This window comes from Mastacembelus armatus, chromosome 8 (assembly GCF_900324485.2).
Source record: "Mastacembelus armatus chromosome 8, fMasArm1.2, whole genome shotgun sequence".
Classification (NCBI taxonomy): Eukaryota; Metazoa; Chordata; class Actinopteri; order Synbranchiformes; family Mastacembelidae; genus Mastacembelus; species Mastacembelus armatus.
Genome location: NC_046640.1, coordinates 11,452,140 through 11,688,354, shown reverse-complemented (window position 1 = coordinate 11,688,354; position 236,215 = coordinate 11,452,140). Strand labels below are relative to the sequence as shown.

The 236,215-nt window shown below is 40.6% G+C and overlaps 12 protein-coding genes and 3 long non-coding RNA genes across 26 annotated transcripts; 7 read left to right on the top strand and 8 right to left on the bottom strand.

Annotated features, from left to right (window-relative positions):
- The first annotated feature begins 57,280 nt into the window (after positions 1-57,280).
- On the top strand, positions 57,281-91,650 carry srcin1a (SRC kinase signaling inhibitor 1a). The gene is made up of 19 exons (XM_026325891.1): positions 57,281-57,610; positions 62,626-62,652; positions 68,328-68,523; positions 69,662-69,957; positions 71,377-72,200; positions 72,647-72,748; positions 73,167-73,294; positions 75,015-75,035; positions 75,632-75,792; positions 77,064-77,239; positions 78,147-78,277; positions 78,610-78,757; positions 79,581-79,884; positions 80,035-80,296; positions 80,841-80,980; positions 81,142-81,294; positions 81,732-81,860; positions 85,516-85,653; positions 91,467-91,650. The coding sequence occupies exons 1-19, from the start codon at positions 57,281-57,283 to the stop codon at positions 91,470-91,472; spliced, it is 3,672 nt and encodes a 1,223-aa protein (XP_026181676.1). The 3' UTR covers positions 91,473-91,650.
- On the bottom strand, positions 80,830-95,144 carry LOC113141468 (uncharacterized). 2 transcript variants are annotated; one of them, XR_003296742.1, is made up of 4 exons: positions 94,966-95,144; positions 83,366-83,455; positions 81,441-81,612; positions 80,830-80,963 (listed from the first exon to the last, which is right to left on the bottom strand). It is a non-coding gene; the product is annotated as an uncharacterized LOC113141468 (long non-coding RNA). The 2 variants fall into 2 exon arrangements; XR_003296741.1 differs by lacking the exon at positions 83,366-83,455.
- A 1,976-nt stretch (positions 95,145-97,120) lies between these two features.
- Positions 97,121-107,297, bottom strand: fmnl1a (formin-like 1a). Its single transcript, XM_026325019.1, has 25 exons — positions 107,112-107,297; positions 104,673-104,756; positions 104,203-104,289; positions 104,044-104,117; positions 103,671-103,754; positions 103,418-103,561; positions 103,172-103,277; positions 102,838-102,914; positions 102,664-102,757; positions 102,277-102,351; positions 102,032-102,142; positions 101,182-101,331; positions 100,967-101,068; positions 100,025-100,625; positions 99,725-99,849; positions 99,413-99,612; positions 99,060-99,294; positions 98,906-98,974; positions 98,746-98,826; positions 98,527-98,656; positions 98,284-98,447; positions 98,096-98,197; positions 97,915-98,010; positions 97,624-97,738; positions 97,121-97,521 (listed from the first exon to the last, which is right to left on the bottom strand). Exons 1-25 carry the CDS (start codon positions 107,295-107,297, stop codon positions 97,457-97,459), a joined length of 3,357 nt encoding a protein of 1,118 aa, XP_026180804.1. The 3' UTR covers positions 97,121-97,456.
- Positions 107,298-108,550: 1,253 nt separating this feature from the next.
- Positions 108,551-112,610, top strand: mlx (MAX dimerization protein MLX). The gene is made up of 8 exons (XM_026324719.2): positions 108,551-108,664; positions 109,602-109,641; positions 109,791-109,880; positions 110,475-110,584; positions 110,719-110,821; positions 111,324-111,423; positions 111,742-111,943; positions 112,047-112,610. Exons 1-8 carry the CDS (start codon positions 108,626-108,628, stop codon positions 112,101-112,103), a joined length of 741 nt encoding a protein of 246 aa, XP_026180504.1. The 5' UTR covers positions 108,551-108,625; the 3' UTR covers positions 112,104-112,610.
- Positions 112,611-113,183: 573 nt separating this feature from the next.
- On the bottom strand, positions 113,184-118,069 carry psmc3ip (PSMC3 interacting protein). The gene is made up of 8 exons (XM_026324720.1): positions 117,792-118,069; positions 117,315-117,415; positions 117,138-117,227; positions 116,918-117,029; positions 116,588-116,733; positions 114,646-114,699; positions 114,184-114,243; positions 113,184-114,084 (listed from the first exon to the last, which is right to left on the bottom strand). Exons 1-8 carry the CDS (start codon positions 117,808-117,810, stop codon positions 114,028-114,030), a joined length of 639 nt encoding a protein of 212 aa, XP_026180505.1. The 5' UTR covers positions 117,811-118,069; the 3' UTR covers positions 113,184-114,027.
- Positions 118,070-118,183: 114 nt separating this feature from the next.
- On the bottom strand, positions 118,184-125,410 carry retreg3 (reticulophagy regulator family member 3). Of its 2 annotated transcripts, XM_026324717.1 has the most exons (10): positions 125,323-125,410; positions 124,856-125,113; positions 122,811-122,917; positions 122,396-122,426; positions 122,154-122,280; positions 121,849-121,933; positions 121,216-121,353; positions 120,970-121,052; positions 120,509-120,641; positions 118,184-120,428 (listed from the first exon to the last, which is right to left on the bottom strand). In XM_026324717.1, the coding sequence occupies exons 2-10, from the start codon at positions 125,083-125,085 to the stop codon at positions 119,881-119,883; spliced, it is 1,482 nt and encodes a 493-aa protein (XP_026180502.1). In that variant the 5' UTR covers positions 125,086-125,113; positions 125,323-125,410; the 3' UTR covers positions 118,184-119,880. The 2 variants fall into 2 exon arrangements, with proteins under 2 accessions (XP_026180502.1, XP_026180503.1); XM_026324718.2 differs by having other exon boundaries at positions 124,856-125,388.
- Positions 125,411-126,727: 1,317 nt separating this feature from the next.
- tubg1 (tubulin, gamma 1) lies at positions 126,728-133,205 on the top strand. The gene is made up of 11 exons (XM_026326222.2): positions 126,728-126,904; positions 127,159-127,271; positions 128,027-128,194; positions 128,285-128,353; positions 129,053-129,132; positions 129,229-129,355; positions 130,002-130,088; positions 130,521-130,670; positions 130,769-130,921; positions 131,000-131,161; positions 131,512-133,205. Exons 1-11 carry the CDS (start codon positions 126,856-126,858, stop codon positions 131,707-131,709), a joined length of 1,356 nt encoding a protein of 451 aa, XP_026182007.1. The 5' UTR covers positions 126,728-126,855; the 3' UTR covers positions 131,710-133,205.
- A 367-nt stretch (positions 133,206-133,572) lies between these two features.
- plekhh3 (pleckstrin homology, MyTH4 and FERM domain containing H3) lies at positions 133,573-171,934 on the bottom strand. Of its 4 annotated transcripts, XM_026326220.1 has the most exons (14): positions 171,758-171,934; positions 170,552-170,623; positions 158,021-158,076; positions 150,685-150,779; positions 147,066-147,248; positions 145,609-145,766; positions 142,877-143,000; positions 141,783-142,080; positions 139,390-139,597; positions 139,139-139,275; positions 138,426-138,546; positions 137,516-138,004; positions 137,184-137,375; positions 133,573-135,991 (listed from the first exon to the last, which is right to left on the bottom strand). In XM_026326220.1, the coding sequence occupies exons 2-14, from the start codon at positions 170,555-170,557 to the stop codon at positions 135,821-135,823; spliced, it is 2,238 nt and encodes a 745-aa protein (XP_026182005.1). In that variant the 5' UTR covers positions 170,558-170,623; positions 171,758-171,934; the 3' UTR covers positions 133,573-135,820. The 4 variants fall into 4 exon arrangements, with proteins under 4 accessions (XP_026182005.1, XP_026182003.1, XP_026182004.1 ...); XM_026326218.1 differs by lacking the exons at positions 170,552-170,623; positions 171,758-171,934 and adding an exon at positions 163,063-163,700; XM_026326219.1 differs by lacking the exons at positions 170,552-170,623; positions 171,758-171,934 and adding an exon at positions 163,063-163,700 and having other exon boundaries at positions 139,148-139,275.
- Positions 155,924-161,073, top strand: LOC117152686 (uncharacterized). The gene is made up of 2 exons (XR_004463141.1): positions 155,924-156,028; positions 159,860-161,073. It is a non-coding gene; the product is annotated as an uncharacterized LOC117152686 (long non-coding RNA).
- A 2,227-nt stretch (positions 171,935-174,161) lies between the features above and the next one.
- cntnap1 (contactin associated protein 1) lies at positions 174,162-189,991 on the top strand. The gene is made up of 24 exons (XM_026324814.2): positions 174,162-174,943; positions 178,499-178,600; positions 179,284-179,477; positions 179,767-179,920; positions 180,304-180,507; positions 180,639-180,823; positions 180,900-181,049; positions 181,216-181,477; positions 181,833-181,982; positions 182,070-182,244; positions 182,662-182,768; positions 182,876-182,998; positions 183,371-183,574; positions 183,671-183,827; positions 183,900-184,027; positions 184,129-184,302; positions 184,412-184,630; positions 184,755-184,994; positions 185,117-185,356; positions 185,477-185,604; positions 185,798-185,891; positions 186,008-186,238; positions 186,340-186,384; positions 188,788-189,991. The coding sequence occupies exons 1-24, from the start codon at positions 174,883-174,885 to the stop codon at positions 188,985-188,987; spliced, it is 3,927 nt and encodes a 1,308-aa protein (XP_026180599.1). The 5' UTR covers positions 174,162-174,882; the 3' UTR covers positions 188,988-189,991.
- Positions 189,992-192,318: 2,327 nt separating this feature from the next.
- On the bottom strand, positions 192,319-204,976 carry ezh1 (enhancer of zeste 1 polycomb repressive complex 2 subunit). Of its 6 annotated transcripts, none has more exons than XM_026324806.1 (21): positions 204,386-204,976; positions 203,725-203,792; positions 203,206-203,389; positions 202,975-203,100; positions 202,392-202,514; positions 201,784-201,901; positions 201,367-201,591; positions 200,577-200,679; positions 200,174-200,337; positions 199,873-199,964; positions 199,599-199,761; positions 197,997-198,181; positions 196,397-196,488; positions 196,051-196,079; positions 195,817-195,942; positions 194,547-194,725; positions 194,312-194,407; positions 194,119-194,200; positions 193,941-194,021; positions 193,767-193,851; positions 192,319-193,627 (listed from the first exon to the last, which is right to left on the bottom strand). In XM_026324806.1, the coding sequence occupies exons 2-21, from the start codon at positions 203,727-203,729 to the stop codon at positions 193,567-193,569; spliced, it is 2,319 nt and encodes a 772-aa protein (XP_026180591.1). In that variant the 5' UTR covers positions 203,730-203,792; positions 204,386-204,976; the 3' UTR covers positions 192,319-193,566. The 6 variants fall into 6 exon arrangements, with proteins under 6 accessions (XP_026180591.1, XP_026180592.1, XP_026180595.1 ...); XM_026324807.1 differs by having other exon boundaries at positions 204,593-204,976; XM_026324810.1 differs by having other exon boundaries at positions 193,725-193,851; positions 204,386-204,974.
- LOC113140805 (uncharacterized) lies at positions 196,676-198,143 on the top strand. Its single transcript, XR_003296688.2, has 3 exons — positions 196,676-196,941; positions 197,054-197,156; positions 198,007-198,143. It is a non-coding gene; the product is annotated as an uncharacterized LOC113140805 (long non-coding RNA).
- Positions 204,977-207,329: 2,353 nt separating the features above from the next.
- Positions 207,330-211,840, top strand: ramp2 (receptor (G protein-coupled) activity modifying protein 2). 2 transcript variants are annotated; one of them, XM_026324812.1, is made up of 5 exons: positions 207,330-207,484; positions 208,037-208,102; positions 209,925-209,957; positions 210,141-210,318; positions 210,415-211,840. In XM_026324812.1, exons 1-5 carry the CDS (start codon positions 207,424-207,426, stop codon positions 210,662-210,664), a joined length of 588 nt encoding a protein of 195 aa, XP_026180597.1. In that variant the 5' UTR covers positions 207,330-207,423; the 3' UTR covers positions 210,665-211,840. The 2 variants fall into 2 exon arrangements, with proteins under 2 accessions (XP_026180597.1, XP_026180598.1); XM_026324813.2 differs by lacking the exons at positions 207,330-207,484; positions 208,037-208,102 and adding an exon at positions 208,175-209,671.
- Positions 211,841-218,336: 6,496 nt separating this feature from the next.
- On the bottom strand, positions 218,337-220,080 carry apnl (actinoporin-like protein). Its single transcript, XM_026325486.1, has 3 exons — positions 219,958-220,080; positions 219,327-219,449; positions 218,337-219,178 (listed from the first exon to the last, which is right to left on the bottom strand). Exons 2-3 carry the CDS (start codon positions 219,425-219,427, stop codon positions 218,722-218,724), a joined length of 558 nt encoding a protein of 185 aa, XP_026181271.1. The 5' UTR covers positions 219,428-219,449; positions 219,958-220,080; the 3' UTR covers positions 218,337-218,721.
- Positions 220,081-220,824: 744 nt separating this feature from the next.
- LOC113141230 (bryoporin) lies at positions 220,825-223,043 on the bottom strand. Its single transcript, XM_026325508.1, has 3 exons — positions 222,909-223,043; positions 222,389-222,497; positions 220,825-221,324 (listed from the first exon to the last, which is right to left on the bottom strand). Exons 2-3 carry the CDS (start codon positions 222,490-222,492, stop codon positions 220,895-220,897), a joined length of 534 nt encoding a protein of 177 aa, XP_026181293.1. The 5' UTR covers positions 222,493-222,497; positions 222,909-223,043; the 3' UTR covers positions 220,825-220,894.
- Between the last annotated feature and the right edge of the window lie 13,172 nt (positions 223,044-236,215).

The window sequence follows — 236,215 nt, the reverse complement described above, 5'->3', positions numbered from 1 at the left end:
ATGTCTGCATATGTTAAATGTTTTCTGCCTGACAGGTGTCAACAATGTGAGATGCCTTTCGGATCTTATTTTCTCTTCCAGTAAAATACACAAATTCAGGTCTGTCATAGCAGCCTCAATATGTCACCTGTCAGTTTCAGCCTCCAGGATCTGTCTGCTGACTTTATTTTTACAGGCCATATGATATTTATTCAGCAGGAGTAGTTTCTAACTGTACAGATATTGCTTGGTTCTAATTTATTTGCTTTATAGTCAGGTTCTTTGTTTAATGAATCCACTATTTAAAGTTTTGTGTAACCCCTCAGATCTTTGCAGATACTTGTCAGACTGGCTACCTCATTAGGTTTAATAGCAATTATCTCCCACCTCACCCTGTCACTCTTAATTACAGTGTCTCTGCGTTGTGCCAACCGAAAGGAAATATGACTGCTGATCTACTACTTGGGATCATTTAATTTTTTTTGTTTTAGTTTAATTGCAATACGGAAGCTTCATAATTTTGGTTTTACAGTGATAGTACAGTAGGCATGTAGTTTCAAAAGGATGAAGGTTTTCTGAAACGTTACTCCTATATTCACTTTCTGTTGTATTATTGCCACAGTACTACCTAAACAGCTCTTAATATAATTCATAATTATTTATTGATAATGAGTATAGTGATGTTGCTATTAAAGATAATGCTCACACTTAAATGTGTACATATTAACATCAATAATGATTACAGTAAAATAATTTCATTTAGTTTTGCAGTTCCTCACTATGGCCACTGGAGGGAAGTAAACACTCATACTAAAAGCACTGACCATGCTTTTCAGATTAAATGTACCTACTGTACTAATGACTCTGGTAAAGCCTTCAAAATAAAATACTTCTCTAAAGGTGTGAGCCTTCTGCCATGACACAGGTATGGCTGTTTCTAGACCCCTGCTACTAAAACGACTTATACAGTGAATACAGTGATTTACCTATAAAAATGTCCCTGTGTTGTAAATAATACAAGGAAATTCAAAATTTAAGCTAAGAATGTATTCCTTGTGCAGTCAAAATGGGCCCAGTTGTTACAATATTATATATTATTACTGCAGTAACAGAGAAAAAGCTTATTTGACTCATAGTTGGCTTGTTACTGTATAACAATGCAATGTATTTTATATGCTGACCAATAGCTATAGGTTTTTGAAATCTAGCTGCCAAGAACAGGTAGCACATAAATGTTGTGCAGTAAAAAAGTACAAGTACAATGTTTCTCTCTGTGAAGTAGTACAGTAAAAGTGTAGTAAGCAGTTAAAATGCTTGACTGCAGTAATTTTGAATTGTAGTTGAGTAAATGTACTTAGGTACTTTCCAGCACTATGTGAGAGATCTCCAGCTCTGGACTGTTGCAAAGTTACACAAGAGCATGCAGACAGTTAAATGACAGCACTGATACAGAAATACTAAACATATATTCTGACATTAGTGGAAATCATTTTTAGGCACACAGGCCTGAGGTATATCTTGCAGGGTCACCTGCAGAACAATCACAGTGATGAAAGCTGTTTTGCTGACAATCAGTGAGCCAGCAGACCACTGCTCACCCTCCTTTTTCACTCCATCTAGATATCAGGTGACCAATTCTCCATAGAGTTGTTACCTTGGAAACAGCACCTTATGTATTTATAGACAGCGACTGAGCAGACATGTAGAAGGGAGAGCATGGGAAGAAAGACGATACACGGACTGTGATACAGGATTTCATTAGTGTGGAGAATGTGCTCCGGAGCAGAGGGTTGTGGTTATATTTGTCATTTACAAAGGCTGTGTAAATGAGGAGAGGATAGCCTGTCGCATCCCTGTAGACACATCATCTCTCACCTTGTAGGCTGTTAGCTAACTGTTGCCCTTTATATTGGAATTACAAGATGCTTCATGACCTGATCTGGTAATAGGCCTATTTTTATTTTGAAAGATCTTTGAGCTTGAGTTCAGGTGATTATCATCTTCTTTCAGCTTCGTGGCTCCAAATCATTTACACTGGTTCAATGCATTTGCTATTTGCCCTCCCATATCCCATCTTTCCTCCCGTACTATACCTCAATCTCACACACACTAACATTAATTATCAAAGCTGAAATGACCTGAAATAATTCGCATAAGTGAAGAATCACACTCTCCCCACAGATGCCGCATTGCTTTTGACCTTTGCCAGGTGCTCTCTGTGGATCTTTGTGTGATGTTATACTTTTTTGTTTTGCAGGGCATTAATCCTTTATTTGCTCAACCATGATGTTTACGTTTTAGCATCCCTCTTAGTGTGTACATTTTTAATGTGCTGTGTTGCATCCTGTGGTGGAAAGCAATTAAAGGTGCTTACTCCAAAACTGCACTGAACAGGAATGAGTGTTTCCATTTTATGCTATTTATACAGCTCCGTTTTTATTTATTACACTCAGTTTCAGAGGGGTGTAGTATAATACATGTATTTGACAGGTATTGGTCTTCTAGTTACTTTCAGAAAGAGATTTATGAATATTATCTTAAAAAACATCAGACACCTGTAAGTTGTTTACAGTTCCATACAAGTGAAAAGAAACTCCACGTATCTTATACATTAAAATTAGTTTACAGTTGTTGTGTAGTTTATCTGTGTACTGCTACTGTTGTATAGCTTTGTGTTGTTTTTCATCCATCCATTATCTATACCCACTCAATCCTTAACCAGGGTCATGGGGATCTGCTGGAGCCTATCCCAGCTCTCTTTGGGTGAAAGGCAGGGGTCCACCCTGGACAGGTCACCAGTCCATCACGGGGCCACATAGAGACAAACAACCTCACACACTCACACTCACTCCTATGGGCAATTTAGAGTCACCAATCAACCTGACATACATGTTTTTGGACTGTGGGAGGAAACCAGAGTACCTGGAGTAAACCCACACAAGCACAGGGAGAACATGCAAACTCCACACAGAAAGGCCAGGTTGTGAACCCAGGACCTTCTCGCTGTGAGGCAACAGTGCTAACCACTCATCCACTGCGCTGCCCGTGTTGTTTTTCAATTTATTTTTAACACCTAAACTACAGTTTGCTGGAAATACTTTTATTTAAGTGATATTGTAATGAAGAACTTTCACATGTATCTACATGTAGTGGAGTAACATTATAATTCTTCTTTTTAGTCACGTCAAGGGTCACTCCTTTCACCCCTGATGGCCTCCACCCCAGGGGAGCTGAGGCATTGCACCACCATTTGAAATCAATGAGCTGTATCAGTCTTTCAACATTAATCAAAGGATATTGGTAACAAATTTTAAATTATAGGAGAAAGAGATGAAGATATGGCCACATATACATCATCTAATGTTTCAGATCAGTTGTAGCTTTGCTGGGTGTGAATGTTGAATAACAATAACTCTCAGTAGCGCTTTGTTTACATGTGTGAACTTTTATTATTTTCTATACAGCGTGTTAAGACACAAATGTGGATTAAGTCTTTCTTTCCACTACAACATATTTTACTTACATGCTCAATGCGTCAACATGTGACATTGATATTCACTTACATTTCTTGGCGTGCAGAAGTCACAGAAGGTGGCTCAGCAGTCTGCCTGTGGCTGGTATTTTGAATCCTGACCATCCACCCACACATGCAAAAAGAAACAGGGTTCACCACTGACTACACCTTTCAATAAAGACAAGTCTTTAGCTTTTCAAATTGCCATGGAAACACAGGATTTGTCCAGTTGATTGGCAGCAGATTAATGCTGCTAGTAATTTTTTTGATTTTGTTGTACTGCTCAATCTGTGGTAAAGTTGAAGAAAAAATGTCTACCATGCGTTTAAAAGCTTATCGGGTTGGATTTGTCCTGTTTAATTAAAATGGAGCAATATGTGGTCCCACCTGACCGGACAATCTCGACACGCTATGATATGTATCAAACGCACCCTTTGAGATAGATAGACAGATACTTTATTGATCCCTGTGGGGAAATTCAAGACATGTGGTGGTCTGTTTAAGTTTGGCCTTGCTGTGCCCACTCTCAGCTGTTAACACTCCACTGTTTGGATGAAATGCATGTGTGTTTAAGTGGTGCTTCACTTCCCAGCTCAGTTTTAAGATAATTTCTTGTTTCAGCTTTCAGTGTCAAACACCAATTCAAGGCAATTATCTGGCTCACGCTCGTACTCATAGGTAAGGTAGGTCATTAATCCAAAAAAAAATAAAAAAAGGTTAAAATGTTTCTTTCTAAGCAATTGACTTTGTTTAAACTGTCAGATAGTCAGATAGATAACTTCTCCAGTCTTTAGCACAAAGAGTATTTTTATAGTAAAAGGTTAAATAGGGTAGTGCTAAATTCTGGGCTTATGGCATAACTCTTGTAATGGATTGCATTAGATCAGAAAAGTGTAGTTAAAGTAGCCACTAGTATAATCTGAATTCATTTCTTGTATCTGCTGTTTTTCTTATTAGTCAGTCAATCAGAGCAGTCATGTCACGCACGTGTAGTCTAGTCTATAAAATGTTCTTCTCTTATTGTACTTTATGAAAGTTATCCCAGATCTGTTCTCAAATAAAACCTGAGTAAATGTACTTAGTTACATTTCCCTCCTGTTCATAGGCTTAATTGCAACATATTTCCCAGGAGCTTGTTGCCTTTGTTTTGTTGGGGTTGCTTAAAAGCTCACTGTAAGCCTTGGTGTCTACTAGAGGGTAATAATATGGATTGGCCTTAGGGATGTAAACATACAGTATTTGCTGTTTGTACACAGCTGAATGGATGGTTTCTGTAGTTCTATATTTTATGTGTGTTCATATTCTGCTATTTCAAGCATGTTTTTATGCTTTAAGCATATATCCATGTTCTGATGATTATCTGCTGATCATCAGTACACTGGTCTGCTCCCAGCTATGCGTCTCTGTGAGTTTTATGTGGTTTAATTATCAGCTGCATATCTGATGTGTCATAGCCAGGTGCAGTGGTTTGCTGATTTAAATCTATCTCAGTGGGCAGCTGATGCCCACGCCTCATGCAGCCCCTCCACACGTAGTAGAAGTCTTTGGTCTGTCTCTAATCCAGTTTTTGTCAGACCGTTATGATTGTTCTTTGTGAGTTGGCAGAGCCAATGTGGCTCAGTGGCTCCAATAAACATTTTTCTCTATTCTTTCCAGTAAAAGTGGGGTCATAAGTGCATTAGCTGCAATGACACTGCAGGATTCCAGCAGCAGATTTTAAAATGGTTAGATGATAAATGTTTGTCATATAATTGGAACTGTCCCGGTTCACTGTGTCGTTCAGGCTTAGAGGGGTAATATCCATTAGTGTGGACATTTCGGCATATACTTTACCTTTCACCTTTTCTGCCCTGTACTCACTGCGCTGCGTTACTCTGAATGGACAGTGTCATTGGGTGGTGTTATGAAGGTTACATTCTCTGCTGTGTGCATTAATGCATGTTGTGAAGGGAAGGTTGAAAGATGATCGATGTGTCATGACAGCTACCCTCTGACAGTAAGAACACCTCTGTGCCCTATCTGGCCAGGTTGTGTCATCTTCCTGCTTCAAAGTCACACTGTCATTGACATTTCTCCCCAGCCCTCCTCTAATAGCCTCAGATGGCCAGTTTCCACTGAAATGAGGGCAAGCCTATTGTGCCACAAGAAGTGCTGAAGGGTTTCTGGGTTGATGAGCTCATTCAGCTGAGAAGGAGGGAAGGAAGGAGGACAACCAGGACAAACTAGGTTCCTTACGTCCTTAGGGAAAACCAAAAATCTCAAGACCAAGAGATAAAAGAGATCTAAAAAAGCCAAATAAATTTTAGATTCTGTGCCCTAATTGACTCTGCAGTATGGTCACTTTAAGAGCCGACAATAAAACGGCACATGTCATTTTATGAGAAAACAGTGGCAGAGTGTGCTCATCAACTCTACAGAGCTACTTACTCAGCAAGTTGCACCTCAGCAGAGAGAAGCTTCCTTCCCGGGAAAGTATAAAAGCCCTGAGGCAAAACATGCCATCAACTCTTTCTTATTTCCAGTGATGTTTTCCTAAACAATGTATCAGACAGTACTGTGAGCTGTTTCACAAATGATGCACATCACAGCAATTATCTCGATATGACAACCGCAATGTCTTTGGGCTGATCATCTATTACACCGTCTGCAGCTGGCTGGGGTTTGTTTACCAGTTGTCTGCAGGTATACAGCACAGCAGTAATGTTTAAGGAATAATAATAACATTTAAAATTTCCATATTTGTAGTATTTCAAATGTGTGTGCTTGGTGGGAGGTAAACACATTGTACATTGGACTGAAGGGAAGATTGAAAAGCCATGGCAGAATGTGAATAATGGAAAATGAGGATAAATCAGGTTTGTTCCTGTTTGCAGTCTGCTTCATCACTGCATGTCACAGATAAATGAAACTGATAATATACTTTTTCATTAACCTGGAAAATTAATGTCACTTGTCTGTTAAGTGTTGAAGTGAAACAGCATTATATTTATTTGAGATTTCTGAATTGAATGCAACATTGTTTTTTTGTGAGAATAGACATATCTCATTTGTAGAGAATACATTTAATACATAGGAAAACAGATTAATGAAAAAATAGGAAAAGTGGGAAGTATTTTAATACATATTATGTGTACTTATTATTTTTATCGACAGTAAGAAGTGACGCTGTTGTTGTGGCCATGTATTTTTTGTACTTTTACAATGGGGATGTTTTTTTTTTTTTTCCAAACCAAAAAGCCATTTTACTCACCTACGATGCATTTATTATATTTTTAAAGGACGATTCTGTTTCTTGGTCTTAGACAGTGACATTGTGAGACGACTCTTGTAAACCTCCCTCACCTTATGTTTAACGTAGAGAAATAATTTCCTAAATTTGTATTGTTGCAGGCTGTTTGTTGTCAGCATGCTTTTAGCTTAGGTGGACAGGCGCCAGCTGACAGGCTGATGTATCCTCCCTCAGCCTGTGAACCAGCTGGACATAACAGACAGGCCGATGTGCTGTGCAAGTCATAAGCAGCCCGACCATACATTATTAATCACTCTCATCATGAAGAGGCCCTCCATCCTCTTTTATCTCTCCATCTCCTGGCATTTTACCCTCCACCCCCACAATTTCTTAAAGCATCAGCACCCATTAGCTGCTTTAGCAAAGAATGGCCTCACTCTGTTTGAAATCAGTACTCTGAATTTCTCTTTCATCCACAACATGTGACACTTTATATTAGTCTGACTTTTTTTTTTTTTTATTTCATTCCTCAGCACCTGTCGCTCATACGTTGTCCTTTGTGTTGATCAGATACAGTATAGTAAATGATTGATCGTAATATGTTTCTGAGGAGCTCGTACTGTATAAAACTGACATTCGGCCTATAGTTCTGGGTTGTGATTGTTGGTGAGCGGAGGTGACAGTTGCCAGGATTCAGAAGAGTAATAATTTATGCTGGCAAACAAACATCCATCAGGGCAGAGCCATGGGCCACATTGATGCTGAGGTTTTCCTCCTCTGGCATCCTTCTCATCATTCTCACCTGCCACTGCACTCCAGTTGCCTTGCCAATCTGCTACAACCTTGCCTCAGGCCCAACACAGCTTCATCATTAGCTGCTGTTGCCACTAATATTTCAAGTGTTCACTCTTGTCTCTCTCTTCCACTCTCTCCCTCCCCTCCTTGCACCACCTTCCCCCCATCTCAACTCTTGTTAGAGTGGATACTTCAAGCATTTCTCCACCTGGGCCCCCCGCTGGCTCAGCTGCTGAGCTCCACACAGGACCATGTCCCTGGACTCCCCTTTATTACCATATCATGGGATGTGCCCTAAGCATGTGGCATTGCAGCGTGAGGCCTGTGTCTTTAAGAGAGAGAGAGTGTAATGTGTAATGGGGAGGGAAAAAAAAAGGCATGGAGCAGGAAAGTGAGAGAGAGAGAGAGTGGGTGAGAGAGTGTGACTTTATCATGGGCAAAATTTGTGTTTCTCTCTTTGCTGTGCGCTGAGCATCCCTGCACCGGCATGCACAGTCTCCCGAAGCTCACACCGCTTAATTGTACGCCCCTCTCTCTCCCCCCCCCCCATCTCTCTCTCTTCCACACACAGTCAAGCGCTCCCACCCCAATCTTTCCCACACACACATAAACACACGTGCTCGCAGTCACACACGCGCAGTGCTGTCAGGAGTGCCGCTGCTGGACCACAGCCATCTCGCGAAGGAGGAGAGAAAAAACCAGAGCGAAAGAGACAAAGGGAAGGAGGACGGTAGAAGGAGAGGAGCGAATAGGATCACGGGGACCAGCAGAAGGAAGGAGAGACCCAGCGCTTTGTGAAGAACAGAAAGCGAGGGACAGGAGGAGGGAGGAGAAGAGAGGAGAAAAAAAAAAAAAGAGGAGGGGGAAGAGGAAACGCGATCACTTTCAGCTGCAGTGGTCCGTGTCGCAGCATGGGCAATGCACCATCCCAAGGCATGTCAACCCTATCTCCATGTATACTTGTGTAGCAGGTATTTGTTTGATACTGTCCGACCAGCTGGCTGTCCTCCTCTCACACTCTGCGAAAGCAGGGGGTGGGGGTGGGGCTGAGGGGCCGTGGAGAGCAGCATCGCTTGAGGAGAGTGATGCTGTGTAAGGTAGCATCAGGTAAATGGTAGTAAGTTAGGAGTGAGGCGCCTGGGGAGAGGCTTGCAGGGATGTTGAATATCAGGATCAGGTGCTTAGAAACACTGGGTGGAGGCACCATGTGTGGGAACAGCCAGTAACGGGGAGGGGACTGGTGTAAAGCAGGTGGTGCTGGTGGGTGAGTCCGCGTGTGTGTGTGTGTGTAACAGAAGGAGGTGACTAGTGAGAGGGATTTTTTATCATGTGTGTAGCTGAGGGCAAAGTGTGAAAGTGTGATTGAGTGTGTGGTTGCAACTGATGCTCTCAGACACATGGGCAACCTTTGAGAAGTGAAGGGGTCTAAAGGTTGGGTGTGTGTGTGTGTGTGTGTGAGAGAGAGAGAGAAGACTAAAAAGAAAACACATGAATAAGACAAATAAAAGAATCGGTGTGTATGAAATGAGGCAGGTTTGCCTTGAGTGAATGGGGGATGGTGTTGTAAATGGTTGATGGGGTGGGTCATCTCCTTCATCTCTCTATTCCTCTCAGGCCTCTTTCTCTCTGTTCCTTCACTCCCTTTATCTTAATCTCTTCATTTCCCGCTCTTTTACAAACCCTTTGGTAAAATACCACTTGCAAGCTTCGCAACTTCAAATGTTGTGTTTGAAAATGAGCTGGAGTTCTCTGATTCCTGGTGAGGCAGCTGTATGTGTCTCGAGCTTTAAACACACATGCTGAATTTCTCTATGCAGTGTGTATTGTGTGTTTGAGTCTGTGCTTGTGGGGAACGTAGAGGCGGATCATGAGCATGGAAAGGGCGTGGGGGTTAGCATCAGGATGAATTAGAGAAGATATACTTGAGGTGTGTTGAAACAGGCATGACATTGTAAAGCAACAGAGGGAAGACATTCAGTATCAAGATGCAAATAAATAAAGGAGAGGAGGAGAAATGGAAAGGCAGCACTGCACAGCCTGGGGAATTCATCCACCTTCATTTCCTTCTCTAAAACCTCATTCTCCCTCACCTGTTTCCCCCTCCTTTCTTTCCTCCCCTCCCCTTCATCCCTGGCTTGCCTCTCACCCTGGGACAGTTTGGTAGTTAGTAGGAAGAAAGAGCAAGACAGGAGACAGAGGACATGAAAGATGGGAAGAGAATGAAGGGAAATTTGAAAGAACAAAAGATGAAAAAAGGGCTGGCCCGTAGATGGACAGGTACGTAGTGATGCTGATGTATTGCTGAGTTAAGTGACTGAATAAGGTTATTACATGGGATGATTACGAAGGCTCAACAGTTGAATAGCAATGAGCTTTTAAAACTTGTTTGCTTGTGAGCTTTTTATACATGTGGCATAGTGAATGTTGATGTCTTCAGTTTATCTGGCCACTTCCTGGCTGCCGTGTTTTATACTGGTGAACTTTGGAAGTTTTCATTTCTCCAAGTTGATTTCTTTTGTCAGATGGTTTTTGGTCTCTAAAGGCAGAGGAAATCGGTTTAAGACTCGGGTGAAGCAGACTAAAGCTGCAGTGGCATGAGACCTTTTACACTGACCAGAGGTCTGTGTGTATATTGGATTTTTTTTATTGTCTTTTTTTTGCTTTATCACAGTAAAGCTTGTCCTTGGAGTGTTCTCTCTATAGTCAATGTCTATTTTAGGGAACAAGCGTGGATGTGGCTAAATACAGAAACACAAGTGTATTTTATTTAAAAACAGAGAATAGAGTTGGTCAAATGTTGAAGCACCATGTTTTTTTTCCTATAGAAGCAGCACAGTTTTGAATAATTTGCTGGAAAAAAAGATTTCTTGATATATATATAAGCAGTATTCAGGGTGGGTATTGCATGCAATACCAAAATGATCAGTCAGGATTTTGCCAGATCACGCGTAGCTTTTCCAGGCTGGACAGTAAAAAATGAGGGCATTTAAATTGCATTTGTTTAAACACTCCCCATCACTGCAAATAGAAACATTTTTATAAGCCCATTAGAGTTGTACCAGTTCACACTGCTATGCTAAACCGTAAAGAATAGATTAAGCAGAGTCAAGCATTAAGCTCAGTATTAGCCTGCTGGAGAACTAATGCTGATCGTAATGTTGCCTTTGTGCAGAGACGGCAGATCCTGCTAGCTTTATGCGTCCATGTTATACCTAGGATGTTCAGCTGAGGGTTATGTCAGCACATGTATGTCTATCTGCTGATCCTTTCTAGTGTTGTGAAGCCAGAACTGTGTCTGGGAGGGGCCTGCAGTGACTGAGCTGCTGTTACACCGCATGTTGAAGTGATCTTACACTGTATGAAAGGACACTGTCAAAGACGTTAACATGGCAAGGCATAGAGAAGAACAGGATGATGTAAATCAAATCTAGTACCATTTGGGCTAAGATAGAAGTGTGTGGTAATGTGACGAGCTCTTGGAACCTTTTTTTTTTTTTCTGGGATCTCAACAAACAAAATAAAGAGGATTTTTGCAGACATTTGGGCAACATTACAACACAGTCAGTGCATCTGGATGGATATAGGAGGAGGATAAACCTTTGAATAGTTTGACTATTTAAATGTACTCTCATATTTCAGTCTGACATTGATACATTTATGTTTCCATCATAGTACTTAGTCCCAATCAGATATAGGCTACATTAAGACAGCCTTAAGGGAAAGATGCAGATAAATGAGTTTCTGATCATATAATGCATTTTGTTTTCAAATCAGCTGAGCTCGCCCAGACTGTTTACCATCTTTTCATTTCCGAGGATAATACTGAAAGCAGGTGCACTGTACTGGGTCAAATCATCATGTGCCTGTCAGAGATCTATCTATCACGCAAGGACACAACCTCAAATCAACCACATTAAATCCATGGCTTTGTTGAAGTCTATTTAGGTATGGATCAGATCCCAAGTAAAGACAGTTCTTGTTTATTGACAGCAGCATGTAGTCATGTGGACCTTAGTATGTTTGTGGAGTCATTGTTTTGCACTTGTGCACCTGCTTATTCCCCAGGTCTGTGCCACACAAAGCCCCACGAATGCTGCCTTGTGATTGGCTGATGATGATGCAATGTGATATGGCAGAGGAGCCGCATGTTTTGTGGGCATTTCTGAAGTAATTGACTCTGCTGGGAATAGCGTCGCCAGAGTTGTACAGATATTAAAGTAAACCAGTTATGCACAATATTAACATGATATTAGATACAGACTACACACGTTCTGGGGCACAACCTCTTGCGTGTGAAAGGGGCTGAGAACATAATGACTGCGTGATGGGCAAATGCTTTTCTGTCCAAACCAGCAAGCTGTTCCTTATGTTTGAATCATGCAGTGTCCTTGTCACAGCCAGTTGTAAATGCACCAGAGCCTGAGCTCGCATATGTACAACCACATGCATATCTGCAAATATATACAATATATTAGCATAGCACAGAGGGACAATGATATGCATGCAGTTTGTGGGCATTGTGGAAGAATATTGATCAAACCATGCGTCAGTGAGTATAAAGGTACCTGCTCTGGGAAAAACTAGTCACCACATAGCTGACACTCTCTTCGCATCTTATTCAAAACTCTTTGCATTTTCTCAGGCTTCTCATACTTGGTAGGTATTCCTTAATGCGAACTGAGGTTGCAAGTCAGAAATTATGATCTTCGTGAATGGTTTGGGCTTTTACTTCAGGGGTTTGTGGCGTGTATGATGAGTCTCTCAGCGGCAGTGGTAAGCACACCAGTAAGCTCTCAAGGTCATTAATGATTCAAGAGTTTAAATATTACATGCATTTATCAAAGGCCTATGTTTCAATGCCACGGCTATGTGTATGCTGGAGTTTGATATCTGTGCACAATGATGGATGAAAAATATAAGCCATCAGTGTTATCTTTCTGTTTTATGAAAGAGTCATAAATGCAAATTATGGTAAAACCACTGGAAATGTAATTTTAAACCTTTGTTAAAATATACTGTAGTTTAATTGAATTTTGACCTTTTGAGAGGAAATTATAAAAAAAATTATATTGAGCATTTACTGTTGCTAGGAGGTCTATGACCTTCTGTTCTCTAAAAGCATACCGGCTACTCTTTGGTCCACTTATCTACCTAAGCACATCCAGCCCAATCATGTCTTGCTTAGATAAATTACTCTAACAAAATCAAGCTTTAATTAAGAAAAAAACATATATCGGATATTATTTTTATGTATGATTTATGGTTTATATTTGGACCTTGGCTTTTCTTCATTTTTCACTTTCTTGTTAAAACGAGTTTTGTTGTGTCCATGTTAAACTATTTTACTTCTACCAGTGGGGAGGATGTTAAAAAACATGGATGCTACAATTTTCTTGCCGCTGTGCTATTTATGTTATCAAGCAAACTATGTATCAGCCAATGTCATCACCGATGCATAAGAAATACAGCTTTGTTGCAGACAATGTCATGATAAAAATACACATTTCTTCTATCAGTTGCATTACATCAGTCACAGCAGGCTGCAGTTTTTACTTCATATCATTATTTTACCATGCATAAAATGATTTTTCTGCCTATGCGTGCTTCACTGTTTCCTGCAGTGAGGCACACTGATTTTTAAATTTGTGAAAAAGAGGGCACTGGTATTAGATCAATATTCACATCAGCAGATAAAGCGAATTCAGGGATCACAGGCTACATGTCAGGGAAAAAAGGTTCATTTGGTCCATGCCTGTGAAGAAACGAAGGTGAATTGTAAAGGTCACATTTATGTATTATAATCAACATGCATGTGGTATTTGCACTGAGATCTGAATATCTTGCAGCAACAGTATGGTAAAGGCTGGATTAGGGAAAGGTGATGGTTTGAGGTTCAGGCACATTTGTTGTTACCATCATTCATTTTGACATACACTCAGACTTCATTCTCCTCCCTGTGCAAGCTCAGTTGTGCTATTAACTTCACCTTTATTCCTCCTGCCCTCCTATTATAATTACTACAGGTCTTACAGCACTTTATCACTTGGACAGAAATAAGCCGTATGTTGTGTAAGGTTGAAAAGACTGATATGATTTCATCTCATAAATACCTGTTGATGGCATTTAGTGACAGAATCTATCTATCTATCTATCTATCTATCTATCTATCTATCTATCTATCTATCTATCTATCTATCTATCTATCTATCTATCTATCTATCTATCTATCTATCTATCTATCTATCTATCTATCTATCTATCTATCTATCTATCTATCTATCTATCTATCTATCTATCTATCTAATCTATCTATAGATATCTATGAATATGTAAACAGCTGCTGTTCATTGTAGGCACCACCTGTCTCTAAATATATCAGTGCACAAGTCAGATGGTACAAGCTCTATCACGCCAGCTGCAGATCTGAAGAAGAGAAAATGATCATAAAATTGCTCATAGCAGCCTGTACAACATGATCCTGAACCAAGTGCACTGTGGGTACGAGAGCCCAATATTTCCTTCAGTATCCTCTACGCGACACTAGTTGATCCACAGTGAAATGTTTACAAAGTCTTGCAGCCCCAGTGTGCTCCCTGAAAGCTCCAGCATGTGAGTAATAAAAGCAACTTGCTGTGTATTAAGGTGTTATATAGTGAGACATAACAAAAGTGGACACTAAATCTAAATTAGGTTTCTGTTGACTATTTTAGAGTGGTACAGGGCTACAGTACAACATACTGCAGCAGGAGAAAAAAAGAGAAAGGTCTACTGTATATTTGTAAGTGTTGTTGGAATGAGGAAATTTTAGAGAAATAATGAGAATAACAAATCTTGGCTTATTAGGAATGCAACATTAAAATTATTAATGTGCTGCCTCTTTAAGAGTTTATTAACTGGTAAAAACACACCTTGCCAGTAATTATGCAATTTCTCGGGGTAGGTAGCATTTCTATAGAAATTGCACCTGTTAAATAGCCAGTGGTTTAAATTTGATTCTGAAATCCGTACTTTACCAGTGTGGGAGGCTGTGGAAGTTATGACAAAATTCTTCTTCCATATCTACCCAGCTTGTGGCAGTGAGCATACACGTGGTTGACAGCATGAACAGTGATTCCAAGAAGGTGACATCTCGCTCTCTTATGTCCAGTACTGTTGCTGCTTGTAAACATCATCTTATGTAATCTGCCTGTGGTAACTTTAAAACTGACCTTCAGATTATTGACTGAGAACAAGACGGGTATGTGTGTGCATTTAAATGTTGTCAGTTCCTTTAGGTTTGTAATTAAAAGCACTCGATTTTTCAAATGATTAACTAAATTAATTCCCTGATTCAGTCCCGTTGTAAGAGGTGGAGGCTTTTCTATATATTAAACCACATTTTACTAACCAAATGAATAATTTAACTATACTAAAGGTTACTGAGATTGTGGTATATGTGCTTCTTTTCAGGAGATGGATGTATTTGTTAAATGTGAATCTATAGTAGCTGGTTTGTTTAGCTTATCACAAAATGGGTGAAACAACTACCCTGGCTCTGACTAACAGTAACAAAAAACACCTTTCATATTTAATCATTTCAAGTGTTTACTTTTTATTATTTTTGTCAGCAGCAGTCCTGTTACTGGAAAAATACCAAAATCATATTTATGGCCCTCGGTGGAGGAATAGCTCCCTTATAGACAGGCGTATTCAAGTTCGCCCTGTTGTGTGTGTACATTTGCTGGGAGATTTAGACACTACAGCTGTTGTACATCAAATAAAGGATTTACTCAACACAGACAATAACCCCTAACAATATATACACAACTATTAGCACTACTACTTCTACTACAGCATACTGCTACACTACAACAAAATATGTTAAACTGACTCAGTAGCACAGGCTACATATTGCCTTGGAGCATTTAATTTTTATGGGCATCTGAAAGAAAATTTCCAAAAGTCTGTAATGAAATTCGCTAGTGGGGGGTACCTGTTGATTTTTAGGTGCAAACAGATGACCAGGCCCGCTCACTGGGGGCTGCAGAGAGCTCCCCCTGCACATCAATCTGTACTGGCTTTGCTTTGGAAGTTCACAGTGGCCAAGTGCTTTTACAGCCAGTGTGTGCCCTTTAGCTCCTAAGCAGAATTTTATGAGTCATGAGATGAAAGCATAATCATGCATAGCAGGTACAACTAATAAGAATCATGTAATCACTGGCTCAAATAATCAAATGGATTCTCTTCTAGCGAAATAAAGAGGTCAAACATCCATATGTGGCTCACCTGGTGTTTTGTTGTCCCTGAAATAGCAGCATGGATGCATTCTGCTTTTAATATTCAGTAGAAATAAACGGGGCATACAGTGCAGGTCATATTGGACTCTACTTTCTGAAAGGTTGCGATGTGTACATGCTTTTTTGTTTGTTATTTAACATTTAAAGTCACTTGAATGCTTAAAATATTCAGGGCAAGTTAAACTAAATCACTTACTGTATGCAGGTGCATAGATTCAGCATACATTTCAGATACCTATGAGCTAAAGGCTAATTTCTGGCATCTGTATTAGTTCAGAAATGGATCTGAACTCACAAACCTGATGCAGAAAAACGCTCATTCTCTAAGAAATACCCGAAGAAGAAAGAAGAGTTGGAGGAAATGAAGATGATGGCATTAGTGAGGTGCTAGAAGAAGTGGTAATAGTTTTTTTTTTTCTTTTTTGTCTCACTCAGGCCATTTCCTCCTACTTTCTCCTCCCATCACTTCTGATTTTCATTCCCAAGATGTTCCGGCAGGAATACAAAGCAGGCAGCACAGACTCTGGTGAATTTGGGAAGATTAGTCTCCTTCTGTTTCTGACTGGATCCAAACATCCCTCATCTCATTCTGGTCCTGATCTCAGAAGACTCCTTTAACATCGCCCTCTTTGCCCTTTATCTCTTCCTTACTCTCTTCCTTTACCATATGTAAAGGTTTATTTATCAAACTGTAACAAGAGGTTCAGTATCACTTTGTGAATTGAAGTGTCAAATATGTTTGCACTGCCTGGGGCCTTGGCTACAATTTAGATTTCCATCTATGCTCTGCCTCAGTTAACATTGAAACCTTTATCACATTTACTGTAAAATATCTTTGTGTCTCAATCTGTTAAAACACTCATTCAATACAGTATGCCCATACCATTGTTTGTTCTGTCCTATGCTGCACTTATTCATGTGATTGCAAGTCTCTGCAGTAACAAAGGCTATGCTTTGCTGCAACCGTGTGAATCACTTTTCATTTCCTTCCTCATTTTCCCCACTAGGAGCTACCCTTCTCTCAAGGAAACCAATTCCCATGTTATCACCCACTAATATACGATACATGTAATGACTTGTAACTGGCTGGGACGCAGATACAGACTTGCATTATCTAGTAGTCCAGTTGGGCTTAAAAGATGGATTTTCTTTAATGGGGATCACTGCAGTCACAAACATTGCATGTGATATTCATGCATGAGCCTAATCCCAGTGCCATAAACTATTAGAGCAGTGAGTAGGAAAAGGTCAGATCTTTTTCCCCCAGAGACAGACCTTTATCCCTCTAGTTCATCTGATGATGCCTGGGTTTTGTGTCTCAGTTTATCTGGGTGGCATCCATCTCCACAATTGGAGGCATTAATGGAAAGCCGAGGGCTCTAAAATAGTGCCTGACATTGGCATATCTGAAACAGCCAGAGTGCGACAGAAACACAAGGCACGGAGGAGAGAGACAAACACTGTGCTTAGATTTTCTTGAAGATGAGCCGAAAAGGTGTTTTCTAAAGTGTGGTGGAAAAGAGAAGTAGAGGGGGAAATGGCTCTGTGCTGAATAATAATTGGATGTGTTTGTTTGGTTTTGTGTGCAGCCTGGTTATTATTGCAGGTGGTAGTGAGTCACTCATTGGTCATAATTTCAGAAGCAAGGAGCTGCCTTCTAATGTTTGACCTTGTTCAATAACAGAGCTCTGCTGAGGACTGCACACAGAGGTAATTAGAGACAGAGCTCGGCCTGGAGGTTGTAAGGATGTTTCTTGGATGTCACAGTGTGGACATACTGTGTTTAGGCTTGTTTTCTAGCTTTAGGGTGGTAACCACGTCCATGATGGCAAAGCTCACAAAGACGGTGATAGAATACTGTTATTGAGATCACATCATAGTTTAGCGTGTTATTATGCTAAGGTTGTAATTATGTAGTTCTGTAGTTGTTTAGCCATTTCACTTAATAACATAAATGTGAATCTAATAGTGGCTCTACAGGTGTCATGGGATTACAAAATTCATTATGATACATTGTCTGGGAGCCATCAATGTCTGTACTAAATGCTATGTCAGTACTTCGGTTGAGATATTTCACCAGAAAATTAAAAAGTTTGACCTTCTGGTGGTTTTACAGTCACAATTTTACGTAAATTTATCTATTATTTCCTAAGATATTTCTGCCTGAAGCAAAGTGGTGACTACCTGAAGCACATTGCAATTCCTAGAACCAAGCTAATAGAATGGCTAACACATCATATGGATACACATGTACTCATTTAGAAATCAATACATGCATGCACAGATCTGGCTCACACCTGATGGGTGGACAAACTGCGCTTTTCACCAAGCCCTACAATCTTCCCACAGTTACTAGGAAACAAGAGGCTCACAGAGCCAGTTGCTGAGGCAGTAGAGGTGCAGCTCAAAGCAGACCTGCAGCAAGGGGGTAACGTGATTATGGGAAGCGAGGCTCAGGGGTTAAACAGTGTATAAATGCTAGATGCCATGTCTATTAAAAAAAAGACTATCGTGTCACCAGGTTTAGTGGCGTCACTATACTGACACCTCTGCACAAGCTGTACCCTGTTTTGACACAGCCGGTGAATACCTTTCACTGCACATTCATCCAGAATATTTTCTTGTTTGCTTAAGTTTGTCCCCTAAAAACACCTCCTTAGAGTCTTTGATACTGTAAATTCATGCCATCCTTGATCTGATAAATGTGTCCACATTCCTAATGGCTCCACTTAACAGTTCCTTTACACTGATAAAAAATGTATGAGCCTATTATGCTTGCATGCTGTATAACCAAGCCATACATCAAACAGCTGATCTTCCAGCAGATGTTTGGAAACAAAGTGCAGCAGTCCTGACCCTGCACACATGTGCAAGTGTATAATGGATGTGTATTTGTGTAGCTAGACCAAGTGCAAGATTCTTTTTCTGCTCTATCAGTTCACTTGCTGCAGCGAGGTGGGTGCATCAGTGTGACTCCTTCAGCCTGCTTCTCATGGTTTTTGCCAGATGTGTTTTTGCCTGGCTTAGTGTTGCAGTTTTCCTTTCCCATGCTGCCTCTGGTCATACCAAAGGTCACCATGGTAAATTATCAGTGCCACCTTTTAGATGGCAGCAGAAATGATGCAGTGAGAAGCTCCAGTGTTTGCCAGCGGGCCTCATCCAGCTCAGCCCACTCCTGTCTACTGCCAAACAAATGCCTGGAGACACTGGAGTATACACAGATGGGTCTCTGCTGGCATTCAAACTGGCATTCAAACTACCATGGTATTTGTTCATTGAGTTCAATTTTGCCAGCAATACATGCATAGCACAAAGGGCTCCTTCACATTGCCCCACTCCTTCACGACACCTGACCTGACCCTGACTTTGTGGTCACCCCTCTTGTGGACATTATGCATCTGGCTTTTCTGTATATGTTTTTAGCAGTTTGGCAAGGCATTGTGATTGTTTTGTTTCTCTTTAGTCTTTTGGCAACTATTTGTGGGTATTTAGGCACTTTGTGTATTTTTATGGTTGTTTTGCATCTCTTTGTAGGTATTTTGTGCCTCTTTGTGCTTATTTTGCATCTCTTTTAGTGAACCTTCGCAGGTCTCTGTGCCTGTAGGTCTGTTGAGTAATCCAGCGATGAAGCTAGAAGTGTCACTTCTAAAATGGTGGATGTATTTGATATCCATTGATTCTTTTATTACTTTGCTTCACTGTTCATGTGTGATGCCTGCTCAGTTTATGCAGATAATGTGTGATCATTGGATTTCTTCACTGATGTAAATCACTCATTTCTTCAGCCCTTATAAATTTCACAGAAGAATTAATGCATTGTGTGTTGTGGGGGAGTTTTTATTTTACTGGTTTCTTAGCTGTGGAAAATACTGGAAAAAGGTTGCTAGGGCCACTATGGACTTCTTCTTATTGCTTTGTGTCTTCCCAGTGTTGTCTTTAAAATTGCCCAAATCCTCATTTTGCTTCTCTCTGAATTTCTGTGATGTGTCTAGTGCAACTGGAGAACAGCGAAACCACATTTTGAGTGGAGAAAATTGTTCTCGGATATGGTTTGAATCATTGCTGGGAGAAATGGTGATTCAGTGCTTTATGTTGACATAAATGCATATAGGCCACATGTGTTTATATTGCACCATATAAAATAAAATAACAATAAGCCTCTTTGGCTTGCTTACATTGCAGACTTTGGCATGTCAACATATTTGCTAAAGTAAAGTGAATATAGCCCTCAGTTGACGTTAGCTGTGATGTAGTTAAATACTGATTCCTAGCTGAGTCTAGCACAAATTGACAAATCTGTTGTAGCTCACTGGGTTATCATTGACTGTCCTGTTGTTTGTCACAGCACACTGCTTGTTATAATGCAACCATATAGATAATCAATGTCAAGTATGGTGATGAAATGTGCAGGATGAAAAGTTGTTGTGCTTTTAGAGTTTTGCATCTCTGCTGAGCATGACTCACTCACACAGACGCACGGAGAGAAGCTGGAGAGGAGCATCTTTTTTTTTTTTTGTGTGAAGTTGATTCCTCCTGCATTAGTAGTCTGTTCTGATGTGGTTTGTAAGCACGTTAACCACAAAGAGTTCTTGCCTAGCATGCAAATGGGGTTTTGTAAGGTCTCACCTCCTGCAAGGGAAAGAGCTTTGTGTGTGTTTTAGATGTTTGTGTTTTGCTGTTTGCATTGACTCTAAAATAAAAAAAATTATGCAATATTTTAAGTTGAACTATAATTGCTGGCTTGTAAGCCTACTATGACTGTAAGGTAAATATTAAAGACAAAATAAGGCCTCTGCAACCATTACAAGATTTGCAGCAAATGAATAAACAAGTATTTTGATAATGAACAGTTAAAGTCAAACTGCCAAACGTTTCATGGGTTCAACTTCTACTTTGATTTGATCTATTTACTCATAATAAGTTGAATATGTAGATAGATGGAGCAAGATATTTGATGACAATTTTTTTGACTTTGGAAAATTGTTAAGTTGTCACTTTAGCCTCTAGGTCACTGTGATGTACATTTTCAGAGTTTTCTGATGTTTTATAGATTTGTTGGTTAATTGATTAATCTGGAAAAGAACTGATCTGACCTCACTGCAACTCCCATTATATCCCATAGAGTAGTTTTCACATTAGCTTCAGCATGTATTCTGAGTGTTCCCTGGTATATTTTTGTGTGTGCCCCTGGTATGTTTGTGTGTGTGTGTGTGTGTGTGTGTGTGTGTGTGTGTGTGTGTGTCCGTCTTTCTTCTGCTGTTTGTGATAATGACAGCCGGCTGTGTTTGAATGATTCATAGCTGAATACTAATGAGACATGCTGCAGATTTCTTGGAGAAGCCAAGCTGTGCCCTTTCTGTGTCACTCAGCCCTAGGGGATGCTGGTCACTTGCACATCTTGCTCTCACAACTCCAAACTAACAGAAGCTTCATGGAAATGCCAACTGATGCAGCAAGTTCTTAATTTCCTATTTGTTCTCAACTTAATGAAATCTTTCTAACTTTGGCTGTTGTTATGGTAATTTATTACACTTGCACAACGCATACACGATTGAAAGCAATAGGAAGAACAGACTGAAATAGATTAATCATTTCTGCAGACGCTCTACAACAGATGAGCTGTTTGGGAAAACAGTACAACAAGATCTAACAGAAGAAGGTCATGGGGAGAAAGAACAGCAGCATTTTGCAGCAGAGGGAGGCTAGTGAGCTCTCTAATAACAATAGGGAGCAGCGTTGGCCTTCAAAGTGTGCCTCATCACTCTCTTACACTCCTCATCTACACTTTTCTGCTCTCTCTTCTTTTTTTTTTTGTTTCATCTTCACGGTCGAATATACCTGATGCTGCCTGGGCATAGCATGAGTTGGTATTGATTTCTCTTCCCTCTGCGCTGTTGGTGGGTGTTTTGGCACAGGAGTTCAGGGACACAGAGGACTTTGTTGTGGCTCTTTGTTCCTGTTCTATGTCCCAACTCTAGCTCTGCCTATCCATATTTCACTAAAAAAAAAAAGCCCTATCTTTGTGTGCCTCTCACCTGACAGGTTGCCCACTGAATGCAGGTCACATTAGTGTCAGAACCTGGACCCAAAAGGCCTGCGTGACTTTCCACTAGAACAGCAGGATGCACTTAAGTCTCAGCTGGGTCTTTATTATTATTTTTTTAATCCTGAGCAGGGTCTTTAAATGGTGAAGAAAATATCCCACAGATTGATTCCAGTGTGCCTTGGAAATCTATGTATATTAAACAGAAAATGTGGAAATTCAGCAGTGAAGTAATGGAGTTTAAAATGGCTGTCAATACAGTTACTTTGAATAGAGATTAGTAGAATTTGCTATTTACTAAGCCAGAATAAGTAATCGCCATGTTTCCAGCTGCAAGATGGAAACCATAGGTAGCTGTGGAGAGCAGCACGTATGTACAGGCAGCCACTCACTGCACTGTTAACATATAATAATGTGTAAATATGGTTAAAAAAACAATTTGATTGTTTGACAATGATTATTGTTTTAGCCTCAACAGAAATGACAGATCTCAGTTTTGAGAATAAGTTAATTATAAATGATTTAAAATGCTGAATATAGTTCAGACTTTTATTTATGAGGATTTCTTCTGTTAATTAACGGAAAAACACATAGAACATTTTTGGGTTAAGAATAGGACCTGTAATATTTAAAATAAGACCACTGGACAGGTTTTTAGGTCCACTCCTAACATACTTTTAACTTTCTTAACTTTTTCTTCAATTAATATCGTACCAGCCAACCAGCATAATGAATTCCAGTCACTGTTGAAGCCCTACAGACCACTTAAATGGAAGCTGCTGGAGTCAGGCTGATTTAGAACAGAATCTGTGGGGGGACTAAGCGCGATTAAGAGACATTGTGCTGCACCACATGTATTCCTTTCCACATGGAGTGTGTATTACTGTCTCTGTGAGTTCATGGGTCAGCTTTTATCCCCCGTCACTTTGCCCCGTGCGGCAACATATTCCTGGCTCTGATGTGCCAAATGCTCTGCTTGACATAGAGAAGCCTGTGCCTAGTTTTGCACCTGTGACTCATTCACAGACTCATGTCTGTCTTTCACTATCATTATCATAATCACCATATTACACTTCTCTCTCTCACACACACATAATCACTTTAATTGGACTGAAGCTAAAAAAGAAGCAATTTTGTGATGGATAGAAGATGAGAAAGGCATTTGCTAGAATTGGGTTTAAAATCCTCTGTTTTCTCTCAAATATATGAATAGGTTTAGGGGTTATGTCTAGGTGTATGTGTGTTTGCATATTATCTTGGGTATTAAAAGGCATAATTGTCCTGCTTTCTCTCTTTCTCTTGACAGCATGCTTTTGCTGGAGCCTCTTTCTGCCTGTGTGTGGTGTAATATTAGAAAAGTGAGGGATGTTTTAGTGCTTGTTCCTGTCTTGCTTGTCTCCTGTCACTGGATTTTGCAAATCAAATTCACTAAACATTGCAACTCATGCCTCATGACAGAAACACGCTTGCCCTAAACTGAGTATAATGGTCAGTTCATTCCATTAGCAGCCGTTTAATTTTCACTCTGGCATCTCTGGCAGATTTAAACTTTTTGTATTCATCCTGATACAGGAAGAAAAGTGGATTTGTGGTTACATTACAGCAACATCAGTCTGCATTATCGATCTGCAGTCTTGCTTATTATAGAGCAGACCAGAGAGCACTAATATTATAGCCAAGATGCACTGAGTACCCTCAGTGCTTTTGTGTGGTTCTGCTGTGTAAATGAAGGATATATTGAAATTTTTTTTTTTTGCCTTTTGAATAAAATCTACAGCTAATGTTAGAAGAGCACTTACAGTGTAATTTATGATTTAGCTGGATGAAAAATATACATTCCACAGTTGACATCCAAAAATATTACCCTCCGATGTTTTTAATGAATTTCTTTTGCATGTTATTATGATCGATTCTCTGCCAAAATAATGCAGAATGTATTGTTTAAACTCTTGATAGCTGCAGGCCAGCTATTTGGACAGATTACAGCTCCCTTTGCATTGATATCAAACTATGGTTTTCTGGTGTCCTTTGCCAACAGAAGCTAAAGAGATTCTTGGCTTCTCAAGAGCATTTCCACTTACCACAGACAGACGTATATATAGATTTTTTGCTGTCTGGCGTTCTTGATGTTTTCAGACAATACGTCTCTGATCTGCAGTTTTTTTCAGTATAGTTCCTGTCATCTTGTTTGTCCTGCTTTCTCTCCAAGGACTCAACTTTACATAAGCAGATGTTTGTGTCCTGCTGGTTGTTCTCAGCACCAGTCCCTGGGCCTTTTGCTATTACATTAGAAGCTCATCATAGCAAGAAAGTGTCTTTTTTAGATATTTGTATGCATGTGTGTGCATGCTTGCCTTATGTGCATATGTGCATACATTGAATAAAACAGCACTGTCACAAATAACACTTGGTATTATACAGTAGGTGTATTTACATTCTGCTATGTGTGGTTGATTTTTATCTCATTGTGTGTCATTGCATGTTATAGCGTCTCCATATGACATGATATCCATATCTGTGTGATTTTGTGTGTACAAATATTGCCTGTATACTGCTGGAATATGAGTCTTTATCAGAGAAGGACTGTTAAACTGAGCATCTTTCTGATGTTACACATGCACAAATTGTTGGCAATGCTGGCGTGCGTCTTAGTAGGGCGGAGCGACTCTGAGTGAACAATTCTGGTAGCACCTTGGGCCGCCAGCGCTGTCTCTGCAATCATTCTCCCATTGAGGGCAGCCTTTCATCTTGGGCCTTTCACATAAACCTTTGAGACGGAGAAAGAGAAGAGCTGGAAAGGGGGAGATCAAGGGTGAGAGAAAGTGCAAAGGAAAGGAGAAGGAAAGTGCTTCTGCAGCCTCAAGCGCTCGTCTCCAATCCTGACTGTAAATAACCATGATACTGATGAGTAGTGCAGATGCTGAATGAATGTATACTAATGTAGTGTGTGTATTACAGGAGAACAAAAGCAAGAGGTGCTGTTAGTGAGCTCTCCTATTGTGTGTGTTTACTGTATAGTCTGTTAGCCATGCTGTTTAGGCCTCTGCATTCGAACTTCAGTGTCTCTATAAACATAATTATTGGGGCATAATGTAACTGTGGGAGGGCAATAGTGTTGTGCAGGTTGAATACAGTGGATTATAATACAGTGCTGTGATGCACCACTCAGCTGGCTATAGAGGTTTTGCTGTTCTGAGCTGACTAAAGCTGCACAGGTTGAGTGAATGGACAGAGGCTGTTTGCGGGCAGTGCAGGGGGAGGGAATGTTTGGTGAGGACTACCAGGTGTTCGTATCCGATGGGCAGGCAGTTGGCCAGGTGTTGGTGCTGGGACCCAGGGATCCTGCTGCAGGAGGTAAGCAGACCCAGCCATTGAGGTTCATCCCACTACAACATCACACACTTCTTTCAAAAAGCTATGTTTTAAATATATTCCACTCTTGCAGGAACCTCTACCTGTGCCAAGTTTTGCACAGACTGCAGGTTTGAACTTTGGGCCACTCTTGAAATGGCAGTGTGGTACTCAGGAAAACTGTGCTTATTTTGGGGCCAAAAAACTTTCATCTGCTTTTGTTTGCCATCATCAGGTTTGTTAGTTTTTGCTTTGTGTAGCATTTATCTAAAACAAACAACTGGCAAGCTTTGTTGCTGCTCATAAATCATTTAGGCCTACTTTGTCTGCCAAGTGGAGCCTGAGAGATCATTTCATACAGCAGTGTGAAACCATTTTTTGCTTTTGGATTTTCTTTGTTCCTGTGTTCATATCCCTCTTTGTCTCTGTCATTACTGTGTGTTTGGGTAGAAATCTGGTGGTCTTTCATGTTCTGGCTGCTTTTCTGTGTGTGCTACAGAGGTTATTTCAGCTTTATTTATCTGCGAGAATCATTTAAAGGTTGGGTAGGAGATGAAGAGTATCATTGATCATTGGAGAAGGAATGGTAAAGAGATGTACAACTTTTTGTTTTTTCTCTTGCCTTTTAAAGTCACAATTTGTCTACTTCCCTTTCAACGGCCATGATTCCACAGACTAATTAGCCCGTTCCACCCTATTCAAAATGTTCAAAACACTTTGAGGTGAATGGAAAATCACTGTCTAAAGTAAAGATTCAGATACCTGGTAGAAAAATGAGAAAGTAATTGTGTCCATAATGAAAAATCCGTTATAAGAAAGGAGCACTTTCTGCACTCAGAACCTTTATGGTTAGCTCTACTGTTGATCTCACTGTGCATCGTCATAGCAAACGTCTGCTAGTGTTTTTCACCACTGTATTCTGCCTACACCGTGTGATGGTAATGACTTCCACCTCTGCGGCAAGACAATCAAATGCTGTTAATTAGTGCTGCCAGTAAAGCAGTCTCAATCAGGAGAAGCTCTCTGCAGCTAGGAGCTTGGAATAGTAGAAGTGTGTGTTTCTGTGAGAGTCCTGAGCATTTTGTTAGATGATAATTATTACAATTATTAATCAGGATTATCAGCCTCGATGATTTGAGCGTGAAAAATTGACCCGCACTTTTATCTGCATATATCAACAACCTGAGGTATTTTAAATGGGTAACAAGTCTGTCATTAAGATGATGGGACTTTCGTAGCAATATAGAAACCATTATTTCCATAGCAAAGCCTTGTCTGGCTATCAAAAGTAACCATGGCCTCTTAGCTGAGCATCCAGGATTCATTTTCAAGGAGACTTTGGGAGAATTAAGGCAACAAATGCCTCAGTTCCATGTCAGACATCTGGGTGACAGACTGAGAAATGTCCCTTTGTTCGAGGGAAAAAAAAAACAAGTGAAGCAAGGCAGAGCAAAATGAAAGAGTGATAATTTGCTTTTGTGACAGCAGAGTGAGAGAGAGAGAGAGAGAGATTGGGATACAGTGGGAGGCATGGCAGGAGCGTGCATGATTGAGATAAGCGACAGATAGATGCGGAGCCAGGCAGAAGTCCTCTCCCACACACTGGGATCCCAGAGATACCTCCCACAGAAACTGTGAAGCACACTGCAGTTGCACTGTCACGCAAGGACATATGAAGGACACCAAGGAAGAGAGAGGATGGCTGTACCTCCGTGACAGAGAACATTCAAGCTGAGTGAGAGAGAGAGAGAGAGAGACCTTTATATGAACTAAATGGTAGCATTGTCGTTCATGTCCTTTATGAAAGACAATTACTGCTCAGTTTAAAAGACAAACTGAAATCTAAAGCCTTTTTTTAAGAGAATAAAAACACATGTGCCACACAAGAGAGGATAGACAAAACAATAGAAAATATTAGCATAATATGATGTAACCTTTAAAGATACAGCACTTTACAGTTAGTATTACATAAAGCTGACATTAGCTCCTTGCATCTGAATGCACCAGAATCTGAATGGTGATGTTTAAGCTCGTGAAAATCAATCCAAGTATGACAATGAGCTGAGCCCGACAGACTGAATTAGAGATGTCTTAAAATGGCAACCCCACAGAGGATAACACCTCTTTATTCAGATAATTGTGTGGCCTTTCCTGTGGCACCACTCTTTGTCCAAATGTTGCACTTACATGCATCCCCAACGGTGCTGATTTTAAAATGTCCATACCTATTTTTTTTCCTGCTTGTAATGAGCATTACAGCCTTAAAAACTAAAATATGGCTGTTTTAGTCTTGTTAAATTTTTTCCTGTGTCCCCAACCACCCTATTCCTTTCTAACTGTGTTCTGTCAGCGCTGTCTGCCCCTTCTCACCTTCCTTGCCAATTCCATCTGTGCAGCACGGTGTGGACAAGGCCACAGAGGGACCTTCTCTGATTGGCGTAGATGTTGTCATGCTTTTATCTTAGATCACATTTGACTGCAGACTACAAAGTTCAGTGGTTTTTGCTTGGCACACACCAGTAAGCAAGTTAACGATGTCTCAGTGGCCTTTATTCCACAGAACTGTCCATGAATAAGCCAGCAGCCTACTGTGGGTTACTGGCCTAATCAGCTGGTTGCTGTGGGTTTGCATTGCACTCCTGTCAGCCTTTTCCCCTGCAGTAGCACAGGCTGAAGGCACTGGCTAGACTTGGCTTTTCTCCCTGATGTTCAACTTTGTCTGGGAGGTGAATGGTTCTGACTGCGAAGGATCAGTCCCATGAGCAAAGGGCTGAGATATCCCCATCCGCCCACTCCCTGTCCTTCTCCTCCCGGAATAAATCTGGGTCAGACCTTGCGTGAGAGACAGCCTGCCTTTATCACCAGTGAGACGAACAAAAGGGAAAAACCAAGAGCTGGAAAGTGCTAGGAGGGTGGATGGGAGGGGTGGATTGAGAGGGTGAGAAGAGCTTTCCTCCTGTTGTCCCTCCAGCAAAGCAACGGAATTGGACATTCCTCCCATGGGCGTCTGGTCCGACGTCCATTTGACACATTCACACTGACACTCATGCCATCTTTCTTGAAAGTAGAAGAGTGTTTGTACACATGCGCGCACGTTATAAAATCATAGCACCGAACTACGGGAGTCACACAGTGAGTGTATAATGTTTTGCTTTTCTTTCATGTTGGCCTGGTCTCCTTAGGTCTTAGTAAGTGCAGGCTCTCATTTGTCTGATTTTCACTCTAATAGCCTTGACTTTTAGTCACTCTGTGTTCCCTACACAGGCTGTCATCACTGTGATGCTGAGATGACAAGGGCACGCACCCCACTGCATGTCCAGACTGTCACCAGATGACACGGGTCACACTCAGACCTACCCTCGCCTCTGTTTCCTTCAATTCTTTTCACATCTTCAACCTTTTTTTGTTTCTAAAGTCTGTATCTTTTCACATGTACACAGCTTTCTGTTGACCTCTTCTCCATCGCTTTCCAGCCATTTTGAATGTCTTGCCTTTTACCCCTGCCTCTATTTCCCTCGCTTATTATGGCTCGCCACACTCTTCGTGCTCCCTGATTTGTTCTGCCATTGACACTGATGTGAAGTCAGGTAGAAGAGACAAACAAAACAAATGTCAAGCTTTTCCTGTGACCTGAAGAATTGGGAGTTGATTATATCCACTTTAGCGTTTCAGGTGAAACACACAAACATCTTTAAGATGCCATAATCAAATGCATAAATCGCTTCTGTGTTGGCTACATGGTAAAAGCTTCACTGCAGTAACCTGGGAAGTGGATCTCTTGTTTGATATTCAGTCAGGTGAACAAGCCTATCAAGGTTCAGCAGAGTCCCATAGAGACCACTGGGGTTTATGGAGACAGGTGAGGAATTTCTGCACCAGAGAGGAGGATTAACTCAGATGGAAACATTTGACTAGAGTCCATTAAATCTGACTCACTGGAGGACTAGCCGGCCACTTGATGATGAACCTTGGGAGCTGCCAGAGATTAACGCACATTTTAAGGGTCATGATAGCAGTAAGATACACAAACATAGACGGCCTTGTTTTGGTTCTTTGGGTATGCAGAGTTACTCAAAAAAACAAATTAATCTCCAAGCTCCCTGGAATCCATTTCAAATGAGTTGCACTGCTTGTTTGTTAGGTTTCAGCAAGTCATATGTCATTTATATCATAAAAATAAAAAATACAGCTGACAAAAATTGCATAGACTCACTATCGGTGGTTAGGCTTCAGGAGTCCAAATGCTAACATTGACTCCAGGGCTAGTCTAGGCCTGTAAACAAGGCTTTAGGAAGAGGCTGGAAGTTCTTCTTAGATCTGTCAAGCTCAAAGTAAGAAATTCACACATTTTGCTTGACAGAGGCCAGCATATTAGGTGTTCTGTACCCACCTGTTAACAGGGGAGTTAGCTTTAGATCGCTTTAATGTTGAGGAATAACAGGCTGACAGGCTTCAGATGTGCATTTGTATGAAATAATTAGAAGTGTCATAAAAACTGAAAAAAGATCAATGACGGCTACTTATTTGTAACTAAGACAAGAGCTCTAGAAAACCCCAGGGACACTACAGAGCTGAGAACCTTTTAGGTTTTATAAGGAAATCATCAAAATCCTGGTTTGATTTGTGCTGTATGCTTTTGTACAACTATGTGTACGCGTGTGTTTGTGTGTGTGTGCGCGCGCGTATATACACTTGTACTTCTACCTTCATGAGGACACAGCTGCATGCAGTGCTGCAGTACATATCCTCAGAAATATACTTATACACTGGGGCTACGGTGGCTGTGCAGATGTCAAGTGTAAATCCCAAGAATGCAAACTATTAACAGTGTTACCCAAACTGAATAGGTGAAATAGACTACACAAACATAAGGTATATATTATTTTAAATATTCCAAATATTAAATTAAACCATAACATCCACAATTTCAGTTCACCTGTGGACCTTTGTTGCATCTGTCCATGCCCTGTGATTTCTCTCTAATAAGCCATAAAATGCCCCTATACAATAGTAGTCATAGTCACTGTCACTTGTGTAAGCCACAGGTCCGGCACCTGCTGTCAGAAATGAGAAAAGCAAAGAAGGAGCTGTATTACATTTGGCTTTGGCTCTTAACCTGGCTTTGTTACCTTGTTGAATCCACTGTAGCCATCAGAGGGCACTGTGAAAGCGGGATTGGAAAAGGCAGACCATTTTGTTAGTGGAAGATAGCTGTCTTTTGTAATTAGCCCATTTTGTTACTGGCAAAACTGCAGCAATGAAACCTGACAAACTTTTTGTCAGCTCTTAATTGCAAGCTGCAGTGAGACTAGGCAGATTTCTCTCCCAGATGGTTGTATTTGCAGCCAGCCACCAGCTCAAGACACAGACTCTCGCCTACACTCGTGGCTTTCTGCAACAGTAGGCCTGACCTGCCAGTCCACACCAAGACATACACGCACTGTATAAAGTCTGTGTATATTCTTTGTGCTTGTAGACTGCAGAAAATATAAAATGCATGCTCATTTGTTTTGATGCATTGTGCAGAATACAAAACTAATGACATGGATAAAGTTTTGAATGTGTCTTGTCCAGTGTGATGACCTGAGCAATAGATTATCACTGTGCATTTTAAAGGACCATTCATAGGTAATATCATTTGATAAGAACATGATGACAATCATTATTAAGCCTCTGATTGAAAATATGATTGAAAAGCAGAATGTTTTACAACTAATTTAATTATAGATTGGTCTGTGTTAATTAGGATAATAAATTAACTTAAAAACAGCTTTCATTTTACAGTGGCCAAATCATTATGCACAATAACTATTTTGTTGTGACAGGCTATTCCATTTTTTTTTTATTGATAGCTGACATATGTGCTAATGAAACTGACTCTTACCTTAAGATATACTGCTGTGGGTGTCATGATGGTTGACACACAGCCAGAAATGAAGAGCCCAAATTAAATTTCATCAAGGGCCCCCAGAGGGCCTGGGGCTGCACTGTTGAGCAGAGAGTACAGAGCATAAACCCTTCAATAACACCCATAAAACACACATTTCTGCTCTCATACACAAAATAGGGTGAACAATGTTCTCATATACTGCACACAAGAGGTGGTTTATTTTTATGCCTCAGTATTTTTGATTCTGCTCTTTGGTATCTTGTCACCTCTCTCACCTTGGGCCCCGTGACAAGCGTTGTCTTTTCTTAAACGATATTCTACATTTTTACAGGAGATATCATCAGACACAGCAGCTCATTATTGCTGATATTTTAACTTGCTGTTTGATACAGATGTATCTCACTGCAGCCAATTAAATAGCCAATTACTGGAGTCATTAGTAATGCAGCCTCTTTCTCTGCACAGAGATAATCCAAGTCAACATCTTTGCAAAGACTGAACAGAAACTTAACTTTCACAGTGTGAAACTCTCGTCTGGTTGTCTTATTGTCAGCAGAACTTTGTGTGTTCTTTTTTTTTTTCAAGGACGTCTGGATTTGCACTGATAAAACTGAGAACAGTTAAAAGGCTGCTTGCTGTAAAGCCTCTTAAATAAGAAGTGCTTATAATTTGCCACACTGGAATATTAAAACTATAATGCAGTGCATCAATATCAGGGTGTAGGCTAAAACAGTGATGAATGTCTTTCAGTGTGGTATTATAACAGCAGGAGAGTTGGATGGAGGGTAATAGAGAAGGGCATATTTCAGACATACAGTACAGAGGAGCTGGTGCATGTGGAGGTACACACATTTATACAAAAATGCATTAGCATGGTTTTACCCTGTGCTATTTCGCGCCCTCTTGTGAAGTTAAAATTCATATCGTCATAGCATCACTTTAATGTAATGGTCCTCTCCTGGATGTGATGCTGTCAGAGTGTTGGGCAGAATGTTAAAATACAGAGCACCACAAATTAACAGCTGAAAAGAAGAAGTGACAGAGTGTAGCCGTGATGGCGATGGAGCCCACAGTGCAGTACTCCGTAGCCAATAATCGATCGAAATGTCACACCGTCCTGTCCGGCTTTCTGTTGAAATAGCCGGCCTACTCCCTTTGGATCTCCTTCAGACATGACTGACTCTTTGTGTCTTCCATTGCTGAATGCTAATTCATGCACTGTGCCAGGGGCCCATGTGCACTTTCTAACAGCCATTAAAAGCTGCTTAGGACGTTACAGAACACCGCGCTCTATTTTTTCCCCCCCAAACCTCATTGATGCTGATTTAGATGTGAGTGTTTTTAGTCCTTTGTGAAACACAGAGTCTACATAATTAATAAACTTTAATATATCTTTGGGATTTGATGCAGGATTTGTGACAAATATGGATGTTTCAACTAGCTCAGCAAACTGCAAAAAGGAGCTTTCATCCCGTGTGTAATTGTTGTAGAAGACACAGTAAGACCCCTGTCTGGGCGACCATCCTCTCCTCATAGTGTTTAGTGGGTTTTTGAAGGCTGAAGACTGTCCTCGTCCTCGCCATAGAACTGGGTGGTCATCAGGGACAGAGGATTGATGATGGACCTTGAGAGGGGCGCTTCACACGTCTGCTAACATAGTATACCAACATGATTAATATGTCACAATGGCTTTGGTTGTGTATGGGTATATAAAGTATATTTTTCTTTTTAGTTAAGTGAATAGAATTTAGGAATTTATTTGCATTTATTTAAAAGTTTTAATACTGAATGATTTGTCAGTTTGCAGTGCAAACCCTCTTTAGTTTTAACAGTTTGTTTTTCACTTATTAAAGGGACTGTGGTGCATAATCACCATCTCATTTTTAGTTTCTTCTCTGCTTTCATTTTCTGTTGCTGGAATATTTTCCAACATTCCTGGAGGAACTCATTGAGTATAAACTGTGGTGATCAGAGTCCTCTTGCAATAGGAAACCTGGAACCAATTTTTGATACTTGACAAAATGTGAATGAAAAAAATGAAAAAAAATCTTTGTAGTTTTTAGTTAAAAACCAATAAACTGTAAATGAGCTTTAGGCATATGAGGTAGTCTACAATATGTAGCATACAGCCATGTTTTTTTGTCAGCGTAGAAGAAAGACTACTTCTTTCTGTTTCAAAAACACTGTCACTCACATCTACATTTTCTTTTAAAACAACAAGCTCGTCTTCCTCTTACTGAGAGAATGAAACAGTAAGAGAAAGACGAGCTTGTTGTTTCATTCTCTCAGTTAGACATCCAAGATCAAATATTATTTTTCCAAATCACCTGACAACTTGGTGAATGGTTGGTGAGATTAGGAAATGCTAATAAACAAAAACCAAGACCCTCCTAGCCTTGACTGATTATAAGAGTGAATCACAACATCACTGAATGTCTTGGTCTGGTTTGCTATGTGCCATTGCAATAGACCTTTAGTTAAGCGAGAAGAAAATCTGACAGGAATTTCCCTCTGTGATTTCAGAACAAACAGACAGCACTGTGATTCACTATTGTCTTATGTTGTAGCATATTAAAGATGTAACATCCCAACATGGCTCTGCTGTCTGTTCTGGATTCCTGGCGGACTCATCACATTTAATGTTAATGCTACATTGCAGCGCCAACTCTTCACTGATGGAGAAGCTCACCCACACAGTGACGATCGCTGACTGACACACATTCAACAGCCAGTCTAAAAAAAAAAAAAAAAAAGCAGAAATACAATAGGTTGAAAAAGTTGGTTTTTATCGCAGCTTCTCAGAGCGACTGACTCACTGATGCCACAACTGACTTGGGTTGTTTGTCACAGGGTGCAGCAGCCAGACCTGTGGGGCTCCTGATCACATAAAACTGAGTTACAGCACCCCAATAACATTGGATTACTGCAGTGTGGGCCACAGTACAGTCAAATACACCTCTGAGAGGTACTGAAGGAAGGAGGGTAGACACAAAATTTAGATGCTGTCAGGGATGAAGCGAAATAAAAAATAGATTAGCAGAAAATATAGAAGAGGGACACAGTGACTGAGAAAAGGGTGTGTTAGAAGCTAAATAAGTACTGATATAGAGGAGTCGGCTGCTTAAGAGTGTAGCAGTGTGTAAAGGGCAATACCCAAGGAAATAATAATGGTGTTTTGTGTGTGTATTAGGGTGTATATGTCACTATCCAGTGAAGGTTGTTCAGAGTCAGTGATGTTCATTCTTATAGTCTACCTCCAGCTGGGGATCAAAGGAAGGCAAAAGTCAGGGAATACATTAAGAGATTTTTCTGATTTTGTGAAATGCCTTCACTCCACATCAGCTCAGCTAGAGATGGATGCTCCATCCATCTCTAGACGACGTGAGCTGTAGCTCCTACAGCTCACGTCGTCGACTCACTGGGCACAGACTAAAGGTCAGATATTTTTGACTGCCATCACAAAAAATAATACAACACAAGAGAAAGTTTTTTTTTTTTGTGATTTCTTAGACTATATATAAAAAAGTAGGAAATGCTTTGCCTTTGTCATTTGTCTCTGTACTGACCACTCTGCATGACTCAAATCTATTGTGAGTGCGTCAGAGAGATTACCTAAACGATACTCAAGTGTCCTTAAATGAGGCAATCTGGACTGCCCTGCCTATCCATTACTCTTAGCGTCATGATTAGCTTGCAGCCATTTAATCTGCAAATCCATCCATCCTCTCTCTCTCGGCTCTCTAAACTCTCTTTCCCCTTGCACTTCCACCGAGCTCTACTTCCATTTTGTCACTGCCTGACTTTTCAAAGACAATTTCTTATCAGTTTAACATTTTCATCAGGCTTCTTCTTATGAGGCGTAGCTCATCCCTCAGGGGTAGGGAGTTGTGGCCAGCTGTGGTATAATAACAGTCTGTTCTTCTTCAGCCACCTCTCTCTTGTTTCTGTGTGGCACACGCTGTTTACGTCTCAAAATAAGATCTGGTTTAAAGTGTCACACATGTTTCCTGTCTTGTCATTACAGTGTTTCTCTCTCACCTGCTCTTCTTTTGCTTCATCTTAAGATACCCCAGTTGAAGACAGCAACACAGGCTGTTGAGCTGAAACAAGACAGTGTTACACACCCACCTAAACTGTTATATGAATGAATTTAATAGAGCTGATAAGGAAGCCATACCCAAGTTTGCTTGAATGTGGTGATTCTGGTTAATCGAAGAGAATTATACAATTTACAGTACTAACTATTAACAGGGCGCAAACACGTGCAAAGGCGGACAAGTAATGTTAGGGGGATGGCAGACTGCTGAACTCAGATTCAGATTAAAAACAAACAAGCATTTTTCACCTATTTGCTTTTTCTGAAACTACCTCAACAACCTTGTATAAATGGATGTATACATCTACTTTCAAGCTCTCCTGCATCATACAGTATATAATAGCAGCAGAACTTTGGAGTGGGGGATGCACAGGTTTTACCTTCTCAGCGATCATTTAATTCAAATGGTACAGCATCTCCTAGGCTTTGAGGCAGCTTCTGCTGTGAGGCAGAGGGGAAATGTGAAATGAAAAGGTGTCCAACAGAGGTAAGTTGGTGAGGAAGAAAACAATCAGAAGGCGGTGGAAACGGAAAGATGTAAGAATCTGATAATTGATGCTGAGATGTACCAATTGTAGAGTGGAAGGCAGGAGGAGGAAGAACGGGATGTGGAGGGATAGTGGAAAGGGCAGAGAGCTGAATAAGCATGGGGTTGATTGAATGTGATGGACAGAGGCGGAGACTGTGCCTGTTTTCCAGATGCCACACTGAAGAGAAAGGGACAGAAGGTGCAGTGGACCTCTTCAGGGAAATGCTCAAAGGAAGGAGAGGAGGAAGTGGGGAATAGGAAAAGGAGGGGGCATACAAGGGGGAAGTAGGGTTCTCTGGTGATATAAGCGGCAAAGTGCAGGACCGGGTGTTAAACAGCTGCAAAGAGACGGACAATATATTGTACCCTTTGTTCCATAACCAATTATGGCCTGTAATGGCCAAATCATTTATTTGCTGATAGAGCATAATTGCACGTCAGAGGGTTTGACTAGAGGTAACTGAGCTAATAAATCTCAGATGATTTAATGCAGCCACACAAGCATGTACACACGTAGCCACACGCATTCACACTGGACCATTTAGTGTACACAAAAAGAAAGGAGTGTTATTATATCTGCTTGCCGAATCACAATTCTCCTCTCTACTAGAACATTAAGTAAACCTGCAGAGATGCTAATGCAATTACAGCATGCTTGCTCTGTACACAAATCAGAATAATTAAAAGGTCAAAGAGGACACAGTAAGCCATTAATATCTCATCTGTATTTATTTGTAGGAACCAAATTGCTTGGTGGATAGAGGGTTGTTTTGTAAAGGTAGAGCATACACTGTTTTGTTTACTTGTTATTTACTTGTCCTTGTGAGGCATTAGCCAACTGTGTCACACTTTTTTTTCTGTCACTTAAGCACACCTACACACATACTGCTCACAACATATCCACGTGCACAGGTGGATCTGCAGTAAATAGTTAAAAGGGTGTTTGTGTCTGCGTGCGTGTGTGTGTGTGTGATCTCCGTTGGGACTAAAGCTGCGTGTTCAGCAGTTGTCAAGCCCTATGTGGCCATTGTTAACCTTGCACGGCTCAGCAGGTGTAGCTCTGCAGCTTGTCTGTGGGTGTCATCCTGCGCTCTTCAGTCTGTACACTGAAAGTGGTGGGTGGGCCTTTCTCTCACAATGACATACACAAATTGCTGCCAATTATTTTGATGACAGTGGGGAAAAAAAAAAGCGTCATATTTTACTTCTTATTTGGACCACTTTAATTTTTACTTTGGCAATGTGACCTCTAGTCAATGTGATTTGAATTTCTGCTTTAAAAAAGCTATTATCAAGGTCTAAATTTGAAAATCTTGTGATTTTCATTTCACCCCCATTAGACAGTGACCTAACAACAAAAAGCTCAGACAGTCAGTCGGGTGAACTTTAACATTAAACGTCAAATTTGAACAATCCCTCATAAGGAGAGAAACACACACAGACAAACACACTCTGAGCAGATTCTTTCTGCTTTCAGACACTTGGTTCCTTGCGATGCTTTCTGTCGGGGTCTTCACCTCTCTGCTTCATATGAAGGCCTCCCAGTGCAGATCAGGACTGAATCAGAAATGTTAATTAAACACCGTTGCTATCTCAGCAGCGCTGAAAGCAAATCTTTTGCCTGCATCCACCTCGGGTTTTTAAATCTTCTTGTTGGTCACTGAGGTTTCTGAGCTTTGCTGGGCGTTAACCTGGACCTACGCCCAGGCCCACTGGTGTTAATTACCACACCACTCCTCTCACCTCCCCATCCTATGGTTGACTATCTTTATCTAGGAAACACCCTGGGGGCCAAGTGTGTGTATACTGTTTACAACACTTCGACAGGGCTCTTTTTTTATTAGAGCGGATCCAGATGCAGAGATTAACGATCTTTACTGTTCCTGCGGGCTGTGTGGAGTTACAGTAGCTCTGCTGGCATAGATTTTGGAGATGGATGAAATTACATTTAAATACTCTTACATCAAGAAAAGGAAGGAGGTGGGGAGAAGAAGAAGCAGATGGAGGAGGGGAGGATGATGAGTGGAGGACAGGGGAAGCATGCAGGGAGCGGAGGTGTTGCCGGGGTGACAGGAGAGAAGGATGAAGTGGGACGTGCCAGTGGAGCGTCAGTAATCTGCTGCTCTGGATGGCTGACAGGACAGTCTCTTACACACACACACACATATATATACACACACACATAGTGTTATGCTCAGTCTATGGCCTCCAGTACACAACCCGTGTACACAGGTCCATAGTCAGTGGCCAGCAGGAGGTGGCCAGTCTGAAAGGTGGTTTCGGGCCACAGCAAGCTATGTTTTCTCTTGGTAGATTGGAACAACCACTCAGATGGACATAATGAGGGAAATGGAGAGAGGGAGAGAGAGCAGCGAGCACAACGGACAGCTAGGGACACACAATTGGACAGAAAGAAAAGAGACAATGTTCAGAACTGGCAGCCTTACTTCTCTTTCTGTCACTCTCTTGCGTTCACTGTGCATGTCTCTCTCTGGCTGTGTTCCTTCCCATACTCCTCCTCTCTCCCACCTCTTTTCACAATCCTTTTGTCCCTCCCTGCCTCTTTGATTTTTTTATACACAATGTTCTGCCTAAGCCAGTGTCCCAGTGAGGTGGCAGCGGCTGGGGATGAATGAGGAGATGGGAGGAGGGATGGATTGACCTAGACGAAAAAAAGAGTGAGGGATAGAGGGCCAAAAGGAGCGCGGATGGAGAATGCTGGGAAACCCTCAGGTGGGCACTTGGAGTGGTCCCCTCCTCTAATTTTCTATGTCCCGGTCCCATTTTGTTTTTACTATTTCTCTTCCTCCTCTGACCCTGTTTTGGGGCATTCGTTTGCTTGGTTGCTTGCAGTATTTAATCTAGATAACTTGCAGCATTGAGGGACTCTCTGGATGTGTGTGACAGTGTGTTTGGGTGTTTGTGTGATTGTCGTTCTTGTCATGTGAGTCACGTAGCTCTGCTGTCTGTTTCTGCTTACCTCCTGTATGTTCAAAGGTTGTGGAGCTCATTGGCTCCTTCAGGACTCAAGCTGTGGCTGCTGCCGCTCCCTCAGTCTTGACAAGCCTCTTCACAAACTCAGCAGTGCCTTCCCATGTGCCTTTTGAGACTTTTTAAGTCATTTGTAGCCAGTCAGTTTTAGTTTTTTGACTTCTATTGTTCTTGCATCTGCTGCCACGCTGCTTCATATTTGCATGTATGTGACAGTGAATATGTTTTTATTGAAGCTGATTTGGATTTATTGTGTAGCCTCTGTGTGAGGGCTCCTACTATCCCATATATATCTCGTAAATCTGTTTCCAAGGAGATGTCAGCCTGCCAAAATAAAAGCCCTAAGTCAGTCAGTGTTGCCACTCCCTTATCCAACTAGGCATCATTTTCATTTCCCCGTTTCTCCACTGCTGTCTGTTCACATTTAGTAACACTGTATGATCTGGGGGAACTGGTTGCATGATGTTAGCAGGATAGCTGGGTCAGGTAGAATGGTTATTTTTCATAATGACACTACTCTAATGGTTATATATGTGTGGGTAGTCAGCTGACTCTGAAGCTCACAGAAACAAAAGGGCACTGAATTTCTCCCATTAGATATTCCTTAATGATAACATTGCATTGCATCAGATACTAACACTGCTTTCAATACAGCACAGAAAAAATGAGATGTTATATTTTCATAAGCGTTTATGTCTGCGCCTGTGTGGTGGGTTTTGGGTCAATAGAGGCCTCTCCTTCAGCACACTGAATCATAAATTAGGATGCACACATATGTGTGTGTATGTGGTGTGTATACTGTAGCAGGCATCTGCATGTTGTTGTGTTGGTGTGTATAAAGCCTACTTCTCAGCCTCTTTTTGCTGTCTTGTATTGTTGCTTCTTGAGACATGACTCAGTTAATGTGTGTGAATATGTGTGTTTGCATTTAGGATCAATGCCAAGAAAATGCCTCACAAAGTCAGAGCATCTTACCCCCACATACTCGGAGATGTGCACAGCTTTAGAGATTAAAACAAGGCGAACTCGCTGGATAAATAACTTTCCTCACCCACCTCTTCTAAACACACCTACAGTGCACTCTGTTGTCTTTACAGAATGAGTTTAAAGGATTTGAAGACAGCTGGAGAAAATGCAGTGGGAGATCAAAAGTGAGCAGTTGATGTCTGTATTTGTGCTGGGATTTCTTGCAATATATGTGGAGCTGATGCATGTATGCTATGAAAATATGTACTGTAGGTGTGTTTGACAGAGGAAGCTTGTGCCTTACTACCATGCTACTATTAATAACACGTCACCTCATTTTTAGTTATTATTCAAATTAACTGATTATTTTTTTAGTCTGTCAAATACCAGAAAGTAGAAAATCCTTTGTCCGTCCTTGAATGAGGATGTTTAGAGTTGATTCAGTCTGCACTTCAAAACTGATGCTGACTTTATAAATGTAATCCCTAGAGGGAGTGGAAATGTTGTAGTCAATGACGCTGTCAACATGAGGGATTACTGATGTTTTTTTCTTCAATAAATCTCACTTACAATTATTTGTCATAACTATATACACATTCAACTCCTGCACCAGCTGCACAAGTTTGAATGACTGAGACTCGACAACAGATTTCCACATGATCAGGGAAATAAAAAATATGTACCCTGCAGCTCAGAGCCTCTCAGCTGAAAAGTGAGTCAAGAAGGTTGCACCAGTGCCTGGTTCAAAAGTAGTTTAGCAAACTTTACTAACTTTTTTTCCACCAGAGCTGAAAGCAGTGGCGCAAGAAGAAATGAGTCTTGCTGTTCAGCTGCTGAGAAAATACGGATAAACTCTGATGCTTTTCAACCGATGATTCAAACCCTCAACATTCAGGGGGCGACCCTAAAAAAAAACATGCTACAGTTTCTTGCAGCCTTCCTTAGAGAGGTGGTGTTTTCCAATCGTTCATTTTGTCTGACCAAAACCCCGTAAACAAAAGATTTTACAGTTATATAACAGAGAAAAGGAGGAGATTCTTACACTGGAAATTGGAAATGTCAAATGTCTGTCTTTTTTCTTTGATAGAGAAAAACAATTATTTCTGTCAATCAAATGATCATTTAATTGACTTATCATTGAATGTGAACTATTTTAGGCTACTTCTCAATATGTTGTGTACAAATAATTCCCAACTGAGGCTAAATGATTGCGTACTGAATTAAAAAAAAAAAAAAAAAGATAATAAATATGTGGTAGCAATTAAGGATTTACTTTAAAAAATGCACCCAAAATGCTTTGCTTGGGCTTGCATTTCTCTAGGCACTTAGAACTTGAGACTTGGGATCTTGTCACAAGCATCAAGAAGAAAAGTGAGATGTGAAGGCGAAATTGGTTGTGAAGAGTGTGGAGATGATGAAAGGCTGCAGTCGTGTTTTTGAGAGTTCCCTCCACAGCAGAGAGTTTCCCTTTCATGATTTTTTTTTAATTATTCCTGTGCAGTCACATTCACATGACATGAATAGGCGACCTCTGGCGTCAGCTCTCTGTGGGTGTGTTCGGGCTATATTTAGAAACTATCAGCAATGAGCATTTTAAAGTGGTACCCTCAGTGCCGTATTTGGAAATGTACTAATACATAATAATAATGAAAACATGATACTTCAGTGATCTCAAGAAGCTGTTGTTTTGCTATAAGCTGCTAAATATTATCACACACACACATACACACACTGTTTAAATCTAAATCTTTGTGTCTTAAAATATTTCAAAGCCAGACCAACTTTATTTTTAAAGAGGGAATTATGAGAATTTCGGTTATTTGTCTGCCTAAAGCCTTTTCTTAAGAAAATAATCTCATATGATTTCCTCAGTAATGAAACTAATAAGGGCTTTCATTCTGAAAATTGCAACTACACAAAGACTCAAATGTTTTCAAACTCAAAGTCTTTGACACCAAAAATGAAATATTTTTACAATGTCAGTCATGTTTGTCGCTCTTCATGACCTGAAGTCCAGCTGCAGTCTTGTTAGCTCATAATGAAATGTGCCATTATTAGATCTCTATGAGCATTAGAGAGAATACAAAAAAAAAAAAAAACTACATTACTTGCTGTCAGTCAGCAGAATTTGACTTCCCTCCACTGGATCCTTGCATTGCTGAGAATGCAGGATGAAAGTCATCAAAAGTTCAGTGTGAACATAAAACAGACTACAACTAAGTAGCAACATTTTATAGTGTTGTTTTCTTTAGTGTGGGCCAGGGGAACTGAAGAATCAATTTTAAAGCAAACTTTGTTTAACTTTATTAAAATAGAGGGATATTGTTTATAGAAATTGCTTAAACCTGCATAAATAACTGATTTAATGGCCACCTGGAGGTAGTGGAGTAGAAGCAGTAAATATAGCACCAACATATCATCTTTTGAAGCTGGTTTGGTGAATGAGTGCTTATTTAAGGACATGCAGCAACATTTTTGTCCATTTTTAGTCGTGTTTCTGCCTGCCTGATTAATCTAAGTCCAATATTCACTGTCTTCTCTATAATTGGTCTTTTCCAGCATATGAGGGAGATGTCTGACTCTTTAGCTGATAAATGTTCCACTTTGTTCACCAGCTAGTCCCTAACTGCGTCTTCTGTTTGGTGCTGAACAGGTAGTGTACAGTGGATTTTTCATTAAACAGCTGCCTGCTGGGGCTGAAAACAACAAAGCGCAAGGGGTGAGAGTGAACCAAAACAGTGAAGTTATCAACTAGACAGAAAATGAACGCTCACCACAAAGCTGCACGGGAGCTGGAGATGTAGCATCATTTTCTGTAGCTTCACCTCAGGGGACCCCTTTTACATTTTCACTGAATTCTCACATTATTATGATATGTGATTATAACATTATTGTAGAAAATATCAATAACTGCCACTTTAATTATCAAGAATCTTTAGCAGCTCTATTTACAGTATAAGTGATGGTTGCAGATAACACCATTTCTGTCCCTGGTGTTATATGGGATACATTTTTGTATACATATTTCTTATGTCTCCTCCCAGTGGGAGTCAGATATCACTAGACCAAGTGACAGTGAGGAGTGAGGGATCCAGACAAAATCAATAAACCAGTGATTAGTAATGATTAGTTTGTTTAAAGCAGATTTGGATTAGCTATTTGTCAATGGCTTCAGGATATAATTGAGCCATGTCTCTGACCCTCCTTTGGTCTTTATCCGGCCTTGGCTACAGCTTTATATCCCCATCGTCCATGGTGTAGCAGGGCCAAATAGCTTAATGTTATTTGCGGGGATCACCTGGAGGTTTTTGGGAAGTCCATGCTGATGCTTAGAGAGAGTGGATTTGCAGCACTTTTAAGTATTCTGTGTGGTAGGATGTGATGGTAAGGGGTGAGATGTGGGTGAAGCTGTAGCTAGAAACACCATCTATAGCATTTGTAGTCATTGGCTAAAGTGGCCAGAGGGTGAGAGGAACAGCAGGGTAAAATGAGAATGTAACAGATGTAAGTTTGTGATGAGTATTTTTTTTTTCTTTCAGTTAAAGACTTGAGATTGTTGCTTTTTAGGAACTGTAAGGAAGTGATACAGAAAAGAGTAGAGCAAGTCTAGGAAAGACAAAGAAGTCATATAAGGTGCAGTTAGTGACTGACAAGCTTTTAAGTGGGAACTGGAAATATCTCAAAAGCCTGTAGTGAAGCATAAAGAACTCTTCAGTCAGAACTGAGGCAGAATGGATGGAAAGTCTTTGCTTTAGAGACGTTATAAACTATGTTAAAGGATAAAGTGGCTCCCTGTGACATGATGGATTTCAGGAAGAACCAGGACACAGTCAATTGGACCACAGTGAGACAACCAGTAGATCTTTGGGGTGGCTGACTGATAAAATGGTGCTCTTGCTTTTAAGAGATCTGTCTGTTTGTCTTTCTGCCCATATTCTGGGACTGAGATTAATATCCTGCTATCATATCCTAGATTCTTCCTTGTCAAACACAGGCCCCACAACCTATTTATAACCAGATGCCCACTCGCAAACATTAATGAGTCTCTGAGTGATAAATGGATTTGGAGGACACCTTGCACAGCCCTGTTTCCTCCTTTCCTCCTTTCCTCCTGTACCAACTTTCTTCAGACCACCTTCTCCCTGCTCTTCATCCTCCTTTCACATGGTTTTCAACCTGACCCCATTAAAAACCACCCACTTGTCACCAACTTTCAACTGTCAGTCTTTATATTCCCATTTTTATCTGTCTCTCTTTGTAGCTGTCTGTGTCTCTCAGTCTCCCTCCATGTCTCGGCTAGGCGCGAGTAGTACTAGTGCTTAGTGGTTTAGCCATCGGCTGCACTGCCAAGTACTCTGGAGCTTTGGGGCCCAACACTTAACAGTTGTCAGATTTTAGTTTCTTTCAGCTAGCAGGTGGCAAACGGAAAGGGGGGCAACAATCACCAAACAGAGACATATCTTGATATTTCTGTTAATATTAAACAATGTGGTGTCCTCATTACTTAAAGAACTAGGTCCCATGGGAGTCCTGCTCATGTATGTGTGCTCAAACAGGCAGGTTTCCTGTGGGTGTGATTGGCAGCATGAGGACTGCCCTGAGGGCTCATCCTAAATGCCACCTAATTGCCATTTTAAATGTTACTTGGTTCTATGCATATCGGGGACTGGGAAATATTAACATCCTATCCCCCCAGCTATTAATCCTGTAACACAATACACCATAATAACAAACTAAAAATACACTTAGCAGGAAAACTGTGGGAGAGATTCACAATATTTATTAAACCAAAATGTTTATTATGAAACAAAAAATGCATTTCAAGCAAATCTTTCTTGACGTTTGTTACTTTAAGTTCGAATCAAAGAGAAATTACATGCTTGCGTTAAATGTTTTGCTGATATTCCTAACAAAATTTCCTAGGTCAAAAACAAAGCAAAGTAACCTCTTTTTCACATCATGTATTTGAACTTCTCTCTTTTTTGGTTTGATCAGTTTATGACTGCTGCAGCTGGGAAAAAAAAAGTTTTGATGTGGTGTCAGCAATATTTACTAATCCCTGTCCTGCTGCAGTAAGCCATTTGGGAGTTAGCTGAAACACCTAGAGTAGGTTAGTCTAGAAGGAGAAAGAAAACATTGCTGTTTTTCTAACTTTCACTGACTCAAGCTGCTGTATAGAGAGGCTTTCATCTCAAGAAATAAATTCCTATTTAACTGGTCCAAGCCTGACCTGCAATTTTTACCTCTCCTCTGTGGGTGGGAAAGAGTGTATGCCTGTTTGGTTGTTGTTTATAACACCAGGCTTGTCAGGGGGGTTGTCTTTGTTGTATTTGTTGTTGCAGTGGGTGCTGTGTTGTGTTGGCATTGACAGCTTGTTAATGTCTAACTCATCATCTTCTCCTCCTCTTTCCTGCCAACTGGCTGCTCTTCCCTGCTCACCTACTGTACATCACCACAGAAACCCACGCATCCATCTGTACACCCCCCCAGTCCCCACCCGCCCCTTCATCTCTCTGCACACAAACCCAAATTAGATGCTCTAAACCTGAGCTGCACCGGTAGAGGTGAAAGGCAGAGAGGGAAAGAGGCGTGACTGGGAGGGGGAGAAGAAGAATGCATTGTTGCTTTATGCACTCGAAGAATTACGCTATACCCCTCAATCCATGTGCACAAATATCAGTGAATATGGAATCAGTAAATGTGAAACATCCAACACAGACATGATGTGTCATCAGCGTCTGTATGGAATATTATGGCGCATAGGACGACAGTCAATGATACAGAGAAGAGTGGGAGGATGAGCCTTAAATAAAAAGTGTGAGCCATGTAGCGTCAAGGTTCCATAATACACAACTTAAAAGGCATCTGAAAATCAGGATCCTCTCAGGGGTATTAATCCAAAATGTGACCTGATCTCTCTTCCAGTGTCTCAAATTTGGAGTTTGGACATTTGGAGGTTCCCATTGTATAAACACCCTAATGGCCAAAACTGGTGTAAGACTAGTTTCTTTCTGTAATGTGTGATTTGCAGTGAACAAAAAAACCCCTGCAAAACACAACTGATTTCTTGCTCTAACTGTAAAGTTAGAGCAAAGGACAAAGTTTTCTCTCAGGTAGTGGCATTTGCTTGTGTGCTGTGACAGAGAGGCAGGCAGCAGAGGTTGATGGGAGATGTGAAGCTGCTGTGTTGCAGGGTTTTGCCCAATGTGATATCCTCTGGAGACTAGTCAAACAAGCAATTACTCTAACACCCCACTAGGGACTGCTGTGTGCCGCTCATCTCCCCACTCATTCTGCAATCACAACAGCCGTGACAGAGCCCTCCAAACACACTGGAATACTTGATACAGGATTTCATCTATGATCTCTGCCTGTTTTCACTTTACTTCAAATATAGATGCCGTCTTTGTGTTTGTGACACTGTATTTTCTGATATAAGTGTCCTCTTAGATCAGGGTTTGGTGTTAACACAAAAGAAAATGATTTCAGAAACACGATGTGTAGATCAAAGAGTAAGTGTGTGTAAGTTTGATTCTCTTAACTTCACAACATTCAACCGTAAAAGCCATTTCTTGCGAGGCAGTTGTGGGAAAGCCCACCACCTGCCTCCTATCCTCAGATTCTTCATTTGTCTTTTCTCTTGACAGAGAGCAGTTTGTACCGTGACAGACTATCAGCATCATATCACAGACCTGAGCCACGTTGACTCAACAGCTTGTAATCTCTGATGCCCTGCTTGTGTCACATCTGTCGCTGGCTGTCTCTCACCATTGCGCCTGTGCAGCGTTTAACTATACCTGTGTTGGCCTAATGCACGTGTGGGGGTGGAGGGGTGCTGTTGGTGTGTCGGGGTTAGTTATCTGCAGCTTTGTGAAACAGCTGATGCGTTGCCAAGGTGACCGATCTGCAGTGACAGCTGCTGTCATACTTGTCTCGGCTAATGACTGGCTGTTTTGATTGATCTCTTTTATTTCTTTTTCACTTTCTTTGAGGTAATTTTTTTTTTTTTGCTTCTTCCTCATTTTAATTAAAGAAAGTTCTGGCAGTAGCATTTTAATTAAACTGTCAGGGTAATTCCTGCCAAAGAGGAAATTGCTCATGTTATTCTCATGATTTGAGGAAAATCTGCATTTGTGACAGTGTGTGTCCCCCCTCCTACAGATAGCAGACAAGAGAAGCTAATCATGTTCTTTTCCAAGGGCTAAAAAACTCTACTTGGGCTGGAACAACTGTGTTAAAGGAGCGCTGTAAACTTAATATATTGCTTTTAGCACTTTGGGCTTGTTCTGAGGTAATAAAGGTCAATCTTTGTAACTCCATCATCAAAATTTGTGCTCTATGGTTTAAACTCCCTGAGGTCCTTATCTTTGACTGTTTGTAGCCCAGTCTTACCATAACACCTGTCAGCAAATCAACCAGAAGTCATTAATAGCCTATCTTCATGACTATTAGTCAATAAAATATACAAATGGATGTTTAAAAGTGAATTTCAAAGTTAGTGCTTAGAATTAATATCAAATCATGCACAATGACACTTCTTGTCATAAACCCATTAAATGATAATAGCCACATTCGATGACAGACTCGCCTCTAAAACTAATTTTTTTTCAGAGTCATTTTTGTTTGGCTCCCGGAGCTGAGAACATCATCTCTCTTTGTTTTTGGTGAGCTTGCTCCATCGCCACTGCTCCTCCCTACATTCTGGTAAATCATTCAATCAGCTCATCTAAATGATGAATGAATTTCATTGTGTAATGTAATTCACCACTTTGATTGATAACCCATGGCCATAGGCTAACTAATCTGACAACAGATATGTTTCTGTGGGAGAGTGCTTGTTAGGTTAGCCTTGTTAGGTTAGACCCCCCCCCGGAAATAGAATAGCAATGCGCTAAAAGTACAAGAGGTTTGGCAGCAGCTCTGCTGGGAATAGATTCAACAAACCACAGCACATGTAAGTGCGAGCTCAGTAATCTTGTCCTGTAAGAGAGAGAACCTTAACAGTGCTTCTCCACAAACAGCAGTGATCCCCTTATTTAACCAGCAACGATGACAAGATTTACGGCAATTTATACATCATTACACGGTCATTAGGAAACCTTAGGCTCCCAGTCTGAGCAGCACAAATCGGGTTTTGGCTTTCTTCACTAAAATGAAAGTAGAATAGTAATCTTGTTAAGGGCATTATTTTGGTTCTTAAGTGTTTAGTTAGAAAAGATACAGGAGCAACAACAGAAAATAGTGCTGTTGATGCAGTTTGCATTACACTGTGTCTGCAAGAGTGTTATGTTTTTTTATTTTGGCAATGTCATCTATTAGTTAATAGGATTTGTTTTAATAAATAATAGCTACAGTGCATTCAAGCAAAGACTGTGGTATTACCAGTCAGCCTCTAAACATTAAGTCATCATTGTCATTATTGTTTGAACTGGTGGATCTCACAAGATCAGAGTTCAGTAGTTATTGGAGGAGGAGCACCTTCCGCACAAACAGTACAGATATTTATTGTATCTAAAACCTTCAGTGTATTTTCCTTTTTATTTTTAAAAAAAATATTATTACCATTATGTTTTCATGTATGAATTATTTCACCTTTTGTTTTATTTCACCCCAGAGAAGCATATTTAGTGATTTAGAACTTCCTGCAGTATACAGTACAAAGTATAACAAACTTTCTTACAGATGTGTCAAAACTACTAACAATTGTGGCAACGTGGCTGCAGAAGACTGTAGTGTAATCAGCCTGATGTCAGCATGTTGATCTCTGAAGCAGAAAAACAGACAGACCGTCTCACCTGCCCAGAACAAACCTAATAAATCCTGTTATGTACAGAAACAAATGCAGTTCTATCTATTTCTGCAAACACATTCTTGTGTGTAATTACTTTTGTGTTAAACAATAATTGATTAACACTAATGTTGAGGCTGCAGTCTGTAATCTGTAAAACTAAAACCATGGACCAAGTCTGCAGAGCTGCAGGGTTGTATGATGAGTCTCTGTAGGCTTCTCAGTGTGAGTGACCTTTCTCAATACATGCTGTTATTTGATTTGTTGCTAATACAAAACACACTGAAGTGCAGCTTTAATTACTTTTTACACCATTGTCTACAGTCTGAATACAAGGCCATACACAGAGGGACTTAGTGCCACTGCACACACAAAAAGCAGAAGCATGGCAGTGTTAAGATTTATAACTCCCTCAGTGCCTTTTTCCTCTGGTGCTGCACCCTCCTTCATAATAACCCTGCTCATCTCATGAATATGCAAACAATTTGTGTATCAGATGAAGCGGCTTCTTAAATCTTCTGCTTGTACTCGACCAACTCTAACCCCAATAGGCATATTTCACTTAGTGTTTGCTTTCCAGCATCTTATTAACCAATATGGATCTCTGTGTGGATGGATGTGCTCTGCTGTTAATAACACAGGGCCTATGGGACAGAAAATGACCAAATGGACCTGAGAGATTTTCCCCCCAGTTCTATCTGTTACTGGTGCCCTTTGCCTCAGTGTTTTCTGCCCTCTTTTTGTTTTTATCAACTGTGTATCAATTCCCCCTATCTATAAGGGAAGGCAGTGCAGTATTTCAGCTAGAAAGCCTTTCATGACTACACATTTCCTTTCAGGTGGCAGTACTTTCCATGTGGTTCATGTGTGTTTTAAAGGAGAAATGTGGCGATGTGTGACGGAGCTGTTTCTGACTGAACGACTGTTTTCATGCACCTGCCTCAGCAAGAATTAGCCTGAATGCTTAATAAGCAGTCACATTCGGCCCCTCAGGAAAGTCTGATTTTCCATCCTTGGTTTGCCTCTGTCCGTCCTATAGCTCTCTCTGTTCACAACCACATTAACTTGTTTGCTCATCAGCAGTAAATATTTCTTTATAACAAATAGCTGCTTGCTGCCTAGTTGTGAGAATGTTATTGAGGACAAGAAAAGCCATTTGGAGTGAACAACAGTGAACAACACTGTTCACAACCACCAAAATCAGCCTTTCACAGTTTGTTTTGTTGCTGTTCTCATTACTTGGCTCACTGGCACAACAGCGAGCTGCATCGCACTGATTCACTGAATCCACTGACATTAGCTTGAATGTAAACTGGGCATTTCCCTCATGTTGAAATAGTACCTCCATCTCCAATAGATATTGACGTATTCGCTCGTTATGGCTGCACATATGAAAAGGCAACAAGTCCGGTTTGGGTTTACAAGGTAAAGACAAATAAATGTGTTTCATCTATCAAATCAGGTGTGCTTAGCACTATTCCTGCTGTTCTTTAAGCCCTGCTCCGTTTTATTCTGCATACAGGAGGTGCAGTGTGGTTACAGTAATACTGCAGACAAAGAGCATTAGTGTACAGTGACCTGGATTCTTCCCTTTTCAGCAGGGATCCATCCTGTCGCTAATAAGTTACCAGCACCAGAGGCTGTTCTGTAACTGACACCGTACTCTGATCTGCATGCAGGGTCAGACAGGAAGAGGCATTTCCAACAGAGATCAATAAGCTATCATATTAATTTTAATACTAATAATACTGAATCATCATCTATCATGTTCATCTGCAAGTAGTTAAAAGCAAATATTTCCATGGTCAGCACATTTGTAGAGCTTTGTATAAATCTGTGTGTGTTTATGAGATGTTTATTGCATGTGGCAGTGGCCCAAGGTTATTTCATTGCCCTGCAAGGGACTGCATTGATAGCAACAGCCTTGTCATTATGTTATGATTACTTAGGGCCAGAGTCCACCGTCCCTATCATTCCTACTCACCATATAACGCCATCATTTAAGCTTATGGGCTATAATACTAACAACATTTGGACCAGTGTTTAGAAAAGTGGTGCTGAATGAGAAAGTGGTTCAAATGAACATCAGCTGTCACCATAACACCGCCTATCACATCACTTTCTATTTTGGTAGCATGGGCCCTTTGCATATCACTTAGTGGGTCAGCTTTGAAACACCATGCTGATATTTTGAACTGCATGGGGTTAGGATAGCCATGTAAGATTGTACTATTGACAACATTTACCTATAAATCCCTGGCAGTTGATTGTCATTACATCAAAAATTAAATTGAAATGGCAAAAGCAGTTATTTTAAGCAAATATGAATTATTGTAAATTATTTAAAACTCTCTGCTCTGCATCCGCAACAGTTTGCAATACGTCTATGACTGAGGTATCCTTCACCTGTGACTACCAGTCAGTGATGCACCCTCTGGAGATCAGAGGTCCAGGCACCGCTGTCAGAGGTGGTGCGTCTCTTTGAAGTAGCTCTATATGCAGGAGCCTCCACACAACCCAAACATCCTTTTTTTCCATCTAGCCACCTCTTAATCCCTATTACCTCCACCTGTCTCCATCTAGCATCTCCCTGAAAGTAGCGCCCGCCTCCCCAGTGAGGTAAACTGAGCAGCACTGATGTAATGAGGTGTGGTTGGAGTGTCTCCTCCTTCACATCCAGTGGCAGTAGTCTGCTGACTGATGTGGTTCAACTATAGGCTGTAATTAAGGGGCTCTCTCACCTGCTGCTGGACTGCTGTTATTTGGAAAAAAAAAAGACAGCCAGCTTTTACCAGGATGACAGGTGAAACAAAGAGGTTCATTATATTTGTTACCTTCAACCTGTTCTCCTCCTCTCTCTTTTTCCACCTGTCTCCATCACACTTACATATCATCCCCCAGTTGAACACAAACATATTTGTTTTCAGCATCAGACAGCCCCAGAGATGTTGCCGTGGAGCCGTAGTATGCTCTAATTGTCTGAGTGCATGGTTTCGTGTGTTAACAGGTGCTTTGCTGGAGCCACATTACTGTTGCAATTTTAACTTGTCTGCCTCCACAATATTCCCCTTGCGTTGCCCAGGGAAACAAAGTTAGGAGGTGGCTGGGTTTGTGGGTGGGAGAGAGAGAGGTGGTAATGGATAGACAGAGGAGAGCAATAGGTGAAGGGATGGGCGTGTTTCTTCTTACTGTACATGTTTTAATGATCAGTAGGGTGTTCCCATCACCTTGTGCGGAGCAGTCGATTCCATTTGTCTCTGTCAGTTTTACATGAGGCAGCCTGGAGCCTTGAGATTGTCTCAGCCTGTTATTATGTTCAGCATCACAGACATACAGGCTGACCTTCTGATGGCTTGCTCTCACTGCCCAGCCGTCAATTTCACCCCTTTTACTCTCCTCTCCTCGCACAGCAGTGCCTCGAAGCTTTTAGACATCACCTTAATGGAGAGAAAATAGCGAAGTGCACATGCCTGCTGAGCTGTGTGTCTTTTTACCTTGAATCTTAGAGTTTTGTGTGTATTGCAAGCACAACTCCTGAAAGGAGTGAGATTAGAGAGATACAAACAAAAGTTTCAAGTTCAAAGTTGCTTTTTAGCTGGATGTTCAGTGAAATCCAAATGTCTACCTTAAGATATCCCCGGTAATACATTTCAGGGTCTGTGAAACAGCCTGCATTCAATAAGATGTGAGTCACTTGCCAGCCACTTGTTCTTTTTGCAGGATTAGTAATTATGCAGCAGGAAAGTCATTGCAGCGGCATCACAAAGCCAACATCCAGCATACAAGTTAGTTTCACTGTGTTAACCTTACAGTCTTTTCCAATGATCCTTACAGCTGCAGGTAATATGGCCCACAGCTGTCATTTTAAGTGGAACTGCAGCCCTCTTGTTGGTTCTTGAATTATGACCTGCGGAGCTTTTAAAGGTCTGATTTGTAGTTTTATGGGAGGTTATATTTAATCCTGCCATGCCCCTCTCTCCTTCTGGTTATTTGTTTTAACTGTTCCCACTGGAGCATATAGAGTTACAGTTGCCAAAAGCTGTAGGCCTAGCTGATTGGCTTATTTCCTCTTGCCTGTAGCCTTAATCGACATACTGGATTGGCAGTTAGCTGTTGTCACCTGCTTTTTTTTTTTTAACCTCTTCCCTCCTTCTTTTCTGGTTAATATTCAGCAGGTCTACATGCTTTGTGCTGTCACAGCCGGCATCCCACAAGGAACCCTGCTATGCTCGCAGTAAATTAAGCTGCATATCAGAGGGAAGAGCCCGTCTTGCCTTCCTCAACCATCTGTGTAACGGCAGACCTTCTGGGACACTGCTCTATCAGGACCCTGCTCTATCAGGAAAACGTTACAAACAACCTGGCTTCCTTAATAACACAATTCAATATGGGAGACTCAAGAATATCGGCCTTACAAAAAAAATAATAATAATAAAATGAAAGATCAATCATAAAAATAGGGATAGATAACTTCTTGTTAGAACAGATGATTGTTTGATTTGTATTGTATATGTAAGAAAACATTTTAGACCACAGCATAATAATCTGATATGAATATGACACAAAAAACTAAGAAAAAATATAATCAGATAAAAAAAAAGAAGCACCAATATGTTAAAGACAATGACTACCTGTTTTCCCTGTACTTTTTCCTCCTTGGCAGTACATGTATGGGGTAGTACATATAGTGTGACATGCATTACAATAATGTACATAGTAACAAGTAAGTAGCAATGTATTGGCAATACTGAACTTGGAATTTCACGCTGATAAAAACTTGCTTTTCACTAGGAAATTGGTGACTTCATTGTTTTTATTAATAGAAAGTTTGCTATTATCCAGATCCTTAAAATTAGCAGCTCCGTTCTGCACAGAGCATTCTGTCTCAGCGACATCTTGTAGCTGATAATATATTTATTACTCTTGTTATTTTTATTCACGGAGCTGATAATTTCTCTGTCTGACGCTTCAAAGTCGAGACTATTTTAAATCACAGCAAGAGAACACCTTGTATGTGTCAGAGGTGTGAGACAGCATTCAGAGAGCTAAGTTTGAAATAGTTTCACATTTGATACTATTTTGATTTAAAAATATATTGATGAGTAATTCATGTTTTGCAGCCATGAAAACAATCTTTGTGGAAAAAGTTTTAGTAGCTGCCCAAACACCAATTTCTACTGATAAATATTTAGTTAATTAATTTTTTAGTGATAAAAAATCAATGAGGAACAAGTTTCATAATCAGTGATTCATTATTTTGTAATTGATTATTGCTTGTTTAAAAAATATATATTTTATTTCAGCCAGTCTCCTTTGTCCTATGTGATGGAAACTGAATATCTGTGGATGTTTTGTAGACGTTTAGACATGAACAATTACCATAGCGTTTTCTAGACAATGTGTTTTTATATCATGTACATGTGTATTTGCATCCTCCAAAAATAATACTTACATTCTTTTTGATGTCCAGCATTAGGAGAGGAGCAACTCAGGAAGCCTGAAGTTGTAATAGAACTGCATATGTGACAATCATGTGCAGAGCGAAAATGTTTGAAGTACCTATGAATTTAAATTTTGCTTTTAAAGCATCCAGAACTCGGTTTTGTGTATGTGCAGTCGGCAGCTTTCTTATCATTCTCTGAGACTTGAAGCTTCCCTTACACACTTCAGTACCTCTGACCCACTTGTTTAACATCCCCAAAATATAAGGCTACACGACCTGCCTCTTCCAAATCCAGGAAAGCATACCCAATCCACTTTTCCCTGATTCTCCACAGCAAATGTTTATTCATATGATGAGCAGCACCTACGCTCACTGAGTTGAAAGTCCAGTTCAGCTTTTAAAAGATATGGTGAGAAATAATGTTCATCCATGTGTGTGCTGATAAATGTTGTGGGTGGGCTGGCAAATGCCTGATGTCACTGACTGAGATAACCTACATATATAAATAATCCACTGAAAGTAGGGGGAGACTGGTGACTGCAACTTGAGAAATGTGGCTTAGTAAAAAAAAAAAAGAAATTCCATTCCTCATCTTTATTATGGGTCATCTTAAATCAGCCTCCACTGACAGAAGGAGGTTTTAAGTTCCAGCTATATTGTATGAACCCAGAGAAGAAGCAAGTGGAGTTTTACTGCTTGATTAGGCTGCATTTGTTGATAGCTTGTTGTTTTATTTGCCTCGCAATATCTTTGTCTAGGCGCAGGTAATCCCCCTCCCCACCACCCAGCCTGTCTTATCTCTGTGCACACCGCATCAAACTTGTTTTATTTAAGCAGGTTAATGCTCTTGACTGGGGTCTTTATCTTGGCAGTGCAGCCTATGCCTCATTGGGTGGATTCACAGATCCTATTGGTTTTAATTGCAGGCTGCTTTCTAATATTTCATTGACTGGTGGGCTGCACCTTTTCCTCGAGGCTCTTAGTCTTTTGTAGTTGCAATTTGGCCCACTGCAGATGCAGACTAACTGACAGGCATTGCTTTCTAGTGATAAAGCATTCACCAGAAACCCACCCTGTCACGGCGCTTTTATGTAGATTTAAATGGCATTGCTGTTGCGTGGGCTTGCAGAGATTGTTTTGGCTGTCAGGGTTATTGTCTGCCAGCTTATGTGGAAATATATTGACTGTGAATGACGAACGTAAAGATGAATAACCTGTTCCCATTTTCTTTTTTTACTTTCCTGCCCACACAACTTTTACCCCTGCTGTGTTCAAGATGAGAGCTTTGTACAGTACACAGCTTTGCGAAGTATATTCAGAAACTGCAGTTAGGAAAGTTTTTGGGCTGTATTCAAAACCAGCTGTACCAAGAGATGCACATGAAACAAAATGTCTTTGGCACATGTTTGAAACCCATTAACTTATTTAGCATTTTAACTATTTTAGACTTTTTAGGTAGAATTTGAAATGCTATCAATATTGTTCTGTTGATACAGTAGCTTTTTTTTCACAGCTTTATGTTTGTCTAGAGGCAACGTTTACTGTCAGTGGAGGCTCACTCACAATTATAACCCATGGTATATATACCCAACTTTGTCAGCTATTGTAACAGGGCCCTCGAGTCAGGTGCTTGTTAGCTGATGCAGAGTAAGCTCCAGCCTAATGAAGTGGAAAACAGAGATTTGGGAGACTGCGAGGGGGCCAGATGAATATGGCCAGCAGCCTTGGTGTGCAGTGGGGAGCTCAATGCTAATGCTATTAGCTACGAGGTCACTCTGTTTCACCTCACCCCTGCTCAGTTTATCAGCACTTCATAATGTAGTGGATGTAAGGGCAGGGTGTTGAGACAGCTGATTGCCCTTGAGCGTGATATCTCTGAGGGAATGAATGGAGCGAGAAGCGGGTTCACAACGTGCAGCGTGCAGATTGTTTTCAGCTGTGTAGGAATGATCACAGACTTTCTGCCCTTAACAGGACTCCTCTGTGTTGAGGTGCGTCCAGCGGAGAGCATTGCAGCCTACATCTGGCCAGCTTCCTTCTCTCTTCTTCTGTGTTCATTAACACTCCATTTGTTGCTCCTGCCCTGAGGAGCCTCCTTCTGCATCTCACTCACTCAGCTTATCCTAATGCTGCTGATGAGTCTTTAATGTACAGATGGTCACTTCACTCTAATAAGCCTCAGCACTTTTTTTTTGCTTTTAGTTTACAGTTTTTTTTTATTATCTTATTACCTGTTTTATCTGATGTTTATTGAGACACTCAAGAAACACTGCATGATAAGTCATTTCCCACTGTTCAGACACTATTAGCAATCATAGCAAACCATTTCTCCTTATGTTAATCCTTATGAATACATTATAATCCATATCAAATGCATTAACCAATTGTAATTCAGACAAAGTGCTATCATGTCCCGATAGCTCTTTTCTGATGGTCATGTGACAGAGCTCTGGTGTGTTTGCGTGCACATCTGTGCACAAACACACAAATTAACCCTTGGCATGTTTCTCTTCTAGCCAACGCCGGGGCCTGTTTTCCTAAGCAAGGTAACTCACCGGGCGAATGGCTTACTGCTTTTTTTATCACACTTTTAGTTCATTTGTTTTTCCAGTCACATATTTTTTTTTTTGTGTGTGTGTGCAACCATACTGTCTCCTCCCAGCTGTCTCCCTTCCTTTCCTTCCACCTCAGGCTGTGTTTTCTGTCAGTTAGAGCACTGATAAAAGGCCAAGAGCTGTCAGATTGATGTGCCTCCTGTAAAAACGGACAGCAGAATCAGTAACCTCTAGACGAGAGGCGGTGAGAATATGTGGAGGAAATGGGTTGGAGGGAAGACTCAAAAAGAAGAATGGGAGTTGGTGAGGACAAGAACGACGACAGAAGTGAAAGACATATTTCTTCATGGCCTCATCTGACTTTCAGTCACCTCAATTTTCAGTATTATGTTTCCTTCCATTTTTTTAGAAAACAATGAAAGCTGCTTAACATGGCAAGCAGGCATATCACAGTAGAATATCCAGCAGAACAAATTCATTTTATTTTACTCATTTTTCCCTTCAAAACTTTGAATCGATAATTCTGCAGAGAACCGCTCTGTCCTGATGGCAAATAGTCTAATATCCCATCCCATTTCTCTGTCTCTCCCTGCTGCCCCTTATGTCTACACTCTCCTTCTTACTGCTTCATTTGTCTCCACCTACTGTACGTGTGCTTGCTCCGTGTGTATTTACCTTCCCAACCTAAAATCTCTGTGCATGCCTGTGAGGGTGGTGATTCACCTCCTTCTTGCACACTGCACACCTCTTTCTTCCCTGCTTTCTCTTCTTTCCTTTATCCTCCCTTCTTCTCTTCTGTCCTTGTCCTTCAGATCCCGAGCGTGGTGGCAGTCACATGATCTCGACAGATGATTTGGAGTATCCACGGGAGTACCGGACCCTGGGGAACAGTGGTCGGCGCTTCTCCAACGTGGGCCTGGTGCACACGTCGGAGCACCGCCACACCGTGAGCGCCGCCCAGAGCCTGGAGGCCCTGACGAACCTGCACAAGGCTGACATGGAACGCAAGAGGGATGCCTTCATGGATCACCTGAAGAGCAAGTACCAGCAGCAGCAGCAGCAGCAGCTGCAGCACCCGCATCATAGCCCACACCACAACCCACCATCCCCTTCGCCCTCCCACGCCAGCATGAGGGGCACCTCGGAGCGGTCTGCACGAGAACAGGTATGCAGTTCACTGTCTGATGAAGATTTTACACTCTAAAACAGAATTGTGTTTACTTACAATATGTACTTTAGGGAAACATCCCAAAGTTAGTTTCAAATTTGTATTAACTAATTTTAACTAATTGTATTAATAAATTTTTATTTAATTAATATTTATTAATTTATTTGTTTTATTGGTCTTCATTTGACTGCTAGTTGGAGTTACATTGATCGGTCATGACATTATGACCACCTGCCTAACACTGTGTACTGTGTACATGGATTTGGAGATGCTATGACCCAGTCATCTCACCATCACCGTTTGACCCTTGTCAAAGTCACTCAGAGTCTTACACTTGCCTGTTTTTCCTGCTTCCATCCCATCAGCTTCAAGGACTCTATGTTCACTTGCTGCCTAATATAACAATCAGCCTGTCAGTGGTCATAATGTTATGGCTGACACTTCTATTGGCACGATGTGCATTTCTCTTAGAAATTAAACTGGTTAATATTGTCATTGCTGTGGTAACATCAAAAAAAAAAACATGCCATGTTCACACAAATTATGCACATCTAAAGCAGCACAATGCTTCACATAGAGGTGTGAAAAGTAACAAGAAGACAAACACATTCACATGTTGAATGCACATACTCTAATATTGTTCACAAAACATTTGAAGATGATATCTCTCATTTTCTCGTCATTTTTTCATTAGTATTTATCTCCAGTTTTGTCTCACTCACATACTGTACCTGCTCTCTGTATGTGTAGGTGCCACTGATGTGTGCATAATAAAGAAATAAAGGTAAAGTCAGTGTAATGACGTAATCACAGAAAAACACATCAGGGGATATGGGAGAAAATAAAAGAGGGGGAGAGAGAGGGAGCGAGAGAGAGAGAGAAAGAGAGAGAGAGAGAGAGAGCAAGTGAGCGACAGAAGGAGGGAGAGACAGGTGGAGTCCCTAGTTGCTGTGGCAACCTGTCCCATATATGGCAAGTAGGAATATCGCATTGCAAAGGTCAGGTTGTGTAGAGAAGGTGGAATTGTACAATAATGAAGACAGAAGGGAGAGAGGAATAGCGAGTGGAAGGCAGACAGTTAAAAAAAAAAAGGTAAGCAGAAGCCGGGAACGTGGATGGTCCTAAAGTGACAGGGCATTTTTACTGCACAGGGGACGAAGCAGCAGAGCCCAGGATTCCTTGTCATTTCGTGGATGAGCAGAGCATGGACAGTAAGGAAAGAGGGAAGGGGGGGGGAGGAGGATCCGGAGAGGAACAGTCAGTCAGGCAGCCCACTGCTCAATTAGCCAGCACCAGCATGAGCCAGCTACCCATCTGCGAAGGAGTTAATCGGCTGGTGTTGTAATGAATTAAATAAAGAGTTTCCGCCGCATGTGCTACTGAAGAGCGACAGAGAGAGAAAGAGAGAGTGGGAGAGAAAGGGAGATTGAATGAGGGGAAAGGGAGGGAGAGACAGGCAGAAACGCGATGAGGACTGCACATGACAGACAGCCTGGGATGACTGGAGTGGTGGACAGGCACAGGTGAACTGCAGGTGAGACAGGACTGGAAGCTTGAAACTGGAAGCCAGAGGCTGTTGTAGAGAGGTGTGTGTGTGTGTGTGTGTGTGTGTGTGTGTGTGTGTGGGAGGAGGATGTGCCAGCTAGGATTAAATTCCACGCCTGTTGTGTTTGTTGTGTTTGTTGTGGTGATGGTGTGCATATGTTCAGCAGGCAGAAGCCCAGACTAGACAAAGGCTGAGTGGACGAAACTGTAAACTACACACATTGCCTTTTTGTGCGTCTGTTTGGGTGACAGTATATTTGCTGTGCAGACTAGTGTGGGTGTTTTTTTTTTTTTTTTTTCTTTTTAATGAAGAAAGCAACAGAGAGGGGTTGCGGTAACGTTACAACATCAACAAGACCGGAAGGGGACTGACAGGGAAAGAGTAAGAATGATTGAGGAGGGAGGAGGGAGGTGGAGGTGCGGAGGAAAGGATGACGACACGAGAAAGAGATGAGGTAGAGGAGGGGGTGGTGTGAGTGCAGCCTGCTTTACATGCAGGTCAGGTAATGCAACGCTCCACTCTGCAAGGCTACATGCTTCTGTTGGAGCTCTCTGGCCAACTCCAGTGAGTGCACATACATGCCTGTGTGTAAATGTATACATGGGTGTCTTCACTCAGCAGTCAGGTATGTGTTTAACGCCTCAGCCCCACGTTTAATCTGACATCTCAAACATTGCTCACTCCCTGGGGCTCATAGCATATTTTATTCAACAGGAGGTTGAAAATGACAAGATGTACATTTGGGCTAAGTTTTAGAGCTTTAGTCAAGAGTTTTGTCCGTCATGTAGATTTACAGCTGAAAGGATAAGTATAACAACAACTGACAGCATAAAACATTGTCTTGAATATAATTTCTGCACCGAAAAAAAAAAAAAAAAAGATTGTGGTGTTGATTTCCAGGAAGGAGAACTGTTACAGGGAAATGACATACACTGAAATAGGCCCTCTCTGGTTGGCTCTCACACTCTCCCGGCGCAATATTTGCAACTTAAAGTCCAAATTCAATATCTGCAGTTGTCAGCGATACGGGTACAGCTACACAAGGCTGTGAGGAATGAATGTGTTTACCAAAGAACAGTGAACAAGCCTCATTAAAGCAACAAACAGAGAAACATTCGCAGAGACCGACAAACAAATCACTTCTGTGTCATTAAAGCAGCTCCTCAGAGTCATATAGCATTGTAGGAAAATAAAATCATTAACTTCTGAACATGTGAACAAGTGAGTCGCAATTTTTTATGACACACCAGTGTTGCCCCTGAGCCTCTGTCAGTTCGACAGATTGTCAAGGATGAAACTGGCTGAATGGCACACGATCAGTTCATCGAGGCTAATACAAACTTAATTTGAAAAGACCTCATGTACTAACTTGTCCCTAAAAGTGACCCAGTTTACCCATCGCCTCGCAATCCAGAATCTATCAGCTTTCAGCATTTTGACCTGTTTTTTTAAAGACATGGAGGCACCCTTGTTTTTAGTGTTTATGAAAGGCATTTCTTCACCCATAATGGGGGATTTAATTCTTTAGACTCTCATGATTTTCACTGGACAGAGCCAACATCTGGCAACTAGCAAGGATGCAGAAATTCTCCTCGGCATCACATCAAAGAGTTGTCTTAATGCACTGACATATATTGGGAGAAATTTATATGCTGTGGGGAAGCGTAGGCTGAGATTATGCCCCGTATCATTTTGAGTCCCACTAGTCTCAGTGCCAGGGAGGCAAGGCGCTCGCAGATATCTGCACTATTTTCTACAATCTAAATGCATAAAAAGCAGAAGCAGGTTTCATCTGGAAGCTCCCTGAAACTGTCCTGTGAAATCCAGCCATTCAGTGTTTTGGGATAGTTTGTGGTATTTGAAAGAATTGAAATCCCCTTCTACTTTTAAATGGACTCAGCTGCACCTAAGTAGTATATTTTGATTTATGTATGGCTCTTCAGCGTGGCTGACTGCACAGTTTATTTGACTTCTCTTTTAAATCATGATCATTGTACATCCCCGGACAATTCCAGCTTGAATACCATTATGAGCACTGGCGATAAAGCATATCTGTGTATGAATAGAAACTTTAGAAGATTTACTATTCTGGTAAACATTTTTGTTGTTCTTGTTGGAGTTATGCTAAATATTCAGAATAAAATGAAAAGTCGGTGCAAGTAAGTAATAAATTAGGAATAAAACAAATTGTAGCTGGTGGTAAAACAGTACCAGGAAGACCTTTGAAAATAAAACAAAAACAAACAAACCAAACATTTCACACTTTGTCATTTTCTGGTTGGTATAAAACTGCTGGACCTAGACACTAGTCTCTATTGCCTGTAATCAGCTTCCTTGTATTAGATCTAATGTTACTTAATTACCAATTTCTTAATTACTTAATTTTTTAACTTACTACAAAACAGGAAGAAGAAGATTAGGGCAAAGCGAGGGGATACTGAATGAAAGATTAGATTACAATAAGGTAATACTCAGTGAAAGTGTGTCTAAAGCTTATGTTCACTAAAACACTTCAGGCTTTTATTGATACAGCATTTACATCTAAGGCTAATAATGGGAAAGAAATCAATGAAAACTTGCTTAGCTTAGTTACCTGTTACTTTTTTAAAACCCTGGACCAGAGAGTAATGTGGCTCCTGTAGAAGCGAGACAGAATGGACTAAAAATTGCCTGCAGATAAGAATAAAAACTAGAATAAGCGTTTGGATTAGAATTAAAATTCATGAATCCTGCAGAATCTCTTTTTAAATTTTCCTTGTCATGTGGAGGTGTTTCTGAGCCATCAGTGACCTGGCCTGGTTTTCACCGTGGGGTAATTCTGTTTTAATGGAAAGCTCACATGTGAGCACCTTTTTATACCTGGCAGAGTGGCAGAGCAGCAGCAAGGGCAAATGTACAGATGAGAGATACAGTGCGTGCTGGTGAAAATGAGCCGGGGAGGTGGTGAGGTTAGGATGGAAAGAACGCCGCAGGTGGATCAACAGCAAAAGGGACTGGAGCGAGTGAGGTGGAGACAGAGCCCTTTTTTGCCTGTGGTGGTGAAGTCTGGGAGAGAAGCCAATGTCGCAACAACAGAGTGGGTTGCTGTTTCATTCGATTTCACTCTTTTCATTTTGTCCCCTTCACCAGTTGCACCCAGCAGTGCAGTCTTGTTTCAGGTGCACTGTAATCTGACTCCTGCAAAACACAGCCAACTCCTGCATTAACAACAGTCAAACTTAATTATTGTGGATTAGGTTGCTGTCAACATTATTAACAAGTTTCATAAAGAGCCTGTTAAGAAATGCTTCCTTGTTCTCATTCTTCAATCTCACAGTTCTCACTCTTCTGCCCTCTTCAATCCAGTTTGGTCTATGCACAATATGTGTTTTGGTATCTCTGTGAACACAAGCCATTACTGGAAGAAAACATCTAACTTTTCCTTTTCTGTTTCCTCTCCTCTCCTCTCCTTCATGAATCTCTCCAGCAACAACCCAACTACTGGAGCTTTAAGGTCAGTGCTATGTGTCTAATGTCTCTTTGTGTTTGTCATTCTTCGTGTGTGTGGCTGTGGTCGAGGTGTTGGAGTGGCGACATCTTAAACTTCTCTAGCGCCATTTAATCTGCAGAAAATGATTCTCTCTGGATTTATGATAGCTCAGTCAGCCAACATTAATAGCTGGAAGCCATGTGACCTTGCTCAAGTATTACACAGTCTGACTGAGATATTAAGAAGACATTTTAGACGTGCTGCTGAGGCATTACTGAAATAATGCTTTGACATTAGCACGGAGGCTTGAGTCATAGCTGGGATGCTGAATGTGTTTTATCCACAGGTTGCAGAGAGGAAATATGGATTCTACATACTAGAGAAAGCCAACATAAACACATATTGAAGTGTATATCACTTACTGCGTGCAGAATTTAGTTTTTAAGAGTTTAGTCTGTTTGTTATTTAATAGGTGCTGTAATGTGTATCACCTTGTTGCGGTGATACCTCATAAAAGCTGGCAAGGGGAACAGAGCAAGTTAAAGAACATGTGTGTCAGGGAAGAGCCCAGGGCTTATTGTGGTTTTGTCTTCCTGGAATCTCTGCTCACACTATCATTTGGACAGGGTGGAAATGTCAGTGAATATCAATAACCATATGCCCTGACCCATGGGGAAGCCTAAGCAATCTATCCCTCACTCCCACAAGTGCTTTAACCTCAAACATGAGCGCAATGAAATAGAATTTAGAGCCCCCGTCTGTCACATAACTCTATTATACAACCAAATGGACTCTTAGGTGAGTGTGTGAATTTGGAAACTGCTTTAAACATCAAACCATCAAATTGTGCTGCTTTTATTTTTAAAAGATACTGATCTATAAAAGCAAGAAGGTTAAAAGCAAAATGTTAAAATGCTGAGCTTAAAAATAATTCAACAATTCTCATACTGGTATTTGTCAGAGCCAAGGAGATGCCTCCAGAAGTCTTTTTTTTTTTTTGTCAGGCCAATGGTTCAAAATTCAAATTTATTCTATTTAGAGTGTTATAAAATAGAGAAAGCTGAAACCAGAGAATGAAGAGTTTGAATTTCCTTAATATAGTCAGTTATGAAAATAGTTGCAGATTATGTTTCTTCTGGTCAACAGCTCTTTAAAAAACTATGTTTTATTAATATTTGTATTATATTTTGATTCATTGCACTTCTTCATCCACTACATTACTAAGTCGCTGTTCTATTGACGACTTCATGTTGCTTTGCAGCAGTCAGAAAAATGCAGCAGGTAATGTATATTAATCACCTGGAGAGAGTTAGAATCCACAAGATGCTGCAGTGGTAATAAAATGTAGAATGAATCAAACAAAATGGTCCAAGCGGTTATAGAGCTAAAGCTATTTGCTTGCAGCATACAGACTGTTGCTGATGCTACACCCTGCTCAGATTTCTTCATTTTTCACTAAATCTCTTTCCCTGGATTCATCTTCCTGCTGAAAATAAAACCTAAATGGAGCTACTATCAGGACTGGGACTGTGACTCCCCTCTTGAAGACAATGCCATTTGCTCCCTCTCCCTCTAAGCAAACCAGCTGCATTGACTCACAATTCACAGCAATTTAGCAAAGCAATTTGTTCCATGCACTGATGACAGCTGGTATTACAAAGAGACAGGATGCAAAGGTGTTAGTGGTTGGGAAATTGTATGTCCAAGCAGAGGATTGGCTGGAGAGTTGGAGAGGATATTGACAAATAATAATAGTGGGGGGAAATGCAGGTAGAGACAAACAGATGTCAGAGATGAATCAATCTAGGGAGTTGTTTTCTACCTTTCTTTTCTCCAAGAGAGAGCGGTGTGTGGAAAAAAGAGCTGGGTAGAGAGAGGAAATGCCAACTCAAAAGGCTCAAATGCAGACAGCAACCGCACAAACAAGGCACCTGGATGAGGCTCTGGCCTCTGCCACTTGAGACAGAGGAAGAGGCAGATATGTTGACATAAAGCAGCTCAGCAGGCATCGGAAGCAAGTTTTCAGAGTGATGGGAGAGGACAAATGAGTGACAGGATAAAAAGTGAGGAAAGGAAGACAGACAATTGGAGGTGAAGATAGACACCTTGGGTTTGAGGAATAGAAAAACCAAAAACGCTGGAGGAAAAAAAGATTGCGAGGACAATGTGTGAGGATTGCGAATTTAACCATCAAACACCTTTGTAATACCCTGGAGCCAAAGACTTCATTGTCATTTCACACACATCAAGGTGTGTTTGACATTTCTGCTGCTAAAGTATATAGTCTTGCTCAAGTCCAACAGAATGTCATATCACTAAACTGGAGATTTATCACACTTCTGGAAAAGATTAGAAAGACGAGCCTGCCATCAGCTATCATGGGTTGAATCAGTCTCTAGACTTCAGGATTTAACCCTCGTATATTTTAAACTTGCTAGTGTACTTTGATGGCACTGCAATTCAGCCATATTCGCTCTTCTGCTTATTGTGAGTTCAAGAATATCACACCATCCTGAAATCTCACCCTAAATCTGCCTTAGGTTGGGCAAACTCTGCCATTTATATAGTACATTGTTTTAATTCAGACTAATGATTTTCATCTGGCGTTCTGCCCTTCCACAACAAGAGGACCGTTCAACTGGCTCAAACAATAAATTTACATCTAATTGGCCAAGAACCGCACTGTTACATCACAATATTGCATGTCAAAGTTCAAAACTAGTTCTCCTATTATTTCTTCACCTCTTTCATCAAACCAGCTTACTTTGTACTGAAGATAGTCTAAAAGCTAAATTCTCTGTAATTGTACACGGTTAGGAGGTCTACAGATTAAGACGACAATAATTTCTGTCTTCTGCCAGACATGAAAAGCTTTAAGCTAAGGCTACCATTACCATGACCTTAAAACAGAGAGACCCAGTGTGTGTGTATGTATGTGTGCTTATGCTTTTGTGTACAAGCATATGAAACAAGAAAAGACATAGTGGGAGGTTGCACTGAGTTTAATGCAGTTTGTAGCCTAAGGTCTGTTGCCAGGCTGCCGTGTCCCGCTTTCTACTCCATTCGCTTCTATTTTGTGTAAGATCATCTTGTTCCCTACTTGTTCCTTTCTTCCGCCATGCCCTTATAACGGTGTAGAGTTCTCGACAGTAATTGAGTGCTGTCGAAAAAGTCTGGATCACTCTAAAAGAAAAGGCTGAGGTGGAGGGAGGTGTGAGGGAAGCAGATGCAGAGGGAGGATCGTAGAGGAAAATAAAGAGGTAGAACCAGTTTCCCTCAAAGGAGGCTGGGAACATCATGTGTAACACTGGCATGTCTAGCAAGGCCAGATGCATTACCAGATGGTGTATTCACATATAATATTTACAATGCAAAATTACTGCAGAGAGATTTTCGGTTTTCATATCACATAAACCACCAATATGGAAGTCAGTGTTTGGAGCCTGTTGTAACAAGGCAAGCTGACTAAGAGCATATATAACAGCAGCTGCAGATTACACACGTTCATACTCAATGCCTTGTTCAACACACAGTCATAGAGTATAGCATTTCTCATGGCAGAGCAACCTGGGTCATGCAGCACCTATATATCCTTAACTATTTCTTGAATTGCTTAGCTTAGTTACCTTAAACTGGGCGAAACCTAAATAAAAGACATTATAATCTGGATTCAGATCAGATAAAATGCTGTGGAAGCCCAACCTTGCCCAAGTATGTATAGCACATTTTGTTCACGTTGAATTTTCCCCTAATGTTTTTCCTGTCTCACTGTACCTAGCAAAAATATGAGACATTAAAGTACGTGCCGTTCCTCTCTGGTGCTTTTGGCTGTTGTTGTTCAGTGTGGTCACAGTTTAGATAAATGACCCTATTAGAAAACACGTCAGGGGTTATCTGTCAGCATCGCCATCTCTCTGCATGGTCAGACAGTGTCTGCCACCACAATCGCTGGGAACCACCGCTTTCATTCTGTGTGTGGGTGTGTGTTTGGGGTGGGTGTGTGTGTGCGACTGAATTATGTATGGTAGTGACAGAATGAGTGTACCTTATAAAAAGGATTGTTCCGGTTCTCAGTCCTGATGGGTGTTGTAAGTTTTCTTGTAAAAACATTTGTGATGGCGAAGCTGCTGATAGAAATTCTTAAGTAATAGGCAGTGGATAGATGTTGCTTAGTTTGGTTATTGTGTACATTACTGCACCAACAATTAATTGATTAACTGTTGAGCATTTAATCAGCAGCAACTGTTTATCTTGTTGATAAATGAGTTATGTGATTATTTGGCTAACACATCTATCCTTCGACACGACTAACGATGTACAGTCAATACGGCTCTGTGAGGCGGCACCTGGGCACAGTGGCGCTCAGAGTTAAATGAGAACACCCTGATGTCAGCTGTGGAAGTTTTACCATGATGGTGTTAAACAGGTCTGATCTCTACCATATCCGCCACATATTTATTGCATATTTTATTTTAGTTTACTTTGCTGTGACATTTGATGAAATTCTGGTTTCCAACTGTCGGTACAACAAAACTATTTGAAGACACCTTGAATGTTATGCTATTTTTTTGACATTTTATATGGATTATATCCATCCATGTTCTATACCCGCTTTTTCCTGAAAGCCAGGGTCACAGGGATCTGCTGGAGCCTATCCCAGCTCTCTCTCAGGTGAAAGGCAGGGGAACACCCTGGACAGATCACCAGTCATATGGATTATATGATTAATTAAAAATCCTATAATGAAACGCCCATTTAAAAAAAATAATAAATGGATGTACGCGTGTCTTTGGTGTACTTTTGAGTGTTTGTGAATGAATTCGAAGAGCTCACTGTTAAGAGTCAATGAAAGCGGAGATAGCCCTCTGGGTAACTTCTGTCAGAAGTTCCTGTTAGATTACATTCAGACAGGAAAAGAAGGAAGAGAAGAAAATCCTTAGGAAGATGAAATACTGTTGTGTTCATGGTGCAAGGAGGAGGATACCAGCATTGCTACTGTACTGTGGCTAAGGATGTGTCTGCCTGTGCCATCCAAACAATCAGCAGACAGCATTCTGGGAGCTCATTACAGCAGCCTCTGAGCTGGAGGAGACGCTACAGTAGTGGGGGATCTAGGAGCCAGTTCAGTGAGCTCAACCCCAGCTGCACTAACAGACTTTCAGTGAAAAATGCCTGGGCATAGGCCAGCAGGATAAACCCACAGTGACAGGATGGGATTTGCATGAGCTTCTCCTCCCATCCCACAAGCACTCATTTAAAGTTTGTAGCTGCACAGGGACAAGAGTTTGGATGAGGATCTGTCTGAGGTGTGCAAAGTCTAGTAAACATGACATAACTTATGCTAAGCTGGAGCACAGTTTTCCAGTTTAATTTTGCTCGTTATCCACCATAGGTTATTCACAAAGGTTGATTCCCTGGAGTGTTGTTCCATTTGAGTACAACTAGTATGTTTTTCCGCCGCACCATTCAACTAACTTCAGATACTGTGATGCAAGTAATTCTCAGTGAATGGCTGGTAGCTAAGCCATTGTCAAGGCCTCATTAATCTTGTTATGTGGTTCATTATGTGGTGTCTCATTGTGTGTTCACTTTTCTTTTTTCCTGTTGGTCTTTATTCCATCAACCCTGTCCAATCCATTCTCTCCGGCTTGATTTCTCTCCATAAATTGTGTTTCTCCATGTGTCTTCCCCTGCTGCAGAGTCGCAGTCCACGGCATTCCCAGTCTACCCAGTCTGGGCTTGCCGACCAGGCCGCCAAACTCTCATTTGCATCTGCTGAATCCCTGGAGACCATGTCGGAAGCGGACATCCCCCTGGGGTTCAACCGGATGAACCGCTTTCGCCAGAGCCTGCCACTGTCCCGCTCTGCCAGCCAGAATAAGCTACGATCTCCAGGTTAAGATGCCTGTTGCACTTGAAGCAGATTTACAGCTGTTTGCTTGCCTTATGTTGCAGTTGATATGAGAATGGGAGGAAGTGTTAAACTCACCTCATTTACTGTAACAGTTTTTGTGTTGGCCTAATTGATTTGCTGCAGTGCTTTGCTGAGATAACACAGCTTTCCTGAATGGTTAGAAAACGTACACAGTAAGTCTTAGGAGAAAAAAATCTTCCTCTTTACTGCAGATAATAAATTTCCAAATTATTCAGCTAAAATACATGAGCAAAGCTTGCACACCTGTTTTAATCATACAGGACTAAAAATATGTGTGTGTGCAATTGCTCAGCCAGGGACAGGTTTACTACAAAACGGCCTTGGGAGTTTACAGAGGATTAGTGAGAGTACTGTCCAAACTCATAAAGACTAAGGTGTGGTGAAACGTCAGGTATGGTGAGATAAAAAAAAGTGGCTGTAAAACTAAAGTGGCAGTGACTGATGAGAGCCATTTTGAATGGAGAGTTCAGACAGAAGTAGGATAGCAGAGCTGCCAGACTTTTCGCTCCATGTTTGTCTCCAAACTGCTGCCTTTGTTTTCTTTTTCTCCACAATGTGTCTCCAGTATCTCACTAATTTAGATTGGCATTTAATCACTGGTCTTTCTTTTTTTTTTTTTGTTTGTTTGTTCTTTTTGTTTCTCCCACCATGTTTGAAAATGAGTTTTCAGTCAGGTGTCCAACCCATCTTTATCTATATAATGAGTGGTTTCAGCATCTAACAGTTTTCTATGGAGCGTGCCTGTTTTGGAGTAATCTAATGTCCATTATTTCTGTCTAGTTATTGATTATGGAGTAAGCATTCAACCTGCTTTAAACCATTAATCTTAATGCATCCTAGCTGGGAAATCTCACCCAGCTGTAACAGGCCTATTCCCACATACAGAAAGAGAAAACTATTGTTTACGCAACCAGTGATTATTTATACTGACATCTGATGATAAAAATCCAAGGGGCAGATCATTTGGGCTGTAGAACTGAAACTACAAAGACAAAAGATGGTGCTAGATCTGACTGATCTAATTGCTTGTCTAGTTGATTTCAATCTCTGAAGTCATCATCTTTGTGCTCAACTGTCTCAACTATCACTCTCTTTTAGGCGTGCTATTCCTGCAGTATGGGGATGAGACACGTCGGGTGCATATTACCCACGAGCTGAGCAGTCTGGACACCCTGCATGCTCTCATTGTGCACATGTTCCCTCAGAAGTTGACAGCAGGTATGCTGAAATCACCCAACACGGCCATCTTGATCAAGGATGAGGCGCGTAATGTCTTCTACGAGCTGGAGGATGTGCGGGATATCCAGGACCGCAGCATTATCAAGATTTACCGCAAAGAGCCCATCTATGCTTCTTACCCTGCCACTGCACACCTGGCTAATGGTGACCTGAGGGTAAGGAGAACAGGGGGAGCTGGGGCACTTGGGTGTTGAAGTGGGGTAGAAAAGGGATGCTGCCTGATTTGCAAGTCTGATGTTTGACAGCTAAGCCATCAGTGAAAACTGCTATTATACTGTTCCTCTGCATAAAAGGGAACATTGTGTGTCTCTGGCAAGGTAATAGTGTTTTTTTATATTTCTGTGGTAGCTTTGACAGGCTGTTGGGTGTATTTGGGTTAGCAATTTAACAGGTATTCCTCCTGGAAATGTATTTTCTTATCTTCAAGTAGGCCATCTGTTGCTGTGCAGACACCAGAGAACAATGTTCCTCTGTAAAATGAGCATATTTTAACATCCAAACCTATTTCTGCTTCAATGGAGATCAAGGAAGCCTAAGGGAAATTTTTATTAATTATTTTATACAAAACCCTGGTTGCCATCTGCATTATTCACACAACACAGAAAATACAATTGTTATTAACCATGCAAACAGGCTGATTATTTTGATGTATATTGTGTCTGCATGGTTTGTGTGTGTTTGTGCACTCTCGTATGCATGTGTGCCTGTGTATGCAAGAAGCAGAAAAGGAAAAACAGTTGAAGAGATAGCTGAGCAATATACAGGCAGAAGCACTTTTATTTCTTTAATACACCCTCAAAATTAGTTTTGGTAGTGGGAAATCTTACAGGCATGATTTAACACAACGTTGTTATTGAGAAAAACTAAGAATCCTCAAAGTTACCCATCATCTTTCACAGTAAAAAGAGATGCACAGTCCATATCTCTGTTATAACAGTTGGAGGATAAGTGCAGACTGCATCTTAAAAAGCATTTTTGCATTAATTTTCTCCTGCGCATGCTGGGCTCATTAGGTTTCTGTGCTTATGTCTGTTTTATTTGTTTAAGTTAGGTCCATACAGTGCAAACCACACCATCTTATGGTGGTTGTGTACATTGTGCTGCATGGCATGGTTAACTAGGATGCTGTGAAGTAAATTACAAGAAAAACAGGGACAAGCTCGGCTACAAAAGTAGTTTCTGTATGTAACAAGATAACGCTAAATATTTTCCTTTTGAGAGCTGCAAAAAACTGTGAAATCACAGCAGGCAAAGGTAGGCTGAAAAAAGCATCAGGCCTATATATTGCGGTGAGCAGCTATGTCTCCTTTGTCCTGACTCCTACTTGCTCATATGACCTCCTGTTTTCATTCTGGCTGATCCAGTCCATTTTCTTTAATTCCAGTACTGATTTTAGTCTCTAAAGAATAAATTCTGCCACTGTTGAGAAATTCATCATCTTCCATCTGCAAACTGTGACAGCCTGTTCAGTGTCAGACAGGTGTCAGTTGTCTTCTTGTCAGACTGACTCATGGGAAACAGTATATCATCGCTACGTCTCCATGGTAACTCTCATCCACGTTTTTTCATTGCAGAGGGAGATGGTGTACTCCTCTCGTGACTCCTCCCCAACTCGCCGCCTCAATACCCTACCCTCCTCTACAGCATCAGCATCTTCTGGATCTCCGTCGCGCTCACGCCTCTCCTACAGCGGGGGCCGCCCACCATCCTTCACTGGCTCCCACCCGCAGCACGAACAGCCCAGACACGCCCACCATCCCTCGGCCGGCCACAGTGCCAATGCAGGCCTGTCTCCCTCACCCAGCGCTATCCTGGAGCGCCGTGACGTAAAGCCTGATGAAGAAGTTTCAGCTAAAAACATGGCGTTAATGAAGAATGAGGGGCTATACGCAGATCCCTACAGCTTGATGCATGAGGGCCGCCTCAGCATCGCCTCCACCCAGTCATTAGCTGCAATTGGAGACCCCTTTAGCTTCCCCGTTTCCAGTGGCCTGTATCGTCGTGGCTCTATGCGCTCCCTCAGCACCTACTCAGCTGCTGCTCTTCAGGGAGACTTGGAGGACTCACTTTACAAGCCTGGAGGTTCACTCTACTCTGACGCATACTCCTCAGCAACACTGGGCATGGGTTTTCGCATGCCGCCCTCATCCCCGCAGAAAATCCCTGACATTCAGCTGAGGGACAGGGACTCCTATTCCAGCTCACCCAGTAGAGCTTCACCTGTCAGACAGACCTTCCGCAAGGACTCTGCCTCCTCTTCTGTGTTTGTGGAGAGCCCGAAGTCAAGGCCTAGCTCCAGTTCAGAGCCTCTGTGTCTGACAGCTGGGCCTGGGGAGGGCAGCAGGGTCACACCTGGTTTTGGTTCTCCATTGTCTGGACAAGACTCTGACAGTAGCAGGTCAGTGCAAGACTGTGTGGTGTGTTTTATTAAGTTGTTCTTTTTCTGAGTGCGTTCTCCAAGAACAGCAATTCCCTATGCAGTTTTCATGAACAAATCAAATTTGTTGTTGGTTTATTCACAAATCAAATCAAAATACACTCATGCTGAGCTTGTTAGAGGGTTCAGCAGAATTATATTTATTTAATTTTTAGGATTTTATTTTCAATTAAACTTTGATTACAACTTATTTGGTTATAATAATTTAATTTCAAGAATAATTGAAGAATAATTAAGACTTACAGCAGAACCAAGTGTATAGGTACTTTGAAAAGCTTCATTGATTTCTCTGCAGCACTTTGTGTTGCATATTTATGCCAAAAAAAAAAAAAAAAAAAACTTTGCCCATTAGCCTTAATGTTATTACCGACTGGTGACAAATATATCTTTGGCATTCATTTTTCAAGGGATCATCGTCTGGAACGTATGGAGGCCATGGAAAAGCAGATAGCCAGCCTGACTGGCTTGGTCCAGAGTGTGCTGACCAGAGCACCAGACAGTGACAGCACGTAAGACTCTCCATTATACCTCATTAACCCTCTAAAACCCCACAGATACAGCTTCACCTCAGACATGTAGACAGAATTATTGACAGGAATGGCAGCAGGCTATTATCAGAACCATTATCAGTACCACAACAATGAAGTGGTACTTTACTTTGTGTGAGCACAGCATAAGTACAGAACACTAAACTGCAAGGCACAATGCTATTGATTTATGTATTGATACACAGAGATGTGTAAGAGAGCTTTTCAGTAGACTGAGCTCTGCATTGAAGCATTGCACTCTCATGGTGCTTCACCCTTATGAGCACAATAGGGACTCATTAACATGAAGTTGTAAATGTAATCAGCCTGATAGTGTTCAGTAGAAGTGCTGTTAGCGTTAGCACTGTAATTGCCTTGCCCTGTGGCCGTTGATCCTCAGATGCGGCCTGCTGCGTCTCTGCATGATGGCGGGCTGCCCTCCGGACCAAGGGACGGAGTTCTCACGGCCATTACCTTTCTCTTCCAGCGAGAAGACCGAAACCAACAGCGATGGCTCCGCCACCGGAAGTGAGTACAGCAGTGCAATCATGCCCTGCGTACCAAACCGTTGCTCACTAGTCCCCTCCTGGTTAATAATACTGTTGCTCTGTCCATCTGTGCACTGCTTAGAAATTTCTTCTTTTTTCTTGAAATCAATTAATCAGGATTTACAGAGGATACAGAGTGCTTTGACAGTGGGGCCAACATGTCATCACTTCAGGATCCCACAGTCTTTCTCACCTGGTTGGTTTAGTTGATAGTTGTTGAGTTAGTTCACACATGTAGTTAAGTTAATATGTTGCTGTATTTTTAGGTCTGGTGCAGTTCATGTTCACACTTTGAAGATATAATTCCTTAATTTGTGTCCAAAAACCCCACAAAATATTCCTGTATCACAAAGCATCAGATCCTCGCTCAGAGAAGCTGGAACCAAAGAATGTTGTTTGAGAATTTACCAAAATTATTGTTTGATTATCAAAAAAAAGTGACTAAATTCCTGCCAATAAACTTATTGAATATTTGACTAATTGCTGCAGCTCATGATTACTTAGCCATGTAGTTTAAAATGGACATAATGGGCTACCAAAATACACTACAGTACAACACAGCGCCGTTTAAACTGGTATTGATGTGGTTATTTTATGTATTGTAACCATGGTAACAACATGATTTGATAAATTAGTTTTGGATTATTTATTATTAAGTTTGCTTTCTCAGCAGGTCACAAAATCTGCAGATGGATTTTAATAGTAGCAGCAGTTCTCCATTTGCTAAATTTACACTGAACAGATGGAATGAAATAGGCAAATGTGCCTCTTTCATTCATTAAAGAACTTAGGTGAAAAAAAAAAAAGGTGAAAGCATCTTTAATTTAGGGAGAGAGATTTTTACCTCATTCATTTCACTTTCTCTTTCTACTTTCTCTTTCATGGTGTCTTTCTCTATTAAAGTCAAAGGGTTCCTTTCCAGTCCAGATTCATTTGCCATTTAAAAACCTAAATAACAAAAATAATGGCTGGTTAAATCATTGCTACAGAATTATTAAAATGGTCCAGTCCAATGAGATAATCAATATTCATTTCATCCTAATTCGTCCAGTCTGAAGACATATTTAGCTTCAGTAAGTCCAAATACAAAAAGCAGGGGGAATTGATGGCAAAGCTCTGCCAAAAATGAAAAATATACCTCCTAACAGCTTTGGAGCTATTGAAAGGTGTTAAACAAACAAATTACATACAAGACTATAAACATAACCTCCTTGGCGAGGTAATAAAACAGACGGCTTTGAAGTAGTTGAAAGGTTTATTTTTTCCCTTACAATTAGATCTTTGGTTGCACAGAGATAGAATTAAATGTTTAAACTATAGATCCATATATTTTTTTTAAACTACGAAAGTGTTATTTAACTTTTTGAAGAAATATTTTTAGCGCAGAATTTTTGAAATACAGACAAGACAAAATATTCCTGCCATCCCAGATGATTGGTTTCTTTTTTCCTCCTAATGTTCATAATTTTATAGCGTGCTTTTGGCACCATCAAACCTTCACAGGGCTAGTGCAAGGACACAGTTTTCTTTAATGGTTCTTCACAAATTGATACACTGGCAAAAGACTCAGCTAAAGTCATTTTCTCTCCTGTAGTCAATAAAAGTGCTCTCCAAAATCATCATGAACTTTTAAATCTTTCCGCTCCCTTTCACTCTTTCATTAATTTCTCGGTAACTTGCTCACTCTTTTTATATTCCAGCTGGACGGGTGATGCAGAAAGGTAGTTTCTATCTCCTACCATGTCACACTCTTTATTTCTCCTGTTAGACATCTCTCTTTGCCCTCCATATGGGTTTGTGGTGTTGCTGGATACCTGGCAGTGTCTCTCCTCCTGTTTTCCTCCTGGTTGGTTTCCCAGAGAGCAGATCCTCCCTCTTCCCGTCTCTGTCTACTCTTCTGAATTTCTGCTTGCTTATTCTTTTGGGAATTTCAGAGGGTTGTCACAGACTAGGCACTCCTTTGTGACTGTGTAAAAATGTGTGTGTTGAGGAGGCTCATGTGTGTGTCAAAATAGTTGGGGAGTCAATGGCCATACTCACAAAGCCCTGTGTGGAGATAAGAGCATGGTTATCCCCTTGTGTGTCACTGCTGAATAGACTAATTGCACTTCTGTATGGGTTACTAATAGCATGAGATCATGTTTCTCCCAGTGGGCTATTAGAATTTTGTGACTCCGGTGTGTGTGTGTGTGTGTGTTTTTTTTTTTTTTTTTTTGCATTCACACACTGTGTTTACAGTCCTGCAAACTAACCAGTCTGTTTCCCAATGACCTCCCGGTGCCCCCCACCCCCCCCAATGTCTGACTATGATTGGCAGCCCATACACCTTCGGCACCTCTAGCTCTGATGCCACCACCACCCTCTAACACAACCCACGTGAACAGCATGGGCCGCTTGCAGATGCAGCTCCACCTGCACGGCCTTCAGCAAAACGCCACTGACCTCCGCAAACAGCTCACCCAGTTACGCAAGATACAGGTAAAGTGTATTCATTTGAAAATTACGCTTAAAAAATGCCATGTAGATTGTTTTTCTTTTATCTCTCTTAGTACTGACATATCTCTATGATATTCCAGTTCATAATTCAACTCCCTTTCCAGCTGGTGTTTAAAAATGCCAGTCCAAATGGCAGCCAGAGTTGTTCAGCCACATGTGTGCAGGCAGCCAGGACACCTGCTGCTCACTGCTGCTTGTTCCTTGGTGTGTGTATCTAAGCACCATCTTGTAAGATGACTAAAACAGTGTGCATCTGTTTACACTGAAGACATGTAAGGAAATACAAATTTACACATTAACTGCTTATCAGTGTCATTTTTACCCACTTTTGCATGAACTCTTGAACTGACTAAGCAGTGAGAGGACAGTTTGCTGCTTACCTGTCCATGTGCCCAAGTTTGACCCTGCACCTGGACCCATATTGTTGCCCATGGCCACAGCCAGCAGCTTAAATTTTACATGTGGATAATGAATTATACAGAAGGATGATGGAAGAGAGACAACTAGGAGAGAGGGAGTGCAGCACTGCAAGAATAAGAATAGATATAATATGTGCATTTTATTACAAGTTATCATATTTCCTGGTTTTGGCCTGCTGCATCCCTCCTGGCAGTATAAAAGATGACACCAGGTAATTTTAAATGTTAGTGATATTATTGTCTTGCTTCACTTCCTGGAACACAAAGCTGATCAATTATTAAATTTTCGTGCTTACCAGGTTCTCTCATCTCAAGGAGTTGTATTACACATGCAGAAGTCCTGTAAAACATTAGACTCATAACACAGAGGGGGAACTGAGTTCACGCTCAGTGCTTCTGCCGTGGACATCATTTGTTCACCTCGGGGCATCCTGCCTTTCTGCATTGTTCTATGCATGTGCTAATACACAGACACAAACATACACAACAGGGTGAACTTGCTACATCTAGTAATGCTTTTAAGAACGAGGCATTTGGTATGAAGGCTAAAAGTCCTCAAGCAATGACTGAAAACACACAAGCAGTCAGGGGTAGAGCAAAATGTTATTTACAGATAACAAGGCCAAGAGGTAATCAAGAGGCCACAGTCTGTGGATAGAACCAAATAAAATGTGCACTTCCTGTAAATAAGTTTTTTTTTCATTGTTCTGTTGTGCTGTGATGGGGGCAATAGTAATTTTCAGGACCACCATGCACCACGTGCCCTGCTGAAGTAGGAGCAATGTATGCTTTCTGTAATGTTGTGTTGGAATATGTGTGTGTGTGTGTGCGCAGCTGGAGAACCAGGATTCGGTGAAAACTTTACTGAAGCGAACAGAAGCGGAACTGAACGTGCGAGTTGCTGATGCACTGAGGAAGCAGGAGGATCCTCTGCAGAGGCAGCGCCTTCTGGTGGAGGAGGAGAGACTGAAGTACCTTAATGAGGAGGAACTCATCATTCAGCAGCTCCAGTCAGTATTTAAGATTAAGCAGTGCTGTCAGTCATTGGAAAAGAGCATGTGATTCTACCCAAAACCTCTTAAATCTTTTTCAAATCAATGATATTTTGTCAGTAACCAAAAGAAAATTGTATTCATCGGTATGAGTCTACAATTTTAGTGTATCTAATATAAAAGTTGACAAGTCATATGGTTCAAGATGACTTTTTATCATGTATTTCATAATCACTTTAAACATGACAAAGTTCGTATCGGTTTTATAATTAGATGACTTACAAGGTGACGTAGTGATAGGATGAAATCGTAACTGTAATTAAACCCGGCATTCAGCAAGATGCTTATTAAGATCTGAGGAATGAAATAGTCCAGCAAATAATTAAAGTGACTGCAAAAGGAGAGCAGAGAGCTACCTTGAGATTTAATAATCAGATAACTTGCTTCAGTCTCATTTGTGGAAGTGTTCACCACGCTAATAATTCCTGGATCTCTCCGTGAGCAGTAAAATAGTTCCCGAATCTCACTCTGAGTGGCATTTTGATTGCAGAATAATTGGTTGAACCGTTGATGATCTCTGTTAATCAATGTCTCTTATTCAGCCTGGTTAATGGCCAATTTATTGTGGTTAATTATACACAGAACTTTGCTTCATTAAATAACTTGAGGCTTATTTGTTGACATAAAGTTTGACCAGACTTAGGACTGAACAAACTGACAGATCTTCTGTTCCAATTTTTACCTTAACCATTCCATGAAATATTTAAGTACCAACTTGTTCAGTTCAGGAGACAAGTTGAATAAGACATTGTTGGCAGAACTTTTACTGAAAGTTAAATTGTGTAATTCTAAGATAAATATTCAATAAAATTCAAGTGCAGCAGAGGAATCCTTGGTGTTCAGCCTTCTGTCTGTTCCATCTCAGCGACCTGGAGAAGTCAGTGGAGGAGATCCAGAAGGAGTCGTCTGTCAACCACAAGCTGGTAACAGTGCAGGAGCTGGAGGAGAAGGCCACTGTTCTGAGAAAGCTGGGAGAAACACTCACAGAACTGAAAAGTGAGTCACGATGGCATTTTTCACATTCTGCGCACAGACACAAAACAGAAAACAGCCTTCTACTCTGGCAGACAGTTTATAATGCACTAATTACTCACCAAAGCACTGATTATCTTTTAGTCACCCACAGCCAGTCTGTCAAACATTTACTCGTTCTCAGATTGCTCAGCTTGTTCATTGTCTTAATGAACTCTCTGGCCATTTACAGCAGTCCAAAAATGTTTTGTTTATCAAAAGGCTTTTCAACATCTTTGACAAGTAGAAGTGATTTGTTTTTTGGGGGGGGGGCATGCTTTGTTCCTGTGTTACTCTGCTGCTGCTTTCTCCTGCAGATCAATTCCCGGGACTGCAGAGTAAGATGCGGGTGGTGCTGAGGGTGGAAGTGGAAGCTGTCAAATTCCTGAAAGAAGAGCCACACAGACTTGATGCTCTGCTAAAACGCTGCAAGACAATAACTGACACCCTTGCCACCATGCGCAAGTATGAACCTGCTTCAACTGAGAGCATAAATATCTGCTTTTTCCTTTACATCCCTGTTATGGAGAGGCTGTATGTGCTGAATACTGATAAACTGTCCTTAGAGAGTGAGTCTAAAATATTCTTTTATAGTGATACTTGCAGTGAAATATGTCTAACACTGGCTGACATGAAAACTTGTCCATTTGTTGTGAATTAGAGGAAGACTTTTCCATTTGTACCTCTGCTGAAGAGGTTGTGTATTCAGCCCTGCTTGCCTGTGTGTCAGCAGAACACCAAGGAAATGAAAAACAAGAAAAACTGATTAGATATTATTTTTCATCTGGACCAGACATTTCCGCCATCAAACATTTATTGTTTTTAAACCAAAGCGCCATAAAATTATTTAAAATTATGTGTGTAGAAATAATGGCATCCTTGTGGCTTATTGAAGCTGTTAATATTGATTTGACTCACTGGTATTACTAGATAACACACACATTTTTTTTTTTTTAAGTCACATGAATAAAGGATTTCTGATTTTATAGCGAGTATGGATTATCTCCTAATCAGCTTTGTGTCTAAAAGGCACCTGACTTTCTGGTTTAATTAAGCTCACTGATAAAAAGAACTCATCAAATGTTGTTTTTCATCTTTGTGGGTTGCAGTAAGTTGGAAACTTCAGTATTAGTATTGATGGAGGTTTGCACTCTGCACAGTGTTTCAGGTTTTTGGATGTTTTTGCTATTAAGCAACAAATGTTTTTAGTTGAACTAATGGATAATTCATGTTTTAGTTTGTGTTACATTTCAGTTGATAAATTAATTCATCTTCCATGTCTTACCAGACAAGCAAGTGAGGGAGTGTGGAAGAAGCAGGAGGACTTCTCTAGCCCTTCATTAAAGCACAATGATGATTTGCGAAAGCTGTCAGACTTTGACATTCCCACCAGCCCTCCACTCACGATCAATGACCTTGGAGGCAACAGCCTTTCCAACTGGAGCCCCCACTCCAGCCTCAGCCGTGGCCACGGGAACCCATCTGGTCCTCACAGGGACAATCATCCTCCTGTCCCCCACAAGGGCAAAGCCCTAGAGGAGCTAGAGCGCCGTTCTGCTGCTGACAAAGCGTTGTCCGTGGAGGTCCGACTGGTAGGAGTTATTTTCTGTGGTGTTTTCACGCTTGTCCTCTCTGCTTCACCACCTGCGTAGTCTATATTACACATCATGTCATAATGTAGTTACACCAGTAAGACAACCCCACAGTGGCTGCATGATTAGATCCATCTCTGAACTTTGCAGGCAGCAGAGAGAGACTGGGAGGAGAAGCGGGCCAGCCTCACCCAGTACAGTGCCCAGGACATCAACCGGCTGCTAGAGGAGACCCAGGCTGAGCTAATGAAAGCTATTCCAGACCTTGACTTCGCTGCCAAACAAATCAAGCCTTCCTCTAACACACCTTCCTCTCAGACCCCTCAGAGTGGGGCGGGAACCCCAGAGCACCGTGCCAACAAGCCCCAACACAAGCTTTCTGGCAAAGAGGGAGGATCCAGGCGTGGCTCTGGTAAGATGGAGGGTCCACTGCTCCAGTGGACATCATTATCATGCATCACTGTCAAGCAAAAACCTTTCCTCTTCAATTTCTCAACTTTCCAGGAGCAAAAAAAAAAAAAACATCTTTGTTTTCAGGGCATTTTTGAACTAATCCAGTTATTCTGAAAATTGTTTTACTGCATACAATTCATCAAATTATTCTCAAGAACATGAGTTCACTGAACTAAAAAAAGTGAAACATTTAACTAATGGCCAGAACCAGTTTAGAAAGCATTGTGTCTGCACTCTCCTGTCAGAGTATTGAAGTGACTTAAAGATTGATAGCATCAGTCAACCCATTCTAAACACAAATCAGTATAAACAATATAACAACACTGTTGGCAAGAACAAAGAAAATGCTCATTCTAAAAATGAGTCTAGCTATAGATATTGAGCAAAGTAGGTTTTACATCCTATATATAACAAAATGCCTCATAGCTTGTTCTTTAGTCATTTTCTACATAATACTTAGTGCAACTCCTTTCTCAAAACGCCAATATTACTTCCTTTTCCAGATGAGCTGACGGTACCACGGTATCGCACAGAAAAACCCTCCAAGTCTCCTCCTCCACCACCACCCAGACGGAGCTTCCCATCTTCTCCAGGCCTGACCACCCGCAGTGGAGAGCCGCTCATTCCTGGAAAAAGTATAAAGGTGATACAGAGAACACTCAAAATGAGCTAATCTGTTTTGAATACATAGAATATTCTTGTTAGATTAAAACATGATGTGCTTTTAAAGAAAATGTTAAAGTTCCAGGCTTTCAAAATTGGCTTCAGATGCATTTAAAGCCTTTTTTGTATTTGCAATTGTAGAAGTCTGAATCTGAAGAGACTGAAGGCCAAAAGCCTCATGTAAAACTGAGGAGGGCTGTGTCTGAAAACCCTCGTCCTGCATCTACACCCCCCACCCTGGCCTCCGGGGACAAGGAGGAAGGAGAGGAGGAGAAAATTGCTGCAGAATTACAGGTAAACACACATTAGTTGTGTATTATGTTGATCATATCCGTAATAACCCGGGAAGACCGAACTATTTTTATTTATGTTACGTCTGCAGGCTGCCAATAGCTTTTACATGCACACATAAACACAGATATGTGTGCAGTTATACTCACCATCATTACCACATGCTTAAGCATCAGGTGCCATATGTCCCCCTGCCCCTGGCGCTGGCAGAGCCCAAAGATCACATACTGCTCAGTCACACACATCATCACCCAGGGCTCACAGATCACAGTCAGACAGATGGACCTTGATGGTTGCTTGGACTGTGTTTGAGATGGCCTGCTGGAAATGTGATGAAACAGACAGTCAACAATAACTGATTTTTATTATTCAGTGGCCGTCATGTTTTTTTTTAAATCATTATTAATGACAGCTCTTGAACCTCCATTTTCCTTCCCCAGCTGTTTGAGAGAACTCCTCTCCGGTTCACCCTACTCCCTCCCCTTTCCCTGTCTGTTAGTCCCTGCAGCAGGGAAAGCGAACCCACCCGCAAACTGGACCTCTGGCCATCTGAGGCCCCAGGCACTGAGGTAACACTCTGGCTGACCCTGAGTGCTACGGATTGCTGCCCTCTTAAGCTGCTGTCTCTGTTCCTTTTTAACCCCTCTATCACACACAGAACCCTCTGGCTGCTGCTTGGCCTCCAACCACCTTCACTCATTCATTCCTTCCATATCTTCCAACCTGAAACTAACACAGTCTCCCTTTCAGCAGGTTGTATTGCTCACCACTGTCTCTTTTTGTTGTTGATGTGCATGCATGCTATGTTTATGGAAACACACTTAATTGCATTAATTTGACCCATAGTGGTTTTTTTAACATTTGTACACACAGAAAACCCCAGCAGAGAAATGGAGCCACATTAGCATTCATTTGGAGTTATGTTTCCAGCTGTGTGATTAAATATGACAAAAATATTCACTTTTGTTGTAATGTATTTGGGTCCAAAGCCCTCTAAATATTTTTTCACTAGCTAATATCTTTGCATGTCATTTGTTACTAAGAAGGAAGCATACATAGATTTTTTAAAATTTTGCTGGAAATATAACTACCCATATTGATGATAGCTGACTCAAGAATATAATAATTGTGCTATAAAGCCCAAACTGTTAACAAATAGAAGCTAAAAAGCTCACTAATTGTACTGGCCACAGACCTCAAACATCTATCTTCGAATGAGTCAGCGTGTACAGTATATTGAGAAGATTGATTAATGCTATGTTAATGGACGACAGTCCATCATTTGCCTGAGGAAGTACAATTGCAGCATTTCCCCAGACCATCCTTGGCACGAACACAAACCCAGTCACACATTGATTGCATCAGTCCTTCACAGCCACGTACAGTAAAATGTGAATGGTTTTTTTTTGCTGTGGGTTTATACTTGACATTGTATTATTTGATGTTTGAGCCAGTTAAGATAATAGAAAGTTACAGTAGCTAGAAATGCAACACACCCAATTGATGATATTGGTAACGTTATCTTTTCATGTAGTGATCGTCAATCTTTCTAGGAGCTGTTGGATTGTGCTGCAGCTAAGACTAGTTCAATGTGTCTAAATGTGAAGTTTATCCTCGTTTTTAGGGAAACTGCTTGTCTCCTGTCCCCCACATCATGTTGACACAGTGTTGGCCAGCTTCACACACTTCCTCTGAGGAGCCTGTCAGAGATTTAGCAAATGACTCTGTCAAGGAGAGTCCAACACGAGATTGGACTGGTCATCAGATGGTCTGCAAGACTGAAATTTCAAAGGACAGGGATTTATTTGGAAGCTCTTCTCAAGAGCAGCACTGTTTAAAACAGGATGTGGAGTTAAATCAGGAGCTTGCTCTGCTGTTGACAGAGCTGGAGGTGAGAGTGGTTTCTCCCCTTGAGGCTCAGGAGCTCAGCCAAACTACAGGAGGTGTTTTACAGACTCTGACCATTTTACAACAGACTAAAGAAGTCTCTGAGATCCAACTGAGTGTCCGGCCTCTTCTAGTGCTCTTTGAGAAAGATAAAACAGTCAGAGAGGCCTACAGGCAGCTGCATTACCTTCTGGTTTCATCTAGGCTTCATCCAGTGCCCAAACCTAGATTGAAATACTCCCTCCAGCTGGGCCAGCAGAGCTCTCTGGTGGAGGCCCTGAGCAGAGGGATAAAGACAGGGGACAGGATACTGAAACTTCAGCACAACACTAAAATGACGACGAGTCCTCAGGTACAGCAGAGTTCAGTTAACAGTACTCTTGAGTCCAGTGGGTCAGTTAGGTCTGTGGACCATCTAGCTAGTCGGACAAGATCGACAGAAGATTTTGGACGCAGAACAACAGAAGATGTTAGACGCAGCACCTACAGGAGGCTGGACAGCTTGGAGGAGACTATTCGAGAGCTGGAAAACACTTTAATAGAGATCAGTGGGCAGTGTGGTGCAGAGCAGCTCTATACTGAGGCAATCATCAAAAGCAGTCCTGTGCAGACGACTGACTCTCCAACCTCAGAGACCATGAAGCCTCTGGTCCCGCCCAAGCCATCGTCTTTGAGCCCAGCATCAATCCAGGTTCATTGCTTACACCTGCTATGCAGATTCCTGCTCTGAAGCAGCATGACCTATTTTCTTTCTTCACTTCTTCTCTCTAGGTGGTTGTGAACTTCACTTTCAAGTTTCTGATGTCTGCTCCCTGATTAAATCTGCACCTAATTGTATTTGAAATCGAAAATATGCAGAAGGGACAGACAGCAGACCTCCTCCCATCTTGTCTGTTCTGTGATTAGTGCTGGAGCTGCTCTCCTGCTGAGTCGAGACGTTGTTCATTTCTTTGTTGTTGATTTCTTTATCGATCTGTCATGGCATCTGTTTTCTGTCTGTAAATCTGGCTAATTCCACCTGTTACTCCGGGCAATAAAAAAAATCTATAGATAATGCAAACATTTCTAAAATCTTGTTTTTTCTCTTCTTTACTTTTTTTTAGCTTTATCAAATTTCTATTTGCCATCATTCTTCTGTCTTGAAATAAATTGTCTTTCTTTTAGAAATTGTTTTCTGGTGAGCATGTGTTTCCAGAACACACGGCGATTACCTTCATATAAAATATGATGCAAAAAGTTAAAAAGTAATGCAAAATCATCTTAAACCTAAAATTAAAAAAAAATTTTAATGACCACGTTTAACTGATTATTGTGACAACTTTCACCTAACCTCCAGTTGACTGTAACACTACAAAAAACTTTTGTAGTGTTTGTTTTATTTGTTGCTGTGTCAGATGCCATTTCAGAGAGGTGTCTTGACAGCTTTTGTAGTATTCCCCGCTGCTGTGAATGTAGACTTCCATTCAGGGCAGGGCTGTAATACTTGACAGTCACTCTGTCGTGGTGAGTTTCGGGCCTCTGATGTAGCTCAGGGGAGCATTCCTCTGGGTATGACTCAGGATTACAGTCTCTTCACACATTATTTCATCAGTCTAACTTCGGCTATGTTCATCGTTTCAACATGACCCATCATAACTTGACCAGCGTTTGTTCGCGCGCTCACCAAATTCACACTGACAAACGATCTACTTTCAAGCTCCACCACAGTTCAGTTTTTAATTAGGACGTTGGAATGATGATCAATCCATCAAGAATTAAAGTTACTGTATATTTTATGTCTGTATTAAGAGAAGAATCAGCAAGTGAGGAAGAGAGGCAGGTTTTCTGCTTTGAAATAGTATAGAAGGAGACTCTTTGACAGTGCTCCAGATTATCTTTTATTAGTTTTCCTTTTAACTAATGTCTCTGTGCACAGAGGAGACACAGTTGGATGGAAATTTGTCTCAACATGTATTTGTTTTTGTGCATATTAGAGACAGTTACCAGAGTAACTCTGCAGGAAAGATCATTAGGCACACTGCATTGTGGAGTGAGGCTTGGCTACGCAACGTCAGTTTTGATGCTGTGTTTCTATATTCTCGTCTTTGTCATTTTTCTAATGATAGATGGTAAAACTCTGTGAAGTGGACAGTTTAGTCTTATTTCAGCGACAAGCTGTGATCTTAAAAACCTCATTGGTCTCAGGAGACAGACTTGCTCGCTGGAATCAGATTCTATACCGAATTGATGTCTGTCAGAGGCATAAACTGAAGGCACTGAAGAAGAGAAATAAAATGTATGACCATATACTCTGTGTCCACGGTCTGATTCACGCTATCTCCTCTCCTATCCTCTCAGGGAGGGAATAGTCCCAGCATTGGTAAGGTTCTCCACTCCTCGGCTGCATCCAAGCTGAAGCACCTGCAGCAGAACAGCACAGACAACACTAAAAGTGGCAAAAAGGAGGACTTCCTGAAGACCCAGGGCCAGCAGCAGGTATGTTTTTTATAATTAGCACCTCTAGGTCCGATGCATGCTTTATCTGACAGTATATGTGCAGATGGGCCCGTTTGTTATTTTCCAGATACTCTCTGTTGGCTGCCTTTTGTGGTCTTGGCAGCCCAAGCCAGGACCGGTTTTAGATATTTAAGGAAGGCTTGCACTAAGGATATACTAATCATAAAACTGAAGATCATTATCATTATGGAAAGTCATAGCATTTTACTATGTCCTCAATCTGCAGTTAGAGCAAAGAGAGGCAATGATCTGTGTCCTTTATAAATCAAGACTGATTGCACAGGGTTCTTTGGCTGTGAAATAATATTATAAACATTTTTTTTCACATATGCAGTACAAGCTGATTTGATGACGTTGTTATTCATATATAAAAAAACATTTGTCATTAAGATGATGGCATTGCTGCACAACATTAGCAAGCCCTCATATATATATATACACATAAATATATATATATACACACACACACATATATATGTATATATATATATATATATTTATTTATATATAATTTTTAAAAGCAAAGAGAATGTCTGGACTTGAACTTCTGTAAGCTGATGAAGTCTCCATAATTGCCACCCTTCTCATCTGTATTTACACTGCAAATCAAGCATAAACAAGCCCTTACCACCGCTCTTCACCTACACCCACTTCTCTCTTTTCCCTGTAGAACTGCTGCACGTCCCCACCACACTCCACTCCTCAGCTTACGTTTATCACCCAGCGAATTGTACGTTTTAGATATTAGCAGCACTTATTAGTTGGTTTAAAAACTAGTTCAGCTAATAATCATAAATTATTTGATGGTAAAGTTATGCTCTTGTGACAGTCTCATTATGATGGGATTGGTGAAAGAGATTAAAGAGATTTTCTGCAGGCTCTCTGTCCCACAGGGAGATGTGTCTCACATGGATTAAAGTGGTGGAGGATTAATGCTTACCTAAGCAGTGTTTTTATGTCTGATAGTCTTGCACTCTGATTGTAGTATCCTCAATAAAAAGGCGCCACCTTGGCCTTTGCGTACTTACTTAGCATAGCATATTACAATAATATATAAGGAAATCGAACTGTTGCAGAACATTATTCCAGTTATAGCCAAAAACAAGAGGGTTTTTTTCACCAAGCCTTTGCATCTGAAAATGGCTTAATTTGAAAAATAAAAGGAGCAGTGAAGTGCACCTAAACCCCCATACTGAACAGAATCTGACAGGCCACTCAGACACAAAGTCTTAAAGATTACAGAGAAATGAATATGTTAGGCACAGAGAGAGAGATGGAGGAACCAGTGAAGCTTTGGTCGCCTCAGACTGAGAGAAGATTGGGAGAAATCTCTGCAGTGCTATATAATAATCGCCCCTAGAGTCGGTGGCAATCACTGATAATTCAACATGAAGAGGAGAGTTCTCCTTCCCTGCCATTAAGTCTTTCACATTTCTTCTTCTCAGTCTCAGTTTCCTTCTTGCACTTTCTGTCCTTTGCAATTTACACATGCGGTCCCTCTCTCCCTTTCACTCTTCCTGTCAGTCTCTCTCATTCCATGTGAGTTGAAAGCAGAGTGGATTCCTGCACTTGTCTAATGAAAGCAGAATTAATCCCATTATTTCAGTATGACACAACCAGCACAGAGTCATTGTGAAAAGAAGCTGTATGTGTGAAAGCGCTGTCCTCAGAGGAACAGTGGACACTCAAAGCTAATTGTCAGCGTGGGAAGTCGGAGCCAAGCCATTTTAGCATAAAGCAACTGCATGACGAATAACAAAAACAAACAAAGAACCGGCTGACCTAAACCAAGAGAATAAATAGTCCACTGTGTCTGCCTTCATTATATACAGATAACCAAACTTTGTGAAATTCTAAAGTGTGAGGTGTTTAGAGGTCAAGTAGTCCATTAGTACATCAGTGGGCAAATGTTTGAAGAGGTTTCATTATTAGAAAGGAGTTATATTATTACAAAAAACAAGCACAGGAAATTTGTGGGTGGGGTATAGCCTCAATAACACTTAAACACAATTCAAACTTTTAAAGTGTTCAATATTAAATAAATGAATAAGAAATAAAAAAAATAATTTAAATAAATTTGTATAATTACAGTAGTCTGAATAGTTTAAAACACAAATTAATATGAAATGTAAATGATTGTTTTCATCAGTTTTTCAGAAATTTATTCATTTCATAAAAAAATGTGGGCAGCATGGTGGATGAGTGGTTAGCACCATTGCCTGACACAAAGAAGGTCCTGGGTTTGCAACCCGTCAGTGTAGTTTGCATGTTCTCCCTGTGCTTGTGTGGGTTTTCTCCAGGTACTCTGGTTTCCTCCCACAGTCCAAAAACATGTATGTCAGGTTGATTGGTGACTCTAAATTGCCCATAGGAGTGAGTGTGAGTGTGTGAGGTTGTTTGTCTCTATGTGGCCCTGTGATGGACTGGTGACCTGTCCAGGGTGGACCCCTGCCTTTCACCCAAAGAGAGCTGGGATAGGCTCCAGCAGATCTCTGGACCCTGGTTAAGGAGTAAGCGGGTATAGATAATGGAAGGATGGAAAAAATGTGCAGCTGCCCATTTTAACCAGTTAGTTCCTGAAGCTGCAGAAGAACTGACACAAAAAAACCCAACTCTAAAGAGAAGGCATTTTAAATGAAAAGGTTTATAATAAATCATATGATACCTAATAAAATGAATGGTAAAATAAGATTACATAGTGAACTGGGTTCTATTAATTTCTTGGAAATGTAACAAATTGTATGTAAATTTATACATTTCACATGGTTTATTTATGCAGTAATTTATTTCATAATGTTTTTATTGAGCACTTTGAGATGGAAACTCAATGCAATGTCTGCGGTTGGTGAAAAGAGAACACAAAGACTTTAACACCTTCGTGAAAAGTTAATAATTTCACAATATTTAAATATTCAAGCGTTCTGTTGTTTCAACAAGCTCTTTGCATTTTAAATGACTCCTATGTGGTGGAATTTCTGATATCTTTAATGTTGATCAACGAAAACAGCCCAGATCCTGACAATTCAGTTTCCAGATGGATGGAGCAAAATCTGTCTGCTAAATTGTTTAAAATTTAGAATAATGAAACAGCTGACACTGACTAAACTGGAAATACATGCTGATTATCTGCAGCTCATCTCATCAAATGGCGGCTGGCTGATTTGCATACATCCTGTAAGAGCTAATTAAGAACTTTTGCTGAATCTGTGTTCACTTCACCCAGTGTTTTTTAACCTGTCATTGACATCAGGCTGGTGATCTTTACTGAAGCAAAATCCTAATTATAAGCACTAAAAATAAAATATGATGCATTCTGATTTGCAAGTACAAAATAAGCAGATTATATTGAATATATAAAATATTTTTAGCATCGAGTGACAGTTTCCTCCAGTTCTGAAGAAAGGCAGCTGGTGTTCATTAACATGTTGTAAAAGCCAGCTGGAGGGACAATTTTACATTTTTAAGACACCACTGTGTATCAGCCTGTGGTCTAAAAAAAAGGTGCTTTTTGCATTTATTGTTGGCCCTGCATTTCGTGTTGTAAGTTTAATTTTTGATTTCATCAAACTAGAATATTCTGGCTGAATGAACTTCAGATGTACATCATTTAGGCTTGCGGGGTAGCAGTCAGATTGGCCAATCAGATTTGAGTGTTACGCCTGGCCACCCCTGACTACATTCTTTGAAATGTCCCTGCATATAACGTGGTCCAACTAGATTTGATCAATGGAGCCAAAGATAGGCATTAATGTTTTTTGCAGAGCAATGTTTTTGCAGAGCATCAGTTCTGGCACCAGTCTTATCTGTGTGTGTTAATTATGGGTGTTAAAATTAACAGAGCCTTTCCGGTGGTGCTCTGTGCCACTGTGCTCACACTGTCTGCTCACTAGAGCTTCACACACAGGTATTAGAGTGTTCCAGCCATGAGGATCCTTCAAATCAATGTGCTGGAAAAGAACAGACAGTTCAAAGCTGCAATTTCTACTCGTTTGCTTTGGCCTAGATCAAGGAGGGCATAACAATATGAATCACTTTCACGCCGCAAAAACCCTATTTCCATTTCCCATTTGGCCTCTTATTACTTCTGGCGGTAAAACGGGCTAGTTAAAGGTGCTGGGCATGAGGTCAGGGTTGTGAAGGCCAATCCAGGGAGGCTGGCGTTTGGCAGGCAGCTCTGAGCGCATTAGATGAAGGGCGGCTGCTCTGCCACACTCACAGACCAGAATAAATGTGCCGGTCAGGCTTGAGAGGAGTTCCTCGAGCAGAAGGAACAGTCCTGCTCTCTGGGGATGTTTGGCAGTACAGGCCCTGGAACTGCTACAGAACGGGTGAAAGACTCCCGCCAGCACAGTGTAGACCAGCAACACCTGCTCTCCTCCAATACAGAACTAATCCCTGTAATTCCAAAACAGACACTTTTTTTTTTACACTTTTACAGCCTCAATAAAAACTTTTCTCCTGATGCTTTGTTAAACATCGAAACTAAAACATTCCTAATGAATAAAATAGTTTACAATTAAAAAAAAAGTTACTCGTCTTAGTGTTCTCTCACCCTGTCGGTGTTCTGGTATATTTTTCTCGGGTTTCTTATCAGCACATCAAGCATACAAACCATTTCTGGGAAATGCTTTCAATTTACCTCCACCAACAGAAGAGACAAATACATGTGGTGAATGTGTTACCCACAAGTTTCACACTGATGAAACATTGCCACCTACTGAATCATTCCAGCATTACCTGAAGGGACTTAAGTGGTGCTTAATTTGTAAATCTGAAGGTGCTGCAACAAGTGCACATGAGAGTGGTGGGGTGATGAAGCGGGTGCAGGACCCGGAACGTGTCCAGAATGTGGTGCTGAGAACAACTATGCTTAGTACTCAAATGCACACTTACTAAACTGTGGGGCTTACTTGCCTCAATTTTGAATGATGTGATGTGCAATAATTTAAAATCATTTTAGGCTCTGCACAATACCCCTACTGTCCATCTGACATGCCCTCATCACCACCTAACTGTGGGACCAAAAGACAACAGTAGGTTTCTCAACAAATCTAACACATACACGATAATACTTATCAGTTCACAGTAAAGACTCACACACATATCTTTCTAAAAGACCTAATGTCTACTTAGTTAATCTAGTTGTCCAAATCAACACACTACATCTATGTCCCAATTCACTTCCTTTTCCCTGGCATGGGGAACTACTACCCATGAGCTTTTAGCTTGCCTAAAATGATTTTAAATAAGTCTAAATTAATAAAATAAAATGGGAAATTGCTTGAAATTGGTATGTAAATGAATGTATATATTGTTTATTGTAAGTTGTTTTATACCACAGAGGTACCTGAACACAGGCAGTCCAAAACAGGGAGGTCCTTGATTCTGTTCTGCCAGGATCTGGCACAAATTAAGCCCTGGACTCAATGTGTGATGCTGTCCATCAGAACACTTTACAGTTTTAATGAGTAACAATCATTAAAACAAAGATAAAGGTGGTCAATGGTATAATATGTAGTTTGTAAACTACACTGTCATCTTGTGTAGACAGTAACCTGTCTTGTGGCTTACATCACACATGCTGATATCAACCTGAATAATAATCTCCTGTGTTTGTCTCTTGTTTTGTTTCCACTTTTTCCTCACCCCACACCCCTCACTTTACCCTCCCACTGAACATCTATCCTAACTCTTGTTCCTGCGGTACAATCACATCCGCCCATCACCCTGTGTGAACCTGTGCCACCCTGCTCCTCCTGGCCTGCCCACCTACTGAACCTGTGACCCTGCAGCAGTGAGCAACCTGTCTATACCCAGCCTCTTCAGCTTCCTACTCCTCATGTTGAACTGACTACAGAGCTAACACCTCTGTCTCCTCCTTTACTTCAGCTACTTTCACATCTCCAGTATTTCTCCAAATCTATACTGAACCCCACTCTCTGTGCATTTGTGTGTGTGTGTGTGTGTGTGTGTGTGTGTGTGAGGGTGTGTGTGTGTGTGTGTGTGTGTGTGTGTGTGTGTGTGTGTGTGTGTGTGTGTGTGCGTGCGTGCATGGGCATGTTTGATTGTATTAGTAATGGAAGGTGCTGCAGGGAACAGTGCCCAGCCACAACCAATATTAAGGCTTTAATTTTTCATGATTTCCCCGACTGATCCCTGAAAACCTCATCTCTTTACCCTCCCCCTTCCTGTCTTCTGTGCCCCTGATCTACCTGAAGGCCTTAGGTTCTAACAGCGCCAGTGGCAGTATTGAGCCATACCGCTCTGGTATCAAAATGGGCATTTTCTCAGGCCGAGTGCCATCCCCTGCAGCAGCATTTGTCCCCAGTCTGAGGATGCACCCCCGAGAGGGGGCATTACCCTCCTTGAGAGCCTCCTCCAGCCAAGCAAAGGCCCTCCTGGCGAGCCTTTCTGCCTCCGGCCTGAGTGCTGAGGCGCTTCTCCTGTCCTCCACCCTCCGTCATCACCGGCTTCTACGCGAGCAGCGAGCCTCCTCATTTTCTCTGCCAAGCAGCCCGTCCTCCCTCCCCTCTCTCACTGCTACCTCCTCCTCTTCCTCTTCACCCACCTCTCCTACTGCATTCCTGTCTCTTTCCTCTCCCACTGCTCTGAGTTCCCATTTGTTCTCCTCTGTAGTTCTCAAGGGCAACAGTCATAGCCTTGGCAGCTCCAACCTCAACAGCTGTAAGGAAGATGGCAGTGAGCCTGTGACCCCCAGCAAGGCTCTTTGATGAAGAGGAGGAGAATGAGGACATGGGAGAATGCAGTTCAAGCACCGTCACATCATCAACCATTTGGACAAAAATCCCAGTATTTTCTTTCAGGACTTTTGTTTCTTTTCTTTGTTGGCCTTACACAGAGTCTTAATATTTCCATGGGAAGCTGTAGCATGCTATAAATAGTCACAATCTCCTGTTTAGACACTTTTCCTTTTCTGATCTGGTTCTGCCTTTTCTCTGAAGTTCTCCAACACAGTAATACTTTTAGTTTACCAGTGACAAAGTGCACAAATGGGCCTCCCCTTCAAACAGATGCCTGCTATAATCTGATGTGGTCTGGATAGATTTACCAACAGCACCAGTTTCATATCTACCGTCACTCAATGGGTTGTTAGTGGTGTATCTATATTATATAGACTCTATCCTCTATCAGAGAAAATACAAATACACACTACAATAACCACTATAAGTAACTCCAGTAGTTGTGTGTGTTCACCTTGCTCAATATGAACCCACTAACAAAAAAAAAAAAAAATCAAAAGCAGATCAGAGTGATGTGGTTTTAATTTGTTTTGTGTTAAAAGGGCATTCATGGATTTTCTTGCGTCATGTGTTTGGACCTGGTGCTATATTTTCCCTTTCGTTTGTACACACTGTGTAAGAGTCTGCCTGCACTTTATTGCAGATGTACTTTTAAAATATTTTAACAAATATCCACACTCCTTCAAAAGTTTAGAATTAATTACACACTGTTTTACGTTTAAAAAAATGTTTTAGTAAAAGGGAAATTACTCTGTATTCACAATAGCACGTCTCTCTCAACACATCCCTAAAAGAATGCACATTACACAAACTGATGGGAAAAAATGCAAATCATTTATACGAATCTTGAAGTTCGTATATGTGTAAAAACAAGTTAATTATGACAATCAGGATGTTTCAGCAGTAGCATCTTACCAGTTGCTCTTGCATTTGAGGACCACACATTATACATCACAAACCATCCCAAAGACTCAAGCACACACAGTGAGGACTAATATACCCATTCTGTAAAGCCAAGTTGTTTGCAGAAGCACAGACTGTAATAGTTGTGTGTGTGCGTTGAGTGTGTGTGTGTATGTGTGTATGATTTAAGTCACATCTGTTGCACCACTGATAAAGAGCACTCTCGTAAAAATATGCCATATCAGCCAGAGAATGATTTCACCCTTAAATAAATTTGATCTACAGACTGAGAGATCAAGTATTTCCTCTTGGGACACCTGTTTCTTTTAAACTTCGAAGTTTGAAAGCAGCTCCCAAATTGTTCAGCAATTTTCAGGCCTTATTGTAAAGCAGAACGCCTTTTGAACAAAACCAGCTGTAGTGAATTCAAATATGAGTCAGCACACATTTAGAGATTTCAGATATAGTATGACCCTTGAAGGGTCTGAGAGGAGAATGTACAAACAAAAATCAAGCACAGTTTCCTCTCAAACATATCACACTCTGCTAATTTTTACTTTTAAATCTGGTTAAATATATCAAACACAAAGCTACAAATGTTTTCTAAAGGCAAATTAAAACATTCTTGCATATTTACTGTACATTAGATCACCAATATTGCTATTGCCTCATTTGGTTTTGTTGTGCGCGTGTCGAAACATGAAACATTTATGAATGCTGGGCCTTTTGGTGTGAATTGTTTTAAAGCTCCTTGTCCAGTGTAGTTACCTCAAAGCTGCCTACAGGGATGGTGAATGAAGAGTCATAGACAAAGTGATTTTTTTCTTTCTCTGCCATTCACCAAAATGACTATGAAATCGATTCTGGGCATTGAGATTAAAATGTGTGCAAAGGGCCATGTGTCATAGAGTAGGCAGCTTGAGGAGATGGGATTAGTTGGGGACATGTGTTTAAAGGCTTTGACTTGCCTTGTCTCCATCCCGAGTGATTGTGATTTTCAAAAAAAATGACCCAAAGAGATCAGAGGAAGGGTTTGACAGTTTGAGAGCTGTTAAGCGGCTGTTCTTTCCCTGCCCCTTTCACTTTGCTTTGTCTTTGGTGTGGGGCGTCTGCGAAATAAAAACCACTCAGCTGAGGCTATCCTAGGACAAAGTTTGGTGGGCCTCAATTATGAGCAGTGTGTGCAATATGTAATTAGCACTCTTGCAATTTTATCAAGGCAGTGGTTTTTGCCTTTGAGAAGCTCCTGCTTGGTTGTCTGCAAGGACCTGCAAGTATGTTTTTCCCCAGTGCCTCTAAGACTTTGTCCTTGCCAGACATCCCCAGCTGATCTTGTATTACTGTATTAGATCAGCAGCAATGACAGAATAATACTTTTACCCAAAGAAGGAGCTGTGAAATTCCCATTTTTCACAGGAAAAAAAAAAAACAGCACATGAAATGCAGTGCTTGTCAGGTTGCAGCAGTGGCATTTGACTAAACACTCCCCCAGCTCTGGCAATGTACAAAACTGCAAGCTCACAGCACAGTGAATTAAGCCTCACCCTGGGTGCTCTGTAGCTCTGCCAGGCAGGTTCAAGCCCTGAGTTTCATACTGAGTGAAGTCAAATGAAAGAAATTCACTTACTCATGCTGTTCCACACTCAAATCCATAACTCTCTGAGTTAAATTTGCTGCATTTGCGTCTGGTGAGCGTTGGGGAGGAAGTATTCATACTTGGCTGCTTTCCTCAAGTAAAGTCTAAGATGAAGCCCTCCTACAATTGCATGACAGTGCTCTCTCTCTCTCTCTCTCTGGAATCTTTTTTTTTTTCAAGACAAGTGTTAGTGGGCTGTGATTTCAACATGGCTGGAGGCTTAGAGGGCATGTCGAAGACACTCACAGTGTATGCCCTTGGCAATCAGAAAACTCATGCAAACTTGAAATCAAATAGACAAACTATACATATATAAATATATCTAAGTGAGATGTTTGTGTATGACATTATAATTGTGAAAAAAAAAGTGATATATATATATATAGGCCTAGATTAAATTATATACTGTAAAATGTCATCTCTTCAGTTTTATATATTAGTGACCATTTTGTACAGATTTTTCTTTTTTAATTCATTGAGATATTACATTTCACACTGAGATTATTTATTCATACACAGAACATTTTTATATTTGTTTAAAACTATCTGTAGATAACACGTAGCCTCTGTAATATACACTGAAGTTCATTTTTAAATTCTAGGATTTTCTTTATGAACACTGAGTTTCTGTAATTTTGATTTATGAAAAGCTTGTCCCTGAAAACGCTTGTCCAGCACATCTGCACCTTTGCCTCCTTATGTGAAGGATCACATTTGGGTGTAAGAAGCTGGACCAGTGCCTGTGATTAGGGGCTTATTTTGCTACTACCTTCTTGTGTTTTGGGGTAAGGGGGTTAGTTTAGGTAACTGTGGTCTGTTTTATTATGATTTTTATTTCATCCTGTCCTGTATTTGGGATTGACCCGGTATTAGTGATGTTGGAGATGGTTAAAAACACAGTTATTGTAGTGACAACTGTGAAAGGTCTGTTAATGGGCCCAAAGGCTCAGTGTAGAGTCTTGCTGCTTTTACAAACATTAGATGGCTTTAATTTTCCTCTGTGTCATTCTGTGTTTGCATGTGAACAGGAATGGTAGCAGCATGGATGCTCAGTGCAGAAGCATTCAGAGACAACACATGCTCTTAATCATTACCAACAGGTGGAAGTACATTTGGTTTCTTATTGTGCACCAGGTGTTGTGGCAAGTGGCTTTAAGTAGCAGATAAGCTAAATGACGATGATATTAAAACCACCAAGATGGATCAATAAGGGAATAATGTGAAGTTGTATGAATTTCAAGTTTTATCTCTTCCTTTGTCATTGTATCTTTTTTTATATAATGAACCTACATTCTGTAGTATGTATATGAGATTTTTACATGAATGTGTGGATGTTCAAAAATCTTGGCATCAAAAGTAGAAAAACAAAATTAATGTGTATATAGGCAGAATCATTCCTAGCGAGTTCAACAAATTGTTATGTCCAAAAGAAGATGTTTTATTAAACTATAACGATGGGTACAAAGGTATATACAAAACAATGCATGTATAGTCTCAAGCTATCGCACGGTACAGTCGAAAAAATGTTGTCTACATGTTTTCTCAAAAAATGAGAAAAAGAAAGAGAAAAGCAGTTCTATGTTAGAGGTTTACAAACATGAAAAATGACATTATTTTGGTATCTGTGACACAGGCATGTTCAGTCTTACTGTGATGTTATGTGACGATGAGGGTGACGATAGTGGCTTAGAGCGGTGAGTGTCTAGAAGGATTTAGAAAGCTTGAACGCACCCCAACCAGAGAAGTCACCAGTGATGGTGAGTGATTTTTTCCCATTTGTAGAGTAGTGTGATATAAGAACAAAAACAATACAGAAAATAGATCTATAATATAATGATATATAAATTTAAAAGCCTACTGATACTGGAGATACTAATTTATCAGTGTGGATGCCATGATATTCTGTGAGAAATGTGTGTGTTTTTCTTGTGAGATGACAGTAGGCAGTAGAACCTGCCTTCTTTTGTACATAATTTGCTGTGGTTGTGTGTCTAATAAAGTGCAGCTCTCTTGTACAGTGGTGGTGTCTGATAAGTATTGTCAGGAAATAATCGCGTTGTTTCTAATGCAACGTGGACACAAATGACAAAGTTGCATCGTCACTCAGGTCAGACCTCTGATTTTGTAGAGAAAATAAAAATAAAACTGATTTATAAAATAGGTTTATTTGAAAAAAGTCATGATTCTTTTTTTTTTTTACAAATTAAGAGCATACACAACCATGAGGCATAGAGATAAGTAAATAGTTTTTTTCTTTTTTTTTTTAGCAAGATTTGGAATCAAAATTGAGTGTTGAATTAAAAATATCATATTTCTAACTCATTTCTATTTACAGAGCAAATTCACACTAAAACGTTTGCAAAAATACACAAAAAAGTCCCCAGTGGCTAATTATATAATTTGATATACTCTATATACAGAACATTGTAAAAACGTTTTTTATGTCTGTATGCCTGACTGTGATTCTTGGACCAGCAATGACTCAAGTGTCCTGGCGCTGTGGTGGCCGTCGACCATCTGTCCGCCTGTATGGTGTGTTTCTCAAATCTGAGGCATAACAATGACAGATTACTGAGACATCAACATGCAGCATGCGCTTTCTTAAATATCTCCATGTGTCTCCTTCAGGAGAGCACCATGTCACCATACCTGTGATGATGTCCTCCAGTGCGCCGTCCTTCCCCTCGCGTACCTGTGGCTTCACCTGCCTCTTCTTCAGCTCTGCTATCAGGTCCATTTGGGGCATCTTGGGCATCATAGGCCCCTTGAGATTGTTTTAAAAAAAATGAAGGCCATTTGAAATCAAAGTAAATCTGTGCTATGGGTTTTAGTTACAAATGTGTTAGGCAATATTTTCTATGCTTTTGAGAGACTTCTACCTTTCAAATTTTAAAATAAGATATCTGATAGCTTTTTTACACTGAACTTTTAATGTCTTACCTTTTGTGCACCGGGCTTGTTTGGAGATGGAGCCTGTTTTTCTTCATTGTTCTCACTCTCCATTTTCTTTTTCCGCTCAATCTCTTGCTGCGCTGTCTGTGTCCAATCCAGAGCAAAAGGATTAAAATGCATTTCAATAACTGTATTGGCAAGATATCAGAAACCTACCACACAACTTTACCTTGTAGGCCGTTATGAAGCGTCCAAACAACGGGAAAAACATGGAAGGTTGCGTAGTTTTGGGGTTCTCGCCAAAATACTCCACCACAGAGCCATAAGCCTCCTAGAAGGAGGCAATTAGAGGTAATGTGTAAAGACGTGTTGTAGTTCTTCAGAGTTGTGTGTAACTTTCATAGATTTTAGGCTGACCTGTGCCGTCTTGCTGTCTTTGATCAAAGCTTCCAGCTGCTCGCTGTTTGTTTTGATGAATTCCTTCAACACAGCGCTGTCATCCTGCACCAGGAACTCCTTTTTGGTCATTTCCATTCCCCGTTCCAGTGAGCGGATATCCTGAAGAATGCCGTCGAGAGATACTAGAAAAGAAACAAAAATTAGTTCAGTGTCATTCTGAATTTATATAACAAGCTCCATAAGTGTGAGCATGTAATGTACCAAGGGCTGCCTTGTCCACAAAGTGTAGCTCAGTGTGGAAGTTGGCTAGATCAGGGTATTTTTCCTGGATGATATGGGTGATGAACTGAAGTAACGTCTGTGACCGGTCAGTGGACTTGGTCTCCAACAACTGAAAAGCAAAGATATTGACAAATTTGATTCGGTAAATACATTGTTCTGCAAGCAAAAGAAGAAATATTCAAAAGAAAGAGTACTTACAAGGTCCAGACTCTGCAGCCGAAAACCATAAGCTGCGCCTCTCTTACTGCTGTTCATATAATTACCAAAGGCGAGAACAATCTGAAGGGGGGAGATGCTCCATGTAAAAATCACTCATTTGGAAGCTACATCAGCATGTCATTCTCTTGTCATTACTTACTTCTAAGATCTTTTTCAGTTTGGTTGAAGACTTGATGGACATGGACGCAGAAATGATAGAGTTTAGTTGCTGTGGAGGAAGCACAAACCAAAATAAATACATCTAGTTAAAATCTCCCTTCCAGCTTAAGTTACAGTGCATTTGGCAAACTGACTGGCTGCAGGCGTTTGACAGTCTCTGGGAAGTTGCCCATGAAAGTGAGGGTGTTTATCCGCTGGCTCAGACGAGAAATCTTCCCAAAGCGTAGCATGAATTGGTCCTCGTCAGTCAGGTCCCCCAGGGGGCGACCATCCTTCTCATAGTTAACCAGCAGTTTCATCTCAAAGTCTGATGGTATGAAGTGCACAAGCAATTCCAGGAAGTCTATAGACAAAGACTGTTGGTTATACCTGTGCATAACAAGGACACAGCAGTTAGTTTAGTGTATAACAGGGAGTGGCAGACAGGACAGGATGAGAGTGTTTATGAAGAGGATAGCTCAAATATCAATGCAACAGAAACACGTACGTCTCTATGGCTGTGCAGATATTAGCTGGATTCATTCCTCCCTTGCGTAGAGTGATGGCCAGATTCTTGGCCTTGTTGGCATCAATCAGCGACGTCTTGCTGGGAGCCTTGACCGACTTCTTCTTGATTTTGGACAGATCTACAGGATCACCCTGGGCCCTGGTTTTGAACTGTTCCTCAAACATCTCCATGTTCAACTCCTGGCAGTTTGCAAAAATGAGAAATGTTTCATGGATGCTCACAATCAATTTCAGATTCCTGCCAGCATATCCCTTAGAGTGAATTTGGAAAAAAGAAGATGCATGTTCTTACCCCTAAGACCTGCTCGTCATCTAGTTCGTGGAAGACAGTACCTGTCACCTGGTTTGGTTTTAAAGGCTGCCAGTTTAACAATGGCATCCGGAATTTCGTTTGAATTGTTTTTTTGCTCTTAAGCCCTGAAAAAAAAAACAGGAAACAAGAGTAACAATTATGTTATATATATATATATATATATATATATTATATGTTATATGTATATATGTTATATGTAAAATATATAAATAGATTTTTTAGCTTCCAACTTCTGACAGCTTTCAGTCAGTTAGTACAATCAGATTCCTCTGTCCTCACCAGATTGAGAGTTTGGTGCTCCTGGAGGGGGTGGGGGTCCAGCACCAGGTGGGGGAGGTGGGGGTGGGGGTCCAGAACCTGGGGGGGGAGGTGGAGGTGGGGGTCCGGCACCTGGAGGGGGAGGTGGAGGTGGCGGTACGGCACCAGGTAGGGGAGGTGGAGGTGGAGGTGGGGATACAACACCAGGTGGGGGAGGAGGAGGTGGTGGGACTCCTCCCACTACAGAACCTGGAGGAGGTGGAGGAGGAGGAGGAGGCGGGGGTGCAGTAGAGGCAGGGGCAGAGAGGCTTGTTGCTGGAAGGGATGAATCAACAGGGCTCAGGGCAGTGGGCTGGTTGGTTGAAGCTGGGGCTGGGGTTTGGACGTATTCAATTACGGTGACAGGCACAACCTGGATGTCCAGTCCTCCAGAGGCAGTGCGTCCCAGTCGGATCAGCCCTTTGTCCTGCAGCTCCTGTATCTTCTGCTCCAGCTCTGAGTGCATCTGAGGGGTGGAGGAGCTCCGACGCTCTCTGTCCCTCTCCCTTTCCCTGTCCAACTCCCGCTCTCTTTCTCTCTGCTGCAAAGTACTAACCTGGGAACAGGACTCTCGCAGGCTTTCCTTTAAGATACAAACACAAATACAACACATAACTTATCTCAGCACAGAGAACAGAACACACTCTGTATTCATGCTTTAATGAAAATATGATCTTAAATGGCAGCAGCTCTCTGCGATGGCGCTTTTACCAATATATCAAATGTTGCTAGAGGAAAATATTAGGAGCTCACCCATGTCAATATATGATTCATCCTCTTGAAGCCATAGTTGTATGAAAATTTCATATAAATTCATCAAATAGCAAATTTTAATGTCATTATAACTAATCACTGTGAGGATGGCACACCTTGATTGGCTAATTAACCTTGTAAACATTGTAAATGTCATAAAGTAGCACTTACTTTGAGCAGCTCAGTCTCCTTGGTGGCCTGCATGAGATGAGTCTCAAGTTCAGATATTCTTTCTGCAGTCTGATTCTCGAGTTGCTGAAATCGGGCGTTAAGCTGCAACACAGCACACAGGTAACATTTTCTTAACATTAATGCATCATTTCCTTGTTTTTTGGGGTGTTTTTTTGTTCACTGAGATTTTTGTTTTTCTTCATTTTGTGGCTGACCTCTATGTTAGTTTCCTGCAGCTCATCCACATGCTCCAGCACCCCTCCTCTGTTCTCAGCATCCTCCAGCAGGGCTCCAACATCTAACACATTGTCCAGGTAGGCCTGGATCTGGACCTGCAGCTTCTCGCTCTCTGTTTGCTTCAGACGCTAACACACAAAATATACAATAAAGTATAGTAAGAATAAATTACAGCAATACTAATAATTATTAAATAGCAAGAATAATAAAATAATACAACACATATGGGTTTAGTACAAAGCATATACATCAGTTTTATTTATATATGCACATATATACTTCAGAAATAAAACGATTATGTGAATTATCCTAAAGCTCCTAATAGAGAAAGACTGTTACATAGAATATGGTTGCAGTAATGTTTTGAAAATGCCATAGGAATTCATTCCTGTTTACTCTTAACACAAAGCTATAAAAGATATTTAAATTGCAGATACACACATGAGATATGTGTACAACTCTCTGACAAGAAAAATATTGTTTACCTAATATTTGCAGCAATAAATATAGATATATTGTACTATACTGTACTGTTGGAATCATTTAGAAACTCTCTCATAACCAGCATTTACCTCTAGTGTAAAATTAATGGCCTTTCCAAAAGGAAAGAGAAGTTTGAGGAAACTGCAAACACCACATCCTTCTAACTGGACAACAGAATTAGTCTTCTAATGTAATCAGAAAATACTTCACTATCCAGTAGCTTTGCGTGCCTTGCTGTGCAGGTAGTGTTCAATGGAGTTTTTCACTGAAACAGCTGCCTGCTGCCGTCGAAAACAAAGCTATGAGTGGTGAGTATGAACCACCTGACTTTTTATGTGTACTTACTTCCAGATACTTGTCTAATCCAAGATGAGTAAACTCATACTGAAGATGGACACGGAAGTTCATGTTCTCCACTGAATGGACCACAATGTTTATGAACTGCATGCAGGCCACCTGGAAATCCAATCACAGTTAAATCTCAAGTAGCCTATATCATGAATTAACAGTTGAGAATATACTTTCACAAATAAATGCCGTTTTTTGTGAAACAGTAAGCCAGTGTGTAGGTAATATGTTTTTAGGCCTACCATGAAGTCAATGTTGCTGTCGTCGTTGATGAAGTACTCCATCAGCTTTTCAAATCGGTTCTTTTCTTTGCTCACCTGAGAAAAGATATAGATGTGTGTGAATATGCATTTTAATGATTGCCCACATGGGGGCATAAGCAGGCATTTATGCAAGATGAGTCACCTTAGGACAAGGTCTAAAACATTTTGAATTACACACACACGCATGACTGTTGTACATGAGCTAAAATTGAGATCACAGTGCACATGTGGCTAGTACAGTATTAGTCACAAGATGCCTACTGAAGGTGGGGAAGTCTTAAACAATAGCATGACTGAACATGCAACAGTTAAAGGCAACTGAAATTGTCACAGAGTGGTTAAATTAGTAATAAAAAAAAAAAAAACCTCTCTGAAGTTGTCAAAAGCAGAAAGAATGATGTCATGTCCTCCTCTGACTAGACACACAGCAGCAAGCAGCTCCAACACGAGGGCTTTGGTCCTGTCACAGCAGTGGAGGAGGAGTTAGATATTTATCCAGACAGATAACACATGCTTTGTCTCACACACTAATACACTCACCTGGGATTCCTGCTGTTGAGACTGAGGGTGATTTCATTTACGCAGCGTGGGTGAGTCATCACCTGGTTAAACCCAGACTGAAATAGAAGGAAAACATCAACAGTTGCTCCCAAAAGAGTTGACGTGTTGAAGGATGAGGAAACAGAGTTTTTGTGTTTGAGGAAAACTACTTTTAAAATATTAAGATTTTTTTATGTCAAAAAAAAAAAACAAAAAACAATATTTTGTTCCTTTCTCCAGTTAGCATTATATTATATATAACCCATTTAATCACAAAATTTTATTTAAAAAAAAATTAAAAAAAATTTGCACCATAAAGATGCTAAGACTCTACCTGGTAGTTCATGATAGCTCGCAGGCACATTATGCATACGTGAACATCATCTCTCTGGTTGGATGAATAGGACTTTCTATGTATCTTGTTGCTCAAAGTGCTTATTCTGTGGAAAGATAATTCAATGAACATATGAATAAAAGGTCAATTCAGGGCCCAGAACCGCTTAGATTCATCTCTAGGTTGGGGGCTGAGCTTTTTTTAGGTGTTTCACCTCAGTACCTTTTAATATCTGAAGCTTCTTACCTTACAGTCAGTGCACGAGCTGCCCTGCTCACCCCGTGGGAATGAGAGCTGCTGGGAGTCTTAGTCAAGTCTTCCATCGACCTCTCTGCTGGTTTTCCTCTGTCCGAGAGGGTGCCGCCATTTTCAACAATCTCTGCATCAAACCTACAGAGTTTGAAAATACAAAACAAACATCCATGGTGAGAAACATTTTTATTGTAAGACTGCTATCAGTTGCCATCAGAGAATGTTTTCACACTCTGCCGATACTCACGAGGCATCACTTTGTGCATGGGAGAGATATTCCACCAGAACATCCAAACCGTTGTTTTGCTCATTGAGAAACTCCTGAGCCCATCTGCAAAAACACCCAAAGTGAAATAAAAAAATGAGGCTGACACCCTGGGAGAGGAATAGTTTATTGTCTATCACAGGTCCTCACTGTGTAGAGCCTCAAACTAACCAGTAATGACAATGATAATAACCATAACTGCAAACAGGACCAGTAAAACTATTCAAAAATATAGAAGACTAAGTTGGTTTAAATAAATACAATTTTTAAAGAGCACAGCAAAAGTGCATAAAATCACACTTGACATTAAATAATCAAATATCAAGTAAGGCCCATTGCAACTTAACATGCTTACCCAATGTGATTGGTGCGTAGAGATATCTCCAAATTTTTAAGAACCTGAGTTGCATCTTGGATCCTTTTCTTCAGCTAAAGACGCAGAATATGAGTTAAGACACCAATGTACACATCAAAAAACTAAAACTGTGTTAGGAGGCTGATGCTTCATACTGACCCTGCGAGACACCCCTCCTTGATCCTGGTAGAAACTTTTGATCTTGGCCAGATAAGTGGAGGGTGGGCTCTTCACCTGAAAACGCTCCTGCAAACGAAATATTTACACAGAACTGAACCAAGAGTAACTTTTGATAGCTAATTTAATTACCAGCCTCCAGTAATGACTGGACTGCAGACACATTTGGCAGCTGCAACATCTGAAGTTATTACTGTGTATGCTAGTAAACACACACAAACCACCCTCTGTTTCCATGTCAACGCATCTTTCAGTCACCACCACAGAAACTGTGCTGCAAGGTTTTTTGTACTGCACTCTGCCACATATCCACTTTGGGTGTTTCTGTACTTTATGTCAACTTTGTCCCATTGAAGGCACTGGTGCAAGACGGAATGCAATGACGTGGAAGTGAAAATGTGATGTTACCAAATATGTTATAATATAATATCAATGAAAAAAAATCCTCTTACCTGATCACAGACTAATTCCCACTTCTTGTCGCTGTCATACTGACTCAATAGATTCAGTTTATCTGGGGGCAAGTTCATAGAGCTCTAAAGAAAGAGAAAACATTGAAGGACCAAAAGAATTTGAGGTAATCAAATTAAAGGTACGTACACAAATATATGATAAAGAGTAAAATACAACAATATATGTTTATATTTGTGGAACTTTGAAATATTTAATGTCTTTATTTTCGTTTCCTCCTTATATAACAATATTAACCACAAATACTCTTTTGATGCATGGTGGGAGTGTTCACTCCCTGCCGGAAGCAGAGATGACTCAGTGTTTACATGTATGTACTGATGGTTGTCAGCATCATTTTCTTCTGATCACATTATTTATTTGAGCCAAAATTTTTTATATCAAGTTTAAATATAGACAATGGCATTTGGTTCTAACAGCATTAGACTTTTATCTTAATATTATTGCACCTTTTTCATCACTAAGTGTAAATATTTCTACAATCCTTATGATCTTTACAACTCCTTCAGCTCTGTAGTGCAGGTGAATTCAAAGGAGCTGACAGATTAGTAACTACAAAGTACATTTTCGCACTGAGTAATTGCCCTCAAACCTACAGAAATGTCTGATAGAAAGGTAATTCCCCAATTCAAATGGCTTAGACAGTGAAAGGTTTAATAAAGACAAAGACGCCTTACACCTGAACCCAATAACCAAGTAGGGGTGATTTTTTTTTTTTTAATAAAATGGTATTTGATCATTGGAGCAACTATGGTCCACAATAACTATTCAAAACAATGCTGCAACAAACCAGCTCAATCATTGCAAACCAACCATTTCATTTGAAAATGGGCGTTGACTTTAAATCTCTCAATGTGCTTGTTTCTTTTTCACACCCTAAAAAACGAGAAGCAAAAACGGAAACGGCCTGTTGCCTTGCTGTAGGAAGTTACAGGTTCACCCCCGATGGGGTAAAGGAGGGGTCCCATTGTGGGTTTTGTGGGATAGCGCTAGCAAATATAATGTAAAAAGATCCACCTAAACATGCCTGTGCATGTTGATTGACATGAACATATATGAGCATATGTAAAACATCCAAATAATGTAGAAAAGCAAAAGGCCACTTCTTATTTTTTGTACAGTCAGTTAGACAAACCTTAGGGCTTGGATTGTTAAACTAGACGTGTACAGAATGTCATCTTCCTGAAATTTGAAAGTACTATATTGAAAAAGGAAATGAGATCATACTTTTACGGGTTGCATGAAATACCCAAAATACTTTGGTTCATTTTCTAAGTGAAGTAGACATTGTGAAACAGTAAAACCCTGTAGCCGGGCGACAAGCATTATGACATTTGGAAAAGACCTTCCTCACTGTAATTGTTGGCCTGTTATGTTACATTGTGCTTAACTTTTGTCCTAGATCAAGAACAAATAACATAGTTTTAAGTGAAAGACACAAGATGTTTTTTGCCCATGATATACAGTTTGAACCAAGCTAATATAGAAATTTCTGATTTTTAGATTTTCCCATTCTCATAACCCTTGCTGTCAAACTTTTATGTGGCATAGCAAAAATGAATTTCCTTTATTTTTCACCACTGGGCAAAAATCAAGGCTATAACCACTGTGTAAATGAGCTTCAATTGTGTTGTTTTTTCCCCCAACTACTTTAGTGCTTTAGTGTCCCTAATAGTAAACAGCATGTTTTGATGTCTTATGCTATATGATGTCTCAAATGTTTAAAGAATTTCTCATGAAATGCTGTGTTTTCTAAGTTGCTGTAAGACTGTGGAAAGAATGGTGAAACTTTTGCTTTCCGGTCTTATGGTTTCTCTCATGTAAATATGTTGCTCAACTTCCCCTTGGGGCCGGCTGCCTGCGGGCATGTACAAATGACTCTGTTCCAAGTCTGACATTTCAAATCAAAACTGTGAAGGAAATAAGTACTCTGGTGAATTAAGAAAGCTGTTAATAACACTGTTTGTTGTGATAGTCCTACTTTGAATTGAACTGTTATAGATGATCACAAAGTTATATAGAATTCCGTTTTTTTTTTGGCTCTCTGTCCTCCACCCAACCCAACCCCCAAGACAAATGGGCTTTTAGATTTAGGTATTTTAAAGATTATAAGACTGTAAATATGACATCTGTTTCAACGGGAACTCAGTTGAAACTGTGCAACAACAGTAAGTAAGAGAGAATAAATCAAAACAGGACTCAGAACACCCGCTACATTTAACAACACTGAATTATAGCTGATAAATTTGATGTGTTTTGTCATTTCTATGCCTCTGGATCATTTGCACCTCCATAACTCTCCTAGCCTGTACTACAAATCCTGGCTGGCATTGGTGATACACCAAATGCATAATCTCTGTGCTTTTATGTGCAATAAATGTATATAAATATGCCTTCTTGTCTCTTGTGCAGCCACTCACCAGCACCACGTTGAAGCGCTCCTCCAGCTCCTCCTCCGGGGGCATAGGCAGTTTGGAAGGAGCCGGCTGCTTCTTCTGTAAAGTTATAGTAGGGTCACTCATTTCTGAAGCTGCCCCAACTGAGTTCTTGGCCTCTCGGCCCTCAGCCTGCTGCTGCTCCAAGCCCCCTGCAGCCGCATTCCCCATCACTAATCTCCACAAGTAATCCAGGAGGAAAGATTTACACAAAACCCTTCTCCTGAGAAATCAGATTATTCCAAAACAGAGTGATAAAAAGTGATCACTCCAAATGGAAAGAACAAGCAGGCCTAAAGCAAACCACGTCTTTTGACCTTTAGGGATAGAGATGTCAAATCCCCAGCCTACTGCCTCCACACTGGTCCTGAGGACAAGGTGGGCGATGAAAGAAGGTAGATCATCGTCATGTCTGTCCTGTCATCAATCTGTCTGCGATAGACTGTCTCTACAAGATGTCCGTTACTTGTAGTCGCTGTCTACAAGTATATTTAAAAATAAGGTTTTTGGAGCCAGTTGGGCTCTAAAAATATCTTATATCTCACAGAATATATCTCACTGACTTTACTCTACACTAGTTAACCGAGAATTCTGGTGAAGTCAGTGTGAGAGGAAGGAGAGGGGAGTGTAATAGACACAAACCGCAGAAGCAAAAGCAGAAATGTAACTTCCTGTGCATGACAGCAACAGAACCTGGGGCGGAGGACAGGGTGGAAGATAAACACGGTAACCGTTAAGCGTACCATGCGTGCAGTAGGTGGATGATGAGTAAGATAAGCTAGTACAGGAATGAAAATAAGCAAATTGAGTGTGCCCATGGTTGATGAAATATACCATGGGCATATTAATATATGTTAATTAAGCAGGTGAAGATGGAAAACAAAGCAACAAACAAAGTAAACTCTCTCCCACTTCACCATGAAACCTGCCCTACACAGGATCATTCATTCACTTGATGACAGTTTAACTTGAGCATGTAACAGTGGTTTCATTTGTTTTGATCATTTCCTGACAGTGAAGCAAGATTTTTTTTTTCAGTCAGGTAGGTGGACAGCTAATGTGACAGAGGATTGTCCAACAGTGCCACTTTGTGGTTTAAGCCAAATACTGCATGCAGTGGTGCTGCATTTAGGCTCCTTTTTGGAATTATTACATGTGACCCGCAAAATTATGTTAATTAGCATTTATTTTTTAAAACTTAATTAGTACCACATTCTCATTCCAAGCATAAAATATGCTGGTTTTAGCTTCTCAAGTCTAAAAAACGCTTTATGATAACTTATGAAACACCTTTGAGTTTTTGACCTATGGACAAAGCAAATTTAAGACTGGTCGTTTTTTACGTGTCAATATTTCATAGACAAAACGAATAACCAATTAATTATTATTCCTTATTCCTTCCTTAAATGCAGGAGTCCAGTTTACTGAACCTTTAAGAGTAAGAATCATGTGATTTACGAGAGTAACGTGAAGGCAGCAGTAGTTTTTAGCATTCCAAAATGACGGACCCGACAGCGTCGCCAGAGGACCACTGGAAAGTAAGTCACTAATGTTAGCTACGAAGCTTTTATTATTTCTTTCATTGGTTCGTGTGTCTGTTGTGTGACAGCTGTGATAGGTGACAAACGTTGTTTTGGCCAAAAATTAAAATTTTGTAATGTTCTGTAGGGCCAGAGCTTTGTTAGCTCAACAGCTAACATTAGCTTGCAAACGTTTGGTAGCCGAAGCTAAGTCGATTAGCATGAGCATTAGCTAGTTACGTTGAGTAAACAAAGTGTCCTAAAAGGGAACCTCGTGTTCCCACTTTACAGCTGCTTGTGCAGGACATAGATATGCATCCAGGAAGTGTGACTCATTATTGCATTTGGTATTTCTTCTTCTTCTTTTAAATGTCCACGTGAAGTGCAGATTAACCGGAGTCTGCCAGAGATGATCCTAATTTATTATTTAACCCGTGGGAAACACGGCAGGATGTTTTGCTTTGTCGGATGTTTTAGTTGAAGTTTTTCGTAACATCCCTGCCTTACATCTGAATTTAACTGGATTTTATTCAGGGACGGTGTTTAAATAGGATTCAATCGTAGGTAAGTTAGCGAGAGTGAAACCTTTGGTAATAGCAGTCACAGCACAGCACAGTAAACATGTTCCGTCTAGTCTGAAATGAATCACATTATCAGTGTTTTACCCTCTAGAAGAATTGGCAAAAAATGAATCCAATTTTGGGAACCACAACTTTTAAGCGACAGCTGTGCGCCACAGGTCAGTTTGTGATTGAGGTGCTAATTTAGTACAGGTCTTTACATAGTTGAATTGGACAAATCAGGACAATGCTCAGTGGGGGTTTACACTCTCAGGCCAGCTATTGGTCTACTGTAGATGTATTTAGGGCAGCACAATTTTCCACCATTGTTATTCCAGCAGCCTCTCTGAACTTATTTTCTCTTTTCCACCTTCATTTTCCTGGCGATGGCACAGCAGACAGACGGGGCTTTCAGCGACAGTGGCTTTGACCCTAGTGAGTATTCAGTCAGTTTATGGACTGTATATGCTGTTAGTTATTTAGGCTCTGTAACGGAGACCTTGTGTTTGTGGTCACTGAGATTAGTATGTCGATCTGTGTGTGGTCTTACACTGACTTACAGACTTTGCCTGTCTTCTCCATAGCTTTCTTTTCTGAAGCTGCCAGGAAGGGTAGTGTTGTGTCCAGGGCCAACAGCATCGGCTCAACAAGTGCCTCTTCAGTGCCAAACACAGGTATCATGTTTGTAACAGAGTGGATCTTACGTTGCTGGTCATTTTTGTTAGATTTTGTAAATGTTTGCTCATTTCACACTATATTATTTCCCTTAAAATTCACAAATGAATTTCTAAAAATAATGGTACGACCTCAACTTTTATTCAAAATTCAAGAAACAAAGCCCTGCTTTTTTTTATCTTGCTTGCTCCTCTTTCAAAAAGTTAAAACCTGTCATACTGTAGTTGATCTGATGCAGTAGAGCATCACATGACAGGATGAAATGACAATTATTGGTTCTAATGGCTTTGAGGATTATATATTTTAAGATTAACAATATGCAGAGCATTTACAACTGATTTCCATCTTTTATAGCTTTTAATGTCTTGTTACTGGTTGGTTTAATGTGCATTGCAACATTAAATATGACTTGATTGACTCACCTGTTAAAATGAAAAACGGTCCAGCACTAGCTACATTTCTGAGACAGCAGACTTTTTTTGCTTTTTACTTTTAATTTATTGTTTCAGTTTAATTTTGACACATTTGTCAGTATGCCAGTAGGTATTGAGTGACCATGGAACTAATCTGAGTTTTAACATATTCTTCATCAGATGATGAAGACAGTGACTACAGACATGAGACCTCATATAAGGATTCATATAAAGATCGACGGAGACAAGCACACACGCAAGCTGAGCAGAAACGTCGGGATGCTATCAAGGTAATGCTACAGCAGGATGTACAGTAGGTCTTTGTGACTTACCTCAGATGAACCACACACACTTTCAGAAATTTTGTGTATTTTTATTTGTTCAGTAGTTGTTAATGACTTCTCTTATTTTAAATCTACTTTAGAAAGGCTACGATGATCTTCAGTCCATAGTCCCAACCTGTCAGCAGCAGTCTGAGTTTGCAGTGGGAGCACAGAAGATCAGCAAGGCCACTATACTCCAGAAAAGTAAGATGTGGAGTTGTCTTTTTGGATGAACACTCACAGGTCACTCGTGGCTGATGCATGCATTAGGAATAATATTTAATTAATGATTTGACAGAGCAGAATAGCAAAAAGGAGCAAGTCAGCAAAGGTCAGAGGTTGAGTCTGACTTCCAAAGTTGGCTTTATTATCTACTTTTCCAATAGAGAATCCAATAGAAACTCAACAAAGACTGAAAGACTTTGACACAATTCTGCACACATTCTTTTTATAGCCCCCAAATATATATGTGCCCAAATAAAAGATATTTGAGACAAAATATCATGAAGAAACTGAAGCTGTACAGTTGCCTTTTTCTTTCTTTTTTTTTTTTTTTTAAACACAGGTTCCATGAGTAAGTAGGTCTAGCATTCCTGGCAGATGGTTGTAGAAAGATAGCACCTCCTGGAAAATTGAAAGTTAGCATAATTTACTTCTGTGTGTAGTAGAGAAATGACTCACTGGTGCATTTGTTTTACTTTTATAGCAATCGACTACATCCATTTTCTTCATAAAGAAAAGAAGAAGCAAGAAGAGGAAGTTTCTGTACTAAGGAAAGAAGTGATGGCACTGAAGATTATGAAAACGTGAGCTGGTGGTTTCTAAACTTTCATCCAAGATTTTCTTGAAGGCACATTAAATATTTCCAGATAGATGAGAATATGGATTCAGCAGAATCCTGGACAAAGAGAGAAAACTGTTGCTTTAGAAAGGCTTTAATAGCAGCCCTGTTAGAATCGGTTTATTAAAAAAAAAAAAAGCAAAGAAATTTCCTCAACTAAGAGTTTAAAATGCTGCAGTAGGATTTTCATTGTGGCAATCCTACCCTTCAAGTCTATTGAGAAAAGGTTTCAAGTGAATCATTTCTATAGAATGTGAACTTTGTTTATTTTGTCTTTTAATAGGAACTATGAGCACATAGTGAAGGCCCACCACAACAACCCACAGCAGGGAGAGGATCAGGTGTCCGACCAGGTCAAGTTTAACATCTTTCAGAATATCATGGACTCCCTGTTTCAGTCGTTCAGCAATTCTGTTTCAGTTAACAGTTTCCAAGAACTCTCTGCCTGTGTTTTTAGCTGGATTGAGGAGCATTGCAAGCCACAGGTAATCAATATTTTGACACAGTAATCAGAACAGTAATATTAACTTTTTTTTTGTTTTGATTTGCTGGGATATTTGTCAATTTTGTGGTTTTGTTCTTTCCTAGGCACTCAGAGAGTTTGTCGTTGGGGTCCTCCGTCAACTTAATGGTCAGTTTTATTGATTCAGGGAAAACTCGACTGAACTCCCAGAAACTGACTTTGGGCTCGCTCTGGCCTCCCAGGGTGGAGTAAAAAAATTTTCAATCATCCTCACGCTGTCCTACAGTATTTAGACCCACTTTAGCTCATCTGTGACTCCCTGGCTGCAGTTGGATTACCTCAACCTACACTGGGCAGAGAGGAAAGGTTGCATTGTATTGAGCAGCTATTTGTTTTAACAGAGCTCACTTTGTTGTTGTGTAGCTGGGTATATTTCAGCACCTTTTGATTATTCATGTTTCTTAATGTTAAGTTCTGCTAACAGATGGAAGGGAATTACAAAAAACTCAGAAGTCAAAATAAGTGTATGTAGAACATACCTGTTAACACTCCCATTTTTACTGGGAGTCTCCCGTATTTCACGCCTGTCGCCCATCCCCTTTTGTTTTTTCCTCCTGGAAAACCCCCGTAATTTGTATTGTCCAAACTTCGTTATGTGAATAATCGCAAATATATATTATTACAAAGTTGTTCAGTTGCTAGATCTCGTATGAAACACATTTTATGATTTCAACCCATTTATGACCTCAATCTGGGTAAACTGCACATTCGCACAGCTGAGGCAAAGAAGGGCACGCAGGCCATTTTGACCTTCAACACTAAAGAACGGACAATGTAAAAAAATAAGTCACATTATTATAACAGGTGTGCAAGTGTCAGCAGCATAAAGGTTTATGATTTTTTTTTACAAAACACGATAACTGACAACAGCAATAATTGAGCTACTATACACTAAAGACATTCTGCTTCATGTTTATTTTCGAAATTATGTTAAATACAAAGTTTTCATTTTGAAGAACTTGTCCATGCTGAATGAAAACAGTTTTTTTTTAAAAAATGAATGGCAGATATTTTCACTTTTGACAGTTTTTCTTAAACTTGCTTTAATCACAGGGAACTCAGTCTTGACTCTGTGTTGCTTCAAGTATTTTTTTTTTTTTGATAGCTGTTGTGTAATTGACATCCATACGCAGTGGCAGCTACATTAGACATACCTGTTAAATCTAACTCAATCCAGTACAACAGTTCAGACAAAAACTGTATTTTTTTTACTAAAACAGCACTGCTTTTTGCTGACACTGTCAGGGGTCTTAATGTAACTGTTTTTCATTGGGGTTGTTGTTTGCAGTGGTGTTGAACTGGACTACATTATACTGAGGTACTTCTAATTTTCTCTGCCCTGTTTTACACAAGGAGGAACAATATCAGAACATGTCAAACTAATGCAGTCTAGTAAATCAGCAGGACAATGATTCTGGTAAGAAATTAAATTAACACCTGACAGTGTCAACAAAACTTGAACTTTTTTTTTTTTTTTTTTATCTTTGCAGTGGTAAAATTTATGGTAAAGCTGAAATGACCAGAGTGTATATTACTATCCAAACAGTGATGTTAACCTATTTAAAAACAAATGTATTTAATGCTTTTTCTATTACATTTGCCCAAACTACAATGTGGAAATAAAGTGAGCAAGTCGACAATGGACAAGGACAAGTCATGGAGGTAGGCATCGATCCCCACCATGGAAGCCAGTGCAAGGGCAACTAACTAAACAACAACAAAGGATGTATATTTCACAAAGCTATAAGAAATCATTAGTTGACCTTTTCATTGTAGGCTCAGGATTGATTGCATGGATTGTCTGGAAGAATAAAAGTAGCATTGCCTGTGATGTCCCCTAGTGCTGTTCATAGGTGATACAGTGTTGAGCTATTTTGTATAAAAATACTTTTAAACAACTGGAAGTTGTTTTTCCTTGAACTTTTATTTAAGTGCACCATTTGAAAAGTAAGGCTACAGTTAGGTATGTGTATAATCTATCTTCTTAGCTAAGCACTGCAAAGCCTTACATTTATGAAGTGCATGTACAAGGATTTTCTTGTCCTGTCAAGTACTTGGAACAACCACCTTGCAGTCCTCATCAGTCTCCACTCCAACTTCATCCTGTAAGAGCAGCATAAGGTATGGTATTTAGAAATATTGTAGACAAAAACTCTGGCATTCAGACAAAAGTTTCAGATTTTATTAGATTTCTTAACTCACCAGAAACTCCTTTTTGCTCTTTGGATAGCCCTCCAGGATTGCATTAATCATGTCCGAGGCCTCACAGAAACAATGGACAATTAACTTCAGTTTAAAAGGAAACAAGTAATGTCTGTAAGCTAAAATAAGACCATTACTTAAAAGATTTTAACATTTACAATTCTATTATTACACTGTGGGTCAGAAAGAGGTACAGTTGCAAAACGTCATTCCTGTAAATATATTCCAAATATAAATTTAGGGTGACCACATTATTTTCTTAATCAGTCCATTTGTTTTTATGTTCAGTCATTTCACCAATAAAATATAAACAGGTATAATAACTATAACAAAAGGTGTTCACAGTTCCTCAGAGACTATAGTAATGTATGTAATGTATGTTTGTTTTCCCATCAGTCTAAAATTCTGAGATATTTAATATATTTTCATAAATCTTAATCTTTACAGTTGTTTATACTTTACCAATCTTTTCCTCTTTTTCCACTCTTTCACATAAACGTCCCGCTCTTTATAAACCTGCACATTAAAATATGAGTTACTGAGCAGCTAATGGGAAAAAAACATGATTTGCTCTAACTGGAAAACATACAGCGGGTAAAATAAGTATTAAACACGTCACCATTTTTCTCAGTATATATATTTCTAAAGGTGCTATTGACATGAAATTACTTAGTCTTGGTTTTAGTTAGTCTTAATTTTAGTTATATAGTTTTATAGCTGATAGCTGATAGCTGCTTAGCAACAGCTTTTTCAAGGATTTTAGAAATAAATGGTAGGTTGGATATTGGCCTATAATTAGCCAAGTCTCCTGGACCCTTTTTGAGGCGGGGTTTGATTACTGCAGTCTTAAAAGCCTGTGGTACGTAGCCTGATACTAGAGATACATTTACCAAGTCTAATAAAGATGAGCCAACTAATGACAGGGTGTCTTTAAGCAGTCTAGTCGGGATGGGGTCTAAGAGACATGACGATTTAGATGAAGCAACTGCTGTTGTGAATTCAAAGAGATCTATGGGAGAGAAGCAGCCTAAACATAACTGAGGTCTTACAGATGATTCAAGAGCTACTGTAGTAGAAAATTCATTTAGGGCAGCTACAGGAAGGATCTGATGAATTTTATCTCTAATAGTTGTGATTTTATTTGTAAAGAAAATCATAAATTCATCACTGATGAGAGCTAAGGGAACACTGGGATCAACAGAGCTGTGACTTTTTGTCAGACTGGCTACAGTGCTGAAAAGAAACCTAGGATTGTTCTTATTTTCCCCTATTAGTGATCAATAGTATGCAGTTGTGGCTTTACGGAGAGCTTTTTTTTAATATGTTAATAGACTCTTTTTCCAGGCTAGATAAAATTCTTTTAAATTTGTGGAACACCACTTCCTTTCCAGCCTCCGTGATGCCTGCTTTAAGGTATCAATATGTAAACTGTACCATGGAGCTAATCTCCTCTGATTCACTAACTTCTTTTTCAGAGGGGCCACAGTACCATTAAGAGTATCACACAGTGAGGCTACAGCACTGTCAACATGATCAATTTAGTAGGGTGTAGGATTGAGGCAGCTGCCCTCCACTATGTTGGCACATTCCATAGATGAATAGAATAAAGATGGAATAATTTTCTTAAATTTATTAACAGCACTGCCAGATACGGCTCTAAGGAAACTGCAGAGAGGCCTCTTAGACCGAGTCTCTTCGTCCCGGTCCCCACTCTGGATTGTCAAACTTCACATTAGCTAATAAACTCTGCCAGATTTCTCAAGATGAGAGCCACACCATCCAAAGTGGGAAGGATGAATGGAAAAATATACCAAGACATTCTTTATAAAAATCTGCTGCCATCTACCAGGATGATGAAAATGAAACGAGGGTGGACATTTCAGCAAAACAATGATCCCAAACACACAGCCAAGGAAACTCTCAATTGGTTTCAGAGAAAGAAAATCAAACTGCTAGAATTGCCCAGCCTGACTTGAATCTAATTGAAAATCTATGGAAAGAACTGAAGATCAGAGTTCACAGAAGAGGCCCAGGGAACCTTCAAGATTTGAAGACTGTTTGTGTGGAAGAATGGGCCAAATGACACCTGAGCAATGCATGTGACTAGTTTCTTCATACAGGAGGCATCTTGAAGCTGTCATTACCAACTAAGGCTTTTGTAGGAAGAATTAAATAAATTTCAATAAGTGCGTTCAATACTTTTTCCCTATGTCATTTCACATTATTATGCATAACTGAATTTATGGACATCTATGGTTTGATTTCCTTGCATGTGTGGATTGCATGGGTTGTTACCAACATCTAGTGAAGATTTCATGTCAATAGCACCTTTAGAGACATATTTACTGAGAAAAACGGTGACGTGTTCAATACTTATTTTACTCACATTAAATGTACACCCCACCTTCTCTTTCTCCTCTGGTGTGACGTGACTTGTGGCCGACTTTATCTTCTGCAGACGTGCTCTGTATCCAGAACACTCTTCTTTCAGCTGTTGGGTCTCTGATATCATTTCCTCTGTTGTTAAAGAGCTATTGAGCTCCTTCAGCTCTGCAATCAGACAGTTGTCACAAGGTTACCACACCATTCCCTTTTAAAGAAACTATGAGCATGTCCTCTGACGTCTACAGGAGCCTTAAGCAAAACAGCAGCATCCAGTGGCCTAACAGTGCAGCCATGAGATACAAAAGTCTTGGTAATGTGTAAGTTTGCAGAAATCAGCTTTGCACTCCACCTGCATCTAGCTGTCTGCAGCTCTGGGCGAGGGACTGCGCTTCTGCACTGAGCTCTGCAAGCTGACAATCCATTGCCTTCAAATCTGCATCACTCACATCTTTGAACTGAGCCTGTGAGGAGGGTTAGCAATCTATTTCAACTGAGACATACAAGATTATTCTAGTTAAATAAAAATGTGTCTATATGTTACTTTGAGTATTTCAGATGAACTGACTAACCTGATCAGCAAAATAAATCTTTTGCTTTCCGTATATTTTCTCCTTTATCTTGCCCTCTACAGCCAGCAGCTCCATGGCTTTAACCACTGCCTGATCAATCACAAATACACAATCGATCATTGATTGTAAGTTACACACACCGCATCGCCCTGTGGCCAACTTTAGCATTCACCTCACCGTTTTGCCCAGTCCATGTTGCTGCTGGAGATTACAAAAGACATCCTGGGCGCTGTACGGGCGGTTCTTCTCATTCAGATAGGCCAGGATAATGCTGGCACCTGTGGGTGACAGCGAGACAATCTTGATTATATGAGCAGACCCTGACTTCGATTTACTCGCTAACCAACAATACAGTTACATTTTATCCTCTGTAACACATGGCTTGTGTAACGTGTCTTAGCACATGTGTCACGCGGCATAGTTGGCATATTTCGAGAAACCACATCAAAACGTTTGAAAGTCCTGAGTTTAGCTAGCTAGCTTATTAGCATTGTTTATGTTTATGTTGCTAACGCTATCTGATAGCTTCTTCTTCTTGTTAGCTCGTGCTAAAAGTCAACATCTAACGACTTCGTTCGCACGATAAGACTGTCAGAGACGCCTGTTTACTTGCTACAGTCCAAACACTCTGCCATAAAGTGACTTTTAACTCACCGTTATCTTTTTTACTCATTTTTCTTGAACATCCACTCCCGGATTAGCTTTCCAAACCCGAATTTCGCGCGAATCCTGCGTCAGAGAAAAGATCGTTTATGCATTAAGATGAATCACGCCGGAGGAAGTTCCTCTTCTGGTCGACGACAGTGCACTATCAAAGCCATGCTCGGTGTGACCACCTGTTGTCTTTAAAATAAGAAGGTAGTTATCTATCATGCTGCAGAATAAATATTTGTCTGATCCGATGTCTCCTTGATGACATTATTTACTGATATTTATTTTAGAAAAAACTAAAATTAATATAATCTACATAACAACAGATATACACAGTTCTATAAAAATTTACCAAGTTCAGCATGAGAGAAAAAAAACAATGGCCTCACAGGTACTCTTTATTGTAAACATTTTATTCAATATGATTTGCACATCAAAACATATCAAAACCAGTTATTGAAAAGAAAAAAAAAACACTACTTTCCACATGAAATTATGAAACTACAGATTGTTCATACTGATGAATTGACTGTGCGGAGCAGCAATGAACATTCTTGTTAACTGAGGTGGTCAAACTAAATCAAATAATCTGATAGTAACAACTTCTCCTCTCTACACAAAATCCCACACCCTTTCTACACCTCCTTGAGTGTGGCTCTAGCAGTTTTTTTCTACTGTCCTAATCTTTTGCAGTTATTATTTTCTTCTCAAAATAATTAAAGAAAGCAATATCCATGTCTAACAACCTCAGAACAGACTGATAAATAAAATTCAATAGCTCTCATCTGTGGCTCATTTGAGTTTGAAGTGCCATTTCCACTGCAAAATTCAGACATAATAACAATTTGTGTAAAAAGAAAAAGGGGTGACTTACACAGAAAATCCACTTTTAACCTTTAAATACTAAAAGTAGGACGTAAGAATAATGCTCAGTACTATAGCCAGTTTTGATGTAAACATTCCCCATTATTAGATCAAGGACTTGAAAATTAACTGATTTTTTTAAAAAAAACATTCAATATGACCCAAAGGGAGAGACGATTTGATTTAAAGAAATCTTTTTAAATATTACATCTGAAAAACACACAGAGCTGAGGGCTTATTCAAGGTCTTAAACATGGACACAATATGTTCTTGAGCTGTATGAAAAAGTAGGAAAATGACAAATATTCTAAATAGGAAAAAATAAAAATCTTACCCTGGGACATGTGTTCATAACTACATATACAACAAACATAACATCAAGTGCTCCTCTAGGTCAGACATCCGACAATAACTATAACCTATAATTTGGCATTCTTTAAAACAAATAAGCTCCCCAAAATGTATGATGATGCGTTCATATGTTGGACAGCAAAAAAGGAAAAGATGTCCACACAAAAAGCAAATGAAACTTTTTTTCTATATACTATTTACCTTCATCACAGAAGATAATCCCCCTCTAGATCATCAATTGTTGTGTTAAAAAATGTAAATATCTGTGCCATCAAATAAATAGTCTTGTAAATCATTTTACCAGTATGTTATTTCAATGGACATCAGAGCACTAATAAGAGCAATAACACAAACTGATGATTCCTTGCCAAAATGAAATGGGAACAAAAGGTTTCCAATTAATTAATTGCAAGAAATGATTAAAACATGGCTCAGCTCAACAGGAATGTCATATTTGGTCCCATGTTAAATAGCCCTGTATGTTTAGACCTTGTGGTGCAAAAGATTTCATGGGCACTGTTGATCTTCATTTATACTCACTAACCAGTGTCCTTGTAACCCTATGGTTAGTTCAAGTTACAAGACTGCAATGAGGCTCAATGATGCTGGTTTATTTTATTTCTGAATGTGTCTCATTTTTGTCTCTGCATTTCCTATTGCTCAGCCTACAAATAAAAGTTTTCTGGATGATCAGGATTTAAAAGTGGGAGAGAAAGTGTTTGAAAAGATTTAAGATTTAGAAAAAAAAAAAAAGACATCACAGTGATGCCAATCAAAAGCAGGGCTGCTGGATCCTAAATCATCTTTCACAACACATTCACAACCTGTCATGTGTGCACACACACACACACACACACACACACACACCTTACTGACCTTACTGTGGTTTACCCAGCAGGCCAGATAAGAAGTTAGACGCCTGGCTCTCTCCCTGTCCAGTACCCCGACCTCCTCCGAGGGGATCCAGCTGGTTCAGTTCAGACTGATCCAGCATTTCAAAGTCCTCTCCATCCAAGTCTGTGTCCAGCTCAGAACTGGACTGCTTTCGATAGCTTCGGTGGGCTCCAACGTTGGGAGGGCCTTCTCTATGATGGGAAGCAAGAGGACGATGCTGCAAGGCCCCAGCCAGTGCTGCCTGGATCATGTTGTTGGCAATGACTCCGGCTAATTCTCCAGTGAAATCAGAGGCAGGTGGCAGGCCGCTGAGAGAAATTTCTGCATCCAAATCTTCCTGGTCAGAGTCTAAATGAGCATCAACATCCAACACTGAAGCCCGGTGACTAGCTAGCCCGGACAGACCCAGACTAGGTAGCCCAATGCTAGTGTCGTCATCGTCATCCATCAGAGTGGCATCAGGGTTTATGGAGGGGAAGTCAGGGAGGTCTTGAGCAAAAGATTCTTCTGCATCGCTGTGTCTGTCAAGATCTAAACAAAATGAAGACAGAAACAAGGTCATAGGGAAGAACAAACCAGAAAATAATGAAAAACACAACATCCGCCCTTACCCTCAGAACCCTCTGTAAGTGGGGTCTGACCACGTGATAGGTTAAATGTTCCATTATCAGTGTAGGACACCTCAGCATCAGAGTGCTCCGAGTCAGTCAGTGCAAGCTCCTTTGCAACAACAGCATCATCAAACTAGAGGAGAAATCAGATTAAAAGTTGAAATATTTTCCCTATAAACATTATTTTAGATGCAAGTCAACCTCTGGCATGCAAATTCTCCTTCGCACAGTTACTTTCTCTTTCTCTAACTCTCGTGTCTTCTGCAGGTGTCACCTCACACACACATTAAGACATGACACACACACACACACCACAATGTGAAGTTCATTGAACCTCATCAGAAAGTGGCAGCAGATGTGTTACTGTATCACTGTGCTGAAATACTAAGTCAGGTACGTATTGAGTGTTTTATTTGTGTCACACAATGTCTGCACATTGAAAGAAAATTGAATGGACTTACTGTTGGGCAGAAAGCAGCCAACTCCTCCTCCTCACTGTCACTGGCTTCAGCTGAGGCTGGCCCATGGATAGATCTCCGCAGGACTGCACAGCAGAATGACAACAAAAGATTATTACTGTGGTAAAAGTCATGTTGAGATGGAGGAGGGAGAGCTACCACTAATTCATATTCAGTTTATAGTTATAAACGGAAAGAAGCATCTCTTGAAAATTTGAAATTATTTGCATTGATACAAAATGAACTTACATTGATTGTCAATGGGCTTTGACATCATATATCCATAAATGCTGAAGTCCAGCCTCTGCAGGACTGGTTCCAGCCTTACAGACATATGCTTAAAACACCTGTGATAGGCTGCCAGAGGTGTCAGGAGAGTAGCTAGCACTAGAAGACAAAGGACAAAAATATTGATCATTATGTTATTTGGTGTATTTGATAAGAAAAGCAAAGCTGTGTACATTTGTTTACTGTATAAATACCCATAAGCCCATGTTAGCATTAGCAGAGGCATAGACAGAGAAGCAGAGGGAGCAAAGGGGGGGTGACATGTAGACTGCAAGCTGCTGTGGACTGCTTCAGACGTCAGAGCACAGGGCCTTGGCTCTCCAGTCTGCATTGGTTGCAGGATAGGAGATTAGCCCGGTCTCTGCATGACCTCCTTAGCATTCTGCCTGGCTGCCTTCCACCCTTCATTCCTACCTTGTGTGTCTCATCCTGGCTTTAATCACCTCACGGACCTGGCCCTGGTACTGGGCCCCAGAGGTCTGGTTTCACCATGCATGCATTTTTAAAAGGATCAGTCGAGCTAAGTTTCCCTGCCAACTTTTTTCTCATGAAGGAGCTGGGATCTGCAGAGTGGGTCACATGGATCAAACTCACCAGCAGAGTAGGACAGCACCAATCCAGGAATGTAGCGTCCAACCACAGCCAAATAGGTGAACACTACACAAGTCAGGATGCAAAACTGACAAAGCAACAAAACACACAAGGACTTAAGCCAGTTACCAATTTGCAGACTCATGACAACTGAAATAGGAAAATTGATCCTAAGTATATGATTTGAAATGTCAGTTTCCATATCTTAACCAGATGCTGTGATACAATACAACACAATGACTTATGACTTATAGACTTATGTTTTCTGGGTATTATCATTTTTTACCAATATTCTGCATGCTCCTCACCTTGCCAGGATTTTGTCGTTTATACTGCAACACACTGGAGCTGAGGACTGCTCCACTGACCCAGGCCTCAGCAATGTGGTGGCACAGTTCAGGCACGCTGAGGATGCCAGGCTGCACCAGACCCCAGCTACAAAAACAGACAGTATTATGAACACTTTTAACCACCTTCGTATTATATCATTAATGTCAGAATACTGACTGGTGATTATAGTCAACACAAAACTGTGGCTAAAGCAACAAACCTCTCATTTTCTGATTCATCCAGCTTTCGGACTGTGGAGACAGAACATCACTTTTTAAAAATATTTATATTTATTATATTGCTCATCAATATTTTATATTAAAATAAATAAAGTGTACAATATATTAAAGTAGTGGATCTTATAACGCACATATTGCAATTTCTTCTAAAGTTCATTTCTACTAGTTCAAATACTCAGGACTATGTACAGAAATATGGAATAAATGTTCAAAAGCAGTTATGGGAGGTGAACTGTTACAGGTGTAATACAAATCCCTTTCACCACACACAAGTCCAGAGTGCAGTGCTGCTAAATGACATTTGTTGCAATCGCAGAAAACTGGGAATGATCTAAAGTACAATTAATAAAGGACTGCTACAGCATTTAGAGAAATCTAAAAAACAGCCTGTAGCACCTTTAATCTGTGGCCAGATCTTCTTTTTCCAGGTATCAAGACAGACAACCACAGCAAGACTAGAAGCCAGCAGAAACAGCAGGCGCAATGAAGTCAGGGCGAAGAACCTAGATCGTGATAAAACAGGAAAAACACATGAACACAGTACATCCTGTGTCTGTTATCCCAGGACTAAACACTAAATAAGTTATGTAACAAATAAATATATAACATGTAATATATAACATAAAAAAACACTTGAGTGATGACCTATGATGTCAGTCAGAGCTAGGAAAAGAAGTCAGCCCACCCTCTGATATCTTACACCCATTTGAACCAAGAAAGATTAGATAAGATCATTATACTTTCTTCTTGAAAACTGAAGGAGCTGCTGTAAAATAAATAGATTATATCCACTAATAACAGAAAAGCTACTGGCTCTACATTTCTATTGTGATATCACAGGTGTTGTTACAGGTGTTTTTCATCTTTGTCCACTTTTACAGCACTTGAGCCCCCACCCAGTCTAGCTCCACTTTCAGATCACAAGACTTTCCTGACCACAACAGCAACACAGGACTTTGCCAATCAGCAGTTACAGATTAACCTAAAAAATAATATGTTGGCAGAACAAATTATTTTAGCATTTCAGGGACCAGTAAAATTAGTAGCACACTTAGGAAAAAAAAAAAAGCAAAGATAAGAGAAATCATTGTGCACTAAACCTGGCCCTGTATATGAACACAGCGGTGTTACTAAATACTACAAAAACAATAGATTTAATGCATCAGCAACTGCTTTAACTTTTTAAAGATGTTGTCCGTGCTGTAGTGGAATCAGATTTTTCTTATCGCGTGCTCCTGTATGTTTATGAATGTACGTTTCAGAATGAAAATCAGGACATCCTCAGTGGCCTACTACCTGAGAAGCTGCCCATGTTAGCTCTCTATCTCTGTGAGATTTATCGTAATCAGTCAGTTCAAGCATTAGTATGGGTTGTGAATGCATCTCTTTGGGCAGAAATTAACACGCACCACTGAGTGTGTGCTGAAGCACAAAGAAAAAGGGACTTGGGACAAACAGCCTGACATGCCCAGTGCTCTAATCGAATAAACTGTGAATATTTGAGCTCCACAAGCAGGCTGGCCAGGCCAGATTTCAGTCTCTGAGTCCCAGGTCAGTGATTCCAACCCTACAACAATATTATGGTGACCTCGATTAGTCTAAACATGCCCCAGACCTCCTTTTTCTCCTATTGTTTATTAATGTTTAACAAGGGATTTAAAGTTTAGGTCTGGTCTGATGTTATGACTGAGTGAAAGTAATTATCAGTACAGTTTTGAAGTATTATACTTAAAATATTGAGGTACTTGTGCTTTACTTAAGCATTTTAATTTCATGCTACTTTATAGCTGTCGGCCAATGCATTTCAAATGATAATAATGTACTTTTACATTTCATTACCTTTCCTTTACAGCCACAGTTGATAGTTACATTTCAGATTAAGACTTTATACACAAACAGGAGCATCTTATAGCATGTGATGCATTGATATAGATTAAAACTAGCAAAACAGTGTTGCTTGTGCCAAACACACCAGTATGAATGGTGGCATTTTGCATTTAGTATTTTTGAGACTTTAAACAACCCAATACAGATATATTTCTACATACTTAAAAAACTTCCCCTTCAGCGTTTTGACATCTTAACAAAAACATCCTAATATGTCTTCCATCACTTATAAACCTGATATAAATACCTCACTATTCACTGACATGTCTTTTATACCTGATGTCACTGACTGACACAGACCCACACAACACTGGCACCAACAAAGAAAAGTGGATAATCCACGACACTGTTTTCAAGATTAAGAAACCTTAGAGCTACAAGTGCCTGCTGAGAGTCTATAAATAGTCCCACCAGCCAGGCCACCTGTCTTATCTTCAACTGACAGGTGTTTGTATTGTGCATCAGCCGTTTTCAGTCACTACCAAACAGTGTCTGTGTTGCCACAATGAAAGTTTACCACCCAAAACCACAGACTAACATTATCCGAGACTCACCAGAACACGACGTTGACCACAGTGTAGAGAAGCAAGCAATGAAGGGGTCTCTCCCACACCAGGACGGACTGTAGGTAGGTCAGGACGGGCTCGTAGGGCCCTAACCTGGACTGAAGAGCCGCTTTGACAGCCCGGACCTGTGCGTCTCTCTCGGTGGAGCAGACACCAGACCCCTGCTGGTCACAGCCATCCCCCGTGGATGCGTCTTCCATTGCCCCAGGGAGCAGCATCCTAGCATCTACCGTGGATGAACCGAGCCTGTAAAAACACGTTAGAGAGCTGAGTGGAAACAGGTCAAGAGGGACGTGAAGAGCCGCTCACAACATCCGATAACACGTCTACGTTATGCTAACGGCCGGACATTGCCAGCTCGGTCGTCGTGTTGGCGCCTAGCTAACAATAAACATGAGTACATTACACGTCATTAAAGCCACCGTGGACATGTTTTCAAAGAGGGTGTCACCTACTATTTTCTCATCTTTACAGAAACATAACAGCTAGCGCTTTCCTCGGGAAGTGACAATATGGCGCAACCTGTTTTTCTGATACGTCCTCAGCGGCCAATCAGAATCCGCACGGGCCCTGCGTCATGCCGCGTTCAAGTGCAACAGGAGTAATTTAATGGTTTGTTTTGAAGAACTTCACCGACGTCTTTTTAGTTTACATGTTTGAGTGTACTTTTTCCATTTTTTTTTCAAAATGTCTGTGAAGATTCTCAGTCGTCCAGGGGAAGTTTTATCTAGAGGTTGAGTCACGAAGCCAAATGAAGTTGTAAAAGTATGTTTTATTGGTACCAAATAATACAGGTTTCAAAATTCACGGCTGTGAGTTTACACTGCCCCGCGGTGGTTTACTTTGTGTAACTACATCATGTTGAGTTTTCATTTTATTTCGGTCGAATTAACCGGAAGTAACAATACGCTGTCATGTCTAACTTGCCCAATTGTGCAGCGGTGTAGTTACTCATTGTGTCCACTGGAGGGCAATACAATTTATTTTTCAATGGTCGAAAACAACGCATGAGTTGACCACAATTGAAACAGAGCATGTTAAAACATGGAAAAGACTATTTCTTCTGATTCTCACTTTAACTATATATATGTTTTCAGTAACGTGTGATTTACATTTCTATTACATGCTGCTCATAGTTCATAGGAGATCTAGACTGTGAAATAATAACATTAATAGATTACTATAGTATGATTATTAATAGTTGAATTAATATCTATTTACTCTATTTGCTATTATTGTGGGCAGCATGGTGGCTGAGTGGTTAGCACTGTTACCTCACAGCAAGAAGGTCGTGGGTTCGCATCCCGGCCTTTCTGTGTGGAGTTTGCATGTTCTCCCTGTGCTTGCGTGGGTTTACTCCGGGTACTCCGGTTTCCTCCCACAGTCCAAAAACATGCATGTCAGGTTGATTGGTGACTCTAAAATTGCCCGTAGGAGTGAGTGTGAGTGTGTGAGGTTGTCTGTCTTTGTGTGTCTATATGTGGCCCTGCGACAGACTGGTGACCTGTCTAGGGTGTACCCCTGCCTTCCACCCGAGAGAGAGCTGGGATAGGCTCCAGCGGATCCCCGTGACCCTGAACAGGAAAAGCGGGTATAGAAGATGGATGGATGGATGGATGGATGGTATTATTGTATGTGTATGTAATATTTTTATTTTAACTTTACTTTTGTTCTTTTGTGCAGTTATCCACCATGGCCACTAGAGGGCAAAAAACATTGACTCTATAAGTGTCAAGTGAAAATAGTAACATGTTAACACTTCCGGTATAGTCCTTCAAAATAAAACTCTTGATCGTGCACACTCCGCCCCAGCCGGTGGCGGTGTGTAACATTATATTGACTCAAGCAGAAGAAGAAGAAGTGCGTTTGGAGCGTCACCAAGCGGGAAGGAGCGGGCTGCTGCTGCTGCTGGAGGAGAAGAAGCATCGAGCAGCGGTCTGGTCTGTTTGTCTTGTTTTATTTAGCTGGCAGGCAGCTGAAGACCGAACATGCCGCGGGAAATAATAACACTTCAGCTGGGACAATGTGGAAACCAAAGTACGTGGAAGACAGTTGAAGTGAGCTAGCTAAGACGAGCTGTCAGGCTTTACTGCTGTGTAACGACGTTAGCTCGGTGCTAATAGTGAGATCAGATATCTATAAACACCTACAGCGACATATAGCAGGTTCTAACATAGAGTTAACGCTGGGGTCATGGTGATCAGTGTGTTTAGTGTGTGTGAGTGAAACCAGTAGGATCATTGGTGATCTGATGTTAACACTGTGCCTCCTGCTTCTCTCTGTGTCTGCAGTCGGTTTTGAGTTTTGGAAGCAGCTGTGTGCAGAACATGGCATCAGCCCAGAGGGGATTGTTGAAGAGTTTGCGACCGAAGGGACCGACAGGAAGGATGTGTTCTTCTACCAGGTACCTGCAGCAGCTTCACTCTGCTGGACTGGATCCTGCTCTCTCCCCTTGTCTCCATCACTGTCCTCTCTAATACTTTGTGTTGTCCCCCAATAGTAAACGTAACATCCAGTCACCAAATCTAGAAACTCATAAGCAGTATGAAATGATCCATATTGATTTATAACATTATTCTGATAGATTATTGGGTTTTTATGAGCAATATAGTCCGATAGAGTCATTTTGACCTCACTTTCTCATCTGAACCTGATGTTTTTCTTTGAAAAAACAAAACATGTCCATCCATGGAAGAACAGATTTCCAGTTTTTGGGGGTTTGCCCAATGCCTGGACTCACTGTACATAAATATGTCAATCCATCGGTACCTCTGTCTTCTTCTACATTGCCTTTACATGTGTGGCAGATTACAAAACAAGTTCACAAAATTAAAGTGCTTGTGGAATCTGACATTAGTTAATAATAGGCCTAATGATTAACAATTATCTTTATTTATCTTTAAGGACGCTGAGATGAAATTTAGCTTGAGCATGCCTAAAAAGGGTCTAAAATTGCCCCTGTTCTGCACATACCACATAAACCCAGTTTCTATTGATGCCTATGTGCAGCTGTGGTGCAACAACAGCCTGGTTTTTACCACCAGTAGATGGCGTGATTGTTGCATAAACTGGAAGAGTCTGGTCCCTGTAATGGGTGCATCAGTCTGCAGGCTGTGCAGTTTTACTAGGTAACTCCTGGTTGTTGGTAAAACTCCACAGGCTGACGACGAACACTACATCCCCCGTGCAGTCCTCCTGGACCTGGAGCCGAGGGTGATCCACTCCATCCTCAACTCCCCTTATGCCAACCTGTACAACCCAGAGAACATCTACCTGTCTGAGCATGGTGGAGGTGCTGGGAACAACTGGGCGAGCGGATATTCACAGGTGATCACTGGAAATCACATCATTCTTTAACCCCATATCATTCTTATGCAAATAAGGACATAAAACAAGAAAGCATCTCTTCCCCCACAGGGCAAAAAAATCCAGGAAGACATCTTTGACATAATCGACCGGGAGGCAGATGGCAGTGACAGTTTGGAGGCAAGTTTCTCATTTTTCCACAGAGCGACTGTCCTGGGGGAAGGGGCACGATTGAAGCTGTGGCTGTGTGGAAGGCCTGGGCCTGATTGTTCCATTTACAGTCTCAATGGCATTGCAATAGTTGATTGTACCTAAACATGACTTCTATTTGTCTCTGAGGCAAATTCTTGTTCAAATGGTACCAGTGCCAGACATTTTAAAGCCAGAAAAGCCTCACTATTATTCTTAGCCCTTTTTCTTTTTTTTTTTCTCCTGGTGAACTTTCTTCAGCTGCCAGGCTCCAATAAAATAACACCCACATTTCCCCTCTAAGGTCTGCAATTTCTGTAACTCATTCACATTATGACCCCACATTATTATTTAGTGTGCACTCGAATGTGCATTGGATAGGAAGGTGGGCTGAGCTGCCGTGAGCGTGTGTATGTTGGCAGGGTGTGGCGTGTAGAATGTCTGGTGATAATAGCCGGGCGAGTGTAGAAGGCAGGTATTACAGGGGGGTGAGGGAGCCCATTTGTGAGGTGGGGCTGCACACCCAATTCATGTAACTGCTAGGGGAAGAGAGGCATTTGGTCACCCACACACACACATACACAGGGCTTTCTGCATCACTGGAGTTTACAGTAAGCTCTACACACACGTGGCACATGCTGTGGCTGTAAATTTGAACTGCAGGTAATGACTGACCTTTTGTCTCTGCAGGGATTTGTCCTGTGTCATTCCATTGCTGGGGGCACGGGCTCGGGGCTGGGATCCTACCTACTGGAGAAACTCAATGACAGGTCTGCAAAAAGTGATTTATTTATAAGCTTGAAACATGACGTACTTCATCAACTCTGTAATCTGGTGTTTGTGAATAATATGCGTTTCTGATCCAGGTACCCAAAGAAGCTGGTGCAGACTTATTCTGTTTTCCCGAACCAGGATGAGATGAGTGATGTGGTCGTTCAGCCCTACAACTCGCTGCTCACGCTGAAGAGGCTCACCCAGAACGCAGACTGTGTGGTGAGCAGGATGTGGATGTTTAATATTGATTACAGGCGATTAAAGGAATACTCCGCTCAAATAAAATGACTTTTACAAAAGTTCATGGTGTCTCTGACCATGTTACACTTTAAAGCTTATTATCAGTTCTATATGTGCTGGTTTAAAGTGTAAAACTATCTAACAGATGTAGTTTCATGTTCTGGGGCTACTGCATTGCCTGTATAGCAGACTAATAAAAATGCTGCACAGGCACAGCAGTGAGGCATCACAAATCAAACGTATTAGATCTCAGTCTTAAATTGGTGATTGTATTAGTCTGAGATGCTCCAACAGTCTAACGGTGTTTCCTTTCTAATACCCCCCCCCCCCCGCTTATTAAATTAGCTGGAAAGCAACTAGAATCTTCCCAAGAACTGGTCCCCCTGTTGCAAATATACAGTGTGTCTTTTATGTTCAGCTCTCCTAACAACAGCACACTGTTTGCTTCTTAAGAGGTTCCTCGACTGCGTCATTCTTCCAATACCCTCTCTCTTTAACTCTGGAGTAGTGTATTCACTTTCACTTTGCATTTTTGCTGGAGGGAGTCTCTTCCTCCAGTTTTCCCTTCATTTGTCTAATAATTGCCCTCTTGGTGTGTGTATGTGTGTGTATTTTCGTGTATCAGGTGGTGTTGGATAACACAGCTCTGAATCGCATTGCTACAGACAGACTTCATATCCAGAATCCCTCGTTCTCACAGATCAATCAGCTGGTGAGTGAGACTCCTCCGAATCTATTCTTTGCTCACCCGTCACCAGGTCACAGTCTGCAGCCGACCTGAGTGTACAAGATACGTCGCTCACTGCAGGAAATTAAAAAAAAAAAAAAAAGATTCACAGACTAGTTTGGTGAGTCAGTTGCACGTCGGACTGGATTTAAGCTTTCTGAGAAATGAGCTGCACGTGGCCGCACTTTCCAATTAGTATGTTAACTTGTTCGACAGGAGCCGCACACACGCAGATTGTGAATTTAGGCTAAATTCCTTTTAGGAACGAGGTGATGTAGCCAACAAGTAAAATCTCAGCCCCCCAGTCAGTCTCTTTGTACATATTGTAATAGAAGTTTCCCTGATCTGGACATTACACACATCGAACAAAAACAAAAATCTGTGAAGATCTGTGTCTGACTGAACCTTCATACTCAGGTTTCCACCATCATGTCTGCAAGCACAACCACCCTGCGCTACCCGGGCTACATGAACAACGACCTTATTGGTCTGATCGCGTCCCTGATCCCCACACCCCGCCTCCACTTCCTTATGACTGGATACACACCTCTCACTACTGACCAGTCGGTGAGTTTTGTCGTTTTGTGGTAGAAAGCAAGGTTGGCCCAAAAAAAAAAAAAAAAAAGATGATACTAATTGTCGCCAAACATTGAAATGTGCGTCAGGTTGCTAGCGTAAGGAAAACCACAGTGCTGGATGTGATGAGGAGGCTTCTACAACCCAAGAATGTGATGGTGTCCACGGGAAGAGAAAGGCAGCCGAGCCACTGCTACATCGCCATCCTCAACATCATCCAGGGAGAGGTCGACCCTACGCAGGTGTGTATCTGTATTAATTCCAAATTCCCTAATACGTTTGGAGATTGCTCGGACTGATTTCGAATGACACAACTGTAGGTGCATAAAAGCCTCCAGAGAATCCGAGAACGCAAACTGGCCAGTTTCATTCCGTGGGGTCCCGCCAGCATCCAGGTGGCTCTGTCCAGAAGGTCCCCGTATCTGCCCTCAGCCCACAGAGTCAGCGGCCTGATGATGGCCAACCATACAAGTATCTCCTCTGTAAGTGCTCATCTCCGCCTGTTCATCTCCATTCACCTTCACTGTGTATTTATACAGCAGAGCCTCGTGTCCATGTTTGTCCTGAGTCAATGCTTTGTCCTAAAAGAAGTTGAGCCACCACAGCAGTAATTCTAGGGGGGATCCACAAAAATTAGGTTTTGCTGGAATTTGGATTTTCTCATCATTTTAGGTCTTAGCTTTAAGCAAAGGGAAATTCCAGTGAAGTCACATTCCTGTTCTGTAACAGAGAAGTAAAAAACAAAACAGAAAGTGCGGAGGTTTTAAAGAAATCAGAACAACAACCAGAAACGTATCCCCTTTAGTTAGTTTTACTTTTGATGTCCCCACAGCTGTTTGAGAGGACGTGCCGGCAGTATGACAAACTGCGTAAGCGCGAGGCCTTCCTGGAGCAGTTCCGCAAAGAGGACATTTTCAAGGACAACTTTGATGAGCTGGACAACTCTCGCGAAGTGGTCCAGCAGCTGGTAGATGAGTACAGTGCAGCCACGCGGCCTGACTATATTTCCTGGGGCACGCAAGAACAGTGAACAGACTTTTCTCGTCCTGTATCACCACTTAAACTCAGTCAGCATACATACTTAGCTACATTACCCTAACACAATTAATGTCCCTTATTCTATATCCATTTTTTCTACACATAGGTGTCCAAAAAAGTATTTGGCTATAACTGCTTCTCTGAAAAAATATTTATTGAGGTTTTTTTTTTTTTTTTTTTGAGTAGTATGGTATAGTAGTGTTTGTGTCTCAAAGCTGAAAGGAGGCCCAGGGATGAGTGTTCAAACCCACTGTCATTATTTTAACCAAAAAATAAAATGGTAACTTCTCAGATCCTTCATTTAATAGTCCAGTGCTGGGAAAGTGAGATGAGTTCATCCTTTCAGGTTTGAGTAACACTTTATTTTACATGTCTGTTAGTTTGTTATTTTGTTTTTTTTTTTTAAACTTTCCTGGAAAGGGCTGTGAAGTTTGGATCAAATTAGAAGAAAAATAGAAACGGTTCTGGGATTTATTTTAGTGGGTTTGATAATTGATATTATTGAATTTCCTTGAAAGAAACTCGAGTGAATATTTATAAAATTTATGCTGTGAAGATGTTTTGGCTTCAGAGCACCACATCCACTGCAGTTCCACATGCAGCAGCTTGTTAGATCTGATAAGGGTCAGATTTTGAGGTTTTGTCAATTGTCACAAACAGCAGGTGTGCTGATTGCCAACATGTGTAGCTCACCTGCTGTTTTCTGAATTAAATCTCAACGTTGTGCTAACGTTCAGAAAGACATAACTGGAAGTGGAATAGTTGATCACTCTGCTTTACCTGGAATTAGTACCAAATTAAATGTTTATTTCTGGGAAAATCACTTGGAAATAAACTGCAATTTACAGATGCGTAAAATAAAATGCCCTCCAAGGTTGTGCAGGAAAAAAAAAAAAAGTGTCTGGCCTGTTAAAAGAAATCAATAATATTTTTTCCCACTTTTCCTAAACTCTGTTTTCCCTCTCTGTAGCCTGTTTCTTTGCTGTTTACAGCAATGTTGCCTTGTTTAGGTCTATTTTTATACAGTACTTTAGTTTTTCTGCAGGTAATTTAATGCAAAATGTCCACAGCCTACATAATGAATGCCTTTAATAATGGAATTGACATTAGCACTGCATGATGGTAAAAAGGTTCTTATTTGCCAGACATTTCTGACACGGTGCTTTGTACCGTTTGTCTGCTGCTGATACACGTTGCTTATTTGTTACCACAGTACATGACCAACAAGAATGTCAAGTTAAAGTTGGGCTTCAGCCAAAACATACCTGTTATATAAACTGCATTGACATGTTGACAGCATTTGTCACCAACGATAAAACGAAACAGTTTGCACAGATGAACAAGGTTGGATCTCTTTCAAACACCTCATCTCTACGCTTGTAGATATACTTTAAAGAACAGCTGGTTCTCTATTGTCTGAATGAATATAATGTTCCGTGTTGCTTTGCTTGTTGGACCTGAAATTACGATTAAACGCAGTTTCTATTATTTTGTATTTTCCCCTTTCTTTCCAGTGGAATCTGGAGACACACTTTGCTTTCCTGCAAACGGATGAAACATTTTGTCCTTCACCTGGAACCGCTGTGTTCTGATGGCCGTTCATCTCACTCAGTTAAGGCTCATTACCACGGGGGAACGTGAAGACACTTAGTGACGCTTGCACGACCAGCTATTGTTTTTAAGGAGAAAGGCTTTGGGGGAGGTCGCTCTCAGTTTTGCTGCTGGCGCCACACTTCAAGCCCTTTATAAAATGCGCCTGGTTGAAAACAATAGCCCTATACTGTTTCAGTAGTCAAGGTAAAATAAAACACATTTTCTGAAAATCAAACTAAGTCTAAACAATAGTACTAAAGAGTTAACAGGGTAAAATTATGCAGTTTTATTATTAATTTCATACAGTATTTATACTTTTATTGCACTTCCGAGTTAAAAACAAACAATAGTGCAATTAACTATATACAAATTACAAAAAAAAGGTACCATGCAGCATACAAACAAGCTTAATACAAAGCAACATCATCTGCAGATTGACTTTTTTCTCTTTTCTTTTTATACATGTAGCTCAGAGCTGCCTGCAGCTGCAGTAGAAAAAGCAAAGACCTGCTTCTGAGCAGGACACAGGGCTACTGTATTTAAAGCTGGCTATCACATGGGGGACGTATAGCAGACCATAGTGTAAAATTATCCGTCATCTCAGATTACTAAACGGTCATCTACTGTATTAAAATAAGGTGTAAAATGTATACAACTTTCCAAGTTTAAAGAAAAATTATTCAAGTGAAAAAACTGGCAAATAGAAATTGGGGAAATCGAACTGCTTGGGATACAAGTCTTGTTATAAAAGCTTATTTAAAACAAATCTTTGGTCCATGCTCAACCCCATGACTTGGAGAAACTTTGGTTTACTAGAAATAATTGACCAGTGAACACAAAAGAGGAGCTACACATGATTTACACACCTGAATTTCTTTAAGGAACAGAACCAAAATATTTATGACTGATCATTTAAAGCAGTGGTTCCCAAAATTTTTCTGCAGGCCTCCTCCCCCTTTTTAGATAAGAACTGTCAGACGCTAACCTTGGTATTTTCCCCACATACAACACACTGTGGTCTCTCTTTGTTATCGTGTATTTTACAGTGTCGCGTACTTGCCTCCTGATATTTACTTGTCTTTGCTTTGGAAGCTGTGCTTTGAGCTGATGAAGACTTCTCCTCTGTTGTAACTTTATGTTTAGCAGGGATCCCTCTCAAACTTGTCCATGTTATGCTATCACTATCAGGCATATCTCCACGTCCCCCCCTAGGGGTCCCGCCCCCCCACTTTGGGAACCACTGAGTTAAAGCAAACCTAAATAATAATACAAAAGCACCAGTGGCCTGATTACAAAAGATTTTAGTTTGAGTAATGGGGCAAGGCATGGTAAATATAGTGTCATTTCTTAAATGATCACTGAACTGGGGTTTTATGCGTATTCTTATGTTAAATTTCTATGATGATTACATTGTGAAAATAATAAACAGTGAAGCACCTGTTATTTTCAGCACAGTTGAGCTGCATCAGGATAGTAACTGATAATAAGCAAAATTACCCAAATCAGTCAAGTGTTAACCAAGTTGCATGTTGAGGCTTACAACCAAAACAAGCAGCACAACAAAGGACGATTCAGAGCATTTGGTGGAAACCATGTACAAAAAGCTCCAAAAATCCTTTGGTTTCTGTGAAACGCAATTACCCAGATCCTGAATGTGTCATCCAGGAAATGGTTTCTTGATCAAAATGACACACAATTGTGCCACACATGCACAACTGATAACATAAGTATGGCCATGGTAGCAAAAGTGACTCAGCTACTGAATTCAAAATCTGTTTCCAGTTCCAAGTTCACAGGACCCACTGCATCAACAGTTCCAGGTAATGCAACCTCAGCAGGGACCTTACGAAAACTGACCGTCTCTGATGACCATGTCAGTGTAAGGGCATGTGAAAGACAGAGAGAGCCCAGTTTATCTCTTATTGTTTCCAACACTATTCCAGCAGTGCATGAGGGATGACTGCCTTTTTGGCAAGGCAACACCAATGTGGCATACTTGAAGAGAGAAAAAGGAGAGTAGTTAAGCCATGCCTTCATCAGGGGAGTACCACGGCTTATTGTTGTCCCAACTCTTACGATGCTATCGCTCACTGATGTAGTGAGGCTCATGTCAAAGTCTCACATTGTCAACAGGGTGGGGTGGAGGTGGGCTGGGGTGTTGCCACGTAGGGCAACAGAGGTGGGTGCGTGACACGATGGGGGTGGGAGTGTGTGACACCTCATCAGCAACCGCATTGGTTTCTGTGGGTTTCTGGCCTCACTTGCACAACAGAGCCCCTTGCCTTCCCGTCGCCTACCCCAGGCCCCTCCATCAGCCAGCTCCTTCAGCTGGAAAGCTCAGCGAGGGTTTATTTTCACAGATGGGGAGCGAAAACAGCCCTCTCTTTGTTTTGGCTGCTGTGCTGTTCCCAGCGGAGGAGGCGCGGGGTCCTGAGGACTGGGTCTGGGCCTCAGAGGGGCCATGTGGGGGAGGACAGTGAGGGTTGGGAGTGTCCGAGTATGGGTGCCAGTCAAACAGGGTGTGAGGGCAGCTCCAGGAGGGTGGGTGTTGGCATCGAGGCCAGGTGATGGAAGCTCATCTCTGTGCTTTCTGCAATAGTGATATCCGCATCTTCCCCTTTCCCTCGCTGGTGACGAATGGCACTGAAATACGCATTCATCAGTTGCATGATCTCAGTCAGCTGTGACAGAGAAAGAGAGAGAGAGAGAGAGAGAGGTCAGATTGGTGGCAGTCTCAGTGTCCGTCTGGCACTGTCACAGGAGGGTGGAGAAGGATGATGTCAACCAGCTGCTAGAAAAACTGGATCTTCCAGAAGCTGATGATGATGTTGCTTGGCAGATTGTGTAGAGCACACACACCCTTCGATCAGGAGAAAGAGAGAGGCCTTACATGTGTGTGGATATTTCATCACTGACAGAGCAGCTGTTGTATAAATAAATAAATAAATAAAAGGGTGGAGGAGTTCACTTGTCTCTCGATACTCGGCCCTTGGCGGACATGACCAATAAACCACCGCAGGCCACCATGACCATTACCCTTATTCCACTCCTGCTATTGCTTGTGTCAATTGCGTGTGTCATAGCCTTTAGCTTCAACCTTCACCTACTCTTCAAATTTTTGTTTTAACCCTTGAATCATCAGTGAATATTGCCCTCCCTCTCATAATAATAACAATAATGATTATCCCCTGTAAATCTGCTGTCTTTTTCCTCACACACCAGCTTAAAACCATTACAGTTCATGCCAAAGCAATATTAGGTTTTAAGTTCACAGAAGTAGAAGCCTTTCTGAGATGTACTTCAATTGGCCTGTGCACCAATAAATAAATAAAAGCCACTTTTGTGTCCCATGAGAAATCACAGAGGGATTTTTTGTTCCATGTGGGAAGATGCAAGCAGATCTCCCCTGTGAAAGGCAAGATTTGTTCTCTCTTGAAAAAAAAAAAAAAAATTGTTTGGAAGAACATCCATGTTTCTGAGAAATGTTTTGCCTAATATTTTAATCTAACCACTGCAATAAAACTCACCCCCAGTTGCCATTTAATGCCAGGAAATTAAGCTTTTGGTGGTTAGCATGGGGCAGGTTGTGTGCTCTCTATTTAGACCAAATTAACGAGTGTTTTTTAATGGTGAGTCAGAGAGCTGGAGGGAGGCGGGTATCATGAGCAGGCAGCACGCTTGTTTCACTTACTCTGCACAACACTGTATGGTGATAAGGCCACTTGGCCCTGCACACTACGCAAATTGAATCCTGAATGCTTGGTAGATAGACTGTGTCTATATACGGTGGAGACACAACTGCATTTAATATTAGATTTTAATTCCTTTAAGCCTCAACCTGTATATGTTAACCTGCAATGTGTGTCACTGTACCTTGGTGGTTTCAAATAGCAGGTCTCGATCCCCAGCTGTGATCTTGAAGGTGTTGCTGTCTGATATGCCGTAAGAGCAGATCTGGCCATAAGGAAAGGACTCCAGGGCCTCGGCTTCTCCTTGCCGGTACAGAGACACAGATGTAGCAGCTACACCCAGCCACAGCTTCTGCGAAAAACTCCCTGTTGAACTCTGCAGGGAGGAAGAGGTGAGCAGATGTCAAAACAACTCACAGCAGCCATGAAATTTTCCTCGAGAATCCAAATCAATCCTGAGCAGAGAGACAGTTTTTTTTTTTTTTTAAAACTGAAGCATGACCTCGCAATACTCACAATGTAAAAGTCTACTTCATAAAGAGTGCATCCAAAGCCCGACCATTGGCGAGCAATTGTGAGGTAGGCAGCCATACTGTCCATACGGCTATAGCCGGCCAGACCTTTCCAGCGCTCCAAGATGGAGCCCATGACAGTCGCTGCCTCCTCCTTCAGCCGGCTCCGCAGACGCATGTCCTGCTCCACTTTTTGCTTGTGCACTGCTGTAGCTGTGTGGCCCCACAGTGTTCCTGCTAACAGGCCTGTAGGGAAGCGCTGTGTTCCAGGGCACCCTTGAGCTGCCACCTGACAGGATGGCAGGGATTGTGGAGCAGAAAGGGACATGAGGACCCGAGCTTCTAGCATGTGACCTGGGAAAAGCTCATCCAGGGGCGGGCAGGGGGTGTGTGTGCTAAAGTCACCCATCAGACTCTGAAGCCTGAGTGCAGCTAAGGCTTGAAGGTCCTCTTCACAGGCTGGCAGCTGGCCACGCACCACCATCTCATGGCACTGCAGCACAAACGAGGACAGAAAAAAAGAATGAAAAGAAGGTACAATTTGTCAACGCTAAACTCAGTCCTGTCGTCAATTCTTTCTACCCCACCCTGTTTTATTTTGTCCCATAACATTTTTATGGGAGTCCTCAGGGGAAAGAAAAAAAATCTAATGAAACCAGTGCTGGCTGCCTTTTGTCCCTTCTGCACTGTAGCCAGTGCTCTTAGTCATGCTTTTTATGCACTTTGTTTTATTGCAATTACAGCCTGCCAAACATTAATGATTGTTAAGCAAAATGTAATCCAAAGAAATGCAAGGAATAAATCACTGCAGTGCAATAAATTATATCTCATTATCTGTGCTGGAATGGCCACTCATAACAGACACTCTCAAAGGAGAAGTCTGTCCTTTGAGGAGCTGCCTTCTGCTCCATTACCTGCTCGAAGAGGAAGAGATACTCAATGCTGTCGACTGATATGCTGTCAGCGTCCAACAGGCAGTAGAGCTTGAAACACAGTTTCCACTGGGTTTTAGATTCAGACTCTTTGGTGGAGAAGCTGCACAGAAAACAAACAGTAAGAGCTGGAAATCTGGGACAGGGAACAAATATACTAATACACAAATGGTACACCAAGAATCTTAAGGCTGGACCGTTAATATGTTACAAGATATCGCCTACACAGTGTGGAATATTATTTAGTAACTTCACGGTTTGTTGAGTTTTATGTTTACCCTGTCATTCAATACCGAGAGGACACATAAAAATAAAAAATAAAAAAAAAAACAAGAAACACAGTTCTCTTTTATTCCAGCTGGATGTCTTATCATTTCATTTGAGACTGCCTTGTACAATTAAATGACATCAGATTCACCTTGGCTGTCCCACACCTGGCTGGCTTTGCTGATAAAGATAGCAATGCTAGTCCAGTTTCCCAGCAAGGGATTGGCCAAGACCAGACAAGGTCACCAGTTATCAAGGATACTGTATTAATGTTCAGCATGGGGGCTGATCGACTGGAGACAAATGCACAACGCATGAGTGACAGAGCATTCCTGTTTGACTGGACAAGTGTTTTCAAAGTGTGTCTGTCTGTTTTATTGTGCCTGGCTTCCCCACAGCTGTTTTACAGGGGGAGGACTGACATTTACTTTTCAAACCTGGTCAGGATGTCTGCGATCAAAGCGCTGCCTGCGATCGGCTGCTCCCACAGTGCATTCTGTTCGTACAGTGCAAACGTGTTTTTGCTCTCTTGCAGGCCAAGCTTCTCCTGCATCCTTCGAACCACCTGGGAGGGGGCATGCAGGTGGACAGAGGTGGTTAGAAATAACTTTTTGCAGGAAAAACTGAGGAAAAAAAAAACATGTGTTATATAGTTTAGTACAGACAAATGTGCACAAACCTCATTGGCAGTAGTGTGTGAGCTAATGTAGAGCTGGCAGGATCCTGGGCCAGGATAGTGCACAGTACACAGCATCTCCTGTCGGCTCATCAGCATCTGGATCTCCTCCCATGATGGCACACACTCCCGACACTTGGTCTTCTCCAGAGCCTCGCTGATGAATGACGCATAGTTATCCATCTCAGACTCAGGACTTTGGCTCTGGATCCTGCAAGAAAAAGTGAGTGTATGAGAAAGTTAAATGGGCGGGTGTGTATGTGCGCCCATGCAGACACATTTAGAACTACTAGATGTTTGCCAGCAAAATGAATTTGTTCAATACTGCAGAGGGAGAAGTTGTTAATGTTCATGATGTTAACAGTGACTCAGAGTCTGTAAAGCGTTAATGCCGTGATTATGGACTTTGCATCATCCCTTTGATTCAACTGAGGTCTTTATTTCTTTTTTTTTTTTTTTTTTTTGGGCTGGCAATGTTTGAAAGTCAATGAGGCAAAAAATGACAAATGTTCTCACTTTAGCTCTTAGGGACTTAAAAGGCTCAATATCCTTCGGTCCGTCAAAGAAAAAGGAAAACTGCAAAGAAAACATGTTTGACTTTGGGCAGCGGACGAAACAGGAAAAAGAGTTTCCGCTCCTCTGAACCAGAGTGACCTGGCACTTCCTCCCAGTGGATTGTCCAGAAGTGGTAGGTGAGTGTACGCTGTTTTTAGAGAGGACAGAAAGGCAGTGGACAACACTTTCCAACTGAAGGCTCAGGTCTCACAGACTTTGTGAAGTGTGAAAGGTGTGAAATGGAGTTTAACTGATGGTGTTTTGAGCTCAGTCCTATGTAAACACCAAAGGAGAAATAGCCAGGAAACAGCTATACTACGATGTTCATCACAAAATACACAAAACAGAGGACACAGCGGCAAACAATAAGGCCTTGCACATTCTGCCAGACTGAGAGAGGGCCTCTCAGTCCCTCCGATGTCTCTCTCTCTCATAACTATATGGCCACAGGGTGGGATTTGTCCTGCTGAAACATAATTAGGAATGTTCCACTGAGTCTGTGTGATCCCATCCTATATTCTCCTTTCTTCACCCTTCTCTGCTCTTTCCTCCTCTCCTGCCCCCTCCTCCTCCTCTGCTTTCTTTCTTCTGGACTATTTGCCCTGACAGCAGACATTCCCTGGGGGTTTCTCAGGGCACTGGGAGAGTGGAGGAGGGTTTCTGGGCCCACTGCCTAGCTCCAGTTCTAGCTCTGCCCAGCTGCAGCCACAGCACTGATCTGCAGAGTGAGAGTGCGTGAGAGCGACTGCAAGACATATCAAAACACACAGGCACCAAGTTCCACAGCGTTATTATGAATCGCCATTGCATGCAACTGTCCCATTAACTGAAGGGTGATTCCCAGTACAGAAATATATATAGAAAACTCTAGTGGTTTGATGGCATGGCATTAGACAGAAAATCTGGAACAGGAGATTAGCACTGCTAATAACTTAGATAATCATTCCTGACAGAGGAGCTAATTCAGACCTGCAAATCCAGCCCTAAAACACTGGATCTGTCTGGGGGAACACGCTAACAATGTGAAGGCATATCACGCTACTATATCTAAACTGGTGGTTAGGGATGCTGGCGCCTGCTTTTTGTCCACAGTCTAGAGCCTGTGTTTTTCCTGCTACTATACACTACTAGTTCACCTCCTAATCTCCCAGCATTCAACCTGTTCTCCCTTGCACACTCCCCCATAACCAACAGCTGCTTGATTTCCCTTTCAAATGGGACTTGGATGGCAACTTGTTGCTATAAGTTATGTTCACATTTGACTCAGATCACATTTTTGTAAGATCACTTCCATGAATCGAAAATAAACACAGTAATATTACTGTTAACTGACAAACCTGGTTTCTGTTACCTTTATCTGTCAACATGGGTGGATTTATTGTAGTGTTTATCACGTCTTAATACAAGTCATGTTTCCCCAGTGGGACAGGTCAGAGCCAGAAAAAACAAAAACATCTTATGTTTTCCATTGATAATTACAAGTAAGAGATGATATAAACAGCCTTTTCCATTTGGTTGGGATTTATTTATGCTATTGTTATAGTCCTAGCATGACTAAATCCACCCTGAATACAATATTAACATTATATTGCAAAAATATAAGCTTTACAATTGAAAACAAAGTTAAAGCTGATTTTCCAGAGGCCTCAAAGTTTGGATTCAAATTTTCCACAATATACAGCAATAGCAAGACAATACCTGCTTTCAATGCAAACAGAACAGAACATTTTGATTGCACACTATTGCTTCAACACAGTCACAACAGAGGATTTTTCATTTAGTCGATATTTGATTTCAATCACCACTTTGAAGGTCGACTGTATTCTTTGTGTGTATCTCACCTCTTGAGGTGGAATCGCAGGTACTTGAACACAGTGGGCCCTGGGAGGAAGGTGCAGCTCATGCAAGTGAGAAGCTGCCAGTAGCGAAGGTGAGCGGCAGTGTATGGGGCAGGAGTGTAGCTCGTCTGCTTCACTAGCTGGCAGTAGACCTCGTCACGGAGGGGCCGCAGGTCTAGGCAGGTCTGCAGTATGCCCTGGATGATTGGAATTGGCTCCCGTGCTGATTCCAGCTGCTGCAGGCAGTTGAAGAGCTTCACGGCCTCCTCGCGTACTGAGCCGTACCCTTTTCCGCTGTGGTCTGGAGAAAGAAGAAGGCGCTGTACAATATCATGTTATACTATGACCTTTTTTTTTTCCCTCTGGATCCAAACTTCCTTTTGTCTTAACTCTTATTTTATTTCTATGAGGCATTAGACGCCACAATTTTGTAATATAAAATGAAGGTTTAAAGTGCAAAGTACATATGACTAATACATAGCCTTCATTCAACTTGAAAACATAAACTCTGATTAGCTGATGCTTAAATTAGTAGAATCATTACATTATTACCATTTACAGTGAGCCAGTTCCAGCTGCCACTGCACAAGAGGTGCGGCACACCTTGGACGATCACTACTATTTTTGTGATTCCTTTTCTGTTCTTCTTACCTAATGATATTACTGTGATTGTCTGTTCTAATCTTTGTTGTTTTGCAGCACGCACCTGTTTTTTCTCATTTTAATGTAACTGTAAAGCCAAGACAGCTTGTTGTTATATTGACCTGCATTGTATTGTGGTTAATGCCACCTCTCAGCAATTCAAACAGCACAGTAATCACAGAGATTACTCTGCTTCTTTCCACTTGGCAATAAAGTCCTTGAACCACAGCTGCATAAAATGGTTGCTAACTGTACATAGATACAGGCTTGGATGGTAAATTTCTGTTACATAGGCTAAGTAACTATAATTATAGTAAAGATATGGATTTATAACAACCTGAGGTAAGACTTTCTCAAAGTACTATAGAAATAGTTTTGCATTTTTATCATGTTTATCTGCAGCTACACACATAACCTTTATGATAATGTATGATGTGTACGTGTTAATAACTTACATGTGTGCTCCAGGCTGCCATAGGGAAAAGGCAGCAGAGGGGCATACAAGGGGCCCTGGGTGTACTTAAGTATGGGATTGTGCTGGTAGATGTGCTCCACTACCTCAGGGTTGAACTTATTTTCCTAAAGTACAAAAGTGGGGAAAAAAAAATGTGACGATGACATCAATTGACACAGTAAAGACCAAATGTTCATATGCTTTTAATATGCCAGCAGGCAACCTAAAGGCAGGCCTGTGAGTGGGTGATTCAGTGTGCGGGTTTGACTGTCAAGGGTGACTGGGGTCAATTTGACCAGGGTCACTATTCAGCTCTGGCAACTTTGAAAGCAGCAAGAAGGTCAAGTGATGACCCAGCAAACCACACTAGCATGTCTGACAAGTTATATTTTATCCACTGGTGTCAATGAGTTTGGTGTGCGTGAGTTTGGGTATTTCACTGCCTATGTGGATAGATGCCTTCCAGCAATACAGATGGCTTCGATGCTGCTGCCCTCCAGCACCTGTTGCTCATTAGTAACATTGCCACTGCTCTGGCTCTTGCCTGCCTCTATAACCCCCTCAAAACCAGCCAACCTTATTCTCTGGCTACAACACAAACCCGCTTTCCCCCTCCTTAGTGGGGCAAAGTTGACACATTCTTCTGAAGTGTTTGGTGCATACTGCTGACAGGCTTATCTGTTTGAACTCTGAGGTTGAGATGCTGCTGTGAGGACCATGTACAGCGGGATACAGCACAACTACATCCCAGATGACATTCATACAGTATAAATGGTTAAGCCCATAGTCGGTCTCTTATTCTCTTTGGTCTTCCCCAAACATATGCAGTATTAAGGTTTTGGGCAATACTCTTCTTTTCCTTCTTGTCAAAAGCTAAATGAAAAAATGGATATCACCCTCATGTCTGCACAGTGGATACAAAGCTGCAGCCAACAGCTGACTAACCTCACACAGCACAAATACTGGAAACAGGCCGACTCTATCCAACCACCTACCAACACTTCTAAGGCTCAGTTATTTCACAGGAGGTCATGTAACAGACCATTACTTGGCCAGGACCAGTAACTTCCTGGAGTCTCTGCGATGTTGCCTTGCATAGACCTGGTCAAGAACTAGCTGAGCACATAACCCCAGATCAAACAAACAAGATATAACATGTTTAATTAAGGAGGTTTAGAGGTGCTGGTAAGCTGATAGATTAACATTTGGACACACCCAGGTTGGCAGTCTTTATGTTAAGATAGGTTAACTGGCTGCTGGCAATAGCTCCACGCAGTGATGCCAGACATCGTCCTGACTGTCCAAATAAGTGCATTATTACAACAGAGTTCTGTTCATCATTTCAATCAGTTATGATAACATTGCAGGTTATTACTTTAATTGGGAGTAAAACAAAAACTGAGTGTACCTGAACTCAATAATCTCTAAGTGCACAGAAAAACTGTTCGCACAGCTACTGTAAGTGCAGTAGGTCAGGTGAGACAAAGTCTGTGTGGAATCTGTGATGGATGTTTACAATGGACAGTTTTTGATAATAATTCTACATTTTGTCTTTATTTTCTCTTCTTAGTAGGTTTGGTTACCTTAGCTACAGTAGCAATGTTGTTGTGTTGCCAGATTACAGCAGTTAACATGGTGACTGTTACAGACATGAATGACAGCCTGACCCACGTCTTAATAAACTAGAATCACCTTTAAAAAGAAATATGCAGAGCGGTCCACCAATTTAATCTGCTCTCCATTTCTCTCCTTTTCACGCATGACATCTGGCTATAGATCCAAGGCTAGTCCCAAGTCCCTTTTCTCTCTTGTGGCTAGAACAAGAATCTATCCTTTAAAGATAACTGAGCAGTTCTGTTCACACAAAGCCTGTTCTGTTCATGCTCTCTCAGATTCTTGCAGCAGCAGGTCTAATCTCCCACTTGCGAGAGAAAATACCATGCTTATTTCAGAAATTGTGCCTGTGTGTAAAGGTGAGGCACACGGTTTAAAGACTGAGGTACAACCTTCAAAGAGAGAAGTCAAAACAATGAATGAGGAGCACTTTAAAAGCAGCCCCCCTTCATTCCTCCAAAAAAAAAAAGACTGGCCCCTCCTGGCAAACCAGACAGGGGCAGACGGAGGCAAGCAGATTAACCACTTTCTTTGAGATTAGAGACTCTCGTTGGGAGATTACGGAGACAGGAGGCCAGGCACAGGACTGCTTATCTGGTCCTGCTGCTTCATGCCGAGCCCTCCACCACCTCCTCTGCTAAAAGTGCCCCCCTTTTCAGCCCAGGGGCAAGACGAGTCATCTGTCTGCTCAATGAGATTCCAGCACGCTGTGTTCTCTAGCAACCCCTAGTCTAAAAATATGGCTGTCCTTTATAAACACACTCCCCACACATATAAAGGTTTAAAAAAAACAAAAAAAAACATCCTTTCAAATTTAACAAATCAAAATTTTCTGAGCACTGAATAACTGGAAACACCTTTATCTTGACTTGACCTTTCTGCTTCTGGTCTGTTAATATGTCCTGTCCAGTGTGGAGGAATAAGATGAGGTCATTCAAAAGAGAAAGGCAAGCAAAGGAAACTTTGGACTCCAGACCAAATGTGGCCATGTGATTTCCATAGTGACACAGAAGAGGGGGAATAATGTGCAGCCTGGCGACTGTTTGTGTTTGGTGGCTCTTATCACAGGTAGTTTGGCAGCAACTGTGTGTATATGTCTTTTCGTGTTGTGCAGCCTACCTCAATGTCTCGGATCAAGAGCTGTGTTGGTGTTTCCACGGGTGCTTTTGTATCAATGATTTTCTGGATAGCACATGCCCAGTGCACAGCTTCATTGAAGTGTTTGGTGTACAGCTTGTAGCAATGCTTCCGCCCGTATACAGTGATGCTCCAGTATCCTGAAAGAAACGCAAAACATTTTACATTTTCAATTGAATTCAAACTCTATCTAAACTCACAGCATCATTTAAATAAATGGAAAAGGGACTAGTAAAATGTTCACTGCATGGGAGTCCCTGTGTAGCTGGCACGACTCCCCGTCCTGACTTCCTCTCTCAGTTTCACTAAGGACCAACGATCAGCCTGAGAGGAACCTCAGACCACACCACGCTCAAATAAGAGCAGTTATTCTACAGATTAGTTAAGACATTAATGTTAAACGCCTCGGTGAGTCTCCTCTTGGACAACCGGCAATGAAATGAGAAAAAGCATGCTTCCTCCTTATGCAGAGGAACATACCTCAGGCAGCCTGGTCTGATCTGTAACCCCATGGCTGTTATCAGGCTTTCCTGTTACGTGACTTGGCACTGTATCATTCTTTGTTTAAGGTATTGGTGAAGTGCAAACTCTAAATGAAGAGGTTGTATGACTGACATCATGATGTGGTGGTATTGCCACAGCCCAGTTTGAATATGTTTGGTTCTCTTAAATTAGGTTGTTGTAAAGGTTCAACGATGCCACAGATGGAATCACTAATGGGAATTAATATTTCATAGTAGCAACCAGAAAATAAACAGAGGAAGCAAATAGTTCATGCAACCTATTTTTCATTGGCTTAAAGAAAACACTAAGCTAGTCAGTAATGAAGCTGTGAACTTGTTGATAAAACCACCGTAGAAAGTGCACTTCTGTCCAAAAAAAATCCCCTGGAATATTGAGGTAAGAACTATGTTTGGGTTTGTACAATGGTTTGGAGATTTTAAGTGGTTTGGTGAAGTCAGATGGACATAATCTTCTCTGTCACTGGACACGCAGACTTAGAGGTTTGAATAATATAGACATTTAAAAGGGACAAGTCATCCTGTGTCTCTTCTTGTACAGCAGAACAGACTTTCTCCTTTATTCTTAATGTCCTTTGTTTCTTTCATCCCAAAAATGGAAGGGAGATGCCCATGCTGGTTACTCAAATGTGCGGTTTCTAGACCAACTGCAAGCCATGCTTTGGACACAGCTGGGGCTTCCCAAACTTATTCAGAATTATGGCACCCATGGGAAGGGGAAGAAACCACAAAAAGTCACATACATATCAAAAACAGTAAAACTTCCAGGGAATTTTTAAAAAAATGTCTGGTCACTATACCAGATATGAACAAAGGACTTACTGGACTCTACTGTGATTAGGGTAAGTATACAATAAGCATGAGTCAGCTGTGCATCAGCCTGTCTGTGTATTCTTATGCATGTATGAGTGCACTCACCGGTTTCCTTGTAGGTCTGCTTGTCTGGCCAGATGACGGAACAGAGGTTGGTGAGGACCAGTGTGCCCAGTCTGCGGGCTCCTTTCTCCGGTCCACTGTAGTAGTCGAGGGAGTCCTGGCTCAGCACGAACCAGTATCTACGCTGCTTAATCCAGTTTCCTCGCACCTCTCGCAACAGCCATCCTTTAAAAGAAGATACGCATCTCAGATGACAGCTCCATTTTAAAACAAAATAACACAAGGTCACCTTGGAGCAATATTCTCAACACCAGAAAGCATAAAAATACATTTAATTTCACTTTCTTTTTATATGCTATCACACAAAACTTTATGTGCACAGTAACTACCCAAACACAAAAGAGTGTTTCAATTGAAAGGTCTGGGTGGTAGGTGGGCTAGCTGTTAAGCTCCTAAACCAGTACTACTGCACCATGTCTTCACTAAGAATAATCTCCAAGGCGTGTAATTGTCCATAAAGTTTGTAGCAGTCTGTATGCACCTTGTTGGGGTAAATACTAGGGGATAAAAATACAGCCAGCTAATGGCATGGGCATTAAAGCCTTATGCAGCCAACATAATAACCACTTTAGAGGTTGTGAGAGTGAGTGAGAAAAGGAGGCAGAGAGAAAGAGAGAACTGGAAAAGTGTGACAGAGAGAGACAAAGAGAGTAAAGCAGACATGGTTTCAACCAGCACATGGGCATGCCTGTTCATCTTGCCAGGCCTGGCTTCATAATGCAGGACTGTTGTGTGCCTGAAGTCCTGAGAGTTTGGAAAAAGTGCAACACCCCAAATCCAGTCTTCCCAAACAACAATTAAACTCTTCCCTTCCCTAAGCAATATGTTTAAACTGTTCCTAATAAATATGTAATCTCAGAGTAGATAAATAAAATAGTTTGGCAGAGCTCTGTCCAGATGCCACCTGGAGGGAAACAGACAAAGGAGGATTGAAAAGTCCTCTTAGGGGGTCAGAGGTCATTCAGAGGGCTGAAGGAGACTTGCAGGAGAATGTAGCAGGATACCAGGACTGATATAAGGCAGGGTGGATCCACTACTTGAGGGGGCAGGCACTGCTGTGCACTGGCAATGGGTCATATGTGAGGTGTCTAGGTTTGTGTTCATATGGTTTGCACATGCATACTACAGACTAGAAACAATTAGGCAACATACCTTTAACTTCCTACCCTGTGAAAACGACAATGACGCCACACCAGCATCACAACTTCCTCTGTGGTTAGCAAGCTGCATGCCACCTGTCAACCACTGTTCATTTTGCCTGCATCTGTTTTCCCCTGCTCTCACTGTCCATTCCTATATGCTTTCATCTCCCTCATTTCTCTTGTCTCCCTGTTTCCGTCGTTGCCTCAAAGCGGTGCTACTACAAAAACATATAGACAGAGGAGGTAGTGAAGGCTCAGCCTCTCAGGCTACATTCCCTGTTTGAGAATGCTTCGATATGATATTAGTGGCAGGTCTGAACCCACCATAAACCCACCCAATATAGCCCAAAATAAAAATCCTGGAGGTACTTAACACCACATCAGAGGGGGCAGCACCAGAACCAAATGTGAAACAGATAAATAAAAACTATGAGGTAAGTGAGGCTGAGTTTGCTGACAGACTGGATGTGGGATAGGGGAGCCAAGCCGACTGGGTGACAGACATGGAGAGAAGGGCATGCCTGCTACCTTGACGCCTCTCTCACAGACATAGGACGCCCATCAGATGTTGCTCTTTTTGGGAACTTTAAACAGTGTGATAAGGAAAGGCAAAAACAGAGAGAGACAAAAGGAGAGAAGGAGCAGGAGTCCTGGGATCCCCTGTGTACCCCTCACATGGTCGTCCATCTGGATCCCATCTTTCTGGCCTGCTAATGTCTCCCCTGGGGACCACGGCTCACCCTTAATTTGTTTCATTTGTGACCCTTGACCCCACAACACCCTGCCCCCTCAAACTCAGATTGAGAAAACAATCTCTCTCTGTGGATTTCCATCTCTCTGCTGCAAGCCTCCTGTCACTCTCTCAATGCTAAATGTTTGCTGCATGGATTTTTAATAACATCACAATGAAATATGAGCACCGCAAATTAAAAGAGACCTCACTTCACAGTTCAACTCAACAAAGAAAAGTCTCACAAAGAAATTTGAGAATTTGTTCTGGAAGCCTTTGCTACAGGCATTTCACAAAAAAAAAAAAAAAAAAAGCTAATTTAGGAACATCATGGAAATTAAAGCATTAAGTTCACTTTAGGCATCCACTTTCTTATATCACCGCCTGACCCAAAAACTATATCATTTTACATTGCTCTACACTCTACATCATCACTGGTGATGAGCAAAAAATGTTAGGTGTGCTAAGGTTGTGAGTGAGTTGTTTTCTGTTGTTATTTGTGCAAACTGAGAAATAACAATTTAGAAAGGAAAACTGAAAATTAAATTATAAACCGGAACACTATATATTTTCTATGAAAAGGATTCAGCTGCACTTTACTGGAGCATGATAAGCTCTGCATCATGTGCAGAGCAGTTCATTTTAACTGTAAATCAACAAAGGTATGTCAATAAACCAATGTCAACATCTCTTTCTGTCAGCGCTCTGAGTTTCACTCATCAATTCATCCTTCCCTCATATATCTGCAATGCTGATGGCCCATTTTAGATACTGGGGCAATGTTCACCCCATGTAGCCTCAAGATATCCTGCTGAAAAAAAAAACATATCAAACAAGGGGGAAGGCCCTAATGGTGACACTCTTGAAAACTCATGCAGCACACAGAGAGAACTGAGAGGGATTATCTAATGCCCCGAGGTGTCCGACTGTTGTTGTGGCTGTAGTAGTGTGGTAGGTTGAAGGATAGAGGCGTGGCACACAAGCTGAAATTCAAAGTGTAATCAATGGCCCGAGGAAAGTAGCCATTTTGGAGGAAAGGTGACTACACCTCTCTGGCAACAGTGAGGCAGAGAGAGAGAAGGGACAACAGTATGGGAGGGGTCCTAGTCAAGGCCGCATGGTAACTGCTGTCAGAATTAGGCAATCTGACTGCCGCCCTTCCAAACAGGACGTAACTTATCCAAGTGCTGGCATTTTACTGCTCCCTTTCAGTAGCAGGCCAAGAAGAAAAAAAAGAAAAGAAAATCACACAGAAATATCCTATGAGATCATTACTAAAAAGCATCAGACATGCAAGACAAGACTCCTGTCCCTGTCTCACTGGTGTTAGCTATCCTCACATAAACACACAGTGTGGAGGGAGGGAGCGAGAGGGTGAGCGATTGTTTTTAAACACAAAAAATTCACTATTCACAAAAGTTTCCAAACTGTATGTTTAGTCTGTTTAACAGTGTAAAATGCAAAAGGTATTTATACTTGTATTAATATGAAACAAACAAAAAAAAAAAAGAAGCAGCAAATCCTTGTGTTTAAGAAGCTGGAACGAAAGAACATTCAGGATTTCTGCTTAAATAATTACTAAACAAAATTTCTCTCTGCTTTTTGAAATAATAAACCAATCATTCCAGATGTATGACAGTCTGCAGCACAGCTGATCGTAGCAGGTGGACACATTCAATCTAAAGCAGGGCAAAGCATGTGCTGCATCTGTTTTATGAATCAGACTTACCTTTGACCAGCAGTTCAGGTTCTTCCTCCAAACCCATCTTATTCTTCTCAATGATCAGGCTCTTCATCTCTTCAGACACCTCTGAGACTGTGTGCCTGTGTGGAACAGCAGAAAGAGAATGTAAATAACTCTTGTTTCCTTCTTAACTCATCTGCCCCTGACTACTCCCTCCCTGGATAGCTAATTGGCCCAGAGACACGCAATTGGCTGTGTGCCTCCCACCATGTGATATTGTGCCATCTACAAGTCTCTCTGATACTCTTAGGTGGGGGTCACACATGGGGGATTGGAAGAAGTGCCACAAATATCTGTCCTCCTGCGTTCTCCCACTTTCCCTCCCTAGCAGCACGCAAGCACAGAAACACACACTCATACATACCACGCCACTGTGGACAGCTCATTTCTCTTTTATCACTTTGGCGAGCTGAGCGGACAACTGAAAATAAACCTGACAGAGCGACGCCGGCCTGACTCCCAGCCAGTCAGTTCACATCGGTCAGAGGAAGGCACAAGGTTCAAGAGGTCACAGCCTTGAATACTTAAAACCATAAACATCAAAAACACCTGTAAATCTGCTCAACCGCTGCTCTTTCTTTTCCTCTTTAATGGCTTACAATCATGTTTGTCCTTCTACCTACAGTGCCTCTTCAGCATCTAGTCTGGCATTGTAATAGTTATCTCAGGCCAAGGACCATTTCCAGTCTATTCAATTGTTTAGAGGTTTTATCTCTCCTCGTTTATTTATCCAATTACTTGTTTATTTTCTCTATTTCTGAGTCTAACTAGCATATGAGGTGAAGTGACAACCCCCCCTCCCCCTCTTCCTGTCCTCCTCCTCCTGGGATCATTGTTCAGGAAATAAATTCAGCTCTCCCTTCCAGGGATATCTGGCCTCTAGTTATCTACTCCTTTGCCTGCTGATTTATGTCATTATTGATCCTATAATTGCAGAAGGTTCCTCCTCACGGAAGGCAGAAATAATCAATGAGTCTGAGTATAACCTTAATCTGCCTTGACTCAGTTTACATGACTGCAGAGGCCACTTCCTCTCTTTCTATGTGCACTGACCTGATCCCTTAGCATGGTCCGTTTAGTTGATCTCTGATGTTACGTCTCAAACGGTGCCTATTATGTATTCAATTTGTAAGAACTGTATTTTGACTTGTAAATCGTAACTGACTGGCATCTCTAATTTAAGCTAATGTTCAGACACAGTGAAACTTTATATGCTGGGCCATTTTTTTTCTATATGTGTATATAATCTCACCCAGGGCATCACCAGAAAGCAGAAGTGAGAATGAGAGAGTCAGTCCTGTCACATTACACTCAGTCAGGCTCTATCACTAAGCCAGCTCACCTGCCACAGCAGCAGCCTACGGGGACCTCTGATGGTCTCGGCATCCACAGACCCCACTTAAAGGCATTAAAATAAACACAGAAATGTGAGGACGCCTCTTATTTGAGGTTGTTAATAACTCCTGCTACATAACAGACATGCACACAGACAAGTAGAGTTAGTCCTATATGTAGCCCAAATGGGACACGGATAAGATCTATAGACAAACTACACCCAGACTGGAGAATATAGCCTGGTGTTTATGTTAAGTGCTTGGATCATTGTGCAGTCTGTTTGTGACTCGCTTGCATCCACAATGTCAAAAGCAAAAAAATAAAAATAAATATATAAAAATAATCTCCGGTTAGTATATACCAATGTCACAGCAGCCCTGGGACTACAATGGAAGGAAACACAGGTCCAAACCCAGGTTTTGACCTTTAACTGCAAAAACTAGGCTGACCTTCAATGTAAATGTTGCTGTCCAAAAAGCCAGGTTAAGTTCTTCCTTTGAAGAAATGGCTGGAGACCACAGCAGTTTAAAAGTATCTCTGCTTGACAAAATGCAATTTGTACTTTTTTTCTAGTCAATCATGTAACATGTAACAAAACAAAAATGGCTGACAAAGAAAACTACATCTTGTACAGCTTGGGGCAAATATTTAAGCACTGTTGATGTGGGGGCTTTGGATCTCCACAGCTGTCCAGCAGCCCTACAACCCCCCACCTCACTAAGCCACCCCGCACCCTCCCCCCTTCTACCGCCTCCATATTCCCAGAAGTCCCAGCAGAGGCAGTGATGCTGGGGCCTTTAGTGGGCAACTTCCTGTGGCGTGCAGGAAACAATTTGACATGGGGATTAGACAGCACAGAGAATAGAGCGAGTGCATCTACAGGCAGAATCTCTCTTTCTCTTGTTGTCCCTTCGAGGACTAACCATTAGCGTGTGCAGAGGAGGAGTATCATTTGAATTAACACTATACAATGCTGAAGCTTTAAATGTGTTGAAAATCATTGTATTTACTCTGCTATAATTTTCCACATAGGAACGCTGACATTTTAGTGCATTGTTCAGAGAAAGGTTGATTGGAAACAGGCAGGACACATTTTCAATTATTTGTTTATGGAAGTTAAGAAAATGTCAGCAGCCCTGATTGCACAGGTCACCTCTGACCAGAAAATATAAAACTGCTAGCTGTCCCACAAAGGAGAAGAGGGGAAGTCAGAAAAGAAGAAATGTGATTTGTGAGAGGAACAAAATGATTTTCCTGTACAACCCCACAGCTTTTTCTTTTCACAATACATCTAAAGCACATCCAGTGAAGCTGTGCCAGTGTAAATGTTCTGTAATCTCTGTAGACGTGAGACATGAATTATCTGTGATGGCTGAGTGGGAACGAGGAGATAAAGACAAACTGTTCAATACTCATCTGTCCATTACTAATTGTCAGTGCATGTCCTATTTTCTCAATTTCACACATGGAATTACATGGAATCTCTTTTCAACAACAACACAAACATTTGTAGGGTAGGGCTGCAAACAACTGTTAGTTCAATTACTGTTTTAGCAGCCAATTATTTTCTCAAAAATTATAATAAATTCCTTCAAATTTCCCACAGGCCATTATCATTTGCCCTCTTTACTGCTATTAACTGCCTCAAACAAAAACTAATTAACTTGTACTGTCAATAATGATATTCTGGGAGTCAATAAATTATTAAATCATATAGATCTACCTAAATGACTTTCTCGAAGTACTTAAAACCGACAGTATTAATGGTATATCATTAAATAATGGCATTTAAAAACACTAACAATACTGTAAAACATATTTAATGCATTGTTAAAGATCCTGGACACAGACATGTGTCTTCAGTTATATTTGGATCACCTCTGCTCACGTTTTGTTGGGTGGAGATAAACTAGGTTAACAAATTCCACAGTCTGCTTAAGAGAGCATATGATATCCCGCCCTAACAGGTGCAACAAAACTAACAGGAGTGTCAGGGAGATGTCAATCATGTCCTGTCTGTACACACCCACACAGTCCTCAGAATTGGTCTAATCGGTCACAATAAGTACAAATACCTTTGAAGCTATAAATTTATGTAGTCAGTTTTTTATCAGCATGAAGTAATCGTTTTCAATGTCACTGGACTGCAAACCTATGTGGGATTTTAGGTTCCATCAGTGAAACCTCACTACCTGTTAAAGCTGGCGCTGACCCTGTTTTATGTTCCACAGTATGTGATGAGTAATGAGTTATTGTTCTAAGTACAATTTACAAAGAGCATCTGAGTTCAGCAATCAGTGGCCCTACCCACTGAGGCAGCGACTGCAACAGATTGTTTAAAATAAAGTTATGATCAATCGAGCTGTAAAACCAATTCACATTAACAACCAAATCAGCTGTTGATAAATACTGAAAAACGTCATCATATTGACCGCAGTCCTTTCACGGTGACACACTTAAATGTACCACATACAGGCAGCACAAACAGTTGATTAGTTAGTGACTGTCTGGTGGTGGTAGCTCCTGGAGCAATGAGTAATTGATTTCAATTCAGGGTCTAATCAAAACGCAGAGATGCTAATTACAGTTAGAAAAGTAACGTCCTTGCTCTTGGGCTCTTCGATGACCGCAGTGGAAACAGCAGAGACATGTCCCAGCATATAAATTGAGTCCTTCTGACCACAGCAACATGCACAGTCGCAAATATGACCCTGACAAGGATGTGTCACTGGAAAACCTGGAGATTTATCTGATGGATGAAAAACTCAGATGGGTCCAAAAAGGAATTCAAACAAATGACCTCAAGCCAGCTTCCTTTATGTTGATGTCCAGGAAAATACACCATACACAAATCACAGCCATACATCAAGCTAATTGACTTTATTAGACATCTGAGTAAGCACCAAAAATAAATAACACTAACTTAAATGACTCTCATTAAAAATACAGTGGGTCATACTGTAGCACTAAATTGCGGTTTCTCTTTGTAGAAACCCATCTCTCTCTCCCTCTCCAGACACTATCCCCTCCCCCATTATGCACAGGCTGGCTGCATGGGCCTCTGGCTGAAGCTGGGCTGGTGGGAAAATGGGAATGTGGTGATTAAGACTGGGCCTATATGACCTCCCAGCTAAAAATACGCTGTTTACTCAAGACCACTGCCAAGAAATTCTGGACTAGGCAGAGGGAAGAGGAAAATCATGTTTTGAGAAAGGAGGAGGAGGGGTGTTTGTGTGAGTGCGTTTATGTGAGTGTGAGAGAGTGTATATGTGTATGTGTGCGTGTGCGTGTGTGTGTGAGAGACAGGAAGTCTGAATTTGTCACTGAGGAAGATTGTGTCGATCAGCAAGAATTTTTGATTTGAGTTTTTTAAAAAGTCTGAATGAAGTAATGAAGTCACCCTGTTGATGAAACTTAGCTATGTGAATTAAAACCTTCTACATTTGCTGGTGTTACAACCAGGAACAGTTTGTGATGGCTGGATGGTTGACAGACGGGCTGACAGACACTTGGACAGGCAATTACCAGAGGCCCACTTCCAGGCTTTTCACGCAAAAACCCACATGTTTCATGCATACAAACTCTCTCTCTCATGCAGGCACATACATTCACACACATGAAATACACTTTCGAACACTACTCTCTTTCAGCCATGACTGCCTGGCAGCTTATACCAGAAAATGTCAAAAGAAGTCAAAGTGGGAGGAGGGGGGGGGGTTAATAAGACAGCAGATGGAACAAATGCTGAGAAAGAGAGATGGTGTAGTCCTCTAATGTTCACCTTCTTTCTGGAACAGTCTGTACTCTGCCCTGCCCCATTTAAGAAACTTGACAGTGAGGAAAGTGGGAATGAAAAAACGGTGATGATGTAAGACACATTTGAGTGCAAGTACAACAGGAAGGAGCGAGCTGCTTGGCACTTTGCAGTGACTGAGAGAGACAGGGAAGACCTTGCACTGTCCGCCTGCAGAGACATTAGCCACACCTGACAGAGGTCAGTACAAATACACAACAAATCTATTACAGGACTCCTCACACAGACCAAACTAATATTATAATTTATAAAAAAATATTATATATCATTTAAAAAATGTTTTGAAAACTGATTAAATTTTCTGGGGGGTGGGGGGGGGGGGGGTGTTCTGGCCCATATACCATGTCACAACATTTTTGACATTTCATAGACTACAGGTTTTATTAAAACAAAAATGAGCAGATTAATAATGGAATAATGAATTGATAATGAAAATAATGGCTAGTTACAGTCTTAAGGCTCACTCTTGGGTTCTGCCTGTAAAATAAATTCAATAAATCCTTCAATAAACGTACAAATTTGATATCAATTTACAGTAACAACCAAAACCTTCCATCTTGTTATACACAAGCATTTTCTGTGCTTCTCTGAGTGGTAGGAAGACATTCTTCCTCACTCAGAGGTGTGCTTGTTCCTACTTCTGTGTGTTGGCAGAGGCAAACCTATCTCCCTCACTAAGGCCTGCAGCATGACAAATTATCTAGGCATTACCATCTTAACCTCAGTTTTGTAGAACAAACCTAAATTTGCCCTATTCATCAACATCATATTTGGGCCATTATTCAAAATATTACTTGAGATTTATTTCATTCCTTCTGGACAGTTCAATTCATTAGCTCAATAAAAGTACAAAGTACAGCCGCGCTTCCTTGCCAGTTACATGAGACTGAGGATAAATAGATATGCAACCACTCGCTACAGTATAATGTCACCAGATCCTGGCTTGACTTTTTCTCCATACAGCTGAACTTCTGGGCGTGGCCACTCACTGACCAGGTAATGGCAAAGCACTACACTCTCTAATCTCTGCACTCAGTGTGATGATTACAGTCAGGCATTTAACACACTCCCTTCAAAATCAGTAGTTAATTATGCCATGTGGCCTGAGGCCACCTCCACTGTACTCTAGAAGTGACACATGAATACACACATCCGAGCCACACCTCTTCTGGGAGTGCTACTGAGGTAGGACTGAGTCACCCAGTCCAGTTAGCCTACCTCTTTGCTCACTTCTTCCCTGTCTTCTTTCTCTCAAGTCTCAACAGACAGCATGTCCTGAGTAAATGCACCGAAATGTTTCACCTTCACCTGACCAACCCACTTCCTGAGGCAGCTCTCTTCTTGTTCAGAATTGTTACAGACCCTTAGCTTTTAATTTATGATGAATGATAGTCTTACAAGTTGAAATTGTGACTCACTGCCTGTGAGTTGGCATATGCACAGTAGAGACTGTGGATGCAGGATGGGGGGGGGGGGGTAATAAGGGCATGAGGCCAGAGATAGAATAGAGAGAAGTCTAGCTACATCACTGTCTGAGATCACAACCCCGCACTAATAGTCAAGATCAAGCTCTACATGAATCACTCCTCTTCATTGTCACAAGCATTCACTTGTAAACCCACATGACCATTTGAATCTCTGTTACTTTGTGAGATGCACAGTTTTCCATGTAACTGGCAGTTTGAGAATACAGCCTTCAAAAAGAGAATTATCTGAGAATTGATAGTTAGTTTGACATAAAAACTGTGATTTGTCACAATCTTTTAGGTTGTAGAGTGATATTTCTGTCCAGTGCAGTTCATAACAGCCACTGAGTGAAAACGGAAAAGAGCAGTATGATCATGTGTATCATGTGCAGTCAAAATCCCAGCACCACTTTGAAATGTCTGATCAACTGTTCATACACATGTGAGTGTGTACCATCTATATGCATACACGTGTGTAAGTATGTCATGGCTAGGCAGATAAGGGGAGTCCCTTGACCTAACATATACCACAGAGGAAGTGAAAAATCAAGTGATTGGTCAGTATGTGTGTGCCTTCCTGAAGATAAATACAGAAATCCCCAAGACTCAGGAAGTACATGGGCAAAAGAGGGAACTATAACTTCCTAAAATTTAGGGGAGGAAAAAAAAAAAAAATGTGTGCGTGAGCCTCTCTCTCTCTCCTTACCCGTTGTTTCCATTGGCTGTGCGAGTTGGTTGAGAAACCATCACCTCAGCTGGACTCTGTCAACAGAAGGGAGAGAATAGGGTAAATAGATGATAATGCAACACAAACAGGAGTCTGTTCATTTAAGTAGTCCACAGGTTAGAGAGATCCCTCAATGGTTTGCCTTCAGTGGCCATGTTACAGTAGAGCATGCAGCCTTTCCTGGCAGTCTCAGCACATAGCTGCTCTGTTCCTGTAATGCTTGGCTTTCACTTGCAAGGGGTGAGCTGGTGGGGAGAAATATGGCATGCAAAACAGGCTCATTTAATATAGAAGTGGGGAACAGAGGAATCTTTTGTGCTGTAGCTGTGTGCACCCCAACCAGTAAACCCTAAAATGCTTTTATTCAGATTATTACTCTAAGAAGGTTGTTAACCTATAAATAGCCTTGGTCTTTGAACTTGCAATCACAGTCAGAAGACTTGCCTCTATTTTTTATTTCATAAAACATATACAGTTTTTGGTAAAAGGTTGTTAGGTTAATGAAAAGACCTCAGGAGTGGGGCTGTATAAAAACACACTAGTGTAACAGGTGTAGTAATGATCGCTATCTGATGAACAAAGCCACAGATTTTAAAATCTCAAAAGTTGACTTGACTGTGAGCCAGCTACTGATATCAAATCACTTTCCCTCTTTCTTGGACAGGATTGGTTTTTGTATGGAAAGTGGGCTGCAAATAGGGCTGCCACTGGCAGACATGTAAAAATCAAATTTCATTGGGGGGAACAATGAAGTTTTCATTCCAGAACTCCTCTATTAAGCAGAGGATGAGAGAGGATGTTTCCTTTCACAGTACTCAGGCCCCCAGATTCCCAACCTGACCTTGGAAAACCCCCATCAGACATCAGAGCTTGTCTGTGTGCAATTTGGACAGATTCCTTGGTGTGCAGGGCAGTAATGTGTGTCCCCGTGGCCTGAGTTGTTGTCTCTGAGCCACAGCCTTGAGCCAGCTCCTGTGGCTGGCCCAGCCCAGCTCAGGGGTTTTGGCCCACCTGAAACATTATCCAGGTCAGCTCTGGGCCCCTCACAGTTCACACCACACTTTACTACTGGGCAAACTTGCCTAAGTATAGCCCATGCCCTGCAAAAACAGTCTACTGCTTCTTTTTAGATCACTCAAAAATAACAAAGAAAACATGAACTGCAAATTTATAGGCCAGTATGAAATCTGTGTTATATTTATAAGGAAGATGGATTATAAGGCAGTTAAGGAAAAGATGAGAGATTGGATAATGACATCTGATTAATATTTAACTCAGGGACTATAAATGACAAACCAAGGATTAAATCAACAGTGTCAGAAAGTGACTTGTGAATGGAAGAGAGTATTTACGGTAATTCATTACCCCTGTCTGTTAACTATGATTTAATGATTTAGCCAAGCCTGCAGCCGCAGAGAAGAAAATTCAGACAGACAGCAATGACTGAAAATGGCAAATCAATACTAATCGTATCAAAGCCAACAAAGCTGTGAATCCATGATATAAACTAATCAGGGCATCAATACACTAATGAGCCAGGTAGCTTATGTTAGAATATTCTGAGTAATTCTCCACAAAATGTGAGAATTTACAGAAAAATAGCTTTCCAATGAAGTTAATGGGCTGTGGGATAAGAAACTAGGATAGCGTGCAATGCAGAGCCCTGGCAAAAGCTCTCCCTTTGGACGGGCAGGCAATGAATCACTCCAGACTAGAGCAAAGAATGGAGGGAAAGATGCCGTGATGTGTTCGTTCCGTGGCTGACTTCCGCTCTTGCTTTCCCTCTGTCTCTCTCTCGCTCTCTCTCTCTCCCTTTAGCTCTCCTGGGAGGCTGAGTAACCAGGAGGAAATGCTTGGGCTCAGCCAGTGTCGGCCTGAAGACCAGATGTGTGGCCTGGAGGTGGTGAGGCAAAGATGCAACGGAAACCAAATATAAACCAGCGTACCATGACACCTTTGAAGACAGAGGGCAGCAGTGATGGTTAATGGGACCTGCACAGGAGGACTGTGCCTGTTTGGTTCAAGTAACAGGATGCACTGCGGTGCTCCACTCCACACTTACAACTGTTCAGGCCCAAACAGGCTTCTGCGGTTGTCATTTATTGGTAAACGTGACTTCATGTTGCATAAAAGCTGAATAAAGTTTGAGTGGAAACATGGAAAGAAGAAAGAATGACGGATGTCCTGTCCTAAAATTAGTTCTTTGCTGTCCCAACACTGGAGGCATTCAGCTCAGTGTTACTGTTTGGGCAGCTGCTGGAGAGCAGTTTCTTTGAATGAGGACTGTAAACATGCGGGGAAAGTGCTCTGACATGGCCCTGTGCTCTTAAGGGCCAAGCCTACACAAGAGCCAGCACTGACTCATGATTCCAACCTCAGAGAGAACAGTCCTGGCGAAGAAGTGTGTTTTACCTATGGCTTTGGTGCTGTGGATGCTTCACATCATGGCACCCTCTGGCAGCACGTTGGAAAAACAACTCTGAAGTTTGTGGCGAAGGTTTTGGGTGTTTTAACCAAGGGGGACTCCACTAGATCTGTGGGTTACTGTGGACATCCCTGGCAGAAGCTGGACAGAGGTTTGTTAAAGTATTTCTGTGGTACAAAGCTCGACAGACACACACATACACCCAGGGAGGTCTGACCTGCTGCCTGAAAATGTGGCTTATCAAGCTGTGGACAAAATGGACCTCTTTGAGTAGATGATGGAACGCAGCCCTGAGCGGCTTTCCCTGGCAATCACTGTGGACCATCACAGTCCTCTATCCCCTCCACTGACACTGCAGAACACCAAACTGTAACAATATCTGTTAGATCTGTATATTCTGAGGTGAACACAACTGGGGAGCATCACAAATTGTATTGACTGTGAGTCTGTCAACTGATGATAGCAGTGGTTCAGCTGTGGTCTTAATTAGTGGCTCAGCATGAACTATTGACAGTTACAATACCCATCATTAACTAGTGACACAGATGAAGAGGAAAGAGGATTTGTGAAGTTGATTGCAAGCAAAAAAAAAAAAAAAAAAAAAAAATCAATAACGACTAACATGGTGAAGAACATGGTGATTTCTTATAACCAAAAAGCGTGTTTAGTCCAACACAGCAGTTTACTAGATTCAGTTACTTGGAAAATGACACAAGGGCATAAAGTGGTTCTACTCCTTAAGAAGTAACGTGTTAAATTGAACAGGCCTAACTGCTTGATAGATTAAGACAGAATCAAATATATCACCCAGATTTCTCACTGACGGGGAGAGAACAACTGTAGAGACAAAGGAACCTTATAACCTTCATATTCATATGTTTTTCATGACAATATATGAGCTTATACTAAAACATGGTAAATGCAGTTTTAAGTGTAAGTCTTACAGGAGAATATGGGGAATTTTTGTATCTTTTTGGACAAAAAGTTGAGCTTCTCAGTATGACTGAAGCTGACACCACAGAGTTCAGGCTTGGTTTGACATCAAATGACTGGTAACTGATGACAAACAAAACCAGTTTATAACAACTGGGTGACGTAGGAAGATATATATTAGTATAACCCTTGACCTTTAAGGCTTTAACTGTTTGATGTAACTATCTAAAAAAAATAAAATAAAACTGATAGATAATCTTTGTCATTGGGTTACTTTTATGACAATATGGCCAGTTCTAATCTTTGTTTGAGGTATGTTTGGCATATATCATATCAGGAAACACTATTCACTGGTAATGTTCATTATCTTTCTATATTTAAGATTGAATGCAATTCTTTAATCAAGGTAGTAGCTGTTCTCCAGAAAACAAACACAGCACACCCAGAGGACCACAATCCTGGGCATGGACCAGAGGCTGAAATTTAATAAGAGATCTGGGAAAGTTACAGGAAGATGAGATCTCTGTGTCTCGCTTTAAAAGGGTATCAAGTCTCATTCTCCTATGATCTTGTATTGATTGTGGATATGGGACACAGTTGGGATCTTCAGACCACCAATGGCCAGACAGATGGTACATTAGGACTAAAGCAGGGATGTTTGCCAAGAAGAAGAGCGCAACACCTCTTTACATACCCCTGAGCAACAGATGTTGCTGTTATCTGGCGGCTGTTGGTACCGTTAGACTTCTGTTGAGGCAATAACTGTGTAAAACTTATCTGTTCCCAACGTTGTCATGCAAATCACTGTAGTGTCACATTGGTTGGTTGCAAGGAAACAAGAGGCCAAATAAATGGAAAGCGGGATATATATGTGGTGGCTCCAGGTGGTATTAAGACTAAATTATAAAGAGAAATTTCTCCTTTAAAAAAAAAGCAAGTGTAATGTGTGAATAGGCACCCAGTCTTGAAAAATACATTAGGGAGAATTTTTTCTAAGAGACTGTACATAAAGAGCTGTACATTGGGTCATACAGAAAGAGCCTACCTCAATTCAAGGCAACAATGCCCCCTCACAAGTGGGTGGACAATGCTGAACTCTCTGTGCCTGATCAGATGACTAACATTACAGAGAAGACAAGGCTGCAGTCTTATTTGCAATTGAGTGGACTGAGGCCAAACACACAGGATCGGTACAGCTTGGATCAGAGTGTTTGTGTGTGTGGGATTGCTCAATGCTGCCCAAACCTAGAGGACCTTGCAAACTTAAAAGTCACACAGCAGCAAAATTCTGTATCTTGCATCGGTGATACAGGCTTGCTTTAAACAGATGACCTCCACAGATAAAGAGCTTCTGAAAACTGTGTTGGTGCTTTAAAAAGAAGGAAAATCTAATGAGCACAAGCTGCATTTCTTGCCTTCTTTCAAGCCTTAAATTCTAAGCAATCTTTACTTTTTTGAGAGTAACGATTTTTCATATCAATAATCTGGAACCATATTGGGATAAAACTAATATTATGGTCCTTAAGATGAGCCCCTTTTGCTAAATGTGCAATGTACAATGTCCTGAAATGTGCAGGATAGTTTCTGATGTCATGCTTGGTCATATTCTATAAAAGCATGCTATGAACTGGGAGCTGGTGTCTAGTGCAGGTGGAGTTTTTACCCGTCCATTGGGAGTCAAGTCCTCCTTGTTGCGCAATTCAAAAGACTCTTCCTCCTCTTTCTCCCCATAGTCCCGTCCTAGCAAACTGAAGCCCTTCCTGCAGCACAAAATCCAGCAAACTCCTTGCATAGGCATTCAAATGAGGTTAGGTGAGTCGTCTGCTGCTATCCAGGTCGGTGAATTCAACATTCACGGTGTATTTGTCGGACACAAGTAACTCCAAGAGCTGCGTGAGAGCCCACAGGACAGCCTCTCCATAGATATCCAGACAAGAAGACGAATGGTGGCAAATTCTCTCTTCTGTCAGAGGGAAAATGTCTATCAACTGCACATGACAACAGTCTCACTCCAACAAAACCGCCAGAGAACCGCTCCGAGGTAAATCCTCCTCCCCGTCGCCTTAAAAAGGCTCCAGCTGCTTCGTTCGCGACACCTTGCTGTCCCCGTTTGAACGATTTTACACAAGCTCAAAGAAAAAAACTAATATCCAAAAGTGGCACTGCAGGTAAAAAAACACAGCGAGTTGAACACGTCTGAAGAAAGCTACACTGCTGCTGTGGGCACTTTTTAAACACATTTAGACAGGTAAGCAAACGTCAAAGCGTACCTCTGTAGAAGACCGACTGTCTGAGCTCAGTTTCAACAAAAGCGTGCAGCAGCTGGGACAGGATAGTGCGGGCACTGTGGCACCGCCCAGAAGACATCGCGTCGACCATCTGATTGGTTGAAAGCAGACACTCCCCGGGATGCCACGCCCATGAACACGCCCCTCCACACTTCCAGAGCATCACATGTCCTGAGGTACAGGATAGTAATCAAATCATCCAAATCACCATGAAGTCCCAATAATGCTCCTCTATCCCCTTTCATTTTAATCACCCACGAATCTCCTGTGATATTAAGGCCATCTGTAGTATTTATACCTTCACTAAGAAAAAAAGGAAAGTCTAATTAGGAAAGTCTTATTTCGACCTAAAAACTAGAAGTCCAGTTGCCATGGCCTCTAGATAACTTCACCTGGACGACTGAGAATCTTCACAGACAGTCTTATTAATGTAGGTTATTAATTCAATATAAATATGTAGGCTATAATATATTACCTATGCATTGTCACTTAAATTTGCCATATGCCATGGTCTAAATTCTTGTTAAAACTGAGTTACATTTGTAGATATGACACTTTGTACACTTTACAAAATGTTTCTTTACAAGTCCTACATTTGGTATTTTACTTATGCAGATTTTTTCTCATTTATCAAATATTATTGAAATGTACAAAGCATTTAAATTCAGGCAATGCTAGGGGTGTAGATGGCTGAGGGGGAGCCATAATCTATATAAAAAGCTTTGTACAGCTTTTTACATACGTAAACTTGACGTAAAAGGTAAATAAAGCTGTTAATTAAATGCAGCAGTTAAAAAATACAGTATTTGATGCAACAGTAGCTTAAAGTAGGATAAAAAAAACAGCACTGCAAAATTGCACTAAAGTACAAAAATATATTTATTACTACTATTATTCTCATAATATTCTTTTGGGTTATACTGTGAATGTCCTGTAATAATTGCATGGCTGTCTGGTGTTATATTTTGCTTATCTGGCTGAAAGACATCTTCATTATCAGTGAGAGAACATCAGAGCATGAATGCCTGTTTTAAAAAACTGAAAGAGAGATAAAATTAGATTAAATCACTTATGACCATCAGTAATGACCCTCAGTGTTTCGTTACAGCTCTTTCTCGCTCTTTATATTTTAGTTTTTTATCCCTTCTCTCACTTTATTTCCTGCACATGCACACTCACACAGTCCTCCCCCACTCCTTCCTCTTCCACTTTGCTGAACAGTCTACAAAGATACAGCAGTAGGAGGTAGGAGGACTGGTGCTAAATCCAGACACGTGATACATCCAGCCCCTTTGGCACTCACGCTTATTTCTCCCTTAATATCCCTTCATTTCCCCTTCTCGGCTGTGTGCAAACTCCCCCACACATCTCAGTCAGCCAGCTTTAACTCATTCCTCACTAAGAAGAGCTCCGAGCTGCTGATCTGTTCACTTCAGCTTGATGGATAAACTCTTTTGAATTTGTTCTTTCAGTGTTTACAGATACTTTTTAACACGTATCCTTCATGAATTCATATAGATGTCATGGATGCACTTTTTCAGCTGAGGGGTAGTCAGTATGCAGAACAGTAAAGCTGGCCACCTGCAGCCTCGTCTTAGACAGACACTTTCAACCAACACTTAAACACAAGTAATACATACATACTGCACTAAATTTAAACCCCCAGTGATCACAGGAAAGAAGAAAGAACAGAAGTTACTTTATTTGAATTGCCTTGGTAGGTGTGTATTTTTAAAAAAAATGTATATATTTGTATGCAATGGAGGATATTTCCTTAACTCTTCCTGAAAGAACAACCCCCTTTCTGCTCTCCGTCTGGATGTATCCACTCTGCAGCCGGATCCTCCCTGTCCTCCCTCATATCCCAAAACAATACGCTGGGAGTCCTTGCTCCCACAAACCTGGAGGAGCATATGTTTTATTTTTAGAACTCACTCCCTCAGCCCATGCTAGTAAAGTGAAAAAAGAGAAAAGCCCTTTCTCCTTATATGGTTTGTGGAAGAGGTGAAGTTACAAAAGGTCAACAGTTTTTCATCATGATTCTCAAATATCAGTAAAGGCCTTTATTGAAATGTTGTGTGTGTTGTCTTTTTATCATTGGGTGACAAAAGAAGCAGCTGAAAAAACTACAATGATATTGTTTATTTTCTTTAATAAACTCTTCCCAGTCTTTCGGTGCCTTTGACTCCTCTCTTCCTCTCTTTCCAGGAGTTGACACATGATTCTCCATTAACACACAGGCGTACACACACTACACACACACACACACACACACACACACGCACACGCACACACATTTGGATGCGTGCGAGATAACCTGATACAGTGTGTTGGGTTGAGGCACCAGATCAGGAGTAAGGCAAATGATTTGGTTAGGGTCCCAGTAAAAACACAAGCCAGGCTGAGTCCCCTCAAGCTGCCAGATGAGAGGGAAGTGTGAATCTGGACTGAAAGAGTAGTTCTGTTGCAAATTAAATCAACATTACTCTTTTACTTTTAATTCAGCCTGCCTTCATTGTAGTTGTTAATAAAACATCGTCCATCTTTTCTTTTTTTATTTTAGGCTTTGTTCCACCCGATTCCTGTCTGCCACTCCTTACAACAAAATTGGCATGTGGGATTTCCAGCAGACGCAGAGTAGACAAGTTGCACATGTCAAGTTGATTGGAGCCAGAGTAGAGCACTCTTCCCCCTGTTCTCTCTCTTTTACCCTGTACCTTTCGCTCTCTCCCCCTTTCCCCGTCTGCAGGGTCTTGTTTCACTGTAGCCGTCATCACAGCCACACTCATATGTTGTTGGACCAGATTGATTGTCATGAGAAAGGGATGTGAAATCTAGTCAGCAAAGAAGCTGCCTGCACGGTTCATATTTGGGTGACTGTATGTTGTTTTTCTTTTGAGTGCTCTCTGATGATTGATCAAAACGTATGATTCTGTTTGAGGTGGTTAAGGGTTTTTTTTTTAACTGAGCTTCAAATGTGGTCTACAGGAACATATAGAAATGATTCAGTAAGAAGCTCTGTGTCTGTTTAAAACAGCTACACCCGCTGCATGAACCTCTCTACCAAAGATCAACCCAAAGACAGAGTTTATCTGACAAGCCTGGGCTAAGGATTTAGGATAGGAACTGACCCCCAGTGACCCCGTCACCTTTGAGTCAGACAGGATTTCCTCCCTGCAGTGTCCAGTATTGAACTTAACCATCATCCTGCCGTGCCACCATCCCACCAACCTAGTGTGTTTAGGTCCAGCAGAGGTTTAGGCTGTGTTAGTGAACAGAGGACTGCTGTTTGACGGCTGTTGGCCCATGTAATGAGATAGGGCTGGTGTGGAACTCCAACTACTGCACCACTTGACCTGAAATTCCCACTGTGAAACATCCAGCTGTGTATGTGGATCATTTTTGACAGGCAAACTGTATGTGTGGAAAACAGGCAAAATACTAATGGAAGAGGTAATTAAATGAAAGATTAAAAACCTGGAAAGAATAAGACTTGTTCTGGGGTTTAAAAAGAGCTACAGGGGGTTAATACTATGTTCAGTACCTTCTGTCTTCCTGTCCTGTCATAATGTGCATGCTTAGGAAACAGTGTTTACCAGTATTAGAGACACCACAGGAAGGGAGGTGTTTCTAACCCTGGCTGTGGGCACATCTGTTCCTGGGGACTGTGTGGCACACAGACTTGTGTCAAGGGAAGGCCAGGCCAGGGAAAACATTCTCGGCTTCAACTTCTGACCCTCTCGCCCCAGTTAACCTCTCGCATTCCCCATTTCCCCTCCTTGCCTGGTTTCATTACAGTAACCCTTAGCACTCCCAACTCTTACACAGCGGCTCAGCTTGTCAACACAAACTGTCCCCAGAACTTGTGCAATGGATAAATAATTGTGTTGCAAGCTGGCTTCTTGAATTTTAAGAGCTTCAGTGACACTCTATACCTGGGACATCCATCCTACCATTAGACTATGGATCCATTATAGTCTCCATATGAAAGTAGCTATCAATTTTCATATCACAGTTGAGAACATATACAAGGAGTGACATAGTCCTAGCCACTAGCATTGCCTTGGACTTTTATTGTACTTTGTTTGCTACAGTTATTTGGTGAAAGCATGCAACACAAGGCACAACTTGTAACTATGTTCTGTCCAAAAGATATATTTTCACTTTTAATATTATTTGTTTCTGGAACCATTTACATCCTTCACACCATTCATTAAATGTAATAGCTAAATTATTCAGTCTTTAAAGGCTTTGCATCATAATCCATGAATTACTGGTATTTGGACAGCACACATTCCTCAGCACGGGGAAAATGAAAATAAGAGCAGATACAATACCGGATGCCTTGTTATCTCTAACCGACATCAAAAGCCAGCTGAAAAGGAGTTGTACTGCAATCAGAGAGGCAGAGAGAAATATGGGAGGTTGATAATGGTGGATAGTCAACTATTGCAGATAAAATGCCAGGAGAGCCAAGACTATAAGTTGGACAGGAGACACAACAACTGACAAAGCAAACAAAACAGTGGAAATATGCCCTCATATTGTCTGGTATTTTCACATCAAAGGGGAAATAAAGAACAGAAGACACATTTGCACAACATATTCTCTTACTTCTGGTTTCTGATTTATAATGACACTGAACAATTAGCTCTTCCTTATTCCTGTGAATTCCCTATTAATCTTACTGGAAATTGTTGTAGTATCGACATGCCGGCCAAATTCGAATAAATTATGATTAACTTGTGATGTTTGGGGAAGAGTGTTGTGTTAACAGTTGTGGTACTGTAGGTTAAAAGCAGTGTTAGGGTGAGAGAGAGAAGATAAACGTATTGACAGTTGGAGAAGCTGGGCAGACAGCCAGAGTCCTTTAGCTATTTTTAGGATGCTGACTGTGTGAAAGTACACCGAACACAAAACTGATGACACACTGCCAAAATTTGAACCTGTGCTGGATTAGTAGGGTCTGTGTGCACATGCATTATTTTGTATGTGCATGTGCGTACTATGTATGTGCTTTGGGGTGCATATGCATCCAGTGCAAAGGATGCAGAACTGACTAACTGTATCTCAGTGTGCATATTAATGGAAGATTGATTTAACTGGTGTTCACCACAGAAAGATGGACATGTCAAAAGGATTTGGAGAATAACTGGACCTGTCTCCTATTTGTGAAGAAGTGTAGTCCTGTGCATCTTTCCTCAGACGTGCTCTTGTTTCCTGTGTTTAGATATCAGCCATGAGAGCCACTCTTAACACTAAAAGCAGCATAATTATTGAATATGGAAAAAGTGCCCACTGTTTTACGTTAGTCTGGGCAGCAGCCCTTCACAGAACAACAGAGTAACTGAGTAATTCCTGTGGTCCAATTTGATATTGGGTGTCTTTACGGGGAAACCCACCCTAAAACAGAACTGCATACTCCCATTATCTTCCAGATTCAAAGCGCTATTGTAAACAGGAACCACACTCAAAGCAAGAAAGAAGAAAACCAAGGCTCCAGTGACAATGAATGAGAAACCGGTCTTCTGGATACTTATCTGGTTTGAACTTTTTACACTTTAATTACTTTAGCTGAAAGTTCAAAAAAGATCCGGCATTTATATTGCCAGGAAATCATCAAACATAATGACGACTCTGCACACAAAGGGACTCTGCTATTCATAGTTAATAGGGCAGCTTGAGGAACTATACAGGAGATGGAGTCATTCTGAGGCATCTCCATCTTTATTAGACAGTTCAATGAAATGAGGCCGACAATGAGACGACTTTCTAGATAAGTTAATGATTTGACCTCATCCAGCCAAATTAGTCAGACAGGCAAAAGCACACCAAAAAGTGAAAATATTTTTCTACACTGCACTTAAGGTCAGCATCATATCAAAAACAAAAAAAAATTATGTGAGCCAAGTTAGTGTAACTTCGGTGTGTTTAAGAAAATGTATATTACTATATAATTGGTTTGTGTATATGTGTGTGCCCGTCTGCCTGTGTGTTGACTCATATTTCTTTCAGGACACTATCCAGGCTGTTGCTAGATGCCATGACCTCCAAGAGCAATATTCATGGGCACAGAAGGTGAATCCTGCAAGGAGGTGTAGGGCTGTATTTTATTTCTACACCCTCCCCCTATACTCCGAACACACACATGCATATATCCCTGCCCCCCCCCCCACACACAAAAACACACTCAAACTCATACACTGGATATCCCAGTGGTTCATCATCAGACACAATATCTTCTCCCAACATAACTCTTTTTCTTCTTTTTTGACAAAAGGAAGAAGAGTCTTGTTTTAAGGGGTAGGATTGTTTAGGATGCATCCAAAATCTTTAATAGTACTTTTAATTTTCAACCAAGAATAGTTTTAGTATGGCATCACTGCACACTGGTCCTAAACACTCCTGACACTACAAATCGGAATAGGTCTCCCTTCCATTAGTCGCACCAATTGCTGATTTACTGATGCCCCAACCCCCACCCCACCTGCAGTCTGTGAATGGAGTGGGGCTCAGCATAGAGAGGACAAGCTGTTCTGTAGCCTTGCTGGCAAAGCTACTTTACTGGAGCTCAGCTCCCAGGAACTGAGCTGGGGAGGGGATGGACACAGTTTGCACGTCTAGCCAGATATCTCAGAGTGTTAGTGCGTGTGGCTGTGGAAAGCAAAGTGTACTGTAGAAAGGGGTCAGCATAACTTCTAAGAAAATATATTTGCTGATCTTATGAATTACCAACTGCCTTATTGCTTCTGACCTTCTTGCAAACGTGCAAACTTGCCAGACTTAGTCTGTGTCCTCTTGAGAACCATTCAGTTGACGCTAAACACAAACACAGACACACTACTGTTTATCCAACCTGATTACCTTCATGCTTTGTCACTTGGTGTGGCGCTTTTCATCCTCACTCATCATCCTCCCAGCTGCAACTGTCATTTGCTACAGTCAGCAGTTCAAATCAAACAAAGGCCAAGGCAGGGCAACAAAAGAGAAGACAGTGGGCAAACAAACTGGGAGGCAGACTAAATAACTGCATCTTGTCTGTGCTGCATGAGGGAAACACAACCCAGTGGTGTGAGTGTGTCATTGGCTGTGGTTCTCCATCTGTGTATGTGTGAATTTCTGTGTGCTTATGTATGTGTGTGTGCATGTGTTTGTGTTGGCAGCAAACATGAGAAACAAAAGTGTCTCAGCTCCATGCATCTGTGCTAGGGTGAAGCTGATGTTGGTATTTAAACTCAATGCAGGTGTAAGTGCTTTTGTCTTTGTGGAGCTGCCGCTGTGCATACATCCCCAATGTCTCCTTTGTGAATAAATGAATGTAAGCGTGTGTTTGCTAATTAGGAAGCGCCTGTATGTGTGTAAAGGCTAACAGCAACCCGTGTTATGGCACACAATCACAAATATGACAATGGTTGCTTTAACAGAGTGGAATCTGATGAGAGGTGTCTTACAGACCTTTGTGTTTTAATGAGAAAGTAGATAAAAGAATAACCTCTCCACCCGAAGTGATAATACAGAGAAAAACGAGAACATAAAAAAGCCATATTCCTCTTAAAGTGCAACAGTTTAAGTTATGGAGAAAAAAAACATAGATAAAGATATTTGGTTGGTAAATGCAATTTAACTGAAAGAAACAGTCTGACATTTTGGGAAATAGATTTAGATTTCTTGTAGAGAGTCCCATGATAAGATTGATACCAATCTCATGTCATGGTAAAATTAACTTACCAACTCCCAGAAACAGGTTAGTTTGTAACTTAGAACTCAGACTGGAAACTGAGGTAAAGTTACCTGTCTAAAGGTAACAAATTCCACTTAAAACCTAAAAACCTACAAATTATAACTCAGTGTTTTTTGCCAATTATATGTCAAACTATATCTTGCATATGTGCTAATCTAACTGGCTGCTGGCTACAAAGCTGAAAATTTACCATGTAGACATGAGAATGGTTTTGATTTTCACATCTAACTCTTGGAAAGAAAACAAATAAGTGTGTCTCCTAATATGTCAAGCTATTCTTTTAAACTTAAGATCCACATGCCAGTGTTACTTGATTTTCACACATTTACCTCACTCACAATCCGTGTCCTGAAAGTTGGTTGGAGTGATCAAACAGGTTATACGCAGCTGTCTTGGCCACACCTGTTGAGCTGACACTGAGGGAAGATCTGTAGAGGTGGGATACTGGTCTGTTTATCCCCTGCTGAGCCTATTTTCAGACAGGATTGGCTCTCACCAGCAGGAGTTCATGCTGGTCTAGGGACACCTGAGAGAAAGGCTGTGTTAATAGTCTTGTTTAAACACCTGTCCTTAAACACAACTGCTGAATTCTCCATATTTTCAAACCAGCCACTGTCAGCATAATTCATCTCTGTTGTTTTTGTTTGTTTGTTTTTTTATGTATCAGATACAGATAAATAAAGAAGGTGCTTGTTACACAAATATTTGCAGATTCCTTGATCCAGTGTCATGAGAAGTAGCATTAAGCCACGATAACAGATCAGCAAAGCCATCTCTTGGAAGCATCTGGGTTTGTTCATGACCTTTTATCATTGTTTGTGAGTAGGTGCGTGTTTGTTTGCCTTTCACTGTGTGTTTTTGAGAAATGAGCTCTGTGTGTGTGTGTGTGTGTGTGTGTGTGTGTGTGTGTGTTTGCGCATGTTTTCATGCTTGTACCCTCAGCACATATTCTTTGCCGTGTACAGTGGTACCCTTATGGAAAATGCACACAGTGCTAATGTGGGACTAGAGTACAAGCTGAAGCAAAAATAAATCCCTGTGAGAAACAATGGTACAGTGAGTCTCCATCTGTGTTAGAGGGAGACAGGAAGAGCATGACCTTTGTATTATGTGTGTATTTGTGGTTCAGTTAGTTCAAAGTGAAATAAAAATGAAAAGAAGATGTAAATCTGTCCATATCCTAAAACTTTGTCTGAATAGCTTCTATCTGAAGCATTGTTCTGCGTGACTCATTTTCTTAATCCAATGATTATTTTCCTCACTCATTTATGATGTTGTCAAGGTTTAAGACATTTTGGAAGCAGGCAACAACATATAACACTTTCAGAATAGTGATAAACTGATTGTAAGGCAAAGCTGCACATCAGTCAGATGTGCAGTTTCCGTATCGTGTAAGAAACAACACTGAGCTTAGCCTGACACCTGGTGGTCAGTTGTAGTTTGACTCTGAACTTGCTGCAGTAGCTGCAAAACATTAATTTAGTTCATACACACATAAAATATAATGCACCATGAAAAAAATGGGAGTCACAGTAAAACAAGGTTATTAGTGGTATGATTTATATTTCCCATCACTTTCTATGAGTTGAATAAACAACTAATCCTGCTCATCAAAAGTGAGGTGTTATTTCAGTTTTAATAACAGTAAACAAAGAACAATGACCCAATCTACCCCAAATAAGTGTTAGTGCTAGTTGTGTGTCCTGTGTATTTATTCACTCATTTATTTGTTGTATCATTAATCTAGCCATGTGGGAGACCCTGAGTTGCACTGGGTGGAAATTCTGCCATTGATTGCTCTTGATAATCAGTTTATCACTTGAGGCTTTGTGTTGTTTTATCCAAATGAGTAGTTTAACCCCAATCAGAGCAAGTCTCTATGGTTACCACAAGGTCAAATGTAAAAAGGCATTAGGAAAACAGATGGCAATGTTGCATAACCACTATATGTTAGGTGCAGATGTGTGCATGTACAGCAGTGATTAAAACTCTTTCAGTCATTAGATAAAATTAGTGCATGATAAGCTGTATGGTGAAACTTTCCAATTGTGCTTTTGTCCAAAAAAAGGGAAAAATCTTGGAAAAAAATATCAGTGACATAGAGATCAATAGATACTATTAATAGGAAACATTTCCTAAATGTCCAGAACACTTATTGATTTTTACTGTGATTGTCATAAATTACTTCACCAAATCATGTTTGTGCCTTTCTCTTCTCAGCTAAATAACAATACCTTTGGACTGCCTCAGCTCCAGCTGTAGCTCATTTCCCCTGGTGATTTGATGTCCTACTTTACTGTCCCATGTCATTTTCTTCTTTTTTGCCATTGTCTTCTCTCTACAGATATAATTCTATACTCTTATGGTATTTGAAGGAGAAAACTGGGGGCAGGGAGCTTACAAACAGACAATCTGATTTGATTGAAAACACAGTAAATCCCAAGCTGGCCCAGGCATTCAATCTCACATCATCATTGACACACTACCGTCCCATAAACCCACTTCTTAATCCCAAAGCCTTTTTATTTTGTGGTCAGTGTGCCATCCATTGCCACAAATCCCCCTCTGTCTCATTCTCATGCAGCCCCCACAACCCTACCCCACAGCCCCTCCTCTGTCTGAGAGTTCAGGCACAGCTGGCATCATCATCCTGTAACCTGTTCTGCTCTGCATGAACCAGTATGAACCTGAGCACCTGGATAAAGTCAGACAGAGCTGACTGTCTGCGATTTTGCTGCTGATACAGAACACTAAGGACTTATATTTTTGAGATAGGTTCGAAAATAGGTTCATTCCTGGGAAGACTTCTTTACCATCCCCTTACTAATGCAGTGCACTCTTGGCAGCCATGAGAACTGTGCCAGAGGAGGACAGGCGATGCCAAGGCAGATGAGTAGAGGAAAAATTATTTTTTCCTGATGATATGATCCAAGCCCAGGTGGAAATGATTGTTTTTTATCAGTTCATCAAGACTTGTTTGGAGACTGAAGAAAACATCATATGATTTTTTGATTTTCTTGAAAAATACTAATACTTTGAAAAGTTTTTTTTCTTTTTCCCTTCCAGTCTCGTTTGCATCTAGAAATCCAGACTCCTGCAGAAGGAACGCAACAAAATCTCTCTCTCATCCAGCCTTGGAACACTCTGGCATTTAAGCGAATTTACAAATATGTTAAAAGATGTCATACGGTGGCCACAGCACTGTATTACAGCCATGTAAATAAATCGAACATATAGGATATAAAAGAAGAATTGCGCGCTCTCGGTGAAGCGCAGCATCAGCACCAGTATCCGATGCGCGTCCCCGCCCCGGTAGAGGCTGCCCGAGAACCCGGGAAGAAGAGTTGGAGCTGCGCGAGTTAAAGTTGGGCCAAAGGGGGTTGAAAGGATGCCGCAGAAGAATCTACGGTCTAATTAACATAGCCTATGCGGAGAAACGTGTCCTAAGTGAAGGATGACTTGCAAAACACTGAGCATATGCCTCTTATTTTTGGGTTTTCAACATTGCTCATCACGTAAGTCTTGTGAAACAGCAATTGCTCATCTGTTATCGGTTGTTATCATTAAAATATGTCAAGGTTTATATACATGCAATATCCGCAGGTTGATTTTTTTTTTGTCTGATCATGTGCTTAAGAAAATAAGTTGCAGGCTAAAATTCGGTAATAAATGGAGGCAAAAACCCAGTGAAGGGCAAAATGTAGCCTGAGGTGTTGGGATCTTTGAAGGGCAGCGAACGTTGCGGTAAAATCAGACAATCTTCTGGCACAGCTCATTATATTTAAGTGTCTTGGCTATTGCAGATTCAGTAAATGTTGTTTAGTAGAGCTACAACAAATTTCCCAAACCGCGTCGGTCCTGCAGAAGGTGCGCACGGTGATCCCCGTTCGCACTGAACTGTCTGCATTGCAGTGCTTTCCTCTCAGCCAGCACGCAAGTTTCTGCACCGTGTGGGTTCAAATGTCGACTTACTGGCCAAGCACGATGCTGCTCGATAGCCTGTTTAAATTTGATCAAATAATAATCTCCAGATCGCATTGACAGTTGCTGTTGTTGCTGAAAATCCGTTGAATACATTTTCAAAGTAGCTGTTGAGAGAGCAGGGCGTCCTGACCGGGACCAGCCCACTGCAGTACTTTTTTTTTTTTTTTTTTGGGAAGCCTGTGTTCCTATCACCTGTCCATAGAACACTGCATTCTGTGCACGATCATCGTGGGTTCACTGGCAGATAAATCATTATACACTGCAGAAATCAATGAAGCAGCTGATGGATTTAGTTGGACTGAGGTGGAATAGTGATTGGGGCTAAATTTATGGGTTGATGTGTTTGCAAGAAAGCTACTGCTGTCTATCAATCAAATATATTGTATGTATATTGATAAGCTTTATAGGTGATATCAGTGTCTGGATGACCTCGGACCTCTTTAATGTTAAAAGCTCCATACAGTGCATTGCATGACTCATTAGATTTTTTTTTAATCAGCCAGAGATCAGGAAGGTGGGGTGGGCTGTCACGTGACATCCCAGTAGTTTGCAGTGTGAAATTTTGGATAGTGCAAATTGACATAGTCTGTGTACCATTTCAGTATTCTGGTGAAAAATAGCATTATTAATATTTCATTATATATTGTTTTTAGAGGAAACTTAAAATGTCACATATTGTGTTTGGAAGTAAACCTGTTGTGTTGGGAGAATAATAATACAGTGAATGGAATGGAGGACCTGCACCTGAGTGGACGTTTGAATAACTTGTCAGATCACTGATCACCTGTAAGTTAACATCTGTGATCTCACTCGTATTTTGCTGCAGGTAAGTCCAACTGTATATCAGTTATGTGGATGTGCACAGTGGTCCAGTGGCTCTGGGATGAGACTCCCCCTGTAAAGGTGTGTCTATATGTTTGAAATAGGAGGGTCTGATTTATATGCATATGTCTCATGTTCATGGTTTGTCCCTTGTGGTCGTGGTTAGCAGCCCAAGCAGCAGGAGACTTGGTGTTTAATCCATGTGAGGGGGAATTGAAATCAAGAGATGAAGGGGTGAGTTGTTCTGTGTCGAAACTTAGCCGTTCCATTATTTTAGACAGAAAAATACAGCTTGTTGAGACCTGAATTTAAGTTTAAATGTGATTCTGATGCATTGTTTTGATTGGCTGCAGTTAGACACCACCCACTATGAGGCCTGTCTGGGGATGAATAATTTAGTAAAACCCCTTTAAAAGGACATGAGCACGCTATATGTTTTTACAACTGTGTGCTGCTCTGTTGCACTTTTTAAGATTTAATGTTGGTGGACATCAGCATTCACTTGGCGTTTGCACCCAAACAGAGTTGACGTCAGAATCCTCAGCATCCACATATCATAGGACAGTGGCAACAGTCTGCATGCCTGTCTCTGCATACTGTATGTAACCAACAGGGATGAGGTGTCAGCTCAGACACTCACAGCAGACTGATGATTCAGCAGGAGTGGTGTAGAGCTGTTTCCCACAGCTCCTTAATGATAAATGTTGAAAGAGACTTCTGTGTGTGGTGCAGAGAAAGGAGGGGGCAATGCAGGATCAGGAGAGAGGTGAAAACCTAGTGAGAGGATGTGCTGCACAGGCTTCAGGTACACTATGGCTACTGCAAAATGACAACGCCCCTTTGGGAAAGGAGAGGCAGAGAGAAAAAGCAAAAAGGAGTGAGATGGTGATGAGGCAATGGGACACAATGAGTGGATGGTTTTCAGATTTAAAATGGAAATAAAAAGGAGGAGTCAGAGTTAGGGAAATGAAGCAAGATGTTGAATAGGTAAGACTGTAGAGCGCGTGACCATGTTGCCATGAAAAGAAGCTGAGGGTCTTGGTTTAAGCTGCAGCATCCTGGGATGGAGCTTCTTGCATTTTAACTCAAAACAAATCAATACATCTTATCCACTAGCATCAGAATGACTGGTTTGTAGCCGCAACACAAACCGTTCAAACGTTTTTGTTTGAATGGCTGTTTGAGTAATAGTTCACTTGAAATGACCTTTCACTTCAGCAATGGAGTGATGCAGCAAAGAGCTGACATTGATCATCTGCAGCAGAGCACAGACTTCTATTTGATGGAGATGATGAGAAAACATTTTAGGCATACAGAATCAGAACATCAAGGTCACATCTCTCTTGCTCAGTGTTTCTTCAACTGAATATGCATCATGTGTCTTTTAACGCAGCTGATGGAAGCTACTACCTCATTCTTATTTATTCGCCATAATAATCTGCTCTGGATACCTAGTCTTCTGTTCCTCCACAAAGTTATTTAAAACTCAAGGCTGTGACACATCTTTTCCTCGCCCTTTTTCATCTGCAGTCTGCATATTAATCTTGCTAACATCTCCTGTTTCCTTATGCTGCCTTTAGCCATGTGCTCCATGACCTCTGTGACTGTAAGAACAGGAGCTGTAATGCCTGAACTCCTGGTTACCAGTGAATAACAACAAATGTTTAACAAGGATTATAATGATAAGTGATGGGTCAGATTTGAGATGTTTTCACGTACCTCATTTCTACATTTCAGAATGTCCAGTGCACCTATATTTTAACCTATCTATATTAAATCTCTCAGAAGTATTAAAGAACATACTGTACCACTTAAAATGAGATAGTGTTTCTCTTGCAGCTCGAGGTGAGGGCATCACACATTTATACTCAGCACTGACACAAGTGAGATTAGGTAGAATTATGGTCAGATTTAATAGCCATGGGCAGAGGCTCAACAGATGGGGCATAACTAGATGAAGAATAGCTACACGCCATTACAGTGGCATAGTCTTAGCTTGATATAGACTAACTGCCCATGAAACTAAATATCCTGCGTGTTTTCAAGAAATATACAGACATTTAGGCAGTGAGAGACAAATATCATTCATATGAAGCATCAAAATGTGTACTCTATCGCTCTGTAGCACAGACCAAGCTCCAGGCTGTGCAGCAGTTCCAGTCCTTGTTGCCCAAAACAGTATTGTTTTTGAAAGCCATGTCTGAATCCTGAGGAGTCCACTTTAGTAATTCTATACCTTGGTCTCTTCCTTATTGTCACTGCAGGAGAATGTGTTGATCCGCTGGTCTCCGGGCTCTATGCCTCCTCCTTTCTGGCCTCTTCTAGATATAACTTTCTGTACTCTGCCAATTTTGCCAAATTGTATGGTAAGTTTTTAATTTAATTATAGCATTCATCCATAATTCAATGACATTCCCTTTAGTGTCAGACAGACCTCTGTTGTTTACTCCTCATCTCTGCTTAGGACTGGTTGTTCAAAACAGTGTGTGTAATGTAGATGCTAGGATTTGAAAAGAAAGAAAATGCTAAACTCTATCAAGTTTTCTTTTAAACACTGGTCATTTAAAATCTTTTCACTTCAACATAGAAATATGGACCTTGAGTTTACGTCATCTAGCAACTGAATGAACAATTATAGTAACTAGGTGAATGTAGTTGGGAAATCAGCTAACATGTTGGTCAATAGACGGCCTACAACATGATTAATTGGCTGCAATTAGATAAACATGGCCCTGCGATGGACTGGTGACCTGTCCAGGGTGTACCCCTGCCTTCCACCCAAAAGAGAGCTGGGATAGGTTCCAGCAGATCCCTGTGACCCTGGTTAGGAATAAGCGTGTATAGAAAATGGATAGATAGATAAACATGCTTATACTAAATGCTTTTACAGCCAGAGACAAAACAAGTTCTCATTAGAGGTCCTCACTCCAAGTTTAACTTGAGTTCAGAATGACTGTCTGAAGTAGCAGATTCAATTGTTGTGACATAATTTCATCCCTGTCAAAATATATCTGTCACCCCCAATCAAATGCTCCCTTTTCTCCTTCAGGCAGCAGTGGCTGGTCCCCATCCCTAAGAGACAGACAGCCATGGCTGCAGATAAACCTGGGCAGAAAGTACAGACTGCTTGCCATTGCCACCCAGGGGACCTTCAACTCATATGATTGGATCACCAAGTACACTGTGCTCTATGGAGACCGACCAGACTCCTGGACACCATACATCATGAAAGGAGGAAACTCTGTAGGTTTTCGCAGAGCCAGAATGGTTGTGGTAGAGGTGGGATCAGGGCCATAGCCATGAAGAGTCAAGGATTAACTAGTCAAACGTAATCTTTACAGCTGATTCTGCAGCAAGTGTGTGTTCCATTATATTTATTGTTACTGGCACAGAAATAAAGACAGCACAGCATATTATTTCTCTCAACAGTGACAAAGCTAATCTCATCATCAGTTCATCTCCACTCTCTTAATAAGGTGTTAACACCATTGCTGTGACTCAATTACTCTTTCCCTGTCTCGTATGTTTGCAGACGCTCCCTGGGAACTGGAACTATTATCAGGTGAAAAGGAATGTCTTCCATTACGCCTTTACTGCTAAACACATTCGTCTGCTGCCTCTGGCATGGAACACAGAGAATGGAGGAAAGATCGGTGTGAGGCTTGAGCTGTTTGGCTGCCCTTACGGTAAAAATGACTGATTAATGCTACATAGGGATTTACATACTTAGATTCAGATCCAGGGACATTCTACAATCCCAGGGCTAAACCCATATTTGATAAGGTGCCACCACATCTGAGTCCAAAATATACTGCAATACAATTCACGTAAATGGCTAAACTCATTATCACCTGATTCATATTTGGAACATCCTACACTAGCTAGATGCCAATACATCTGACGAAATTTGCCATGTATCATTTATTCAGATAATCCCTCAAACTCCAGTAAATGCTATATACCATTACATATAACGTCATATGCACCTTACGTACACAGGCAGTACTGTAAAGCTAAATCCTCTGTAACAAATCCTAAATATATCATAGAGTTTTGCTCTGTGTTTCAGATTCCCATGTGCTACAGTACAACGGGGATGACTCTGTGGTCTACATGTACCCAGGAAAGAGGTACCGCACATTGCATGACCACATTGCCATAAACTTCAAGACTTTAGAGCAGGACGGTCTACTGTTGCATAGCGAGGGGATTCAGGGAGACCTCCTCACACTGGAGCTGAAGAAAGGCCGTCTCTACCTGCATATCAGCCTTGGTACAGCACGAGTTGTTTGTTGGATAAGTTGAATTTTTTTGTTGTATTTAAGCACTCCTTGTATTGTCTCTCCCTTTTTACGTTTAGTTACACAGACATGTTTTGAGGATTTGGTTTGTCCCGTATTCTAGGAAGCAGTATAATACACAGAGTAAACGGGAGAACTACTCTGACTGCCGGAAGCCTTCTTGATAACCTACACTGGCACTATGTCACCATCAAGCGCTATGGTAGACAGGTGAACTTCACAGTAGACAGTCAGACAGTGACAACCAACTGTAATGGAGAGTTTACCCACCTGGATCTGGACACGCAGGTAACTCAGCATCTTAGTGAATGGGAATTAGTGTTTTTGGCCAATGAGGACAACTGACTGTCTTAATATTTCATAGTTGTATGTAGGAGGAGTAATAGAGAAAAACATGCCTCACCTCGCCACCACACCAAATTTCCGTGGATGCCTAGAGAATGTCTTTATCAACGACATCAACATCATTGACAAAGCAAAGAGAGAAGACCCTGACATTCGCATACCACGAAAGGTAATGCTTCATACAAACAATCACTCAACAATGCAGGAATTACAAATAATGGTTCTGATGGTCATTGTTAATAATTGTAATACTAAATCTTTTTCATGTCTGCAACAGAATCACAATTAATACAAATGTTCTCACCAATTTTCTGAATTTTCTGTCTTGCCCCCAGAAAAAGTTGCATTTTTTCTGCCGTGACATTCTCCTCAAACCAATGACCTTTGCTGGGCCCAACAACTTCCTCCAGGTACCGGGCTTCTTCAGAAGGCCTCGTATGTTTGTCAAGTTCAAGTTTCGCTCTTGGGACTACACAGGGCTGTTAATGTTCACACGCTTTGCTGATGACCTGGGAGCCCTTGAGTTGGGCCTGAGTGAGGGACAGGTCAACGTCACTATATTCCAGCCTGGAAAGAAGAATCTCCAATTTGCTGCAGGTAGAGCTTATGCAATCTTTGAAATTGTTTGATATGACAGAAAGGTTATTGGAACATTCAATGACATATGCTTTGTGAAATAATGTTAGCTAAACCTCAATCAAACTGTCAGCCACTTTGCTATAATATTTTTTTAAAATCAGCATTGGTTTCAAACAATGGTAAGCAGTTTCTTTGGCCAATTTGACGAAATCCAAAGCTTGACAGACCATGTCTTATAAAGATTGCTAAGCTATCACTCACTCTTTGAAACCAGGGGTTAGTGTACGTTCAGTTCAAGATCAATGTTGTGTATTGTGTTATTTCTGTTCTTACAGTAAAATCACTACATGACAGACATTTCTCCAATCTTTAGGATACAGACTAAATGATGGTTACTGGCATACAGTTGATCTGGCAGCCAGAGACAATCTGCTGACCCTAACAATTGATGAGGAGGAGGGCTCTCCTCTGAAGATCACAAATCCCTTCACTATTCGAACTGGGGACCGTTACTTTTTTGGAGGTGTGGCTAGAAATTCCTTACAGCAAAATAAACATATATGTAAAATTACACTATTAAATTCATATGCATTTTCTTTCTTGCATTCAGGTTGTCCAAAAACCAATAACACAATAAGGAAGTGTGAGACTAAGCTGAACAACTTCCATGGTTGTATGCAGCATATCTTCATAGATAATGAACAGCTCGATATCGACATTATCCTGCAACGACAATGGGGGCGCTATGCTGAACTGTTGTTAGGCACCTGTGGTATCACTGACAGGTAAATTTTAGTATGACCTGTACAGCATACAGGATGAGAGCTGAAAAGCCTCTCAAAGAAACAAACACAAATTCATCTGATGGTTCATTATTGGTATATTCTTATGGAGTTATTATATTTATACTTAATATTATGTAATCCAGGATGTATTTGGCACTAAATTGTGAGTTTTCAAATCTTTAGAGCTCAGGAAATTCATCATTAACTCTGTCCATTCCCTCTGATGCACACAAGCACATTTTTGTGTCGAAGGGACATAAACGTTCCCATTGACTTTTTTGAAGGTGCATCAACGGGTTAAGGACTACATGTCACAGAAAAACAGAGAGGATAAGAAAATGAAAGAAATAAAATAACACAATTTTGTAAATTTTATTTTTGTTACAACAACATAATATAAGCATCTGGTTTTTACAGATGTACTCCAAATCCATGTGAACATGAAGGGAGATGCATCCAGTCCTGGGATGACTTCATCTGTCTTTGTGAAAACACAGGCTATAAAGGAGAAGTATGCCACATGTGTAAGTGCTGGTCATCTTGCTGTTGTAGCAAATTATTAACAGTTAAGTACACTTGGCCAATGCTATATTTCCTCTTATAATAACAAATTGATCATCTCTTCAAACAGCGGTTTATAAAGAGTCATGCGAAGCCTACAGGCTCAGTGGCAAGTATTGGTCTGGAAACTACACCATCGATCCTGATCTCAGCGGACCACTGAAACCATTTGAGGTGTACTGCAAAATGAAGTGTAAGCAATCACTGTCACTTATAAAATACAGCTTCCCCAGCATGTGCTCACTATTTGCTGTATCCTCTGTGGGTTGTCAACGAAAAACTGGAAAGAGAGGTGCCAGGTTATCAAATTCCTGTAATGAGAAAGGTGTACTGAAATTTCAAGGGAAATCAAAAGGGTTCATAAACCAAGATATGCTCAGTGTTTCTGTGTGTGCCTGTGCTGGATGACTGTGCTTCTCCAGAACTAGTCATTTGTACCTTCTCTTTCTCTTGATATTCTTATCAGATATTAAAATCCTTTCATTTCATTTTACTTTATCATTTTACCCATCTTCTTCTTTTAACATTTAATGACTATGACCTATATCTGTCACACACCTCTCAGCTTATAAAGCATGGACGGTGATTATGCATGACCGTGCGGATGGTACCAAAGTGACTGGTAGTTCAATAGACCGGCCGTACATAGGAGATGTCAACTACTGGAATGCCTCCTGGGATGAAGTTACTGCTCTGGCCAACACCTCCGTGTACTGTGAGCAGTGGATTGACTACACCTGCTATAAGTCCCGTCTCCTCAACACCCCCAGTAAGTGGGATTATTGAGTTAATTATTAAAGTGTGCTGATGAACAAGAAAGATAATATAACTGATACACTAACATGCCATTTATATTTTTACATAGGTGGAAGACCTTTTGGTTACTGGATTGGTCGCAACAATGAGAGCCATTACTACTGGGGTGGAACATTTAGAGAGGTTCAAAAGTGTGGCTGCGCCATTAACCAAACCTGCACTGACCCCAAGTTTCAGTGCAACTGTGATGCTGACTATAGACAATGGTGAGAAAAAGGCACAATATGCTGGTTTAGCTTGACAGTGTGCTGTTAACATATCCATGGTGGCCTTTTCAGGTACTCGGATAAAGGCTACTTGGACTTCAGAGACCATCTGCCTGTAAGGAGGGTGGTGGTTGGTGACACCAACAGGACTGGCTCAGAAGCACAGTTCACTGTTGGACCCCTCCGCTGCCACGGCGACAGTGAGATGAAATACTATGTGTTGTCCTCATACAGTTTTACTCAGTGTTGCCGAAAGGTTGAGCGTTGTTCTTCTTTACATGTATTCCAATGTATTCCACAGGAAACATCTGGAACACCATATCTTTCACCAAGCCCACTTACATAACCTTCCCCACCTTCAGGCCTGGCTCCAGTGCAGACATTTCCTTCCACTTCAAAACCTATCGCGACCACTGCGTCTTCTTAGAGAATTCTGATGACCATCTTCGAAACTTTATACGAATAGAGCTCAATAGTGAGTTGACTCAGCAGAAAGCATCACTCCTCACACAAGTGAATTGGGAATTACTAAGAATTACTGTAATTATTTAAAATTAATTTTTTTTCTTTTCTTTTTCTCCCAGCCACCCATCATCTTGCGTTTGTATTTATGGTTGGCGATGGCATACTTAATGTGACCTTACGCTCTCCTGTGCCCCTCAATGACAACGAGTGGCATTTTGTTCAGGCTGAAATTAATGTGAAACTGGCCCGGATCAAGGTTGACTATCAACCATGGGCTGTCAGACGTTTTCCTGGTCAGACCTTTGTCACCATGAAGTTTAGTCATCCTCTTCTAGTAGGTAGGTTGCCAAAGATGAATTTGGAACTATGGAATGGCATTGGCATTATGTCATTACAGAGAATAAATTGTCCTTGAAATTTAAGGAGATGAATAATTACTAATTGAAGTATTTTTTTTGTTAGGTTCAGCCAACCGCACCCTGAGACCATTTTTGGGTTGTCTTCGAGGGTTAAGGATGAACGGTGTTCCTCTTGATCTAGAGGGGAAAGTAAATGAAGAACAGGGTATAAGGAGGAACTGTACTGGACAATGTCTCAATGCTACCATACCATGTCGTAACAGTGGCCAGTGCATTGAGGGCTATGCTTCCTACACTTGTGATTGTAACAACACAGCTTTTGATGGTTTCTACTGCCACAAAGGTGAGTTGAGGCATGTTTTTATAAACCAGACAAAACCTGAACTTATTATCAAACATCATGTACAGACATTCTTTGAAGCCAACATAGACACAATGTTTAATTCCCTGATAATCTTTTCTAAGATATCGGAGCCTATTTTGAGATTGGCTCGTGGCTCAGGTACAACATACGAAAGAAGCCCATATCAGACGAAGCGGCATGGGCCAACTGGATTGACCCACACTATGACAACTTCAGCCTCGGCTACAATGACACAGCAGATGACATAGAGCTCAGTTTCAGTACTGTTCACACACCGGCTGTGTTGCTCTATATAAGCTCCTTTGTCCAGGACTACATTGCAATCATCCTCAAGACTGATGGTAGGTGAATTTTTTTTTTTTTAAATTGTCTGAGGAAAAGCTATGTTTATAAGGCAAAAGACCACCTAACATAAAAACTATGCCAGCACTTGATGTCTTTTGTTTCCTCTCTCTCCAAAGGAAGTGTAGATCTGAGGTATAAACTGGGCCTCATAACACACAAATATCAACTGACTCATCGAAACCTGGCAGATGGATACCCGCACTATGTCAACATAACCAGACACAACAGAACCATCAAAACACAGGTTTATGATTCACTCTGATTTGCAGTTCATGTTTCAGAAAAATCAAGATTTATGTGTAGAAGAACTGCACATTGTGCATCCCTACAGTTCTTTCAGAGAGTTAGATGATGATGAGACTGGCACCATTCAAATCCCTGACTCAAATCCCTCCTGTAATGAAGAGGTGTTTAAGATATTTTACTCTTGTCCACAGGTGGATTACATGGAACCCATAGTGGAAAAGATAACCTTAGTGGAAGATGCAAGGTTTGACTCTCCCAAATCCATGTTTCTGGGAAGAGTGATGGGTAAACATATAATTCACCACTTGTCAATAAGAATGTGTGATGTATTAATTTATGCTGCCAGTCGTGTTCATAGTTTTTTTTTTATGATGTTATATTTCTTGTCTATGATCCTACAGAGGTTGGTGACATTGACTATGAGATCCAGAGGCATAATGCTCCAGGCTTCATAGGCTGCATATCTGGGGTGAGATACAATGTCTATGCCCCTTTAAAGGCCTTTTTCCGTCCAAATGAAACAGAACCTCCAGTAACAACGCAAGGATACGTTTCTGAGTCCATCTGTGGTGCCTTCCCGCCTGTTCTGGGTTATGTACCATGGGAGGTAGACCCCTGGTTTACTGGCATAGGTGAGAATATACTAGATGTATGTCCCATAGTGTATCAGTACATTGATGGAGAGAATACTATTTACTCTATATCCGTTTAACTATGTATCTCTCTCTTACAGAGTATATTTATATCCATGATGACCTAGGCCTGTTTTGGATAACAGGTAAGATTTTTTTTTTTTTGTGGCTACACTCTCCTTAAACAGATATTGTTCTGAATACACAAATATTAGATATCTACTTTGTTTCTGCAGCATTTAAAAAATAAGACCAGTGATGTGACAATGTTTATTCTGATTATTATGAAGCTTCTCTTCACTGTTTAAGTTTTAGTTTACTGTTTTCCAGTCCTGGATTATGTATATGGATTATATATATTCTCATAGAATATAAAATCAGGAGATATTTCTAATGCGTTGTAGTTGTTTGTTTGTTCATTGTTCATGTAGACGATTTTTTTTAATGTAAGTAAGCTTTTTAATCCACTTGAATACATCAGTAAAATTATGACCTAGAAACATATGAGTTAGTATTAGAAATTACTGGTCACTCCATATTCATTATACTACATAGTTACACATATAGTGTATACTTTCTACCAACATGTGATACATTATATATTACTAGTTACTGTGATTTGAAAGTAATACATAACATTACTATATTAAGGATGCGTTACATTACTTTTGTGTTACTTTCACCAAAAAGTACCAAATGACTGAAGTATGAGTTGGCATTCTAAAATACTAAAAGGAAGATTATTACAGATTCACTTAGCTAACGTTACATTCAGGGGAGGGTAATGTGGTATTTAAGAGGCTTATTGAGCAGTACAATAACAATTACTGTCAGAATCACCAAAGACTCTCCCAAAGAATCAAAGACTAAATTGTGATAGTGCTACTCTCTGATACTGGCTTATCCATATAGAACATACAGTATGCAGCTTATAGCCTAATGACAAAACAACACAGTGATTTCTATTCTATTCTTTTATTATTAAGAAAGATCAGAAAGTATCCAAAAGGAATACAGCTCCTTCACTTCAGTCCACCAATGTATAAATCAACAAGTAAACATCCAATTTATTAGCCTGCAATTGCTACTAATAAACCGAGGAACTTCTATTTGCCGCAGATTTTTTTTTTCCTCTGGGGCCGTAATGTTTCGTTGTAGTGATATACTTTAGTTAAATGCATTTGTAATATATTGCCTACTTTTCTATATTACTACGGTACAGAAAACTGTAGTAATATAAAAAATTATACTGCTTATCCAGAAATAATTAATTTACCATAAGTAACTTGAACATCACATTAGGCCTCTATTTCCTTCCCAAACTCATATTGCAGTGACAACAGTACAACCATGGAAGGGTAACGTGTTAAATAAGGGAGTTTATGACCTACTCTAAGGTGCAACAGAAGGGAATTTAAATTTAAAAAGCATATTTTAAAAATATATATTTAAAAGAAATCTAATGATATTGATTCCACTTAACATGTTCCAGTAAGCTTGTTAATATTAGTTAATCTAACTTCTATCTTCAGAGATATTATGTTATGTTAATGTAAATTAATCTCTTTGATCTCCTCCTTATTACAAGAGGACACATTTAGTTTTGAAACTACATGAATCGTCCCTGGCATGTTACTACAGATAACAGCAGAAATTAGGACAAGTCCCCCCTAATGAATGAGAGTCTCAGGATTAAACTGCAGCACAGAGACGCCCTGCTCCATCCCTGTCTGAGACCTTTACCGGATCAGCTATATTTAGTTTCCACAGGCCCAGCTTACTGTCCATCATTGATAGATGCTTTAGCTTAATATGCCATTCAGCTTCAGAGCTATTATGTTATTATGCGGAACATCAGCGTGTCATAAAGATTAGCGCAGCATTCAGGCATCCCATAATGGTCCCCCCTTGGTGATAAGGCATCACCCCTGTCTGAGATACTCCTCAGGATAAAATAGCAGCCATATTAGTTGCATCAAAGGGGCTGTGTACCATTTGAAATTTTTCTCTAAGTGGGTTCTTTAAGAGGTTTCACAATATCCTAAACAAATACACTTTTACTTCAACAACAGGAATAAAAATAATGGGCAATAATACAATGGTTTTATAAGCACCATGAATGATCTTATGCTTCATTAGCAGAAAGAAAAAGAAAAAGTGCTGGGCCAGTGCTGGCTTGACTGTGTCATTAACAAGTACATTTTAGGATGTGAAGGGCAGTAACAAATTGATGCAAAGCACAATAGCACCAGAAATGTTGCAGATATTCAAACTAAAGGAACAGAAGACACTTGATGAAGCAGGTCTGTGTGCAGTTTAGAGTCATTGCCTATTTAAAAACCTTACTATGTGAAATGTGAATCTGGCACTAGGGTTATTATACTCATCATTGGGAATGTCAGACCTAAATTCACCCACGCTGATAAAGTGTAATAATACAGCATAAATATTCAGTGAGACAGATGTGGCTCCTCATCAGCATTTCCAGCAGTACCTCTTTCCTTATTGCATTGCAGATTAGCTCTGACTGTGCTATTTTTATCCTTCAGTCATTGTCATCCTGGCACTGCTGCTGCTCTTTGGAGGACTGTACAGCATCTATGTCTACGCGTATCAACAAAAGGGCAGCTACCACACCAATGAACCCAAGAACTTGGAGTCTCCCAGCAGTGCCAGGCCACTGACCGAAACCCTGAGGAGAGAAAAAAAGTTCCTCCCAGAAATTGAAGAAGAGTTTGGGCGTGGCTAGTATCATAGGACCTTTGGGATAGTGGGTGGGGTTTCGCTATGGATTCGATAGAGAGAAATAGCACTTAAAACAACTAGAGATACTTGTGTTAAGTTTTCTAATTCTGGTGTTTTCTTTTTTTTTTAGATTTTGATTTGTGTTCCTATGCCCAGATGAGTGGGATCTGATGCCTGGTGCTCAACATAGTATGTATTTTGGTATGTTATAGTTCTGCCTAGTTCAAAGCTCAAATCAAGCCCCATGTCACGTGAGCAGCCAACAAGTCTCACACTGTATAGCAGGGTGAAATACTGAAGTGCCTCATCTGAACAAGCTTGATCTGATGTAACCATAATAGCTTATTCAGATAGGGTTAGACACTGTGGGGAAAGGCTTTTAAAGGATGCTTAATACAGTTGGAGCATAAAGTAATCAGAAATTTATTGATTGATTTCTTTTGTGAGACAGATTAAAGCTATTACTCTTACTGTAAAGACTCAATGCTATCTAAACGATACCTTTTAACGACAATCTCTAATGGAGCCATTTTTGATGCCATAGCTCATAATCCAGCCTGGGTTAGAGCAATGAGCAGATCTGAGAGCTGGTGTACTAATCCACTGCAACAAAAATCCCAATTCATAAAAAACAAACTGATGTTCATGAATAAAAACAACCAACCGAAGAGGGAACATACTGACAAGCATGGAGCTTTGACATGTTAAGCTTTGACATGATATCTATTAAGATTGTTAAAGGTATATACGCTTATATGTGTTGTATTCCAGCCTATAACAGTGCATTACCTATACAGAATGGCACATGTAAGTGGTTCAGAATCACCATATTGTCAGTAGGTAGCAGCTTTGCTGATTATAGTATGCTCACATTCTCAACCAAGGGGCTTCAGAAATGAGTGTGACAGCTAACAGATTGTGTACTGCAGAATCAAAACCTAAGTGCATGTGATGAAGCTCATTGGGGACAGGGTGGCCAAAATATTCAAGTTCTCTTTCTTTCTGATGTATCCCACATCTGGTTGCTTATATTATGGTAAAGCTGCCAGTAGCTCGGTGCTACAGTGTCTTTTACAAAACAATTGGTCTTTCTACGATCCTGTGATTCCCAACAATAAGCACCTGTCAGGACACAGCTGTTCTCTATGGCCATTTGGGAAAGCATACATAGAAGCACACATGCACACACACAACATGTACAGAGGACCACGAGCGTGTAAATGCTAATGTTTTACTCCTAACTCACACTGCTCGAATAATTTTGCAAAATGCTATAGGACAGTAGTCGACCGCACTGTCATTGCTGCTGTTGCTTATTTAGCTGCTTTAAGTGAAATATTTGAAAATTCTACCTATAGTCCAATGAAATTTCTTTCTCTGGCAAGATTAAATTTCATTTGATGTGTGGTGCAAACAGACTATTAGGACTATCATCACTTACCATAGCTCTACTTGATACTAACACACTTGTAGATGTGGGGAAAAAAAAAAAAAAAAAAAAAAAACAGTAATACATCAGCTATGCATTTGTAGAGCATGAGCGCACTTTGCAGTAACACGCAATAATATGTGTTTCTTTCAGCCACCGGTGATGTTAATGTCTCTTTTATTTGCTGATGCGTGATAGCAAATAGGATGTACTGTAATGAGTGTATATGTGACTATATGACTAACGTGTTGAGCAACTTTTTTATTCCTGTGGTTTATACAAAACAAGTTAAAGCTGTTAATTTGAGTGCATTGAATGTAAATCCTTTGACTCTGTAATGTATGAGCAGACATGACAGTGAAGACCTGCTCTGATGTTTTCATTGTAGACTGCTTATAGCACTGAAAGTAAAATTTAATCATGGTAGCTTTTAAGAATGCTCAGGATAAAGTACAGTACTGGTTCTCTGTAGCATTAACACACCTCCTAAACTCAACATTGTTGGTTTCTTCCATTACAGAGTGGCAGGGCTGTACAACTTTGTACAGTGACAGGATGTACAGTAGATGTAAAAATTGCATATACTGTAAAGGCATGACTTCCTAAAAATGTATGAAAATGTACAGATTCAGCCAAAACTGGCATTTACAGACTATATTTTTAAGAATGCTGTATGAAATGAATGAAAATGAAAGGCTCGCTAAGACGCTATTGATTTGTGATGGAGACAAAGAATAGCTTGTGTTTTTGTTAAATGGATATTCACCACTCAAAGTTTATATTCAGCACAAACCAACAAACTCAACTCCTTGTCACCTATTACTAAAGAGTTGACTTATTTTCACTGTAGTCGTTGGTAAATGGATTATAAACATCGTGCCTAGCACTGTCACTTCATTGCAACTCACTAATTAATTTAGGCGTGGTCCCTAGAGTGTGTGTATGTGTGATTGCCTGGATGTGTCAGTGTTTCTGTACTCATAGTTTGCCCGCCAGGGTATTAATATTAAAGAATAACTTTAATTATATAAAAAAAAAACAAACATGCACTGTTACCAGTCATCCAGCTCACCTAGTGTAGAGCATCGACAGTAGTAAGGTGAGACAGAAACAAGGCCTGGTTGCAGCTTAGTGTGGCTCCCCAGGTTTTAGGTGTTTGTATGTGACATTGCAAGCATACTGAATCTATGCTGCACTGATCCTGAATGTCCTATGATGGAGTGAAGGTTGTGGGTAAATGGTTTAAGGTATAATGGCCAGTAGAGGGAGCAGGCCAGCAGGATGTTATTAGTTCAGGCAGGATATGTGCTGATTCTATAAAATGTGATTTTCTTGGGCACTGTTTAGTGCTTTCTGGAGTTAAACCTAAGATTATTATCAAAATGATAAAAAAAATAAAATAAAGGTGCATAAATTTAAAATGGTTGCAGAGAAAAATCATGACTTGGATGCAATTTTGAGTAACACTTAACACTGTGTTAAATTTTTAGTCCCTATATAGCCCTTCTGTCTTTTTAATGAATCAGCACATACCTTGTCAATGGTGATATCATGCATGAAATCCGGTAATAAAGCACCAGAGTGAGGATTAGATAGATTAAACCAGGTTAGACACCATCAAACCGAATTATTCTGCAAGTACCAGAAAATAGACTATTACAGTTGTTTGTGATCACACTGAAATATAGGAATCTTTCTGTTTTTCAATATGCTCTATTTTGTTTTGTATAATACTTTCACTGTAAATGACCATTACTGTGTAAATCAAGGCAAAGCCAAACTGTCACCTCAATAAAAAAAGAAGCTTGAAGAAAACTGTTAATGTGTTATTTTAGGTGAGATGCTTTTAGTGCTGTGTTGTTTATATTTAACATATATAAGGACTAAGACAGCACATTTTAATGTATAAAGTTAAAACTTTTATTTTTATAGGCATACACTGTACATAGCAGTAAACTCCATTTGTTCATCACTGTTGAGAAAGATCTCACTTGTGGGTTTTAATGTTTATAAATGGAAAAACGGGAAGTAATAGATCTGGACATATAAAAACAAATAAAAGAGAAGATGATAAATGATATATTACATTCACATGTGGGGGACTAGTATTTGGTTAAATACTGACAAATTTGCTTTTCATTTTGTTATAACTTTGCAATTGTTACTTGTTACTTGCTTTTCTGTGTGGAATCATTTGGCACTTACACGATTTTTAAAAGGAAGACATTTACTGTGTTGTGACTCATTAATTAATCGTTTGCCTTACAAAGGGTGAAGGCTTTAAGATCATGTAAACATGATGCTAAATATTAGATGTGCATGTAGGCTGCTCAAAGTACCAAAGATAATGACTTTATGTGTAAAATGATAAGAGGGTTGAGATCTCTTCACCACTGGTTACATTCAGTCAGTCGGTTTCTCGTCTGGTTGCCTATTTTTTTGCAGAACAATAATATAAATGCACAATAACTTATTTTACCGTAAAAATGTGGTGGTGATGCTAACTGCTGGAAAGGTTCACACAGGAATATAGCAAGTTTTTCTGAAGGATAGATGTTGGGTAACATCACACTACAATACTGAGTGGCTGCATGGAGCAGCATCTGACTGAAGCTAATGTGGTGGTTAATGGTTAATGGTTTGTTTATCCAATAGACAGTACATGCATTTCACTGATCGCCATTAATGTAAGTGCGATGTAAATGCTTGCAGTATGTGTTGGGAGGTCAAACCAAAGCTGGTCTAAAGTACAGTAACAGAACTTCACTTTGGGAAAAATGGAACTAAATAATAATAAAAAAAAATTTAAAAAAAGTGATCCTATTGGTGCAGTAAGCAATACAGATTAATAGTATTTCCACTTTAAATAGTTTAGTTTCATAAGCCTGGCGTACACAGTCTTGCAGGTATGTGGGTGGGTTTGAGCAGATGAAGGGTAGAGCTGACAGCTGTCTATGGAGGAGTTGGTAGGGTGTTTGCAGAGCAGGAGCACCTGCAAATAGCAGGGAGGGGCTTTCTGCAGCAAAGAGGGCAAAGAGACCATGGCTGTTCATTGGAATTTGTCAGCTAGATGTGATGCTCCAGAGAGGGACAAAAGCATTAGTGGGTGACTGAGGAGTTTAGCACAAGTTACGGAGGTAGGCAGCAGTTGCAGCTAAGTCATCTCTACCTCCCTCTCTATCCCCACATACTTGAGGGCATCGGCTTGGCTGTATCTGTGGGAGGAAGATAAAGAGTCTGAGCTAGCATGCCGTATCTGCAGAAACTAGTAATTCTGTCACAATGTACAACAGACTTGTTTTTTTATTTTACTTTGAAGGTGATGGAGAGTCACAAAAAGGCCTGTGACTCTACCTGTAGTCAAAGAAGAGCTCCTCTCCTTGTAGGATTGCTCGTTTGGCAAATATTCCTATGCGGTGGTCTCCATTCACCATTACAACTGTAGCAGTAAACACAAAAACTGTTTTCATCTCACAAAAGAAAATCCCACAAAATTCATAGTTGACTTTCTAACTGCCTCAATATTACCTTTTGCATAGCAGTTAGGATTAACTGAATGATTTGCAAAACGGATTTTGTTCCCTTTTCGTGTAGCATCCACAACAAAGTCTACAGAGAGACATAGGGTATATTAACAATTACTAAATATACTGTGATAGTGGTATGGCTGGCTTATAACAACAGAGAAAGCATGGGGAATACTTGCCATTGTTCAAATTGAAAAGGAAGCTAGACATGTATTTGTCATAGATCCTGCCACGTCGGTCTGCCTCATCCTGGGAGATCAGCTGCTCATGCACACACACATGCATAATAAGCACTGTAAGCGCAAAACTTAAATCAAACTGAGACCTCATAAGCAAAATAATTTTAATATGGCTAAAACTGCATGAGCTTGCCTCTCCGCAGTACTCCGAGATGAACTCATTCTTCTGGACAGGCTCTTTGATGAAGGTGCCCCACCCGGTGACATCCGATGGAGCCAACAGCAGGTGCTAAAGGAGAAATCACATATACTGTAGGTTAGCAAACCAAGAGTCACACAGTACGAGGGATCTAAACATCACTGACTCAAGAATAACAGAATGTCAGATAAATATTTAACTATCAAAATGTTCAGGTTTTCTTACATACTTTTTTTAGGCCTCTCTGGATGCTGCAGTTCTTGCAAGAGACCACCTTACTCTCCCAGTGGTCTGCGGCGCCACAGGTCATGCACAGATCTGGGTCACACTCCCTTACGGCCAGGTAGCAGGGACACTGTTTTGTGTTACACTGGGTTTTGCACCTGCAGCCTGGGAAGCGGTTCTGGCCTAGAAAACATTTAGACACACAGCTTTTCTGAAAAGGAACATGCTGAGAAGGTTTACGTGCAACTTGAATGTGGTGAGAAATATGTGACTTGGAAGAACACAATATTATTTTGATAAATAACTATCTCACAATGCAGTCACAGCACAGAAGCTCAATGGCTGAGTAATGCTGAGGAGTTCGTCACTCAGAGACCTCTGCTGGCAGATATGCTGAAATACTATTTTGCAGTGAGTAACATAATACCCTGCAGGCAGATGAACAGAAGGATCAGGCAAGAATAACTTAAATATCTTTCCAGCAGCCTCTGCTTGGGGAAAAACTGTCTAGAACAAGATCTCCAGGCAGCAATTGTCTTCTCTGTTGCGCCATTTTAATCTCCCATTCCCAGCCTATTGGGGTTTAATGTGTCTGTATCTTTAAACATAGTTTAGCTGGAGCTGTCTGACTCATACTGATGTTCGAAATGATGTTGTGTATCCGGCACAGAGCCTGTCATATCCCTTTGATAGCTCTCCAAGTCTTTAGAACACACACATGTGCAACCGGGGGCTGCTTCCTGTTTGGCTCGGCTCTCCTCTGCTACGGGAAAAGGAGAGGTAATATTAGGGTAAGGAGGAGGGGGAGAGAGAAGGTGACTGAACCACAGCAGAGAAACAAACAAGGCAAAACCAGCTTTTAAACAGTGCAGCAAAATGTTTACTTCATCTTATCGTCTGTCTTGGGTACAAACAAAATACAAAATGCATTCCTCCACCATGTGGCCCTTTTGGAAAACACACTTCTGAGTTGTTGCTGCTGCAGCAAATGCCTCATTGTGAACGCACTCTGCGTTAAGCAGACGCCCACCTATCCCCACCAGAGGACAGCTCCTCCTCTGACCGCTGCTGGAGTACTGCAGAACTGCTTTGCAATCGGCTGCCCTGCTCTATTGTGGCCTGGCAAATGCGCTGTAAAGCTTTCCGTGGAAAATGTGGCGATGAAATACTTTCTTTTACACAGTCTACTTTTGTGTTTTTGTTTGCGTATAAGAAAGAAGCATCCAGCATGTGAGAGACTGGTGACGCAGATGAATAAGAGAGGTGAAACTCACACTCATGATCGCACTGGCAGAACTTCTCACAAAAATTCTGGGTCATCACACACGGGCAGGAGCTGTCGCATGGATGGTCAGGATGGTCACATGGCTGGTAGTTGTACACCTGATTGGATGAATTATCTGGAGCAAGAGAAGACAAAGCCCTCAGACTGGCACAGTAAACTGTACTGTATTTTATAAGTCATACAGTGGAAATAGTCATGATGATTTATTGTGAGATGAAAGTACCTTTCTTCAGCTGAATCTTTGCCCATAACCTGACACATCAAACACAACAAAAGGGTTTATTCAGCTTTGTAAAAAACTGACTCTCCTGACTTCCATACCTATTCTGTTATTAAGTGACAAAAATGAAACGTGACAGGAAGAACAAACACAGCTCTATAACTAATAAAAAAGTGCTGAATATAATATCACTGCATAACTTTTAATCGTGTATTTTAACCTTTATCTATTCAGGTAAGCTTTTTTGAGGCTTAAGTGTCATTTTGGAAGAGATCATGTTATTTTATGATCATGTTTCCATCATACAGCAAAGGATGGAAAAGAGGGAGAATAACTCGTGATATAATGCCTGTGTTTCCTTTTCTTCTTTTGGGGTGAGATGCCTCCATCCTCCAGGGGAACACGATGGATCAAGACCTCCTTCACTGCAAACTCGTACACCTGGGGGAGATAAAAATGACATGAACAATAACAACACATGGAAATCTATCCCAAATGTACTTTACTGTGAAGAAACTCTGTTCCTTCATTGTAATTAAGTTGTGTAATGTAGTGCTGCACGAGCTAAAAAGCACATCGCCGATTACGCCACAGAACATCCTGCCCCCTCCTCTATTCTCAAAACTCCACTGCAGACGCCAGACATACACACACATCTGTGCACACACACACACACACACACACACACACACACACAAATGGTTCTGGCTGCCAAAACCCAGATTTGGCCTCTTCCCTAGGACACACAGACACACATAATGATGCAGCTGGCTTCAGCATTTCCACTCAGCTAAGCAGTTGGCGGGGCCCTCTGGATACCAGCAGGGCCGGGACAGACAGGACATGTGAACTCTGGACTTGTGTTGCTGTGGGACAAGCACAGGATGTAGCCAGGTGAGGGTGCTTCAGTATCACTGAGACAGATCAAGACTTGATTTTTACCTCTTTTTTTTATTTAGTGGATTGTGCTCAAAAGTTTTAAAACACTTTGTATGGTCTCTACCAGGTTTTTTTCTGCATTGCGGACGTGACGCTCAGTTGACATAAGTCTGGGAACGTCTAGGGCCAAACAACTACATCATGAGAAAATATGACAAACGTCACATCTGGTAAGCATCTCAGTTTATGGTGCCACATGTCATTCTCTCTGTAATCAGCCTAATTATCCACAGCATGAAACCACAGATGCAGGTTGCATGTGTTATTACATTTGCACTGACGCACATACAACAGGAATTAGCAGCAGAGGAATGATTTTTAATTTTATTTCCAATCAACTATACAGCGGGTTTCAGAAAGACTTAGAGTTCATTATTTAACAATGGAAACTACACTCTAGTGTGGCTAGTCAACACCAGATGACACAGCTTGTAAATCACAATTGTGGTACTTTCTCTCAAATATTACGTGATCATTTGTTAGAAATCCTCTGGCCTCTATTTGTCAACATTGTCTTTCTATTGTCTTTTCCTTTTCTACTCTACCAAAATGTGAAGAATTTTAAAAATCCACATACAGACTTTTTTCATTTCAGCATCTGGCATTTCAAAGGGGAACTCGACAAAACTTTTCACATCAAAGTCTAGAGGTGAGAGGAGCAGTACTGTTATATTAAAAAAAACTGTTGAATAAAGCACTTCCATAGAGAGCTGTATAAAATTTGATATATTGTGTCAGCATATATTGTGTTGACGTGATCAGACCTATAACCCACATTTCATTTGTTGGAGTGCAATCCTAAATCAGTGGAGGCCATTTTAGAAAATATGATCCTACAAGCAACTTAAAACATAATTTGTTCAGCTCTTACCCCCAATTTTACATGATTACAAGAAAATATAAAAATTTCAAAAAGCGAATGACTACATTAAAGTAAACACTGTATTTTTTCTCTGTGTTTACATAACATTGTTTAGATGGAAAAACTCTTAAGTGTGTAAACATTTCACCTCTTTGCAGTTCTTGGTACCGATGAGGCGAGCGATGGAGCAGAAGTTGTTGAAATAAGTGCCATGCAGTACCCTGAATAGCGACTCCTCGGCCCCGCTCCACTGGACCACACAGCATGCCTGCTGCTCCCCATCATCATCCCCTCGAGGCAATTTGGTTGGAGTCTGGCACCGCGAGTTCCCCCCTGTTTCACACACAGATTTCTGTTTTCATTCCTCGCAGCGAGAGTTAGCCCGACCTTGACAATAATCACTAATTGCCTAACACTAACCTTAATGTAACTTCAGCTATACCTTAAACCTTAGAAGATGTCACTGTAAATTTATGATTTACATAGTGAGGACAAGCATCTAGTCCCCCACAAGGAAGGCCAAGTAACAGAATCTGAGTGCTCAAACAGGTTTTGGTCCCCACAAAGTGAGGTGTGCAAACACATGCAGACATACAGAAACACACTTTAGTATCACTGATTAACTAGTTTCTTTCATATGTTTTGAATCATTTTTGAATATTTGTTATCTGCAAACATTGATAATTGCTAATTTAATTTAATTTTGAAAATTTACTTTTGTGTATCTGGATCCACACACACATACACGAGGGAACATGGGCTTTGATTTAGTGTTTTGGACATGCAAGACTGATGCTTGTACACCCACAGTTTGAGGCAGAAAGCCAAATGTTGCTTGGCAACAGGCTGAATGCAGTAGTGCTGTGGCCGCATGCTGCAGCATTGAGTATCTTTATTAATCTGCTCAACACTCTGGTTTTTTCCACATTATCTCAACACGTGTGAGAGAGTCTGCTGAGTCACTGACTGAGCAGTTTCCAAAACTAACGGAGACCTCCAATGAGGCATAGATGGCAGTGAGCAACCACCTGAGAGGTCTAGAGGGGAAGAGAAGATAATGATCCATAGTTCCCTAATCCTGATCCTCCCAATAGAAGTAAAACAAAAAAAACAAACAAACATAAAAAAAACCCACACACGCAGTAGAAGTAGAAAGAGAGGGGAAAAGTATTTATGTTGAGACCGAAGCGTGCAAAACTAGTTTATTTTGCTTGGCAAGAGAGAGCTGATATTGAAATGTGACTGAGAAAGGAAGACATCTCCAGCCAAGTTTCACTTTTCTGAAGTGCTGCAGTCAATCAGGGCAGGGAGCCTTCCCGAAAGGGGGAATTTCCGGGGAATTTATGGTAAATGATGCATCCACTCAGTCATATGGTGACTCAGTCTCATTGACTCAAATAACCTATAATGTTTGAAAATATCTACAGCCTTAGTTGTATCACCAGATTGAACCAGATTTTTGCATTTACTAAAAAGTAGCTCAGAAGATGGAAATTGCGAAAGAACAAATGATTTAATATAAGCAATGTATATATATAAGTAACTTTAAATAGTAAATATACTTTGAATACACTGTCTAATATAATAGGGAAGTTATAAGTCAAACTAAAGGTGGAAACTACAAAATAGGAAAATTGGAGATAAAATTTAAAAAAAAAAAAAAACTTTTTCTGTTGCTTGCTAATTTTTCAGTCTATAAAACACCAGGTGTTTTTAAAAGCTGTTCCAAATCCTGTGAGGTCAGTCCTACCTGAGGAGGATGTGGTCTCATGGTCACTGTCGCCCTCTTTGACTTCCGCAGCAGACCCAGACGGCCCAGGACCGCTGGAGCTGGTGGGACGTTGCAGCCTCCGCCGCCTCCGAGACCTCTGTGACCGTAACATGTTCTGATCGACAAACTCCTTAGCCCCTTTCTTTACAAGAGGATTGGGGATAGGAAAAAAAAAAAAAACAGAGAGTAAACAGCAAAATACTGTAGATTACTACTGCATACAGATGTATAAACAGCTTTGAGCTTGGCATACCTGTAACAGAAAGCAGTCTACACCACATGGTTCAGTCTCCATGCGGATCTCCTTACTCTTCCTCTTGTAAACATTGGGTGTAGCATGAAAAGCTTTATGAAGGTAAACAAATTTTTGTCAGTTTTGTCTCAGTATTGTACATCACAGTAGTTTGCACCTGTGCACAATTAATACAGCACTTAATACACAAAAAAGTGGGGAAGGCGTAGTGTAATTACGTATTAATCAGAATCTCAATGGAAATCAACAAACTTCAACTAAAACTTGCAGGATAAACGATAAACATAAATCAAGCCATTACGGTGGAGGAAACAGTCATATTTGAAGCAGCGTCTGCAGAAAAGCGTGTGGAAGGAGTGTAATGACTGCTCCCGCTGCACGGATTTAGCAAAAGGTCCATCCAGGTTGGGGGTGCAGAGCGGGGGCAGCTTCACTGGGCTGGGTGGCTCCAAGAGATCCTTGTACCTGTTGAGGTAACGGGGACAGTTTTACTAGTGGGTATTTCTTTGTGCTGCAGAATTAGCATGCTCATTTGAATGTTGCGTTTCAGATACTGATACAACTTCTCTTTTGAGTCACAGTCTGTGAGGGAGCCACCATTATTACTTTCCTCCCCGACAGCTTGCGTAACCATGGTGAACACTAAGCAACAGACTGTCTAGCATTGTGCACATTGATTTGAAGTTTTACTGCATTTCTCTTACTTTTCCTTCAGCTCCTCTGTGGTGCCCTTATAGGGGAACATAGAGGCAATGGCTGTGAATATCTTATCATTCGGTATCTTCTTGCTGCTGGACAAGTCCCTCACTTCGGGAGACAAAAAGAAACAGTGAGAAGTCTGTTTTACAAATAACCCAGTTGTGGCCACACATCAGGTTTTGATAGAAACTCACAAACAAAGCTTATGCAATATGTTCTTTAAACATTTTTGCAGTGGTACAGAAGTTTTCCCAAGTCTCATGGTCAGCTAGCAATAACATGAGAACACTTCTGAAAACAGTTCTTTGTCAAAACCACGAGAACAGTCTGAACAGTCTTTGTTCAGGATCTTTTATCCGTGGTCACTGCATCCATGGTTGTGTGAGTGCACCGATAGGTTCTATTTGTTTATAGCTGATGCCGTGTACAAAGGGCTTATAGCACAGAGCTAATTTGCAGCTCCCATCCCTGGTTAGGCTTTTACATAAGTGAATCATTGTATACCCAGGTGTGCATCCACTTTACTATCACTAAGTATTCGCAGAGTGTGAGTACAGCTTGGTACACGAAGTCATTAATTTCTGTAATTAGAGCCAGGCCATATCAGTGTCATGGACAAACACGTTCCCTCACACAAACAGTAGCCATGTAAGGACACAGAGACAGCTTTAAACTAAACAATGTCGGCTGAAGAACTGCTGTGGCAGGGTGACCCAGCTGTATAATGTAATGAGAGGAACAATACGAGCCTTGTTCTGTCTGAATGCACAAATGCATAGCTGAAGCCTTGCTCACCTTCAGTAGTGCTCCTCCGCTTCCTCCTGATGAACGCCACAGACCCAGCTTTGGTCTCTTCTGATCCCTCTGTTGAGCTCCTCCTCATCATTCTTTCTTCCTCCTTTTTCCCAGTCAGCTCTGCTGCCCCCGCTCCTTCCTCCTCTTCTTCCTCTTCATGGTCAGAGTACTGGCTCAAGGCCTCCACCAGCTCTTTAAAGATCTCGTCATTGATAAACCCACCCTCTGGGATGTACACAGGATATCAGAATAAACCCTTAAATATTTGTATTTACCACAAGCTGCCAGAAATGCTAAAATATATCAGCTACATCATTAACACATGAATTCAGTTTCCCTACTAAAAGTAAACGTGATATACTGACAGTAAGAAATTGGATAGTTGGATCTGTGCAGACACCTTGACAGAACACACACCTCTGTCACCATGGACACCATCGTAGTTGTCAATGAGTTCCTCCAGGAAGGCCTCGTCCTGTTCCAGCACCTCATCGCCCATGTAAGGGATGTTGTGAAGGAATGTCTCATCCTCCACCTAGGACACAAAAATGGCCATGAAAGTAAAAAAAAAGCATCTGATACCCAACATCACATGACCATCTGGGATGCTTCTAAGGTGCTAAAGTAGTCTGTCTATAGTTCACATGGTTCTGTTTGTGGACAATTCACAGTCCAACAAAGGCACAAAAACTGATGTGAAACGAAAAATAAGTAATAGATGCATGAACATCACTGTGTGATAATATCTTTTGTAGATCAAAACTATGTATTTTTGAAATCAAAGAAAATAAAAGCCTTATTTTGGCTTGATGACGTGTGTTCTTGAGTTTACCCAACTGGTTTAGATGTTCCATGAGAGGAAAATTTAATCAGCTCACAAAAGAGCGTGTCCAGTTTCCATTTGATACATGCACATCTTATAAATTGAAATCAGGTGAATCAGTGAAAATATATACATAAATTGTGCTCTGTGTCCAACAAAATCCGATTGCATCACCCTCACCACAATATGATTTATTTCATACCATGAAGTTGTGCTGCAGAGGCGACCACGAGTACATGAAGGGGATTCCTGCCACTGTTGACAAGGGTCTCATGGCAATGGCTTGAGCTTTGAATCCTGGAAAGCCAAACTCCACTGTACACATCTATAAGAGAACCAGACATGGATTGGCCTTGACCAAACACTATCAAACAGAATTGTTGGAGAGTTTTATAACTACCACTACTGTATATTAACAAACCCCCATGGTGCTTTCTTCCCAGTAGGTAAAATAAACCCAGTAAATACAATATAGTGGACCCTGACAGCACATGGGAAGAGAAAGAAGCTGTTATACCCTCAGGCTGTTTATATTATAAGCTCCACAGGGCCACACACCACTATTAGGGTACCATATGATCCATTTGTGGCACACGGCTGTGTCCTGAGATATTTTAGTAACACCTGACAACCAGGTGGGAACTGGAGCAGAATAGTGGAACCTGTCAAGTTCACTTCGTATGAGAACACATTGCTACACTAAGAATATTACCAGCTGAGACAGGGCAGCCCAGGCAGGATTGAGATGTGGGTATGAAAACACACACAAACACACACACACACACCTTCTTGCTGGTCAGACCTCCACTAGAAGTTGACAGAGGGATGGACTGAATTCTGAGCTTGGACCACTCTGTGTTCAGGAGATTTGTCTGCTGCTCAATCTTCTGTCTGTTGGACATGAAGAGAGTCTAGAGACAAACAGACCAAAGACCATGTCACACATGCACCAGATACATACACAGTCAGTTCTGAATATAACATTTGCAAATGTGCTTAATACACAGTTGACCAACCTTGACCTCCTCTGCTTTTTTAAGGCGTTTTAATTGACGAAGGCGCATATACTCTGACTTGACTCTCCGTCTCCATTCCAGCAAGCTGCGAGATGGGGTAAAGGAGGAAGTCTGAGGTCTTGGGGTTGGTGAGGCAGCACCGGTGCCAGGGGATGGAGTAGCAGTAACTGTTTCCTCCATGACTCTTTAAAAAGACAGAGATCCTGTGTGGCAAACTAGTCCAAAATGACTGAGATTCTACCATTAGAGTTTTAATTGCAAAGAAAACTTGCATTGGAACACTGTCACTAGAAATGCATGTTGGGTAACAGTGAGTTCTTTTAGTTTCCAGTAAATATCCCTTTAAAAATGTCTGTAAGACTCAGTGTGTGTAGCTAATATATCACTACTTTCATCAAGATATTCTGTCACAATGCAACTAAGGGATTGATATGGATAATCAATAGTTCCAGTGTGACATGCATTTGTAGTTAAATTACTCTATAATTATTCTTACTATATACTTTATGTGCTACATACTGCATCTCTCAGATCTGAAACTTCCCCATTCACTCTTACTGGAGGTGTATTTCAAACAGCGCCCCCCTCTGTTGGCAAAACAAAATTGACATCTAATGTAAAAAGGGTTTCCACACGGGTGCTTTAAACAGTTCAGTGTAGATTGCCTTTATCCTCCTTCTCATGGGTTGCAACTGAGCAAATAATGAACTAACAAGCTGCTAATGCGTAGATAAATAAAAGTCTCTTATGATTTTATATACACGGGGCACCCACATTGCTCCGGAGTGGGCGTGCCTCTTCAGAAAACCAATATGAAGCAGAGCAGAAAAGTGCGTAGTACAGTTTTCATGTGTTTTATAACCACCTCGCTGATCATCAACTTCCCCGTCTGAACTGAAACACACTAAAAATAAACACGAAGGCAAATCCGAGCTCGGGAATCTGCTACTGTTGATTTTTTTTCCCCTCTCTCCAGGACTATTAAGTACACACGTTGCAGACACAGCTATGAAGTGCGCTGCGTCCTGTATCCGCAGCCCCGTGCAAACGGAGACACACGGTGTCCATTTAAATGTGGAACACTTTTAAAGACGTGCGCACTAAGCACTACAATGACACCAATTTAAGCGGACGCGTGTGCACGTCTACCTCCATAACCAGTGTCGCAGTTATTAAATACCTTCAAATCCACGTCTTGCGTCCTATTTGTTGCAACAAGAGCCCGCAACGCGATCAAGTCTTCTGGTTTTAGTAGAGAGGCAATTAGCTCGAGGCCGTGTTTGGACCTGACGCAGATCTAGTCTTCGCACGGCGAGGGGATCTCAGAGAAATCCCTACGTTATCCACGGGCATGGTGCTTGAGGTTGTTGTTGTTGTTGTAGCTTACCAATAACTGCGCACTTGGCTTGGTTGAGCCAACCCGAGCGAGAGGGTGACGTCTTTATTATGAGCGCAGCCTTTCCTAGCAGCGGAGGGTTTAATACTATTCTGCGTCCTGGGAATAAAAAGTAGCGTGGAACAGCCACGGCACAGCCATTTACACGCACACACAGGAACTGATGCAACTGTCCAGAGTGCTAGATCGCCATCTGAACGCGTGAGGGGAGAGCGCTGTGGCTTTTGGTCGGCATATCTTTCCAGTAGATTTAGAAACGTCCCACCAGCTTATTCCAAACTCGGTAGGATCAGCAAGTGAGTGAAAAACATGGTGCGATAAGGCAAAGACAGCCAGACACCGTAAATAAATGAAGGGATGGCGCAAGATGATTAGGCTGTAGTTATCTTTCGTTTGAAATAGCAAATTACACGGCTCATAAGACCGGAAATGATCTACACATATTATATTTATTACCCCTGAATGTGTAAATTATGGAAATCGCGGTCGTTAAAGCAAAATACACAATAATCTAATAATAAAATGATTAAATGGTGTATTTTTAAACATTCCAGCGGATTTCTTTTGGATGCAAAACAGTTTAGTTGTTGTACTTGACTTCTCCTGTAGGGAGTGCCCAACATCTTTTATCCTGCCTTTTGAAAGTCAGGGCTCAACCTTAGACCACTGATGCGGTTTCAACCTCCATGCAAAACTTTGGGAATTTAATTAGAAAAAAAAAGAAAAAAAAAGGTGTAAGCACATTTTTCTTTTACCTGTTGAGCAGCGGGAGAGCTGAATGACTGTAATCCAGAATTTACAGACAACTATATTGGCCTCTATACAATAGAGCTTATTTAAAATGGTTGTACGGGTAAGGAAAAATGTCTCATGCAAAAGTTAGGCTAAATAACGTCACGTCCTGTTTGTGTGGGCAACGGCTCAATGTAATTATTTGGTTAAACCACAAAAAAAAATGTAGTGGAATTATCAGACAAAGAGCCTATAGCTAATCAGTTCATTTTATAAACAGAAATGATTATATACCTTTCATACACTGTGGTAAAATCACTACCTTTTCACTTGCACAGATCATTAAAGTTGAGAACAATACAAAGATGTGATTTGTACAGAAATTACAACTAGATGTTAGTTCAGGGAAAAGGAAAACACAATTGATGTGAAGTCTTAAGAGCAGCTTCATTATTATTCTCATATTTAAGCCGAGGTTGGAATCTAAGCAAATGAGTCATAATAGACACATTTTTTATTGTCAAGGGAGTATGGAGTCTTTGTATGAATCATTTCTAAAGTACTCATTTACTGCAAAACGGGTCACTGATGAGCAGTATAGGTCTAAACAGGGAATGATGTAATATCCTGAATCTTTTCAATTGGATTTAAGCAAAAATAAAAGCCTACATCAAATGTTAGTTTCAGGATAAATATAGGCTATAGTGTAAAATATGACTCTGTGTGCATGCTTTTTATTTTGAGTTTAGCTGTTGTCTAATTTATTTCTCCAACACAGGGATAAAATACTTAGGGACAAGGGATACAATAAAAAGAGAAATGCTACTCGTCTGACACACAAGGTGGCACTGTTCAGCTGCTTTTCATCATATGACATAAAGTGCTCATAAACATATCTAATTTGGATTTTAAGAAAAAAGGCTGGGCATCTTCTGTTTTAATATTATTAATATTATGCCACGCACATGACTGACACTGTTGCTGTTGCTCCTCTCTGCTCTGTGGCTCTGCTGTTTGGGTCCTGCATTCCTGGGTATTAATTATGCATTCAGTGAACAACTGATACAGCATGTTTGGCGTGTCTACATCTGCTATCTGAAGTAGCATGATACTGATACTGAAATGTCAGACATAGGGAAATACAAAGTTAAGCAAGGTTGTTATCAGCAGGAAGTTTTTGATTCTGTATAATGCAAACTGTGTGTGTTGGTCTTGGCAGCTGTCATTGCAACTCATATCTCACAGCTTTCATGCTCTTGGAATTACAAAATAGCTCATGAAATAGCTGTACCCTAGATCACTTAAAATATTAACTGATTTTAAATGATGTAAGAAACATTTGATCATAAAGAATTTTTCACTTTAAATTCTTAGAACAATTCAAACATGCTGTGTTCTTCATCACAGACAACATTTAGGTATTTAACTTCGCCCACTACAAGTTTAATGGGAAGATATATAAATAAGAGCAGCCTCCAATTATTTGAATGTGGAAGTAATTTTGGCCCAGGGCTACCTGGATCTCTCCCAGCTGAGAAAGCAAGCTCATCATTCAGCAACGTGGACAAATCAGTTTTGCATTGGAGCTCCCTGCTGCCTCTCTTTAGTGGTAGGGGGTTCACTGATGTTATAACACAGCACAGATACAAAAGATAAGTTCCTTACCCAGCACTAGCCTTGTACAGTGGGTCTCATGCTGTACAATGAGAACTGCAGTCCCCAATGATGCCAAATTAAAAGTAACACTGACACACACTATAACATAATACACCCAAACCTCCAACAAAACTGGTTGAGTTGGTTTGTGGGTAATGTATGCACCGGGGTTTGATAAGGAAAAAGAATGTGTGGTATAGAAAAGTATGAAATCTCTAGTCCTCCTGCATCAAACTTTACTTTTTTTCAGTTGTAACCCATTTTCATGGGTAGTGGACCAATGGACCACAGTAGAGGCACTCTCCACTATTGTGAGAATCCACCCATCCTAGGAAATGAGGACTTCCTGTTGTTTTATAGAGCCTTTCTGCAGAAAGGTTGAGATATGTAATCTCTACTCACCAGGGAAGACAGACAGAGCATTGTCAGCCAAAATGACAGCCACCAGTTTCTCACTAATGTCCTCTGAATGTTTTGTGGCTCTTCTCATCTGGGGTGAGTAGAGGATTTATTCTCAATAAGTCAATGTCTTTATGATATAACTTCTTTCTTTGCCTTCTATCTCACCTCTCAGTGAATGGTTAAGAGCTTTCATTGTTTGTGCAGTTTTTAGAAATTAGCTACACGTAAGATACTTTTCTGATTGGAATCTATAACTTTATCAGTTTGGCTTTAGCATTATAGAGTGATTTACTTCAGTTGTTTTTAAAGTGCTGTGTTACAGTGTAAAATGTTACAGATTATTAAACTGTGTTTAGACTGTTAGTTTTATAATGTATTTCTTCCTGTTCATGAAATAAGATCTTTTGAGAAAGTTTCGAAAGTTAAACGGCCCTCAAGCTGAACGCTCTGAGATTTCTTTAAAGCAATGGGAAACAAAGAGAGGATGTACTGATCTGTTCACGCTCTACAGCTCGCTCCTTGTTATTTCCTTTACCTCTTTCACAAGATCTGAAATTTGTGTATGTTGGATCATAATTTCATTGCTCAATTGAATTTTGAAGTCCAAAAGTTTGAAGTTCTCTCATTGCTTTCTTTCTCTTATAGCCAGATGCACAGCAGTGGTTTGCCTGGTTGATGAAAAATTATCTGTTGAACCCGCCACAACAAAGGGTATGTGGAAAAAAAAAAAAGTCGCATACATTATTACAAATATCTTTTTTTTTTTTATCTCAAAAAAAAAAAATTTCATTTGCACATTGGCATTTGATTTGTTTTAACGTTATTCATATATGTGATTCATTCATGTCCATTGTCCACTGTGAGACTGTTTTGGATCAGTTCCTTATACTCATTTGCTTGGCCTGGAACTGAAACACAGAGAGCAAAGCTCTCAGATCCAGTTTTCTGCCAAGATCTCCTTGTGTGTATTATCATGAGAATCCAAGACAAACTCCCAGGGAGGTCTCTACCAGTGAGGGGGTCAACAGCAGTAGACACAAGGCCCATAATGGTTTGGGGTTAAAGGTTAACTGAAACCTTATTTTGAGCACCCCCCACCTGGCTCAACTTCCTGAATTTGTTCGTCATTCACCCCATGCAACGTCTGTGATCAACGCATGAACTCTTAGTTGTGAAACAACTGGAACTTTGGAGCAGAGCCCCTTTCACTGTTCGTCATCCTGTGCCTTTCTTTTTTTCTTTCCCCTGACTGTCCCCCCTCCTTCCCCTGCCAACTCCCCCCAACTCTGAGCTCCTCCTCTGCTGAAAAGACACATTTCCTGATGTCATTACTAAATCAAAATGCTGCTCAGCAAACAGATGTTGTGAGAGGCCCAATATGTGGATTCAGTGGCATAAATGAAGTTCGTTGTGAGAAAACATGCACTATACATTTTACTTTTCATTTAGTAAAAGCGCCTTTTTCCATTTTGGTGAGTCCTGACATTGACTAACTACAGATGTAGTACACTCCTGAACGCTGCATGACATGACATGAAAAAGCAGTTTCCCACACTTTTGCTGCTAATATTTTTTTTTTTTTTTTTACAAGCATATGTAAAGACTGTTGGCCTTTTAAACAGCTGGTCAGCTCTGACTAACAACTTGGTCCAGGTTTGTCAAATTAACCTAAATATGAAATCACAGCTGTCTGCACAGCACACCCTGCAGAGTCATGATTTCGTTCACCCCAAAACACTAAGCCCTAAATGTTTACTTATGTTTCCTATTTGGCAGAGGCAGCCCAAAAGGCAAATAAATCACATGCTGTGAGCTGGCCAGGCCTTCGACTGTGAGAAACTGAGACTAAAAAGCAGAACAAGAGTTAAAGAGTAAGGGTTTTCAGATGTGAGTCCAGCCCAGCTTGGGTGTGCTCCCTTTTATTTGGGAGAATGGAGAGGACAATCTTTGTTGCCTCCACCCCTTTAAAAAAGGAAGAAAATCCTAAAGAAATGTGTGTTGGAGAGAGGAAGATCTGCTGCCAAGGCACAGGGCTGTCAGACAGATCTCCGAAGAACATCTGGTAACCGCGGGTAACACTGTTTGGACATCTGGTAACCGAAGATTACACTGCGTCTCTTCCATCCTGCCGGGTTTCCTGTTATGCCTCGCTGTACACAGTCTAAGACGTTTTGGTTTATTATACATGGTCATCGTTTGGGGAAAACGTACCTTTATTCATTTTTTCTGACATGAAGGGAGCACTTGGTTTCATTGGGGTATTCCTCTCCTTTCTCTCTGGTGAGTGTGTGGTCTCCCATCTACAGCTGCAAATGCCTGCCTCAGCTCTAGACATGTGAAAAGAACTCATGGGCTACAATGGGCAAAAAAAAAAAAAAACTTTCTTTGTATTGAACTCTGAGCATGCATAGCTTTTTTTTTTTTTAACAAACTGAATTAGAAAGGGTTTACACGTTTCAGTTAACTGTAAAGAGCCTTTTTCTGTTTGATGTAAATGTTTTTGATATAAAAATCTCTCTTTTCTCCCTTTTAGATCACACTTCTGGACAATCTACTTTGCCATTTGGTGGGTGACATAACCTTATAATCATAAATAACCATGTATATCATATTAGAAAGTCATCCAGAGCTTAATGGTGACCACGTGAAGATGTCCAACACATCTTTGTCATTTTCTAATTTGTTTCTGTTGGTCTCTCTCTTTTTTGACTCCTTCCGCTTTCTTTTTGTTACTCTTCAATTCACACAGCCTGTGGGAGTACGTCTCAAAAATGTATGGACATCTGCAATTTATGTAATGAGGTTTATGGTGGACCAACAATGGACTGCCTTTCGATACTGTTTAAACATCTATGTCTCAAAGATTTTGAGAACTCAATGGAATCACTAAGCAACACTGGCTGGTGCATCTGGGGCAATGTGAGAGGGTAAGTAGTATGTGAACTGTGTCTGCCTTTTGAAATATTTTAAAATATTGTCACATGTTTGTTAATTTCCACATTCTCCCTGTCTATACACTGCAGTTTGTATAGTAACTTAAGCCGTTGCACAGAGGATATGTCTGACTGTCTCCTGATTCCTTGGCCCAACCATCTGGTGGAACTGACCTTTGTGGAGATTCACTCCAGGTTTTTTAGGAATTGTTCCACAGAGGAGCTAAGTGATCCACCATCAGTCATCATCTTCGCCCTGGTGATAACACCTATCTGCCTGATCCCTGTTATGGTTAGCCTTGTGGTGCTGAAGACCAAGAACGGGGATGGCAGCTCCTGAAAATCTTCAACACTGCACTCAGAGTCACCAGGAATATCAGTTTCTGGACCTATGCGTGCCCTTTTCTCTCAGCCTGAGGACTGTTTTACATACACTGCTGCTGCGCTTTCATCTCACAGGTGATCCCTGCAGAGGAGAGACTTTTCCTGGCATAATTGCTGACACTTCACCACTCAGCGACAGCGAAAACCCTGATTCAGTTAATATCATATTCTGTGGCATCACAATTATTGCAGTTGTTCAGTTATAAACTCCCCAGTGTTAACAGAGACTCACTACTGTATTCTACTGTACTGTATCTGATTAACACTTTTTGCAGAGAAGGCTGTGACAAACGGTTTGTTTTCCTCCACATCTGAATATGATACTATTGGTCACATTCAGTTTGCACATATTCAAAAAAAAAAAAACACAGCTTAATTTATACCGGAGAACCCGGTATTCAGGGTTATGATGACAAAAGCTCTGGAGCTTGCAGAAGTAAAGACAAACTATATTTGTATTGACATTGCTTATTATTTTGGACACTAGTTATGTTGATAATAGACAATGTAATATTTCATCACTGAATTGCTTTTTTTTTGTTTTGCTGCCACCCTAACTTAACGCTGCTCTGAGCCTAAGTAGAGGCTGATTTAGGGGAACAGATATGCATTCATGTGTCACATATGAAAACACTCCTCTACATTTGTAAAGGGAGGACAGGATGTGAAAGCACAGAATATGGGAAGTTCAGGGTCAGGTTTAACAGATGGAACACAATGAATGAAAATAGGGATCTTTTTCCAGGTATTGTCGTTTTTTTTTTTTTTTAAAAGTATGAAATTCTTCAGCACTTTTCCCTGTGACAATCCTCATGATGATACAATCATGAGCTAAAGCAACGTTTAACATCTCCAGACAGTTCAGACAAAGACACTTAATTTGTCGGCACAGCATTGTATTAAAGATAAGAACTGCTTCCTGATAATGCGGTTATGTATTGTTCCGTTTTTAATGACGACAAAGCCATTGTAAGTGCTTTCAGTTTAAAAACAAAATGTGTATTTATAGTTATTTTTTTCCTTTTGTATACTGTGCCACCTGAGAGAATACATTCTGCCTGCTCTCAGTGTATTGTATGCATTTCGATACACTGTTTTTTACATTTTATATTAAATATATAGTTGGATTGTTCGCTCTTGCTCATTTTTACACATATGGACCATTTGGTATACGGAAGTTATCAAAATAGGATTTCAGAACCTGGTTCTTTTGTATACAGCTCATGTTTACAAGGATACATAAAAGGAGTTGTAGCATCACTCTGGCAAAATAATGGTCTTTGTCAGTATTTGATCAAACACTCCTTTCCTTTGGGTGCAGTACAGATGCCATTGCTTTGGGGTTCAGGTATTGTTACACAGTGAACAGGACTGTGTATTGTGGTGCAGTTGCTATGCTGCTGATGTAGTGAAGGAAGCAGTGATAGCAATCATGTATCACGCCCTCATCTGGCACACACAACACTGCGGGGTGGGCCTGTGTTTGTGTGTTTGCCAGGGCTGGGTGGGAAAGTGTTTTTGGTGACCTTCTTCCTCTCTAGTTACTGGGTCATCCTCATCCCCACCCCTTTCTGATCTCATCCAAATCTGTGTTACTCCTTATTTTTTTCCAGAACAAGCTAGAACCCATTTCTAACCCCATGATATAAGATGTGATTGTGAGAACTATCTAAATAAAATTTTATCTCCTACATTAAATAAAATATCCCACAGAACATTATCAAGAAATGTCTAGCAATCTATATAAGTCAAATACCTTCAAGTGACATACAGTACAAGAAAGTAAAAATGTTTTCAGTCAGGAAATTTTGCCCTCTAGTGGTTTCATGTGATACAATGACAAACTGATGCCAGCATTTTTTTTTTTATACCAGTACTTACTAACATGCCTGAAAACATCATAAAAAATGTAGCTAGTTTAAAAAAACGTTAATTCAAAATTACCGTCATCTTTTCTGAGCAACAGCGATATCATAACCCCTTGAACAGGTGCCAAGCATTTAGTGTTGTTTGGCAGTCAAGGAAAAAAAAGTTAAGAAGCAACTTACCTGGTTACTGTATGTTCTGTCAAGTCACTTTAACATTAGGTTGATGCTCACATGGATTCATCTGTCTGAAAAAAGACCAGGGGTTTTCAATGTTTACCAAAAAAATAAAACTGACCAACAAAATCAATGCAACAGTCATAATTTGACAGGGTTGGTTAACCAGTTAACTAATCTCCAAGTTAATATTTGGCGATAACCTCTCTATATATATTAGCCTAAAAATGCTGGTTAAAAAATACAACTGGACTGCTTCAATGTATCTGTACATTCATGTCTGTAATCACCATGGGAAACTTCAAAACCATGTGTGAAGTCAATAGGTTATTCTCCAGAGCACAATTACATAACATTCTGAGATGCCTCAACTTGGGTATAAATCAGTTGGTCTGAACATCATCCCATAGGCCTCAGTTTCTGTGATCTGATCTGTGTTGACACTGAAGTGAGTTGATACTGTGGGGCCAGAATATTTTTTAAAAATGCATTGGGGAGCAGATCTCCAGAGATCGTTAGTTTTCACAAATTAGGAAAAAATCTGGGATACTGTTTTTGTAATGTTGAAGGTATATAACGTATTTTATAGTAAAACTTGATTTAAAGTGCAAGATTATATTATCTGTACTGTGTGTGTGTGTGTGTGTGCGTGTGTGTGCATGACCCTGGGATTATTCACACTGTGGGGCCTGAATGTTGATTACACACTCATACTCTAATCATGTTAATTGTTTTAAGGGTGAGTTACTTTGCAAACAAGTGTCAAAACACAGTAATAGATACTGGTCTCACTCTCTCAAGGTGGTAAAGTTTGGCTCAGGAGCCTCTGTTGGGCCCTCTGGGTCTTTTCACAATGAGAGTCCATGACTATTATGTCCCTGAGATCTGGCAGATTGGTAGGAAGGACAGAGCATAATGGCATCTGTACATCAACTACTGGTTACTTTGGCAGACTTAATGGGGACTCTGGCATTGTAAGTGGCTGATAGTGTGTCAGCTACACTGCATCATAGAAAGGAGCATTTGGCCACATCAGTGACAAGAAATGAATCTCCACAGCTGGCCAGATAAAGTCAGCTTCCGGGAGCAGTCTATACAAAGTTACTTGTGAGTTATTGGTATCTCACTGGATTTTTATATACCTTTATCCATTAAAATCCATTATATGTTTTTCTCACAGACTAGTTTATTGGAGCCTGCACACTAGAGTTTTGCCAAACCAGATGAAATTTAAAAGGTTGCACCCACTGAATCAACTCATTCAGTGTGACAGGAGTAATTATTTTGTTGTTCAAGATCCAGGCATCTGGCACTGCTGTGTCAGAGCTGACCCATCAGCTGGATGACACTGAGCTGGCAGCAGATGACTGTACATTCAAGTAGGTTTGACATCATATCTGCTGCTCGATCACTCAGAATAATCTCAAAGAAATATAGAATATGAGCAACTGCGTTCCAGCTTTGAGTAACAACAGGCGTAAATATTCTTCACTAGTCCAGTAATCATGAATAAAATGTACCAACCTGTAAAAAAAAAAAACAAGACCTGGAGCATGACAGCCTGAAGGAAGAGCCGCTGCACCTGAGAAACAACCAGAGTGAGCTGGGATCATCAGATTCAGGAAATTAAAACAATGCATGGACATACACTGCCAGCTGAGTCATCACACCCAAGTGTTGATCTGGGTCTGGGTTCATCTCAAGCTGAGAGGGCGCAACAAAAGCTGAGTAAATACACAAAAGATGTGCAGACCTCACGTGGAGACTCCATGAGGTTCATATCACACCAGTACTGAAGTCTTCAAGCTGGGTTTGTAGACACAACATCATGGTATGTAATCTTGGGCTTTAGAAAGTAACTAGCAAATGGTCGAGGCTCATTTCTTGAACCTGAAATAACACATTTTTAGGATACTCGGGGGGCAGTGGAAACCAGCACCAACATATTAGCATCTTTTAAAGCTGATAATTTCATATCTGTCCAGTAACATATGAGGGTGTGCGTATGTATATGTATATATATATATATATATATATATATATATATATATATATATATATATATATATATATTATAGGTATTAGGTTGCTATGTGCTTCACAAAACTAAAACAAAGATTTGAATTTTTCTATAATATGTATGATGCTAAAAAAAACATGTTTTCATGGTTAAACACAACAGGAACAAGAATTATAATACAAGTTGCATGTAATTTTAATTATATGATATTTAAAATTGAATTTTTATCGTGACATTTACCAATAGGAGAAGCATTAAGAAAGTAACATCTTGGCAATTCACTTTCTTCTAATAACATAAGTAGTGCAGAGAACATTCTCGGTTTCCTCTCTCAGGTTTGCTGAATTGTTACAGTACACGATATTTATCTGTGTTACTCCGCATGCTGAGAGGTTTCAAAATAACTAACATGATGAGACAATTTCCAAAGCCTGCCAGAAGGAACATGACCTTTGGGCCTCACATCTCATTCAAAAGAGTTACAAACGACCCGCAAAAAAATCTAAAAAACAAAAACCAACACACACAATGCATGTAACACCAGCTTAGCTTAAAAATATTTGACTTCATTGTTTTACCCTTGTGGGCTCTCTGGAGGGGGTCCTGACTGAGACTGAGGCCTGCAGTTGAGCTCTGATGATGGAGCCGCAGGCGCCTGATGTCAGTGTGACACTTATCCTGGCAGACACAGAATGAAGTGGTAAGAGTACCAGGCCCTGCTGGATGTCAAGACATGTTTGGAGCTGGGAACAGCAGAGGAAGACACTGGGTGAGTCACACTAATACCACTGTCTGCTCATAATCATGGACTTTGTAAAACCAGCCCTTTCCATGTTTGAACACTCCAAACATACACATATTTTACTTTCATTTATCAACGCAGACTTCAGAAAAGATTTTGCAGCACATCTTAAAGAGTTATTTTTTCCCTAAGGATTGCTTAGAAAGCTCATGCTGGCCTCTAGATGGCAGTCTTTGAGAAGATATTTAATAGTTGAAAATACTGTTACTTCTGCTCACTTTGAAAAGAGAACTGAATGGAATATTTACATTTCTGAGGGTAATTTTGGTCACAGACATGCAGTAGTATAGACTGTTAGAGTAGTATAGACAAGTCCCACTCAGACATTGCTGAGATTCAATCATTTCATGCTTCTGTTTAAAGAGGTGCAGTTTGAGTCAGTATATAGTTCTGATGTACTGTAGGATTATTTTGTAGGCTTAGCTTCAAAGCAATTGAATAAGTGAAAAGTGGAAGATTTGGTAACAGGTGGTAGTGAAAAAAAAAACCAAAAAACTGAGACTCCACCTGAAGCAGAAATAGAAAAATTCTGCAGTTTACTTCACTCTTTTTATTCATAGTATAACAGTGGTAGCAAATTAATTAATGTTAAACCTTGTGTCAAAAAATAGAAAACAGCAAAGTTGTGGCAGCCTGTAACAGTTTTGTTGCTAATATGAGGTTTTTCTAGTTTTTTTTCTCTTTGCAAGATGGCTTATGAAAATAATTTTCTCACACTCACCTCTGTTCATATACTTGTGGTGTATTTGCCTGGAGCCTTGCTGTAATTTTAGTGTGATCAGATGATTTTTTTGACTCATGAAAAGGTAAATGTTAACTTAGATCAGAGGTGTCCTTAAGGAACATCTCCTTGCTTGTTTTCCAGCTATCATTGCCCTTCTCCCTGGTAATTACCTGGCTCAGGTGTGTTCACTCAATCAGAAGCCGGAAGATACCATCTCAGATCAGCATGGAAGTGAGAGAAGATAAAGTGAATTGGTATCTTCCAGCTTCTGATTGATTGGATTGGCAGTGGCCCTCAAGGAGCATGGGTTGGGCACCCCTGACTTAGATGGTACACTTGCACTTATCCACCTTTTAACATCATGGAAGGATTCTGACAGAAGGTTTTACTAAAAGAAAAGCTTGATTCACTTCTGTTTGCACTAGTTTGACTCCACAAATGCTGAGCTGCATACATTTATCTACACAGAAAAATATCTTTTTGTTTAATCCTACAAGGCTCTTGAAATTTTTTTTAAAACCAAACACAAATCACATAATGCTAAAAGGAATTTATTTGAAATAAAATATTATCTGCCTGCACAGGCGCGTGTGCACCAACACTCAGAGATGCTCGTCACAAAAGTGTTCAAAGACACATATACACACATAAGTGCTCACTCACAAACACATACAGTAAGCAATATAATACAAAAGACTTATGTGCAGGTATAGTGAAAATAGAGAAGAGATTGAAGGCAATGTGTGGCACCTTCTTCTTATTTTAAATCTCTGACAAACAAAAGTTTCTGCTTAGTGTCCCCAGCTGTTTATAGGGACCATGTGTCATTTCTCCAACACCCCACTCAACAATGCTTCAGGGATTGAGTCTAAACAGGCCTAGTTTATGCCTCTATATTATGTATGGCTTTTATGCAAATGCAATGGTGACAGTGAGCAAAAACCTTTGATCTGGGCTTCTTTGTGGCTGGTATAGTTAATGCTGCAAAAGCATCATGAATCTAATGGGAAAACAGAAACAGAAATGCAGTGTTGAGATTATAAACAGAACCCAGGAAGCAGAAGAATTTGCCTGTGATAAATTAAGCGGTGGTAGTCCTGCCTTAGAAGCCTATATTTTCCTAAGGTTAAAGACTATATGTACGCAGAATCGATTGTGCTACTACCTGAAAACAAGTTCTTTGATGATGAGGTAACATATTGGCACTGCTGCCCAATTAAAGAACTATAAAGATAAAGCTGTTGGTAAGTGTAATGAATTGCTGAGCTGTCATATTAGGGATTTCACCTAAATCCATTCCTGCCTCATTCACATTACTGCCTCATAGTCCCTGCCAACATCGTAACTGCAAAAAAAAAAAAAAAAAAAATCTCTTTGGGTTTACTTCAGTTCAATAAAATGCACCAGTGATTGTGTTGTGAACAATAACCACATAACTAAAGATGTTTTACTGTTCCCTTGGATTCTGCCAGGATAGCAAAGCAGGCACATAAAACCTTCTCAGTCTCAAGGATCTAAAAAATCTGGGTACAAATACTATTCTACTAAGTCTCTTAAAAGTGATTCTAAAGACACAAAGATATATTTATGCAAAAATTGACATTGACATTTTGCAGTCTAAGATTGTTTTACATTAAAATCAATTTGAAGAGTTGAGTCTTTTGTGCTGCAGGTGACTTCAAAAAATCTCTGCAAACAGTAGAATATATTAATTTAAAGTCACCACAACTAGGGGACCACAGTAAGGCTGGTAGGACTGCAGGACTGGCAATGACACATGCCCTTTATTGGGAGGCAACATGAGAGAGATGTGACTCCCACTACTGCTTATATACAGCCCCATATGAATCAAACTGCACCTCTTTTTCTGTGGAAATCTCAGCTCTACTTCAAAGTGATCATTCTGAATGCAACTGTAAACCCCTAGAGCATTTTTTTGTATAGCACACATGCACAAAAAAACATAATTTTATATTTGGATCTTATTTTTTGTAACAATTTTATGTTCTTCCAAACTCAATCAGCAGCCACTCACACAAATAGATTCACCAAAAAGGTTTATTTTATGCCTCAGACAGTGTCAAGGTGAATACAGACGAGCCTTCCGTGTGTTTTATTAAGCTGTGTGCCCTCATCTTCCAGTAACTCATCCTTTGATTTCCATTTCTATAGATGCCATTTTAAAACTGGATGGCTCTGGCTATAAAGGGAGGATATTGCTGCCTGGATTTATAAACAAACTATGATCTTAAGCAGATTTCCTGATGGGTAATGCCCAGGTGTACAGACACATGTCAGCAACAATACTTCTGTTTAATCATGCGTGTTGACTCTAGTGGAGACAGTCTGTCAGGTAAAAGCTTAAGGTTGAGGGATAAATTCTGCTGTCAAGACACATGACAGAAATTCTGGTTAGAAGGGGTCTCTACAATGTCTGCTGGCCCATAGGTGTGAAAAGCTTATCCCACACCTCCACCTTCATGATGGCATTGCCCAAGGGACACATGGTGGCCTTGATATCTAGGTAGTTGCCAACATAATTGATTCCTGACCCATTGGCTTCCTCTCTGACAAACCCATGCTCATGCTGGTTCTTCTCATAGTACATTTCTTTGTACAAATCTTTATCACAGGCACGGCCCTTTTTATAGATGCCCACAGCAAACCAGTTCTTGTACAAGTTGTAGTCCCAGGGAATGGAGAACATCATGGCCAGAGTCTCAATGTAGTCATTCTGTGACCGCTCGAAAAGATCGTAGGTCAGTACACCAACACTGCCAGTTGCTTTGCTGCTGGACTTGGTGAAAGTGCAAACCTCTGTCTTTAGAGGGCGCACCGTGGGCTGAGGTGGGTGGTATGTCTCTCCATTCTCAAGGTACACCCTAACCGGTAAATAAATACACACACACACACACACACACACACACACACACACACACACACACACACACACACACACATTACACATTTTTGGATCTATATGATAAACTTCATAGTGCTCAAGACTGAAAATACATATTAAAGGCATACCTAGGGTTGATGAAGCAGTAGTTCTTGGTCATATTTGTGATTTCAATGGTAACACTTCTCTTACTGTCCACATCGGCTGCTACAGATTCAGCGCACTCCATGTTGCAATGGCTGTGAGATATGCTTGAAAAACACAAAAGTGGAATTTCAATGTCAACCAGATGAATCAGAAAACATTATCTGTGAATAGCACTTTGCTTCCTTCGTAAAAACATAATGAGAATTACACACTGACAATATAGAATATCCTCCTGACCTCGTTTCTGTTGACATGCTGTACTGGCATTACCACTTACATTCAAAAACATAGTCGAGTATGAGAGTTGTATTCCAGAGGCTAATGAGATTTCAAAATAGTTGTGAACAATCACATAATGGCTTCAGACTCTCTTTGCCTCATTAGAGAGTGCACCCCTTCAATTATAGCACTAAGTACCATGCAATAATTAAGTTAAAGTGAAAACACTAGAGAAAATGATCATCGCTTTTATCAACAGATAAGAGTTACAAATCAAACAAATGCCCCATCAGGCTTCTATATGCTTCCACCAATTGCTCTTTTCTTAAGAGTCAGGTGCTAATGAGCCATTCTTTGTCTGCTATTAAAGATTTTCTACAGTAAGGTACTTACCTGCTGAGAACCTCTGTTGGTGCTTCCAAGTCCCAAAATGAGAAAAGTTACTTCAATGGGAGGTGCCAATAGTTTTTTTTTGTTGTTTTTTTTTTTAGCAGAGATATATGCCATCACACAGGAAATCCTCCCACTTGCAATCCATCTCCAGACAGATGATACACACCCGCTTTGAGCAAACATTTACCAGTACAGCCATGCCTTACAGAAAATTAACGCTAGGTAAAGAAAAAAATCCTGTTTTCCCCTCTGGGACTCAAACAACCGCACCCTAGTCTGTGGTGAAGTTGAAGCATTTCCAGCACTTTCCTATTGGATCCCAACTTGTTGTTAGGTAAGCTGGGATCATTCACGTGGATGTGTGACTGACTAGCTGAAGTGGTTTGAGAACCTCATTGCTTTGGCACTTTACTTATTCTTTCTTCTGTTTCGACTCTTGCATTCCAAATACCACACACATTTTATAGCAAGATGGAGAGTTTCACAGCCAATGAAGAACAATATTGTTATCATGCCGATTAAAAAAACATCTATGCAGATACTCCATCTGTTGCTACTCATTAGAACTGGATGGATCCAGCTAAGAGATTAAAAAATGATTACTGTTCATCAGTAATAATGAAAGCATACTGAGTGAAAACATATCCGACACAAAGTAACACAAGCACTGGGACTGAATGTTTTATTACCATAATCAAAGAAAAGGGGAGTATACGATATATGTAAGCCCAAGGAATCAGCTAATGGAGAATCAATGAGCTGGCTGTCAGATATTGATATCTTTCACCAGACACAAAATAAGGATGACAGCAAAATCAGTCTTCCTCTCCTCTGGATGTTTCTCTGGATGGAAATATGCAACAGTAGTCAAATCAAATTAAGTTTATTTATTCTCTTGGAACAAAAGCAACAGAGTACTACAAGTCAGAACACCACACTAACGACCCATTTTATCAAAGAGCTCCACTTTAACAATGGCTTTGCCAATAGTAGACATTGTAGCCCTCACATCAACATATGTCGCCTTATATTCCAGCCCGCTGCCGTTATTCTCAGACCAAGTGAAGTTAGTGAGGTCTTTTCCATTATACATCTGGTCATACAGATGTTTGTCGCAGGCACAAGAGCTCTCAACCACACCCACGGCGAGACGGTTTTTGTACAGATTCTGGTCAAAGGGTACGGAGAACATGATGGCCATGCGCCCAGAACAAACCCGGGTCTGCATATGGAACAGGTCGTAGGTCAGCAGGCCCACAGCGCCTGTGGCAGTGTTGTCATCCTTGGTGAAGGAGCACACTTCAGTCTTGGCTGTACAAACCGTAGGCTGTGGTGGGTGATGACAGAAGCCACTGGTCATATATACCCTATACAAGAGAGTGAGAAACCAAGCCTGACATTACTAATCAGTTGACAACCAGACTTTTGATGAAAAATCATAGTTTTATAAGTTTTGTGGATATTGTCAATGTACTTCTTGACTGCTAGGCTTTCTAAGGTGAAGCACCTTATGCTGATGGATGGAGTGTGACTGTGGAAGTGCTGCTGTGGACTTCTAAGCAACAGTGAGTGTACCTGCATGCGATGTGCAATGAGGCGGTGTGTGTCACTGCATGATGGATAGGTGGATGTTCTCAGCAAAGTGATGTCACATATGAAAACCACCCATCCAAGATATGGTCTGTCCTGCCACAGCTAGATAAATGTACAAGCATGACACAAATTCCAATATGTATGGGAATTTTTATTTTATTTTATTGAGTTTCCTTTTTAAGAGAAATGGAAGAAACTGACAGAGACTGCACTCTTTATAAAGAGATGCTAAAATCTTATGTATGTCAAATTATGGTATTACTGACATTTCACTTGCACTATCATTTAACTTTATTTCTAATAAGTGCAGCTCCATATTGAAATAATACACAATTACTATGCTGTAAATCTTATTCTAGTATTATAGTCTCATAGGACTTCAAAGCAATGCATTAAGCCTTTTGACATGAATACCTTTCCCTGGAACCAATCAAAGTGGAGTATACACACAGGTAATAATACACTGCAGCAATTTTTCTTTATGTGCAGAAACATTTGCTGATGCAGGTAAAGACTTAACCCCCATGGACTGCCCTCTAATTTAGACATGTGCAGTATATTACTTACCAGGAAAAGTAAGTATGTAACTTTCTATATGTCACACATGTTGAGATCTAATTACAGATGATACAGTGAACACAAGTTTCATTGTACAGTATAGTAAACAATACATTTTCTTACTATATTTTCTCTTAATCATTTTCTCATCTTTGCACTTCATTAAATTGTATGTTTGTACACTAAACATTCTTGTTTCATCCTCTGTTCAGGTTTCTGGGTTATTTCAATATGTTTATTTAATCATTAGCACATGTATTAAGACATTACACAGACTTACTTGGGGTTGATGAGACAGTAGCTACTGCTGACGTTGGTTATTTCTATGGTGCAGTTTCTGTTGGTGGTGAGAGTAGCTGACACAGCTTCTGCTGTTTCTGGCATCTTGGCTGCAAGTGTGAACAGGACTAAAAGCTTAGAACAGTATATCCACTAACAGATCAACATTCAGCGGGTACTGTGCTGCAAAAGATATGTTTCTTTCATATAACGGATGTGAAGAAAAGACTAAGGTTTTAGGTCATAAGTCATTTTGGGTCAAAAGAAAAATATTCCTCTTTAATCTTTAAAGATGAATTGCTCCAGTCAGGCTAAGCTGATTTTCCTCTTCTCAATTCCGAAAGCTTGGAAAGAATTTAGCAAACATACACCACGTGTATATAAAATGTGAATTTATCTTAAATATAAAAAAAAAAAACTATTCTTCATTTGACAGTACTGAGAAAAGTGCTTTACACAGAATTACCAAGAGACCATAGCGAAGTTATAATCTGGCTATAAGTAAGAGTAATTATATTCACCTTCTGGAGTTTAAACGCCCAAGTTGTGCTAGACAGCAGTGTCAAGTTCCTTTTTCTCAGATCCTGCAGAGAGGTGGCGAGAGTCTCCCTTGTGTAATTACACCTCCACAGTGCCGGATCCAAAACAAGCACAGGCGTGTCCACAGTGAAAGGAACATACACCATCCCTTCCAGAAAAATACATCTCACATAGAAGAATGTGTGCCCCTTAGTATTACACAGTTACACACATTATGATCAACAGCACTAATCATTAAACCGATTAATGTATTAGACAACATTGCTATGTCAGTGTATTTGCTTTACATTATACATATATACACTTGTTGCAAAATTTCATCACATTATCTCTGTAGTTTAAAATGTCATGCATTGTTCTTCAGCTACTTCATTAGATATGATACTACTACCAACGTTTTTCAATGAACCTGTGTAGTTCCTCCTAAAGGACCTATTGGAGTTTAGAACATTTATTTCATAAAGAGACCTAATGGAACATTTCTCGTTCTGACTTGCTTATAATGAAACTATAATCCTCTCAGGTATTGCTCAGCCAACTGCATGTTTTTGCAGGTGATGGCTGTCGACAGATCCCAACGGGAACCTTCCTACATCAGTCACAAATTTCAACACAATGTCTGACTCGCATGTCGGTAATTCTTTTACTGCCAACTCCGTTCCTACTGGAGTGTGGAGCAAAGAAGACACTCCCTTCTATCATGTAACTTACAGTAACAATGTACTACTGTGCAGTGTTATTGTTATCCTTAAGATTACAGGGCCTCAGGGTCTGCCTAATTAAGTATGTTTTGCAAACCTCATGTGTTTTGAAAAGTGTTCATTATTCCACTAAGAAATTCAAGTAATATTATATGGCATCTGTTCACTTCCATACATCAGGCGCCTGGAACTTGATTTATCCTTCAACTTCGATGCTTGAAGTCACCAGATGGCACCAAACATGCATTTGCAAAAATACATTTGCACTACACAGACTTTGCAAGTAAATGTTTGCTATCTGATGGTTAGCCAATGACCATGGCAGAAAATCTTTGACAAACACTACATGTTCAGCATGCCCTTCATTAGGTGCAGTGAAAAGGGCATTGCTGCATTCAAACAGTCACAGGTGCATTACAATATTTCAAGATCTATATAAGTCTATTGGATGCGAATAAAGTTGATGAACATATGAAACCTCAGCGAGATTTGAAATGATTTTTTTTCTGAAAAAAAAAGAAAAAAAAAACACATTGGATTTGTGAATCAGCAGCTGAGCCTGAGATGACCCAGAAAGGCCAGTGTACAGAAGATAAACCCCTTTGACATGATCTCTGCTCTGCTGCCACTCTCAGGGCAAACTTTGACTGTTAATTTTGATTTTTGCTCATTCTATTCTGAAAATTTCATCTTCTGATCAACACTTTTTGCAGTCTAGTCTGAGCAGTCTATGAGGAGCAAAGCATTTCATCCTCGACAGCTTTGCTTATTCTCTGAAGTGAGGACTACAGCTTTTCACAGCCAATAGCAAAAGGTGTTTATATTTCAAATGCATACATGCAACCATAAACAAAAACAGAAACAAATGTCCTAATTAGTGTCTTTCGAACTGCAATTCATAGCGTCTAAAAACGTCCTCATTTTATGCAGGTCTGTTAAATATAATCACACTATAATGCTATCTTTGCAGCTTCTCATAACAGCTAATAAGAGGCAATTAAGAAGGTAACAAAAGGACAGAGTATCAGTAATCTCTATTCATAGGTTGCTGAGGCTTTTGAACTGTTACGATGACAAAGATAAATGTATGCTGAAAGCAAAGCCATATTTAATTATAGCGGCTCAGGTATCAGTATCTCAGCCTCGTGTCGCCTTGATTTTTTTATTCTGTTGGATATTTTGCCTCGATTTTTCACCTTGACATCTCTTAGTCTGTTAGAAGGAAAATAAATGCTGAGTTATTGCTTTGTTAGAACTGACACGATAAACTTTTAGGTCAAAAACAAATACCAAAATCCACAAAGAGCTGAAGCTGAACAGGTACAATATTTAACTAAACACTGCTAAAACTTAAAGTATGTTTGTTTACTCTAGAGTACACGCAACACATCTAATAAGCTATGACAGCTTTCTCCATTCCCTCAAAGGTCAACACAGTCAAAACAGCTTGTTATTGGATAATGGCACAAATCTAAGCATCACGGTTCAGCAAATTTGAGTTCACAAAGTAGATTAATTTCACTTCCTTGAGCAGAGCCTCTGAAATCTGTGCAAAAATTTCATTTATGAGTTAAGTGATATCCACTGGGGCGAGTGTGCATGTGTCAGGTGGCAGACTGAGGGCACCTGGTGGCCAGGTGTTGAATAGCCAGTCTTAAACAGCAGGTGATAATAGTTGACAGCAAAATGAATCAGTCAATAGAATCAGATGCAGAAAAGCGGGGATGCAAGCAGCCGTTGTCATGACAACTTCGGTACATCATTCACAAAAAATTTTGGTAACATGCACCAAAATATGAAACTATCACAGGATTTCTAATCTGGTTTATGATGTTTGTGCTCAGATCAGGAACAATCATCAAAGAGCACGATGACTGATTTACAACGCAAAGAAAAAGTCTCAGCAGGAAGGGGACAGTCTACTTCAGTGATTTGTATTCAGAAAGTCAAATACTGTATGACAGCTATATACCAGTTAAAAGGATCAGCAGCAGTATTTCAGTACCCAAAGGTGATAATTGGACACACTGATTTGTAGCAGGAGATTAAGTGTAAATTACACTGAATTATTTTACCATCATCAATTTTGAATTTACAAGATGACCTTGTGGATTTATAGTGTATTCATTTTACAGCATTTACATCTCAAACAACAAAACAAGGACAAATACCACAAACACATGCATTTTTTAAGAATGACCTGCTGATTAATAAAAGGTAGATGTAAGTCAGATATATAATAAAAAAACTTTACATTATACTACTATGACTAGAAATTCTTCTTTGATAATGCTCAATAAAACTAAACTCACAACTGATAATTTTATGTGTGTTTCCCCAGTGTCGATGCCTATTATCAGATACACAGTCAACCTGGTCATCCAATGCTTGAGGTTTGGTTTTATGTTGATGTTTTCCCAGAGTCCTTCTTTCAATTCCAGATCTGATATAGACACCAAGGAGCTCTGGGATGTAGAATTACAACAATTAGGATGTGTGAAAACAACCATAATCATAAATTGCTCCTCTGGGCACAGATGTGCCAGACAGAATTTAGATTTATTGAAAAAAAAAAAAAAAAAAAAAAAAACAGTATGCATTGGTGCTTACAGCCCTGCTGCTCTGTGATTTTCTGTAAAAGTGAAAAAAGCAGCCATTTTCTCTTTAGTTAAACACTAATGCCTCATGATTTATGGACACATTCGCATTCCATCCCATTCAAACCTTTTCCACATTGCATATGAAGTCAACCACTTTGCGGCGCTAATGATGTGTAACATTAGAGACGTTTCTCCCTCTTGAGGACACATTGTGGTACTGTCTTAATCTCTTTATCTCCACTGTTATACCTGATAATAATTGTTTTCCTGATGCAGTTTCACTTTTTAAACCCACCAATTCAATAACACAGTTATAGTTTAGTGGCTCTTTTTCATGTGTTTTATGTAATGACCTGATGTGTGTAACAGCAGGACACACAAACATAAAACTGTTTTGCCTATTTTGTCTTCAAATCTGAAATATTTTCATACCATTTAGATGAAATGTAATTTTTGAGGACACAAACTGTAGAGGAGGCATACGGCTTTTTTTTTTCTCAAGAGACCACAAACAATCCATAGAACATACAGTTCCTGATGGCAGCAAATGAAAAGGGCAAGTCACTGTGGTGTGTTTGCTTCAGGAATGTTGTATTACATTATATTTTTGTTTCAGAGGTCCGAGGTAGATATGCTCAGTCCTGATTACAATTTGAAATATTGTGTTATTAATGTTAAGAACCATTCTAGGTAGATCAGTGTGACATTATGATATAGTTGCCCCAGTTAACTGTATGAGACATTTATCTTGAGTGAAAAAATGTAGGGAGATTACACATACACACTAGAGCAGAGGGCAGCCAATAGTCTCACATGTGAGGTCTGAATTGTCTTGTTTATATCCATTAAATATGCCTCTCTTTAATATTAACTATTTCAATGACATATACCAAAGCCTTGCACTTACATTATTATCTAACATAGTTTTATCAAAAAGATGTATACTTTTTAATAGAAAGTAGAGAGGACCAACTATTTTTGTTGAATGACAGGATTTGAAAAACTATGTCTAAAACAAACAACAAAAAAATCAAATCTTTGTATATTTCAATATTTACCAGCATTGCACATTCACAACTGCATTCATAACATTTCATCTCAGGAATTTTTTTTTTTAAAGCTGGAGCAGATGACAATAACCAGAGAAAAATAAATTCATGTACATCAGAACTGGATCCTTTCATTGGTTTCCTACATACACAAGACAACCACTTGAGCTTGTCTGATGAAACCCTGCATGCTTAGACACACACTATAAATTTCATGGTTCAAGGTAGCAGTGCTCACGTATTCATGATGTACAGCCATGTACAGTTTCTCAAAAGCAGAAATATAAAATTGCAGACAATCAGTTCAGCTTGTAATACAATCAAGGAATATAAATACTCCTTTTTATATATATTACAGCAGAAACTCTTACAATTTCATCAGTCTCAAGAATGGGAGATTCTGATTAATCCTTTCAGTCATCAAAATGGTCTTCAAAGGTAAAGGTTCTTAAACCCACAGTAATGGGTGGGGGTGGGGGGGGGTGGAGGGGGATTATGCAAACTTCACAGTGATTAATATTGGCCTGAGACGTATCTCCACTGATGGTAGCCGGGAGAGGAGCATATTGATTGATTGCTGCAGGGTCCAGAGGTTCTGCACATTTACTTTTTGATGAATAGGCTGTCAGGGCCACGAACAACCAAATGTGGCCCTGTAAATGAATGTTTAAGCGATTATGGTATAAGTGTAAATATTACACATCCATTAAGGAGGATTACATTTTGTGCCACTTTGAAGAGCAGAGGAAATAAAAGGGACAAGCCCGCAGAATATCCCACAGCAGAGTAGGTGCATGGAGAAATGTGGTTTTAATCTGCATGTATAATGTTTTAGAATTCCTTGACAAGTCCTTGACATTAATCTGTGTCTCTGTGCATGCGTGTGTGCAAGTGTGCATGTTTATGTAGTCCTGGCATGTGTTTTCAAGAGGGCAAGAACTGACGGTGGGGGCTTTAAGTTGACAGAGCATGCCAGTGCATCCACCCGCTCAAATTACCACACGATAAAATGTATCCGGGGTGTTGCACTGGAGGCGAGAGTGGGAATAAACGCCTGCTTTAAAGATGATTTGTGCTCAGTGTGAATTAATTCCCCCACCTAAGAAAAATCAATAGCACTGTGTGCAATAGGAATACATTTGTGTCACCTCCTAGGGACAAGGAAGTGAAACCGCAACTGAGAAGTAGGTACACATCAAAATTACTAAAATTCGGCCAACAACCAAACTGGTTAGAAGGCTCATTTTGAAGAACGCCCAGTAATTAAGGACTGTCTCGGTTTTTCTCTCTCTGAATCGTTCTCCATTTCACAGCTCAATGTGAATTAAATACATTTTCCAAAACAACACTTGTGTAATGTTTAACTTTTGAAGCTTCAGCATTTGATCACTTTAAATATGCAAATATATTCACCATATTCATCATTCATTTTTCAAGTATGCACTCTCCATCTCATTTTTGGCAAGCATTCCCCTACATTTGACTGTCATATCTGCAATATATCTAAAAGGGAGAATGACTATTTTGCTTGATTTTTTTAAATTATTGGAGAACGTTCTGTATGTATACAAACTTACACATGGATGGATGTATTGCAGCTGAAGCTGGAGAGTGGCCCACACAAAAAAAAAAACATGCACATCATGCGCAGCACAAAAATACACCGATTTTTAACACGACTAGAAATTCCACTGGGAGAAACTTTGCTTTTTTTCCCCCTGAACGGCATGTCAGAAGACAATGAAAACAAATGAAAGAGTCTGCTGTGTTTCTGCTAATTAACCAATGTGAATACTTAATGCTTTCTCCGTCCTTTAAATGTTTGCTGTGTTTTCTGAAAAACATCTTGACTTTTGCCCTCAGCTGCCATGTTGTCTAGGGATAATATCTGTATCAAGCAAACATGCCGTATCGCATAGTTTGCTAAACATTTCCATATCCCCAGACAGATCGTCCTCATCTGCGCATTGACTAAATAATAAACACCACAGCCTCTGTTTGCCACTGATCTTCTGAAGAGAAGACAGACAGGAGATCAATAAACTCCCCACCCTTCATCCCATCTGTAGGCATTGGCTTTTCTTTCGTTAACCCCCCTTCCCAACCACACTGTTTCCCCAAATCACCGCTCTGTCATCACATCCTCCATCAGCCCCTCTCTGACGGCCCGATCCTCTGCCTTTCACTCATGCCCACAACCCTGTGCCGCCCTTCATGCTGCCCCCTCCTTCCCCTGTCCTGTCCTGCTTTATAAGAAATATAATCCCATTGATCCAAAACCCGATGGGAAGTGTTGATCTGTAAACAGATGAGTGCTCAATAAGAGCTGTCCAGTCCTCTAGAGCAGAGATGAAGGAATGGTGAGTGTTGGATGGGGAGGGGAGGGGGTACAAGGTGCAGCAAGTACTGGATAGGACTGTTTGTGAGAAGGGCTGCTCTGTGAGGAGAGGCTGCTGGTGGTTGCGGGGTCTCAGTATCTGTGTCTTGGCATCATTTATCAGTTTTATTGCTTTCTTGTCTTGTTGCTGGCTGTCATCACCCCTCACCTGGCCCTCCTGCTCCTGCTCCCATCCCGGCTGCAGCCTCACTTCAATCAAACTATGTTCGACCCATACAATTAAAAGTCACCGGTCAGGATGAACAGATGAAAGGTGTGACATTTTGCTTTTGACTGACGATGAATTCGGAGTGATGAGCCGGACAGACGCAGACATGGATTCATTTCTTTCCCCTTATGGTCCCACACCCTCCTTGCAACCCCTCCTTCGTGCCCTCCTCTTGCCTTGCCTGCTGTCTTATTTCGCCTCTTCCTGAGGTGATGGGGCCTTAGCTGTAAGGGACTGCACCCCACACCCCACCTCAACCTAAATCATTACTTGACAGTTTAAAAGGGCACACAGCAAAGAATGACTTTTTTCCCCCTCTGTTTCCATGGTTATTTTCTTTCTCTTAACCCTTTCTCTTTTCCGCCTTTGATAAAGTTAGTGGATCTGTACTTACACTTCGCCTGCGCCAAAGACAGGGAGGCACAGTCTGCATAGCCAAAAGGAGGGATGAAGGCTAGATGATGTGTGAGATGTGCAAAATTAGGATTGTTTCAGCTCATTACATTTTTAGTACAGAGTGAGCAGTGCCATGTCAGTCCATCTCTACTCCAATACAGGTTTTACCTCCTCCATCTAAACTGAACCTAGGTTAACCTGGACCATCTGTAGCCACAGGTGAGGGACGTCTATGCTGTAATGGCTTTTTGTGGTCAGACTATTGATCTAGCTTTAAAGGATGTTTCAGTGTTTGCATGGAAAGAGTCAAAAACATTCAGGAATAACTAGAAAAATGGCAGACATCCAAGCTTGAAAAGTAAAACCAGCAACATTGATTAATGTACTCAATCACGGATGAGAATGGTCCAGAGAACCAAAAAAGTCCTTGGGGTCAAAGGCACATCCTTGCTAATGACCTGTAAAGCAAAGTGTAGAGTTAAAAGGTGGCATCAATACTGACACCTTGAACTCTACTAACTCAGGTCCCTAACAGAGTGTGAGCTCGCATGAAAACTCATCATCCCTGCCTTCTTTAATACAAACCCACATTACATTGAAACCCGGGCTGTCAGAAGAAAAACACTGTTTCAAGGTATATCTGCAAAACCCAGACAACATCTGCTGGAGCAGCATGTAATCAGCTGGACTGGTTTTCAAAGAGTGACAATGAGCTGGCAGTGAGAGTTCTTGCTTGTAAGCATGACTTCAACATGAATTACCAAACAACACCTTCAGCCCATGTGCTTTGAATTTTCTCACCACTTCTCAGTGTACACTCAGAGATCAGTGGGTCTGGGGTCTAAAATGGGGTCAGCTGTGGTCCAGGATGTGTGCTGTGCACACATGGAGAGTTGTTATTTCAAGTCTGACCCACGACCCGTCACATTATGGGAAAAAAGAAGTTTTTGATACACAACCAAGTAAAACAAAGGCAATTATAGATGACATCCACAGAATGTAAGTTCTATGTAGCGGATAAAAATGGTCTATCTATTCTGTCTATTCTGTCTATTGTATTAATGGGCAGATCACAAGTGACAAGGCATCCATCAAATACCAACTTGACCAGCCCGGATGACTGATCCACCAGTGGTACCAGTCAGTAATAACACTGGTACAAGCAGTGATGGTAAAAGCACATCTGATTCATCAAACAAATGTGCAATACTACTACTGCATAATTACAACAACAACAAATGATGATTTATTATAATTAGGATTATAAAGCATGTGTTTTTGATTGTTTTGTTGTTGAGTATTGCTAAACTTGAAAATTATCCAGAAAAGATTATCTCATAAGTGCAGAAGCCAAAACATTTTATAAACAGATTTTTCCCCAAATCTGAGCTCAAATTGGTTCTTTCATTATTATGGTTGTTGAGCCAGCTGTAACCTGTCTTTATTGCTGTTTTATTGTGCTGTCCTGGATAAAATTGTTTTTCTCCTATTGCAGCTATGACATATTGGTGTCGCTTGCATTTTTTTTGACAATTTGGTTGTCATTTTGTATATTATGGTATTTCTCTGTGCATAAACATGAGCATAAACCATTTTTATTTATCACAAAAACATATATTTGAACTCAAATCAGCACAATAATAGGAACTGGTCCAAGAACACCAAGCCTTTTAGTGCCATCATTTCATCTTTTAGTGCTATCATTTGAATCTCACTATATTTCTGTCCAATTTGCCCGATTCTATGATGCAGACCGGGATCTGTTTGAGCTGAGAATCAGCTGCAGTTAACAGCACTCACACAAGCATCGAGCCATTGTTGGCTCTGGGATTCATCCCAAGTACAATCAATACACTGTATAAACCTTTATTTCCCACAGTGAAGTTGCGTATAATAAATCTTGTCAATTTCAGTCAATTAAAATGAGTTTTGTCAAAAACACGTTTAGCCTCTTCCTCAGTGTACTGTTCACATCTCTTTTTCTTCTGCTAACTTTTAAAGAGGAACTTTCTTGCTTCTGTACTAAAATACCAAAACAAATAACATGGATAGTGTAACTTCTGTAAATAGACTGAAAAAAAGTAATCCACCCTCAAAAACTATGAAATTTTCCCAACATGTTAGATTTCCTTCGTAGTATAATCACCTCCTTAGTCATCAACAAATGACTACAATTGCAAGACAGACCCCAGAGTTAACTTACCAAGCAGACAGATGGCTGGGAGAGAAAAATCCTAGCCATGCAATGTTCATAAATATTAATTGGTTAGCCTGTGGTTTCAATTGGACATGTGTTATTCTTGTATTTTCAGCCATCAACCAACAAAATAGGCTAGTAATGTGACGGCTCTTTTGTGTGTATCTCTTTATCGCTTTACCAGCACCTTTTAACAAAGCTCTGCATCAGTTTCCCTAATTTACTGTTTATTCAGACATGTTTCATTTCAATATTGCATGAATACTAATAATAGCTAATGTTCTGGACACATTAACAAAATAAATATGACTGCTAAGAATAAATGTGTCTGTGACAACAACTGCCATAATGGAAAAATAATAATAATAGTCAGTCATAAGAAATACATTGATTCAATACATTAATATGTAAGCATCTTATTCATTTTTTGTCCCTTTTTGTCTTTATATTTGAAAGTGTTTTGCTTATAATAATGTTTTTCACGATGAGATGCTAGTTATTAGGTGTTAAGTAGTTATTAGTGCGACTGCTGGGAACATGATTGTTCATATATGGCCACAAATTAACAGCACATGGAAATGAAGGGCCACAAGATAATAACATGTGGGAATGAGAAAATAAGCTGTGGGAATGAAGTAGTTAATGTGTGGCCATGAAGTAATAATGTGTGGGAACAACACGTAGTCACAAATTAATAATATGTTTAGATTTAGGCCTAGTATTGTATGTTGTAAATGTAGGCATTTAGTAAGTTTTGGCACGCGATGGATAAATTGTGCACAATGTCACTGTATTTGATGTTTCACTCATCTTTAGCCTCTATTCACAGGTTTTGCTTGTGCTTGAGAATAAAGGTGTTCAAATAACATGAGAAAATCCCTCAGAGGTAACCTCTATACAAACGTCTGAGGCTAGACAATAAAAACACAGAGCCTTTTTATTCACATGGGTTTGATTTCTTTGATTGTTTTCAGTCAGTGCTACAGCTTCGTACACGCTTCTGAGCTTTAAATGAAGGACTTTGATGCTGCAGGCTTTACTTAATTATTTTGTTCACTTAAGAAAAATCATTAAGTGTTTCTGTGTGTGTGTGCATGTATATGTGTGTGTGGTTGTGCTTGGCACGCAATCCAAAGCCAAAGGAACCTAGGGAATAATCTCAGATTGATCCATAGACATCCAGTAGAACTCCCAGTCTGTTTTGGCACCTGTGCAGATGGCAGGCCTTAAAATATCAGTATCCTCACAGAGGTGAGAGCTTGAAAAAGTGAAGCACCAGGCTCTATAATAAAACTCACACCAACACATTGTCAAAAGAGAGGAAGAACAATGTGTAATGTGGTGTCCATGACATTGTTGGAGATCTCTGATTGTGCAGACTATATATATATATATAAACAAAAAATATAGACTAGTGGGAAAACTGAAACTGAAAAATAATCATATGTGTGTTGTATGTTAAATTTTATTTGTAATGTTATGAATATTTTCTGCTTTGAAGGTACACCAACACCTGAAGTGTCTTTTTCTGGGAAAAACCTTTACTGTATTGTATGCACGCGCTTCACTATGTTAAATGTATCTGTACCATAAAAATAAAGGCTCTAACCACTTCTGAGTGCAATGTTTATACAAAGGTCATAACAGAGTCATAACTGAAAGATCAGGAACTTGGATATTGTAACGTATGTGTGGTGGGGGTGCTTACATTAATAAATAATCAATGTCCCATACAGTAGCATTTAAATTGAATTAACAGTGGATCAATGTGTTAACTGTTTGCTACAGCCGATGCTAATGCTAATGCTAAAATGACGTTCTCTTCTGTTTCCAGAGGTTTTTTGCATAAGGGTTGTGTCATATGCACATGCTGTCAGCTGATGATCCATGATAGAATTGCTCATGGGCTGTAGCAATGTTATCACCCCATTAAATGGCCACTAATTATAATTATTTAATTATGCGTCACTAGGGCAAGCTTCACGTACCAGCAGTCCTGAAGGTGCATATCACTGATACACAGTTCAATTACACGACCTCTAGCAGTAATTATGATAAGAGCAACTGTCACCACTGGTGGAGCTGCATAAAGAGCAATTAAGTTGACAAAAACAGGCGACAAAATACAGAGGCATACACCGGGAAACAGCTGTTCCTTTCCTGTGTCAAACTGACTGACTGACTGACTGACTGACTGACTATAACAGCCTACCAAGCCAACGTGGTGCAGAATTCTTCTAACCCATATCTAAGGTCCCATTAACACTTGATAAACTAAATGAACAGCAGAACCCTATACTGTCATTTCCATCTTGGCTCTCACACTATTTCAGTTGTGATTAGTTTGTGTCTGATTAGTTAACAGATCAACTGTAAATAGAATAGTATGAATAGTACTAATAGTATGAAATACACACATATATATATATATATATATATATATATATATATATATATATATGTATGTATGCTCATAAGGGATTTGTTGGGTTTTTTGTTTTTGTAAAGTGCCTTGAGATGATTTGTATTGTGATGCTATACAAATAAAATTAAATTGAATTGAATTGAAATATATAAACACTGTATCATCCAGTTTGGTCAGGTTGTTATCTGACCTAATCCTTCATCACATTTACCACAGAGAGTATTTTTTGTACAGCCTTCAGAATAAATGAAAATTAATAGACTTCAATTTCTGCAACTCAGCAGTGGATCAGAGGAAAGTACTGCAGACTCTAGCCTGTGTTTGACAACAGAAATACCTCAGTGTGAAATGTCTTCTGCCATCAGCCCAGGAGACTTTACCTGGTTCCAAGTCTATCGCTCCTATTCAGGTCTAATAGGCACTCTGTCTGCCCCTACTATCTTCACCCTGGTGATGAGCAGTTAATTAATCACAATTGGCACTGTTTTAAAAAAAATTCTTCGATCTTCTAACCCTTTGTACATGTGTGTCTTTGTAGCCATACTAATGAAACAGTTGCAATTGTCAGCCCTTTCAGAAAAAAGTAAAATATTTTGATAAGCATGTGATGAATTCCCATGAAATTCAATACAGTTATTCATGGTTCGTGGAAAAATCCTTAATTACTTAATCTGACTTTTTCTCTGGTGCCAGCAATTTAACAGAAATGTTAACCTAAGTACTTCTTTAAACCTAAAGCATTTCCTGTCCTGCAGAAAGGAGGACATGACAAAATATTACATCAACATTAACAAATGATAATAATTTAGTATCACCAATGTGTCTAAACTAAATGATACAAGCAGTATCAGCCAGCCAGCCAGTGGGCTGCATGTATCATTTAGTTCCACAGAGATAATAATGTTTTGATTACTGAGGTAATTTCTCTCTGATCACGTTTTGATATTTTATTTTCCTGAACTGAGAATCAGCAGCATGATGTTTGTGATTTAAATAAAAGCGACACTGGACAGACAGACTGTGTGAAGTAGGAGATGTCATAAAAAAAAAAGAAAGTGAGAGAGAAGGCAGAAGGCAGGCAGATGCAGGGAAGAGAAAGATGGGCAGATGAAATTACACCTGCAGGTCTGTTAGCTTTAGCAGCCAGAGTCTACCAGTGTGATGTCCCATAACATATCCCATGGGTCCGTAAGGAATAAAGAGTGAGTAAACCTCACATATCAAAGTTTCTTTTCTCTCACACTCCTGTTATTGCTCCTGTGCCTCTCCTTGACAGCCCTTTGATTCATTTCCTTCTGCCTGAAAGACGGGAAA

What these genes read in the sequence shown, in the direction of transcription:
- cntnap1 (XM_026324814.2), top strand. Translation starts at nt 174,883, where the DNA reads ATGACTTGCAAAACACTGAGCATATGCCTCTTATTTTTGGGTTTTCAA. An exon ending in TATACGAATAGAGCTCAATA is followed by an intron (nt 184,303 to 184,411) that starts GTGAGTTGACTC and finishes TTTTTCTCCCAG; the next exon opens with CCACCCATCATCTTGCGTTT. An exon ending in ACAGAACCATCAAAACACAG is followed by an intron (nt 185,605 to 185,797) that starts GTTTATGATTCA and finishes TCTTGTCCACAG; the next exon opens with GTGGATTACATGGAACCCAT.
- plekhh3 (XM_026326218.1), bottom strand. Translation starts at nt 163,197, where the DNA reads ATGCCTATGCAAGGAGTTTGCTGGATTTTGTGCTGCAGGAAGGGCTTC. An exon ending in ACTTGACTCCCAATGGACGG is followed by an intron (nt 158,077 to 163,062) that starts GTAAAAACTCCA and finishes TTCTGTTGACAG; the next exon opens with AGTCCAGCTGAGGTGATGGT. An exon ending in ATCCTGACCAGGTTTGAAAA is followed by an intron (nt 138,547 to 139,138) that starts GTAAATGTCAGT and finishes TTTTCTGTGCAG; the next exon opens with CTTCTCCACCAAAGAGTCTG.
- ramp2 (XM_026324812.1), top strand. Translation starts at nt 207,424, where the DNA reads ATGACAGCCACCAGTTTCTCACTAATGTCCTCTGAATGTTTTGTGGCT. An exon ending in TGTGGCTCTTCTCATCTGGG is followed by an intron (nt 207,485 to 208,036) that starts GTGAGTAGAGGA and finishes TTTCTCTTATAG; the next exon opens with CCAGATGCACAGCAGTGGTT. An exon ending in ACAATCTACTTTGCCATTTG is followed by an intron (nt 209,958 to 210,140) that starts GTGGGTGACATA and finishes CAATTCACACAG; the next exon opens with CCTGTGGGAGTACGTCTCAA.
- retreg3 (XM_026324717.1), bottom strand. Translation starts at nt 125,085, where the DNA reads ATGCTGCTCCCTGGGGCAATGGAAGACGCATCCACGGGGGATGGCTGT. An exon ending in AACGACAAAATCCTGGCAAG is followed by an intron (nt 121,934 to 122,153) that starts GTGAGGAGCATG and finishes TTGCTTTGTCAG; the next exon opens with TTTTGCATCCTGACTTGTGT. An exon ending in TGGCTGCTTTCTGCCCAACA is followed by an intron (nt 120,642 to 120,969) that starts GTAAGTCCATTC and finishes TTTCTCCTCTAG; the next exon opens with TTTGATGATGCTGTTGTTGC.
- apnl (XM_026325486.1), bottom strand. Translation starts at nt 219,427, where the DNA reads ATGGAGTGCGCTGAATCTGTAGCAGCCGATGTGGACAGTAAGAGAAGT. An exon ending in TACTGCTTCATCAACCCTAG is followed by an intron (nt 219,179 to 219,326) that starts GTATGCCTTTAA and finishes TTTACCGGTTAG; the next exon opens with GGTGTACCTTGAGAATGGAG.
- tubg1 (XM_026326222.2), top strand. Translation starts at nt 126,856, where the DNA reads ATGCCGCGGGAAATAATAACACTTCAGCTGGGACAATGTGGAAACCAA. An exon ending in CCCAGAACGCAGACTGTGTG is followed by an intron (nt 129,356 to 130,001) that starts GTGAGCAGGATG and finishes TTCGTGTATCAG; the next exon opens with GTGGTGTTGGATAACACAGC. An exon ending in TCTCACAGATCAATCAGCTG is followed by an intron (nt 130,089 to 130,520) that starts GTGAGTGAGACT and finishes CTTCATACTCAG; the next exon opens with GTTTCCACCATCATGTCTGC.
- LOC113141230 (XM_026325508.1), bottom strand. Translation starts at nt 222,492, where the DNA reads ATGCCAGAAACAGCAGAAGCTGTGTCAGCTACTCTCACCACCAACAGA. An exon ending in TACTGTCTCATCAACCCCAA is followed by an intron (nt 221,325 to 222,388) that starts GTAAGTCTGTGT and finishes TCTCTTGTATAG; the next exon opens with GGTATATATGACCAGTGGCT.
- psmc3ip (XM_026324720.1), bottom strand. An exon ending in AACATGGACTGGGCAAAACG is followed by an intron (nt 117,228 to 117,314) that starts GTGAGGTGAATG and finishes GTGATTGATCAG; the next exon opens with GCAGTGGTTAAAGCCATGGA. An exon ending in AGATTTATTTTGCTGATCAG is followed by an intron (nt 117,030 to 117,137) that starts GTTAGTCAGTTC and finishes CCCTCCTCACAG; the next exon opens with GCTCAGTTCAAAGATGTGAG.
- srcin1a (XM_026325891.1), top strand. Translation starts at nt 57,281, where the DNA reads ATGATCTCGACAGATGATTTGGAGTATCCACGGGAGTACCGGACCCTG. An exon ending in AGCGGTCTGCACGAGAACAG is followed by an intron (nt 57,611 to 62,625) that starts GTATGCAGTTCA and finishes GAATCTCTCCAG; the next exon opens with CAACAACCCAACTACTGGAG. An exon ending in TGGCTAATGGTGACCTGAGG is followed by an intron (nt 69,958 to 71,376) that starts GTAAGGAGAACA and finishes TTTTCATTGCAG; the next exon opens with AGGGAGATGGTGTACTCCTC.
- fmnl1a (XM_026325019.1), bottom strand. Translation starts at nt 107,297, where the DNA reads ATGGGGAATGCGGCTGCAGGGGGCTTGGAGCAGCAGCAGGCTGAGGGC. An exon ending in CTTTTGACAACTTCAGAGAG is followed by an intron (nt 102,352 to 102,663) that starts GTTTTTTTTTTT and finishes ATCTTTTCTCAG; the next exon opens with GTGAGCAAAGAAAAGAACCG. An exon ending in AACTGAAAAAGATCTTAGAA is followed by an intron (nt 98,827 to 98,905) that starts GTAAGTAATGAC and finishes TCCCCCCTTCAG; the next exon opens with ATTGTTCTCGCCTTTGGTAA.
- mlx (XM_026324719.2), top strand. Translation starts at nt 108,626, where the DNA reads ATGACGGACCCGACAGCGTCGCCAGAGGACCACTGGAAA. An exon ending in GGCCACTATACTCCAGAAAA is followed by an intron (nt 110,822 to 111,323) that starts GTAAGATGTGGA and finishes TTACTTTTATAG; the next exon opens with CAATCGACTACATCCATTTT. An exon ending in GCACTGAAGATTATGAAAAC is followed by an intron (nt 111,424 to 111,741) that starts GTGAGCTGGTGG and finishes GTCTTTTAATAG; the next exon opens with GAACTATGAGCACATAGTGA.
- ezh1 (XM_026324806.1), bottom strand. An exon ending in ATATGACTGTTTCCTCCACC is followed by an intron (nt 199,965 to 200,173) that starts GTAATGGCTTGA and finishes ACCTTCATAAAG; the next exon opens with CTTTTCATGCTACACCCAAT. An exon ending in CCTTTTCAATTTGAACAATG is followed by an intron (nt 194,022 to 194,118) that starts GCAAGTATTCCC and finishes GTCTCTCTGTAG; the next exon opens with ACTTTGTTGTGGATGCTACA.